Source organism: Caretta caretta, chromosome 5 (genome assembly GCF_965140235.1).
Source record: "Caretta caretta isolate rCarCar2 chromosome 5, rCarCar1.hap1, whole genome shotgun sequence".
Classification (NCBI taxonomy): domain Eukaryota; kingdom Metazoa; phylum Chordata; order Testudines; family Cheloniidae; genus Caretta; species Caretta caretta.
In genome coordinates, this window is record NC_134210.1 from 48912682 (window position 1) to 49201039 (window position 288358).

General features: G+C 42.4%; 6 protein-coding genes and 2 long non-coding RNA genes across 19 annotated transcripts in view; 5 read left to right on the forward strand and 3 right to left on the reverse strand.

Moving 5' to 3' along the window:
* Positions 1-5020: 5020 nt before the first annotated feature.
* Positions 5021-6678, reverse strand: LOC125637439 (uncharacterized). The gene is made up of 2 exons (XR_007356935.2): positions 6333-6678; positions 5021-5281 (listed from the first exon to the last, which is right to left on the reverse strand). It is a non-coding gene; the product is annotated as an uncharacterized LOC125637439 (long non-coding RNA).
* A 40-nt stretch (positions 6679-6718) lies between these two features.
* On the forward strand, positions 6719-74183 carry FAM169A (family with sequence similarity 169 member A). Of its 6 annotated transcripts, none has more exons than XM_048851848.2 (13): positions 6720-6851; positions 31669-31806; positions 34128-34227; positions 35257-35342; positions 52039-52210; positions 57565-57744; positions 61260-61388; positions 61586-61698; positions 64367-64421; positions 64794-64932; positions 66722-66890; positions 67585-67791; positions 69744-74183. In XM_048851848.2, exons 2-13 carry the CDS (start codon positions 31672-31674, stop codon positions 70296-70298), a joined length of 2040 nt encoding a protein of 679 aa, XP_048707805.1. In that variant the 5' UTR covers positions 6720-6851; positions 31669-31671; the 3' UTR covers positions 70299-74183. The 6 variants fall into 6 exon arrangements, 5 of the variants coding, with proteins under 5 accessions (XP_048707806.1, XP_048707805.1, XP_048707802.2 ...); XR_007356934.2 differs by lacking the exon at positions 6720-6851 and having other exon boundaries at positions 31648-31806; positions 69744-71033; positions 72618-74183; XM_048851845.2 differs by lacking the exon at positions 6720-6851 and having other exon boundaries at positions 31648-31806; positions 69744-70328; positions 70865-74183.
* Positions 70309-118025, forward strand: GFM2 (GTP dependent ribosome recycling factor mitochondrial 2). Of its 3 annotated transcripts, none has more exons than XM_075128535.1 (21): positions 70309-70328; positions 90737-90826; positions 91459-91546; positions 92562-92607; positions 93308-93405; positions 95692-95817; positions 97647-97735; positions 98888-98976; positions 99773-99833; positions 100069-100254; positions 104387-104467; positions 107072-107220; positions 108267-108407; positions 108493-108592; positions 109017-109206; positions 110649-110725; positions 111335-111473; positions 111638-111823; positions 114220-114335; positions 115955-116137; positions 116573-118025. In XM_075128535.1, the coding sequence occupies exons 2-21, from the start codon at positions 90764-90766 to the stop codon at positions 116699-116701; spliced, it is 2337 nt and encodes a 778-aa protein (XP_074984636.1). In that variant the 5' UTR covers positions 70309-70328; positions 90737-90763; the 3' UTR covers positions 116702-118025. The 3 variants fall into 3 exon arrangements, with proteins under 3 accessions (XP_074984636.1, XP_048707798.2, XP_048707797.2); XM_048851841.2 differs by lacking the exon at positions 70309-70328 and adding an exon at positions 84229-84436; XM_048851840.2 differs by lacking the exon at positions 70309-70328 and adding an exon at positions 89183-89279.
* Positions 78089-83976, reverse strand: NSA2 (NSA2 ribosome biogenesis factor). Its single transcript, XM_048851852.1, has 6 exons — positions 83827-83976; positions 81782-81969; positions 80807-80957; positions 79984-80163; positions 79256-79448; positions 78089-78398 (listed from the first exon to the last, which is right to left on the reverse strand). The coding sequence occupies exons 1-6, from the start codon at positions 83827-83829 to the stop codon at positions 78331-78333; spliced, it is 783 nt and encodes a 260-aa protein (XP_048707809.1). The 5' UTR covers positions 83830-83976; the 3' UTR covers positions 78089-78330.
* Positions 118026-118262: 237 nt separating the features above from the next.
* On the reverse strand, positions 118263-143104 carry HEXB (hexosaminidase subunit beta). 2 transcript variants are annotated; one of them, XM_048851850.2, is made up of 14 exons: positions 142659-143104; positions 142054-142205; positions 140581-140646; positions 139778-139824; positions 139343-139453; positions 135205-135306; positions 132284-132413; positions 127462-127642; positions 126106-126192; positions 125301-125373; positions 123910-124084; positions 123067-123157; positions 122160-122264; positions 118263-118535 (listed from the first exon to the last, which is right to left on the reverse strand). In XM_048851850.2, the coding sequence occupies exons 1-14, from the start codon at positions 142931-142933 to the stop codon at positions 118472-118474; spliced, it is 1659 nt and encodes a 552-aa protein (XP_048707807.1). In that variant the 5' UTR covers positions 142934-143104; the 3' UTR covers positions 118263-118471. The 2 variants fall into 2 exon arrangements, with proteins under 2 accessions (XP_048707807.1, XP_048707808.1); XM_048851851.2 differs by lacking the exons at positions 139778-139824; positions 140581-140646; positions 142054-142205; positions 142659-143104 and adding an exon at positions 136678-136714 and having other exon boundaries at positions 139343-139442.
* Positions 143105-162611: 19507 nt separating this feature from the next.
* Positions 162612-168315, forward strand: LOC142072133 (uncharacterized). Its single transcript, XR_012668450.1, has 3 exons — positions 162612-162664; positions 167419-167763; positions 167961-168315. It is a non-coding gene; the product is annotated as an uncharacterized LOC142072133 (long non-coding RNA).
* A 5902-nt stretch (positions 168316-174217) lies between these two features.
* ENC1 (ectodermal-neural cortex 1) lies at positions 174218-188580 on the forward strand. Of its 4 annotated transcripts, none has more exons than XM_075128537.1 (5): positions 174218-174502; positions 175154-175229; positions 175551-175648; positions 180047-181859; positions 185542-188580. In XM_075128537.1, exon 4 carries the CDS (start codon positions 180059-180061, stop codon positions 181826-181828), a length of 1770 nt encoding a protein of 589 aa, XP_074984638.1. In that variant the 5' UTR covers positions 174218-174502; positions 175154-175229; positions 175551-175648; positions 180047-180058; the 3' UTR covers positions 181829-181859; positions 185542-188580. The 4 variants fall into 4 exon arrangements, with proteins under 4 accessions (XP_074984638.1, XP_048706584.1, XP_048706580.1 ...); XM_048850627.2 differs by lacking the exon at positions 175154-175229 and adding an exon at positions 177012-177097; XM_048850623.2 differs by lacking the exon at positions 175154-175229.
* Positions 188581-285095: 96515 nt separating this feature from the next.
* LOC125636769 (uncharacterized) overlaps positions 285096-288358 on the forward strand; it is a 3419-nt gene continuing 156 nt past the window's right edge. The window contains exons 1-2 of the mRNA XM_048850421.2: positions 285096-287354; positions 287907-288358. The exon at positions 287907-288358 is cut by the window's right edge and continues 156 nt beyond it. Coding sequence (XP_048706378.1) covers positions 286799-287354; positions 287907-288037 — 687 coding nt within the window. The 5' untranslated portion in view covers positions 285096-286798 and the 3' untranslated portion in view covers positions 288038-288358. The remainder of the gene's footprint in view (positions 287355-287906) is intronic.

Sequence of the window (288358 nt, forward strand, 5' to 3'; positions counted from 1 at the left end):
GGGTCTGTTCTCCTGGTATTTCCACTCATGGAACCTCTGGGCCCTTACCGCTGCCGTTACCCCTGATTGTGCTAGGATCTCTGCCTTCAGACGGGTATAGTCAGTGGCATCCGTGGCAGGCAAGTCAAAGTAAGCCTTCTGGGCCTCTCCACACAAAAGGGGCGAGAACGCTGGCCGACTGCTCCTGGGGCCACACCTCACGCTGAGCAGTCCTTTCGAATGAGAGGAGATATGCCTCTACGTCATCTCCTGACATCATCTTTGGCATACAACCAGTGGCCCTCAGGGTTCATGTCCCGTCGGACCCCCGGGCCTGGGTGGTGAGGATCTTCAGCTGGTCCACCACCTCTCTCAAGAGGGCACGAACTTGGGTCGCCTGGCTCATCAATAATTGATTGCTTTCCTGCTGTAGCCGCATAGACTCCTGTTGTGCCATTGCCTGAACCCAGGTGGCCTCCTGCTGGGCTGCCGTGGCTTGTACCAGAGCTCTTACCACCTCCTCCATTGTGGTACAAAGCAAACAAACAAACCAAAAAAAAAAAAATCCAAAACCCCAGTGCACTTTTTTTTTAAACCTCTTTCTTCCGCCACGCTGTGAACGAAATCCCATTTCTAAAACCAGTTGTGACAAAGCTCTGTCCTTGCCTCCGTGGGTCCCAACGTTTCCTGGCGGATTTTGCTAGCCTCAGAGGCTCATGTGACCCTCCACATAACCCTTCTTTCTCTAGAGACAAGGGTCACAGTCTACTGAGCCATTTTCATCATAAGCCAGCGAGGGAGGTGAGGAGAAGTTATCCTTCCTTGCACAGTCTCTGTTGTCTCCCATCAATCTCAGTGATTGATCAGGGGGCAAAGGGAGGGGAGGGAGAGCCCGGACCCACCGTCTACTCCGGGCTCCAGCTCAGGGACCCTAATAGTGTCAGCTATGGTAGCTGACCTTTTAGAAACATGACATGTATAATTCCCTGGGCTACTTCCCCCACAGCAGCCCTCACTTCCTCAAGCTCCACTTCACCCTTACCTCAGGGCCTCCTTCCTTGTGCCTGATATGGTGTGTACTATTCAGTCTCTCCAACAGCGCAACTTCCTCCCACAGCTCCTGACATGCACACCCACCTGACTAACTGGGAGGCTTTTAACTAGTTTCAGCCAGCCCCTGATTGGCTTCAGGTGTCCCTATCAACCTAGCCTTCTCCCTGCCTTCTGGAAAGTTCTTAATTGGCCCCAGGTGTCTTTGTTGACCTGGAGCAGCTGCCATTTCACTTATCCTGGTACCAGGGATTTGTTTATCCTGGAGCTAATATATCTATCTCCTACTACTTTTCTATAGCCATCTGGCCTTGCCCCGTCACAGTGGATAATATGCTGCCTTTGTGGATTTTTACAGGGAGCAATCTCCATGACTAAGGGACAGCACAGAAACAAAATGAAAAAATAAGGAGAGAATTAAATGCAAAACTATTTTAATACAACATTGAAGATGATCTGCAATGAAAGTAAATGTTTGAGGATTATGGTCTCTTTATAATGTAGAAAGAGGGCCTGAAATGTTTGCTTTTTTCTTGCTTTATTTTTAACTCTCCCCGTTCATTAGAAACTCAGGTCATAGCTATCTCTTTGCTTCCCTGGAAAACTGGCTGGAACTCTGACATCAAAAGGGCCAAGAGAGAGAATCCTGAGCAACTGAAAGGTGGATGTATTTTTAGTTAGTAAAGCTCCTGTTTTGTTAATGTCTTTTTAATTCAAATGCTTAATAAATAGTTGTAATAAAAGATTCTTTAAACACATCCCCATCCATCCTACTGAGGGATAAGGAAGGTTTTGCTCCCCTTCCCTGGTCTTCCAGGAGTCAGCCAGCAAAAACTAGAAAGAAAACATTTTATATTCCTGGTAATCCTAAATAAATAGCAAAACAAACAAACAAAAATTACTATCAGGTCTTCCTTATACTTCTAGAGAAACAAAATTATAGCTTCAGTCATTTCCTCCCCGCTCTCCCATTTAAGAATTTAAATCCATGAAAGTCAGGATGTTCAAATGTTCAGGTACAATGTAGCTGCCGTATTGCACACACAAAATATGGAGCGTTTCAGTCACTGTTCATGCTGTTAGATGTGTGCTTTACTTATAAGCACCACTGGTAGCATCACCTCTTAAGGTAGCCCAACACTTCCTACTATAAGACCCTGTTTTCAGTTGCTTATAACTTTGCAAAACTATAGCCATTTGGGCTTTAATTTTTCATGCCAGGTGCCTGCCTCAGGCTGAATTTTTTTTTTTTTGGACTGTTCCAGCATAAACTGTTCAGCCATTTCCAAGAATGAGGCTAGGGAAAAAATACATTGTTTTGCCTCTTTCCTTTTCTTTGAGAAGCTTTGGTTGCCCCCCCTGAAGTAAGGACTTGAATGCTGGCAGGGGCTGGCCTTTGGTTAGGAAACGTGCTTTTTTCTTCACCTGTTAGAAGCCTTTGAAAAAATTTCTGTTTGCACATGCGCAGACTTCTTAAGAGGTTTTGGCAGCTAAAATCTCTGATGATTGCATCCCACTGAGTAGGCTTCAGCTGCTCACAGTAATTAGTGCTGATCAGGTTGCATGTGTAGCATCCCCACACTGACCAAGCAGGCTCCAGCGTGTGGCAACAAGGGCTAAAATGGATTTTCTCTATATTCCTGCTCTGGGAAAGGGTGGGTCTGGGCACCAGAACTGAGCAGGGAACCTGTCTATCCTGTGTTCTCTGGGTATGTCTACTCTGCAGCTGTGTCCAGAGGCGCTGGAACGGGAGGGCCCCATCATTTTTTACCTGCCTTAAGGGCAAGTCAGCAGGGGGCGGGGCCTCAGGCAAGAGGCAAAGTGAGGATGAGGCCTCAGATATGGGTCTTTGCCAGAAGGGGCAGGGCAGGGATGGGGCCACGGTCCAGAAACCAGTGCCCCCCCCCCCCACTTCTAGGGAGCTTCTGCCGCTCCTGGCTGGGTGTGTAATTCACAGCACTAGCAAAGAGACTCATGTTAGCTCAGCTTGAGCTAGTGCACTAAAAAGCAGTTTGGACATTGTGGCATTTGTAGCAGCTCAGGCTCGTCACCTAAGTCCAAGCCAGCTCAATACCCTGGACCTGAGGTTGGGCAGCTGACCTGAGCTGCCTGGCTTGAATGCAGGGGGACAAGAGCTGGACCAGAAGGGAGGGAAAGGAGTAGTTCTGGGAGCCTGGTGAGTCTGGGACTGGAGTGGGGAAGGGAAGTAGAGAAACTGTGACTGGGAGTTGTGAGGGGAGGCAAGGACTAGTTGGGCAAGGAGAGTGGGAACTGGGGAGGGTGAGTGGAGGCTGGGACTGAGACTGGGATGGAGAACAGGCCAGGGGAGACTGGGAGCCAGTGGTGAAGTTGGATGAGAAGCCTGAAAGAGAACAGAACTGGCTGGACAAGGAGACTGGGACTTGGAGTCTAGAGGAGGAGCCTAGGACTGGCTGGGCAAGATGACTGGGACTGGAATGAGGAGCCAGGAGTGGGGAAGAGATAGGACTGGGACAGGTTGGAGGAGACAGGGTTGTTGTTAAATTGTACAGTAGAATCTCATAGTTATGAACACCTCAGGAATGGAGGTTGTTCTTAACTCCAAAATGTTCAGAACTGAACAAAATATTATGGCTGTTCTTTCAAAAGTTTACTACTGAACATTGACTTAATACAGCTTTGAACCTTTACTATGCAGAAGAAAAATGCTGCTTTTAACCATCTTAATTTAAATGAAACAAGCACAGAAACAGTTTCCTTACCTTGCCAAATCCTTTTTTTAAACTTTCCCTTTATTTTTTTAGCAGTTTACATTTAACACAGTATTGTACTGTGTTTACTTTTTTCTTTTCCCCTCTGCTGCTACCTGATTGTGTACTTCCGGTTTTAAATGAGGTGTGTGGTTGACCGGTCACTTTGTAACTCTGGTGTTCATAACTCTGAGGTTCTACTGTATAGTAAATTGCTTGACCACACTTTGATTCATTATGAAATATATTCAAGAGGCCAATTAACCAATATCCATCAGGTTTATTACTGTAAGCCAATAATAATATAGTACAGGGGAAAGGTTCAATAAAATACCAGTCTCTGTCTGTGATCAGGTGCTGGGGGTGGCCCGGGACCCCCACTGGTGCTGGGGGGGTGGCACGGGACACCCCACTGGTGCCAGGGCAGCACATTGCTGGTGCTGGGGCGAGGAGGGGAGATTGACGGGGCTCACAGGCTTCCCACTGGGCTCCGCCTATCCCTGCAGCTCCAGCCAGGGGATAGCTGAAACAATGGAAAACCTCTGCCCAAGGCCTAGACCACATGCAAGCCTGGGCAGTGGCTGGGCCATGCAGTCCAAGGGGTTTTCTGGGAGTTTGATAAATGCAAGGGGGCGGGATTAAATAGATTTCAAGTGTATGAGAGGGAAGGAGCAGAACACTAGAGAAGCACATAGCAACATCAGCAAGGAAACCCTGGACACATCCAGAGAAGGACTTGTACCGTGACCTTGAGAAAAAGCTAAGACAGAGAGCTTTTGGGCAGACTGCTGGCTGAAAAGAAGCATGGAACTGAGAGCAAAGAAACAGTCTACTGTTTTTTGATTCCTACTGAGTTCAGGGACACAGGACTTTATGTACAAGACTCATCAAATTCTTCTCCTAATGGAAACAACCCACAAGACCCCACATTTTGGCTAACTGCTCTGGTCAAAAGGGGAAACATATCCACACCTCTGTGAGGTGAAGGGATAATATTATCCACCCCCCCCCTTTTTTTTTTTTTTTTACAGATGAGGAACTCATGCACAAAGAGATTCAGATAAAAAATGTTCACTAATTTTGGGTGCCCAATTTGAGATGCTTTGGCCCTGATTTTGTTCAGAGTTCTTAACAGTACATAGCACTTTATATATTCAAAGCACACCTCCCTGTGACCTATTTGCAGCTGAGTGCTCAGCAGTCCTCCAATCAGTCTCAAACTGGGCAGCCAGAAAATGAGGAATACACAATTAGCAACCACCTCTGAAAAATTTGGTTTAATTGACTTGCCTAGGACCATACAGGAACTCTGTGCTGGAGTCAGGGATAAAATCCAGTTCTCCAGAACACCATTCACCATGAAACGGTATTTTCTCTTCTTGCAGGTCCCTGCCTCATTCATGACATAGCTTCCAACTTGTGCAACAAATGAGGCAGGGAGTTCATAAACAGCTTCCTTCACTGCATAAGCCTGATTCATCACCAGAGCAGGTTGATCCCCCACGCTAAATCAGACAGGGATCCTGTGGAAAAAAATAGTATGTGATCATGTAATTAAAGATCATATAATGCATACACACAAAGGGACTGAATTTAGGTTTCACAGGCAATCTTAATACTGGCATTTTGAATGCTTGACTTTGTAACATTAATGTTCTTTTAACATAGTTTTTGCACTGAATATATGCATATTTTGCATGCATATCATTATGCACACATCCGTACAACACAGGCGAATTAACATTTATGTGAAACTTTTAAATTTTCTTACTTGCGGATGTAAATCCACAATCTTAATATCACAGTCTTACCTTGTATTATTATATAAAGCAGCATATTTTCCAATTTCCCGGTGCAGGAGTAACAAACATCAGCAACCAACACACAAAGATAAAAGACAGTAAAGATCAAGTCTTGATCCTGCAAGCAGAGCTGTGTGGGTGGATCTTTGAATCCACAAGAAGCCCCATTGGAGCCAATGGGTTTCTGTATGCTTCAAGATTCTACCTATTTGAATCTACTTGCAGGATCAAAAGGCCACAGTCTAGACAAAGCCTGAATACAAGTAGCTCTTTGTTTAAGACAATCCCTATATTTTTTTAAAGGAGAATTTTCCATTCCATCTCTTAGAAACCCTCTTGTAATCGAATAGATTTCAGTAGAGTTACAGCACTTCGGAAATATAACTGCTATAAAGTGATAAATACCACTGTGTATGTGCCCTTCTCTTCCTGTCATTGTAATAATATGTATCTTCATAAAACATTACTGCATTCAGCAGTAAGAGGGGTGACCACTTGCCGCTTATTTTAAGGGATGGCCCCAACTAGCTGTTTACCATCCAACCTCCCACCTATGTCAATTTAGAATGCGTCTTATCTGCAATATCTATGCAAAGGCTTGCATCGTGCTACAACCGTTTAGTTTTGTACCATGAATCAACCATCAGCAGGGCTGTCCCTGACAATAAGCTCTGTCCTGCTTTTCTCTGTGGCTGCTCTTTATTTCCCTGAAACGCAGGCGCTCACGCGGACAGTAAGGGCATCGCACGCCATCCGCGAGAGTGTACTCAACTGGGAGTATTTGCATGTCTTATTACAGGATCCTGCGGTGTCTTTTGGAGAGAAAAAAAAACAACAACTAAGCACGGATAAGTCTGTTAGTCCAGTATTGTCGTTCACCAGCCCTGCCCCATGCTCGGTAAAGAAGGGAGGCTCAGCCTCGCTTGCCCCGGTGCTGCTGTGCGAAGGCGGCTTGTTTAGTCCCGAAGTCTCGCTGTTTTGCGCCCGCCTTTGCGGGCGGGGAGAGAGGCGGCGGCTGCACTGGGTACCCCGCGCGCCGGGGAGCCGAGGGTGGGCGATGCTCGAGGCGTTGCACAGCCAGTGCGTCAGAGGGGCGGGGAGGGGAAGGGAGCCGGAGCAGGGGGGGCGGCCGGGGCGAGCTGCTCAGGCGCCGGGCAGCGGCGCTGAGGGAGGCAGAAGGTGAGACGCGGGACGCTGCTGGGGAAGCCGGGCGCTGCAGCCTCCATTCATTCCCCGACCCGCGCGCCCAGTCCCGCCGCCGCCGCGCTCCCAGCGGCAAGGGCCGGCCGAGGTGAGTGAGCCGCGACTGCGGGGGAGGGGGAGGGGCTCGCGCTAACCTGGCTGCCGCGGTGGCCTCCCAGCCTCCTCCCCCGTCATCCGGGCCTGGCGCGGAGGGTTGAGCCGCGAGGCGGCCGCCCGGCCTCCTCTGCGGCCGGCCCGCAGCCGGGGGCGCCGCTAGCCCGGGGGCGGCGCGTCTCCCTGCCAGGCAGGTGGGGGCAAGGCGCTGGCCGGGGCACGGGGGAGGCTGCGCTGCTGGTCTTCCCGTCCCCTAGGCTGGGCCATCGCACCAGGTGTGTGCCGGCCTCCCTGCCCCCCAAGGGCTCTCGGCCCTGCTCTTTGGCCTGTTCCTCCTCTGGCTCGGCCACCCCCTCCTGGGCTGCCGCCGCCTCACGGAAATCCGGGGGACGGGGGCACGGGGTGCTGCTGCGTGGAGCCCTCTCCCCAGCTGCATGTGAATTAAAGGGTTAGGGTTCGGCAAAGGCAGCGGTTTCAAGGTGTACTAGTAAAAATCAATGGAGGTCACTTTTGGATAGGTGGGAATAAACAAGGGCGACTGTAAAGGCCTTAGTCAAACACAGCAAAATCCTTCATTGTAAAGAGGGCTATACAACCTGCCTTAAAACCCTCTCCGTCCCCTTCCCCCCACCCCCTGGAAACTTCCTAACCTAGATGAGGGAGATGTGCTAGGTTTGTCAGCTGCTGCACTACGGCTTGTTACTTTTGCACAGGACTTGGATCCACCCTAACACCTGGGGGTGGATGTTGCATACTGTTAAAGTTTTATGTAAGTTTATCTTTGCTCCAAGGAAATGGCCCCATCTCTAGCCCAAACTATTTGATGCAGCCAGGCGGTTTTTGTGAAGGGTATATATTGTACAATGGACCTTTGAGGGATGTGTTTTGTTTGCCCTGCAGCAAAATGTTTTACTTTGTCATGAGCCATCATTGATAAAGTGAAGAGAGGTCTTGGCTAGAACTTATGCTGGTCTGGCCTTATTGTCCTCTTGTAGAGGACCAAATCAGCTTGAGGAAAAGTGGCATGACTCCATGGAAGCCAGATTTAGAGCAATGGCTTTTACCAACCTTAAAGGAAATCTCAGGTGTAATGTACATTATACTTATTTTTAATTACTATATCTGAAGAGTAAAGTGCTCAATAAAACCAGTCTTTAAAAATAACACCAAATAGGAAACTGCCATTTTGGAAGTCTTATGAGCTTTGATTCCTTTCCCTCCTTAGCCATGTGCACACTGAAAAAAATGAGTCAACTGTGGGAGGTAGTATTATCTAGTTGATACTGCTTGTTCTTTCTGTTTTTGTGTCCAACTTTTTTTTCCCCTTCTCTTACCTACTGCCAGTAAACACAGGTGTTCCCTTTGGTATATTATACATCACTGTTTACTGAAGTGTGGTATATCTATTCCAGTTTTTAATTGGTGTATTTGTCATGGTAGGATGATCAGCGTAATGAAATCAGTGTTGCTCCACTGAATGATTGGTAAAGGGTTACTGGAGATCACTGTAGTCTGTACCTCTCCCCCCCCCCCAACCTTGTAATACAGAAACTGAGTACATTGTCAGTTTGTTATTCCAAGCCTTGACTGTACCAACGCTTTTTTCTGGGTTGCTTCATCAGCTTCTGTATAATTTAAACTTTCAGTTAAAATAATTTCTGGTTTATTAATTTAATGGTTACAACAAAAACTTTGTGAATGTGAATTTATCCATTATCTCAATTAGTTGGAAACAGTATGTCTGAAAGAGGTGTAAACTCTTCAGTTAATCTCAAATTGTGTTAACTCTGAAGCCTAATGATAGCTATTTGTTTGAACAATAGTTATTTTATTGCTGATCATTTTTGTAGAAACCTCCTGATACTTTGGAACTGTGGGCATTACTTGTGTTTAATATTACGTTTTCCTCCAATGTGACCCTACCTAGTCTCCATTGTTTAGGGAAGCAAAAGTACCAAAGTCACTTAGTTACATAGGGAGCCCATATGTATCTGACAGAATAGTGAGCAGTTTTCAAAATGTACCTTCTCCACTTAATCCCCTCAATCTCTCCAATAGTCAAATGTGGTTCAAAGGTTGCCTTTAGAGCACTTGTTAACGACTTCTACACAGAGAAGTTCTCCTTTGAAAAGTATATAAACTGGCAGTTTACTCATTAATCTGCTTCACGTGTGTATTGAGTCGTATCTGCTATCTTTTTACTCCTGTTAGCACTCTAAAGAATATACAACTCAGAAAGAGTAAGCTTGAGTCTCTTCTTGCTTGTTTGTCAACAGAATTGATTATTCAGTTTCATTTGTGCAAGCTAATGTAAGGTAAGGTTGCACAGGTATTTCTGAGGGCAGAATTTAGGCTGCAGAATTTTTATTACTAGTGAGCTGCAAATTGGAAAGAACCTTCTTGAGTATACCAGGCTGGCACTTAGTTATGTGTATATATAGAGAGAGAGAGAGAGAGAGAGAGAGAGACTATAACTGATCTGGAATCATTGAGAGACAAGTATGGAGTCTCATGATGACACTTTTACAGAGTAATTCTTCAGAGTACAACCACGCTTTATTTGTATCACTTCTTAAATGTAATAGGGTTTGGTGTAATAGGAGTGTCTACTTTATACAAAGCTGTGGTGATCACTCACAGGTATTACTGACTATAGTGGCAAGTATTTTAAAATATTAATAGTTTTGGATCTAAAATGAAACAGACTTTAACTTTACTGTATTTTGAGCTCCTTTGCTTTTATATATTTTGAAAAGCTTGGTAATTTGACTGTATGCATGCCCCGTTCCTTCACCCTGGCATAGAAAAGTGCTTTCTTCCCTTCCCTCAAAGTTGTAACCTAGTCATCAAATCTTATCAGTCAGTAAATTCCAAAAAGTATTAGTCATCCTGTTGTGGTCTGTGAAATGTAAAATTTGGGGCAGATAATAGCTTGCGTGCTTTTAATAATGTGAGGTACATACTCATCTCTGGAACTTTTTATTATCCGTGCATGGCCCTTGGTGTGTTCACATTGTAACATTGAGTTGGTAATAAAGTTGTTTGTAAATTAAGAAAACAAAAACCAAACTCTTGCTCTGAGGAATGTCATTATGGGTATAAGCCATTCTCAGTGCAGAGGGACTGGATAACTTCTCCCCCCTTGCACCCTTTTAAAAACTACTGAAGTGGAAGGCACAAAAGGATAGTTATGCCTGGGTAACTATTGTCCGGCATCCTTGCGGTTTTGTTTGTGCATACTAACTTTTTTTTTTTTAAATGACAGAATACACCCAACACTTACTTAGTGACTACAAATAATAAAGTTAACATTTTGTTGTATTTGGAGCTCTCAAACTGAGAGTCAGTTTCAGCAAGAGAGATTTTAAATATCTCCCTGGAATGTATTCCCTCAGTCTTTTCAAAAGTAAGAGACTTTCAAGGCTGCCTTAAAATTTTTCCAGAATTAGCGAGAACAGACAGGATTAACTTATTTTTTTCTGTATTTTGAAAATAATTGGGAATTTTATTTTTTATAAATAAAAATTGAACCCCTTGTGCTATGAGTCTAGTGAGTGGACTTTATAGTGAACTGTCATTTAGTATTCTACGTCTTTGCTTGTACTACCAAATAGTGTAGTTTTATCTGTCTCCTTTATGGCTGCTATGTAGTTTTAATAGTAAAATGAGACTTTAATAAGAGGTTCATATTGTAGTAACATGGGACCAGGTCTTCCAATTGCATCCATGTGGGCAGACCTCTGTGCTTGCATGGCTACAATTGCCAGCTCTGGGTAAGGATGAACAGAACTTGACACTGCTGTTGATATTTGCTAGCTTTCATGAAGTCAAATAAAATAAAGGTGACAGATATGCTTCATTAACATGTTTTATCAAGTTTCTTTAATCCTGTGCAATCATTGGGGGGGCGGGAATTTACATAACTAGGAAGGGTGGAAACTTCATCAAATCAGTAGCTCCTGGAGCAATGCTAGAAGAATGTGTCTTATTTGAAAACTTCACATAGATGTGATTATTTACCATTATAACTTCAGGGGCCGATATCGAATGCTGTACTAACCATAGTTAGTTTATACTTTTGTACACAGGCTGTCACATGTGCAGGTGTTTTATTAGTACATTCTGATGTGTTACTAGAAGACAAATCAGTTGTCTGGCTCTTTGTAATTCTACACACACTCAGCAAGGGAGTTTAGAGGATAAACGCTTTCTAGTGAATGGCAGTTATCAAAGCTTTGGTGGAAATTAACCAGTAAACTTATTCTTCTATTCTTCTATTGGAACTTGGGTGATTTCTAAATTGATTAAAAAAAAAACTTCATCAGAGAGCCTCAAGTGCATATTAGTTGTTCATCACAGCAGCAGCGTAACAACTGCTGTATTGCAGCATTGCCAGCCCAAAGGAGGGCTCAAAAATTCTGAGATTGGCTTAGAAATCACAAAATTCCAAAAATACAGGAATTTTTTTTTTTTTTGGCGTTATGGTATTGGCATTTTAGGGTTCATGATATCCAGCTTCTCTCTGAAGGCTTAAGGGCTAGAAACTTTTAACTTTTTTAATGAAAACAAAGATTCTCTGGTTAAAAATCTGATTCCACAAACTGGAGCTTTAATAAAAATACCAAATAATCACAAGACTGGAGAGAAAATCATGAGAGTTGGTAACGCTGATTTTGGAACAGACTGATAGTCCGTGTACTACAGTATCTTGTTTTGAGCAGTGGTGTATGCAGCATGCTTCAGCTGCTTAAAGCCATCCCCCAAGTGCAAATGAGCAGCTGTAGCCTTGCAGGGAAGGGGGTGTCAGCTCTGCTCTAACTTAAACCGTTCAGTCATTTTTGAATGTCTGATGATACTTTGTAGCTTGAGAGCCCATCTTCACCCTGGAATAGGACCAGGAGAGGTTAAACAATTATGAAATGTCGGGGTAGCTTAAATTAGTGATACAAGACACAGGCTTGGGAAAGAGAGCATCGGACACCCACAAAGGAGTGTGGGACTCTAGGAGAGTTCCAGAATGAATAATGAAGAGAAAGTTGGGATATAGTAGGGAGAGGTTTGTACATGAATTCCTTTCACCTACCAAACAAACAGATTATCACCAGTCTTGTCTAGAGTTTTTGTTTGTGTTGTAACATGTTAAATGGTTGGCAGTTAATAAGTGTTAACTAACATTTTTGTAAACACTAGTGTAGACACTTCATGAGTGTTTGTTCCTGCTCATGTTTCACTTCTACCTTTCTTACATTATGTGATCCTTGAAACAAAAGGACAACAATACAATACAGCATTAAAGGTGCAAATGTTCAATAGAACCTCAGAGTTATGAATACCTCGGGAATGGAGGTTGTCCGTAACTCTGAACAAAACGTTATGGTTGTTCTTCAAAAGTTTACAACTGAACATTGACTTAATAGGGCTTTACTATGCAGAAGAAAAATGCTGCTTTTAAGCATCTTAATTTAAATGAAACAAGCATAGAAACAGTTTCTTTACCTTGTCAAATTTTTTTAAACTTTTCCTTTATTTTCTTAGTAGTTTACATTTAACACAGTACTGTACTGTATTTGCTTTTTTAAATGTTTTTTTTTTTGGTCTCTGTTGCTGTCTGATTGCATACTTCTGGTTCCAAATGAAGGATGTGGTTGATACATCAGCTTGTAACTTTGAGGATCTACTGTATCATTGGTGTTCAGTAGGGGCATTATAAATTCTTCTGTAGTATTCTATATCCTCTGCTTAAGCCTAACATCTTATTTGCTTCCAGCCTATTGCTATAAAGTATTTGTCTTTTAACTGATCCCAGTGATACTATAACCTGAAACTACTCCTGTCAGAATGGTTTGGGACCACCTCTGCTCTGCTGGCAGTGGTTTCCTCGTCATGTTTATTCTCTCTGCCTAAGTGCAATGTATTTCATGCCACTGATTGCACAGTCCTCTTTGGACGCAATAGCTGGTGTCTCTGGCTTCCTTCTCATATGTCTTTCCTTTTATCTTTTAAACTACCTTCTCTTTCTTTGCTACCCAGTTACGTAGGCTTGCTTAAATTCTTCTGGAGTTCCTGATCCTCCCTACTTTTGATTAATCTAAATAGTTGTGTTGCTAGCAAATTTTGTCATCTTGTTTTAAATGGATCTCATCATCATCGTATCTGAGTGCCATGCAATTCATCTTGTTTTTTTGATCATTAATAAATACATTGGACACCATCAGTCCTGATCCCTGGGGAACACCAATATTTTCAATGGGTACAAATGATAACTTTCTATATCAGCAAATTCTTACTATAGATAACAGAATCAGATAACTTTCAGATTCAGTTCTCTCTTTAACACAATATTTTACCTACCTGTCAACCTATAGGAGTGACTATAATAATAATGTCGCAGGTATTTGTCTAGTACTGTTCTGAAGAGTGCCATACTTCAGCTACAGTATGTTTCAAATTCTTATTATTCTTAATGTGATACTTAGAATGAGTATTGAACTAGAGTTTTAGGAATGCTAACTCAATTGGATTATGTTCTTAAAATAAAATCTTTAGCCATTCAAGTTCTTGAGCCACATTTATCTCTTTATTAATGAGAATATAAGTTATTGACACCATATACAAACAATCCATTGAAACCAATGGCTAGCAATAATGATGAGTCATAGGTAAATGTTCGTTAACATAAATTATTAACCTTATGTGACGCTTATATTGATAGGGTGTTTTAATTTATATGCTTGAATATTTTTAGATAATACTGCACTTATGCACTGTCTTCTAAGTGGGGCACATTTTAGGATAACTTAGTTAACTAACAATAACGAAGACTAAGATTTTGTCATGGGTATTTTTAGTAAAAATAACTGACAAGACGCAGACAACAAGCAATAAATCATGGAAGCCTGAGCACCACCATGCACAGCATGAAGACGAAGAAGTCATCGAGATCTGTTAAAGTCACGGAATCCGTGACGAATCGTATCCTTAAAATAATAGTATAGACAGCAAACACCTACTGATGCTGCTACAGTCTAGACTGGCTGTGTCAAGGTTCCTTCTCCACTCTGAACTCTAGGGTACAGATGTGGGGACCTGCATGAAAGACCCCCTAAGCTTATTCTTACCAGTTTAGGTTAAAAACTTCCCCAAGGTACAAACTTTGCCTTGTCCTTGAACCCTATGCTGCCACCACCAAGCGTGTTAAACAAAGAACAGGGAAAGAGCCCACTTGGAGATGTCTTCCACCAAAATATCCCCCCAAGTCCTATACCCCCTTTCCTGAGGAAGGCTTGATAAGAATCCTCACCAATTTGTACAGGTGAACACAGACCCAAACGCTTGGATCTTAAGAACAATGAAAAATCAATCAGGTTCTTAAAAGAAGAATTTTAATTAAAGAAAAGGTAAAAGAATCACCTCTGTAAAATCAGGATGGCAAATACCTTACAGGGTTATCAGATTCAAAGCATAGAGAATACCTCTAGGCAAAACCTTAAGTTACAAAAAGACACAAAAACAGGAATATACATTCCATTCAGCACAACTTATTTTACCAGCCATTAAACAAAAGGAAATCTAACGCATTTCTAGCTAGATTACTTACTAACTAACAGAAGTTCTGAGACTGCATTCCTGATCTGTTCCTGGGAAAAGCATCACCCAGACAGACGAACCCCTTTGTTTCCCCCTCCCTCTTATCTTCTCATTGGTCATTTTGGTCAGGTGCCAGCGAGGTTGTCTTAGCTTCTTAACCCTTTACAGGTGAAAGGGTTTTGCCTCTGGCCAGGAGGGATTTTTATAGCACTGTATATAGAAAGGTGGTTAACCTTCCCTTTACTTTTATGACCGACTGTATTCTCTGTTTCAGCCTCTGCAGCTGTTTCCTGCTTCAGGGGATACTCTGGGTTAATGTGAAGAGTGGCACTGCATAGTTGTCCTGTAGGATGTGTGGCAACTTCGTGTTGAAACTTAGCACATATGAAAATGAAGCTGTCAGATTAGTTGTTTTGCAGTGATTACCTTTCCCTCACTTACCCTGCTTGATTACAAACCTACCACAAATTTGAACTGCAAACTATATATATATATAATATATATATATATATTTTAAAGCGCAACTTTTAAAAGCAGCAGTTTCCAAACTGGTATGTAGTGCTACTTTGGTATTTCTATCACAATAGGGAAACATCTGGAATCTCCAAGCATTGATGGTTCCTGCTAGTTGTTGTCAAGTCAGGGATTCTTATAGGGACTCTTAAGCACTCAAGATCACCTTTACTTAAAAACAAAAAAAACCAAATCCTGTTAGCCCCTTGTGTACTGCTTTATGGCTTTGTCAGATGTTGCAATGGCAAAAACAGAGAAGATAGAACCAAATTGCGAAGCGATCTGGACAGTAGGGGCTGCAAACAATGAGGAAGAAGAAACAAATCACACAGATACAGGATATAGGGATATGACCAAACCCATCACATTGCTCCATCTGTAACAGAGAGACTATAGTTATCTACTTTTCTCATTGGCTTTTGTTGTTTATTATTTGTATTATGGAGCACCAAGGAGCACTAGTCATGGCCTAGGACTCCATTGTACAAGGTGCTATACTGTCACAGAACAAAAAAAAGTTCCTGCCCCAAGGAGCTTACAAGAGATAACATATGGTTACAGACCAATGGGGAAATACAAGGAAATAATGAGCAAGTCTACGCTGTAATTAAACACCCATGGCTGGTCTGTCAGCTGACTCAGGCTTGCAGGACTTGGGCTTGTGGAGCTCTGAGACCCGGTGGGGGGAGGTCCTGAGTCCGAATGTCTACACTGTAATTAAACAGCCCTGCAGCCCTCCCCCTGCAAGCTCGAATCAGCTGACACAGGCCATTTATGGGTGTTTAATTGCTGTTTAGACATACCCAAAGAGACCACATTGGTCAGCATTGATAGGCAACTATCAACTTAACTGTTGTCATGTTTTCTGGAGACGTCACAGCAAAGGAGAGTTTTGAGGAGGGATTTGCAGGTAGATAATGGGGTAATTTTCTGGCTATTTATGAGGCACTCGTATCAAGTCTGAGGAGCACCATGGGAGAAAGCATAAAGGCGCTTGACTGAAAATTTAAAAAATGGGTTGTGGAGGCCAGCATAACGGGCCATTTGGAGGTGGGAATCAATGTTTTGCTAGCAAATGAGAGATGGTACGTGGGGTGGGGATAGGTTGTGAAGCAAGTGAAGACTAGCAGATTGTTTGATGTGATAGAGAAGGGAGAGCCAGTAGAGGACTTAGAGAGGTGGTGACATGGCTAAGCAACAGGCTAGGAAAACGATCTTTGCAGCAGCATTCTGAGTGAACATGAGTGGGGCAAGACGACTGCATTTGTCGAGGCCAGAGAAAAGGATGTTGCGGTAATCAAGATGATGAGAGCGTGGGTAAGGGTTTTTTTGTGTGTTGATGGATAAGAAAGGTTGCATCTTAGAGATGTTATATAAAAAGAATCTGCCAGATTTATACGTAGCCCATATGTGAGGACCTGGAGAGAGGTCTGAGTTGAAGATGATGCACAGATTATGGGCCTGTGTGACAGGAAGGATGGTAGTGTTGAAGCTAACACAGAGAGCTTGTGGTGTGTGTGTGGATTAACTAAGAGCTGTTTTAGCCCATGTTGAGTTTGAGCTGATGGCTAGATGTTGATGGGTTGGTGTCTGAGAAACCAGCTGAGATTTTAGTTTGGACAGAAAGAGATAAGAAGAGGACCAAGGACAGAGCCCTGTGAAACCCTAGACAGTTGGAGGAGAGGTGAGGAGGATCCTCCAAAGGACATGCTAAAGGAGAAGTTATACAGAATAGGATGGAGTCACAGAAGCCAAGGAAGGAGAAGATTTCAAGAAGAGGAGCAATGTCACCAGTGTCGGGCAGCTGACAGGTCAAGAAAGATAAAGATGGAGTACTGCTTCTGAGATTTGGCTAAAAAGAGGTCATTATAGACTTTGGTGAGAGTGGTTTCAGAGCAGGGCAAATGGTGGAAGCTGGATTGGAGAGGGTCTAGGATGGAATTGGAGGGGAGGAAGTTCAGACAGCTATTGTACACCATGCATTTAATGGGCTTAGAGATGAAAGGGAGAAGGGGCAGTGGTTGGAGAGGCAAGTGGGGACAAGTGTGGGATTTTTTTAAGATGGCAGAGACTAAAGCATGCTTGAATTGAGAAGGGAAAGAGCCAGAAGAGAGAGAGAGAGAGGTTAAGAAAAAGAATAAGGGGATGAGTGGATGCAAGGCAAGGCAGATCAGGAGAACATTACAGGAAGAATACAGACTATGAAGTAAAATCCCTTTTGCTCCAGTTAGTCATAGCTCTCTGTCATTTAGATGTGAAATATTAGCAAAGACGTACTACGTGTTAGATTGTTTTTGTGAAATACTGCATTAACTGGTAGCTTGAGCGACAGAGATGGAAGATGGCTGAAATAATTTTCAGATTGATGAACTCTTCATTTAGATTTAATTATTAACTGTGCCTACTTCAAAGGCTCTCAAACACAGATTTTTAATCAATTAATTTAGAAGACTTCCTGGCCCATTCTCATTATAGAAAGCTGCCCTGGAGGTTAATTGGCAAAAATTGTATAGAATGGAGACTACTGTTTAAGAAACCTGGTGATTTTCTTGTTACAACAGGAATACATGGGACAGAACATGTAAATTCAAGACAGCACATAAATATTGTCTACCTGAATCATCACTAAGGAAACTTAGCCTCTTATTCAGCAAGATACTTAATCACATGCCTATCTTTGATCACTTGAATAACTTCAGTGGGGTTACAGGTTTAAAATTAGGCACACATGCTAAAATACTTTGTTTAATTGGGGCCTTAAAGTGCAATTACAGAACGTGCTTCTCTTAACTGAACTCTACCACATCTGCGTTTATAACAATTGTGGTCCCAAACATGCTCCCATTGAGGTCGTTGATTTTTGTCATTGACTTCGATAGGAGCAATATTGAACCCTAATATTAGTCAGTATTGATAAAGCACTTAAAAGATGTAAAGAGCTGTATAAGTAGTGTTCTTACATATTCAATAATGTATTTGTTTGTCTCCAGGGGTTGTTTTTTCTCAGGCTGTGAATCCAGGGTAGGAGAAATTCCCAATTATGTTAATAGAAAAAGTAATATATAAATTGTTATACTAACAACATGAAGGTGTTTTTAACATCCAGTTCTATTTTTAATGACTATCAGTTAAAAAAATATTTGGCAGTGGTGACTATATGTCAGTGAGTAATAATAACATGGTAAAAGTGGGCATCTTCTTGGGGTATTAAATGGTGGTGATCTTCCATCTTAATACTAAAAATTAACCTTTTAATCCTTTCTCAGAGCTAGACTTCTGCTTCAGAACAATGTAGTTTAATGTAGATATTCATATTTCTGTTGTGATTTAGAATGAAAAAAATTTGTGATGTAGTATTTTACAAGCTGATGACTTTCTCTTGCAGAATCCAGTGTTTACATTCACACTTAAAAAAAAAAAAAAGACACAATTTGAGCTCAATTCTTTAGGCCTTGCATGAGCAAAATTCTAACTGATCTCCACTCAAGTTCTGCTTATGTGAGGATTGTTGAGATCGAATCCTTTATCTACATAAGGATTCCATGTCCATGTGGTGCAAGAATGTTAACATTAATGATTGTCAAATTAGTGTAGTACTGGCAAGGGCAAAAAAAAAAAAAAAAGTATGGTGATTTCTGTTTTTCAAATCAGCAGCTCGGATTTGTTTCTCTGGTACTCACCCGGAACATTGTAAGAAGCTTGAAACAGATTACAAATAATGTGGTTGGTGCATTAATCTAAAGGATTTGGTGGATGTAGACAGTGTTTTCTAGACAAGAGATTTTATTCTCTCTCATCAGCATAGTGCTGGATGTATTAAGAACCAGAGAAGTTACTTGTCTTCATGTGGACTCTTATCTTAAAGAGAGTGATAAAGTACAGGTCTCAGTTAATTTCACTATGTTATCATGAAGGGATTATGAAGAAAATTCTGTAGTCAAGGTAGGTTTGTGTTTTTTTTAAAAATAGGAATACAATTAAACCTGCCTCAAAGAATCATTACATTTCAACTTACTAATAGAGATGACCTTTATCTATTCTGAGGATTAACAAAACCTCAGGGGTACTTTTGGGGAACTTCTTGTTCAGTTCAGACTTGAGGTGATCTTTGATGGAGGTTTCATTGTGTATATTCTTGTTTGGTTTGATATCCTGTTTTAAGGCTTTTTCTCTTTTAGTTTTTAATCTCCAAATCCACAAGTTACATAAACCTGTGGTCCCATGTTTGTAGTCTTTTAGTAGTTGTATGTGAGAAAAGCACCACTAATATAGTATGGAGAATGTGCAAGACAAGGAGTCAGGAGACCTAATTGTATTTTGGGCTTTGCCACAGATCCCCTTTGTAGTCTTGGTAAAGTCCTGGGGATATTGAGGCTAAATTCATTAATATTAGAAGAGTGTTTTGAGATCCTCTGATAAAAGGCATTATAGAAATGAAAAGTATTATTCATTTATCAGTTTCTTTTGAATCCATTGTTTTCATTTTGTTCAAATGTTTAACATTTTCACAGTTTTGTTGTTTCCATTTGTTTGGGGCCTTTAAAAATGCTTTGTAATGCAAGCTAGCTGTTCACTTTCTGCTGTGTTACATAGGAAGAGATGATCAAATTTTAATGTTGAAAGGAGTTAGTGATAAACAAGGATTAAATAATCCAAAATCTTAAAAACAAAACAAAACAAAAACAACCCCAAACAACAACAAAAACACAACCCTAACTGGATTTTGCATAAATCCTTTTTATAAATATGATGCTTTGCTCGTCTATCTAATTTTTTGAAGCTTCTGCTTGGATTTGTATACAGTACATTTCAAAATCAATGTTACAGGGGTTTTTTTTGGTTCTTATTTTAAGTTTGTGTAGCGTACTGAGAGATTTGTCAAGGAAGTGCAAATGCTAAACATGGTAGTGAAAATAGCTAAAAAGAGTTGTATTTATGTCAGGGGTTCTCAAACTGGGAATTGGGACCCCTCAGGGGGTCACGAGGTTATTACATGGGGGGGTGCGACCTGTCAGCCTCCACCCCGAACCCAGCTTTTCCTCCAGCATTTATGATGGTGTTAAATATATAAAAATGTGTTTTTAATTTATAAGGGGGAGTCACACTCAGAGGCTTGCTATGTGAAAGGGGTCACTAGTACAAAAGTTTGAGAACAACTGATTTATGTGTTGTAGGTTTTTTGAACAGAAACTCATCTGAATTGGTTAGGAGTCCTACAGCTATTCTGAAATGTTGATATTGTGTAAAAATGAATAAACTCCATTATTATCTGAAATGTGGAATTTTTGCTCACTTTAGTGACGTGATGTGGTTCATAATAATTTGAAATACAGTAAGGAATGTGCAAAACAAGTATTTTTGAATGAATTTTTAAAAACCAAATATTTAGTTCTTAAAATTTGGGGATTTTCCAGTCTTGTCTTATGTTCATCTCTTAAGCCCCTGCAATTATCAAGAAATGCAGGTATGTACGCTAGTCAGTAGAAAGAGCTATGTTTGTGTGGTTTCTGGGGGAGTGAGGAGGAGGGGGTTAAAAGACCTGCTGATGCCTTGATGTGCAGCCTCACTGGGCTGCACTACATGACATATATTTTGAGCAGAGAGTGGTAACTGTACCAGTTGTTTTTTTACTCTAAAGTTTTTTGGTAGGTTTTTTATAATATTACAAGCTAGTGATGTATTTAAATACTTAAGTACTTATATGGCCTCATTACCAGAGTCTCACAATCTAATGAATTTATCCTCACAATACTTCTGCAAGATAGGGATTGTCCCCATTTTACAGAGAGGGGAACTGAGGCACACAGAAATTAAGTAACTTGCCCAGGGTCACTCAGGAAGTCTGTGGTGGAGCAGGGAACTGAACCTGGGTCTCTTGAGTCCAACGTTAGTACCCTGACCACTAGACTGCCCTTCCCCTCATATTCCTAACAAGGACCCATAAAAATAATTTTAAGCACTATACAATTGTGACACACAGAGTATGTAACAATATAACATTTTTTTAGATTTAAACTATTTGTCCTTCATTTTTTTGTGCAGGGCACTCTGTAGTCGAGGGTTTATACTGCACGTGAATGAAAGCTGAATTTGCTGAGTGCATGTTAAGCATCAGATTTTGGGGGATTTTTTTTTTTAAATCAGCATAGGTTGGTGTGGCTTTTCAGCCACACAATCCTCCCAGAATAGCTTGCTTAGTGTTTGGCCTGGTATAGTGTGGCTGCTGTAGCTTGAAATATTTTCCTTACAAGGAGTGAAGTTTTTGTACTTTCCCCAAAAAATAGGGATTAGTTTAGGTGGGGGAAAATTCCCTTTTTGTAGAAATGTAAACTGGCTTCCCTGCAAACGTATTTTTTTCTTTGTCTAGCTGGTCTGATAGTTTTGAAAATGAGAGGGTCAGTCCATATCTGATTCTCCTCTTCAGGATGGGCACTTTCGTGTGCATGTGATAGATGCTGCTTTGTATAATTCACATTTAGCGGCTAACTTTGCTCTGAGCATACTGGCCTGGAACTCCTATTCATTGCAACAAGAGTTCCATGTGCATAACTGACTTTCTGTATTAAAAAAGTAGCATGTATACAAAGTTGTCAACAATTGAGTTAGAGCACTTGATGCTGGACATGACTAACTGCTCACGTTACATTGAGTAAAGTTAGGCATAGGTGTGTCCTGTTCCTGCAAATACAAGTTATTCCAATGGATAAAAAAAATGTTAACAAAATATTTTAAATAATATAAAGGCTTGAAATTTATCAGCTAAGGTTTATGAATATTCTCAAAAAAACCCTGAATCTCCTCTTCACCTATCTATTACAATCAAAGGTTGCCAGTATTACGTAGCTTAGGCTAAATAGTGTATTGGCTAAAAACTCACTCTCCCACAGCATGCCTTCCTTCCTTCCTGTCTGTGTGTATATATTAGAACACTGCACATCCTGACCTCCATCTATGGATGTACTTCTGTGGTGATCATCACTATAAACTCTAAATATCCTAGAGATATCTCCCTCCTTCATCCCCTTTGTGAACTGAACTGAAATTATCCCCAAGATTTTTCCTTGTACTACAGAGTACCTGCTTTTCGGTCCCAGTGCAGTTACTAAAATACAGTAAAACTTTGATTCAGAAGGGGAAAGTTTGATGGAAACCTAACAAATATTATCATCTGGTCAGTCAGTGTGAATCTTTGTGATGATTTTATGCACGCGCACACACATGTTCGTGGACAGGAATACAGGATGGAGGTTATGATGCTTTTCAAAAATAAGACTGAGAATATGCATCTCAGTTAATATTCAGATTCACAACTTGAATGGATTTTCAACCTTGTCTGCATTAGTATTTTTTTAAATAAATGAAGGTTTTGTGTCTGGGAATTAGAATATGATGGAAAGTCACACAGTAACATCATGTTCACTCATCTTGTTAAATGTCAGGTTTCAGAGTAGCAGCCGTGTTAGTCCTTATCCGCAAAAAGAAAAGGAGTACTTGTGGCACCTTAGAGACTAACAAATTTATTTGAGCATAAGCTTTCGAGAGCTACAGCTCACTTCATCGGATGCATTCAGTGGAAAATACAGTGGGGAGATTTATATACACAGAGAACATGAAACAATGGGTGTTACCATACACACTGTAACGAGAGTGATCAGGTATGGTGAGCTATAACCAGCAGGAGAGCCTGGGGGGGCAGGAGTCTTTTGCAGTGATAATCAAGGTGGGCCATTTCCAGCAGTTGACAAGAACTGAGGAACGGGGAGGGAATAAACACAGGAAAATAGTTTTACTTTGTGTAATGACCGATCCACTCCCAGTCTTTATTCAAGCCTAAGTTAATTGTATCCAGTTTGCAAATTCATTCCAGTTCAGCAGTCTCTCGTTGGAGTCTGTTTTTGAAGTTTTTTTTTGTTGAAGAATTGCCACTTTTAGGTCTGTAATCGAGTGACCAAAGAGATTGAAGTGTTCTCCGACTGGTTTTGAATGTTATAATTCTTGATGTCTGATTTGTGTCCATTTATTTTTTTACGTAGAGACTGTCCAGTTTGACCAATGTACATGGCAGAGGGGCATTGCTGGCACATGATGGCATATATCACATTGGTAGATGCACAGGTGAATGAGCCTCTGATAGTGTGGCTGATGTGATTAGGCCCTATGATGGTGTCCCCTGAATAGATATGTGGACACAGTTGGCAACGGGCTTTGTTGCAAGGATAGGTTCCTGGGTTAGTGGTTCTGTTGTGTGGTGTGTGGTTGCTGGTGAGTATTTGCTTCAGGTTGGGGGCCTGTCTCCCAAGATCTGTGAGAGTGATGGGTCGTCCTTCAGGGTAGGTTGTAGATCCCTGATGATGCATTGGAGAAGTTTTAGTTGGGGGCTGAAGGTAATGGCTAGTGGCATTTCTGTTATTTTCTTTGTTGGGCCTGTCCTGTAGTAGGTGACTTCTGGGTACTCTTCTAACTCTGTCAATCTGTTTCTACACTTCAGCAGGTGGGTATTGTAGTTGGAAGAACGCTTGATAGAGATCTTGTAGGTGTTTGTCACACAACAGAAACACTAACCCGGGAACCTATCCTTGCAACAAAGCCCGTTGCTAACTGTGCCCACATATCTATTCAGGGGACACCATTATAGGGCCTAATCACATCAGTCACACTATCAGAGGCTCGTTCACCTGCACATCTACCAATGTGATATATGCCACCCCATGTTTATTCACCCCCTCCCCCCCCACTATTCCTCAGACGTTCTTGTCAGCTGCTGGAAATGGCCCACCTTGATTATCACTACAAAAGATTCCCCACCCCAGCCCGCTCTCCTGCTGGTTATAGCTCACCTTACCTGATCACTCTTGTTACAGTGTGTATGGTAACACCCATTTGTTTCATGTTCTCTGTGTATATAAATCTCCCCACTGTATTTTCCACTGAATGCATCCGATGAAGTGAGCTGTAGCTCTCGAAAGCTTATGCTCAAATAAATTTGTTAGTCTCTAAGGTGCCACAAGTACTCCTTTTCTTGTTAAATGTTTTATTTCAAGGGGCTCCTTGAATTGATCTCAGACACTCTCTGGTACCACAGCTGTTTCTAAAAGAGGTTGTGCCATTTTAGAATAGTAATTTATAGGGGGAGGGTGAAAAGTCTCATTCTAGTCCACGCTGAAGCGAGTGTAGCATGTGTGACTTTAATACAATCAATTTTTAATATCTTATGCAAGATGGTGCACTTACAGTGAGATAAAGTGACATTTGGCTTTTGTTTTAATGAAAGAAAGAATTACATTTTTTGCCTAATTAAAAAACAAATTATTTGGACATTCTTTCCCCTTTAATATCTGTTTTGCATGAATGCTCATGATAAATTAGGTTGCTTAAGGCTACATCAAATTTGCTCATTCAGCCAGAATATTTCCTGGCCAATTGGAGGGTTATCTCATGAATGGAGCACAATCCCACAGGACGTGACAAGGATTTGACATGACAGTTTTACAGTCATGCAACACACAGAAGCTTAAAGAAACAAAAAAGAGGAGTGATAGGCTTCACGATGAGGACCTGCTTTGTTTCTCTTTTCCCATCGCTCCCCAACTCCCTCCCCCAAAAAAGTCCAAAACCTAGAATTGTGAAAATATGCAAGGCGCTCTCACCTGAAAAATTGAACAATAATTCACACAAATATAGATTATATAAGCAACTTCTTTCAGGAGATGAAAACCTTCATGGTTTTTGCTTTCTGGAGTTCAAAAGAATCTTAAAAATGTGAAATTTCAAATTGTCATAGCAGGTGGGAATGGAATTGGCTTATTGCTGGGATCAATGAGTTGCTTTGCCTCCAACAGCTTAATCTCTCCTTTAAAATAGATTCTTAAATGTTGGTTTGTGGGGCTACTTGTTGGTCTGCAGAGAGCTGGCTAGTGATGTGTTGCTGGCCCTTCTTGTTTCCAGCTGCTGAACTGGGCCAAGGGACGTGCTAGCCGCCCTTCCCGCAGCCCCCATTGGCCTGGAGCGGTGAACCATGGCCAGTGGGAGCTGCGATTGGCCGAACGTGCGGACGCGGCAGGTAAACAAACCGGTCCGGCCTGCCAGGGGCTTTCCCTGATCAAGCGGCAGACCAGCTTTGAGAACCACTGCTCTAGAAAAAAGAAAAGGAGTACTTGTGGCACCTTAGAGACTAACCAATTTATTTGAGCATGAGCTTTCGTGAGCTACAGCTCACTTCATCGGATGCTCTAGAAGACAGCAAAAAATCCATTAGATGCTTCTCCATGTAAGCAATTACTGTGATTTCCACAGGAATACTATGATTTTTAATGAGAGGGAGGTAGTCCACAAGGCAGAATCTATGATATGAATTGCACCATGAACATGCTTGAGAACTTGCTTTAAAAGATGTGTAATCTGCAGCACATTCAAAATTTATGGATGATTAACAATGATGGGCAAGCTTTCTGCTGTTGTGTGCTATGGTAGATATGTATGAACAATGTTTTTATACAAACTCTGTAGGAATACTACTGAGTTGGAAATTCATTAGTTTACTTGAGGAGAAAGGTGGGAGGGAATAAAATTAAAAAGGTTTTTTTTTTTTTTTTTACAGTGATAAATAATTCGCTTCTGTTCTCCTTGCTGTTTAGTGTGGTACATGTTAAAAAAGCAGAAACAGCAGGGATCAGGACTCATTAAATAATCATCAGTTCTTGTTGAACAGAAGAAATTTTCTTTTAGAATGTTAAAGGAATTTTCTGCCTATTAATATGTTCCTAAAATATGAACTGATTATTTCTTGTTAATTTTTAGATGTAAACAAATATATTTCTGTGTTTTTGTTTTCACAATGGCTTAGCAATCAAAAAAATTCATTCAGTAAGCCAGCTGTTGCTACATGTTTTCTGCTTTGATTCTGCCTTTTTTTAATTCAAAAAATGCCAAGAATGATGGCCTAGAGTAGAGGCTTTTAGCAATAGCCTGTGGCTTGCATTTCTCATACTGTCATGTAACTTGAAGTGAACCTCTATCATTCCTTATTGTTCTCATATTAGTTCAGTTACTTGGGTGTTTATTGGATAGTTTGTTTCTGCCAATATAAGGAAAACCAAAATCTTAGTTGTTCAGGTGATTTTATTTCCCTTAAAGCAGAATTTATTGGCTTAAGATTCTCAGCTTCACCTCTTCTTTAGCAGCTGGAACTAGCTTTTGCCTGAAGTGAAATTTCTGCTTTTATCCTAGGGTCTTTATTTACCTTAATGCAGCTAAGATCTCACTCTAAAGCGTCATCCAATCAGTCTTTTCCAGTGACATGTGATCTCACACATTTCCTCCTTAGTTCCTGCCCTGAATGTAGGCCTTACAAAAGTAGTAGACTGAAAGGAAGTCTGTATGTTAACAAGCAATTTCAACCTCATCCTTTATTACAATGAAGACTAGCTTTTGTCCTAGTCTCTTAATCTCCTGTGCAAACTAGTCCCTTGTACTCTGCTTCCTAATTCCACTAGGCAGGGAAGGGTGAAATTATAGTGGCATGGATGGGCCATCAGAGTGTGTGTGAATGTAATGTGGAAGGGGATGGGAAGCCAGAAGAAGATAGGGGAGTAGATGATGAGGTTCCCAGGACTGGTTTCAGAGTAACAGCCGTGTTAGTCTGTATTCGCAAAAAGAAAAGGTAAATTGGTTAGTCTCTAAGGTGCCACAAGTACTCCTTTTCTTGTTCCCAGGACTGTGGGACAGGAGGATAATTCCAGCTCTTTAGCTTTTGTGCACACTTGAATAAAAGGTGGGTTTTAAAGTGTTTTAAAAACTCTAGCATAGACAGTGCAAAGTGTATTTTAGTGTGTGATCTGGCAGAGGTGAGGAAAAATTCTTAGGGTTGAACAGTTTTTGCTTGCAGTTCCTGCTTTGGTCACTCTCTGGCACTGTGGCAGCTGTAGGCAGACAAGGTTGTCTCTTTTGCCTCTTTATTGCCCCTTGCTGTCTGCTTGCATATTTTACCTTTCACTCACTGCTATAGGGCATGAGGAGGGAAATTGCCATTGTCAGATGTCTCACTTGCCTGCTGCCATTACTTCAAAAATAGTGGCATCCATGAGTATCTTTCTGGAGTGAGGAGAGACCGATGTAGAGTTGAATGAGATCACTGAGTACAGGGGGTGGATGGTGAATAATAGTATGGGGGATGGAGAGATAGTAATGGGCAGAGGGAGTAAACATGATGGGGAGATCTGGAAGTGGAGAAGGAACTGAGGGAGAAAAGGGAAGGTAAGAGAAAATACTGACACTAAAAATCCGTGAAGGGAAGAAGTGGGCTGAATCAGAAAAGGACAAATCCTTTGATAAGAGATTTGATTTGATAAGAGATGGAAAAACAGAAAAGCAATTGAAAAGCAGACATTTTAAGAAAGTGAAAAGAACAAGATACAAACAATAGTGAAGGGCAGGTAGATAAAATGGAAAGTAAAATGAGGGAGCCATATGTTAATTTCTTATAAATGTTCCTGGAAATCTAGTTTTGACAGCAATTTTAATCTGTGACTAAATCATGGCTGTGTTTTTAAAAAAGGAAAACAATTCTGCCCTTTGGCTGTGAAAGAGGTGACCCTATCCCTTCTCCTGGACCCTAGTGTCTATAGGTACTAGATATCACCCTTACCTACTTTTTGTAAAGCTTGATTTATATATTACCTTTGAGTCTCCTGGCGGGGGAAAAGAAGGGGTCTTGTCATATGACATACCTTTCCAAGAGAAAACACAGAATGCATAAGAGAGACTAGAAATGAATGGGGAGAAATTTGAGACTTAAACCAGGAATTTTGTCAGCGAAAAGTTCCCAGACTTGATTGCTCATATCTGAAAGTCATATAAAGAAGCCATACAACTTGGTAGCTATGGGCAAGGTCAATTCAGCCCCTCATCCTTCCAAGAGAGATAAATTGGTTAGCTGTGGTAGTTCACTGCTTGTGGAAGCTCTGGATGAAACCTTAAAAATGAGGTCCTCTCTGTCCTATGTGGAGCTCTTTTGGGGGTGTAACTTCTGGCCCGATGGTATCTTGAGGAGGAGGCATAAGTCGACACTGCTTTCACTGGGGGCAGTTGAATCAAAGGTTCTCCCAAGTGTTGAGAAGCTGCTGCTGCCACGATTGCCAGCACAGTTGCCAATTTTTACGCAGTAAACAAACACCCCAACTTTCACAATAAGCCAAAAATCAAGCTCATCCCATTTCAAAACAAGGCCAAAACAAACCAATCCCTAAGAACCCCAACACTCTATGTGACTAGATCCCCCTGGGGTGCAGTCTGGGACTATGGTGGGCCTGCTGTGAACCCCTGACTCTCTCCCTCCCTAGCCCCTGCTTGCCAGGAGCAGATTTTAAAAAAAAAAAAAAAAGCAACAAGCCAAACAAGCTACAAGCCAAAAACTAGCCAACAAGCAACTCACAAGCCAGGTAAGCCAAAAACAAGCCCAATTTCTGCTTTTTCCCCCCACGGGTTTGGCATGTCTGACTGCCAGCTGTACTTCAGCCGCCAGGTGATTTGTTCGTCGTTTCCACCCCCCCCCCAGTTGCCTCTTAGGTCCGGTTTATGGTAACTGTAAGCTGGTGGGCTCCCTCACTACTAGTGCATCCCAGCTTCAGAATTTCCGATCCTTTTTTTAGGGATGGGTTAATTTCTTAAAATCAAAAGTCTTATGTAAATTAAACAGATAAACCGGATTCTGTTTCCTGCAGGTCTCTCTCTAACTGAGCTGCTGTTTGACCTTTTAGCTTTCAGGTTACCTGATCCCTGGCCTCAAACTCATCATCTGGGAGGCAGATAACTAGACAACTCCCTTAAAGGACCAGCTGACTCTATGACACTACTATACAGTAATAGTATCAGTAGCAGCTAGGAGCTGTCTATTATTTGCTATTGCCATTTCCACAATTAAGAAAAAAAAATTCTTTGTATTTTGTGGTTATTTTGTAAATATCTGGATTGAAATTTTTATGGTCCCATTGAAAGGACCTTTTGCTGTGTTGCCAGTATTGCGGATGATACTAAACTGGGAGGAGTGGTAGATACGCTGGAGGGGAGGGATAGGATACAGAAGGACCTAGACAAATTGGAGGATTGGGCCAAAAGAAATCTGATGAGGTTCAATAAGGATAAGTGCAGGGTCCTGCATTTAGGACGGAAGAACCCAATGCACAGCTACAGACTAGGGACCGAATGGCTAGGCAGCAGTTCTGCGGAAAAGGACCTAGGGGTGACAGTGGACGAGAAGCTGGATATGAGTCAGCAGTGTGCCCTTGTTGCCAAGAAGGCCAATGGCATTTTGGGATGTATAAGTAGGGGCATAGCGAGCAGATCGAGGGACGTGATCGTTCCCCTCTATTCGACATTGGTGAGGCCTCATCTGGAGTACTGTGTCCAGTTTTGGGCCCCACACTACAAGAAGGATGTGGATAAATTGGAGAGAGTCCAGCGAAGGGCAACAAAAATGATTAGGGGTCTGGAACACATGAGTTATGAGGAGAGGCTGAGGGAGCTGGGATTGTTTAGCCTGCGGAAGAGAAGAATGAGGGGGGATTTGATAGCTGCTTTCAACTACCTGAAAGGGGGTTCCAAAGAGGATGGCTCTAGACTGTTCTCAATGGTAGCAGATGACAGAACGAGGAGTAATGGTCTCAAGTTGCAGTGGGGGAGGTTTAGATTGGATATTAGGAAAAACTTTTTCACTAAGAGGGTGGTGAAACACTGGAATGCGTTACCTAGGGAGGTGGTAGAATCTCCTTCCTTAGAGGTTTTTAAGGTCAGGCTTGACAAAGCCCTGGCTGGGATGATTTAACTGGGAATTGGTCCTGCTTCGAGCAGGGGGTTGGACTAGATGACCTTCTGGGGTCCCTTCCAACCCTGATATTCTATGATTCTTGTGTTGTAAAGGTTGTGTGAGTACCAATAAAGGAAATCAATCCCATCACCTGGGATGCAGATAATTAGGCACAGGTAGGGCTAAACCCAACTCCCTTGTGTGGTGGGATGACTCTTTGACAGTAACCATAGAGGTCTTGGCTAGCGCATGATTGCTATGCTGGCAAAGGTGCTTGTACTGAGGAGGAGGGAGGGAGGAGGGGATAGAGGGTGTTTGTGTGACATTGAGAATACGGTGCATGTGTTGGAGTGGAGAGCAGAGGGAATGGTGGGCACAGGCAACAGAGTAATTGAAGGAACATATTAAGTACCAATGCAGATCAAACCACTGGTCTGTCCTATTGTGTGTGTATATTTTTAAAAGCCTGTTAGGTTTGTGTGGTAGTCAGGTTTCATTTTTATTAACTTAAACCTGAAAAACCTAATTATCTAGAGAAATGCCTGCTGAAGGATGCTGGATTTTATTAGTATTTGAGAATGGTGCGAATGTGAGACTAGTGGAAATGAATGCATAAAGCTATAATTCCTGTGATGCATGGACACTGAGATATAGGTGTCCTCTCTCTCGCTCTTCAGGAGGAACCACGGTCTTTCATTTTTCTCTTCTTTTTTTGAATTGTGGTATGCTCAAAGATCCTTACTAAATTAAAGTCTCTTTGTGAGAGGCACAGTACAAATACACAGGACGGACACAATTCTTGACCTGAAGAACAGTATCAGACTACCTGACACATCAGATATCCACCAGATGTGGAAAAACCTGAAAGATAATCAGTATTTATTTAGGCAAACTCTGAGTTTGCCATGAGTTCTTGGGAAGAACCTTGGAGAGCCCTGGTGAGTGCTCTTGGGCTAGTGGAGGGAGTGTTAAAGAGTGAGAGAGCTTCTCTTCTCTTCTCTTCTCTTCTCTTCTCTTCTCTTCTCTTCTCTTCTCTTCTCTTCTCTTCTCTTCTCTTCTCATCACTGATATTTAAAAAATTCTTACTCTAGGTGCTGTTGCTGTCAGTTTGGTAAACCATCTGCTCTAAATGCAGGGCTGACAATTGGCAAGGAAGCATGCTGCTGGCTATAGTGCTGATTCACCATAGTTGGGGGACTGGCGGAAAAGTTCAGGCAATGGCAATTTCAGGAAGAGGACTTCAAAAGAAAACACACCTAGGACCCCTAGGAAGTGAAGTTTAGTGCACCAATGGTGCAGTCAGTGGAACAGCTGGGTGAAAACAGGCAAGGAAGCCCCCCCGATATCTGTGCATGTCCTTTAGTCCATGGATGGATGTCTACAGGGATCCTTTGGCCAATCCCCTTCTCCCTGCTTCCCCCGTGCATAGGTGGGATACATAGGCCATATTGTGGGAGGCTTGAAGCAATGGACGGGTGTGTGGAGAAGATTCTGTTCTCGCCAACATCCATGCAGCAACCCCTGTACAACTATTTTACTCTGGTTAGGTGAAGTGATGAAAGATTTGGCTCTATATGTATCCTTTGTACTTTATGCAACCACAACTCTGTAAACATTGTATAGAAAAAGAAAGAAAGCATGTATTAAATTAACCAAATTGTGCTGGAACACACATCACCTTATTCTGCCCAAATAACATTTGGAAATAATTGTTTGCGGTGGTTGTGACAAATTGACATGAGGCTGTGACTCATGCTCCTTACTGCCAATAAAATTGAACAGCTTCCCTATAGAGAAGAAGAGGTGCTAGTTAATAAACTCATTCTAATTTTGTGTTTAGTAGGACAAGATAACTTCAGGCATATACTGTGTGGTATCTCTACAAAAATATATGTGTGTTCAATTTTTCAAGGGGATGGCATTTCCTGTGGATATGTTGGATAATTACAGTCATGAAGACTTGGAGAGTTCTGCAGAAGACTACATGTCTGATCTTCGATGTGGGGATCCGGAGAATCCAGAGTTCTTGTCTCTTGTCAGCAACATCAAAGTAAGAATCAAGAAATAAATCAGTGCAGATTTTCCTCTTTATTTGCAATTGAACTTAGAGTAAAAATGCAGATAAATCCAGTCTGTGTCTACTGTGTTAAAATAACTATTTAAATAAGTATCATATTTTCTATATGTTCCTATCCTTTTTAAACTATATTTTTATTGTACTTTGGAACACCAAAAAACACATTGTTTTGTACCAAGTGGGATCTGTGTGTCAGCCGCTCAGATTGTTGGATGATGAATCTAAGTATATTGAACAATTCTCTTTCATTTTAAATCTCAACTGGTGAGTCAGACAAACTCTTTGCTAGAATTAGTCACAGAAACGCACATGCATAAGTTATGCTAGCAGTTACTGCATCTAATTGGTTATATATGCCTCAGTTTTGCAAAGTGATCTGCATGGGTGGACCTTTAATCCCATAGGCCATCCCACTGACATCCAAAATGGTGTCTGTTGGATGATTTGTCCTAAAACTTTCCTTGTTGCCATCACAGCAGCTGTACTGGTGGAGGTACTAATAGAGACCGGATGCTGGAATTTCATAATCTGACCCACTTTATCGCTTAGCCTGTCTCTGTGATGTAGTAGTCAAAATCGGGCCTGCCTATGCAGGCACTCCCACTTGCTAGTATCTGTGGTAACAGTGGTGTGAAATTTTAACTAAAGAGTCAAGAGTAAGCAAGGCCAGTGGGACTCTAAGTGGGAGTAGGGGTCCTCACTTGCAGATCCCTTTCCAGGAACAGAGTTTTAGGCACTTTTCTCTAATTATGGTAAGTGCCGTGTGCGTTTAAAAAAAAATAAAATTCTGAGCCATAGCATACCATAAGCTTTAAACTGTTTTATAAGCAAGCAAATCTTTCTCATAGTCTGAACGCCTAGTCATTTGTTCACGTCACAATCAGTGCTTATATATATATATATATATATTCTCAAATATCTTCATTAAATATTAGAAATACTTGAATTTAAATAACTTTAAAATCCTTTTGATGAAGATATTGTACTTTCTAAAACAGGTGGTCCCAGTTTTCATATGCAGGTGCCTTAATGCCACATTCTGGTGCTCAATTGAGCATTTGGACGCTGAAGTGCCTATTTTAGCACCAAAACGTGGGACGTGTTCCCCTGTTTTAAAGGTGACCTGGCCTGCAAGGGAAGACAATTCGGGTCTGTGTATCAGGCATGTCAAGTCTTTTCTTTCCTGTTTCCTGGAAGTCTTTGTTAGAAGAGTCTACAAAATGTATTTGAGGCTTTCTTAGCCCTTAATTGAGGACGAGATGTTGAATCTTTAATAAAGACAGCTTGTCGTCCAGTTCATACAGCTTTTGAGTCGAATAGATATGAATAGAACTAAAAATGGCTTCCCCTCTCAGTAGAGATTCACTTCCTTGGGGTCAGATCATAATGTTAGACTGAGCTTTGTTCAGTGCAAAGCCTAATGGTGGGGAGAAAAGAGGAACATAGGGGCTATATGTCAGCTTTGCATTCCACTGTTCCCTGGCACAAGTTACAGCAGCCAGAGATCACCCCATCATGCTCCTGAACAGAGGCAGTGAACGGTGTTAACCAGTGGAATCTCCAGCTGGTCACTTACAGTATGTCTGTGCTGCAAAATAAATAAAATAAAATAAATATATATTTATATATGGTGGGAGAGAGTCTCAGAGCCCGGGTCTACAGACTCAGGCTCACAGAGCTCATGCTATGGTGCTAAAAACAGCAGTGTAGATATTGCCGCTCAGGCTCTGAAAACCATCCACCTCCCCCAGGTTTCAGAGCCTAATATCCAGCCTGAGCAGCAACATCTACACTGCCGTTTTTAGCGCCATAGTGTGAGCCCAAGTCTATAGACCCAGGCTCTAAGACTCGCTGCTGCGGGTTGATTGAATTTTGCAGTGTACGTGTACCCTGAGGCCAAATTTAAGGCTGGCCTATTAAAATTGAGCAAATGGCCCAGTGTATCTGATGTCATAAACTTAATAGTTCCTCAGTCATAGATAGAATCATCCAGGAAAAATAGGATAGACAAAATGTGAATTCCTTTGTTTGTTTTTGTTTTAACAGAGGAAAAACTTTTTAACCCTCCGACATGCACACACCTTAGAGGTCATCTTTATAAAGAAGATCTGTATTATAAAGAGGCAAAACAGGGCCAAACTCCAGTGGTGGGGGTGTTTTTTTGTTTTTGCAGGTCACCTTTATGCACCCAAGTTTGAAAACTGGGTTTGCTTGTCCTCTTTAGCATGCTCTATATATTTTACTAATGCTATATTAGCAAGAGTCCATTGAACCATTCTAAACTCTTGTTTCAGATTCCTATTAGCTTGTCAACTATAGGCTTCGTTCCTCTTTACGGTGGAGATCAGACACACAAAGTTCTTGCTTTATTTGCACCTGAGGACTCGCTCACAGGTTTCATTTTAAAATTCTAATCTAAATGTTGTAGCATTTTGTGGCAAATACATGTAACCAATCCTTTACTCATTCCATGCTACCTTGCGATAACAAATTACCTTTTTCAGCTTGAATGCAGTGTCCATTATCTCCACTTTCATATTATTGTTAATTTCTGTTGTAGATTCTTATCCACATCTCAATAAGTGTGAAATTACTGTACCAATCGGAGCGGAACCAGCTAGATTAATTTGGAAAATGTGTAACAAAATGAAAGACAGTGCCTTCCTGATTTAATGTGCATAATAATTAAATGCACCATGTACTTTCTCTTGAATTTTCTCCTCTCTGGCTTCTTTGATACCCAGCCATCCTCCCCAGTCCATCCAAAATGAGGCTACTAAATTTATCTTCCTCTTCTGTCAAGCAGGAATTGAGTCTCTCCACTGATGTGCCTACCTCTTCAGGCACCCTTTAGTCTACCACATCAAGTTCAGGCTCATTATATTTGCCTGCAAGACCCTACGTTGCTCAGCTGCAGCTGACATCTCTTATTGCATTTACCTTCCAGTCCTCCACTGTGCCACTCTCAATGCTATGCTTGTCTCCTTCTCCCAACTCTGTCTCTGAATTTGCCCATGCCACCCCAAGTATAGAATGCCTCCCTCATGCTGATCACCATCCTGCCACCCTCTCCACATTCATCTCCCTTGTTGAGATTCAGTTTTTCTGTGATGCCCACAATTAAAACAAAATTTTTAAAAAATAACTCCTCTGGGTCCCGAGCATATCCCGTCTCTTTGCTTACTGTCCTTTTAAATTATCATCTCTTCAGAGCAGGGAGTGTCTCGTTTTGTGGCTGTACAGCACTGAGCACATTGTTTGCACTAAAGAAAATAACTGCATTAATGTGCTTCTTACTACAGCTTATTTAAGATGTCTCTATAACTTGGTAACTATAGTTGTAAAACTAATAACTTTAGTGAATATCTTAAATTTCAAAATGTCAAGACCACTAACTTTTTTTCCCATCTTTTAACTTTCAAGCCGTAGCCCTGTATCTTGCTGACCAATGGTGGGCCGTCAATGATATTGTGAGAACATCTATCCCTTCTAGAGAAGGACTTCAGCAGGTAAAGAGCTCCAGCATTTATATCTGAACAGTTTTTAATCTTGTAAGGACAACTTTATATAGATTTAATGGGGATAGTTAATGATCTGATGTGTTGTACATTTTGATTTGATTTGGAAATGAACCTGATGGTGCAAATAAATAGGTGGGCCATCTCGCGTAGTGGAAGCATCAGCAGAGATCGAGGAGCTGGGGCTCTTTTCACATATTAGTTTTCCATTTTGCTGCCGTCTTCAAAACAACATTGCTCTTGTGCAGCACTCTCATGTGAAAGATACTTTGCCACTAATGGTTTAAGGGCTACCGTCTGAGACTCCTGCTGTCTGGGCCCCTGGCAATTAGGTACATCATGGGAGTTGTGCATTGTGCTACTGGAGAAGCTTGCTGGCCTCGCCCCCCCCCCCCCCCCTTTAAGTTTGTTAATTGTTAGAGTATCTTTCTGAGGGAGAAGGTTGGGGATGAGTTAAGTGAAATACAGGGATGGTAGCCAGGAAATCCAGATAAAGGACATGCCCTACTGTCTATTATCATTAAGGCTATGTTTTAGTCATGGGTACTTTTACTAAAAGTCATGGACAGGTCATGGGCAGAGGCGTGGCCAGGCAGCTCTGCACGCCGCCTCCGCCCAGAGAGCTGGCTTCGCAGCTCCCATTGGCTGGGAACTGCGACCAATGGTAGCTACAGGGTTGGCGCCTACAGGTGGAGGCAGTGTGCAGAGCTGTCTGGCTGTGCCTTTGACTAGGAGCTGAGGGTGTTGCCACTTCTTGGGTGCCCCCCCACCAAGGTAAGTGCTGCCCAGAGCCCTCACCCCCTCCTGCTCTGCAACTCCCAGCCCTGAGCCCCCTCCCACAGCTAAACTCCTGCTACTGCTGGGGGCAATGGCTGCTGCGACTGGCCCAGGGGCTGCCTGAGCTGCTCAGTCGGCCCCTGGGTCAGCTGTACCGGGAGCTGCAGAAGTCCCGGAGATCCCAGAAAGTCATGGAATCCGTGACCTCTCTGAGAAACTCGCAGCCTTCATTATCATTCATCATCAAGCTTGTATAACTTTTGTTAAACCATAGCTAAAGCCTGTGTCTTCTGAAGCACATTAGACTCTAATTTTGCAGCAGGGAGTCCAGAATATTTCAGCATTGCCACACAAGCCTCTTCCTCTTTGCTGCCCCCATGTGTAGTAGAATCAATGCAGCGTTGTTGTTTAATTTATTTTTTATATTTAAACTGATTTTATGTGATGCAGCTCCCCCGACCACACAATCTCTTTCAGTGTGAAGCATAATTGAAATGTGTGTGGAGAAATGAGGGAAGCTTGGTTAGGGTGCCTGAGACTTTTGGCATGGGGGAAGAGGGGATGTGTCTCTTCTTTTGGGGCAGGATGATGGTGACTCTGGATTTTCAGTGTAAAGGGGGGTTGAATTCCTTGTTTCCCGTCACAGAAAATCTTGATGATAGCTAGTTCTGCCACACTGCACCACATCCCAAAATCTGCCAATGTTACACTCCAAGACCAGAGACAGTTTTAAAACTGGAGTTTCATTAAGCTTGGTATATTAAAAAAAACAAACGAACAAAAACTGCGTGCATACACCCCATTGCAGTCATTTTAGACTATACACAACTTAGCTCTGGTTGCAGCAGCAATCTCCTTTGATCCCTTGAGCAGCAGACCTTCAATCCTTAATGGGACAGGGACCAAGTAAATCTAACCCTGACATTCCCTTATGAAAGCTGTACTCAGCCTTCTCTTCCCCGCCTCCCCCACCCCTGAATAAATGTAATGTCATCCCAACATTTCTATTAACAAAATTTAAAATACAGTTCATCCATTTGACTTATTAGAAGTCATGCACAAGATCATAACAGTCATTTTCAAGTGATTCTTTGAGTCATTCCTCTGTCACAAGTTCTGGTACTGATGGTGGAAGCTTCTGTATCTTTCTTCAGTTTATTTCACATTAAACAGAAAATGTTTGCAGCAATTTTAGTTCCACTATCCAACTGAATAGTCAGTTCTGAACACCTTAAATCCTGAACGATGCGCATACCTTATGAAATAACAGTTCTTAAATGATCAATGGTATAACCATGTAACTCCAAGTTTTTCTTTGAGTGATGGTCCCTATGTGTGTTCCTCATGTGGGATATGCATGCATACTCTGTGCCTGAGTCTGGAATTTTTTGCAAGCCGTATCTGTTGGCCTGCATGTGTGCCATTTCTCTCCCCATGCTCCAAGCCCAGGGCATAAAATGTGGGGTGATCCGATGCCTCTCCAGTTCCTTCTTACCACCTCATGTTCTGAGTCAGAATCTTCAGTATTCCTCAGCGCCTTTTTTTGTTACTGCGTCATTGCGATAAGATATTGTATATAGTTATTTTAGTAGTCTTTGTACTATAGTCTACATAGTGTAGTTGGATTGTATTTTTCCCCATTTTCTTCCCTTCGGGCGACTTTTTCCCCCTCAAGAAGTCGGGGATTACGCCCACAGCCCAGGGGTTCAAAAACTGTTTCCTGCCATCTTTTTCGGCGAGCGGTAAACATCTACACTGCCTCACTGCTCGCAGTTCTGCCAAGTGCAGGGTCTGCCTCTCTCTTTGCCCCAGAACTTATGAGGGTCTGGAACTGAGACTCAGAAAAGATCTCATGGAGAAGGAGATCTGGCCCAGGAACCACCCTCTGTTCATCACTCTCATCAAGTGTTTGGTTTGAGCATGAGCTTACGGACAAAAGCTAAGGGTGTTAAGCCTAAGGAGAAGGCTTCACATGAGCAAAGGGTACTCTCATAGACATAAGGACAAGCCATCGCCATCTTCATCTACAACTGCCCCAAAGAGAGAGGATCCTTCCCCAACTCCATCAAAGTTGGGAGAGCCAGTGTGCACAGGCACTAAGAACTTAGGCCTCAGTAAATATTCTTGACAGGAGAAGGAGGCGTGCAAGTTTATGTATCTCAGGGGTAGGCAACCTGTGGCACGCATGCCAAAGGTGGCACACAGGCTGATTTTCAGTGGCACTCACACTGCCCGGGTCCTGGCCACTGGTCCTGGGTGCTCTGCTGCTGGCCTGGGGTACTGGCCCCCCGCCAGCTGGGGTTCTGTCCACCAGCCCCGCTCAGCCCGCTGTCGGCCCTGCGTCCTGGCCACCAGTCCCAGGAGCTCCGTTGTTGGTCTGGGGTACTGGCTGCTGGCCCCCTGCCAGCCGGGGTTCCATCCGCCGGCCCCGCTCAGCACACTGCTGGCCCTGGGTCCCGGTCACCGGTCTGGGGAGTTCTGCTGCTGGCCTGGGGTCCTGGCTGCCGGCCTGGGGCTCTGCAGCTGCCCCCAGCTGTGGCCCACTGGCCCCAGCTTGGGGTAATGAGGGATGCAGACAGGAGCAAGAGGGGGTGCAGCTCAGCACCCCCACCTTAAAAATTGTTCCAGCGCCACTGTGCTAGGATATATTTAAGTCCTGCTTACATCACTATCATGCCATGTGGAACAGCGCACTGCATGTGACGTTAAGATTAGAGTGTACATGCAAGAACTGGAATCAGAATTTGACAGATTTCAAGCCATTTGGCCCAATGCTTTTTCTAATTAAACCTGAAAAGTTCAACGAAAGCGACTTGGATTTGTTTGTATTTCAGTGGATGGGTGTCGAAGATTTCGAAATGCAGCTCATTCAATTAAAAAGCTCAGAATTGAGGCCATCAAAGTTTGGAGATCTGCGGAGTGCACTTGAAGTTACCGAGAGAGATCATGGGGCTTCTATTCTGACCTGCTGGACATCCCTGCCAGTGAAATTTAACTGTTAGGAGAAAATTGCGTTTGCAGTGCTTTCAGCATTTTGATCCACATACCTGTGTGAACAGGTATTTTCACACATGAAATCTGTCCTCTGTCCCTCTTGGAGCCGGTTAACAACTAATCACTCAGAATCCTGTGTGCAGCTTCAAGTATTCAAATACATGCCAAACATTGGAAAACTCAGAAAGGAAAAGCAAGGATCACACTGAACTGTTAAAAAGAACAAGGAGTACTTGTGGCACCTTAGAGACAAACAAATTTATCCTTAGTCTCTAAGGTGCCACAAGTACTCCTCGTTCTTTTTGCTGATACAGACTAACACAACTGTCACTAAACTGATAAGATCTGCATTTTAATTTAATTTTAAATGAAGCTTCTTAAACATTTTAAAAACCTTATTTACTTTACATACAACAATAGTTTTGTTATATATTATCGACTTCTAGAAAGAGACTTTCTGAAAACGTTAAAATGTATTACTGGCATGCGGAACCTTAAATTAGAGTGAATAAATGAAGACTCGGCATACCACTTCTGAAAGGTTGCTGACCGCTGATATATCTGATGGTGAAGGCTTGGGATAAACAGCTACCGGTGCTCCCATCCACTTCTAAAGCCGATATGATACCGGTAGCGATGTGGCGCTGGTGGGAGCTGACCACCCTGGTGACCAGGGAAGCTCGAGTTCTGAAGGCTCTGCCAATGGACTTTCCTCGTACCCCAGGGCAATCAGAAACCTACGTCTCTCCAGAGACATCTTTGCTCTTCCCTATCCACATTTTTCCTTCCTATCAGGACTGTCTCATATACTAAGGAAGAGACTACCCCAATGAGGCAAAGTGTTCTCCTATCCCATCTTTCAGCCTTGAGGTGCACCCATTGGTACTGTCAGTTATGACAGATACAAGGAATCATTCTTTATCTTCAAATGAATCTGAGACCCCACAGGAGTCTCTGCAGCACTGGGCAGAGGTGGCACAAGATAGGAGTTCCAGAAGATTGGGGTTCTGGCCTCCCACCAGATCTGACTGGTCAAGAGAATGGTGGTACCCTATGCCATTGGGTTCTCCTTTGCCAATTGATCCATCCTACTGGCTATATTGGGGAGCATCGGAGTCCTACCCTAGACACCCAGGATCAGCATAGGAGTCCTATTTGCCATCGCTCAGACACCCAGAACTGGTCCTATTGGAATGTTCGGAAGGGGAAGGTGAGCCAGATCCACAGAGTCCAATGGTACTGGGAGCAATCTCATCATCTTCACTGATTGAAGCAGTTACTCCATCTCCACCAGACCACTTGAAACAGTATCAAGAGCTCATGCAGAGCTATAGATTTAGCTTGAGGAAGTCCAGGAGCCTCAGCATAGTTTACAAGACATTCTGCAGCTTTCTGGTCCCAGTTGAGTGGCCCTCCCCAACAAGGCCATCATGGACTAGCAGAGATGATTTGGCACACTCCTGTTTCTTGTGCCCCGACCACTCAGAGGGCCGAGAAGCGTTACTTTGTTCTGTCCAAGGGGGGAGAGGTGTGGTTTTTTTTCCCTTCACCCACAGCCTAACTCTTTAGTGCGGGAGGCTGCAGAGCAGTCCAAGCAATGGCACCCAAAGGCTACTTCCTCTAAGGTACACAAGCCACTCAACCTTCTAGGGAGAAAGGTCTTCTCTTCCATTTCTCTCTGGTTCAGGATCTCAAATTATTAGGCCATCTTAGTCAAATAAGATTTTACTACAGATTTCTGAAGGAGATTCTCAAATCTTGTCCACCATTGGTGAAGTTCGCACCTCAGTGGAATATCAGTTATGTTCCGTCATCTCTCACTAACCTGCCCCTCCTTGGAGTCTCGGACCATATGCTCTATGGCCTATCTGTCCTTGAAGGTGGCCTTTCTAATAACCATAATGTCAGCCAGAAGAGTCGGTGAGCTGAGCGTGTTCGTGGTGGACCTACCATATACTGCCTTCTATAAAGAAAAGGTCTCTCGCTTAGGTGGATTAACTTCACTAACAGGGGAGTTCTCTCCCATCGAATTAGAGCGTCTTCATTAAAGTTCTGCAGTGGAGCAGCTGTGCCGATGCAGCATTTTAAGTGTGGACTTGCCCTTAGTCCTTGATTCTTGGTACCACCGTCTCTCTCTTTTGACACTGGTGCCTCTAGTAAGAATTTTATCTGCTGAGTATCCACTGGTATTTCAGATTTAATCTGCTATAAATTACCCAGCAATTTGTCTTTTCAAAATGATGATATAGTTTTATAGGTTACTTCCAAGATATTTATCTGGCAAAATGATCCTTTTGGTAATGTGATTAGTATTTCCTTTATGTCCAAATCTTCAGGCCACTGAGCAGCAGCATCTGGCTCAAATATTGCCATTGCTATTAAACTTTCAGTATCTGGGCTTGCATGAGCCCAACATGTTACATTAGTGATTACATCCCTTCTCCCCATTTTAGCCATCTACAGATTGTCTGAACTGTTTCTGATGAAGTTCACAAGAGCTTCCACTTTTGCCATGCCAACATGAGACAATTCCCATGTCATATGTTAATGAGGCTGGTGCCTCACTAACTGCAGGGGAACTGCAGCACTGGCATTTGATTGTCTCCTTAATAACATTGTAGCCCCTGATCAAGTTCTCCAATTTATGTGGACTGACCAGCACAGGAACAGTCAAGATGTCATCATCTTTGCTTAATTGGAAGTGGAGTCCATCCTTTGTAAGGGATTTGAGTTCCATTGGTAGCTTTAAAATCAAGCCTATCTTCTATTTCCAATATTTGTCTTCTACCCACTGACTTGAGATCATGCACACCTGTGTTCCAGTGTACTTTATTGAGGAAACATCAAACCAAACATCTCTTTCCAACTAAATTAGCTACTCTGGTTTGCTGCTTGGGTGTTAGATAACAAAGGTAGGCCACCTGCTCCTGATAAATCCCATGTTGTGTCAGCTTTGTCTCTGCTCTCTTGTGATTTTCCTGCATGACATCCTGACTGGTAGTGTTCTTTACTTCTACATCTGTAACAGCGGTTACAGGTACTGCCTGTGCCAGATTGCCTGCCAGATTCTCTTCTCTGGGATTGCTTGTCTGCTCATACTGTTCATTGTATGCAGGGTTGTTGTAGCTGGGTCGGTCCCAGGATATTTATTTGAGAGACTATGCGAGTGAGGTAATATCTTTTATTGGACCAACTTCTGTGTGAGAGAGAATCAAGCTTTTGAGCTGTGTGAGCGAAAAGTTTGTCTCTCTCAGCAACGGCAGTTGGGTCTAAGAAAAGATTCTCTCACTCCCCCGCCCCAATGACATTATCAGTTATTTTGTCCCACTCCTGGGCAGGTTGCTTTAATATGTTAATTTTGGCTTTCACACCTTTGATTTAATCAATATTAGCCTAAAGTTCCTTTTTCTGATTTGTAAATGGGTCATGTGTGGAGACTCCTTGTACCCGAGGAGGAGGTGCCACTTTACTCTGTGACTGGTGGTCAGTGTAGGGTGATTGCACAGAATTACATGCTACTGCCCTAGTACATGCTCCTGTGCTGTTTCTCTACCTCATCAGTGGTTTCTCTGCCTTGCAGCAGTGTGCAGCTTCTCAAACAAGGTCTCATCTGCGGCCTGATTATCTTTTAAATAAGGCTGCATCACAGTCCAAATGTTGACATTCTGCAATCCTGTCAGGACTGAATAGAGAAACTTGTGTTGTATAAGAATAGGATGATATCTTCAACACCACATTCTGCAAGGCATTGCCCTCTGATCCCACTGAGGGTTACCAAAAGAAACTACACCATCTAATCAAGAAACTCCCTGAAAAAAGCACAAGAGCAAATCCGCACAGACACGCGCCTAGAACCTCGAGCAGGGCCAAGACCCATAAACCTGGAAATCTTGGATGCCCCATCATCTCAGGCATTGGCACCTTGTCAGCAGAATTGTCTGGTTATGGAGACTCCCTCCTCAGGCCCTACACTACCAGTAGTCCTAGCTATGTTCGAGACACCACTGACTTCCTGAGGAAACTACAATCCATCGATGATCTTCCTGAAAACACCATCCTAGCCACTATGGATGTAGAAGCCTTCTACACCAACATTCCACACAAAGATGAACTACAAGCCGTCAGGAACAGTATCTCCGATAATGTCACGGCAAACCTGGTGGCTGAACTTTGTGACTTTGTCCTCACTTTGTCCTCACCCATAACTATTTCACATTTGGGGACAATGTATACCTTCAAATCAACGGCACTGCTATGGGTACCCGCATGGCCCCACAGTATGCCAACATTTTTATGGCTGTCCTAGAACAATGCTTCCTCAGCTCTCGTCCCCTAATGCCCCAACTCTACTTGCATGACATTGATGACATCTTCATCATCTGGACCCATGGAAAAGAAGCCCTTGAGGAATCCCACCATCATTTCAACAATTTCCATCCCACCATCAACCTCAGCCTGGACCAGTCCACACAAGAGATCCACTTCCTGGTCACTACAGTGCTAATGAGCGATGGTCACATAAACACCACCCTATACCAGAAACCTACTGAGTGCTATACTTACCTACACGCCTCCAGCTTTCACCCCGACCACACCACACGATCCCTTGTCTACAGCCAAGCTCTACGATACAACCGCATTTGCTCCAACCCCTCAGACAGAGACAAACACCTACAAGATCTCTATCAGCATTCTTACAACTACAGTGCCCACCTGCTGAAGTGAAGAAACAGATTGACAGAGCCAGAAGAGTACTCAGAAGTCACCTACTACAGGACAGGCCCAACAAAGAAAGTAACAGAACACCACTAGCAGTCACCTTCAGCCCCCAACTAAAACCTCTCGAGTGCATCATCAAGGATCTACAACCTATCCGGAAGGATGACCCATCACTCTCACAGAACTTGGGAGACAGGCCAGTTCTTGCTTACAGACAGTCCCCCAACCTGAAGCAAATACTCACCAGCAACCACACAACAAAAACACTAACCCAGGAACCTATCCTTGCAAAAAGGCCGTTGCTAACTGTGTCCACATATCTATTCAGGAGACACCATCATAGGGCCTAATCACATCAGCCACACTATCAGAGGCTCGTTCACCTGCACAGCTACCAATGTGATATGTCATCATGTGCCAGCAATGCCCCTCTGCCATGTACATTGGCCAAACCGGACAGTCTCTACATAAAAGAATAAATGGACACAAATCAGACATCAAGAATAACAACATTCAAAACCAGTTGGAGAACACTTCAATCTCTCTTGTCACTCGATTACAGACCTAAAAGTGGCAATTCTTCAACAAAAAGACTTCAAAAACAGACTCCAACGAGAGACTGCTGAATTGGAATTAATTTGCAAACTGGACACCATTAACTTAGGCTTGAATAAAGACTGGGAGTGGATGGGTCATTACACGAAGTATAGAATCACAGAATATCAGAGTTGGAAGGGACCTCATGAGGTCATCTAGTCCAACCCTCTGCTCAAAGCAGGACCAGTCCCCAACTAAATCATCCCAGCCAGGGCTTTGTCAAGCCTGACCTTAAAAATATCTAAGGAAGAACATTCCACCACCTCTCTAGGTAATGCACTCCAGTGTTTCACCACCCTCCTAGTGAAAAAGTTTTTCCTAATATCCATCCTAAACCTCCCCCACTGCAACTTGAGACCATTATTCCTTGTTCTGTCATCAGCTACCACTGAGAACAGTCTAGAACCATCCTCTTAGGAACCGCCTTTCAGGTAGTTGAAAGCAGCTATCAAATCCCTCCTCATTCTTCTCTTCCCTCAGCCTCTCCTTATAAGTCATGTGTTCCAGTCCCCTAATCATTTTTGTTGCCCTCCGCTGGACGTTTTCCAATATTTCCACATCCTTCTTGTAGTGTGGGGCCCAAAACTGGACACAGTACTCCAGATGAGGCCTCACCAATGTCGAATAGAGGGGAATGATCACGTCCCTCGATCTGCTGGCAGTGCCCCTACGTATACATCCCAAAATGCCATTGGCCTTCTTGGCAACAAGGGCACACTGTTGACTCACATCCAGCTTCTCGTCCACTGTAACCCCAAGGTCCTTTTCTGCAGAACTGCTGCCGAGCCATTCGGTCCCTAGTCTGTAGCGGTGCATGGGATTCTTCCATCCTAAGTGCAGGACTCTGCACTTCTCCTTGTTGAACCTCATCAGATTTCTTTTGGCCCAATCCTCTAATTTGTCTAGGTCCCTCTGTATCCTATCCCTGCCCTCCAGTGTATCTACCTCTCCTCCCAGTTTAGTGTCAATAGTAAAACTATTTCCCCATGTTTATTTCCCCCCCTACTGTTCCTCACACGTTCTTGTCAACTGCTGGATATGGCCCACCTTGATTATCACTCCAAAAGATCCCCCCCCCCCCCGCTGGTAATAGCTCACCTAACCTGATCACTTTTGTTACAGTGTGTATGGTAACACCCATTGTTTCATTTTCTCTGTGTATATAAAATCCCCCTACTGTATTTTCCACTGAATGCATCCGATGAAGTGAGCTGTAGCTCACGAAAGCTTATACTCAAATAAATTTGTTAGTCTCTAAGGTGCCACAAGTACTCCTTTTCTTTTTAGGTAAAGTTCAGTTGCACCTTTTTCCTGGTAATAGGATTTTAAGGTACACCTCCATTTTGGCAGGCTCAGATTAGCTGAGGCTCAGTCCTGGTCAAACTGCCCTGATTACAGCTTCTGTGATCTCTGCGTCAGTGTACCCCCTTTTGAATCCCACTTTCAATTTAATAAACCAGACTAGTTAGGCTTAAACCTGCCCTTTTGGTGGGAGTTCCCACTCTGTCCCGTTGTTTTAAAGTCTTTCTTTAAAATTGGGTCTGTTTTCTGAGTTGGGAGTGACAAATTTTCCATAGACGTTTGGCTTTTAATTTTTCACACAGCTTGAAATACAGTTTCAGAAATATCTTTATTTTTCAGCATACTGGTTCTGCACTCTCTCTAGTTCAAATGTTCCAGTTTGCTGCTTTGCTATAGCAATGAGATATAAAAGCTTATCTTTTAATCCCAGCAGTGTATACAATCCTTGATCTTTCAACTCTTCCTGTGCATTTAAGCTTATTATAGATTTGATTAAAGCAAAATTAGGGTGACCGTATTTCCCAAAGTGAAAATGGGATATGGCGTGGGGCTAGCCTGAGTCCTTCCTGTCCCCACCCCCAAAGCCACTCGCCTGAGCTCCCCTCCCCGCATGGGGCTGATGTCAGCGTTGCGGCTCACCTGAGACCTGCCTGACCCCTGCGCGAGGTTGGGCTGTTATCACTGCTCGCCCGAGCCCTACTTGCCCCTCTGCCTGGGGCTGGTATCACTGCTTGGCCCCTTGCACGTACCTCTGCACCCTACTTTTTTGACAAAACTGGGCATTTGTCCCATTTGCTCTTGCCAACTGATTAAGAGCAAAAATAATTTTGCCCAAAAAATTGGGACGATCAGGACAGAGCTTAAAAAAGGGACTGTGCTGGCCAAAATGGGATGCATGTTCACCCTAAGCAAAATGGGTTTTTTTGCTGCATTTTCACAGTAACTTGTTCCAGAAATGCTCAAAGAGTCACAAACTTCTCTTAAATGCTCATCCTTTGGCTGGTATAAAAGTCTACCTCCCTGTGAAGGTCCTCTAATTCTTTGCCAGCCATAATGCTTGCAAACAATTAAATCTTCCCTGGCAGCTTTTCCTGGAATAGTCTACAGCAGTTTCCTGTAGGTTCATCTCTCAGGCCTGGTCTACTCTACGAGTTTGTCGAATTTAGGAGCGTTAAATCGAATTAACCATGCACCCGTCCACACAACGAAGCCATTTTTGTCAACATAAAAAGGGCTCTTAAAATCGATTTCTGTACTTCTCCCCAACGAGGGGATTAGTGCTGAAATTGACATCACTGTTTCAAATTAGGGTTAGGGTGGACACAATTCGACGGTATTGGCCTCTGGGAGCTAACCCACAGTGCACCATTGTGACCACTCTAGACAGCGCTCTGAACTCTGATGCACTGGCCAGGTGTACAGGAAAAGCTCCGGGAACTTTTGAATCTCATTTCCTGTTTGGCCAGGTGAGCTCATCAGCACAGGTGACCATGCAGTCCCAGAATCGAAAAAGAGCTCCAGCATGGACCGAACGGGAGGTACTGGATCTGATCGCTGTATGGGGAGATGAATCCGTGTTATCAGAACTATGTTCCAAAAGACGAAATGCCAAAACATTTAAAAAAATCTCCAAGGCCATGAGGGACAGAGGCTACAGCAGGGACTCAACACAGTGCTGCGTGACACTTAAGGAGCTCAGACAAGCATACCAGAAAACCAAAGAATCAAAGGGACGCTCGGGGACAGAGCCCCAGACATGCCGCTTCTATACTGAGCTGCATGCAATTCTAGGGGGTGCCGCCACCACTACCCCACCCCTGTCCGTGGACTCTGATGATGGGCAGTAGTGTAGCTGGGGGGGGAGTGGAACAGCGGCTGCTCTCCCACCGAGCAGAAGTGGCACCTTTTTACTTTTTTGGTGCCATTTTAATTTTTACTCGCCTGGCAGCACTCCGGGTCTTCGGCGGCGGGGCGGGCAGCGCTCCGGGTTTTCAGCAGCACTTTGGCATCAGGTCCTTCACTCGCTCCGGTCTTCAGCGGCATTTCAACAGTGGGGGGTCCTTCCGTGCCGCCAAAGACCGGAGCAAGTGAAGGACCCGACGCTGAACTGCCGCTGACGACCAGAGCGCCGCTGGGTGAGTACAAACGGGTGGTGCCTTTTTATCTCCACTCCCCCTGTTTTCTCCACCTGGCTATGCCACTGATGATGGGTTACTCTCCGCCATGCCAGAGGATTTTGCGGACAGAGAAGATGAGGAGGATGAGCTTGAGGAGAGCACACAGCACATCGTTCTCTCTGACAGCCAGGATCTTTTTATCACCTTGACTGAAATACCCTCCCAACCCAACCAAGCCAGAGAAGGGACTTCTGGTGAGTGTACCTTTTTAAATATAATACATGTTTTAAAAGCAAGCGTTTTTTAATGATTAATTTGCCCTGAGGTTTGGGATGCATTTGTGGTCAGTACAGCTACTGGAAAAGTCTGTTAACATGTCTGGGGATAGAGCGGAAATCCTCCAGGGACATCTCCATGAAGCTCTTCTGGAGGTACTCTAAAAGCCTTTGCAGAAGGTTTCTGGGGAGAGCAGCCTTATTCTGTGATATTGTTCATGGTAACCTGGTTGAAATAGGGGAATTTGATTAAGGGGACATTCAGAGGTGGCCATTCCTACTAGGCTGTTTGCCTGTGGCTGAAAAGAAATCCTCCCCGTAGTTAGCCTAGTGGGGGGCGGAGGGGGATGCATTGGTGCTGAGCTGTTCACGTTTGGCTAGCAGTGATCTTCCCTGATACCAGCCACGTGGTGGGGGGGAGGGTAAAGCGATCATCCCAGAGAATTGGATTGGGGGGTTAGTTTGGTTTCTGCTGCTGCATGAAAACCACAGAACTAAATTGTCAACTCAACGGGCTTTGCTTGGTATGGGAAAGGGGGGCGCTGCTCTTACGAAGGTTGCAGAAGCCGAAAGACTATGGCTTACCATGGCCGCCTGCAAGCTGAATTCTGTTGCCCGGCACTGCGTGTGTGATCTCTAACACCAAAGCCGCAGGCACTCAATATAAGATGCGAAATGCGACCTTGTACCGAAATCACATGTGCTATCTAATGTGAATAGTAGTGTTCACCATGAAAGAGTATAGCCATTGTTCTGTAAAATGTGTCTTTTTAAATACTTCACTCCCTTTTTTTCCTCCCGCAGCTGCAAATGTTTCAAGCTTCCCTCCTCCGTCCCAAAGGCTATCTCAGATAAGGCGGCGAAAAAAAACACACGTGTGATGAAATGTTCTCTGAGCTCATGCAGTTGTCCGGCACTGACAGAGCTCAGCAGAATGTGTGGAGAGACACAGTAGCACAGTACAGGAAAGCGGCCAATGAATGTGAGGACAGGAGGGACGATCGAGAGGAGAGATGGCGGCAGGAAGATCAGAGAAGGAAGGACGCAACGCTGGGGCTACTGCGGGATCAAACGGACAGGCTCTGGCATCTGGTGGAGGTTCATGAATGGTAGCAGGATCACAGACTGCTGCTGCAGCGCCCTTCCTCCTCCCCAAGTTCCATAGCCTCCTCACCCAGACGCCCAAGAATGCGCGGGTGGGGGAGGCTCTGGGCACCCAACCATTCCACCCCAGTGGACAGCCCAAGCAACAGAAGGCTGTCATTCAACAGGTTTTGAAGTGGCCTTTTCCTTCCCTCCTCCCACACCCCACCCAGGCTACCTTGTGAGTTATCTTCCTATTTTTATAATCAATTAATAAAGAATACATAGTGACTTTTTCCTTTGCAGGCAAGCTGTGATCGAAGGGGGGAGGGCGGGTGGCTTACAGGGAATTGGAGTCAACCAAGGGGGCGGGTTTTCATCAAGGAGAAACCAATCGAAGCGTCACACCGTACCCTGGCCAGTCATGAAACTGGTTTTCAAAGCTTCTCTGATGCACAGGGCTTCCTGCTGTGCTCTTCTAATCGCCCTGCTGTCTGGCTGTGCATATTCAGCGGCTAGGCGATTTGCCTCAACCTCCCACCCCGCCATAAATGTTTCCCCCTTACTGTCTCAGAGATTGTGGAGCACACAGCAAGCAGCAATAACAGTGGGAATATTGGTTTTGCTGAGGTCTAAGCGAGTCAGTAAACTGCGCCAGCGCGCTTTTAAACGTCCAAATGCACATTCTACCACCATTCTGCACTTGCTCAGCCTGTAGTTGAACAGCTCCTGACTACTGTCCAGGCTGCCTGTGTACAGCTTCATGAGCCAGGGCATTAGGGAGTAGGCTGGGTCCCCAAGGATAACTATAGGCATTTCAACATCCCCAACGGTTATTTTCTGGTCTGGGAATAAAGTCCCTTTCTGCAGCTTTTGAAACAGACCAGAGTTCCTGAAGATGTGAGCGTCATGTACCTTTCCCAGCCATCCCACATTGATGTTGGTGAAACGTCCCTTGTGATCCACCAGTGCTTGCATCACCACTGAAAAGTACCCATTGAGGTTATGTACTGGCTGCCCTCGTGGTCTGGTCCCAAGATAGGGGTATGCGTTCTGTATATTGCCCCACCACAGTTAGGGAATCCCATTGCAGCAAAGCCATCTATTATGACCTGCACATTTCCCAGAGTCACTACCTTTGATAGCAGCAGCTCAATGATTGCGTTGGCTACTTGTATCACAGCAACCCCCACAGTAGATTTGCCCACTCCAAATTGATTCCCGACTGACCGGTAGCTGTCTGGTGTTGCAAGCTTCCACAGGGCTATTGCCACTCGCTTCTCAACTGTGAGGCTGCTCATCTTGGTATTCTTGCGCTTCAGGGCAGGGGAAAGCAAATCACAAAGTTCCATGGAAGTGCCCTTATGCATGCGAAAGTTTCGCAGCCACTGGGAATCGTCCCAAACCTGCAACGCTATGCAGTCCCACCACTCTGTGCTTGTTTCCCGGGCCCAGAATCGGCGTTCCACGGCATGAGCCTGCCCCATTAACACCATGATCTCCAAATTGCGGGGACCATGGTTTTAGAGAAATCTGTGTCCATGTCCTCATCACTCTTGTCACTGTGCCGCCATCGCCTCCTTGCCTGTTTTTTCAGGTTCTGGTTCTGCATAAACTGCAGGATACTGCGCGAGGTGTTTACAATGGCCATAACTGCTGCGGTGAGCTGAACGGGCTCCATGCTTGGCGTGCTATGGCGTCTGCTCGGGCAATCCAGGGAAAAGGGTGTGAAATGATTGTCTGCCATTGCTTTCACAGAGGGAACGTTGACTGATGACACTTACCCATAACCACCTGCAACAAATTTTTGGCCCCATCAGGCATTGGGAGCTCAGCCCAGAATTCCAATGGGCAGCGGGGACTGCGGGAACTGTGGGATTAGCTACTCACAGTGCACCGCTCGGAATGTCAGCACTTGCCACGGTACTGTGGATGCACACCACCGATTAATGTGCTTAGTGTGGATGCATGCACTCTACTTTATACAATCTGTTCCCAAAAATCTACTTCTGTAAAATCGGAGTAATTTTGTAGTGTAGACAAGGCCTCAAGGTGGTCATATCATTGCATTCAGCTTCTCCTGTCTGTGCTTGTTAAGTGTTACATTCCTACATCAGAGACTGTTCCAAACTGGAGTTTAATAAAATTTAGTTAAACAAAGAAACACAGCTTTTGCAGAAGCCCCATTGCTGCTCAGTTCTTTTAGAGCACACACAACTTTATTGCTGTAACCAGTGCTATCCCCTTTGGCTCCTTCAGCAGACCTTCGGTCCTTAATGGGAGGGGGGCAGGGCACAGGTAAATCTAACTCTGACATTTCTGTGTGAGTGCTATACCTCTACATCCAATAATGATGGAGAAGTATGTTATGCGGGCCTTCCCAGAAGATCTGAGCACATGTTCTTTGTAGCACTCCAAACTCCAGCTAGCCTGGGAAGACTAAGACTAACTGACACAGTGCTGTTGTATTTGGCGAATGTTTCTTAAAATCCCAAAATATTGTGTTCATTTAAATTTAAAAAACAAAAATAAAGCCTTTAAGTCATCAAAACACATTTTTAATATTAAGGTGTGCAGTGCATTTTATCTAATCTCTGATTTTATACACTGTGTCACCATGGCATCTGAGCTCTCTTCACCCCTCAAAAAATGTTAGGCCTGGTCTTTCAGAAGTGCTCGTCATTCGCAGCTCCTGCTGACATCAGCTGGAGTTATGGATAGTCAGCACCTCGGAAAATAAGCCCCCTAACATCTAAGCCTCAACTAAATTGATGTTTGCCTTTTAACTGTTGCACATTTAAATGTAGTTACATGTTTCCATAGGTGAAGACTCTTGGAGAGAGGGTGGTTCTGTATGTTCTGAATCGAATTATTTATCGCAAACAAGAAATTGAGCGAAATGAGATCCCCTTCCTCTGTCACAGCAGCAATGACTATGCTAAGATTCTGTGGAAAAAAGGAGAGGCCATTGGGTTCTATTCTGTTAAACCTGCAGGTAAAAATAATTTTTTTTTTAAATAAAGCAATGGAAAACCAAACTCCTTTATCAGAACTTTTAAGGTGCACTAATGTGTGTGATTGAGACATCAACCTTTTCTTGAATTCTTAGAGCAGGCAAGGTTTTGGGTAAAATTTTCAAAAGTGACTTTAGGCTCTGAAATCACTTATGCTTTTTTTTTTTTTTTAATTTTGCCCATAATCTTTTTAGTAGTCATTATGGGTACTGCACTATGCCCAGGATTCTAGGTTTCAAAATTTTTGCTTCCTGCACACAATCCTTCTCAGTCAGCAATGACCATTGTGACAGGGTCGGGCCAGATGTCTATAGGAGAGTAATAGAAGGCAGATACATTAGCCCCAGGCTAAGTAGGTCCCTTTTTCCCTGGGTAAGGTAACAGGGAAGGTTCCAGAACAATCAGGAACCTTCTGGAGACCATTAAGACAGGCTGATTAGAACACCTGCAGCCAATCAAGAAGCTGCTAGAATCAATTAAGGCAGGCTAATCAGGGCACCTGGGTTTTAAAAAGGAGCTCACTTCAGTTTGAGATGTGCGTGTGAGAAGCTGGGAGCAAGAGGCACTAGGAGCTGAGAGTGAGAACGCGGACTGTTGGAGGACTGAGGTGTACAAGCATTATCAGACACCAGGAGGAAGGTCCTCTGGTGAGGATAAAGAAGGTGTTGGGAGGAGGCCATGGGGAAGTAGCCAAGGGAGTTGTAGCTGTCGCACAGCTGTTCCAGGAGGCACTCTAGACAGCTGCATTCCACAGGGCCCTGGGCTGGAACCCGGAGTAGAGGGCGGGCCCGGGTTCCCCCCAACTCCTGGTCAGACACAGGAGGAGTCTACCTGGATTGTGAATTCAGGAAAAAAAACAGCCAAGTTGAGGGCTGCCATGAGGCTCCAAGGCGAGCAAATCTGCCAATAAGCGCAAGACCCACCAAGGTAGAGCAGGAACTTTGTCACACCACCAACAATGCCTGTAGTGCCACGGCGAAACCCATATCGTGGCAAGGTGCAGTGTCTGCTGCTTGTTCCCCAAGAAGGGTGGGAACTTCATCTTAAGAAGTACCTAATGGAAAAGGCCTTGAGGCTGCAGTCGTACCTAGGCCAGGGGACCACTCCCATACTTCAGCCTGACTTAGTAAGGTGTGTGTCTCATGCCACTGGGGCCGACTCAGGAGTGAGGGAGTCGACCCCCACAGATCTCTTGGTGTCATCTTGTCAGGAGGACAGGGAGCGTTTTCATAAATATAAAAGAGTAAATCCTCCTCCAAATCCACTTAGAAGAAGTTGAACAGAGCCCTGCCTAAATTGAGCAAGTCTTCTAGCTCAATCCAAGAGAATTTAGAACGTCCTAAGTTTCAGGGGCATGACAAGAAAGCCCACAAATCTAGGGCTCTGTTGGTACCAGACCACAGTTTGGCGACAGTAGTGTCTCTAGTACCATCCATTGTCAGTTGGTCTGGAAGCGTGGCTTCGAACAGTGTGCTCACCAAATCAGCATCCATGAACACAATAGTAACTGTTCCCACCCATCAAATTAATATCATTTCTGCTGTGGTGGAAGACTCTATGCCAAGAATGCATTGGCATGCCATTCCTTTCCTCCTTAGTGGATCGGATGATCATTACAGATACCTCCTTGTTAGATTAGGTAGCTCATATTGGCAACCACACAGCACAAGGCACTCGATATCTCGAGAGTCCAATCCGAAATCTCCTAAACTGTTTGTCACTGTAGCAGAAAGTGTTCAGGGTCAAGCTATAACCTCTCAAAGAATCTCGAAATATATCTCAGGCTGTATTTTGTTCTTTCTCCCTCTCACTCATGGGGCAAGGGTTCATTCCACAAGAGCACAAGTGACGTCTATGGCATCGCTTCAAGAAGTACCTCTATATGATATTTGCAAAGCAGCTACATGGCGTTCCATCAACACGTCTGCGAGGCATTATGTTTAGTACAAGATTCCTATGCTGATACATCCTTTTGGAAGGGCAGTCCTTGGTCTGCTCTGCCATCTGTATCCTCATACCCTCGTTCTGCTTGAGTACTGTTTGCACTCACCCATGTTGGAATACATATAGGGACCAGTACTCAAAGAGGAAGTTACTTACCTTCGTAACTAGAGGTCCTTCAAGATATTTGGTCCCGATCTATATTCCAGTACCCGCTCTTCTTCCCTGCTGCTTTGAATCATCTTTTGATTCATGGTAGAGAAGGAACTGGAGAGGCAATCAGTCTGCCCTACTACAATCTCTTCTGTTGGAGACATGAGGAGAGTGAAGGTGCATGCCAGACTGACAGGTACAGCTTTCAGAATTCTCTGGCTCTGGGTGCATGGAGCACCTGCATACCTCACAGTGGAATACAGATAGGGACCACAAGAACCTCCAATTACAAAGGTAAGTAGCTTCTTCTTATATCCCCATAACTCAAGAGGCAAAAATTTTGTCCAGTGTTCTACCCTTTTAACACTGAAGATGTACAGTAGTGCTGCATAAAGACATATGTGCGTCATAGGGGACAATATTTTGTGCACAGTCTAATATATTTTGGATATGGTCAGACCAATTTGGTGAAGGTGAAATTCACCCAGACTGTGGAAGTTACAAACATTAATGCTGTATTGTGCACATTTAGGGTCTGATCCTGCAATTCCCCTGTGTGCAGAACCCTAGTTGATCTCAGGGTGGCTGCAGGGTCAGGTCTCATTACTGCTGTTCTTTATTTGTGTGTATTGTGCTAGTGCCTAGGACCCCAGTCACAGACCATGACCCCATTTTGCTAGGTGCTGTATAAACATAGAACAAAATGATTGGTCCAAGGAGCTTACAATTTAAGTAGCATGTTTCCATGTCATTAACATTGCTTTATAGATAGTTCTCTCATTTCTTCTCACTGCTTAAATATACATTATAAATTCTGATTGTTACAAAACTTGATTGCATTTTTCACTTTTGCTGGATTAAATCTAACTTAATTGTAAATAATTTGTTGAGCACACTGACAGCCCTCCTTAAATAATAGAATATCTAATTTTGGGCCAAAGTGGTATGATCTGACATCCTAACTTTATCCTCGTCTCAGTAGAAGGTTTTTGAATTAACTTCAGGGAAATTTGTGGTGAATTGCAACTGTTGTACAGCTAAGTGCACAAGAAGGGTTTTATGCCTTCCTCTGAAGCATCTGGCCTTGTCCACTATCAGAAACATGATATTGGGCCAGATGGGCCATTGATCTGTTCCAGTATGGTAATTCCTGTGTGGAAGGTAATTGGCAGATGGCATGTCTTTGTTTTGTTTATCAATATTGTGTCTGTGAACATAGCTATGAAACTGCTCAGGTCCTAATGGAGCAATATTCACGCTAAAATTTAAGCCACCACAATGATCACAAAAATGACTTCTGGGTTGAAATGTTAATACTTTATTCTAGTTTCTGTTACAACTGATTTTATTACATTCTGAGTGAGGGAGGAGTGTTTATAATAAATATTTGTTCCATCTACGTTGTGGCAATTAGATCATGCAAGTACACTTACTTTTCATGTTCTATCATTTACTAATCCGGAGATAATAAACATCCAAGACTATTTGTATGTGAAATACTGTTATACTTCATGGGTTCCCCCCCCTCCTTTCTGCGGTGATAGACTGAGATGTAGTCCAGTGGTCAGACCACAGGACTGGGTTTTTTTCTAATTTCATCTTGGATGTGAACTTACTGCGTAACCTTAGACAAATGACTTAATCTCTCCTGCCTGAGTTTTTCTTGCTTGGCAAATGAGAATAGCAATTGACCTCACAAAAGTATTGTGAGGACTAATTAGTTAATGTCTGTGATGAGTGCTATATATGAGATGTTCATTATTATTTTATTTGGATTGTAAACTCTTTAGGGTAGGGGCTTTCTTTTCTTTGTGTGCACAGGGCCTAGCACTGTGGAGTTCCAGTCCCACCTTGGGACCAGTATTTACCACTGTAATACAAATCCAGATAAATAACATTTATTACTCTATGTAACCGGGCGCAGAATCACCGGCGGTACCTCCTGCTGGTCATCTCAGGGAATTAGTGTTCCATCCTCTAGGGGGTCCTCTTCAGGCTGGTGTCTCGCCTTGCTGCTGGCTCCCATGTCCCTCCCAGTGGTGCCTGGTGCCCCTTTCACTGGCTGCTGCCCACTGGCAGTACCCCACAGTTCTGGGTCTCCCCCTCCCAGGGGAACCTTGCACCCACTATCCATACCTCGCCTCAGTTTTAGGCTCCTGCCAGTCACCAGCTAGCCCCCGCACCCTGGGGCAGACTGCAGTATGAGCCACTCATCAGAGGCAAGGTTGGGTTTGGACCTGCTGCCTCTGTCTAACCTTGGGCTGTCCCCTGCAACCGCAGTACCTGTTGGGCCTAATGCTAGGCCACAGCCTGGGGCTTTCCTGGCTGGTGCTCCTCAGGCCCTTCCCTAGCCCCGCTCCAATCTAGGTACTCTGCTTAGGTCCCTCTCTCTCAGAACTAGAGAGAGAGTGTCTTTCTGCTCCTGGCTTCCCTGGCTTTTACAAGGCCCACTGGGTCTGTTTGGGGCGAGGCCCCCAGCTGCGGCTGCTCTGCCAATCAGCCCAGCTCTTCCCCTGCCCCAGCCCCTCTCCCAGGGCTATCTTAAACCCTTCTGGGCCGGAGCGGGTGTCTACCCCACTACACTCTACCAGTGAGTTCATGGTTACCATTCAAGAATTCTTCAATACTTAAATTGCTGTGTTGTGTCACAGTGCACCTGTTTTTAATTATAATTATTATTTGTAATCCATGCTATGCTATGAATGGAAAAATCCCTTCTTGTAAAATTTTGCCTTGACTTCAGCATTATTGATGTTCTGTAAAAAGTTGGGGGGGATAATGATTTGTGTTTCAGTTCCTAAATGAGAGCTGACTTCCATAATTATGGGTTTGTTTTTAAACAGTTTTTTAATCTATGTAAAGAGAATATATTTGGATTGAGCCTTTTGGCTTTTTCTTCCATCTTTTCACTGCATTCTCTTTTCCAGATTTCCCCAAGAAATAACTCAGCAGGATTCCAAAGTGTGCCTTTCCCCCCACTACCTTCTCATCTGTAGCCTTCCATTCTTTATCGTGTAGCAGTAGGCCACTATACCAGACAAGCTTTCTTACATCTGTAAAGCTGCAAAAATACAAAGTTGGGCCAGCGAGCCAGTGAGTGACTGAATGTGGCTGCTATGTGTGCAGTACATCTATTATCATCAGGATACAGTAAAAGCCAAGCCCCTATATGTTGCTGATGATCTAAAACTGTGACAAATCAATGATGAAATACTGATGTATGGTTTTTCCATGATTTCAGGAAGCCTATGTAGCTCCTATCTTACCCAAAGTTATCAGCTTCCAGTGCTGGACACAATGTTTGTGAGAAAGAGACATCGTGGGAAAGATTTTGGGTTAATGATGTTGGAGGATTTTGTGGATTCCTTTACTGAAGACACACTTGGTCTTCGCTACCCACTGTCATCTTTCATATATACAGGTAAACTCTGTAATTTTTTTCCTGTCTTGTCCACTCTGGCTTTCTTTAAACTTCCAAATAAATACTCCCATCTCAGTTCAATATGGAAGGAAGAGATTAAATTTCTTAAAGTTCATGACAAACTTTAAATTTAAATAAATATAAAATATGCTGTTATTCAATGAACCTTAAAAAATCAGATGGAGAATGTGCATGCTGTTTTATTTTCTTGTAATCCTTGAATTTCTATTGGTTAATATTATATCTAGGGCTGTCAATTAATCGCAGTTAACTTATGCAATTAACTCAAAAAAAAATTAATCACGATTAATCGCAGTTTTAATCGCACTGTTAAACAATAGAATACCAATTGAAATTTATTAAATATTTTGGATTTTTTCTACATTTTCATATGGTATTCTGTGTTGTCATTGAAATCAGTGTATATTGTTTATTACAAATATTTGCATTGTAAAAATGATAACCAAAAGAAATAGTATTTTTCAATTCACCTCATACAAGTACTGTAGTGCTATCTCTTTGTTGTGAAAGTGCAATTTACAAATGTAGCTTTTGTTGTTACATAACTGCAGTCAAAAACAAAACAATGTAAAACTTCAGAGCCTGCAAGTCCACTCTGTCCTACTTCTTATTCAGCCAATCACTCAGAAAAACAAGTTTGTTTACATTTACAGGAGATAATTCTGTTCACTTCTTATTTACAATGTCACCAGAAAGTGAGAACAGTCATTCACATGGCACTTTTGTAGCCGGCATTGCAAGGTATTTACGTGCCAGATGTGCTAAAGATTCGTAGGACCCTTCATGCTTCGGCCCCCATTCCAGAGGACATACTTCCATGCCTATGACGCTTGTTTACAAAAATAATGGTTTAATTAAATTTGTGACTGAACTCCTTGGGGGTTCCCCTGTTCCATTTTACCTGCATTCTGACACATATTTCATATTTCTGTGGGCACCAGAAAAATCCTACTCTTTCTGACTCTGCTACTTTTGGAATTGCAGATACACTTGGCTGAAAGTGCTCTTCCCAAAATAAGTCCATAATGCTTTTCCCCTTTAGTTTTAAAAGTTTAAAATATTAGTTTATTTTAATTGTAACATTAGTTAGTATTAAATAAGGGGAGGGGGGATTGCTGTCTCTCCGGTGCTGGCTTGCTGAGATCTTGCCACAGAGGTGAACAAGAATCCAAACTGGTGAAATAACTGAAGTGTTCATGGGTGAGATACAAATATTGACAAGCTCTGAGGGCAAATGTTACCCCAGAATGCGTGTGGAGGAGGGAGAGAAGGTTGCTGGTTCCTGAGGCTGTGGTATGTCCCAAAGCCAAAATATAAGGGCAGTTTAATAACGTGTGGAGGCGCTTCCTGCACTCCCACAATGAAGCATACTGGCTGTGGGAGTCCTCTGGGGTTCCTGTCTACTCTCTACTGCCAGGGGCAATTTCCAGAGATGGTTCAGGAACCAGAACACACACTCTGTCTCCTGCCTCTACAGAGTGGGGGATGAGATGGGACATGACAGGGCTCAGGATGGAAGGAGCTTGCTGGCAGTAGTTGCTGTCTCAACTGGCTGATCTATTTAAAAGGGCAATGTGCTTAGAGTGGGGCTAGCGCACTTAAAGGGGAAATGTGCATCTCTCTTTCACACACACAGTATGTTGTCTGTCTGACACACACACACACACACACACACACACACACACACACTGTGTGTCTGTCTCTCTCTACCATGCTGTGTCTTCTCCCTTCATTTGTGCTGCCTTGAAGTGTGTGAGGCTACATTAACAACAATGTGTTAACCCCTTGAGGGCTCAGCCGAGTGCTATTTCATCATTTATCAGTAAGGTATTCCCTGGGAAATATTCCACCCTCTGGCTCCACCACCTCAACCAAGCTTCACAATCATCATTGCTGTGTACAGTATTAAATTGTTTGTTTAAAACTTATACTGTGTATATATATGTGTGTGTGTATATCTATATATCTAACTATATAGTCTTCTATATAGATATCTATATATAGTCTTTTGTCTGGCAAAAAAAAATGTCCCTGGAACCTAACCCATGCTATTTACGTTAATTCTTATGGGGAAATTGAATTCGCTTAACATCGTTTTGCTTGAAGTCGCATTTTTCAGGAACATAACTACAACATTAAGCAAGGAGTTACTGTAACTATTTTTAATACCCAAAAATGCTTCCTAGAAGACAGGAAAAAAACCCTACAGTCCCTGCCCCCTTAAGATTACCATCTAAATTTAACGCTCATGTCAAGGTTCCTCCCCCACTCTGAACTCTAGGGTACAGATGTGGGGACCTGCATGAAAACCTCCTAAGCTTACTTTTACCAGCTTAGGTTAAAACTTCCCCAAGGTACAAATTAATTTTATCCTTTGTCCTTGGAATAACCACTGCCACCACCAAACTCTAACTGGGTTTACTGGGAAATGTAGTTTGGACACGTCTTTCCCCCCAAAATCCTCCCAACCCTTGCACCCCACTTCCTGGGAAAGGTTTGGTAAAAATCCTCACCAATTTGCATAGGTGACCACAGACCCAAACCCTTGGATCTGAGAACAATGAAAAAGCATTCAGTTTTCTTACAAGAAGACTTTTAATAGAAATAGAAGTAAATAGAGGTAAAGGAATCACCCCTGTAAAATCAGGATGGTAGATACCTTACAGGGTAATTAGATTCAAAACGTAGAGAATCCCTCTAGGCAAAACCTTAAGTTACAAAAAAGACACACAGACAGAAATAGTCATTCTATTCAGCACAATTCTTTTCTCAGCCATTTAAAGAAATCATAATCTAACGCATACCTAGCTAGATTACTTACTAAAAGGTCTAAGACTCCATTCCTGTTCTATCCCCGACAAAAGCAGCATACCAACAGACACAGACCCTTTGTTTCTCTCCCTCCTCCCAGCTTTTGAAAGTATCTTGTCTCCTCATTGGTCATTTTGGTCAGGTGCCAGTGAGGTTACCTTTAGCTTTACCTTTAGGTTACCTTTAGCTTCTTAACCCTTTACAGGTGAGAGGATTTTTCCTCTGGCCAGGAGGGATTTTAAAGGGGTTTACCCTTCCCTTTATATTTATGACAGCTCACTTGTGAGCTGTAGCTCACGAAAGCTTATGCTCAAATAAATTTGTTAGTCTCTAAGGTGCCACAAGTACTCCTTTTCTTTTTGCGAATACAGACTAACACGGCTGCTACTCTGAAACCAATCTAAATGTAAGACATAGCACAATGATGAAAGGTGCTAAATAAGAGGACGGGACTGGGTTCTAGATGGATGAGGATTACAGAAATGTTATCATATAGTTACTCAGGTTAGACATGCACATCTTGCTGGCTCAGTTCCATTTTGTTTGTGATGTATTATAAATATGATAAAGTAGAAGGTCAGATTATAATTGACTCGGTAGGATAGTGTTTGAATAATTTCTTAAGATGAGTTACAGATGTGCGTACTGTGTGGTGTGGTTTTGTTTTATTTATGTTTCTTCAGCTTGTAAGCAGTATTTTGAAAAGTACCCAGGGGATCATGATCTTCTATGGGAAGTTGAAGGAGCAGGACACTGGTTCCAGAGAACACCTATTACCAGTGTGTTGCAGAGAGAAACACTCAAAACTACAGGTAAAGAGGCTTTGGAAGCAAGGCCAGGAAACTATTGAAACTTGAAAAGTAAAGTTACATTGTACAGTGTCTACAACAATTTTTGTAGACGGTCCCACTGTGAACAATCCCCATAGAAGTCATTGGAAAGATGCCAGCTAACTTCATTATTTAAATTGTATCTGCACTTTTTTTCTGTTGAATTTTTCTAAGAGCAGGAGCCTCTCAAAAAGAAAACAACAGTTCCCAGACTGAGGAGTGTTTTCTGCCGTCTGCAATGGAATCTGAAACAGGAAGTGAACAAAGCACAGAGATTGAAACGCAGCTAAGGGTAGGTACACACAGTGTTTTCTGTATACATAAAAGCAAAGAGCTTTTACAGAATTATATAATTTATATTTTCATATTCTTCTGGCTTCCTTAATTACTTGTTCCGTAAAATCTTTTACTGAAGAGAAAGAGATGGGTCTCCATATAGGAAGTTATATATTTTTTAATTATCCATTTTTAAACTTTTAATTAGAGAGCAATGATACTAGATAAACTTTTGGGAAAAATATAGATGATTCCTAGGAAATAAATTATAAAGTCCATGAATTTAATAAAAGTGTGTGCCCTCCTTGTTCAATACTCCAGCTTTAGCCTCCATTTTCCTGTGCTTCTCTCCCTCAGTAAGTCCTTTCAGCAATCCATCTTGAACTTCCAGTATCTCCTCAGTGTTCTCTGGGCCTGTGAGCCTGGACTATAGCCTTTCTTTTGAATTATCCAGTCTATCAAAACCCATGACTTTTTATCAGATTACCCTTGAAGACATAGTTCTGGCTTCAATGAGAAAGCCAGAAACATACTTATTGTGAAATTTTGTTGTGGTTGAACTAAATTGACATGGGTGTCAGGATCTATGAAAGACAGATGCTTTTGTTACACTTGGTTTAATGTTACTTTTTTCAGCAAAGCAGCACCAGCTTGTTGTTTAGACATTGCAAATTCACCTAGTGTTAATAGAACACTAGGATGCATCTTGTACTATCATTTTTTTCAACCAATGCTCTCTTCGTATGCTGTAGGGTATGAGATGGCCTTAGTAGTGTCTAGTAACTTGCACTGGTAGATTGTTATAGGTTTGGGGGGAGGGTATTTCAACTGATTTCCTCCCCGACCCTGCACTCTTGGGATGTGTGAATATCCAGATTATGACACTTAGAAGCACTGTACTCACAAACAGTGCAAAGGCTGCATTTCTTTGGCATCAGATGGACGCATCAAATGCATAAGTCTAAGAAGATAGTGTCTTAGAGTGCATAATCGCATTGTAGATGATCATGATGTAAAGTGTACAGCCTGCATTCAGGTTTATTCAGTTCCACCACAAAAGGAATGCAAGTCTCTTTGTGCATATTTGAAACCTCAGCCAAATTTCACCCGCATATGGATATGCAGTTGAATATTTTTGTTTGTTGACTATTAGGCAGCTGTTAAGAGATGGAACATTCTGCAAGATTGCATACAGTGAATAATGATGAATGTTAATGAGGTATTAATTTGCATTGTACAAACCAGTCAAAATGCAGTTGGGAGTAAACTTTAATTATGCAAGACCAGTGCCTTAGGCACAAAACCTAGCTACTGAAATTTAAACTTTGTGTTCAAAGTAAAATTAAGTGTGTAGCATGGTTGAGAAGGTTACCTCCCAAGGGTAAACTGAATGCAAACAGATATAGTATTTTCTTCTTGAGTTTTTAAACAAGCCTGAAACAACAACTCTGAGAGCTGTCATTCATAACAGTAAGTTTCTTACTCTGAAACTTGATTATGATTATTTAAATGTCATCTCCACTGGTAATTGTTTTAGCAGAAACAACTGATTAATGCACTTATATAAGGTTGTTGGATGCAGTCACGTATTATGGGGGAAGGAGCAGTGGAACATTTAGTTGCTGTTAAGGCTTGCTGTAGTGGTGAATTAGGAATTCAAGCCCTCCCAAAAAAGTCAAGTCACCTGTGCCTCTGCCCAAAAGTTGGAGGGGAAAAAAGAAATGCACCCAATGTCAAAAGCCGCAAATATCTTCTGGAGGCCAGAATCCCAAATCCCAGAATCCCTTCCAAAATACTAGAACTGGCTTTCTCCCTGATGACTGCATTATCTGTACAAAATTCTGCAGCACACTGAAGATTTAGGAGTAGTGTAAAATATTAATGTGGAAAACGATTCCCACATGTACCTGTGTATTACATTATTTTTATCTTTTAAAACACAAGGAATACTGAAATGATTGTAACACTAATATATAATTAAACAAACCCCACTATTTAAGTTTACTTGATGTTATCTCAAATATCAATGTGTTACAGAACTGATTGCAACCCACTGGGTCTTGCAGCAGAGGTCTGTGGGGTGGGTTGGAATTGCAGCAGAGCAGGTGGACATGGCCTCTTTTTAGTGCTAGTTTACCTAAAGTAGCTAATCTAGGGCAATTAATCATAGCTCTGTTTTAAAAACAAGAAGTTTATACTCTGAGAAATTATTGTAAAAATAGATTTGTGGGGTTGGATGCTTGTCTCTCAATGACTGCAGATCTAGTTTGGTCATAAATAAAAAGACCTGGTACCTGCTGGCTCTGCAGACTACACCTAGAATCTAAGGCTGAAGCTCTGTTTTACCCAGCTTGACACATCATCACCAGTAATAGAGATTTATTAATTTGGTTGATTTTTCTTTTAATAATCCCGAGCTAGATGTTTTGGGATAGTAAAAATGTGTATTAGTCCGTAAGAGAGTAGATCTGATTCTAAATTTACCTCATGAGCCAATCTCTTTGTCGAGAAGATACCGTTTTTTCACGTATTCCTTCACCTGACTGTAGTCGGTCTCCCAAAGAGTGACTTGAATTAATACTCCAGAATGTAACGGGGGGTTGGGAGATGAAGGCATTTCAATCAGGAGAATAGACTCTCCAGTGGTTCAGACTTTTAAAGTACAATATGTTTTTCTGCTTTAGGTTGATTCTCAAAAAGGCAAAGACATCTTTGATGCCCATGCAAGCACTTCTGAAGGTAAAAATAATGTTGAACATCAGTATTATGGTTCTTAAATTTTAGTAGGGTAATGGCCCATTTTCACCATTACTTTTAACTTCTCTGTGCCTTGATTTAGTCATCTGCAAAATGGATAAATTATAATACCTCTTTTAGAGGTGTTTTGAAGCCTAAGCAATGTTTGTAAAGTACTTTAACATCCTTGGATGAATGCTAGTATTGTATATTTATTTTGGTGTGTTTAAAAAAAATCCTATAATGAAATGCTTTTTCAATTAGGCTCTGCATATGCCTACTTTTATGAAAAATACTAAAGTTATTCTCTTACAATGTGCAGATCCATTAGGTATGAGTATTCTTTCATTTACATTCATTTTTTGTATCTTTAAGAGCTTGATGTTACACCCGTTTCTACTCGAACACGAAGCAGTCAGTTAAAACGTCCCAGGATAGGAAAGAGGAGCCAGGAATCTGAAACTGAAATTCCTTCAGGAGAGGATGAAAACCTTCTTTGGATATCAGGAAGCAGGTAATGTGTCACTTTTCATTTTGCAGTTTCAGTGGTGTCAGAGCTGTGGTGTACCTACTCATGTGGTACATGCTATTTCCTATCCCATTAAAAAGCAAAATTGATATATCCTCCCTTCCCCTGCTTTAGTCTGATTTGCTGATTACCTTAAAAATAAAACTCTAGGGGGAAAAAGCAAGCTGCCAACTCTGAAGTGATCGCACCAAAGCAATGGTTTGTTTCTCCATATAAACTCAGCAGATTTTGGGAACCATAGGAACAACGCTGCAGTGCTTTAACATGGTTTGTGTAGTCGCAGCATAGTGCTGGGAGAGAGCTCTCCCAGCACTCTAAAAAAACCACCTCCATGAGGGGAATAGCTACCAGCGCTGGGAGCGCAGCTACTGGTGCTCAAAGCACTGTCTACACTGGCACTTTACAGCGCTGCAAGTTTCAGCGCTGTAAATTGCCAGTGTAGACAAGCCCTAAGTGGCTTCACATGTCCTGCACTATCAAGGGTCAGTGGCACAGCTAGGTGGAGCGAACAGGGGGAGCAGACATAAAAAAAGGTGCCACCTGCTTGTACTCACCGGGCGGCGCACCGGGTCCTCGGCAGCACTGAAGGCCCTTGCCACCGAAATGCCCCCGAGGACCCAGAATGCGTGAAGTCCCCCGCTGCCGAAGCGTCAGACCCGCCGGCGAAGACCCAGAGTGCCGCCGGGTGAGTAAAAATTAAAAAAGGCGCCAAAAAATTAAAAAAGCTCCACTTGTGCTCAGTGGGGGAGCAGTTGCTCCCCTCTCTAGCTACGCTACTGTCCAGGGTCTGCTTTTTACTTTCCTGATGAATAGCTAAATGGAACCAGAGATGATATGCTGCTATTATGCACTTGTAGACAATGTGCTGCTGTAAAATGGACAGTGTTTGGAATATATGAAATTTATTCTGTGATTTCTAACCACCTGTCCCACAGATTGGCAATCAGTGCTTCGAGACTTGTAGCCACAGATAATTGGCTAGTTGGATAGTTGGGAAGCTCATGACTGTTCTTGAAAATCAGGATATTAGGGCTTGTGGTAAAAATTTTGTGGCACCACTGCCATAATCTATCTTGAGAAACTGTGGTGTGTAGTTATAGAATGCTGGTGAAACAACTGTATACAAGTCAGCTGTGCACACTATCATTTCTTCATATATAAAACCTAAGTGCACTTAAAGATGAAAAAATTCCATCATCCCAAAAATAAAAAGTGAACATTTCTGAGACCTCATTACCTTTTGGCTACATCAAAGCTTTACTTTTCCAGCCAATCTGCATGCTGTCTGCTATCTTGAATTCTAATCCAGTTAGACATTTTGTAAACTATATGAAATTAATGATCATTTTAGCTCTATAAGGCTACTCAGACAATTAAGTCACATGAGACTGATACTGGTATACCTGGGTTGGGAGAAGCTGGGTCTCTTTTCACAGGGTCCAAATTTTTTTTTACAGTTAAGGGATTAACGTTTTATTACTTCAAAAGCTTGCAGCCCTCACGAAGGTATTCCTGATTTCTAGCTTTGAATTTAATGGATGCAAGATAGAGGCCTCTTTATGTATTGGTGCAGCAACAGTCTAGTTGAATAGCTGTCTAGTTAGGAGTTGTCCATTTTCAACATATAATTTTATTTATTTAGCTGGGTTCCACACTCCTATATGATGAATGTGTATTATACTAATTAACTTGCTGTAGGAGAAAGTTCTCATTATTAAATGGTGTCACTGAGATTATTAACCTAAAAAAAGAGTTGTTTTATTTTCTGTTGCAGGTTGGAACCTGTAGCACATACATCTGAAAGCTCAGAAGAGTTAGTAGAAGAAACTGAAGAAAATGTAGTTGAAAATGAAGAGGAAACAGTAGCTGAAAATGAGGACCAGTCAGTATTGGAAACACAAGAGTTATGTACATCACCACCTGAAAAACAAGATGAGAAAGAGGTAGGAGCTGAGTCTGGCTGAGGTTCCCTGTAAATAAGGCCCAGGTGGTGGTGATAGGCTTGAGGAGCTTTCCATCCACATCTGAGCAGGAAATTGCAACCTTTTGTGTCAAATGTGGTCTTTGCTACCATCTTGTGTGTGTTTGCTAACTCTATATGAAATTTATTGCAATGCACTTTATGTAGGACTACATCTTAAATCCATTTGGAAGATGAAGCTGGTACAGAATTAAGGTTAGGGAAATGTCCTCTATACTTACTGTGAACATTAGAGTCCACAAGAGCTTCTGTAACGTAAATCCCCAGCTAGCCTGTTAACTCTGGCAGCACAAAGTAGCTGGAGCAGAGGCCAGAATCTGGTCTAGTATCTCTGAAGAAAATTAGATGATCCTTAAGGAACCAATGGCTTGCTGTATATCAGAGACTCCTGTAAATTTTGAAAATGTGTGCTTTAATTTTTATGCTTGAAAAAAGCCAAAAAATAAAAAAAACATGATAAATATAACTGTTTGCACAACAGTTTTACTCTGTAACAGAAGTTATGAAATTAAAGCTAGAAGTAACATTTGCGTCTTGGTAGAACCTCACACCCTGCTGATCAATGTCTGTATGCAAAAGTTCTGCCTCTGAGATTTTTTACGCTGATGTTTTGAACAATGGCTGTGCCCTACCTTGACTTATGAATGTCACTTTAGGAAACTGAATCAGAGCCACTCAATGGTGAGCTAACAGAAAAGACTATCAAACCATCTCTCATGACTGAAGAGGAAACAGCTAGTGAAATACTAGATGGTGAATCAAAATTACAGTCTGACAATCCAGAAGAAGAATCTTTAACTCTGTTTGTTCCGTTAATCCTTGACTCTTCAGCAAAATCTTCTGAAGACACTGCATCAGATAAGGTGAGGGAAGTGCAACAAAATGATATTTTAGGTCTTTTTTCTGCAATGCATATATTACGTTTATTTATTTAATAGGTATAGGCCATGAATTACTTGCAAAAGCAGTTGTCAGAACACATAGCAAAATCCATAAATAAAATAAGACTGGTGTTTTAGTAATATGCAATAACAATAAATCTATGTTCATTAAAACTAAGGAAAACAATGCTCTGGTCCAATCTCCCTTAGTAATACTCAAATAGTCTCCAGTATCGTCAGGGAAAATAGCGATATTCAACAAGCCGTCCCTCTGTTGTGGCTAGTAATTTCTCTCAGTACTTAGATTTGATAAAATGAGTAGGGGAAAATAAAATATATTACACCATTAATTGCTGGTAAAGTATAAGAAACTTATTATTTATTTGCAAAAAGAAAAGGAGTACTTGTGGCACCTTAGAGACTAACCAATTTATTTGAGCATGCTCAAATAAATTGGTTAGTCTCTAAGGTGCCACAAGTACTCCTTTTCTTTTTGCGAATACAGACTAACACGGCTGTTACTCTGAAACCTGTCATTATTTATTTGTAATACCATAGCGCCTAAGAGCCCCAGTTCTGGGCCAGGACATCATTGTGCTAGGTCAGTGGTTTCCAAACTTTTTGGCATCAGGCCCCCTTTTTAATTTTCAAGAAACCCTCACACCCCCCACCTCTCCTTTACCCACATCCAACCCCCACCCTGCTCCTTGTCCCCTGACCACCTCCACCCGGGACCCCACAGCTCATCCAACCCCCTCCCCCCCCGCTCCCTGTCTCCTGACTGCCTCCCAGAACCTCCGCCCCATCCAACCGCTCCCTGTCCCCTGACTGCCCCCCATGGAACCTCCTGCCCCTTATCCAACCCCCCCCACCCCTTACCAGGCCGCTCAGAGCGGCAGGACTGGCTTATTGGAAAGCCTGGGAGGTGGGCAGGTGCAAGCTGCGCTCCCGGCATGGCTGTGGGGGAGGGTGGACAGGAGGGGAGGGGCTGGAGGCTAGCCTCCCCGGCCGGGAGCTCAAGGGCTGGGTAGCCTCGCGCCCCCCTTGGAATTTCTTCATGCCCCCCAGTTTGGGAACCAGTGTGCTAGGTGCTGTACAAACACAGAACAGAAAGATGGTCCCTGCCCCAAAGAGCTTTACAATCTATCTAAGACCAGAGATGATACAGACAGACAGGAGAACAAGGAAATGAGACAATATTGGTCACCATGATACAGTGGTCTCAGCACTGTAGCAACTGAACTGTTGTCAAGTTTTTTCTAGGCAAAAGAGTTTTAAGGAGGATAATGTAGTTTTGTGGATATGTACGAGGAGCTGCTCCCAAGAGTAGGGAGCAGCATGGGAGAAAGCACAAAGATGCTTGTTTGAAAATTGAACAGTGGGCGATGGTGGCTGGCATCATAGGGTGATCAGCGGTGGGAGTCAACCTTTTGATACTGAATGAGATATGATCGGTAGGGTGTGGATAGGTCTTGAAGGGCCTTGACAGCGAAGACAAGTAATTTATGTTTGATACAATAGAGAGGGAGATCCACATCCCAAGGAATTTACAATCTAAAGGCACAGTCAGTTATAGGCACCAAGCAGAATGCTAACTATTGGAACAAGTACAGACAAGCCAATGTCCATATGCTTACTCTGCACTGCTTTTGAAGTGTGCCCCATTGTGCATGAGTGATCCTCTGAATTTTTGTATTTCAAAGTTTTAGAAAACATCAGATAATGTCAAGGCCCTTAAGCCAGGAAGATGGCTTGTGTGAGGGGAAGGAGAGGATTGTTAATGGTCCACCCAATGCTGTAAATTGCTGGGTGCTTCAACTCCCACTGTGAGCTGAGGGTGTTCAGCACCTTGCAGGGGAAGGCCCAGAGTCTGTACCATCTCCAGAACATGTGAATTGTCCCCTTGATGGTTTTGACTCTTATTTTTTCCTCAGGTTATGAACACTACTGATTCAGAAATACTGACGGAGGAAAGTATATCTATGGAAAAAGAGGGCATTGAAGAGGAGCAACAAACAGCGCAAAGGAAGAAATCATCTGATGAAAGTACAGATACTGTAGCTTCAGTGCCAAAAGAAGAACCATCCGATAATGGCCTTTCAAACTCTGTGGTAACTGAAGCACTAGAAGAATCAGTTTCTGAAAATGTGTCGCCCAACGCATCTTCTTCCTTGGAGGAGCAAAGTGAGGAAGCAGGGCATGATTCACAAGAAACCCCTGTTGTCCTTGGTCAGAGTTCTTTGATAGTGGTTGAACTTGAGGATGTGTCGTTCCAGCAACATTCAGAAGGACAAAAGAACCAATCAGAAGAGCAGTATGAGGAGTCTTCTGAACAGATGGATCAATACACGCAGACAGCAGCAGAGAGAGTTGCTGACAGCAGCTCAGAAGAAACAGAAATTGAGGTACCAATAGTAGATCGGAGGAACTTACGAAGAAAGGCCAAAGGATACAAAGGACCACCCAAGAAGAAAGGAAAGCCAGCTTAACAATGAAGTCGCTTGTTAATCCAGCTATTTGTAAGTTATTATTTCATTTAAAATAGGGTATTATTAAATTGCATGGGACACAGGATACACATGTATTCAGAAGTTTGGGTTAGACTTCCCTTCGGGATTCACCACCTTTCCTCAACTTTTCTCGAATTTTTAACCACTATACAATGAGCTTCATCGGAGTATGGAAGTAAATGGCCAATCTCCCCCTTTATAAAGGATAAATGCTGAATAAATGGAACAGTTGTGTTAGCAAAGCAACAGAATTTACATTTAAGATTAGAATTGTTAGAAGAAAACACCATCTGTGAAATCCTAAACCCATTGACTTCAGTGAGGCCAGGATTTCACACCAGATGTTTATAAAATTGTGTTCTCCGCTTGAGAAAAAAGCAGGACAGCGGGGGGAAAGCCCACATAGACTACCAGAGAATAGAGTGGAGAAAAAGAATATATGGCATAAATATTGATCTCAAGATGAGGGGAGTATACACAAGAACTTACTCTTACAACTTAATGGTCCAAAATAACATGAACAGTACTATCTATTTTTTCTCTAGTATTGTTTTAGGTGAACTGATTTTCCACCCCTACTTCCAAATCCCATTTACTATTCATTTGAAAGAAAAACAGCTGAGTCCATGATCTGAAGCACTGTCAAAACAATATCTAGCATTGTACAATACAATAATGAAGCTTTTTTAGTGGAGCATTAATGATGCTTATATGGTAAGTTATACATTTATAATTTCAAAATTCAACATTAAGCATACTTTTATAGCATCTACTTTTACTTGTGTGTTGAGCCACCCATACGTTTACAGATCTGTTTGGACTGCCACCCCATGTACATGTGCTGATTTGGTTCTTTGTGTCACAGTGCAGAAAATAACTTAAAATAACCCTTCAGCTGGAAATGGGCTGAATAGGGAATGCTACCTGGTATCTTCCAAATACTTAGCTGGTACATTCAGCAGCCGGTAGATGTGATGTCTATCAGGTGCAAGACTTCTGTGGGCCCAAAAGTTCCAGGTATACCATGACATTTCATTAGTGTAAAGTAAACATTAATCGGAGTTGCAGCAAACATCCGTGTATGCCAAATTCTTGTCTTTGTCTAACTACCAGGAGATTGTTGCAGTTAGATGAAAGAGTGAAGTAGCCCTGACTCGGATATAATTTCTGGGATAACAGCTTTCCAGTTTGGTTACTTGGCTAGTAACACCCAAGCTTGCAGCATTCAGACAGACAGACAGAGTTGGCAGAAAAAAAACTAGACCATTCATCCATGTTTCTGAATAGTCCCTTTTACCCCATCTTCAGTGATACCTCTAACACATTTGACTCAAATTGCAATGTTATACATCAGTTTATATATTTTTAAATCGCCGTTTATTTCTGTCCAATAATGAAGCTCCTGCAATAATGGGTAAAAACTCAGGAATAAGAGTGAGCAGTGGTGCGTGCACAGAAAGGAAGAAATGTTACTATTTGTACTCTTACATATTTTATAAGATAGATGAGCAAAAGTTGGCACCTAAATGTCTCAAAATTGGAGGTACCTACTTATTTCTCTTTAGGGTTTATAAATAAAAGGTTCACTTGAATAACATCAATGATCTTTTAATTTTTATCCTCTATGAAACAAGTATAAGAATCTGCTTTGATTTTATGAATGTACAGTTTAACTTTTTAGATATTTTCTTATCTTATTTAGCTGGTGAAACACCCTTGTTCTTTTAAACTGTTTTCACTCACTTTACAATGAGGGTGCAGGTTTTTTAGAGGCTTGTATTGCATATGCTCTGGAATTGGGGTTCATAGAATCATTGAGTTATATTTGGAGTTCTTAAAATGTTGCAACTTTTCCTGTCAATGTACATTTGTTGTATATTAACACTGTGGATGAGAGGTATAAGCAGAACTTTTCTTGATTGCTTATAAATATTCAAGTGAACCTTCAGCCTTTCTAAAAACCAATTAAACATTTTCTATAAAGCACACAAGAAAAACCTGTTATGTATGCTGTGGCTTCTCTTTTAGTGCTAAGATTAGTTGTAAAAATAGACAGTTGGAAAACACTACATTTTGTTGTTGCAAGAATTGAACTCGTTAGGGACGGGGGTTGACCTAAAAATATGTTTTTTGTGTATAGTAAATTTTAAAAAGTGGAGGATATGAATGTTAGGCTGTTAGTTGCAAAGAGTTAAGCCTTGGGAAAGAGTAATAGACTCGTGTACTTCAGTAGATACTTACAAAAATATCTACTTTTAATTAAAACTCACTTTCATTTTCAATTGTGTTGAACAACAGCATTTTTCAGACCATGCACCCTGGCTTGCTGCATTTAAGGTCAGTTCACTTGTGTTTTTTTTTCCCCCCATATGGATAACTCAGAACTAACTTATGCTAACATATCCTGTTTCAGATATTTCCTGTTCATTGCACATTTACATTTGCATTCGCACAGTTAGCACCAATTATTATTTCAACAGTAAAACTCCACTTGACTTATGTGGCAGCAAGAGCAGAGTCTTAGGGGTTGAATCTGATTTCACTTAAACTGGTGTAAACTGAGTTACTCATTGATGTCCAAAGGAGTTACACTTGTGTAAAACTAGCAAAACTGAGATCAGAATCAGGCCCCTGATTATTAGGAGTATGGAGAACAGGTGCATAATTAAGAATTCTTACAGCCATTCTGCTGCTAATAGGGATATCCTACTACTACAGAAGGATTACACCAGTCATTTGAGCTAAATGTCATATTTGGTATCAGCTATCTGAACAATGAGCTGGTGAAATCAAGCTATTCACACAAAATAATTAATTTTCATTACAGTGTTGAAAGTCTAATTACAACATAGCATAATCTCAAATATACTTTCTGCTATGCTATTGCAAAGAGAACATCTCCATTTACAACTAAGCATGTCAATGAAAAGTTTAACTTTGGGAAATAAAATTACCCTTTTTTAGGCTTAACAGAAGTAAAATACTGTCTTGTTTCGGATTACCATTGAACGGTTAGAACTTTTTAAGGTCTTACCACACCAGCAATCCAAAATCAGAATAGTGTTTGATTTTTATACAATTTGTACTAAATGTTACTAAAACACGATGTGGAACAATATATGGACAACTAAAGCAAGCAGTATTATTCTTGAGCCTTATTTAGTCTAGGATCAGAGCTTAAAGAACACTAACTTTTGATCTCCGCCTCACCCTTAGATGATAAATGGCTTTGTATTTGAACCTGACATTTGTTCATGTCTTATTTGTATTGCTCACTAATTTTCATGAAGATTGCTCTGCTTCCCACAAATTTGTATTCTTTTCTTTGTAAAGGCCATGTTCATTTCATGCAGAAATATTGTTTACTGTTCTCATTCTGTTTCCCAGAACCCATCACATTAAACTTACAATTCATATCTTCTTTCAGAAATGGAATTTGAGTTTTAGCTTGATAAATGCTATGTTGCTTATTCTTTGCTGTCTCCCCCCCCCCCCCCCATCATAATATTTCCTGGACTTCAGTAATTAGATCTCATTTGCAATGACATCAACACCACTACCTAAGTTATACATACGCTAGCAATAAATAGTCCTAGTGTCAGCTTATGTGCTCCATTCTGATTAATGATACACCATTTTCAAACTTTATTTCCAAGGAGATACATTTTAAATTTATTTTCATAAATGTGGTGTTGAATGTTTTCTAAACATGTGGTACTATGTTTATAAATCTCTTATGGAAGATGTACTGCTATTCTGGATTACTGTGTTAAGTCTTGTTATAGTATTTTTAGTTTTTCCTTTGGTATTGTCTTAATGGCTTTTGAGATGTTTCAAAGTAGTAATTAAACTTATATTTTGTGACTTTTCTTTCTTGGTTTCAGTATTTGAGTCCCCTCTGCTAAACAGCAAACATTTTCAATCACTGTAGCTCACTAAGGTACAATGTATAGTTCTCCAAATGTCAGTATTTAACTATGTTAGTTTTAGTCCATAATTTAAATACTACTATGGAACTTTGCTTTAGGAATCTGAACTTTTCACCTAATGAAAAATACTGTTCAATAAACCCTAGGATTGCAGGCTTAAAATGTGAACTGCAAGACAAAACTGATTTTCCCCCCTCACTCCCCACTTTATAGCTTCATATGTCCACATTTAATTTTCTTATACATTAACAACTTCAGACTAAACTATTGGTGGTATAAGGTACAACTAATAATTTATCCAGTCAATGCAGTATATTTCAAACATATCTTAAACAGGTCTTAGAACCAGAGTTAGAGGTTCTTTAACCTTAAGTTTAAAATAGTAACAAAATACAAATTGCAACTACACAGATCCTACACAGATTGGAGGAACAAAAACGTAAGTTGAGAGAAGGTAGAGATCGCATATGTAGGTCCTTATCCTGCAACTGCATCCATGCAGGTGGACCTATGTGAACTCCCCCCAAGTGAGGCCCGCGTGGCTCCACAAGGTGCCATGAAGACACAATTGCGGGAGTAAGTCCTTATTGGCAACAGCTGTATTATGCAGCTAACAGTGGATTGTGTTTATAGCATGAATACAAGTTAAGTTAAAACACATATTTAAGATTGTGTTTTCATAAACAGAGACCACAATTAGACAATTAGAGGGACGTTTTCATCTATCACTTACTGTATGTGAAGATCTTAACAAATTCAACTGGCATTTCAGACACGAGACGTGGGAGGGGTTGGGGCCAGAGCCTATCATCACAAAAATGTCCCCCCACCTGCCAAGCAAATATCAATACACACTATATTTGCTTGTGAACCTCATTAAATTCAGATCAGTCATGTAACTTTTTTGTTTGTTCATTGTATAAATGTTTGTCTGAAAACTAGTTAACCAATTAGAAGACACAGTCTTGGGACATACATGGCTCTGACAAGACTTTCCTAAAACACACACAAATTCTGGCTTTAAAAAAAAATGCAGTTAAGCCAATCAGTGTGTGAACGTAACTTTAGACAGAAGCTTCTGTAGTTAAATTGGTACAAAAAATGCATTTAGCTTGATCCATTTAATGGCAGTTTCTTATGGACTTAAGTCCCAGTTCTGCGGACACTTAGCATTGTGCATATGCGTCACTTTCTGCATGTCAGCAGTCCCATTTGACTATGTCTGTAGAGTACCTTTTGATATATCTAGTACCATCAACTCCAAGCATTCAAATAAATGAGTCGGGTCCAGAAAAATCACACTGTCGAGTGTTTAGGCATCTTGGTCCAGAGCTTCAAAGGTTTTGACATCAATGGAAGTTCAGAGCCTAAATACCTTTGGGACTTTGGGTCCTTTTTTCTACAAAAAAAGGGGGGGCTGGAACTTTTTTTAAAACAAAAGCCGATTCTTATGTAATCACCTGACACAAGGGGACTGGGGCTTTAAGAAATAAAATATGGCATGAGCTTGCAACAGTGTGTTTAATACAAGGCCTGTTTAAGAGTGGGATTACAGACTGAAGTATGTGTGCAAATGTTTGCAGGTTTGGGGCCTTAATTTATATTCTACTTTTTACGTTGCCTTCAATTACAAAAATTCTGCCTTTACAACTATACCATTATGGAGCTAGAAATGTGATCATGCAGCATAAGGTACTGCTAGTGGTATACTTTCTACATGTACAAAATAACTTGTAATTGCAAATTATTTCCTTGTTTAGGACTACCTCTGGCTTCTTAAATCATCAGAATAAGATAGTTGATATGTATAATTGCTGAGGGCTTGAAACAAGTATAGATGGAGTAGCTAAAGACAAGTTAGCTTCTGAGCTGCCTGACCTTTAACATCTTTGATTGGATATTTATTGGTGGTGGTGATGGTTTCATGCACCGCTTTAAAGAATCTGGTTGTTTGTTTTTTCTAACTTCTGATAGAGTGGGTCATCCAACCCAAAAACTTGTATTCCCGAACAACTGACAGAAGATAAAAGCTGAAAGTAACTGCATGTTCAGCATATCAGATTGTTCATTCCAATCAAACTTAATAAGCACAAACTGTACAATCTGGGGAGATTGTAATAGAGGGAACTACTGAAGATGTATTTTTGGGAGAGGAGGGGGAACAAAGCTTTGACTAGATCATAGCCCCAGTATGAGAGGAGCCAGGAATCAGTATTTGTCTAGTCCAAAGGTCCCCAAACTGTGGGGCACATCCCCCTATGGGACAGGACAGGACCAGCCCCCACAAAGGGCAGGGAGGGAGCACAACCCTGAAAAGTTTGGGGGACTACTCGTCTAGTCTACCACCATCATTACACTTGTAACCAGTAGTAACTGCATCAACAAGCACTTCTGAAATGAGTATCTTTTTCCAAAATTCAAAATAAAGTTAAGGATCTAATTTAGCTTCACACTAGCAGTGTCCTCTAACAAATGAAGCTTGACTGGATGTTTTTGTAAGTCCCACTGTACTTATAGACTAAAATTATGTACCTCTTAAAATCAGGCCACGTACTCTGAATAACTCAAGTCTTTGTCACTTATTGAAAAAGTTCTGTTTCCAATTGTTAAAGCATATTTCAACAAGTACAAAAAAGTTATTTTTAAAAACTCACTGCATAACTTTCAGCTACTACTAATTGAGGTAGGAGTTTTTCTACAGCTTGTTGGTATGTTCATGATCTCTGACTAATATTACAGCAGAAGGAAAAATTCTTATTTTGAAGGCTTGATTGCTTTCTGAATAAATATTTAGAGTATAACCAAATGGCATTCAAACTAATTTGAATTTAGAATAACCCCTGAATTTACACATTCACTAAAGAACTTACATTAGTGCTTTAAAAAAACAAAAAAAAGTGAGTCATTGATTTAATTGTAGGTATTGTATTTTCCTTCACTTCTTAGATAATTCAGTAGATGGTATACACATCTAGCAGATACTGCCATCTATCAGGAAACAAGGCAGCAAAGAAATCTATGAATACAGACTCCTCAGTATTCACTACCTCCTTGCCTGGAAGCACAGAGCCATGCTCTCAGGCCCTACTTCCTCCTCTGATGCAGCTGAGATTTGGGGCGGGGGAATGATGATGAAGACAGTAGGTTCATACATAGGATAAAGATTGACACACCTCTGGCAATCCTTGCATCAAAAGTCTGAGTGATGGAAAAAACACTGTTCAAAGCACACACTTCTTAGATACTAATGCCTGCAAGTCAGAGCCTTTCCTCCTTCTAACCCCAGCAGGATACTTAGTGGCAAGTACTAAAATGTTGGTACTATTACTTGTGCTCAGATATCACTCTCTCTCCTTCCCTTCTCCCAGCTGCACTGCTTCCTCTAGGTTCTCTCCATTAGTTCACAGATGAACATGTGGAGTTTTAGGTACATATCTTCCCTCTTTATGGGGTTTTCCCACCAGCAAGTAAGCTGGAGATATGGCAGAACATGCCCTGTGTGCTGTGCAGTTTCTGACAATCAGCACTCTTTGCTGAAGCTGCTTGGCCCTTAACTGCATCATCATCATCTTGATCTTTCTTCTCTGTATCTGGGGTTTCCTCTTGTTTTCCATCCACCTTTAGGACCCCAACTTAACCTATGCACTGATGGGCAGTTTGCATGCATGACTCTGCCTTCTTGTTTCCCATTGTCAAGAACCTCAGTTGAATTTTCTTCCAGATTTAGCAATTCTAAAGTGATTCCTGCATCACAAATTGCAGAAGGAGAGCAACCATCACTTTCAATTAGTTACAGTAGAAAGTTTAGAAAAACATAACTTTGTCCCAACAAAAACAAAATTGGAAAGCTTATTGACTTTATTCTGGTAACATTCAATGGAACAAACAGTTTATATACCATTGGGCTTTAATTGTAAAATTTTCAGGAACTTGATTGTTTAAGTTCTTTGACCTTCCTCTCTTAGGTTCAAGTTTGACGCTTGGTTTGTGGGAAGCTAAAAGTCTTAAATTGCTTGCAAGCTTCTTGATTTACTCGCCTCAATTTTGCAAGAGTCCATGTGCAATATTTAGTAAGGCCCCGATCAAACAAGCAGGACTGCATTAATGCAGCCATCATTTTCTGGATTGTTGGTTACCTGTGCATATTTCCCTAAAGGAAAAAAAAAGAGAAAAGAACTTGGAATAAAGCATCATTTTCCAACAGCTTCTGGTTCTACAGAAAATAAAAACTTAACCCTGAAAGACAGTTTAATGTACATAAGAACGGCCATACTGGGTCAGACCAAAGGTCCATCTAGCCCCATATCCTGTCTTCTGACCGTGGCCAGTACCAGATGCTTCAGAGGGAATGAATAGAACCTGTATCATCAAGTGATCCATCCCTTGTAGCCTATTCCCAGCTTCTGGCAAACGGCTAGGGACACCATTGCTGCCCATCCTGGCTAATAGCCATTGATAAACCTATCCTCCATGAATTTATCTATTTCCTTTTTGAACCCTGTTATAATGTCTTGGCCTTCACAATATGTTTTGGCAAAGAGTTCCGCAGGTTGACTGTGTGTTGTGTGAAGAAATACTTCCTTGTGTTTGTTTTTTTACCTGCTGCCTATTAATTGCATTTGGTGACCCCTAATTCTTATGTTTTAAGAATAAATGTAAGTTTATTCACCTTTAAAAGTTCCCTCCACCAATCCCACCCTGTGTAGTCTAATGGACTCCCATTCCAAAACACTAATTGCAATATGAGAACTGCATTTTGATAATATTCTTAAAGAAAAATAGATTTCAATTTAGCAGAACTTTAAATCCCAAAACAGCTATATTCAAGTATTTTGGGTATTGTATTGTTGATTTTGGACCCTTAAATAATTTGACATTTGCAAGGTGAACTGAAAGCTTAAGACTAACATGCTTATAATATAACAAATCAGATTCAAATCTCTTTATTCTTTGTTAAAATTCTAGACTAGTTATGGAATACAGCTGATAATTTTGTTGGATACTTACCCCAGATAACTTTGCCCCCTTGTGTCACAAGGCCAAGCTCACTCACATTCACCTCAATGACGGTACCTTTGGTAATTACACCCAATGTTGTGTACAGAGGGGAAGAGGGATTCTTTTTTACACCAAGTATCGGTAGACAAAAAGTAGCTTTAAGTTCAGGATGTGTCACATGAGCCTTCTTGAAACGTAAGCCCTGTTATATAAATATAAAATTATAAAAGCCATTAGTAAAAAAAAAAATTGACCTCCAACTATCTAAATTGCTGTTTCCATAATTTCCTGTATTTTTAGGAATTACAGCAAGAAGTGATTGAAGTGATTTTTGGTATTTTTTAAAGAGTCTCCTGTCAGTTGTAAGATGTCAGATTTGTTCAACCCTGATAACCCAGATTTGTTCAACCTTGGTGAGCCCCAAGCAGCGGGGCTCTAGCTGTCAGCCACACCCACATCCTCACTCTCTCTCTCGCTGTCAGCCCTGGCAGTGGGGATCAGGCTTCTGTAAATTCTTGTTTAGTGCCAGCAATCTGTCCATGACTTTTACTAAAAATAATAAAATCTTAACCTTAATTATCACCAAAGTATATTTCCTCACTGGAAATTTGTTAGAAACTAAGGTGCCACAAGTCCTCCTTTTCTTTTCACTGGGGAGAGTCACTGTTGACAAATACTATGTACTGACTCAATGCTATAAATATACGTTAAACTATATTTGTATACAAGTAACTTACCATTGGTCGAATAAATCGTTCATATTTAGGAGGTTTTCGAGTAAAGCCATCCCCAACAAAGCAGACTTTGGTAACCATCCTCTTCCAGGCCTTCTTCTTTCTCTTTCCCGTACGAATCACCTTTAAAACTTCTGTTTCTCCTTGTGCACGGACTTTTGGCACAGGAACTTCCCATTTCCCCTACAATGGAGGGCCGGTAGCATTATTATAGTGTTGGTGAATGGAAGGGAAGAGATATCAAAGAATAAAACACAGTTTTACTAAAGAGTAATTATAGTTCTTCCTTTTTATATGATTTACAGTGTAGCAACTCAAAATATTATTGTAATAAAGACATGTATAAAAAGAGCCACTGACCATCATTCTGACAAACTGGGACAATTAGCATAGGGAACACACTATTGTCTCAAACATCTGAATTCTTTGTATCTATTAGATGATACATTTTTAGTTGCTGTTCTTTTTCTGGCAATATTTTTTAAATGCAGGAAACATTACTGATTGTTCTTCCTCCTCATATTCTATTGAAGTCAATGGTGATTTAACACTGTTGCTAAATGTCATGAAAGTTAAGTTACTGTATATGATTGTTAGCTATTTTTCTGACTCAATAGCTCTGCCATTCAGAGTTTTTGCAGGAACCAATATACTAAGTTTATATTTACTGCAAAAAAAAAAAGTGCTTAACAAGGTGCTAATCAAACCTGCAGAACTATTCAGACTCTGCCTCCAGATTGCAAGTGAAGTCAGCATGAATACTGCGAATGGTCATTAAATAAACCGTAGTAATAGCAATTATCTGAATTTTTCTATTGTTACTTACAGCTTTTTCTTTTCGTTTCTGTTTGATCATGTTGGACAGAACTTTAGCCCGGGACTGGCCCTCTCTATCCAGCAAGTATGCTGGTACAGCTCCTTCTGGGGTTTTCTCATCATTCTTTTGCTTGGTGTTTCTCTTTTCGTGCATCTTAATGCTAAAAGGAAAAACAACAAGTATTCAGAAAAACATCCTCAGGGTGTACAAAAAAAAATCTAATGTAGAAGCTTGACAACATGAGCCACTATCACATTGACCCGTCATCTTAAGCCTTATGTATGCTCAGAGGCTCTCTTTAAAGATAAGTTATTTCCAACAGCAGCATATGACCAAAACTATCTATGCACAAAATGTTGTCAAGTGCACAAGCTAAATAAGAATATTTTTCTTCTAATTAATTCAGTTATAATAAATTGTGGGTGTTATCTGCAACAATATAGGGTAAAAGTTTCAAACAGAAGTGTGATTTTAATTTGACAGTGTTAAGATTAGTATGGTAATTTATCTTAAGATCCAAATAATATGGTATAAACCACTGTGCTTTTTCTGTTAACAGTTTACAAGAAGGGCAACAGAGAAACATCTGAATGAATACAAAAGTCATGGAAAGCCCTTTAAACACATTACCTTGTATTGTTCCATTAAGCCCCACCCCTCGATCAGTTTTAGATCTAGAAGCAGTTCTAGATCTAGAAGCAGTTCTAGTATTTAATGTTCATCCCTGACAATGCTAGATGCTAAGTCCACTGCTAACATCTAATAGTAGGAACAATTTTGATAGGGGAGAGCAAGAAGGAGAAATATTTTAATTATGACACAATAATTTGTTCCTGCAAGTCAGATGCATTTTTCAAATTTTAGTGCGCAATTCAAACAGGCCTCAATGGACAGTTTAATAATTCATAACTATATCAATGTCTAGTCACAACCTTAAACTACCATGAGAGTGTAACAGTGTCAAGGAAAAAAATGGATACGCACGTCTTTTTCATTTGTATCTTCTCAGCATGGCGCTGCTTATGGTAGAGTTTGGCCTTCAACCCAATCAATTTCTTGGCCTTCTTTGACCGTTCGTGAGCCTCACGGCCCTCCTTCTTCCTCTTCTTCTCATGGTAATCCAAGCGATAACCATATCGCTTGCGGTGTAACTCTATGTAATCATTCTGTGGCTGTACAGGCAAGGAGATATTTTGTTTAGAAGTTAGTAAAGTGTGGTGAGGCTTTTTGCACAATATACTCAATCTCCTCTTATCTGCATAGTGGAATACTTCTTGGAGATAGCTGGTTCCAAAACTGATGGATGCATCACACGTGACATGGTCAATTAATAATGGACTAATAACAGTACTATGCTGTTACGACAGTCAATGTATAAGCAAAAATTACTTTAGTTTTTCAGATTTGTGATACTAAACAGGTGGGGTTCCTGCACTGTTCAGGACAGAATGCACACACTGGATCTAGAGTCCACACATACCTCATTCCTGAGGTCATCTTAGTGTTAACTCAAACAAAAACAGAGCTAATCCTCAGTCTGAAGCTTGGCTATTCCCAGAGTTTCCCTGCAGGACTGCCTCTTCCAGAGAGATAAAGCAGCTATTGCCAGGTTTACTTGACCACACACTTCCTGGGTGATCAGTCTCTCTCTTTGCCTTAGTTCCCATTATGAAAAGTGGGTATAATAATCTTTCCCTACCTGATATAGGTGCTGTGAGGATAAACATATTTAAGGTTGTGAGGCACTCACATTATGGTAGTGGAGGCCATATATATAATTGATGACAAAGATAGATGTGTCAATCCCTCATATCCTGTTTGCAATTAATGAGCTGTATCTGCTCCCATGGTTCATGCTCCCAACTTCAGGATAACTCAAAAGAGAAGTCCTGTATCCCTATACAGGGTCCTGGGAGCCTGCCCAAATTAATGCAGACCTATTATATTGTATTCCTCCAACAGCTCTTTTCCAGTGCTCTAGTTTAGCCACACAGGAATGTAATGGTGGCTTGTGTGAAAGTGATAAGCACTGAAGTTACAGTTTACATTGCCCAATGTTTAATCTACACAATTAACTGGGTCGCTAACATCACATGATCAGACCATCTCCTGCATGTTACAAAACAGATATAAAATATTCTCTTCTTCCATCCTAGCTTGGAGGAGCAACAGCTGGATTAGTTTCCTGGGTTTCGTTTCTAGGAGTGTGATCAGTGCGATGCGTGTCTGGCTGAGCTCCCCTTCACCTGTCCTTCACAGAGACTGAGCTGCGGGGTAGGGGGTATAGCACACTACCGAGCTGTCAGGCTGATGCTTTGTCTATGTGCACAGGGAGGCACCAGCGGAAATGCCGCAGCGGGGGCTAGAGATTGAGGCCATTTGCCCCAGGGCACGGTTCTGTGAACTGTGGGGCGCCCCACCGCGGGGGGGGGGGGTGAGGAAAAGAGGGGAGCGCGTCCAGACGCGTGTCCGCTGAGGCAGGGCAGCAATAGGGAGAGTCTCTAGGGGGGCACCGGGAAGCCCAGGCCCGGCAGCAGCCTGCTGCTCTCCTGGACGCTGACCCGCGGCTTTAGCCGTATCATTCACCGTGGCCCGGCGGGCCTGCTGTGGTCATAGAGACGCGTATTTTAAACCCTAATGGGGAGCCCGGGGTGGGGGACGGACGGACCCCGGTCTATGCAGCACTGCCACGGGCTCCTCCCGCCGCGACCCACCCGCTCCCCGCTCGGTGAGCCGCTCTCTGCCCCGCAGGGCCCGGGACGGGGGCTGCTTCGTGACTCGCCGGAGCCAGGCCAGCCTATCTCCGAGGAAGAGGCGCCCGGGACGTGACGCTCCAAAGGGGGCGCAGGGCCCCGCTGCTCTCGGGTCAGACCGGGACTCTGCAGCCGCTGAGGACAAAGGGGCTCCGGCTACGCCTGGCCCAAGGCCCGCTCCAGGCACAGACCACCCCCCCCTTCTCTCGGCGGAGACACTCTTCACCCCTCCCAGCGCCCCCTGCTTCTCAAACAGCCTCCTCCTCCTCCTCTCACCATGGCGGCCTAGCTCGTGCGGCTGTTAGCAGCCCGCGCTCAAGTTTCAGCGGCCGGCGACCCTCTCTAGCCACCGCACGACGAGAAGGAAAGGGTTGGTGCGTCCGGGAAACGCCGCCGGGTAGAACCGCTTCCGGCACTGGCACTTTCGTTCCGCCTGTAGCAAGCGGCACACGCCCCTTTTGGCCAAGGCCCTTCCCTTCCACCCGCCTCGAGGCGTTGAAAAAAGCGTGAATCATAACCCGGCATCTGCATCGCCAGCAGGGCCTGCTGGGACCTCCCTGCGGGGCCCGGAACCCGGGGAGAGTCGGAGGGGCTGGCCGGGAGGGAGAGAAAGGACACCGAGCCGCGGTGCGTTCTGGGAAGGCGTGTTTTCATTGCAGGCTTTGTCGGGGCTCGGGAGGCGGTGCCGGCGCGGCCGAGCAGGGCGGAAGCGGAAGGAAGCTGCTGGGGGCGCAGGGTGACGGGTCAAATCTTTCCGGGAGGTCGCCACCCGTCTCCGCACGGGGACACCGGGCAGCCGCGGGCGAGGCCCCCTTCTCCGCACCCCTCGTAGGCCGGGCCGGAGTGAGCGAGGAGGCTCTGGGAGCTGGTGTCCTGGCTGCGGCCGGTGAGTGTTGCCGGGCAGCGGCGCCTGGGACCGGGAGCGAGTTGCCGAGCCGCTGCGCTGGAGAGGCTGGGCTCGTCGGGCGCAGCCCCCTGTCCCGGCTCCCTGCTGGTGTGGGTCATTGACGGAGTTTTCCGTGCGGCTCATCGCGGCATCTCCCAGGCTCTGTCCCAGCTCCTCGAGAGGCCGGGCGGGATCCCTGATAGATGGGATCTGAGGGGCAGGGAGGCAAAGTGGCTTGCCTAAGGGGTCTGTGGACTTTAACCCTGACGCCCAGTCTAGTGCCTTAACCACACCACCAGCCTGCCTTTCTGCTGCCGTTGGGGTTGGTGATGCTTGGGGAGTTGTTTGTTTCTCGTCTCACGTTTTCCTGAGAAGCCATTATTAATAACAGGTCATTAATATTTATAACTGTACCCAGTGTTGTCATTACCGAGACAACACATGGTTAAAAGAGAAACTTAACGTAAAAAGAAAATGTATATGGAAATCTTTAGGCCAGGGGTGGGCAAACTTTTTGGCCTGAGGGCCACATCAGGATTGTGAAACTGTATGGAGGGCCGGGTAGGGAAGGCTGTGCCTCCCCAAACAGCCTGACCCAGCCCCCTGTATACCCCCTCCTGCTTCCTGCCCCTGGCCGCCCCCCTCAGAACCTGCAACCCATCCAACCCCCCCTGCTCCTTGACCCCTGACCCTCCCCCACAGGATGCCCCCAACACTAACTGCCCCTGGGACCCCACCCACATCCAACCTTCCCTTGCTTCCTGTCCCCTGACTGCTCCGACCCCCATCCACACCCCCGCCACCTGACAGGCCCCCTGGGACTCCCACATCTATCCAACCCCCCCTGTTCCCAGTCCTCTGACCGCTCCCCCCGCCGAACCTGTGCCCTATCCAACCGCCTCATGACTGCCACCCAGGATTTCTTACCCGTTATCCAACCCCTCCCCGCCCCCTTACCATGCTGCTCAGAGCAGCAGGAGCAACCGCCCTGCCAGAGCCAGTCAGACTGCTGCAGCAGGAGCAGGGACAGTGGGGAGGGGCCGGGGTCTAGCCTCCCTGGTTGGGAGCTCAGGGGCCGGGCAGGACGGTCCTGTGGGCCGGATGTGGCCTGCGGGCTGTAGTTTGCCCACCTCTGCTTTAGGCTGATGATTTGTGATAGAGCGCAAGGGTGCTAGACTGGATTATGGCTCCATTGTGATGTTTGCACTACAAACCTTTCTGTGAAAATCTTATAGTCTGCCTGATGCAGGATTGTGATCTGCATGGATGGACTGCTACACCTGCACAGATTGCAATGCATGATTAAGGCCTAAATAAACATGACTTACCAGGAGGACATGGAGAGGAGGGGAAGTAACAGTAATGAGAAAAATAAGGTTATGTAGATTTGCTGTGTGTTCAATTTCAAGTGTTAATTCAAACTTTTTTATGTTAATCAGACAATGTTGGAATTACTCATGATATTTGACATTGTTAATATTAATCAGGGAGACCACTAGACACCAATTCAACCAAAAATTCATTTATTAAGTCCAAAGGCCAAATGATATTTTGTATAATTGCACTAAACATGCCTAATAGCCTAAAAATAAGTAGTCGTTACACCCCGTACAGTAACAAAGTTACCATAGGCATGTGATCAGTGTATGTACAAATAGGATAGACTTTGGGAAAACTGTCTTGTCATAGAATCATAGAATATCAGGGTTGGAAGGGACCCCTGAAGGTCATCTAGTCCAACCCCCTGCTCGAAGCAGGACCAATTCCCAGTTAAATCATCCCAGCCAGGGCTTTGTCAAGCCTGACCTTAAAAGGAAGGAGATTCTACCACCTCCCTAGGTAACGCATTCCAGTGTTTCACCACCCTCTTAGTGAAAAAGTTTTTCCTAATATCCAATCTAAACCTCCCCCACTGCAACTTGAGACCATTACTCCTCGTTCTGTCATCTGCTACCATTGAGAACAGTCTAGAGCCATCCTCTTTGGAACCCCCTTTCAGGTAGTTGAAAGCAGCTATCAAATCCCCCCTCATTCTTCTCTTCCGCAGGCTAAACAATCCCAGCTCCCTCAGCCTCTTCTCATAAGTCATGTGTTCCAGACCCCTAATCATTTTTGTTGCCCTTCGCTGGACTCTCTCCAATTTATCCACATCCTTCTTGTAGTGTGGGGCCCAAAACTGGACACAATACTCCAGATGAGGCCTCACCAATGTCGAATAGAGGGGAACGATCACGTCCCTCAATCTGCTCGCTATGCCCCTACTTATACATCCCAAAATGCCATTGGCCTTCTTGGCAACAAGGGCACACTGCTGACTCATATCCAGCTTCTCGTCCACTGTCACCCCTAGGTCCTTTTCCGCAGAACTGCTGCCTAGCCATTCGGTCCCTAGTCTGTAGCGGTGCATTGGGTTCTTCCATCCTAAGTGCAGGACCCTGCACTTGTCCTTATTGAACCTCATCAGATTTCTTTTGGCCCAATCCTCCAATTTGTCTAGGTCCTTCTGTATCCTATCCCTCCCCTCCAGCGTATCTACCACTCCTCCCAGTTTAGTATCATCCGCAAATTTGCTGAGAGTGCAATCCACACCATCCTCCAGATCATTTATGAAGATATTGAACAAAACCGGCCCCAGGACCGACCCTTGGGGCACTCCACTTGATACCGGCTGCCAACTAGACATGGAGCCATTGATCACTACCCGTTGAGCCCGACAATCTAGCCAGCTTTCTACCCACCTTATAGTGCATTCATCCAGCCCATACTTCCTTAACTTGCTGACAAGAATACTGTCCTGATATGTCCTGATATGCTCCAGTCTGACAAAGAACCTTCAGGTTCATGGCTTTGTTTTATACCCTTCAGCTAACTTGCTAGTTTTAGCAAAAACCCAGTTTGAAGCAGTTTATCCTTGCTGCCTTCCTTTTTTATCTCCTCCCCCATCCTTGCTTACCAGCAGAACAGGGGGAAGGTTTGTGCTCGTTTCTTTTAAGACCGTTTTTCTTTGTCTTGTTACTGCAGCTCTTTATTTTATTCATTACTTTTTGGACCATGCATCCTTCCCACATTGCAAATAATAAGTAATACTACTTATTATTCTTACAGCCTTATTTTATTTGCTATTTGGGGCCTTTTCCTTATTAGCCACAAACTGTAAAGCAAATATATTATTTTCTTCACCAAACTTAAGCTCACTTTAATTTTTTTAAATTTTTAATAACCCTACAGACCGAAAACAAAAATACAGTGTGATGATCAAAAAGTCTATCTAGCGTGTGTGTGGCCACAGCACATCTTAAGCATTTGGACAAGATAAAAAAACCTGACACTTTGCACAACGCATAATCCCAGGAATACTGTAGGTATTAGTCCTGGGAGGTCTTATAGACCTAACAGCTGTAGTAATGATACTTGGATCCCAAGAGAGATTGTATTTGTATAAAATTTGTATACCAGTTTGTCCAACCTAGAGGAAGAGAGAAGTTAATGTTTTCCATTCTTTCTGCCCCTACCTCTCCCGAGCAAACTGCAGGATTTTGAGTATGGGCAGTTGGTGTTTTGCAGGGGAAGATTCTTCCTTGGCTCCAACCAGTCTCTAGTTGTCATGTGAAGGAGATAATGCGGGTCATGAGACATGACTTCTTTTCATTTCTCTGGTTGAGCTCCCAAATACAGCTTAAGATCAGCAAAAGCCTGTGTTTTTTGGGCTCTGCTCTTTTTTAGAATTGTTTCCTTGCTGACTGACGTTCAAGAGCTTGTCTTCTGGGATCTTGAGTCACTGAGTATTCCCTTGAGTCTGATTGCTATGTAATGGATTTGATGCTGTTGAAAACCTGAACTGGTATTATGCTGTTGCTACCAAACCATATTTCCGCCTCGGAATTAGAGGCATACTGTACAACTTCTGGAACTTAGCCCTGAGGTCCAGGAGTTTCAGCAACCATTTGGGCCTGAATATGGCCCATGCTTTTAAACTGAGTAGTTTATGGTTACAAAGTAAGTACTGGCATATTTTTTGTCTTAGAAATGCAGTACAGACCCGTTTACGCGCAGATATCAGGAGTCAAGCCATCACGACCGCTTGTTAATGGACCGCGGATTAAGAGGGCCATGCTGAAAAAAGTGTCTATGATTCACTAAGAAAAAAATGCCGTTATTTTCTGCTCTTTCTGGTTCGTATTTTTTTTCTTTCTTATGAAGTCTGTCATTTGCCGCAGATGAATCATATTTTCCGCATTTTGCTCCTCCATAAATCTTACAACAGTTTCTACAGCACTAAGGGCTTCTGTGGGCGAAATTTTGACCTTTTCAGTGACATCCTCACCATCAATTTCGTGGTCCAACTGAGCCTCGCAGCCCATTAATATTTCTTCCTCAGACAGAAATTCTGAAGTCGGGCAATCTTCATCCATCTCCAGCCACTCGGCAATGATTTCTGGCAACGTATCCAAACTAAAATCTTTTATCATTTGAAAGAGAAGTTTACCTTTATCCTCTTTTGTCTGTGTGCGTGTTTGTAGGAATCTTCTTCCGAAAATCCTTCAAAGTCTGGCTCTGAATCAGTGCCACTGCTGGAGTTTTCTGAGTCTGAGCCGTCTTTGACAGAAAAGGCATCACCGCGAGCCTTCATCCAGCAGTTTTCAATGGACTTTTGTTTTACTCCGTCCCAAGATTGTTTTAACTAAATAAATAATTTCCTTCATGTTTAACTGTTTCAGGAATTCGGAAATGCCTGAAGATGTGCATGACACGATCGCCAAAATCAGCTCCCGTTGATAATTGTTTTTAAAATTCTGAATAATGCCCTGGTCTAAAGGTTGAATTTTTGATGTTGTGTTGAATGGTAGGTATAACACTCAAATTTTTCCATCGCTTGATAACAATGATTCGGCTGGGGGATGGGCTGGACAATTGTCAAGTAGTAAAAGTGCTTTGGCTTCGAGTTTCTTCGACCGCAGATACTTACGAACAGCTGGAACAAAGCTGTTGTGGAACCAGTCATCGAAAATGTCTCGTCATCCAAGCATTTTTGCTATTTTTGAAATATTACTGGCAGTTTGGCTCTATTGAGGTTGTTAAAGCAGCGAGGGTTATGAAACTGGCCAACGAGAAGAGGGGCAAGCTTATGGCTGCCTGTCTTATTACTACAAAAAAGAAGAGTCACACGATCTTTTATCTTTTTAAATCCAGCTGTTTTCTGTGTCTCATAATTAAAGGCTAAAGTCTTATCAGGTAGCAGTTTTGCAAATAAAGCTGTTTCATCACAATTATAAAGTTGTTTTTCGTGGTATTCTTCATTTTGTAAAATAGATTTCAATTCAGCAGGAAACGCGTTCTCGGCCGATTCATCTGCTGATCAGTTTTCTCCAGACATCGATACCTGCGCTATGCCATGACGCTTTTTAAAATGACTTATAAACCCCTTGCTGGCTTGGAATGATTCATCCCCCATTAAATTTCCAAATTTTGTCGCTTGGGCTTGAAGAATTGGCCCACTTAGTGGCATTCCTTTCAGGCTTTCCTGAGCAAGCCACATGCGCATGGCCTTGTCTATTGTGGGTTTTGCTGAATAGCGCACACGTTTTCGCTTAAGCCCCGTGGCAGAATCGATAGTTTGTACAAAGCCATTCAGTTTAGATTAGTTTTTTAGCCATCCTCTGAGAGTAGATTCGGCAGTCCCAATATCTTTTGAAACTTTGGCCTCTGTTTCTCTGCTGTTGACTCGATCTATTGCAGCTAGCTTTTCTTCTACAGTATAGGAACGCTGATGCTTGCCCTCTGCCATAATATTAGGCATACGGTTAAAATTTTCTAATATAGTGTATATATTACTATAGAACTACTATATATTATATCTCTCTCTAGTGTGACAATGACTAAGCATGCGTGATACGTCTTTACCAATATCGGTAAAGACGTACAACACGTTTCTGCTCTGCACTTCTTGCTGATTTCTGTGTCAGTGAGTTAGTGAGCAAATCTGTAGCGTTACATAGCAAGTTCCTGTACCGCGTGTTAACGAGCCTCGCGTGTTAAATAGGTAGCAGTGGGAGGCATGGTGCTACCGCACGTTAAGCAGATTCGTGTGTAAATGGGTCTGTACTGTATACTTTATATTGTATGTAGATGTACATGTACAGTTTTAACATCTGTTGGCATTACTCTATTTTTGATAAAAATATGGTCCAATACAGTTCCCATTTAGGCCAGTGAGAGTTTTCCCGGTGACTTGAATGGAAACTGTTCAGATACTTAATTTGGATCATGATCTTTTTACACAGTATTTGCTTATATTGGCAGGGTGCAGCTGTAGACAATAGTGTAATAATGTTGAGAGTTCCAAGGAAATTTTCACTGAATGTCCTGAAAGCATCAAGTTTGTGCAATGAGGTAAGCTTTTCTCAGATTTTTATTTGCCAATGAGCATTTGCTAAATATTTTCTTTTAAGCAAAATGGGATACCTAGGCCAATCTGAATAAATATAAATATTTTAATGTCTGGAATGAAGCTTAATATTCATTTTGTTTCAAATATCAAAAAAAGTTTTTATTTTATAGTTTGTGGGGAAGCTCAGAAATAGGTAAATGGGTTTTCATGTGTATATCTTTACCTCAATAAAGTGGCAGTTTCTGTAAATGTTTTTTGGTTTATACTTGTGATTCCAGTGAGGTCCAGTATACGATTTTGCCTCACTCCTTGTATGTGTTTAAATACTCTTGATACTGACAGTTTATATTTATTTCAGTATAGTCTTTGACTTGCACTTTCATTAGGCTTTACAAATTCTGTTGGGTATGGATTTGTTTTTGGTCTTTGACTCTAGCAAGTAATGCTAAGATGCCTGCAAGAGTCCAAAATATTATTCAGGATAGCTCACACAAAAGTATGATCAAATTATTTACACATCTGTTGCTGCAGATATCATTAATATTCGTTTTAGGAAAAGGCAGTGCAAGAAGTTACCATAGTTTCCAAAAAGTATTTCTACAAAGTAACTATTTTTAATTTTTTTTCTTTAAAGTGTACGTACTGCAAGTGGGCAAGAACGATGGTTGTAAAAAGACTAAAATCACAAGAATGTCATCAAAGAAATTACAGCTTTCCATCAGGTAATACTTTAAATTATTTTTTAATTTTTCTTAACTTGCCTTTCACTTATCTGTAGTAGAAAGAAAATGGGGGGAAAAAATCCTAAAATATACTTTCTTATAATCTTATGATTTTATAACCATTGTGTATAACATTTAGTATATCAAGCAGGAAAAGAGCAGTGTAGAGAAGAGGCTTAAGGACAGAGCAGAGAGGCATTGCATAGCAGAGGGCATAAGAGGAAAATATAAATCCTTTAGCAAAAATGAAAAAGAATCAGACCATGAGGTAAGTGTTCTTGAGACCTGGCCTTTTGGCTTGAAGTGCTCAGTAAAGATAGAATGGCTAGTAATATCAAAATCTGCCTCGAGCATGTAGCATGTGAAGGGAGAGAGAGGGATTCCTGCTCAGATAGAGATGTTTTGAACTTCCTGATGGACAGTTTCGTTATTGAATCTTTGTTAAAAGGGGACTGGTGGGAAAATTTCTGTGAAAACAAAAAAATTAATTTAAATTTGTTGTTAAATGGGGAGGACATATCTAGTGGGGTCCAATACTATTCAATATTTTCATTGAGGACTTGGGTAATGGAGTAGAGAGTATGCTTATAAAATTTGCAGGTGACACCGAGCTGGAAGGGGTTAGAAGCATTTTGGAGTCGAGGATTAGAATTCAAAATGACCTTGACAAATTGGAGTATTGGTCTGAACAGGATGAAATTCAGTAAAGACAAGTGCAAGGTACTACTCTTAGGAAGGAAAAATCAAATTTACAACTACAAAATGGGGAATAACTGGCTAGGCAGTAGTATTGCTGCAAAGGATCTGGGGATTATAGTGGATCTCAGACGGAATATAAGCCAACAGCATGATGTAGTTGCGAAAAAAGAAATGCGTCGTGGGACGTATTAATGGGTGTCATATGTAAGACAAAATAGATAATTGTCTTGCTCTACTCAGCAGTGGTGAGATCTCAGGTTTCATTTATAGACTATGAATTTAAATTTTGACCATTGCTTTTTTTTTTCTGCAATAGGAGATGTCAAATCTTTGCGTTCTATCATTACCCCTCCTATATCTAAGTAAGTACTGTCTATTTTCTGTATGTAAGCAATAGATATCATAGTGGTGTGTGTTTCAAAAGAACCACAGAATACTGTAGTGACCACTGCTTCAATCTACCCATGTTCTAAATTGCACTTGATAGCAGTTCTTTTTTTTTTTTAATGGGGAATCAGGGATATATTCTAGGAATAAATGTAAGGAAGCGGGAACCAGTTGTGGAGGGGGTTTCAGGTTGGTAGAATGGGAGTCTTTCCATTGACTTCAATGGGCTCTGGATTGAACCCTCAGTGGAAAGGTCAATGTATATACTGATTGGAAGTCAATCTGTTCTGATCTTGGTAGCAGTGGTTGCCAGTGAGAACCTAGTGGCATGCAGTCTAGCTGTCTGTTCTGATTCCAGTGCTTGATATCTGAATATAAACTGTAGTGCAAACATGCGTTCCCTCATTTTAATCTTCTTAGTATTGTGCCCATTTGTTTTGAAAATGGGTGATTAGCGGTGATGTGGAAGAAAGCCTGGAGCTATATTTCTACCATATTTTACCATCGAAGTGTTATGAGTATATATACTACGGTTATGCACTAACTACATCATTTGTGCAGTGAATGGGGAAAAAAGCTACCTCTGTTGATCATGAAGTCATTTAATTGATCAAAATGACAATATTGCTGAATAAAGAAACATATGCATTAAATGCCTTTGCTCGTTTTATGCAGGATCCGTAACATTGGCATCATGGCTCATATTGATGCAGGGAAAACTACAACCACAGAGAGAATGTTATACTATTCCGGATACACAAGAGCACTGGGAGGTTAGAACTGCTTTTTTTATTTTAGTAGCTTTGAGAAATTTAGCAAAAATTAATATAAAATTAGAGGTTGTCCTGTAGAATATGTTTTATCAAATATAATCTGTCATTTCGATATTATACTGAAATACAATGAAAGCACGATGCATATTTCATTATATAGTACAATGTATAACACTAGGGCAGTAAGAATCTTGACAGGTTTTCAGTTTTTAATTCGTAAACAGCTTTTAATTGGGTTAACTTCAAATTTCAGGATCCCCCTAGTTTATCTATTTTGTATTGTTCACAGAATATTGTAGCCAAACTCAGATAGAAATGCTAGCGAGATCCTCAGTTTTGCTCCAGCATGCCAAGTAACAAGGACAGAGTGGTATAAAAAGTCCCTAAAAGCCTAATATCTGTCCAGGGAATGATTTTCCTGGCACAGGAACTGAAACAGAAAGCTTTGAGCCTGCATTCTTTGTAAGCCTGGACATAGGGGGGCATGATGGAGGGTAGACTATAGCAAAGTTTCTGGGCAGTACCTGTTGCCCCTAAGGCAGCCCAAGGAAGCTGCATAGACAGGCCCAGCCTATCTCCAGCCCTTGGAATAGCTCAGTTTTGGAAAAACTGAAGATCGGGGTGGCACAAACCTGGCATACTTTAGCCTCCCACCCTCCTGTGTTGTGAGTTCTGTGCTGCACTTGTTAACTGGAACATCACAGAATCCCATCCATTAATTCTACAAAAATAAAGCCTCCAGGAATGTTCAGCTGCGCCAGAGATCCCAGTTGCTGAACGTTCTGACGCACTTGTTTGGGAAAGAAGGGCTGCCGCTTTGACTGTAACAATATTTATCAAAAAGCAGCTTTAAGATAGATTTTAAAACATTAAAATAAAAGTAATCAGGGTGCATATAGTAAATGCTCCCAGTGATATTCCTTTTTGTAACAGTGCCTTCTGTTCGCAGGTTTTGTGTTTTTGTCTTGCTATTTACGTTTTGCACAGTAGCAAAAACGCTGTTGTTGGCAGCACTTGACTGTGGTTTTCCCCACTGAGTTGTTTGAGAATTTATCAAGTATTCCACGAGGATGCTGAATTCTCTTTCCTGTGTTCATTTAGGCTGGTGTCTGAGAACAGCATTATGAGTGGGGTCAGCAGTCTGATTATAAACTAGTAGGCATTCAGGATGAGAAACTAAGTATAAAGTAAATTAATATTTAGGAGAAGAAATAGGTACATCTGTGTTAAAGTGTTTTGGCTTCTTACTGCTGGGAGGATTTTGTATTAATATATCAAAGAAGCAAATGCAAATGAAAGCAAGAAAGATTGAATAAATGCAACTGGATAATAGTTCCTGGCCCTGGATTCCCCATGCGGCAAGAAGCTGAAGTAGCTGGCTCTACACAACCTGCTTGCCTGGCCTTGGCATAGGCAGTATTTTGTGGGAAAGATGTGTGGCACGAGCACTGCTGTGCTCTGGTGATCTCCAGCTGCTGGAAACTGTTGGGGGCTATCTGCCAACACAACTTAAAGTAGCTCTGAGATGGTTTTAAAGTTACATGGGAGTTGGGGGGCATAAACCAGCCCATATCAATCCACAGGACTGAGGGGAGTGAACATAAAGGTGGCATAAGTTTACCACTCCTTGGCTGCATTCAGCAGTGTTCTACCACAGCTGAGATTTCAGACATGAGCGGGGAGGTGAGCTTTATTAGATTTATTTATTTATTTAGAGCATTTGTTTTCTAAAGAGGAGGAGTTTAGTTATCAGCCTTATCATTCTGTTCTATTAGTCTGGAAAAGAGAAGACTGAGGGGGAACATAAGTTTTCAAGTACGTAAAAGGTTGTTACAAGGAGGAGGGAGAAAAGTTGTTTTTCTTAACCTCAGAGGATAGGACAAAAAGCAATGGGCTTAAATTGCAACAAGGGAGGTGTAGGTTGGATGTTAGGAAAAACTTCCTAACTGTCAGGGTGGTTAAGCACTGGAATAAATTTCCTAGGGAGGTTGTGGAATCTCCATCATTGGAGATTTTAAGAGCAGGCTAGACAAACACCTGTCAGGGATGGTCTAGATAATACTTAGTCCTGCCATGAGTGCAGGGGACTGGACTAGATCACCTCTCAAGGTCCCTTCCAGTTCTATGATTTTCTGTATCGGAAGCAATTTTCATGGCTTGGAAGTATACAGAGTAAATATGGTCTAGGAGAAATGATCATCATCTTTACTTTGGTCCAAGACAGGTAATTCAAAATGTAAAGTTATGTGACCAAACTGAAATGGTGCATATGTTCATACTGATTAGATGTCGATGATGGGGACACAGTGACGGATTTCATGGTACAAGAGCGAGAACGTGGCATTACCATTCAGTCTGCTGCTGTTACTTTTGGTTGGAAGGGCTATAGAATGAACCTGATTGACACACCAGGTACAGTATTTTGAATATGTTCTATCAGGTTTTCTCCTGTTGGTAGTGGGGAGGAATAGATGGGCTCAGGTAGCTTAGAAAGTGAATCTTGGTTTTAAAGTTTTGTGCAATCTCAGAAGGTTTAGTTGGTTGGATGCTGGACCCAACTGTTGGTGTTGTTTTATAAAGAACAAATTAAAGAATATTTAGATAAGTTAGATGTATTCAAGTCACCAGAGCCTGATGAAATTCACTCTAGAATACTTAAGGAATTGGCTGAAGCAATTTTGAAGCTATTAGCAATTATCTTCTAGAACTCAGAAATGATGGGTGAGTTCTCTTAGGACTGGAGAAGGGCCAACATAATACCTATGTTTAAAATGGGGAACAAAGAAGACCTGGGAAATTATAGATCAGTCAGCCTAACTTTGATACCTGGAAAGATACTGGAGCAATTTGTAAGCACTTAGAGAATTATGGGGTAATAAATAATAGCCAGCGTGGATTTATCAAGAACAAATCTTGCCAAATCAACCTCATTTCCTCATTTAACAGGGTTACTGACCTAGTGGATGTGGGGAGGAAGAGGGAAGCAGCAGATGTGATATATCTTGATTTGTAGAAAGCTTTTGGTACAGTCCTACATGAGTCTCCTAAGCAAACTAGGAAAATGTGGTCTAGATGAAATTATTATAAAGAGGGGTGCATAACTCGAAATAGTTATCAGTGGTTTGCTGTGAGGACATATCTAGTGAGTCTTGCATGGGTTAGTCCTGCATCTGATACTGTTCAGTATTTTCATTAATGACTTGGATAATGGAATCGAGAGTGTTCTTATAAAATTTGTGGATCATACCAAGCTGGGAGGCATTGCAAGCACATTAGAGGACAGGATTAGAATTCAAAACAACCTTGACAAGCTGAAGCTGAATTGATCTGAAATCAGCAAGATGAAATTCAAGTAAGATAAGTACGAAGTACTACGCATATGAAGGAAAAACTCAAATGTACAGCACAAAACGGGAAATAACTTGTAAGGCAGTAGAACTGCTGAAAAGGATCTGGGTGGATCACAAATTGAATATAAGGCAATAATGTGACAGTTGCGGAAAAGACTAATATTCTGGGGTGAATTAACAGAAATGCCATATGTTAGACTGGAGGTAATTTACTTGCTCTACTTGGCACTGGTGAGGCCTTAGCTGGAATACTGTGTCCAGTTCTGGTTGCCACAATTTAAAAAAGATGTGGACAAATTGGAGAGAGCACATAGGAGAGCTACAAAAATGATATAAGGTTCAGAAAACCTGATTTACGAGGAAAGGTAATAAATACTGGGTGTGATTAGTATTGAGAAAAGAAGACTGAGGGAGCACCTGATAACATTCTTCAAATATGTAAAGGGCTGTTACAATGAGCATGGTGATCAATTGTTTTCCATGATGGTAGGCCAATAAATTATATGCTTAATCTGCAGCAAGGGAGATTTAGATTAGATGTTAGGGGAAATTTTCTAACTATAACATAGGTAAATACTGAAATAGGTTACCATGGGAGGTTATGGAATCCCCATCACTGGAGGTTTTTAAGAACAGTTTAGAAAAACACCTGTCTGGGGTGGCCTAGGAATACTTGTCCTACCTCAGCATGGGGGCTGGACTCTCAAGGTCCTTTGCAGCCCTATATTTCTATGATTCTGTAATGAGTATATGAGAGCCCATAACACTGGATGTGAGCATTTTTATAAACTTAAAAAAGTGTTGCCATTCTAACATGGTGACAAACGTGTTATCTATCTTACTACTTTTTACCTGTTTGAATTATGACATTGCGTAATGTAAATCATTTAGGTCATGTGGACTTTACAGTGGAAGTTGAACGTTCCCTGAGAGTGTTGGATGGGGCAGTGGCTGTATTTGATGCTTCAGCTGGTGTGGAGGTAAAAATTACTCGCAGTGAAGATTTTGCAACATGTAATGACTTAAAATAGGCTCAAGTAGCTTCTTCTGAGACCCTGTTCAGTGTGAATGCGGTTTTTGCTCTGATGGTTTCAGTCAGTCAAAGTTTAGTTTCAGACAGCCGACCTAATTTTGAGATCTGATTTCATGTGCTTGTTCCTGATGACAGGGCACAAATAAGTGTTTTCACCATTGGTCTTTTGTAACAGATACAGAGATTGAGATCTTTAAGATGTTTTGGGCTAGCTTCATCTGTGGGAAGAAATAAGTAGCTGTTCATTTCTCACATCAAATTTAATTGTAGAGAATTACTTTAATTCTCAGCTAGAATGCTGTTTCTCCTTGGAGGTTCTCCAGGTCCTGCTTGGAGTGTCTAGTATGACCATCAGATCAGAGTACAGAAGTCTTGGGGACAGCCCATTATTTGAGTTTCCTTTGTGGCACAGTATGTGCTGCCATGTTGGAGAGACGCTTTTGATTACCAACAACAAAAATAGAGCTTAAGGGTTCTAATCATCAACTAATACATGGAACACTTGTATTAACTTCCCCCATGTGTTAAGTGACTAGACTTCAATATTTGAACTATTTCTAATATACCAGATTTAATTTGCTTTAATAAAAAAATATTAGAAATGCCCAGCAATGTGCAGGTTGTATTGATTGCTGCTGTTATGCCAACCCAATTGCAGTAAAAATCGGTGGCCTATCCATAGCTATACAAGTGTTTACTTTGCATGCACTTTGACATGTTAGCAATAATATTTATAGTGTGCATACGTATTAGGTTTTTATTCCTTATGGAATCCCCCACATCACTTAGATTGCTTCCATTTTCCCCTCATTTTATCCCTGGCATCCTTGAGGCCCCAACCCGGGGCACAGTCATTCCTTCCACCTTTGAGAAGCCTGGATGGGACAAGGCTCATTTTGGAGCCTATCAATGCTGCAGTTTAACAGGTCAAGGAGTAGTGGCTGAGCGGTCCCTTCCCCTGCATATGCTGATCTCACTGCCCTTGCAGCAAGGGAGCAAGAGCTCAAGATGAGAAAATTAATCTGGGTCTCGTAAATCAGTGAGCTGCCATTCGGCCATCAGGGCAAGCATTTTGATGATTTCTGTCATTTTTCTTTAGGCACAGACTCTAACAGTATGGCGACAAGCAGACAAGCATCATATACCACGAATTTGTTTTTTAAATAAGATGGACAAAAATGGGGCAAGGTATGAAGACCACAATTTTATTTATTTATTTATAAACGATAAGCACACTACAGGGGGGCTGGTTTGAGAGAATATTTCTAATTAGAATTAAGGCTATGTTTTTTGGTCATGGATATTTTTAGTGGAAGTCATGGACAGGTCACAGGCAATAAACAATCACAGAGTTCTATCTCTGACTTTCACTAAAAATAGCCCTGACAAAAGGAGTAGGCAGGTTCTGCACCCACTGCTGCGGTGTATGGGAGCTCTAGGGTCCTCCTGCCTGCAAGGTTGGCCTGCAATGGGGACCCCTTGCCACGGCTGGGCAGCCGCAGGGTCCGCCAGGCACCCAACAGAGGCTGGGCAGCTGTAGGATCCCTCCGGGAGTCCCCGCTGCCTGCTGGCTAGACAGCTGTGGGGTCCCGTCATGGCTGGGCAGCTGCAGGGAGTCCACCCTGCCCTTTGCCACAGCTGGGCAGCTCCGGTCTCCCAACCAGGGCAGGGGCTGGGAGCTCCAGCCCTGGGGCAGAAAATATCACGGAGGTCAGTGGAAGTCATGGATTCCATGACCCCTGTGATCTAATCGTAGCCTTAATTATAATGAAGCGGAACATTTTATGAAATAGAGTTGAAAATATCACAGTGGGTGTGGCCAGCAAAAAATAATAATGCTAAATCTTATTCAAAAGATATTTTTTTTTATTGTGGAACTAGTTTAGCAATAAATAAGAAATATTAAACCAATGGATAAACTGATGTGTAGCATTAAAGTTGGCTAACTCTTCTTTTTAACTTCTGTTATTTTTTTTTAATATAGTTTTACTTATGCTGTTGACAGTATCAAGCAAAAGTTGAAGACAAAACCTTTGCTTTTACAGGTAAACTAAGAAATTTAATGTTAATTATTTTTTAACTTTATTTTTATTGTTATAAACAACCAACAAATAGTGTTAAATACATTCACACAATGGAAATAGCATATAAATAACAAAATGCAATGCTCATTATTTGCAGTGTTAATAATTTTACTGTTGAACAAATCTGCATGTGACAGGTAGGTTTTGTATTCATGCTAGTGTTTCCTAATTGTGTAATTTTCCTTTCTCTTTACAGTTGCCAATTGGTGAGGCCAAGACCTTCAAGGGACTGGTTGATGTAGTGACCAAGGAACAAATTATTTGGAACCCTGCTTCTAGTCTGGATGATGGAAAAGTTTTTGAGCAAAAACCCCTGACAGAAACTGAAGATCCTGAATTGTTAAAGGATGTCAACGATGCAAGAAATGCCTTAATAGAACAAGTAAAGTTTCTAAAGTAAATATGTAAAGTACTTACACAGTATTTTTTAAATTAATATATTTTTATTAGGGCTATCAATTAATCGCAGTGAACTCACGTGATTAACTCAAATTAATTGTGATTAAAAAATCGCGATTAATCATAGTTTTAATCGCACTGTTAAATAATAGAATACCAATTGAAATTTATTAAATATTTTGGATGTTTTTCTGCATTTTCACGTTGTATTCTGTGTTGTAATTGAAATAAAGCGCATATTTTTCATTCTAAATATTTGCACTGTAAAATTATAAACAAAAGAAATTAGTATTTTTCAACTCACCTCATACAAGTACCTGTAGTGCAATCTTTGTCATGAAATGTAGATTTTTTTTTGTTTGGTTACATAACTGCACTCAAAAACAAAACAATGTAAAATTTCAGAGCCTACAAGGCCACTCAGTCCTACTTCTCGTTCTGACAATCGCTAAGAGAAACAAATTTGTTTACATTTACAGGAGATAATGCTGTCCTTTTCTTATTTACAATGTCACCAGAAAGTGAGAACAGACATTTGCATGGCACTTTTGTAGCCGGCATTGCAAGGTATTTACATGCCAGATATGCTAAACATTCGTATGCCACTTCATGCTTCAGCCACCATTCCAGAGGACATGCTTCCATGCTGATGATACTCATTAAAATAATGTGTTGATTAAATTTCTGACTGAACTCCTTGGGGGAGAATTGTATGTCCCCGGCTCTGTTTTACCTGCATTCTGCCATATATTTCATGTTATAGCAGGCTTGGATGATGACCCGGCACATGTTGTTCATTTTAAGAACACTTTCACAGCAGATTTGACAAAACGCAAAGAAGATACCAATGTGAGATTTCTAAAGATAGCTACAGCACTCAACCCAAGATTTAAGAATCTGAAGTGCCTTCCAAAATCTGATTGGGACAGGGTGTGGCGCATGCTTTCACAAGTCTTAAAAGAGCAACACTCTGATACGGAAACAACAGAACCCAAACCACCAAAAAAGAAAATCAACCTTGTCCTGGTAGCATCTGACTCGGATAGTGAAAATGAACATGCGTTGATCCACACTGCTTTGGATTGTTATCGAGCAGAACCCATCATCAGCATGGACGCATGTCCCCTAGAATGGTGGCTGAAGCATGAAGGGACATATGAATCTTTAGCACATCTGGCACATAAATATCTTGCGACACCGCCCACAACAGTGCCATGAGAATGCCTGTTCTCACTTTCAAGTGATATTATAAGCAACAAGCAGGTAGCATTATCTCCTGCAAATGTAAACAAACTTGTTTGTCTGAGCGATTGGCTGAACAAGAAGAAAGGCTGAGTGGACTTACAGGCTCTCAAATTTTAGTGTTTTATTTTTGAATACAGTTTTTTTGTACATAATTCTACATTTGTAAGTTCATCTTTCATGATGAAGAGATTGTACTACAGTACTTGTATTAGGTGAATTGAGAAATACTATATATATTTTTTTTACAGTGCAAATACTTGCAATCAAAAATAAATAGAAAATGAGCACTGTACACTTTGTATTCTGTGTTGTAATTGAAATCAGTATATTTGAAAATGTGGAAAACATCCAAAAATATTTAAATTAATGGTATTCTATTATTGTTTAACAGTGCGATTAATCGCGATTAATTTTTTTAATCGCTTGACAGCCCTACTCTGTATATCTACACTGCTTTCCTTCCATCAAAAGATCTCAAGGCACTTCATGAACATTAATAAATTAGGGCCCAAACCTACTCTGACCAAAGTCAGACAAAACTGCCACTGACTTGAGTGTAAGCAGAATTGGGCCCTTTAGTCTCGCAACACCTATGTGACAACATAGGGATGACAAAACTAAAGTACAGAGAGATTAAATAACTTGGCCAAGCTCATGCAGGAAGTCCATGGCAGAGCTGAGACTAGAAGAACCAATATTTCCTAACTCCCAGTTCTTTGTGTTAGCTATCCTTCCATTTTGCAGATTGCAACTTTTGGAATCTTTTCAGCACTACTGTGTTATGAAGACAAGATATAAACTCCATCTATTTCTGTATAAAAATCTTGAAACACACAGGTGGTACAGTTGGATCAGTTTAGGTTGCTATTTTTTGGGCCCAGAGAATGAATACAGTATCACAGTGGTTCCTTCTGGCCTTAAATTCTATGACATTTTAAACAGGGCATCGTCTTTGAGTTGTCTGTTCAGCGCGTCTTTTTCCTTTGCTATAATTCTAATGTCACATACTTTGGAATAAACTCATAAATTGTAATAGAGGGGTTAGCCATATCTGAATGATTTTGCTGCATTTCATTGCGGTTTTTTCTCTCAAAATACAGGGATTTAGTGCATGCTGTTAGCTCTGATATTTACAAGAGTAATGTTGATTGGAGAATAAGGAAACTAATGGATAGTTTTATAATTTCTAATATTTGTAGTTATGCAAGTTAAAATTGTGGTATAATCTGACTTACTGTAGTGGTCAAGGAACAGCCCTCCACCCACGCATTTGTAGCACTGCACAACTGGCTAAGTAGATGATTGAGGATTTTCAAATTCTTCTAAAACATCAGCTATGGGAGATGGCGATGAAATGATCGGAGTATCAGTCTGAGAGTTGGGAGATCTGTTTTATGTTCCTCGCAAAGTCACATTAGGAGGATCATTTAACCACCTAGTTCCTCAAATTCTCCAGTTGTAAAATGGGGGTGATAGTGCTTCACCATTTGTCAAAGGGATTTACATTGGAATGAATAATAAAAAGCACTATATAAGGGCAGAGTGTTTACTGGTCCTTTGCAGAAGCTGGATATAAGATCTGATGGACCAGTAATGTTGTTTGATTGAATAACTTTGTGTGAGAGCTGTCCACTTAATGCTGATCTAAAATGTAATAGTTGGAATACAAATCTTGTGGGGAAAATTTGTAGCATTTTCCTTTCATTTAGTTAATGAAGTAAATTTATTACTTTTCATGTTTTAGCTGATTATCTGTTTTCCATATATATATGTGTGTGTGTGTGTGTGTATATATATATATTTCAGTTTTAGCTGATCAGTGGCTCTGTTAGTCATAAGAGGGAGCATAATCCTTTACAGCTGAGAAGCATTTATTCTAATTGAGCCCTTCACAGCTGTCACTGTTGGCTGAAATCTTTCAGTCTGAGAGATGATGGACGTGCATTATCTGTTGGTCTAATACGTTGTCCAGCAACTTTGTCAGCCTGCAGTTCTCACTTCTTGAAGAACCATTACCCCAGAGGCTCTGATTTTTCTCGTTGTGGATTCACTCTCCAGACAGTCCCCCAAAATCCCAGATAGCAGTCTAAAGTACCTAAAAGGGTCTGAAAAAGCAGTTGGGCTAGGTAGAGAGTGCATATTAGCAAGTTTCATCAATTATTGGGAGTGGACTACATTCACCCTGATCAAATTGGCCCTGTCAACACTGGTTCTCCACTTGTGAGGTAACTTCCTTCTCTTCACGTGTCAGTATGTAATGCCTGAATCTGTAATTTTCACTCCATGCATCTGAAAGAGTGTTTTGTTTTGTTTTTTTTTACCCACGAAAGCTTATGCCCAAATAAATTTGTTAGTCTTTAAGGTGCCACCGGACTCCTTGTTGTTTTTGTGGATACAGACGAACATGGCTACCTCCTGATATTAGCAAGTTGGACATTTTAGCATGTAATGTTCATTTATTATTTCAAAGTTTTTTTTCCTCATAACACAGCAGATTGCTTCAGTCTACTTTTTTTATTTGGTAGCATACTAAAGTATCTATTGTTATAAACTAACAGATTCTGTAACATAAGAGGGAAACATTCATTTTAACAACGTATTCAAAATTGAAATTTTCTAAAATAAAACTGCTTTTATTCAAAATTCAGCATCTCAATAATTCATATTCCATCAATGTTGTTAGCTAATCTTGTCAATTTTTCAATTTTATTGTGATAAATGTAAATTGTTTGCAAGACTCTGAATCCATGATCTCCAATGTTTGCAAAAGCTTCATTCTGCATTAGTTTTCTGGCTCAGATAGGTAGTATTGCTGGGCCAACTGTGGAATAGTATAGTTACTGATAATGCAGAAATATTCTCTCTTGCAGGTTGCAGATCTGGATGATGAATTTGCTGAGTTGGTTCTAGGAGATTTTAGTGAAAATTTTGACTTACTACCAGCTGATAAGGTACATTTTTACCATCCAGTTACTATGACTGTATGTTTTTATTAGTTGTCATTCTGATTATATTTTTTTCTGTTGTGCATGTGGATTAAGTGTGATGTGGCAAGCATGCATTCTGTGTTGACCAGTGCTAAAATAAATAAATGTTTAAATTTCAGACAAAAGCTACCATAGCCAGCTGTAGATCATGTGAAGAAGTTTTTCCTTTTTTTTTTTTTTTTTTTTGGTACTAAAGCCAGTTTAGATGGTGATTAAGGTGCTGTGAATTTAACAAGCAGTATTATACTCAAACTGTATAATGTAAGGATTTCATCTGATATTGCTATTGAATCTGATTCTCAAACATGTTGGACACAATTAATAAAAATAAGTTAATTTGATCATGGGTGATTTTCGTTTAAAGTTACCTGGATATTGGAGGAAGAGGCTAAGGAAGGGAAAATAGAACATCCTATGCAGCGGGCCAGTTTCCACTTTGAGCAGGTCTGGATTTACACCAGTGTAATTGAGAGCAGAATCTGGGTGGTGTGAATTGATGGGATGTTCAAACATCCCAGGATGGATGTCTGACACAGAGTCCCTTGATTGACTTTCCTCTTATAGGGGATGGGGGGAAATAGTGACCGCCTTATTGACATTTATTATTACCACCACCTTAGTGTGCCTATGGGGCCCTCGTCATAGCCCAGGACCATGTTGGGCTAGATGCTTTACAAATACACAACAAAAAGATGGTCCTTGCCTTATGTGACTTTTGTTGTTGTTCTGAAGTCATGGGGTCTGGGGCCCAGGGGCTCTTGTCTGTTGCAGCACCTAAACATGCAGTTGTTTTATAGTCTGATCCATAGCCCGTTGGAGTCAGAGGAAAGACTCCAGTGGGCTTTGGATCAGGATCTTGGAGGAGGCTAGTGTTTTTGAACAATTTTGTTACCTTGATGTGAGTTTTGTACAACTGTATTTAAAGTAGTTTGAAATACTTTCTAACCTTCCTGAGATCAAATATAGACCTGCAGTCCCCTTTAAAATGTAAGGAACGCAATTAAAATGTGGGGCACAGTATTGTCACTTGTATATTCCAACAGAAAGGTTAACTGTTAAAATCAAAACGAGCCAGGGTGGAGCAATTTTAAATCAAGATCATTTTATTTTTATTTTTTATTTTAATATCAGGGATATAAATCAGTTGGAGGCTTTGTAGTAAAAATAAAATAAAGCTAATTGTAAAATTTGTGCTATTGCAACTTTAGATTAGAATTAATAATGAACTTCATTATAAAGTCTGTGGATTTTTTTTTTTAAGCCACTGCAGAATATTTTACTGAGGCTTATACAACTGCTATAGGCAAAAAAGCAAAATATTGAAAATCAAGGCCCTGATGCTGTAACAGTGAACTAGGTACACAACTTCTCATGTGCTTAGAGTTACACATGTACATAAGTGTTCGCAGCGTCAGGAACTAAAATTGTATTTGAAAAAAAAAATTCTCCCCAAAAATATTTCACTTCAAAACAGATTGCTTCATTGTTCACACTGAAAGGTTATTTAGAGTTTCACTAAGTAATTGTGAACTTACTTTGTACAAACATATCAAAATTTTCAAAAACAGGAGTCTCAAGTTAGACTCCTAAGCTCATATTTAGGCATCTACGGGTAAGGTTTTCAAAAGAACCTAACAGTATGTCTATACAGGAAAAAAAGACTCACGGCAGCAAGTCACAGAGCCCAGGTCAACTCAGAGCCCTATGGGGGTAAAAAGAGGTGTGTAGATGCTTAGGCTAGAGCCTGGGCTCCAAGCCTGAATGTCTACACATGGGTATCTTTAGATCCATAGGACGAACCTCGCAAGCCTGCGTCAGTTGATTCAGACTCTGAGATACGCTGCCATGGATTTCCCGCTCCCACTTCCCTCCCTCCACCCGCCCTGGTAGTCATACCCTAAGTGACTCAGGAGCACAAGTCCCATTTGATGCAGACGCAAACCCTGATGAAAGGAGTATAGCCTGTCTGAAGCATGTCCACTTTCACTTTCTTCACTTGTGAAAGTCATGATCTCATTTATTTTTGTTGGCAAATACAGTATTGGGCTATTTGCATGTCAATTTTGTGTTTGAGTGTGTGGTGGTCTCACCGTAAGGCTGTAATAATGGCCTTGGACTTGTTTTATTCAGGGTAGATGAGCACTTTTACTATGAAATTTCTCAGAAAAAAAATCAAACTAAAGAAAGAAACCAGCAGAACACATCCACTTCAGTAATTTAAGACTACAAAATGGAAATATAATAAAGAACTAGCAACATATAAATAAAAGAAATCTGATTTAAATTAAGAAATTGTTTAAATTTTAAACAGGATTTTTAAAAAATCATGATTTTTGTGCACCCAGAAACCACCTGATTTGTAATCTACAGTTACTACAAATTATAGGTGTGGTTCTGTGAGGAAAAACTCCCATTCAAATCAGTGGAAGGCCCATGTGTGGAGGGTTTCTGGAATTGTGCCTTAATTTTCCTCACTACTTCTCTGTATTCTTTTCTTTTTCTTTTTTTTTTTTTTAAAGGCTAAGTCATAAATACATGAATTGAAAATACTCCTTTCTCCTTCTGTAGTTACAGTCTGCTGTACGTAGAGTAACACTGGCACAGAAAGCAGTACCTGTGTTCTGTGGAAGCGCATTGAAGAATAAAGGAGTACAGCCTTTACTGGATGCCATTACTATGTACTTACCTGCACCTAATGAGCGTTCCTATGACTTTCTGTAAGTGTAATGAGAAGATAAAGTGATTTAACAACTGTTTGGGAAAATGAATTGGTAAAATTACAAGGAGAAAATGTAGAACTGTTTGTGATTTCCAAAATCGGGGTATATTTTTTGAAGTATTGAGGGGTTTTTTTATCCAGTAGGAATGATGTTTTACACCAGGTATAACACTAAGATATGCAGTCATAAAAATATACTTGAGTACTGAAGCTACTTGGTCAGTACTATCCAAAGCATCTGTGTATATTTTTTGACTGCAAAACTTGTTGTTTAATCATAATTTATAGCCGTAAACCACCTTTCATCTGTAGATCCAGGCGTTTTACAAAGGTGGGTGAATATTATTTCTCCATTTTATAGGTGACTTGCCAAGGTTATGCAGTGTGTTAGCAATGAAGCTGAAAATAAAAGCTAGGTCTCTTCCCTATTTAGTTCTCTAATTGCTGTTACTCATAGTTTAACCATAAAAAAGGGGGGTGGGGAAGAGAAGTAGGTAAGCCCGTTCCTTAACTGATTTGTCTGAGTGAACTGCTCCTATTTCAAAGCTTAATTTAAAAGCCCTACATGTGAATTATTATTTCATGGTCTTCCAGGTTTGATGCTTTTGAACTGGTGCATTCTGGTTGTTAATAGGAGCAATCATTGACTAGGCACTGTTCTGAAGTAGCCTGAGGTACTCCAAGATGACCTTCCTGCAGAGCACAAAGGGCCTTGCATGAGCCACCTTCTGTTCTTAATTTCACCTCAAAAAAGTATCTAACGTTCACCATGCTCCTGCAAAGCCCAGTAGGGGACATCTCTAATATCCACTGATTTACATCATATTTCAGCACAGCTATTTTTACTGTTAGGGGGACTACCTAGAGTAATCCTAATTGTGTAAATTTATATGCTGTAAAAATAAAAAAAAATCTGCCTCTGAATTAATAGTTACAAATAGGTATTGTAAATGAGTGGAAATGTAGCTAAAACTGGAACTAGGTTGTTTTTTGTTAATGAGTTGTATGAGGTTGCTCTTCTGATTCATTGGTTATGTTTTACAGGCCATGGTACAAAGATGACTTGTGTGCCCTAGCATTTAAAGTTCTTCATGATAAACAACGTGGGCCATTAGTTTTTATACGCATTTACTCAGGCACAATGAAACCTCAATCAGCTGTATATAACATCAACAAAAATTGCACGTGAGTAGGAGTGAGATGAGAGATGTTCATTGAAGCATTGGCATTTGTATTTGAGTAGTAGATAACATGAGTAATTCATTTGCAGAGAGAGAATGAGTCGCCTTCTGCTGCCTTTTGCTGACCAGCAAATAGAAATACCTTCACTAATGCCTGGCAATATTGCCCTAACTGTTGGGCTGAAACAGGTAAAGGAAGACATTTGATTCTCAAGAGTTTTATTTGAAAAGCTACTCACCACATAAATATGAGATACAAGATCACGTTTTCTTTTAGTTTCAAATATTTTTAGCTTTTAATGTTCTATTTAAATTCACTGTATTTCAGTTATTTTTTTTTTTTTATAAATGTAGTTGATCTATTTCCTCTGTTTTCTGTATATGTTGTGTCTTTTAAAAATACAGTCGCTTTGGCATACAAGAACTACTAAAAACTCAGCTGGTGCTGAACAGACAGCTATGTAATTAGAGCTTCTCATGTCCTTCTGAATCTGGTTTTAATTTAATTATCCAAAGAGAACCTACAGTAATTACTTAGTTTTTATCATGAAGAGCGTTAAAAAACAATTCTTTGCAAACAACCTGATGTCATTTGATGTTTGGCGTACTTTAGAGTGCCACTGGAGACACCATTGTTTCATCAAAGGCGTCTGCTGTGGCTGCAGCCCGTCGAGCTGGAAGAGAGGTTGGGAGAAAGCCTGGCGGTAACAGTGAAGTAGAGAGCCTTTTATTAGCTGGCGTAGAGATCCCCGAGCCAGTCTTCTTTTGTACAATAGAACCACCTTCGATGTCCAAACAGCCAGGTACAACACAGCTACTAAAGCAGTTTTAGAGTTATACTATACCATACCCTTGATCTGTGCATGCGCATACAGTTGATGTGATGTAATTGAATTGCATGCATGGATCAGTAACACAATGAGACCCTTAATGATTTTGCATAAGTGCTAAATTTTATAATTTGTGTGTGCTTTGCTACTATTCTTTTCATGATTTTTTTTTTTTGGTCAACCCTAAAGATTAGATGATTGGTTCTTACCGCATTTTGGAAGGTGGGAGAGCTGCACTTTTGTCTTCCTACATCCGTTTCCACTTGCACAGTTAGCTTTGAGATTTGCAGCCTCTTGCTGAGAGAGCAGGATATTGTATTGTGTGCAATGTGTTTGAATGAAAGTACATTTCCAAGTCTAGGTACTTTCTCCAGTCAGCACTATCCACCACCCTCTATGGCCTTTATCTCCACTGATCAGGAGTCTGGAAGTTACTTACCACAATTCACCCACAGGTTTCAGAGTAACAGCCATGTTAGTCTGTATTCGCAAAAAGAAAAGGAGTACTTGTGGCACCTTAGGATGCATCCAGTGAAGTGAGCTGTAGCTCACGAAAGCTTATGCTCAAATAAATTGGTTAGTCTCTAAGGTGCCACAAGTACTCCTTTTCTTTTTGCAAATTCACCCACAGAACACTGCCTCTTTCATAAACATCTTTCTGAGAACCTGATGGGCAACTTTGGATCTTTGATTCTGGAAACCCTCTTTTCTCTCTCCTTAGCCCAACAGAGCCTAGATTTGTTGACTATCAGGACTTCTAGCATGTCCATCTGGTCTCCTGGATTCTAGTGGAATTGGAGGGAAGGGGTGCAGAATGATTGAGTGGATTGCCTGGGTATTGATCCTTTGATTACAATCTTTGGAAAAAACCTACGAAGTGCATAAACAAGTCAAAACTATTAGCTTATTACTTTATTTTTGGAGTTGCTGTCTTCTAGTAATTAGAGCAGAGGATGGGGAGTCAGGAGATCTAGTTTGTATTTTGAACTCCACAGCTGACTCGCATTGAAATCGGAGGCAAATCATTTAATTTTTGTGTGTCAGTGTCCCCATCTGTAAAATAGGGATATTTACCCTTCTTGGTAAAGTGCTTTCAGATTCTCTGAGGAGCTATAGAAGTGCCAAATATTACTCTGATGAGGCATTTTTTTAAAACTTGTATACCAGTTACTTTATTACACCTTGTTAACTCAAGAACCCATTACTTTGAAATGAGGCAAACTATAGTTCTATACTTTTCTTGTAAAGGCTGCCATGACAAGGTTATACTTTGTCATACTTTTCTTGTATGACTCTACAATACCACTGAGGATAGAATCTGATCTTATGGGTGAACACTTCAGATAGCTACTCACAGCTAGTTACAAGTTACTAATATATTTTTATATATAGCAATATTTGTTGTTTATACACAGACTTGGATAATGCATTGAACTGCCTTCAGCGTGAAGATCCAAGTTTGAAAGTGAAGATAGATCCTGACACTGGACAAGTAAGATTGTCAATACATTGCTGACTTAAACTTAGTTCCCTAATTCCTATAGTTATAAGCAGTTATTTTAGAGTTCTGAGATCCTTCGGTGAAAGGCACTATAAATGGTGTTCACATTATAAATGCAATAAGTATTGTGTATCTGATCAGATTAAAATGAAATCCTATAAACATGACCCATGGAGGAAGAGAGATTGTAAGATCACCTTCTTTATTTATGCTCTGTAAATAGCATATTTCTTATCAATTCTCTTTTTTTCTAAACTCTAAAAGCAAGTTCAAACGGTCTTTACATTTCAAAACTAATATAGGATGGCCTTTATTGTAGTAGCATCAGCAACAATTACCATCTCCACTTAAGTGTTTTTTTACACTTAAGTATCACCCAAAACAATACTTCCTAAAGTTTTCTTGGTCTTACTTGTAATATCTGGGCTTTTTATGCAATTTTTAAAACTTTCTTAAAATGTGAACAGGACAGTACATATAAGCGAATTCCTAGTGTAAATAGTGCATCCTAAAGGTTCCCATCTGTGTCCGCATATAAGCATGCGTGTGAATATTTACTTTTTCTCTCACTTTTTTTATTTGATTCACTTCTTTATCTAGACTGTTCTCTGTGGCATGGGAGAGCTGCACATTGAGATTATTCATGACCGAATCAAACGGGAATATGGCATTGAGACCTATCTAGGACCCCTTCAGATAGCATATAGAGAAACCATCCTAAACTCGGTCCAAGCCACAGGTAAAATGAAAGAATACAGAGAATATTAGTTTTCTGTCCTTGCAACTTGTTTGCTTACTCATTTTTAAATGGTCTTCTAATGACGTGACTAGTTAACATTAACTTTTAGATGATGTGTGGAGCATATTAACTGTTTCTCAGATATGTCCTTCATTTTACCATAGATACGTTGGACAGAACGATAGGAGATAAACGGCACTTGGTGACCACCCAGCTGGGAGTAAGACCATGGGTAGGAGAGAGATCATCAGTAACACCAGTCATTGAATATGCTGACAATTTCATGGAACCACTTCAGAAAGACATTCAAGAAGCTATAGAAAATGGAATTAACAGTTCATACCTTCAAGGTAAAGAAACCATTATGACAAATTTTTGTAGGTATTTGAATAAAATTTCACATTAGAAATTACATGGTCCGAGTGCTATTAGTAAGGCTAAGGTTTTGTCATGGATACTTTTAGTAAGTCATGGACAGGTCACGGGCAGTAATCAAAAATTTACAGAAGCCCATGACCTGTCCATGACTTCGACTAAAAATATCCCTGACAGAATGGGAAAGGAAGAGGATCCAGTGCCCACAGCTGCTCGGACTCTGGGTTCTCCCCACCCCTGCACCTAGTGGTGGCTGGGATCTCTGGAGTCCCCATGCCACCTGCAGTGGCTGGGAGCTGCATGGGGGTTACCAGCTGACCGCTCTAGCCCCACTGCCCCAGGGCTGAAGTGGAAAATGTTCCAGAGGTCTCTGGAAGGCACGGATTGCGAGACTTCCATGACATAATTGTAGCCTTAGCTATTAGAAAGAAGGGCTTCTTCATAGCCAGAAAACTAAAATGCATCATGGTAGCACTATTAAAATGACAGGGGCAAAAGCAAATTTTCAGAATTCCTTCATCTTCCATAGAATGTGCTGAATGCCCCTTGACTCGGGGGGAAATTCGGCATATTTTTAAAACTCCACTTTTTTTCTTCCTCTTGGGTATCTCGACATTGAACCCCACTTTGATTTGACTCCATATCCCACATGATGAGAAGTGTATTATTCTTATGATATTCCATAAACAATGCTGGTGTGATGGAACTGACCTGTGGGGTGGGAGGCAGTCATGAAAATGCCATATTTTTGCCATATTATCTGAATTGTTTTGCATGCGTTCAAATATATTATAGTCTCTGAAGGTGTAAAATAAAAAGTTTTGCCTAACTGCACAATATAGGCTTTTTTTTTAAAAAGGCATTAAACTGCTGTTCTATAACTTCATTCTGTGTTGACATGCTGGTTGGTGTTTCTCACCATCTCTCTGACATGCACTGTGAAGTTAACAGAAATCGCAGTCTCTGAAACCACCTTGGCCAGCACATCAAAGTGTGGGGTTCCAGTGAAGTTTCTTTGGACTGCTAAGATACTTGGCTCAGGACATCATGGAAAACACAGATCAGGAAATGGAGTGGAAGGGCAGTGTGAGGCAGAAGGGAAAATAAGAAATAATGGGGAAAAAGGAGTGTAGCAGTCATAATGCAAAGAGAGCACAGCATAAAGTCAGAGAAAATGACAGAGGGTTAATGTAGCTCTGAGTCACTGATTCAAATCCAGCCCATTGCCCGGTAAGTAACTGCAAATAATATTCATCTGAAGTTCAAATATGGATAAAGCATCAGACTCGTCAGACACATTGTACTGATTGATTATTGGTATTTAGTTTTATTACTAACCATCTCTTGACGTCACAAAACATTAACTATACTCTCACTATATAAGTTAATAACATGGCCAAATTGCTCTTTACTATAGGAAAGTCAATGGGAAGATGTGGTGGTAAGGGGAGAAAAACTCTAGATGGAAAACATTGTAGAGTTTTCCCCATAATATTCTGACAGGAGCAGGGTTTGCTCCCCACTCCTGGGATGAAATAAGGCACCTGCTGGTTTCAGAGCCCCACTAACAGGGCCTACCTGACGTGTGTCTGCCTCAGGCATACATCCTCTCACTTAAATGGGAGTTGCAGAAAAGGTGCTCTGGTCATAATACCTCCTTTTGGGACTGCTGGACGGTGGGGTGGGGTTGTTTTGTTTTCCCCAAGTCCTGTCCTTGCCCAGTATGGGCCTCTGCCTACTCCCCCACACAGATCCATGTTTTGCTAAGAATGCTCTTCAGGATTTGGGTAGGGGAGAAAATGGTGCCAGGGAGACGGCTGACCTCACTCCAGGAGGGTTAAAATCTACATTTGGATCAGGAAGTCAACAGCTGCCCTTAGTTGTTATAACAATTTATTAAAAAAGTGCTATGGTGGTACATCTATTTTTGATTAACATGAATGTCCTTACATCTTTAATCATAATTAAATGTTCTCTCTCTTTATGAAGACACTTTAGCAGTCAAGTCTATTCTGAAAATGATTTCTTTTTTCTTTTGTAAGATTAATTTGGTCCACTTTTTTGTTTCTATAATACACTCTGGGAACATCAGAGACCTAATTCTGGCAAATGTTGCTTATGCTGTTGACCAAGAGGGATAATAAACCACAAGGCTACATGATGATTTGCCTATCTGCCCCTTTTGGCAAAGTTGGACAATGATAAAATGATTGTTAGAGCAAGAAATAAAACAAATAGCTTGTCTACTGAGTAGGTCAGAGGGGATGTCAGACCCTTCAGGTTAATCCCAAAATACTCTTTCCATAACTTGATAATGTGAAAAATGACATGAAACATTGTAATGCTAACACATTGTTTGTTCTTTGTCTAGGACCGCTCCTGGGATTCCCAGTTCAGGATGTAGCAGTGACTGTGTATTCCATGACCATGCACTCTGAAACTTCCCTGACTATGATTTCTGCTTGTGTTTCTCGTTGTATGCAAAAGGTATAATGCAACTAGAAGACTATTCTACAGTGCAGTTTCATGGGAAAATATGATGGTGAATTAGACAAAAATGCAGCCTTTAGGAAGATGGCAGAGATGTGTGCACCTTACTACTTGTTCAGAAACATATACAACACTCACAACATAAGGAATGTCTTGAATCTTCCTTTTTCCCTTGTTTGATGTCCTTCAGAATTTTGATTGTCACCTCTAGCCAGGTAGCTTCCAGCAAAACATTTAAACTCCTCCAGGTGTACGTGATAGGTCTTTAGTCTTTCATGTTAGAAAATCAACATAATTTTCTTTACATCTGGAGGGCTGTTTACCTCAGGAATACTTGGATTTTAAATTGTGTTCTCTTGGCAGTTTTTGTGATCTGCATTATATTTTGCATAGATTTAAGATATACGCTCAGTTACTTCTTATGTAGTGTCACATTATTTGTCTTTACTTTCCATCAGGTTTCTTGGAGTGTGTTCCCTGTAGCTTCTACTTTCTCTGCATATTATTAATTCACACATCCTATTGGAATCTTTCTTCTTAATCCTAAAAAATCAGTTCTGAATTTGTACTGATCTTGTGCACTTCTTTAGTGGCATGTACCACTTCCCAGCTTTGTATGTAGCGATATATAGTTACTGTCAGCTGAAAAATGAAACTTTTTTGCTATGGGCTTTGTAATGCATTCTTGGTAAAATTGGCTCTAGTGCTTAAAACTCGGTGTGAGCTATTGAAGTGCATAACCCGGTTGCCTGTGGTTACAGCACTAGTAATATTTTTTGCAAACTATTTTAGATACCTAGAGTATCAAATAAAATTGTGTAATCGATTGGAATGAAATAAGCTCTTTAACACCCCTTCAGGAGCTCCCAGATTAGAGCAGATTGCACTGTGGGAATATTCACTCAACTTTTTGGCATCAATCCTTACCATTTTGTGTGGTGTTATCCGGGTTGAATTAGTTAAGAATTGGAGATTCAATATAATATGGCTTGTTGCGTGGAGCGAAGTTGGCACTGTCTTGGGTTTACTAAGCTCCTCTATATCCTATATTTTTTCCTGTGAAAATATTTTTGTCCCTTTTAGCCTTGGTCTCGTGGGTCAATCTTACCTTATTCCAAAGTGAGGTACTGTACCATTAATTCACAACATCTTGCTTTTTTAAGCTTTAAAGCCTTCAATTTCAGCTACTTCATTTCTTTTAACATATTAACTTGCAATAGCCATTGTTTCACGTCACCATGTTTTGTTGTTCTCGCTGAATCACGGGATTCTTGACGTTTGTATACTTTTTTTTCCCTTAACACTTGGTGTTGGCATAATATAGTTTTCTACTGCTGTTGGGGGCTGAGACATGGCTGGAGGCCTCTTAGTAATAAATTGTTGTTGTCATCTCTGGTTCATGTGTAGGGAAAGCGAGGTGTGTGTGTGTGTGTATACACACAATTATCGGTATAGCATAGTTTCCTTTTTCTCTGATCTAATACACTCTGTAGGAACATACCCTATGGGATGTAGGGATTATGAGACAGAAGTTAGTTTCATTATATAGTCCACACCATAGAAGAATTGCATTTTTAAAAGGGAGCCAAGGGTAACTTATTTCTTTTTGATTTTAGGCTTTGAAGAAAGCCAGTAAACAACTGCTGGAACCCTTAATGAATCTGGAAATTACAGTGAGCGAAGATCTCCTCAGCGCAGTGCTTGGTGACCTTGCGCAGAGAAGAGGCAGCATTCAGGAAATCCAAATTCGTCAAGATAACAAAGTAGTGATTGCAGCTGTTCCCCTAGCAGAAATGATGGTATGTGGTGGTGATAATGATGAAAGAAAAGCAAAAAAGTGTGCCTGCCCACTTCTGATTCTTTTTGATATATGCAGTTGTTTTCACATGATGAAGTCAGGAACTGATATTGCTAATTTTGCCGAAGGTCTGGATTAAGATCTTGGGAGGATACAGTGTGGTTCACACAGCTATGAAAGAAAATGTCTCATCGTTTATGTTGTACTGAACCAACACTTGTTTCTGTAATATTGGGAATATGGGTGAAAAATAGTGCACTTATTAAAAAGGTAATGTTTACTGTATACTTTGTATTATGCTTGTGATAGTCTTTTCCCCAGCTGAATCACACTGTAGTAAATTAAATCAGGGCAGAAAGCTTTCTTTATCTCCACCCAACCCTAAATTTATTTGATTATAGTAATTACATTTAAACATAGTTTGTTTTTTGTCTAGGGTTACTCAACAGTTCTGCGCTCTTTAACATCAGGCTCAGCAACTTTCACTTTGGAACTAGCCAGTTACCAAGCCATGAACATTCAGGAGCAAAGCGCACTGCTTCAGAAGAGGAGTGGGTTGGTGTGATCACTTTTACTCCATGGGAGAACAACGAAGACCTGCTTTATTCTCACTAGAAAATGTTAGGGGAACTGTTTGCCAAGTATCCTCTTTCTGAAAAATGGGTTGGGTAAAGTGTGTGGGGTTAGAACGGTCTTAAAATAACATGCTACGGCTGTCCAGTGGTAAGTGGCAAAGAAAAAAGTGCTGTGAAATCCTGGAATTGCCTTGTTTGCATGAAGGGAGTTAAACCAGAGATAACTAGAATTGACTGTTTTGATATCCACCATATTCCGTGTACTACACTTCACATGCCTAACAGTTGGAGCTGATACCTTACTGGAAGACAACGTTCCAAATCCCCTACAAGAAATGATGGTGCAGCTCTTTCTGTGAAAGTGAGCACTACATGCAACTTACTGAATCATGTCAGAACTGTTTCACCTAAAGTATGTAGTAAAACTTGTTTTTAAAACATTTAATATTTCACATATAAAAGTAAACTTAACTATTGGCCACTCTGCTAGTTAGCGTCTTCTGTTGGTCTAGCTTCAACTGAACTCTGAAAGCTGCTATTGTCATTTAAGCTGTCCAAACAAGAATTACTTGCCTTAATGTTAGAATGTTGTATGGTACAGGGTAGGTAGCATATAAGGTGAGTGAGCCCTGTGTCAGCTTAAAAGCTTATGTCTTTTGCTAACAGAAGTTGGTCCAATAAACAGTATTGCCTCACCCACCTTGTATCTCTAATATCCTGGGACCAACATGGCTATAGCAAATAGTAGTTTTGGGCATCATGGTTTAACTACTGAAACAAATTTAGTTAAAGATAGAGTGAAGAATGTTGTATATGACAAAAACCTTTCGTGGAAAGGGGGAAATGTTGGTTAAGTGCAGGATCTTTCCACAAAAGATCTGTGCCCAATAATGCTACGCTTATTTAAAGAAAGAATTGTTTCTGCTGCTAGCATTATGTATAAGTGCAAAGTCCAGCTTATATGAATCTATGACCCTCAAGAGTAAATGAATGGTTTACGGTAATGTATATCCTATAGCCAGTCAGCTCTGGGTCACTAGGGATCAGAACTTGTCTACTTGAAATTGTCTAGTCTCATTCCAGTTCTTTGCAACCTCTGGGTTATTTGAGGTAGCAGACTAAGGATTGATAAGACACAGATAATGAACTACTTTCCTCTTCCCCTCATACTCTATCCAGAGTACATTTGAGGAAGCTTGTATTGCTAACATAATACTTATACAGCTGTAACAGATTAAGTGCTTTATCAAAAGTGTACTGTTCATATCCCTTATGGTCACACATTTATATAAATAACTTGCCTTTACCACTTAATGCTAGTTTACTGTAAGCTCTGAGCCTCTAGGCACAGTGTTCTGTTGTCCTCTACTGCCTAACGTTGAGTGGTCTGTCAGTTATCTCATTGTGATTGTCATGCTCAAGGATTGTAGAGTGAAGAATTCCAGTTGACAGCTATATGGATGGCGATATCTACGTCAGGTGCTGGTAGCTGCCATTTGGAATTATACATGTTCAAAAGGAATAAAACCTGCTACATATATACAGCATAACTACAGAGATTTCAGTAGATGAGTCCTTGATTCTCTGTACATCTACTGTGATTTATTATTGCATTAGTATCAACTTTTATAGTTTTAAAACATCTATGAAACTGTCAGGATTTTTTCTTTTTTTTTCAGTGCAAATTTCAGGTGCTGAATGTGTAAATTCACTTCCCACAAAGACACTTCAGGTAATTCGGTAAAATCTTGCTGCAGCAGTTACAGACCTCTAGCTTCATGATCACAATACCCAACAAAGAGGGGTTCAGCTGCTATTCCACGTCTGTTAAAAGAAAAAATGTCTTATACCATGCACGTTTATATATAAAGGAATTAGTAGTACAAATAGTAAGATGAGACAGTGTTAGCTTTGGTTACAGAGCAAATTAGGCCCAAGCAGTAAGAGAACTTGTCAGTCAAGGCAATAAAATAATGGATGACTTACTGAGGGGATGAAAAGATGGCCCCATTCTGAGCTTTAAAAGTCACACTTAGCTTATGAAGTATGCTACTGTTTGTGGTCTAACTAGAGATACTGGCATATAGTGAATACTAAATCTTAGTACAGGGTGCTCCATACTGTTGGAGGAGCTTCAGCATAGCCTGGCTGCCATTTGAAAACATACAGCATGCAGGAGAATCATAAAAAATAGACTACATTTTGCCTTTATATGTAGCTTCAGTTATTTTACTTTGGGCCAGTTTATAGTACAGCTGAAATAGTCTGGTGCACAAGACCTCTGTCTCAGTATAGCATTAATGTCTGTCAGATTCACTCCATTCCCACTCAATTCCTCTTCAGTCTTTTAAGGCTATTCTAGTTTTTGGGGTAGCAGCCTGTACAGGAAATAGTGAGGTCTTAAAATCAGACTTGATGGTGCAGTAGATCCTTGACTTCTACATAATACTTTAGTAATATTTGTGCAAATAAGATGTGGGTGCAGTATGGACTGAAGAAAGTTTGGGGATGGGAAGTGGTGGTATTTATAATCTCTGCTAAAATGATTAATGGTGCAATATTGTTGGCATCTAAATTAAGCTTCAAAGCTACAGTGAAAGAAATGGCATAGTCAGTATGTCAATCAAATCTTGCACACCTCTACAGCAGGTTTAATTGATTCTGCACTGACAGATTCTAGATAAGAGGCTCTTATCTCCCAACTCTGTGGAATGGGGGTCCAGCTATTCTGCTGCCAATCCTACAGGCCCATTGACTTTTGTTTTCCTACATAGGGAGTTACAGCTGTGGCTCTGAACAGTAGCCATTGCCCCTATATCACCACTGCAACAGCTGTAAAGGCCTTGGTGTGGTGGTTTCCTTCGTTTGTTGAGGAGGGCAGGGCACTGATTGTCTTCAAGATACTGGCTTCCTCTAGCCTCAGCACTACACCAGGTCACGTTCTGAATAAGAAGGGCTGCAACTTTTTCTTTTTAATTGAAGAGTCAGATACTGATGCAGCCACCCAGAAAGTGCAGGAACAGTAAATAGCTAGGAACTACCTCAATTAAATCCCTGGTAAAGAGCATTTACAATGGTAACTTTTTACTATTGGCAATTGTCAAGTCCTCCTCCCTCCAGCACCGTGGCATCTCAGCATGACCGTTAGTGGTAGCGTTTTTAAATTTGTTTAGATCATTTACATGGAGAAATAGTTCTGAGTAACCTCTGCATGATCCCATTTGTGGGATACACCTCCTGGCTCTGAGCTTCAGGCATGCTCTGTAAAAGCAGTCTGTGATGGGAACATTCAGCACAAGGTTATAAGAAACTACCTACCTCAGTTCCATTCTGAGGCTAGCTGCAAGTATGGGACCTTCCCTCGAGGCCTGGAAAGCTTTTCAGTTTTCCCCCACCCACCACTGCACAGACAGCTAGAGCAGCCCAAAAGTGGAGCATTAGCAAGGACATCTCAAGAACCACAGATGGGCAGCTTCAGTCCACAAATCCTTACTGCAGCAGGGCAAACAGGCTCACAGATGCTGCCTTTTTGGAGTTTTTGTTTGAACCTCTTGGCATCTAAGACACTGCTGGAAGGACAGGTTAGTCTACTAAAGTGCTTAGGTCCTAATAAACTAGACTATCCTCACCCAGTTTGGGTCCCTAAATCTAATTTATCTCAAGAAAGGAAAGTTTCAGCAGGTCCCACCTCACATAGGCAGTGTGTAATTTAAGGCCACACACAAGCACTCTGTGATTTTTTCCACACACTTCCTTTTCAAAAAGTTGGGGTTTTTTGCAAAGGGAAAGGAGGATGGTGGTTTTTCCTTTGTGTTCACAGTTGGTTTATCCAGCAGGCAGGGGCTGATATGAGGAATGCTGGGATCAAAATATAACCCAGAAAGAGGCATCTCACTCTCCACTAGTCTAGTCCTGCTGTTGAGAGGTGGCTTTGGCTAAAATAAGATCTCTCAAGGTGAGGATTTGTATGCCAGCAAAATCCACATAGGTCTGGAAAAGGAGGCTGAATCTACAGCACAATCGCTACTGTTGACACAACCCAGCAACAGAATGAAGTTCCCTTTATCTGACACTTCCGCACAAGTTTCATCTATGCCAACAACAGGTGATACACTGGAAAATAAAAAGTTCAGGTAAGTTTCCATCCTTATCCACCCAGCCTTAAAAAATGACAAGTTTCTCCAAACTGTTTTTTTTGCTGCGTTTGTTATCTCCTAGAGCATGTTTGTTATAAAGAAAAATAGTCAATCTACGGCTATGCTATGCTGAGTGTTGGAGATACAGTTCATTTCCCCCTCATCCCTTTACAAGACCCTGCTCAGAGCAAAGGTGGGATTCATTATTAATAAGAGGCACTGTAGATCTTTGGAGGAAAGGCATAAAGGCCCTCATTTACCTAAAAACTGTTTAAAAACATTTAGTTAACCTGGAAACCCTTCTCTAGCCCCTCAACTTGATTTGTTTAAGTGAGGTTCAAATAAGTGTCCACACAAGGGTTTACGCTAGGTTAAGAGTTTTTTTAATTGACTTTGGGTTAAGCTAGTGCAACAGTGCATTTAGACAGGGCCTAATGTATGGTACTACTTGTCCGGAAGACTGTCCTGGGGGTATCAAGTTCCAACGGCTGGCTGTAGCTTCTGTTATCCCTGTCCTCTCAGAGAGAGAGATTAGTTGGGACTCTTCACCTTTTAAAAAAATGGCATTCTTTCAGCATTTAGGCTAGCTTACTGAAAGGACATGTACTTTTGTGGTGGAGACAATCATTTCCAAATCTTGCCATTTGGATAATCTACTGTAGTTTTATGCTACGTATTGGCTGTGGTAGCTGCATATCATAAGCAGCAGGTAATAGTTGTTTATCTGTCCCTCGATAGGTAAGAGAGTCTGAATCGGCCATAAAAAGGTTTAGAAATACCTGGAAATAATGTGCAGTGCATTTCAATCCCTAGATTTGTAGATAAATAAGGCAGCCACTGATCATCTTTCAGCAGTTCTATTTTGGACTTTATACAAACTAGAGCATTCTTTTCCAATGTCCAGAAATTTGTCACTACACATTTGTCCTGAATTAGAACCCTCAGAGCAGGGAGATTTCTCTTTAGACCCATGACCTCCATGTATGTGACCTTGGCTGAGTGTTTGTTTGGTAGCATGAAGTAGTTTGTACAGACCCAATAGGTATGGCTTTTCTAGAAAGCTCCTGAAACTCAGTGCATTTGACAAGTGTGACTATGCAGAGGTACCACTAAGTAGAGAGATCTACAGTTATTGGTTAAGTAACTGTTCCATGCAAACCTTAGAATTGAAGACAGCAAGATAAATGCATTAAAACAAGACAGTGGATTGTTTCTAAATAAGCAATTTACAATCATACTTGATAGTGGATTGAAATTCATTAGTTCTAATGAATCATGGAGCTGAGGGTTACTCTAATTCCTGCTATCTTACCTGAGCATGCGACAACGATGTTTCACTAGTCTGTTATAAGCATCCTTTATGTTAGTCACATTTTCACTGCTCCAGAGCCTCTCCCCAACAGCACTTGCTCGAGGCCTGTACAAAGACATCCAATTCAGTCTAAGAATTTATTCTATTTCCCAGAATAGAATGAATTTAATACTGGGGCTTGAGCCCAGAGGAAAGTTTTTTACACTGACCAATATTAGCAACAAAGAAAGCTACAAAGCTCTGCAGTGCCTTCAACATGTTCAGAACACTTGCAGCTCTGCACTGACAATGATTAATCAAATCTCATGCTTCAGCTGCTGCACCTGCAGAGATCAGGATGCAATTTTTCCCCTGATGCACAATTGGCTAGATGTAGGCTGGGGTTTTTAGCCTTCCTCTCCAGTATCAGGGACTGGCCACAGCTGGATACAGAACATCTGACAGAGTAAGTCAGAGCTCTGAGGTGGTACAGAGAATCCTCTTTTTCTTCGATGCTTAGCTGGTGAGTCCTGTGGCTCATGGTCAAACTGATTGCCACATCTGACTCAAGAAGGAATTTTCTCCCAGGTCAGCTTGGCAGGGACTCGGGGGATTTTTACTACCTCTGCAGCATGGATCACCTGGGCATCTCACCTAATCCATCCCCAGGGATTAATGGCACCTCAGTGTTTCTTATTCTGCCTGTGGCACACAACCATTTAGGCTGAGGACAAATGCTGTATTGCGCTCTAACTATTGGGCTCAACCTGGACAACAATGAAATTTAATGGCCTGTGATATGTAAATCAGACTTGAAGAGCTAATGGACCCTTCTGGCTTTAAAGTCTAAGTAGACTGTGGGATTAATTCAATCCTCATGACGGTTAACATTTTCCAAAAAGCTGAAAGTGATCAAGAAGTTCTCTACCATAATCTTGGTGTGAGATTAGTTGCATCCACAAATTCTCCCCAAAGGCAGGCTTCTCCACCTATCATCAGCTTTTTCTGCTTTTCAGATCCTGTATTCAAACCACAAAAATAGCATGGAAATTAACTGTTCGCTCCAGGTACAGCTGACAGGCATAAACTTCACCTTTGATAGCTGAATGTAGATTTTCCCAAAAAAAACCCAAACTCAAATCCCCTAACATGAACGTTAAACAGATCACAGCCATTAGACGTTTAACACAGTCTAGGGTAGGATCACAAGTTTAGCATGAACTAAATGAAGTCTTACATGTTAGTTAAGTTTCTGAAGCCATCTTGAATCATTCTGTATCATGAAGTGCACTCAAGTACCAGTAAATATTTTGATTACGTAAAAAGGGTAGGTGTATGGATGTGAAGACTGCAACTCTGAAAAGCAGTTGCCCTTAAAAAAAAAACAAACCCCTAATTATTTGGCCATTATTGTGGTTCTCTTGTGATGAATTTTGTATTAGTTGGGGGATGTAAGAACATAATGCAAATAACTGCATATTTTTATATTGTATTAGTGACCCAGAAAAAGAGCCACCTGGACACTTCCTCCCCCAAGCCCCAGCTTCAAAGTGCTGTCTGTACAGCTATTCTTGGAGTGACAGCGTCAGCCCCTGTAGCCCAAGTCTATTGACCCAGGCTGGGAGGATGGCTCCTGCAGGCTCCGAAACACGGTGTAGACATACCCTGTGTAGCCATGGGACTTTCATAAGAGAGATTCATGCACACAGAAGAGCCACATACGAGTAGTTATCCAAATAGAAATGAGTAATTTAAAAACAGTTTAACAAACCAATGAAGTTGAGTGGTTCAACGCTGTAGTATTTCTTCCAGTCCTGTCCATAACTAATATAGTCTAGGTACCAGGGGGCTGCCAGGATAGTGGTGAACCCAGCTCCTGTTACACGGCTTAGTTCTACAGTATACCAACTCCCTATCCACACTTCAACTATTGTGTCAGGTTTTAGCTAGAAAAATAAGAAAACACACTAACATAAGTAAATGGCTACACATGATTTTGTAATTAGTTTAATCACTGAATACCTGAGTCTAGTTCCAAACAAAGGGTTTGTTTTAGTAAGACCAGTATTTCAAAGATGTCAGATTTCCATTCCTTGGGGTTTTTTTCTACAGAAATGAGAGTATTCTCTAAAATTAAGTTCTTGGATTTGATATATCAATGTGATATTTTTAAAATATATGTTCCAGACTTCATTTTGTTACAATCTCTTTTAAAAGTAAATGCCTTAGGGTTGGTCTGGATGAAATAGAAAGTAGCTTATTAGTAAACTTTAATTCCCAGTTCAGATATCAGAACTATTCCAATGCAGTTTTAGAGTACAAAATTATAGATCACAGAGCCCAGGACAAACAGATTACTCTTTGGACTTTCCCACCCCTACCAAGAAGTTCTGAAGTTCTTAGGACTATCATTTTCAAATCAAATGCTGTCGAAAGAAGCTTGGTAAAGTTCCTGTTCTAGCATTTTAACTCTGGGGAGCAGTGGGGGCCAAAAATCCTAACTGGCTTCAAGACTGAGCTTGATAGGTTTATGGAGGGGATGGTCTGATGAAACTGCCTACAATGGCATGTGGCTGATCTGCAACCGCTAGTAGCAAATATCTCCAATGGCTGGTGATGGGACACTAGATGGGGAGGGCTCCGAGTTAGTATAGAGAATTCTTTCCCAGGTGTCTGACTGAAGGGTCAGGGTCTAACTGATCTCTATATTTGGGGTCAGGAAGGAATTTTTCGCTGGATCACATTGGCAGAGAACCTGGGAGTTTTTCTCCTTCCTCTGCAGCCTGGGGCATGAGTCACCAGCAGGTTATACTAGCGTACATGGTGGATTCTGTGTAACTTGAAGTCTTTAAATCATGATTTGAGGACTTCCCAGTAACTCAGCCAGTGGTTAGGGGTCTATAACAGGAGTGGGTGGGTGAGGTTCTGTGACCTGCAATGTGCAGGAGATCAGACTACATGATCATGACGGTCCTTTCTGACTATGAATCAAATTAGGCTCCAATTCTGTAAAGTTTGAGCACCTGTACAACCCCATTGGTGTCCGTGAACTACTCATATGCCTAAACCTTTGCAGGTTCAGAGACTTGTTTTACCAAGGCGTTTTACAAGCCTACTGCAATCCTGTGGTGTTAAGTGATTTGTCCAGTTGTCAGATCTTACCTTTACTCCTTTATCAAATACCTCCTGCCAGACTATGTATCCTTTGTGAGCAGAGGAAACGATATCCAAGATTCTAGAATTTTAAAATAAAATAGGATTACAGTTAAAAATGGCAGGTCTTAGATCACCTGATTTTACCGCAGAAATACTGAGCCTGTGTGATGTTTATGCCATAACAGGCTCTCAGCCCACTGTGCAGTGTTGTGGAGGGCCTAAGAGAAAGCCTGATCTTTGCATTTCTTGTCCTTCACCCATCCACCTTACACAAGACACGAGCTCTAAGAATCACATGAAAGGGAAGTGGCCATACTGTCAGGAAATTCATGAGCATTAATGCAAACTGGTGACCTTAGCCAGAGATTCATTGCTACAAAGTTAGCAAAGTTTTTAGTTAATTTTTTTTTTTTAAGGGAATAAGTTAGCTCAAAAATGTTAAGGGAGACAAAGGTCACACCTGAGTCCTTCTACCAAAATTTTAAACAGTCAGCTCTGGTTTAAGGCATTTAAATGACAAGACATATACAACGTATGTATTTAGAGCATGCTTATCATGATCATGCAAGCACCTGAGTGTTAATGCTGCACTACACCACAAAGTTGTAAGTTTCATGCTCCACCTTTGAAAAGGAAAAATATGGGTGTTCTTGTAATTCAGCCTCCCCTACCCCCCCACTCCATCACATATGCACTCTAACAAACTAGGTGTTTTTAGGGCTGACAATTTTTTGAGGGTGGGGAAAAGGACGGGGCAGAAAGAAAAAATATGTTTTATTAAATATGCTGGCAAAAGTGAAAAACTACTTACTTCTGAATATAGTAAGATTCCAGTTTAGCATAGTTAATGCCAAATCCTTGCTGCATCATAAACTCTGTCACGTCAGGGTTAGATTTCCTTAAGAGGGGAAAATATTAGCAGTGTAATTCTGATTCCTTACAAAGATTCCCAAACCCAGTTTTCAGTAATGTGAGTTATACTTCGCACAAGACTGCTCGCTATGTGTTACCGCTATTGATATCCCATTGTAGGTGCACAAGATGAGGCAAGACAAATGTCACAACCCAGAGTGTAAGGCTAGGCAGAGAAAAGCAATTCCTTTTTACAGAGAATTTTGGTAATTCAAAACTTCAACTTTGAGTTTTGTTCCAAATCAGAAAAAGTTCTCCAAAAGGCATGGATTCCCAGATCTGGGGCAATTCATCTGGCAGGCTGTCCAGAAGTCTTAGGGTCCCCTTCTCCAAGGCAGTCTGCGGGGTGGGCTGCCAAGGAACAGGGCGGGGCAGCAGGCAGGTAGATAAATCTAAATCCTTTCTAGATCAGGCCTAAGTTTATCATGTTGATATTTAAAAATATGTATGTATATATGAAGTGTTAAATTACTAGTACAGTCTAACTTATTTTCAGAAATTTCCCTACTCCATGTTCCCAATTCTAGGAAGACTCTAGTAGAGCGGGTTGAAAAAATTTCAGTGGAGTTTGTCAGAACTGAAACATTTCAGACACTGTTTGATTTCAACATACTTCCACTGGAACCATGCCTGTAAGGCAGGTTGCAGAAGCTAAGTTCTGTACCATAGTCACTCCTACTTATAGACTCCCCAAAATATTCAGTGCTCACTACCATTTAAAGTAACTTAAACTGCAAACTAACAGCATACAGCTATCTGTACTACTATCCTTTTAAACCCAGTTGGGCAGGTGGAGAAAAGGCAGGTTTTTAAAGAAAAAAGTCCATTTATTTAAGAAGAGGCTGCTTTTCAGTTTTCAAAATGCATTAAGAGTTCAATTTTTTGGATTAGATGAGTTATTTCCTATACCACTTTTCCGCAAGGCTGTAGCTCCCTTTTGCCATATTAGTTTTATAAAGGCATCTTTAATGTCACTTTGAATGTTTTAATCTAAACAACAAACATCCATGCTAGATAGAATTAGCCCCACTTTAGTCCCTTCACTTCCTAGAAGTTGCAAACACTTCTCCCTATAATGCACATTGTTATGTAGCTATGATTAGAAGAAACCTCAAGTCACAAGACCCCACCCTTACGTCAAACAGGGAAAGCCACATTACTTTCCATATGCATCACTGAACTGAATGCTGTAATTGCTGACTTTAGGTACATTTTAGATGCACCAGCCTCTATGCTTTGAACAGTCACTTCATACCAACAAGTGAAGTCCACTTCATCTCCTCCCAAGTGGATGTAGGCATCAGGAAATACACTGCTAATTTCTTTGAAGAGGTCAGTCATGAAATGATAAGTTGTATTCAAAATGGGGTTTACAGGTCCATAAGAACCACTCTGGTGCTCTCCATTGAAACATGGTGTGAGAAGGTCTTTTTGACCTAATAAAGGAAGCAATTAAGAGGATATGCAAAACTTTTAGTTCTTTTATTAGACAAAATGCTTTACAAATATTAGCACGCCCAAAACTGGTTTAAGTATTATTACTACTTTATGTAATCGGCAAAAGAAGAGGGAGTTAAATGAAGACCCCAGAGGGAGTTTGGGTCAAGATTAGAACTCAGGACTTCCTGATGTCCAATTTAATGTCTAAATATTTACAGAACAGGCTACCATCTGGAAAACCGGATTCTGATGCATCCCTGGATGGGTAGAGCCCTGCAAATCCGCTTTGTATCCGTGGGTATCCGCATCCACTTCAGACCATTTTTGCAGATTTCTTATTAACACTGTAGGATTTCAACCAGCAGGATTTCAACAATTTCCAGCCCACCAGCAACCTCAGCATGGACCAGTCCACACAAGAGATCCACTTCCTAGACATTACAGTGCTAATAAGCGATGGTCACATAAACACCACCCTATACCGGAAACCTACTGAGCGCTATGCCTACCTACATGCCTCCAGCTTTCATCCAGACCACACCACACGATCCATTATCTACAGCCAAGCTCTGAGATACAACCACATTTGTTCCAATCCCTCAGACAGAGACAAACATCTACAGGATCTCTATCAAGCATTCTTAAAACTACAATATCCACATGGTGAAGTGAAGAAACAGACTGACAGAGCCAGAAGGGTACCCAGAAGTCACCTACTACAGGACAGGCCCAACAAAGAAAGTAACAGAACGCCACTAGCCGTCACCTACAGCCCACAACTAAAACCTCTCCAGCGCATCATCAAGGATCTTAAATGACATCCCTCACTCTCACAGACCTTGGCAGACAGGCCAGTCCTCGCTTACAGACAGACCCCCAACCAGAAGCAAATATTCACCAGCAACTACACACCACACAACAAAAACACTAACCCAAGAACCAAGCCCTGCAACCAACCCCGCTGCCAACTATGTCCGTATATCTATTAAAGGGAGACACCACCATTGGACCTAACCACATAAGCCATACCATCAGGGGCTCGTTCACCTGCACATCTACCAATGTGATATATGCCATCATGTGCCAGCAGTGCCCCTCTGCCATGTACATTGGCAAAACCAGACAGTCTCTATGCAAAAGAATAAATGGACACAAATCTGACATCAGGAATTGTAACATTCAAAAACCAATAGGCGAACACTTCAATCTCCCTGGACGCTCAATGACAGACTTAAAAGTGACAATTCTTCAACAAAAAAAACTTCAAAAACAGACTCCAACGAGAAACTGCAGAACTGGAATTAATTTGCAAACTGGATACCATCAAATTAGGCCTGAATAAAGACTGGGAGTGGATGGGTCACTACAAAAACTAATTTCCCCCTGCTGATACTCACACCTTCTGGTCAACTGTTCAAAGTGGGCCACCTTGTCTACACTGGTGTCATTAGCACTACAAAAGTGATTTCCCCCTTCTTGCCAACTGTTGAGAATAGCCCACTTCCACCTTAATTGAATTGGCTCATTAGCACTGACTTCCCTCCCCCTCCCCCCCACCCCAGACTTGGTGAGGCAACTCCCATCTTTTCATATGCTGTGTATTTATACCTCCCTGCTGTATGTTCCACTCTATGCATCTGATGAAGTGGGCTTTAGCCCATGAAAGTTTATGCTCAAATAAATAGGTTAGTCTCTAAGGTGCCACAAGGACTCCTCATTAATTTAGGACAGGAGTCCCTGTCACCTACTTGTTCTAAGAACACTTTCCTTGCAGAAACCAATGCAAAATTATGTGGAAAATGTCAGTATTAAGACAAGATAATGAAATATTTTTGCTTTTTACATCTATTTTGTACCCTCCCTATTTCTTCTCCCTAACAGTAGGATTTTTATACCAACTTTCTTCTTGTTGCCTGTACACCCACTATTTTTAAATCACTCTGTTACTTTACAGTTTGGGGTTTTGGCCTTCTGTTACTCCTCCAGAGCTGTAGAGTCATCTGCAAATCTGATCACAATTGATCAAACAGCCACTCAACAGACTCAAAATAATCATCTGGGGCACAGAAAGGTATGATATGTTTTCTCTGGAATGCTTTTTACCTTAAGATAAAGTAGACTTGCATAGGAAGTGTTGCATCGTAACATATCTGTAGCAATCATTCAGCTATCAGTCTCTGAAGAGAAAGCAATCTGGAGTGTTTAGACTGACTGTCCATGCTGGGACATACAGAGCGAAGGCAGGGTAATGTGCAGCCTGGAGAGACTCCCTTCTGACCGGGGTGAGACACAGCTCTCCACCAAAGGGAGTGATGGCCAGGAGAGCGGGTGACTTTGCTGGACCACTGAGGGAAAATATGGGTGCAGTTGCCCTGACCTGTCACAGTTAGGTCTATATAGAAAAAGCACCTACCATTCCCAGACAAAGGATTTAGAAAAAGCTTTTTAGCAAATGCAGCTTCTTGGTCTTATTCCTCTCTCCTCCTAATTATGAATCGCCTACTGCTTCACATCTTACTGCTTCCCACCAAAGCTTTGCTCCTGGGTACTTGTCAGGGGGCATATGCAGGTTCTAACATTTTAATAAAGTTACCCTCTCCCCACCCCCAAGAAGAGTGCCAGGTTGTTTATAAGCAATGGCCGCAAAGAAACAAAGGACAGTCTTGTGGCCGAAGCACACTCCTAAGAATCAGGAGTTCTGTCCTAATCCCAGCTTTGCTGCCAGATTCCTGTGTGATTTAGGTCAAGTCACTATGTCTGCACGTCTCATTTCCCCACCTGAAAATAGAGCCTGTTTCCCTACATTGCAGGAGGAAGAACAGACTTCATTCAATAGACTCTGTAAAGTAACATGAAATCCTCCGATGCCAGGCTATACCTGGGCATGAAACCATCAGCTCTCAATTTCACCTAGTACAAAATGTGGCAGTGCATCTCCTTGACAACGCAGGCTGCTCTGAGCACATCACACCTGACTTCCGCTTTCTACACTGGTTTCCCACAGAATTCTAATTGAATTCAGGGTGTCTCAGTCCTTATCTTCAAAGCATTCCAGAGCCTGGGCCCAAGATACCAAACGACTGTTTAAAGATCCAGGACAAAGACCGTGGTTGACAACTTTGCTCCTCTGGCACAATGAAACACTCAATAAGACGATTAAACTTGTCTGTGCAGGAGACAGAACCTCCCCAGGGGCTAAGACTGTGGAATGAACTCCCCAAGGAACTAAGGACTAGAACAAACTTCCCGACTTTCCATTCCAAATGGAAGGCACATTTTCTTTGACCTTGCCTTCCCGAATATAAACACACAGCAACAGGTATATTTAAAACAAAACAACACAGCCCACGCAACCACCGTACCAAATAAGACGCTACTCTCCCCCACACACACACTTTTCCCTCGGGGGAGAGAAGAGAATAAGCAACACATGACACATGCATAGTCATGTTGCTTAATGCACTATGGGAAAGTGTTCAGATGCTCTGGTGATGATCGCAGTATAAAAACCTATATAAAATAGACACTATGGGGATGCCAAGTGGTATGGCCTCCTCCATCAATTCTAGATAATCTCAATGCCCTGTACAGTATTGGGTTTGGTATTTTATTTTAAAAAGTGTTACTCTGGTGTTTGCCACCCCCAACTGCTGCAAGTGACCTATGTTGCGGTCATCTATGCTTAGGTGGAGTATCGCGTTATTGGAAAAATCTGACTTCTCCTCCAATAGAACTGTAGCATGGTAAAACAGACTGTCCTTGTAAAAGAAAAGCTTTCACACCAAATACATACCCAACCAAAGTGGCAAAGAGAGGACAGGTATTTAGAAATGTGGTGTATTTTAATGTAGTCAGAGAAGGAAGGCTCCCCAGCAAGTAAGCTAGAATCTTTAGCCAAGTTCTTTTCATATTAACCTGATCCTGAATAAGTAATATATGATGTAGTTGGTTAACATTCCATTGCAACTCTGCCTTAATAAGAAGTTCAAACAAACAACAAAGTGAGACTCCACCTCTCACTGTAATAGCATTCCACAAGCTGAATCAACTTCCTATCTCATAGAATCATAGAATATCAGGGTTGGAAGGGACCTCAGGAGGTCATCTAGTCTAACCCCCTGCTCAAAGCAGGACCACTCCCCAATTTTTGCCCCAGATCCCTAAATGGCCCCCTCAAGGATTGAACTCACAACCCTAGGTTTAGCAGGCCAATGCTCAAACCACTGAGCTATCCCTATCTCCATCATTCTAACAGCAACTGAACTAGAACATGTCATGAAGAGTCCCGAAAATTCTAACACACTCAGATAATGAAATAAATACAGCAGCATTTATGCGCTTTCCTATGCCCGCACTTGTGCCTATCCACTCTGCAATGAAATGAAAGCTCAGCATGTACCTAGCATAGGATTTCAATTGCTTCCAATGTCACTTTTGTTTCTCAAACTAAGGTCATGATCTTTACTGAATCCTTCTCAGGGCTTTTATCATTCTTCTACCTCTCACTGAAAAGCCTTTCAAAATCTTCATCATGTGCTTTGAGCATGGGTAGTAATTCATATAGTCACATTACTCTGTGCCTCACTTCATTACAAGCATTAACCTTTGTAACCTTGTTAGAGAAACATGGATCTTACCTTTCCCCCAAGATTGTGTATGTCCTGGGCTATCAAACTCTGGGATAACCCTAATGCCTCTTAACCGAGCATAGTCAATCACCAGACGGACATCAGTCGGAGTATAGATGTGATCATAGGTATAAGAGCCCTGTGAAATGTTCACATTTAAAGAGAATGTTTATGAAGTATACAAGGAACTTGCAAAAAAAAAATTGAAATTTTGCAACCCCTTCAGCTCAGATTGAAAGCAAGTCACAAATAATGTGCAATTACACCAGGGATAATTATGGTCCAATAAGTCTGGCAGTCCAGCCCTGTGAGAACTGCATTTTTATCCAACAAGAATGAATGGTCTGCACTTGAAGAGATTTATTCTGTCCTAGATCTTGCTTAATAAATGAAATCAGTCACTGATTTCCAGTTACAAAAAAGTCTGATTTGAACAAGCCAGTTCCTATAAGAGTCATGGGTTCGACAAAGTGCAAAGTAATTGTTTATTAGACTTCTCCCCACATCCATCTGGTCATACCAGCTTTACTGGTTCTGAAACATTATGGGCCCTTTTGCTGGCCCCATGAAAGACCAAATTAATGGAAAAGGCTGATTGAGTTGAGAGGTGGAGTCAGTTTGAAGTTACTATGTCTTTGGTTGTCAGTTTTCGTCTGCTGCCTGATTTGAAACTATGGTGTCCATTTTATGGTGCTGAGTTTGAGCACTGTACTGCCTTCTCCAGCTATTGACTTGGTGTAGCACATGCTAGTCACAAAGTGAATTCTCAACGGACAACAACATGACCCTTCGTGGCTATCAAACAGGATCTTAAGCCTCAGAGTTGTAGCTAAATGGGGACTCAATTGCAGAAACAGACATTGACAAAAATGCAACTGGTCATTGAGGCAAGATGCTCTCCCTCCCACAGCCTGCAGGTTGGAAAGAGGCAGGACGGACTGTAGCCAGCAACAGGAAAATTAACTCAAGTGCACCACATGGAATCCCCACCTTGATTTTAAATAAGTTCTTCAAACCTCTACCCCAAGCACTGCCATCAAACAACTTTTAATAGAAGAGCATGAATTTGGTGAGACATATTTGTTGTTCTTACGCTCAACAGGATAGAATTCCAATAACTGAGTAATCCAACAAAATTTAAATTTGGTCAAATTTTTGTGGTGGTGTGCGTAGAGCAGAACCTCATTACTGATAAGGTGACACACTGTGAATTAGTGACTAACCAGCATAATGATGTACACTAAAGTGTCATTTAAGAGACTTTCATAGTATGCTATGAATATTCTGTAGTATATTTTGGAACATTAATCTGTTTGTACAAGATCTCACTATTGGCTCTGCTTGATGGATCATAGAAGACTGCAGAGAAGCCACTGGCATGTGCGAATTATGTACGAGGGGCAAGGCTTATGCCCATCTTGCAGAAACTAGGGTGAAAACTGTATATGGTGCAAGACCACCTTCATTTACTGGGCTAAGCCTGTGATGTTGCAGATGCCTGCTGAATTTAAGAGAACACTGACAAAGAACCAATGTTTCTCTTTTCAAGGCCAGTTGAGAAGCTAGATGTATCACTTATACTGTTCACATGCTGTGACCCGACACACTCCTGTACTCTCACTCTACACACTAATGCAATAATATTTGTACAAAATATGCCTTGGAAGGTATCTCACATGAAAACTAACACCACGCTGTTTATTAATATTGTTGTAAAATGTGTGTTCACATGTATGGTTAAGTTATGAATTCCCATTATGTTACTAGAACATGTGTAAGACAGACAGCTGGGCCTAGGTAAAGGTGATAAGCAGGTCAGTTCCTAGACAAAGGAAGGCAGCTGACATCCCAAACCAGGTGGGGCCCAAGTTCAATGGGCTATTCATTTGTGCTGGAGGCTGCAGCAGGAAGAGAGGATTTGCACAGTAGCAACCACAAGCAGGGGAGGAACCACCACAGAGACTTATTTTCCAGACCTCATGGCTTCTTTACTCAGCATGAACTAATCACCTTTGTACCCTTCTGAAGAATACATTTCAGAGGTTCACTGAACTATAAAGAGAGGGGGAGCGAACCCCTAAGTTATCCTTCACTTTCAGACAAAGAAACCAAGTGATTTGACCTCTGTGATGGGTCCTGACCAGGCCAGCCAGCAAAAAGTTGGAAAGACAACCACGGATGAGAGAAAACCATCTTGAACAAAGACTGTATCTTGCTAGACTAAAATTCAGACTTTAAGATGCGTTTGCCCTTTTATTTGTTTGTAACCATTTCTGACTTTATCCCTTATACTTGAGCTCACTTAAAACCTCTTTTCTTTCTGTTAATAAACTTGTTTTACTTTAATCCAACCCATCCCAGGCCACCCCAGAGCACCCGCGCCATCCCCCCCACTCCGGGCCAAGTAATAGTTAGGGGTATATAGTACAAGTCCTGGACAGGTCACGGGCCATGAATTTTTGTTTACTGCCCATGACCTGTCCAGGACTTTTACTAAAAATACCCATGACTAAAATGTAGCCTTACTTATTACTGCTCTGAATGATCCACAAGAGGGCTAGACATTTCAGGGCAGAGGGTTTGGGGGATATTCGGGTGTGTTGGGGGTCATTTGGCTAGTAATAACTAAGGCTGGAGGAGACCAGTGTGTGGCTGTGGTGTAACAAGCAGGCTCCTGGAGTCAGATTTGCTGAACCGGGGCTGTTTAACACACGGACACTTAGTGCATGCTTGTATGATGTCTGAAAGAGTTCAAGCAGGGAGCTACAGCAGCAGAGTGTTTTGAGGCACTCAGGGTTATAGATTAAGCAAAAATGCAACCTCTCACTGGTCTGGGTTGAACTTCAAAATGTGACAGATACCTAAATATTTTATTGTAGAGGATTTCATGCCAAGAAATTCAAAATATTCCACTGATGTTTTTGACTCACCTTGCCACTCAACTCGGGGAAAGTGATACTCTGGTAAGGGAATGAATGGTCATCTACTATGTGCCAGTGGAGAACGTTAAACTTGTTAAAAGCCATGGCATCCTGAAATGAACAATGCAAGATTAACCTTTTAGTTAAGTGCTTCCCCGACACTGCATCACTGTTTGAAGGGTGCTACTACTGGTCCTGCTCTAGTTTCAGCTGCAGTATCCCGTAGTGCCTTATGGCGCATTGCAAGTGTCCTCACCACCTCTGCTGCCACACATTCTTGAAGCCTAAATGAATTTTGTATATGCTTTTAGGTGTTTTTCCTACTACTACTCTCTCTCGCCATCCATTGCAGGTAGTCAACCTGATTCTAGCTGACTGGCTCATAGCAAAGCAGCTGTCAAATTAAGAAACTGATGAGTTTGAATTTCACACCAAATCCTGCTAGTTCTTCATGCAGTGCTATAGTCAGCCAGCATTATATCACCACCGCTTCCCCCCAGATACCAGGGGTTTAGATGCAAGCAGTGTGCCAAGGGATTCTAGAGTCGACAGGTTTTTACATCTCTACTTTATTTTGCATGCAACTGAATTTTTGTCTATTGGTTCCTCATCAGGATTGGTTTTCCCCCTTATGTTTACAGTTAATTTGGCAGCAACACTTACATCCTGGGAACTGGATATAGTTGAGATTTCCCACATTAATACAAGTTCTCCATATGGAGTTGTAGTACTGAGACTAGATGTGATATATGGGGCTCCCCACTTTGGGGATTATTGAAAAAAAAAAACAAACGTTGCCATCTCTTTTCCAGGTTCTCTTTCAAGCCAAGTTAAGACCTACACCGTTTGTAGTCTCTCAAAACTGTGTTATCCACCTTTACTAATGATAGAACAAATATTTTAACTTACCTGGTAATTGTCTATAATTCATTACTGAAAGATTAGTACTGAATTCAAACAGAAGTTTAGCTAGACAGATAAGAGGAAAGTTATGCATGTTTTCAAGCAAGTAGAAAGGACATAAAAAGCAAGAAGGTGGGAGGGTATTAGAGCAGTGGTTCTCAAACTAGGGGCACTGCTTGTTCAGGGAAAACCCCTGGCGGGCCGGGCTAGTTTACCTGCCACGTCCGCAGGTTCGGCTGATTGCGGCTCCCACTGGCCGCGGTTCGCCGCTCCAGGCCAATGGGGGCTGCAGGAAGGGCGGCCAACACATCCCTCAGCCCGCGCTGCTTCCCGCAGCCCCCATTGGCCTGGAGCGGCAAACCACGGCCAGTGGGAACTGCGATCGGCCGAACCTGCGGATGCGGCAGGTAAAACCGTCCCAGCCCGCCAGGGGCTTTCCCTGAACAAGCGGCAGCCCTCATTTGAGAGCCACTGTATGACAGCTACAAACTTAGTGCATTTAGAAAAAACATTAGGAAAGCAAGAAATATGTGGGTAAGCTTTAAGAATAATGTAAGTCTTAAGAGAGAGTCAACTTACATTTGTCTAACTTTCTTAGAATGTTAAGAGGTCAGCCCTTTCAGAGAAAAGAGGAACAAGTATTATTTTCACTGGAAATGCTGCAGAATATGCAGCATGAGTCTATAAATTACTGAGTGTACAAACACCTGGTTTGCTGGGCACAAACAGAATCCTAAAAATAAGCATTTTAGAGGTCAAACACACACTGAGTCGACATACCAGCTGACTTAGATCTAAATGCATCAGAATTGTTACAGGTAAACTGCAGTAAATAGTGAAAAAGACTTTAAGCACTTGATTCAGTCTTAAAAAAGCAACAAAAAAGGCAATAAGGAATTGAGAAAGTTATATATTCTCCTATTCAAAGGCTTCTCTACATGATCCTAGGTACATTTTTCCTCTACCAAATAAACCATGTTGCAGGACTGTGGAGGGGAACCATATAACCCAGTAAAAGCAGCAAAGAATCCTGTGGCACCTTCTAGACTAACAGACGTATTGGAGCATAAGCTTTCGTGGGTGAATACGACGAAGTGGGTATTCACCCACGAAAGCTTATGCTCCAATACGTCTGTTAATCTATAAGGTGCCACAGGACTCTTGGCCGCTTTTAAGATCCAGACTTTTATAGATCCAGACTAACATGGCTCCCCCTCTGATATATTACCCAGTGTTGCATGTGCTATTGTATAGTGATTGGCAAATATACTCTTTTCCACTGCAACATCGATCAGTTTGAAGAAGTGAACCTGAAATCTTCAAGATAGGTTTAACATCACTGCTGTTCCTTTAAATGCATTACCCTCAAAGAGTAGGCTCAACTTCAGATTAGGTCAGAGTGAAAAAAGTCTAGTAATCTTAAAATGTGTCTACATAGCTCTACCATTTGGACTGCGGGAGTGTGAACTGCAATATGCATTAAAGTGCAACACTGCAACGCCCCCATTGGATACTGCAGGTGCAAACGAAAAAGATATGCACACTAGACACCTTTTAGTTTGTGCCTACAGCGTCCACACAAGGGAGTTACAGTGTAGCACTTTAATGAATACTGCAGTTCACATTCCCACAGTCCAAATAGAGGAGCCATGTAGACACAGCCTCTATACAATAGGCTGGAGAGAGACACACACCACCCAATCTGGAAAAGCTAGGTTGTCAAGAGCATCCACATCATTCCTCAGTTGTGCAGCTAGTGGTTAGAAGAGACAGCTTGATGGGAGAAAAATGTTTTTAGGAGGCCAGAAACCATGAACTTCAATGCTGTGCCCCCATGGCTCTCTCTGAACACTGTGAAGAACTTGTGTTTGCAAATCAGATTACAAGATTTCCTGAAGGATCCAGAATGTTAGTGCATCAAGATTAACTTTAATAAAAACCCTTGTTGAATGTGTTAAAACACCTGCATTGAAGTGGGTTGCACTTTGTAAAGTACAATAAACGGGAAAGCTACCTGTCACTATTACTTAAAACAGTAATTAAACCACTTACAATGTGGTTCTACACCTTAATCCCATTTCATTTGTGAACCACTTCAGAAACTTTTAAAAATATTTAGTCTGTTTCATTTTCATCTCTTTCCCCACCTCAACTCACGGCCAATTTCCTCTTTGTAGGATCACGATGTAGATGCAGAGGTCACTTTCTGTTTGATTAGGAAGTAAGGGCTATCAATCAACTCCTGAAAAGAGGGGGACCTGACGCCAGGACTTCAGGGGCTTCTCCTACAGCAGTTGTCCTCTTCTTTGTATGGGGATAATGGAAGCAACCAGGATGGAAATAGCAGATGTGGACAGAAGAAACTCACTAAAACCTCAGGAGTGCTTCACAAAGGGGGGCAAGTATCTCCCCTTTCAGTTGGGAGAAGTGGACGAAGAGAGGCTGAGATTTGTTCAGGGTCTCGTAATAAATCAGTATATAACAGAACCCAGATTTCCCTGTTTCAAGTCCACTTATTCAAGCCACCAAACCACACTGCCCCTCCAATAGCTCTATTCCCATAGCCCTGAAGAGATGATCTAAATTATGAATATTAATTCAATAAGGGCTCATTTGGCCACTCCCTTAAACAGTTACGGGCTATACATTATCCCATCTACCACTGGGGAAATTCAACTTGTTTGATACTACAACATGGTAAGAAAGAACTTTTGCTGCTCCTGCTCATTTTTTAAATAGTTGTTTTTGAATATGTCTTTACCTTTGTATGCATGTAGATACAGAAGAAGTTACGCTCCCCCAAACATTTCAGTGTTCTGGTCTGTTAGCATAGCCATTTGTATTTAAATAAAGTTATGAAGAATATTTGTGCCAAGTGATGTTAGTCCCTCTGTTCTAAATCTAGAGTGTTTCCATCAGTCAATCCCCCCCATCAGTTTCTCTTTAGATTGAAATTTACAAGTTAAAGCATGCTGTATGTCCAGACAGAGAGGAAACTAGACCAAGATAGTTTTAGACAGTCCTAGGCAATTCTAAGTTGCCTAGCAATTGAAATAAGCATTTGTTAATGTCTCCAGGTTTCTAGGACTAATTGCTTTCTTAACAATTAGCCACCTGTGATTATTTTATAAAGTTATTGTTTTACAGTGACAGATTTAGTGAAGTTTGTCAAGATAAGGTGTATAACAAGAACTGAGCAGACATTTGAGAAAAAACCACTGATTATTACAAAATGCCAACTTACCAGGTTTGTAAGAATGCTTTTGAGGGGTAGAAAGTGTCTTGATGTATCAAGTAAGATTCCTCTGTGAGCAAATCGTGGGTAGTCAGTGATTTCTGATTCATTGATAAGGAACTATTACAAACAGGATTTGAAGAATTAAAAAGATGTTATTTTAAAACAGATTCTCATAAATGTATCATTAAGTTCAGCTATAGTGCAGTGTACAGAAATATAGCTCAAATAGATAATACCTCTAAAGTTTTAAGTTAACCATACATCCAAGTGAAAAGTCTCTATTAACTAGCTTCAGAGGACCATTTAGGAAGACAAGACATCATGGGGAGGATCATCAAAGCAGCCTCTAGTTGAGAAGATCTGTAGTAGTGTCTCTTAGCAATAGCAGCATGTGGTTCTATTGCTACCAAGAACAGGTTTTTAGTTAACAGCTATACTCACACTCCCGTAGTCATCTTCATAGACCAACTGACTGAAGGTTTCCAAACCTAGAAGAATCAAAGAGATTGAGGTTTGTGGAGAACAATCCAAATACTTATGTCACTGAAACACAGTCTAACATGGGAGCATCACCAGTTATTGTAGTTTACGTAGCTAAAAAGCATGTTTCAGGTATCCTTTGAGATACGTTCTCCTCTCCACTGTACACTGCATCTCAGTTCCCTCCAAGACCCAACTTTAGTTACGTTAATTGGGAAGAGGAAACTGTTAATCCTGAAGATAAGGTAAACTTCTCTCCACTATTCTATGTATATTAAATTTAAATGTACTAAGACTTCTCCACTGCACCAAATTAACCTTGTAAAGGAATGGAAACCTTTACATACATACAGCCCTCCAGAAAATAAAGAAGGATTTCACTAAGCTTGTGCTTATGAGCCAGAAAATTCCAAGATACTGACAAGTCCAATTCTATTTTCAAATATTAGCAAAGAAAAGTTACACAATGGAAGAAATTCCAGATTCAGTGTGAACAGTCATTTTCAGTTTCAAGTTTAAGAAGGATTTGGACAACATCCTTCTTCCACAAGTTATAGGAAAACAGAACCTTAAACAGTATGATAAAATCTTGATAGGTGTTTTCACTCAAAGACATTCGTTTACTAAGTACAATTCAGAATACACTTTTAGTAGTTCTATGGTTTTCTTGTCATGTATTTGCTTTTATTATACAAACAGGAACAAAATACTTCACTCTGAGGTATTGAAACCCTTAGAGAGCAGCATATAAAATGTTAATTTACCTCTTAATGCACCCCAGACCTTTTCTGCCTTCAGTACTGCCACAGGTTCTGTTACGCTTAACTGATCTTTGATGGAAATGGACAAAATACAAGTTATTGTCTCAACAAGATAAAATGGGGATTAGTTAACTTTAAACAAAAAGATAATAATGACTGTAACAGACAGAGTGCTAGAATAGGACTCTACAAATCCTAACCTTTCTTTATAACAACTTTTAACTCTGACTTCCGCTGCTTTTAAGTGGTGGTGTTGTACTATTACAACTTTGCGTTAGTGTATGTCCTTTTGCACACGTATATTTATTAACAATGAAAATTCATTTTGTTACTGAAAAGGACAAGTTTCACCCAATGGAAGGAAAGTAAAGTAGATGTACAATGTTGCAATAAGAAAGTTATTGCAGTAAGTACTTCCTATATTTCTTGAGATGCAAACACTGCAGTGTTTATGCTAAGAAAGGTTACCACAACTGCATATGAAGTGATTTCAAGAAGGAAGTAGATCTGTAAGTAAGAAGTTGTAAAACCATCCCTCCCCCACCTTCCAGAATTTGAACAGATGTTTAAGTCCTGAATATTTCTAAATCGTGTCCTGCAGAATTAGATCTGGGGAAGTGTCAGTTACTCCAGGATCTATCACAATTACTATTAGCGGTAGATCTACACTTGGGCAGCATGTACGATACTGACCCCGTAGACCCAGCTAGCAAAGGTATAAACAACAGGGTAGACAGCGAGGCACTGCTTAGGCGAGCAGAGTACCCTACACATCTGAACCCCAGGGCGTATGCCCTACACAGCTCTCTGTGCACCAAAGCAGTGCCTCCCATGTCTACGCGGCTATTTTTAGCAGGGTAGCATCCTGCTGCCTCCATACTGCTGGAGCCTTTCCCCGCCATAGTGAAAGACTGTAGAAGGGGGAGACAGCTCTGGCAGGGGGAGACAGCGGGTAAAGGCTCCAGCTGTCAGAGCTTTTCCCCACTGCCAGAGCATTTCCCAGTGACCATGGACACAACCTGCCTTTCACTGCAGCACATAGCTTTGTGTACCCTATGTGCTGCCACAGGCGTGGGAAAGCGTAGACAAGCTCTAAGAATTCCACCATTTAACCTGTTTACCTGGAATGTAAACTGAAGAAGTCACTGACCAACTTATCTAGTAAGAATAAGTAAAAAAAACTCATCAGAGCTATAAAAGCAGCCATCAGTATCAGGCTGCTACAACTGTGAGAGGTTTTCAAGGTCTTTTAACAGCTTGAGTGAGCCTATTGTTAGTTTCATTTGTAATAAACCTTTAAATATGCTGCTGACTATTACATTCAGATGATGTGTGTGCTTGGAAAACAAATACTAGTGAGGAAATTGTGAACGGCTCTTATAGCTGTGGAAGGAAAAAAAGCTGACCTACAGAAAGCTGAAGTGTATGATTCCAATGGACTTTTCCTTCCTCCCCAAGACCAGGTCTGATACTCACAGGCCTCATTCGAGGTGATGTTGGGATAACTGTCACACTCAGAGTCTTTGGAACCAATTATGACTTGAAGCTGCAATAACTCTGTTCCGGCAGGAAGCTGTCTTTGACCCTGATTTTGCCATTTGGAATAACCAAAGATGTACTCGTAATATCTGCACAAGAAGCAAAGCCAGGGAAGGAAGCTCTGAAGTGAGTAGTGGCCCCTCCGTCCCACCCTCAGTGCCCAGGACCAACGCAATGGAGCTGGGGAAATTTTGTACAGGGAACCAGGGGACAGAAGCGTCAGGCTAATTCCCACTCCCAGTTAGCCGCGATCCTATAAAAACAATCAGGCGAGGGACAGTCTGGAGAGGCTCAAAGCGCAGATGCCCCTTCTCTCCGTTTTGCTTTGCTTGCATCTAGGAAGAAGGAAGTCGCTTTCGGCGGCCACTGGCAGGTTGATCTGCGCTTGCCCCATAAGTCGCTCTGCTTTCCACCCCACAGCAACGGTGAGCTGCAGGAGCGCGGGCCCCCAGCCCCGGCCGGGCCGTGCACGGCGCAGCACGAGCCCCCGCTCCGCCGCCGCCCCAGCTCGGCCTGCGGGTGCCGGCCGGGCCCCTCCTCACCTGCGGAAGGCGTCCTGCAGGAGGGCGCAGCCGGGCCCCGCCGTGGAGCCCGGGCCGTGCACCAGCTCGAAGCGGGCCGGGGCCAGCTGGAGCTGGCGCGGGACGATGCGGAGCGAGCGGGGCAGAGGCCAGAGGGAGCCGGAGGGGGACTCGCCCAGCTCCGGCTCCTCCTCCAGCAGCAGGGGCTCGGGCGGCGGGGCGCGCTGGTGGAGGCTGGAGGCGGCCAGCGCCGCGGAGGCGCACAGGAGCCCCAGGAACAGCCGGGCTGGCTCCATGGCTTGGCGCTGTCCCTGCGTGATGAGCCGCCCGGGCGGGACCGGATCAAATGATCCCCGAGCTCCGCCTCCGACCTGTCACGAGGCAGCGAGGCGCAGCCCGGCTCCGTCTGTACCGGCAGCCAGCGGTGCTGGCGGCCGGGCTTCGGCCCGGGGAGGCGCTGGGGCCAAGGCCAGGGCGGTGGCTCTTTCCCTAGCTCTGGCCTGGCCTGGCCCCTCCCTCCCGCTGCTCCCCTGGCGTGCCCTGGGCCCTGACGTCCCTGCACAGTTGCCAGCTTTCAGGGGTAAATAAGCACCGTGACTTTCACAATAACCCCAAAATCAAGCTAATCGCCTTTCAAAACTAGCCAATCCCGGAGAATCCCAATACTCTATGTGGCTAGATCCCGTGGCATGCAGTCTGGGACTGTGGTGGGCCTACTGTGTACCCCTGGCTCTCTCCCCTGCTTGCCAGGAGCTGATCCAAAAGAAGAAGCAGCAACAAGTTATAAGCCAAACAAGCTAAAGCCAAAAACTAGCCAACAAACAACTCACAAGCCAATTAAGCCAAAAACAAGCCCAATTTTTGTGTTTTTTTCCACGGGTTTGGCATGTCTGCTCCCCCAAGAGGCTGTTAAAAGGGCCATTCGCAGGCTCCTTCTGCCCTCATCCCCTCCTGCTGAGTTCCTTGCATCGCTGCCCACTTCTTCAGCTCCCTCCTTCCCCCAAAGCTCTGCAGGCACTGGGCCTATGTCAGCTATTAGCCAGCTGCTAGCGCAGGGCTCCAGGCAATGTCTGGCCTGGGGCACCAGGTGTCCCTTCAGCAATATGCGCCTGCTCTGATTCGCTGCTGGGTGCTACCTGTCCCGGTGCTGTGTTTGTGTGTGAGTGACACATACCTCCCTTTGCAAAGTGAAGTGCCTGATTTTCCTGGGGGTAGACTCTCCTGCCCTGTTCAGTTTCTCTCTGCCATTTAAAGGAAAATCCCTGATCTCCAATACACTTTAACAAAACCATATCTCCTGCCCCAAGTGAATGGGGAAGTGGGTGGAGCTGGTTACCCCAGTGTGGAGGTGACTCCCATTTGATTTCAGCTGGAGTTACTTCTGTCCCGTGATAAAGGGACAGGGCTCATCTCATTAGTCCCTGTGAGCACACTTTGGTGTCACTTTCATGATTGTGGTGCTGTGGCACTTGCTGGGGGAAAGCCGGGTTATGGGATACTCACAACCACCTGCCTGTAGCATGAGGAAGCCTTGTCTGTGCTGGCCAGCTCCCTGACTCTACCAACCACGGGGGCAACACAAACATTCACCTCTCAGCAAACGCAGGCTCCACTGTCCCTCTGAAGGCTAGCGATAGTCACGCTCCAACTCTAGAGTGTTCCAAACATCTCCCAAAAGTGCCCAGCCCCTGTTACACTGGACTCATGCAGTATTCACAGATTCGCTGCTCCCAATGAAGCAGAACACCCCAGCATCCCAGTTCCACCTCAGATCACCATTCTGCTAGATGCACAGCACTTAGATGTTTATAGTGAAAATAAAAAATTATTTAACAAAAAGATTCTAATGAGAGCAAGCAGAAGTATTGGAAAGCTGTGATTACATATACAATAAATTCATAACTTGCATTCTAGGACCTAGACACTTTAGTGTCTTATAGAGCAAAGCTCACCCCAAAGTCCTTCCAGCACTTTTCAGCCAGGCCTGGCTGTGATCCTTTATTCATGAGAACAAGCATTTTGCCAGCTTGCCCCCTACATAAAAGATAACCATGTGTTCCTTTGCTTCTCTAGATAACAAGTCCCTTCCTTTGTCTTCATTTGTAAACAAGACATCACCCTGCCTCCCCCGCCACCCCACCCCATATTCCTTTCTTGAGGATTTCACGTCTTGTTGATTTTGCACTCTCTTGTTTAGTCAGTATGAAAATAGACCTACATTGCAAAGCAGACAAAACACAATTACCAGCCAGGGAGATAATCATCTATTGCCCCCTCCCTGAAAGAGACTTGCTCAAGGCATGTCATCTCCTGTTTACCTTCCTTAACGCCAAGGCTTTGAAAACATTATTTCCAGTATAGCTACATAACATCTTAAATATTATCTGTACTTACATTTTTAAATGGTTATGATGACCAGTGGGCTACTGGATCTTGGAAAAGACCTCACATGCCACCCTTTGGTGAACTAATATGCATATATCTGACTGAGGGAATCCCTGGATAATCCGATGCATCCCTGTGTTCTCTGCCAGTTGGCATGAAGAAGTCCCTGAGTCCCTTGCTGTTGAAAATCCCAAGATTTTTAGAGGCTGTCCTGGGGGCCTGACAAATCGTCAAAAGCCTGACTCTCAAGTCAAAATCCTGAAGTTAGATAGATCCGGTGTGATGCTGCCATTTTGTGACTAGCTCACAGAAAGCAGCACATGGATTCATATAGTGTCTTGCCACATAGGGTAGGGATGTTTAACCCATTTGGAGAAGAGGGAGGAATTCTGTGTCCCATTGGCCGGGGTATATATTCAGGACTATATACACCAGAGAGTGTAGAGTGGAATGCCCACAGATGTCAGCAGGAGATTTGCACAGAGATCAAGGAGTAATTAAACCTATTTATTAATTATTTGTTCAACACCTAATAGTTGCTGTCATCACTCAGGGAAAAAATAAGCTCCCTTTTAGGCCCACAATTGTTTCCGTTGTTTGTTTCTCTTCCTTCCCCATCCTCTTCTCTATGTTTCTTTTTCTCTTGCCTAGCTGTGTAAATCTTTTCTGTTCTTTTCTGCATCTTCTTCCATGCAGCAATTCCTGATTTCCTCTTCAGGGCTCCTCATGTCCATCTCCTACCATCCATAGAGCTCGTCAAAAATTAAAACTTTCCATGGGAGTATGGTGACGTCTTTTTTTTTTTTTTTGATTGATTGATTGATCTGAAACAAATTTTGGGGGGAATTTTCAGTCAATGGGAAACTTCAAAATTTTTGTTTTCATTCTAATTCGAACAAAATCAAATTTTGAAATGTCAGAATTTCCCATGGAATGAAAATTGAGTTTTGCCCCGCTCTAATTAAATAAAATGTCCTCATTGGGCTTTAAAGTTGATACTCCATTCAAATTAACAGGTGTTCACACTTCTGAGTCATTGTTTCAGGCTATCTGTAGTGCACTAAGCAATGTGACTAACATCTATCATGTTTGTTTGTTCTCTCATCTTGTCCCCAGAAGGAGAAGCATGTGGACTGGAATGTCTTGTGTTGGTAGGGAGTTGAGGTTTTTGTTGTTAAATATACCTGTTGCTATGTGTTTATATTAGAGAAGGCAAGGTCAAAGAAATGTGTCATACACTGGTAGTAGAATGTGGAGAGATTAGTGGTAGTCCTTAGTTTCTGCAGGAGTTCATTCCATAGTCTCTGATCACACCTGGAAAAGGTTCTGTTTCCCACAGAGGCAAGCGTTACTTTTATTGTTGAGAGTTCTATTGTGCCAGAGGAGCGAAGTTGTCAAGCACAGTCTTCATCCTGGGCTTTAAACGGTCTTTTAGTTATCTTGGGCCCAAGTCATGGAGTACTTTGAAGAGATGGACTGAAAATTTGAACTTGATTAGAAATTCTATGGGAAGCCAGGGTAGAGAGTGGAGGACAGGTTTGATGTGCTCACGGAAGCCAGTGAGCGTCAGGCAGAAGGGATGGAGCCAGGGGCTAGCCTCCCCAAAGGGGGGGCTCCACCCACCACCCATGGCTAGCACTGAAGTCTCCAGGGTGAGTTTCTTCAATATTGGTAGGACTATTTCATGTTTGAAGGAGGAAAGGAAGGGGCCACCTCTGAATGAGGGGTTGACAGTTTCAATCAGGAGTGGCACCATTTGTTCCTAGTTTGTGAAAGAGAGTCAGGAAGAGCATGGATTGGATTCACAGGTCTGGGGTTGGGACTCCTTTAGGGTGTCCAGAACTTTTTGATGAGTGAATGTATTGGATTCTGGGAATGCAGGTGGGATATTGGTTGGTGGGTGCAGGCAGATCAGATCCATGCTGTTAAAGAAGGCTTGCCAAATGTGTGTGATCTTCTCAGCAAAGTAGGATGGTGCTCAGCGCTGATGCAGGTTGTACTGACTCTATGGTGAGAGGTTGTAGTCAACTGAGTGGGAGGTTGGGTCCATCTCTCAGAAAACAAAAACAACCCCAAGGTAATGCAATGCAACTCCCCATGTAGTCAGTATACAAGCTTGTCAAATTGATTAAAACAAATGATATAGTGTTTAAGATCACTGAGCTTCTTGAATTAATGTTCCAAGACTCATCATTAAAGAAAATAACTACCTCATATCGACCATATCACTGCAGGGCATGTACAGAGCATTCAATAAAGTCCCAAAGTTCTCTCCCAGCATGCACTGGGTCAATTATAAAACTTAAGATGGTAGTCCATTTTGTGGCAGGCTCTAACTATTCCAGAGTCGTGGTTAGGAATGTAGCTGGAGTCTGTGACGGGCGTTCTCAAGTGCAACCTGGAACTGGGTATTGCTGAACCCTCTGTCTCACCAGCCTGGGTTCCCTCTCTCACTGTGATGCTGTGACCAGCTACAAACCTGAGCCAAGTGCTGCAGTTACACAACCATCCACAGGCAAGGACACAATCTGCTGAGTTACATGAATGCTTTTTCCAGCCACTCATGAACCAACAATAAAGAGGCTCCAGCCAGTTCCCCCAGCTCCCCAGCATTGCATCCCTGAACTGTACCATCCTGCCCTGGTCAAAAGCCTGACCAGTGTAAATTTATTACCCAGTCCTTCCCTCCCTCAGTGTGGAGACGACATAACCAGGTTTTTGTTAACTGAGCTAAGATTTTTCATACACTTAACTCAAACCACACTGTTTTTAGGTAAAATATAAAACAGATTTATTATCTAAAGAAAGATAGATTTTAAGTTATTAAAAGTAATAAGTGTACAGATCAAAGTAGATTACCTAAGAAATACAACAAAACTGCAATCTAAGTTCCATAAACTAGACAGGATTTGAACTAAGCAGTGTCTACCCTGATGGTACAAACAGTTCACTAATCTTCCATACACAGGCTGGGATTCCTCCTTTTCCACCTGGAACCACTCCCCAGTCCAAGTCTTTGTCTTCTAGATGTGTTTTCAGGTGTTCAGTTTGGAGTAAGGCCAAGTGATCATGTCATTTCTCCTCTTTTATAGCTTGTTCCAGCTTGCTGGAAAGAACTTTGCTCATAACATGGGGGTCCCCCCGCCCCGGTCAAGCACCTTCCATTGTCTACATGCTCCCTCTGAGAAGTCTTCATTGCACATAGCTCCTGTGATAGTCCTTTTGAGTGTGTATTCCCTTAATGCGGCCATTAGCACCATCTAGCTTCTCCATCATTGTACCAGAAAGGCTAGTTGTGGGTGTTCCCAACCTCACAATATATTTCAGTAACATACACAGAGCAAAACTTCATAACTTCACATACAATGACAGCACATACAGTTCAACAGGATATTAATGTTCAACAGATCAAGACTTTTAGAATGATACTTCACAAGGCATACTTTGTTCAAAACATATTATAATCATATCACCATGGTAAATAGGGGAGTGTAAGGGCGTTGGTTTGGGGTACAGAGTGTCACAGAGTCTTCTTGGGACTTCCAGCTGATGATCTGGCCTTCATAAAGACCCTTGCTTTCTAATCTTTAATAGCCATAAATGGTCAGGACTTGCGTAGGTTTTTTTTCATACTGTTTTGTGTTTGCAATTTTGCAATGTAATTAGATTCCATATTCCATCTGGTGGCTGTGGTTTTAAGACTGAGAAGACATGTAAAGGTTAAATAGAGGACTGTGGAATTCAGGAGTACTTAATGGCTTTTGGCTTCAATCGTACAATGTATTGCATATGGACGGACAGCTGGGTCCTCATGGACCCCCACTGACGTCAGTGGAAGTTCCATGCAACACAGCAGTCTGCCTGTGTGCAACAAATTGCAGGTTTGGGGCCTTAGCCATTTTGATCACTGTGTACAACCAGTTGGATGAGAAGGTGGCAATGTAACTCAATGAGAAGCAAAAAGACCCCAAGGCACTTTATGGGCAGCTTCTCAGGGGGAATCCAGGGAGCGTATCAACGGTACATTAAATATTAATAAAGATATTGTAAAAGTGGGCTAGGTCTGCTGAGATATTGAAAGGAACGTGAGGATAGAAAATGGTGGGCAAGTGAGCCTCTGCATTTTTTGTATGCTTTAGGCAGACATTTCTGCAAGGCTCTTTCTTTGTACTACCTTGGTCAGGGGAGAGGACACAGACCAAGAAGACTTAAATGGATCCTAAATCAATGCTGTTGAAAGTTGTCTATCTTTAAAAGCACTTATCAAAGGAGTCAGAAATGATGATGAGTGTGGCATAAATAACTGGCCAGATAGATGTATGTAAAAAGTCCGTGAATAGTGTGAATCAGCCACATGTATGTTAATTAATCCTGTATATGATAAGATTCTCACAAACAAAAACTTCATTAAAAACAGATACGGGTGAGTAGGAGAAACATAACCACACAAACCATTCAAAACAAGGAACTCCATCCTCATGCTTCCCTTAAGGGTATAAGAAACCACCTACTTTGATAGTGCACACATGACATGTACATGCACTGTGGCTAAGGTCAGAGTTCAGGATTTGTGCTGTAGTGTATGTTAGTGACGTGTATTGTATGTGACTGGTGTGTTTGTTATTTTAACGTTTTAGAGGTAAAAGGGAGTTATTTGGGGAGGTGTGGCCTCTGTTGGTGGGAGTAGCTAATGGGATGTGTGGGTGGTGAGACATCGGGATGTTATTTACTATGGGATAAAGAGGGGCAGTTATATTTGACTTTTCATAGATATAGATATGCATCACTTTTTGCTCCTCCCCCCTCTGACTTTGCAGGATATAATATAATCACATTTAGTGTTCTATACCCTGACACAACTTCCCCCCTCCCCTCCTGAATTTTTCTCAAATGACGCCCCTGGGAGGCACGTTAAAGAAGGTTTCCTGAACTTGTGATTTCCTTATTTTGAAAGGCTTGTGTGGCTGGAATTTACCCTTGTCTGCTTCTTAAAGAAGTTCTGGTTTGTGGGAACTTCCTGTTTTTTTTAGCTTTTATTTGTATAGAATCCTGTAGGAGTTAGTAACTGGGGGGAAAGGAGAGATGCTGGAGGGCAGAGGAGAGAGTAGTACTGGGATGGAGTAGGGGGAGTAAGTGTGGAGAAGGCAGGATTCTGGCGGGGAATCCTCTGCTGTTCTCCAAGGAACTGGGGGAAGAGCAGCTAGGGTTAGTAGCAGAGAGCTGAGCATTTTCCAGTCTCATTGGGTATGTCTACACTACAATACAACATCCCGTAGCTGGCCTGTATCAGCTGACTTGGGTTTGTGGGCTCTGCTGGCTGCGGGGCTATACAGCTGAAGTGTAGACATTTGGGCTTGGGCTGGAGCCTGAATGTAGGATCCTTCCTGCTCATGGAATAGGAACACGTTATGGTGTGCCAAATGGACTCTGAAATTCCAAGGCACCACTGAGAGTGTTTTAATTTTTTTTTAAAGGCACACGGTGTGAGTTACAAAGAGGTTTAAATGGTGAATCCAGATGCAGCCTCAACTGTGGTGACATTACCATGCTACTGCTGCTATTAAATGTTTCTGCTAAAGTAATCTTCCCCTATGGGCCATTCTAGCTTTGTGCTGCTAAGCCATAAGGCACCCTGGGGAGGTGCTGTAACTTATGCCAGGAGCCAGCCTGGAATCACTAGACTATAAAAGTGGCATAAAGACACCTCCACCACTGTTCCTCCCCCAGGGGTGCAAGTTTTGTGCTGTCTTTCTTAGGGTACGTCTACACTGCAAAAAAAGCCCTAAAGCAGCAAGTCTTAGACCCTGGGTCTAAATCGTTGGGCTCCTGGGGATCACACTGCAGTGCTTAAAAATAACCATGTAGACATTCCCTCTTGGTCTGGAGCTCAGGCTCTGAATTCCAGGACGGGGAATGGGTTTTCAGATCTAAGCTGGAATATCTTCCTGGCTATTTTTAGTGCTGGAGCACAACCGCTGCAAACCTGAGTCCGTAGACTTGCTGCTGCAGGGTTTGGGGAGAGGGGAGAGGGTATTTTTTTTTGCAGTGTAGGTGTACTCTTAGGCCTTGTCTACACTACAAAGTTTTGTCGGCAAAAGGCAGCTTTTGCCGACAGAACAGGAGGTGTAAACACTACAAAGCTAATTTTGGCAGAAAAACTCTGCTGTTTTGCCGACAAAATAAAACCACCTCGACGAGAGGCATAAAGCTTTTTGTCGCAAAGTTAAAGCAACAAAGGGTCAATGTAGACACTGCTGTCTGTTTTGTCGACAGAACTGGCTTCCACCAGTATCCCACAATGCCTGCCGTGACCGCTCTGCTCACTGTTTTGATCTCTGCCGCCCTGCAGGCATGCACCCCTCCCCTTCCAAAGCTCCGGGAACTATCTGACTGCTGAGCCTGCTGCTCCCTTTGGGGAACACAGAGCAAATCATTAGCATGGACTGCTCCTGTGCTGAGGGGGCGAGGGGCAGACTGCTGTGCTGCTTTGACATTCCTCAGTGCGGAAGAAGCTGAGGAGGCTGTGGGAGAACTCAGAGGGAATCACAGAACCATAGGCAGACAGGCAGAGCGGGCTGCTTCGGGAGAGACTGCTGTGCCGAGCGGAGTCGGGGTCTGAAGTGGGGGAGGGGTGTCCCCTTCCCCCTGTCTCAGGATAGGTCCACCAGCCTGCTGTGACCCTGGCCCCAGACACACCCCTCTCCCTTCCCCGCCCTCCGCTTCAGTTGAAAAGCGTCTGACATGACAACCTACTAGGATGCCCCTGGAGCGATGGGGTTGAGAAACCTGCATCGTGTGATGCTGTACCTGCCCCATGAGGCATTGCAAACCCTTCCCAAAGCACGTGGCCTGTGGCCAGTTGCAGAGTGGGATACTACCACAGTGCACTGCTCTCTGTGCCAATGCAAGAGTTGTTACTAGATGCGGATGCACTTTGCCCACACAAGGAGCTAACATGGACATGCGATAGCTGTTTTAATTAAAGCGGCATAATTTTTGCCAACAAAACTTTGTAGTGTAGACAGGGCCTTAGAGGTGCAGCACAAAATCTCACTCCTAATCTGACTGTTCTCCGAGGTTTTATCTTGATTGTCTTTCCTTGTTTGGATTGTAAACTCTTTAGGGCAGGGAACATATTTTTATCTAGGCTTGTAATAAGGTCTTGTGTAACTTTACAGCCCACAACTGACATTTTAAAAATGAGTAACAGTAGTTATTAATACTTTGCATTTCTATGGAAATTAAAAAAAAGTATTGCAAGCAGAAATTACTGATGAGCTGGAGGGAACTTGTCTGATCATCCTGTTAACAGAGCTGGCCTGTCAGGGTTCCCTCCCCACTTTGAACTCTAGGGTTCAGATGTGGGGACCCACATGAAAGACCCCCCAAGCTAATTTCCACCAGCTTCGGTTAAAAACTTCACCAAGGCACAAATTCTTCCTTGTCCTTGGACAGTATCACTGCCACCACCAAGTGAGTTAGACAAAGATTCAGGAAAAGGACCACTTGGAGTTCCTGTTTCCCCAAAATATCCCCCAAGTCCCTTCATCCCCTTTCCTGGGGAGGCTTGAGAATAATATACTAACCAAATAGGTAAACAAGGTGAGCACAGACCAGACCCTTGGGCTTTTAGGACACTAAAAAGGTTCTTCAAAATCAGTTTCTTAAAAACAGAACTTTATTATAAAGAAAAAGTAAAAGAAGCACCCCTGTAAAATCAGGATGGAAGGTAATTTTACAGGGTAATAAGATTTAAAACACAGAGGATTCCCCTCTAGGCAAAAACCTTAAAGTTACAAAAAACAGGAATAAACCTCCCTCTTAGCATAGGGAAAATTCACAAGCTAAAACAAAAGATAACCTAACGCATTTCCTTGCTATTACTTACAATTTGTAATCTTACATGCTTGTTTCAGGTCTGACTTTAGGAGTTGTATTTTTCCTGCCCTGGTCTCTCTCTATCCTGGAGAGAACACCAAGAGAGCACAAAACAAAACCTTTCCCCACAGATTTGAAAGTATCTTCTTCCCCTATTGGTCCTTTTGGTCAGGTGCCAACCAGGTTATTTGAGCTTCTTAACCCTTTACAGGTAAAGGAGGGATTTTATGCTACCCTGAGCTATATGTTTATGACATGGCCTCTGGATCTTGTACAGAAGAATCTAGGCATTTATCTTAAAGTTTCTAGCCCTTTGCCTCAGGGAAACCTTGAAAATAAAAACTAATTGCTAAAATTAAAACATATATAGCTGGGCTTCACTTCTGAAACAGGCAGATGGGGTGATGTAGAGACCCACCGCCTCAATAAGTCTTATATAAAAAGAATCAGTGAAATGTAGGGTGTATTCCAAAGAATCATCTGGCTAAGCATAATGGAGTGATAGTTGTGGATAGAAATTGGGTATCATTTATGGGAGGAGGTGGGAAAACAGTTATGGCAAAATGGAGGTAAAATGATAAGGCCACTCTACGTCCAGCCCTCAGAGAGGGCAAGCACTATTGTAACTGCAGCAGCTGTTGCAAAAGCCCCGCTCCCCCACACTCCGCACCATTATTTATAGGTGCACACAGCGGGTTCCCCATTTCCCTGCCAGCCACTCCGGAAGTACAAAGGGGGCAGAGAGGAAATAAAGCTTTGCTGTTGCCGAGTAGAGCTTTGTAACCACTACAGCTTGCCTGTTCCCCCTGGTGACAGCCTGCCCAGCCATAGGTCTGAACAGCTGGTACTGGCACTGTGGGGGAGTCTACCGCCTTTTTCCCTACATACCCGCCAGGATAGACTCACCCCAGTTCAACCCTCCACTGACCTGGAGAGACCTGCATCCTCATTTCTCCCCTCTCCCCCCAACCATGGGAGTCAATCGGTTAGGGGAGAACTGACCACATCATCTCCCTACTGACTCAGGCGAACACCAGAGAGGGCCAACTCCCCTCTTACCCAGCCCTTGCACATCCACAGAGCATATAGTAACTTGCCTGCCACCATTAAGGCAGATGTGAAGAACACCTGCTGTGTGGGAGAGCCATGTAAACAGAAGCAGTGGAAGCTACCTAAAAGTGGGAGGGCCCCTGGTGCCGGAATTGTGGGCCTGCCCTCCTGTGCCGCTCCTTCCACCCAAAGCCCCGCCCCTGTGCCAGCCTTTCCCCCCTAAGCTTATTGTGGGCCTGGAAGATCACGGGACTATATTGAACAATGTGGAGACAAGAATGGTCTTTTGGGACAATGTGTGTGAAGTGGATCTCCTGGGAAATATTTTGTGGAGGGGAATGGAAATTCCCCACCCCAGATATGTAAAACCCAGCCTTCTGAAGCTACATTCTGAGGAGTGGGCCTTTGTCTGCTGATTGTTCCTGGAATCTGAAGTTCAAAGTCCCACGCTGTGCACAGTAAAGACTGAACTATTCATGGTTCTAAGGCTGTAACGAACTTGTAACCACAGCAAAACCCTTTGTGGAGTTTGAAGAACTGACTTCTATCAGAGCCATTGCTGTGATCTCTGGAAGCTCATTAACATGTGTGTAGGTTCTTTTATTGTTTTTAATATGTTTTCTCTGTAATCCTTTCACCTTAAGAATAAACGTGCATGCTTAAAAAAGGCTGAGTGGTAACTTATAACTGCTGCAATTACAGCTGTTCATGAGCTTCTTAAAAAAAGCAAAGCACAGACAGTGGCCTATTTAGGCAGTCTGACTTGCAGGAGATATTGCAGAATAGGCAGGGAACTGTGCAGCTTGGAAAAACCCTGGTCAGGAGTGAGAGAGATGTGGGACTCCTTGCCCAAGAGAAGTCATGGATGTGTAGCCAGAAGCCTAGAGTAGGTGCCCTCAAGTAACCAGAGAGGGGGAATAAAGGTGCATCTAGCTCCTTGATTGTGAATGAGATATGGGTCGTTAGACCAACCTGGAAACCTGTTGGAATGGCAGACTACACCCATTTAGTATAGGGACTGTCCATAAATTATGTAACACTTAAGAGGGTGGGTGGGTCCTTAATGGTGCTTGTTTGTTTCAGTGTTACAAAGTGTTACAAGCCACAGGTCTTGGAAAATCACCAGAAATGTGTTACCTAATTTGTAGACAGCCCTACACATGGTGTAGAGTTTTTGTGACTTCTTTTTGTTTTGACTCAAATGAAGGATGGAGGAATGCTTTATTAGTGAAAGTCTAATCTCAGCCAGTAGGCGGTACAGTACTCACTAGTGTCTTTCATTAAGTCCCTGGGCTAACTCTTAAAGTCCTATCTAGATCTGCTGTTTGCTGATTTGCAAGCAGTGGGTTACTGGTTGTATTGTGGCTTTGTGTGTATTGTGTCCTGACTGTGTTCTCATATACATTCTTGGGAAATAAACAGGTATTACTACACTTTGTTACTATGCAAGAGATCAATGAAAATGAGACACTTATTTCATAGATTATTTATATTTTGAGTAGTAAGACACAAACTCACTAGTCACATACTTTGATAAGATTCTAGTTAATAAAGAGAGTGTAACTGTTGCAGCTTATGGGATAGGGACAGATTTTCTATCCATGAAAGTATCCCATGCTTCGTAAGTTATACAACGAAGGAAATCAAATGGAACTTTCCTTGGTAAAATGACATAGCAGCTAAACTCACAAAGGCAAAAAATAAAAAGGTTAGAGCCCCAGACAATGAATGGCTTGTAGTTCGTTCCTACCCACTTTTGTGTATCCATTGAAGGTATTTACATTTTATATTGTATGAAATCACCAGGGCTTTGGGAAAAGTTTTGTCCTTTTATCAGTGTTGGTGAACTTGGGGCATGCATGCCTGCACGAACACATAGTACAGGTATATCATGCTGCTAAGTGTCTCAAATGGAGTTCTAGTCCTTTGGGAGAGGATTGTGCAGACAGGGACAGATGGTGTGGTCTGATGTGATGCAATTCCAGTGAATATTCTGAAGTTATTGAACAAAGATTCATGGACTCTATGGTATTTTTCTTAAATCCCTGCTTTGCATGTGCATTTGCTTCCTCAACAGATTTTAATGCCAGAAGGGGCCATTGTGGTCATCTCGTCTGACCCCCTGCATTAATACAGCCCATAGTATTTCATCCATTATTTCATTGTACTGTGCGTTCACTTGTTACAGTGTTGCTAGATCTCACTATTTGATCACAAATCTCACAATATTTGATGTCTGTCCTAAAGCTCCAACATCAGAAGTCATATGATTCCATGAAAATCTCTACTTTTTTTTTTTTTTTTAAACAAAAGTTCCAGGCCTCGTGCTTGTGGAGTAAAGCTTGAAAGCAAACCCTACAGGTTCCAAAGCAAATAAGGAGAAGCTAATGTTTACTATCTTAAAAAACTTTGTGACTTTTTAGCCAGGCTCATGACTTTCTGAGGCCTGACTCCTATATTTTTGAACATTTGAGGTTGGCAATACTGCTTGCACTAATATTTCCAGTTTCAATTACATTAGTTGCTTGATCTGCTCATAGTAAACACTGCCTCATTATTTGTGCCTGCATTTACATGTGAAATATTAACTAAGTACATCTTTAAAAGGCAGCCGTAGAAATTTTAGCTGATAGCATTATTTAAATGTATCCCTTTCAATGTAATGGGTGAATGAGACTCCCCATCACACGTCATTCATCAGTATCACGTGACATACCATTAACAATATTGCAGAAATGTTCCATGTAGCTAAACCCACCATCTCTCCCCATTTCCCCTTGAAATGAATGGACTTCAGCAACAGTTTTGACAACACTCTTGTCTACAAGTTATAAAACATCTGGAAAATTAGACTAAATGGATAAACCAGTTCTATGTAATAATATGGATCTGGCATCCATACAACCGCTGTATAAAGCATGGGATTTTTTATGGACCAGATGTGGTATTTATGTGTTATGAAGAACAGAGGCGTGTTCAGTCATGCTTTTTATTGCATTTAAATGCAAGGTATATTTTAATAACTCTCAAAGGGAATTGTATCCCATTGATTAGAAACTGTCAATGTGTCAGGTATAAACCTGAAAAAGTGAGTGAATCTGTCTGAAAACTGCAGATATAATTTAAGCTGACATTAAACTATGCACTTATTGTGAGATGGCTTTAAAGAAAAGAGAACTCTACTAATAAATTTCCATTTACTATTCCAATGAATGGGATCATGAATCCTTTGATCTTCAGTTGTTTATGTCCTTACTAGGCCTGTGTTCTGTTAAATTTACAACTCTATGAAATAATTATTCCTTTATGTTTATTCTCCAGCCTTTCACATTTTCTCATTAAGATAATAACTTTGCATGTAAGCCACCTGCACAATCTCTGTTTTTACAGTCCTGCATGGGGTTTCAGTGGAATGAATTTAAAATGTTTGATAGAAAAGCTACTCCATCCACCTCACTTTTATGACTGCTATTTCCCGAGCTGACTTCAAAAGTAGATAGCATTGATATGCTTATTTTCTAGTCCTCTTTGGCTCTCTTCACCATCTAAGATCTCTGCTATCGTCAGTCTTACTCGTAAGTACTTTGATAAGGACAGTGCCCAACTCTGCAACTCCTTGAATCTGGTCTGTTTCCCAGTTACACAACACATCCCCACTACTATCTTTCTTCTTTGCTGAAGTCTCTTTTGTTCTGTGTCCTTTATTCCATTTTCATTATTCATAATTGAGCTCTCAATTTCTAATTAGAGCTAAGTTAATAACTGACTTTTGGTTTCGGTAGCCATTCTTGCCACGATGAAACAACAACAAAAATTCATGTGGGTTGAATGAAACTTTTCAAATGTCAATTTGAAATGAAATGTAATCTCAATTTGAAATGTTGATCAAAAGAAAATGTCGAAATCAGCGCCGGGCTTACAATGGCGGCACGGAGCCGGGCCCGTGCTCAGAAGGGGCCCTGGCCTGCTCCGCTTGCGCTGCGCCCCGAGACCCCACCAGCCCGCTGGCTTCCCCCAGCCCACCATTTGCTCCTCTCGGCCTGCCCACCACCAGGCCAAGGACTCCTCTCCACCCTCTGGCCCCACCCGCCAGCTCCTCTCTGCCCCCTGGCCAGACCCAGTGCACCCCCCCTCCGGGCAGTCTCTGCTTCCCACCAAATGTGGGGCCCCACCTGTCACCCAGGAGCTGAGCCGCCTGGGATTGGTGCAGAAGCCTGGACAGTCTTGGCCAGCTGGGGGGACAGACAGTGTGGGGGGCTTAGCGGGGCACCCCCAGGCAAGTGGATCCTGAGGGAGCCTGGCTGGGCAGGCCCTGTCCTGGCTGATCATGCCACTCCTGAGGGGCCAGAGTGATTCCCTGCCCCGGGACCAGCCCTGGCTTTGCTGCCGGCTCAACCCGGCAGACAGTCACCTCCCAGCAGGGCTAGTAAGTGTGGCCAGGAGACAGGGCATGGGGGAGTGTGTGTCTGGGGGGGGTGCTGGACTGTGAGGGGGTGGGGAAGATGTGTGTGTTGGGGCACTAGAGAGTGGGGATTCTGTGGGGGGTGCTGGGCAGTTGTGCTGGGGCTGTGGGCAGGGGGGTGCTGGACAGGGATGGTGTAGTGCAGGGTGCTGTGCATTTGTGGAGAGGGTCTGGCTGGGGCGCTGGGCATAGCGGGTCTGGAGGGCTCTGGCCATAGGGCGTTGGGGAGGGGTGTTCATGTTGGGCGAGGGGGGAGGTATTGTGTGGTGTGGCATGGGGACCTCTGTCCCTGAGGGACAGGGCCGGGTGGGCTGCTAGGCATCTGTCAACAGCCGATTTGTAAATAGTGCCCTTCTACTAGGTGGGTGGAGCGGGGCCGCCCCTTCTATGCCATGCCCCATTGCCCATGGCTGGCCCCTTGCTCTGGGGACTGACCTCCCTCTGCCATGCTCCATTGCCTTCATGTGGGCCCACAAATACGTTCGGCACTGAGCTCACAAAAGGTTGATCCAGCCCTGGTCAAAATAGTTGGTTTCAACATTTTCAAAATGAACCATTTTGACATTTCTGAAATTTTCTCTCTCTCTCTTTTTAGCCCATATCTGTGAATAGTTTCATTGCCTGTCAAAATGCATTTTTTGGCAAATTTACAGTTTGCTGAAAACTCTTTGCCCCATTCTGTTTTTAATCTCTTTTGAACCTTTTTTTTAATTACATTTTTAACTGGACCAAACCAATACAGCCTCAAGAACAAATACCAAACACACTAGATGTGTAGTTCAAAATGACTGTTTTATAGACCACCCTAAGGAAAATGCATGAAGTGAGAGCAGGCTGAACTTGTATAAGTTACAAGTATACAAAATATCAGTACAATGCTCATAGCACATCTCTCCTTATGATTTACTGTGGAAAACAGACAGGTGAGACGTTGGCTTGGCTGCTGTGGAATCTTCTTCTTTAAACTTTATAAATGGAACCCAAGTGCCATTATAATTTGCCTATGTATCTTTCATGGGGGTGAAGGATAGAAATCTTGCGGCCATCCTTGATCCTGAACTTGCTTTTTCCTTCTACATTTTTCTTGTGTGTAATTCTATCTATTACAATCTCCACAGCATGGCCAGATTTCTTTCTAGCTTTAGCTCTGGCTCTGCTGAAATCCTTATTCATAATTTAAGGCAAACTACCAGTGATGACAATGAGAGCTTGAACAAAAATAATGAGTTGCTCAGCATTTGGCCCGCTGTTTGCAATTTAATATACAAGGCTTCCAGGAATGCAACACGGAAACTGAGAGTTACAACTAGGAATTGTATGACAAAGATCCTTAGAAAATAGGAGTAACATAACATTGAATCATGATCCAAAGTTGCCCTAGGACATACTGCCCAGGGTGAGTAGATGATACACATTTGTAAATTGAGTTGTACTTGCTGAAAAAAATTCCAGTATTTATTGTGAAATGTCTTGGGGGGAAGGGGGAAACCACTTTTAAATGATAAGGAAACCCTAGAAAATTTCAGTCTTCAAAGAAAGTAAAATATATTTAAAGTGGATTCTGGATTGTAGGAGCTCTGGAATGATTTTGATTGCATCTGAATGGTAATAACAGGTTTCCGAGTAGCAGCCGTGTTAGTCTGTATTTGCAAAAAGAAAAGGAGTACTTGTGGCACCTTAGAGACTAATAAATCTGAATGGTAATACTGTTTTCTTTGTAATAAACACCATTAACAGATGTTCCTTCCTATCTTGAAAGCTTATAAACAATCTCTTTTGTTCTCTGAGTTCTAAAGATTGTGTACTGTATGTGTAGCAAAGGAAATCATGTGATGTATTACTTAATACCTCACACATCTTTTGGTCAGTGCAGCTACTGCTGTTACCTGGGATGTTCTGTGTAAAGATAGTCTGCATTATATTTACTGAAACTAGTAGAAGGTGTCAGAAAGTGATTCTATTGGTCAACATAGTGAAAATACCAATTCAGAATTAAAAACAGACGTCACAAAGTAGTCAGAACTTTCCGTCTTTGTTTTTCACTGCTGGTGACTTTGAATGCACATGGCCACTGAACCCCTGACTCTAGGGAGGGATATTACTTCAGTAGGAGCAAGGGGCCTAACACCGGGGGCAGAGACTGGAACTGAGAGAATCCTTAGGGAAGAGGCTAGGTAGAGGCAAGTGCTGGGCTCAGGTTGGGGATAGATGGTCTAAGAATGATGTAGCTACCCAGCTGAGATGTTGGGGTGTTGTCTGTGTTCTGCTTTGGCTTTTCTGTTAATAAATCAGACCCCCTCTGAGTGGTGCTCTTCAGCATCAACTGGGCTCTTTGGAGTTGTTGAGACCTTTGGTGAGGGGGGAAATGAAAGAAAGGCTCATTTGCAACACAACACCTGCCTGCAAAGGGATGTGCTGGGGCAGCTTGGAGTGATGATACTGTGCCAAGTGCTGCTCTGGTACAGCTGAAGAGGCTGCTTAATGCTGAATTTTTGAATGATCAACTTAAAAGAATGCCTGTCCCCACTATTAACCCTGTACGCTGAGGGACTCAAGTGAAAATTCACGAATTGTTACAGAACTGAAGATGATTTTCCTATAACAGATGCAGTTTGGATTTTTTTTTTTTAAATAACAAATTGCAGTGTGTTTTCTCACCTCTTAAAATCATTTGCATGTAATAACAGCATGGAGCCTAATTAGGTCGATTAGCATGCAGCCTACCAAAGGCTGATTGTTGGTTCAACAGCAAATGTAAAATGTTTGGCTTCTGAAAGAGAGGAAAAGCTTTATTAAAACAAACTCTCACATGGGGCTCAGTGCTCTTGTGGGTAGTGGTCTAGTCTGTCAGCTCTGTAGACTTGGGCTTGAATTTCCTCTCTGGTTAAAAAGTGATTGGGTGGTCTGCTCGTAAGGCCTGAGCCTGCTCCCTTTGAAGACAGTGGATGATTTTTCCATTGACTTTACTGGGAGCAGGATTGGACCCATCACAAAATCACTCCATAATGTTTCATGAGTGGCAGTCTCTGCTTAAGAGAGACCTAGGAATAGACCAATAAAGGTGCTGAAATTTGGCAAACTCCCATTAGCTTCAGTGGAGCTGGGATTTGTTCTTAAATGAATATTGATTACAAATTTATTTCAGAAATTTGAATTAAATTGGTTCAAACTGGTGTCGCTAGATTGGAGTGGACAAACTGTGGCCTACAGGCATCAACAGATCAGACCGATCTTTCGACAGCTCCATCCGTCTGTATGGTACCTACTAAAATAAAAGGAGTTGAATGGAGATTGGATTACATAAATATTGTGATCTTAGTCACATCTTTGCAAACTTACGGAAGTCAATGGAATTGCAAGGACATGACTGAGGTTATGTCTACACTAGCACTTTTATTGGTATAACGTATGTCACTCAGGGGTGTGAAAAAACACCTCTCTGAGTGACGAAAGTTACACCGACAGAAGTACCAGCATGGACAGCACTATGTAGCTATCACTGCTCATTGGGGGTGGTTTAGTTATGTTGACAGGATAGCTTTCTCCCGTCCGCATAGAGCAGGTACACAGGACATCTTACAGGGCACAGCTGCACCAGTGCAGCTATGCCACTATAAGGTCTCTAGTAGACATAGACATGGCCTAAGTGTAGATGCTCAGCAACTCCCTGAAGCTCCTCTCATCTTTATAGACCAAATATTGTAAAACTAGGAGGAGCTGCTCAGAGAAGTGGCATTTCCAAACTGACTATACTGGGATGGAGGGAGGGGAAAAAGGACACACGAGGACGGAGAAACACACTGAGGGCGAGAAAGAGGTGGAAGAAAACAGTGCCATAGTCATGGGTGTCTTATGAATGATTATTTATTTTGTTGTATTGATTGATTGATTGGAAAACTCCCATTTACTTCATTGAGCCAGGATTTCATTCTCTTTAATAACTTTATGTTTACTCATATTGCTGTTAAAAGATTGTCCAAACAATCTATTTATGATCAAGCCTCATAATCTTGGGCAATATTTTGTTCTGTATTATTTGGAAATTTTTGGTGGGTGTGTGTGTTTGTTTGTTGGTGGGTTTTTTGTGGGTTTTATACCCTATTATGTGCATTAATCCTTAACCTGAAACCATAAGAGGGCGCTCTTGTTTCACTCAAATATATAAAAATACAATTTCACTTGCAGGTATCTTCATATCTAGTACATTCAGCAGCAGTGCAACATGGTGGCGGGAGAAGAGCAGGTAATCTAGGTACAAAACTCTCAGTCTGGGTTTTGTGGGTTATCACCATTGAAAAGTGATATTGAGTGTCTAGCAAGTAAAAGATTCCTTGAGTTTGTTAAGCCATTTAATTGATTGGATAATCTGTTTTGTCATGTAAAACACTAGTCTTGGTTTTGTAATCCTTTGAGCAAACCTGGGTAAATGATAAGACAGAGTAAAGAAAAACTGGACTTCTGAAAAATAAAGGAGTTTAAATGTTAGCCTTCATGTAAATTTACTTCAGAATGTTAGTGACAAAATTCCATGTAGTTTCTTTGTTCAGATACGGAGAGTTTTTGTGTCTTTTTTTAATTCCATTTTCTACACAATGTGCCTGTCACCTCTAGGTGCACTAAGAGCCCTTTCTTCACATGATCGTATCAGATATTTCATACTTCATCAGATTACAATTTACTGTTGTTGCTCCTTGTAGTAGGCTGGAATAGGTAATGAAAGACTGTAATGTAGTTATGACATAGAATGAGAAGCCAAGAGACCCTGTGTTTTATTCATCTCTGCTACAGACTACCTGCATGATCCCGAGCAATTTACTTGATCTTTCTGTTCTTCTCAGATTCCACATCTGTAAAATAGGTGTAATACTTACCTACTTTGTAAGGCATAATTGATTGACATCTGGACAGCACTTTGTGGTCCCTGCTCTGTAGCAGTCAAAGATATTGTAATTATTGTGCAGTAATTGTTTCTTAACATCAGACTGGTAATATGTTAATACTGGAACCTCATTGATTGATTCCCAACAAACAGAAGGAAAAATAGGTCAAATGTATTCAGACAAAAGAAAAACAGAAGTGCTGTCCAGAGTGCATCTGTCATAGAAGTACAAGTGGATTTTGTTTTGTACATGCAGAAAGCTGTCGTTTGCATGCAGTTCTTCCTGTAAGATGTGCAGCTATGCAGTTTGCACTCCACACATTGTTCACATGAAAAATGCACATACTAAATTAGCATGCATAATTGTTGAGGCTATGTTTGAAAAGCTGACAGGTAATATGTATGCTTGGCTGTTTCTCCACACCTCATCTGTATATGTCAAAGACCATTAGTGCAAATTAGAACAAAATGCTGCAAATTTGTTGATTTGAACTTCAGGATGTTCTTTCATGTATCATTGGAGACATATTGGTGCTTCACATATATTCGTTAGTTAAAGATGTCAGCTTGGCTACATTTGCAAGTAGGTGGCTGCACTACAGAATTGTCCAGTTAAATGCTGTTTAGTTAGACAGTACTTGTCAGGCAAGCAATTCAGAATGCAGATTTTTAAAATGCACTATGCTAATTTTAATGACACAGCTATAAGCAGTTTTTCCATCCAGAATTGTGAGATGAAGAGATTTGTGCATTTTCTGGCCACTAACAATGTATGTTAAAGATGTGCCTATGTTCACGGAAGAACATATTGGTGAACACCTTCTGGGGTCATTTAGCAGGCATAGGTTAGTGCTTTCTTTCATTTGTCTGCTTTATTCCATTATGAAAATCTAGTATTTCCTCCTCCGTGTATTCAAATGAAATGAATCACTTGCCTTTGTGGTTCTGTTTGAGTGAACTTTAGTATCTATGTAGAGTTAAAGGTAGATTCTAAAAAGACCTTGTCCAGAAAAGTAGTAGGTAAATTTCCTTATGTAATAGCGTTGCCAGGTGTCCAGTTTTCAGCTGGAACGCCGTTCGAAAAGGGATCCTGGTGGCTCCAGTCAGCATCGCTGACCAAGCTGTTAAAAGTCTGGTTGGCAGGGCTGGCAGGCTCCCTACCTGGCTCCCCGGAAGCAGCGACATGTCCCTCGGCTCCTAGGAGGAGGTGTGGCCAGGGGGGCTCTGTGCACTGCTCCCACCTCGGGCACCAGCTCCACAGCTCCCATTGGCCAGGAACCATGGCCAGTGGGAGCTGCGGGGGCTATGCCTGTGGGTGGAGGCAGCACGTAGAGCCACCTGGCCGCGCCTCCGCCTAGGAGCCAAGGGACATGTTGCCTCTTCTGGGAAGCTCCACAAGGTAAGTGCTGCCCAGAGCCCCCCCTCCCACATCCAAATTCCCTCCCGGAGCCCATACCCCCTTCCACACCTCAACCCCCTGCCTAAGCCCAGAGCCACCTCCCACACTCCAAACCCCTGAGCTCCACCTCCCAGCCCGGAGCTCCTTCCTGCACCCCAAACCCCTCATCCCTGGCCCACCCTGGAGCCTGTACCCCCAGCCGGTGCCCTCACCCCCTGCCGCACCCCAACCCCCTGCCCCAGCCTGGTGAAAATGAGCAAGGGTGGGGGAGAACAAGTGACAGAAGGGAGGGAAATGGAGTGAGTGGAGGGGGGGAGGAGGGGGGCCTTGGGGAAGGGCAAGAGTGTTCGGTTTTGTGCAATTAGAAAGTTGGCAACCCTATTTTATAAACACAAATCATCAATACTCTGGTATTACCATCTCTTTACACTCTTCCAATGCATATTTCAAATTCTTTCTAATTTAATTTAAACCTCATCTCTTCTATATCCCAGTACACAGCTGATTATTAAGGGGAGAAAGTATTGCCTGTATTTCTCAACTACTGAGAGTCCTTTTACTAAATTAGGATATACATGAATTTTCATACCACAATGGTTCCTTCTTCAGGTATGGACATGCTCAGACATGCTCTGGAGGCTTGGGAAATTGCCAGAAAATACACAGCTCAAATAAAACAGTGACACTTTCATTTTTACCACTTTCAGCAGTGATCATATCTCTAATTTAATTTAAAAACCGTAACCTAAAAGCAAAAAGAACTTTACAGATGCAAATCAACAATCAGAATAAATGTCTTACGAATGATATTACTAAAAATCATTAAAGCCCTGCCTACCCTACGTGTTTTACCATGCTTAAGGACTATGCTGAAACATGGGAAAATGTGTAGTGCAGAGAGAGAGGCTTAGACACGACTAACTCATCTAAATCAATATTTAAAGCAGAAAGATAATTTGAACTTTTGGAACCAAAGTAACCTACAAGCTTTGGTTATTTTTTTTCTCTGAACAGGAATATTTCAAGGTTTCAAACTAGTTTAACCTATAATTATGTAGAATTTCTTCATATGTAAATTGTTTTTCCTTTAAAAGGTCTTATTATACATAGCAATAGAGACTGCAGCAGCATTACAATAACAGTGAATTTCTCTTTCACTCAGGTTATTTAAAAAAATGCTACTGGTATCAGTGAAGGATTAAACCTCACAAAGAGCCTGTAATCTTGTGCATAATGCATAAACTATATGGCAAAAATCCAAGTCAGTTGTTTCCTTTATGCACAAGAACAGTAAAGACTCAAATAAATGCTATTAGGGAGTAAGTAAACTCATTTAAAACAAAAAAACAAAAGGGTCCCCCTCCATGAATCCAGTTAAGTTGAAATGGGTGGATGAGGATATTGAAGAGTATATTATACTTAGGAGAACTGCTGGGAAACAGCCTCTGTACTCACTGATGTCCTAGTCTAGCCAAGGATTTCAAAAGTTAGATCTAAACCACAGAAATACCGTATCCTTATGACACATTTCATTTCTGTGAAAATACTATGGAATCAGGCGAACACAGCCAGCCAGCTCAGAGCAAAAGCAGAGAATTGAGACTCCAGTGGAGCACTTTCCTATTCTGGTAGAGCTTTCAAAAAGTGTCCCTTTGTTGAAATTCACTTGAGGATGTGCAAAGTTCAGATGGCCTCCGAGGTAGTGTTTTTTCCAGTTGTACCTGGTAAATAGCTCAGCAGTAAAATGGACAAAGTTACATTCACACAAACCTGCTTTAAAATAACACGCTGGGTCTGCCCTGAATCCATGGAATTCTCGGTCGGACGGTCTCTCAATATTTACATGGCCCATATCAGTCACCATACGAATGCCTCCCAAGTACTCAACAATAGAAATAACAATCTCTCTCTTTCTTCCTTACCAGCCTGAATCAAATCTGAAACTCTGTCCTGAACACACATCCTGGTCAGGGCATTTCCGCTCATATGGAATCACCCACTGTTCGAAGTTGCTGCAGTACCTGTGCACAGTATATAGGGGTTGACCCTGAACTTCACCAGTGACTGTAATGGGTGCAGGATCAGGGCCTAACCTATCTGAGGGGATATAATGTGAAAGAGGTGGGGAAATAGGTTGAAGGTTCTATAATAAGTAAAGTCCTAAAACTAACTCAGAAAAGATTGAGACAGATACAAAATTCTAAATTTTTAGACATTAGTGCCCCGATATCCACCCATAACAAAATATGCAATTCCATCAGATGTACAAAACCATGCACACCATTTAAATACATGTACAAACTGGTACTTATGAATGTGTAAACAAGTACTTAGACACGCACTCCTTCTGTTTGTCTGTACAAATGTGGCTTTGCATTCAGGTGTTAGTACAGGTGCATTTTTGTGCACTCACTTTAGATAATAATATCAGTAAATTGGCGATAACCAAACTCCTTGATCATTCAGGGACCTTGCTAGATGACTTATTCCATTCTTTCATTTAATTACCGTTCATCACTAAAAGTCTTTAAGAAAAAAACTAGCTAAACCACTGAAGTGATTAATGTAGCGTACGATCTGACTCTAAGAGCTTAGACTAGATCAGTGGATCCCAAACTGTGGTCTGTGGGGTCCTTGCGGGTCCACAGAGCACTGGCTTGTGGTCTGTGAATGGATGGAAGATGACATGGGGATGACTCCTCCACCTATGTCAATTTTCTGCTTCCAGGCTTTTTCTTGCAGTCTTCAGGGCTGTAAAAGATAGCTCTTTCCACTGGGGGCCACTGCTACATCGGAGGAGAAGATGAAAATGGGAGCTGCCTGCAGGGACCAGAGTCAACACTGGGATGGGAGCAACCTGCAGGAGAGAAGCCAGGAGTTGCCAATGGAGTTGGAGCCACTGGTTGAAGAAGGGAACCTAGCATCAGAGGAAATTAAATTTGGAGAGAGCAAGCATAAGAACTAGGCACTAGTCAAAACAGAGCTTCAGTGTGACTTAAGTGGTGCATTGTCTTTGTACTAGTCCTCTGCACAGGGGTTGACCTCTCCTGGTAAGAAGAGGACCAGGTATCAGGTAACTATTTTCAGGGAGTAGAGAAAGGGTGAGAGATATAGGGCAAGTGGAGATTGAGAGGAACTGGAAAATAGCAGATGGGTGAGGGAAACACATTGAAAAGCAAAACTAGTGATTTTTTTAAATGACAAAACACTTCTTGCTTTAAAGATGGTTAAACAACTAAATTCTCTCCTAACATTACTCCTCCATGTTAGCAGCTGCCACAGAGGAACTGAATAATTGTGATGAGCGAAGAGATGATCCACCAGGCACTTCCATGACTACGATGTGGCTCACACAATATGAAACTTGGAGCACTTTTGGACTAGATGTCCAGAGGGCCTTTCCAGCTCTATCCTCCCTAAAAATTAAGGATGGTGTTTGAGTCTTATGCTAACTTGTAATGAAACAAGTATAATTTTTCCCTCCTCCCCAAAATACCCAATGTTATAAACCTGCCTGAAAAATATCAATATAAAAAGCAAATCCATTTTCATTTGCGGGACTACAAAAAAGCATTTGTAACCATTGCCATATACATTGATTGATAGATTCTTAAAATTATTGCTTAAAAGAAACCAAACTGCTTTTTTTTCTATTGTGTCACATAACATTAAATCTTATGGAAACCACATAGTACCAGTACACAGTGGTGTAACTCCATTGATTTCAGTGGGGCTATTGGTGATTTACAGCAGTGCAAATGCCCAGAGACTCAGGCCCCAAAACTCTTAGTTACACTGGTGCAATCCCATTGACTTCGGAGTTTTATCAGTGTTACTGAGATGGAAACGACAAAGGAGGAGAAAGACCTGGGTGCAAAGGAGAAGAAAGACCTTGGTTGATCACAGAATGCTTATGGGCCAACAGTGTTATAACGCAGCCATGAAAAAGGCTAATGCAATCCTAGGATGCATCAGGTGAGATATTTTCAGTAGAGGTAGGGAAGTACCATTATACATAGGGTGACCATATGTCCCATTTTAAAAGGGACAGTCCCATTTTTTGGGACTTTTTCTTATATATTACCTCCTATTACCCCCCACCCCCGTCCCGTTGTTTCACAGTTGCTATCTGGTCACCCTAATTATACAAGGCACCAGTGAGACCTTGTCTGGAGTACTGTGTGCCGTTCTGGTCTCCCATGCTTAAGAAAGATGAATTCAAATTGGAACATGTGCAGAGAAGGGTTACTAGGATGATCAGAGGAAGGAATACCTACTTTAGGAGAGGATACTCAAAGAGCTTGGCTTGTTTAGCCTAACCAAATGAAGGCTGAGGGGAGACATGATTGTGCTGTATAAATACATCAGAGGATAAATACTAGGGAGCAGAGGTGACAGGGCGGTGGGGGCTGAGGGGTCATATGTACGCCCAGATATCTGCTAGGGTGGGAGCTCCACTGCAGAGATATGCCTAGGAAAGGCACCAGCAGCTAGCGACCCCACTGATCCCCAGAAGGTGGCGCCTAGAGCAGGGAAGAGAGACTGGGCTGGCAGCCCAGCTCTGCCGAGGGTGTGTGTGTGTGGGGAAGCAGTTCTGTCCCTTCCTGGCTGGCAGCTGCAGTTACCTGCTCAGGTTCATGTCTGGGCTAGCCTGCCTGAGTACCACTGACTGGGGTAAGCAAAGGGAGCGAGGGGAGGAAGGGGGGCCTGGGGATGGGGTGTGGGGCCAGTAGAGGCAGCTGGGGCAATGGGGATGGGGGAGGCAATGAGGTCAGGGGCCATAGGGTGGATAGGTGGGGGACTGGGGGAGCTAGTGGGAGCTAGGGGGGAAGGGTGGGTGTCTGGGCGAGGCAGCAGGAGCCATGGCGTGGATGGGTGGAGGGTTGTGGGAGGCAGCAGAGTCCAGCAGGGATAGGGGATATGTGGGGAGCCTGGGAAGGCAGTGGGCTCAGGGGCAATGGGTGGGCATCTGAGGGGAGGCAGTGGGGCCAGGGGCCATGGGGTGGAAGGGTAGGGTGCTGGGGGAGGCAGTGGGAGCCAGGGGGGAAGGGTGGGCAACTGAGGGAGGCAGTGAAGATATGGGCAATTGGGGATTTGGGAGGGGAGGCAGCAGGAGCCATGGGGTGGATAAGTGGGGGGCTGGGGGAGACAGTGGGAGCCAGGGGAAATGTGGGGTGGACAGGGGAGGGTGGGGGGCCACAGGGATAGTGGGGGGTGAGGGAGGCAGCAGAGGCCAGGGACCATGGACGGGGTCCTGGGGAGGCAGTGGGAGCCAGGGGAGATGGGGTGGGGACCCTGGGGAGCCAATGGGGGGGTCAGGGGGGGCCAGGGGGATGGGGAGGGCTGGCGGTCCAGGGGAGATATCAGGAGTGGGGGGGCTGGAGGAGGCTGACCTTAAGGGTGGGCGGTCTTGCCGTGATCAAGGGGGCACCATCGTCAAGAGGCTGTTGCTGGAGGCTCTTTTGGCAGTCACCAGGAAGTTGACCAAGGCTGTAATCGGGGGCTGCCGTTGTGTCCCCCACTATCAGCAGTTACCAGTCGCCTAAGTTAAGTGTCAATGTTGACACAAGAACCAATGGATATAAAGTGGCCATCGACAAGTTTAGATTTGAAATTAGACAAAGGTTTCTAACCATCAGAGGAGTGAAGTTCTGGAACAGCCTTCCAATGGGAGCAGTGTGTGGGGGCAGGGAACACAAACTGGCACAAAATAAACACAAACTTGCTTTAAAGCAAGACTGAGCTTGGTAAATTTATGGAGGGGATGATATGATGAGATTGCCTACAATGGCATGTGGCCCATCTGCGATTGCTAGTAGAAAAAATCCCAACGTCTGGAGATGTGGCACTGGATGGGAAGGGCTTAGAGTTACTACAAATTCTTTCCCAGGTGTCTGGTGGGTCTTGTCAACATGCTCAGGGTCTAACTGATCACCATAGTTGGGGTTGGGAAGGAATTTTCCTCCAGGTCAGAATGGCCAAGACTCTGGGAGTTTTTTACCTTCCTCTGCAACATGGGACATGAGTCACTTGCTGGTTTAAACTAATGTAAATGTTGGATTCTCTGTAACTTGAAATCTTTAAATCATGATTTGAGGACTTCAGTAACTCAGCCAGAGGTTAGGTGTCTATGACAGGCGTGAGTGGGTGAAGTTCTGTAGCCTGCAATGTGCAGGAGGTCAGATTAGATGATCATGATGGTCCCTTCTGGCCTTAAAGTCTATGAGTAGAATTTGGCCCACAGGGCTACCAAATTTCAGCCTGAAACAGGCTTTATTTTGCTTTGCATTTCAATGCCAGGCAGTGAGGACGTCTAAGGGCGATGGCCACAGATTACAATCCCTGGAAGGAAATCTAAAATAGTTTTTCCCCTTCTTAAAAGTTGAGCTTTTTCCTTTTGTCTTTTCCCATAAAATGGGTGACTGGTAACAGTCTTCATCAAGAATCACTATATTTTAACCTCCTTTCAAAATGCTTATAAATATCTTTGGCATTCAACAAGAAAATATTGTGCTACATCAAATGGGAACTATACTTTAGAGGCATATTGGAGAAACCCATAAAAATAAATTGATAAGAAAAACAGGTGTGGGCCATTGAGAGGTGTGCGTGGCCCTATCCTCCTGAGATGTGTCTGACACCGGTATGGCTGTTGTACAGTGTTAATTAGATCATTCTAATTAATTCAGTCAAAGTGTAAATTAGGAAGGAATGAAGAAAAATTATCTTTGAAGGCTGCTAATACATTTAACCCCATGCTGTTTATTTAGCAGTCTAACAAAATAATGATGTTAAGAGTCTAACAAGGCACCAGACCAGGACACAGCTGTTAATAGCATTAAATATGAGATTGCAGTCTGTGCTGCAGGCACGTACGCCTGGTCTGTGTTTTCAAAGGTTTTCCAGTACAGCTATATCAGCAGACCCTGCTAGTGTAGATGTGGTACATACTGGCAAAAAAAGTCCTGTTTCTGGTGGTGTTTATACCATTGCCCTGGGTGAAATAAGCTATGCTAGCAAAAGGACTTTTTTTTGCCAGTATGAACCACATCTACACTAAAAGTGTGTTGCTAAACAAGTTTAGTTAAAATGGTGCAACTTCTGTGAGTGGATGAGGCCTGAGTTGAGGATGGACTGACAGTATGGCCAACCCCAAATGTTCAAAAATCCAAAGCTCCTTCAAGTCAATGGGAGACTTTCCAATGACTTCAGCGGGCACTGGATCAGGCTCTTGGTTTCTAGGCTACAGCATCTTTTACAAGAAGTCGCTTACTCTGCATGAGTTCTGAGAAATTCACATACCCAAACAGGCTTTAAACGTATTTTATTACATACAGATGTGCAATATCTTAACATCTCTGTATCTCTTGTGCCTAATTTCATAATTTAATTTTGTATTTAAAAAACAGAACAAAACTGTGTAACAAATTACCCTTTCATTTGCTCACCACTGCACCATTTTTTATTTCCATATGCATGCCCCTCGGCTCTTTAGAATTCCTCATGATGTGCTCCTGCTGTAAATTGATTGTGTGCATATCTGTATTCTATGGAGTATTTTGAATCCAGACACGTACATGAAAAAGGAAACAGGAAACAGGTCTTATGAATTGGCCATTGGATAACATTTCTTTCATTGGTTTCAGAATAGCAGCCGTGTTAGTCTGTATCTGCAAAAAGAAAAGGAGGACTTGTGGCACCTTAGAGACTAACAAATTTATTTGAGCATAAGCTATGTAAATCTCCCCACTGTATTTTCCACTGAATGCACCCGAGGAAGTGAGCTGTAGCTCACGCAAGCTTATGCTCAAATAAATTTGTTAGTCTCTAAGGTGCCACAAGTCCTCCATTTCTTTCATTGTGAAGAAAGAATGAACTTCCCAAACTGATCTATCCAGAGAGCTTAAAGTCATTTCCATTTTCTTTCTGTAGCTATTAGAGACCATTAAAAAAACAAAACAAACAAAACCCCAAAATAAATGCCACCCCCAAATCTCCTTACATATTTTGGTAACAAGTTTGACGAACTTTATGACAGTATCAGATTTCTTATCTACTAAAATGTAGTGAGTTGCTCAGTGTCTTTATATAATATTATTGTATGCTTAGATGTTTATTTTTAAAATCAGCCTTCTTGCCCATTATTTTTTTCCGTTTTGCTAATTGGCGAATAATTAAAGTCAGGCCGAAGTTTGCGATGCTCAATTACTTTACTGTATAAGCGCTAAGCGATAAAACTAAAAAGGCTTAATGAAAATGCAATCACAACCGAATGTTTTATCTCAGCAGACAGAAGGAACCCCAGCGTACAGTTCCTCTGAGCACTGTAGTTTGCTTTGAATCCTACGCTGCTGGCTATTGGTTGAGAAACACGTGGAGGGGGTGGAGGAAGACGCATTGCCAGCAGTAGAAACTGGCCACTTCCACTCGCATAAGACCGAGAGGGTGCCGTAGTGTTCCTAGGTCAGTAGCAGATGCTTCCAGCGCCGAGCCTGGTTTTTCTTCCAGGGAGGAAGATCCTAGCAGGCTGCAGATGGAGTTGCCAACAGCTGCTTTGTTCCGCTCCCAGCTCACTGAACTAGCTTTATCATCGCACAGAGAAGCATTTAAAGACAAAACAGTTCTGCCTCGCTTTTCGCTTCGCTTCCTAAAGCCTGGCTTCCCACGTGTGATGGATTCACCCTGTTCCCTTGCATTGCATTAGCCTGGGGAATTTCTGCACAGTTAAAAAGCTCTGTGACATGCCTTATTATTTCTGCAAATCACAGCTTAAGCCTTTTTATATGTAATCAGATCTATGATGGGTTTTTCTCAGCGTGGTCTACCCGGGCTCCCTGTAACATATATTTGAGTCCATCTCATGTAGCTCATCTCTTAAAATACACCTCATAGCACATCTCCTCCGTTAGCGTCTGTAGCATTTTGCAGATCGACGCTGTCTCATTCCTTCGGTGCGGAGACACGAGCTCTCCGGTGGCGGGCGTGTCCCTGCGGTGTGCCAGGCAATGGAGACTGCCTGCACCGATGCCTGGGCAGAGCTCAGCCCCGGACGCTGGAGGAGCCACCTTTGGCTCCTCATTGTCTGAGGAGGCTGGAGAGGAGCCCGTGCCCCGCAGAGCTGTCCGAGGGAGATGGGAGGTGTGGCCCTTGCTGAGTGCACTGGGATCCACCGGGCTGCTGAGGACGTGGGGAGGGAGACGGTGGGCTCCGGCTCTGCGCGGGGGCTGGCCTTCCTCACTAGGGACACTGGGCGCACATGTCGCGCGGCTCCTCCTGGGGCCCGGGCTGGGCGAGGTGCCCCAACCCTGCCGCGGAGCCTCTTCCCTTTGTGTCCCTCCCCGCGCTGGCCCATGTGACAGCATTGCTTGCAGCCTCCCCGCGGCTCCGTTAACTCGCGTCCTCCTCCCCCGGCCCTCCCCGCCCCTCCCCTCCCCCGTGTGTCACTCAGCCTCTTTGCATATGTGCCCCCCACCCTCCCGGCCGCAGCCCATATACCCGCTTCCCCGCGCCGCAAAGCGCAGCAGCCGGCGAGCGGCCGCCTCCCGCAGCAGCAACAGCGCCTCCGCCTCCGCTCCGCTCCGCGCACGCGCTCGCCCGGCCCGAGTGCGGCTGCCCGCGGCTCTCCTGCCCCCAGCCCGGGCTCCAGTGGGGAGGCACCGCAGCCGCCCGGCGCGGCCCGGCAGGAGAAGGGAGGAAGGAGCGAGCCGGAGGCTGCTGGCCGCCGGGGAAGGGGCGGGACGGGACAGGCTCCTGCGCCTCTCGCCTGCCCTGAGCAGCGGCCGTGAGACAGGGGGGAGCCCGGCGCCGCGGCTGTAAGTTCCTGCGCGCTGACCTGTTGCGGGGGGCCGGGCGGGCTGGCGGGGGCTGCCGGTCCGCGGGCGGGTGTTCGGGCAGCACTCGGGGCTGGGGCAGCAGCTCTTCTCTCCCTGCTGGCGGGGCGCTCCTGGCAGGACGCGCGTCTGCGTCCCCAGCCCCGGGAAGGGGGAGGCTGTGGGGAGGGGAGGACTGCGCTAGGCTCCCTCTCTCCCTTCGCAGGGGTCGCCCTGAGTCTCACTCCAAAGCGAAGCGAGCCGGGTGCGGGACCCGTTGCCACGGACAGCCTTGCGGGCGGCTGAAAAGGTGCATTGGCAGGGAGCGCACCCCGCTCCCCCCCACCCCCCGCCCAGCTTAGCAGACTTCGTGCAACTTGTTCCCTGCATAAATCAGCTGGCGGGCTGATTGTCTGTGTTGCAAAATGAAGCACCACTGCACTGAGGCTGTTAAGTTGGGAGATATTTTCATCTCGCTGTCAGGGCGCATTTTCAGCAGCCTCATAGCTTTTTTTACTATACACATGAACTGAGTCTGTGTATCGATCTCTAATTGAATATTGAACGACTGTGTGGGCTTGATGGTAACATCAGATCACGCAAATGATAGATTCTGTGCATTAGTAAGCATCCTGTGTTCACTCCTGGAAGCAGGTCCCGCTGTTTGTGCACCATGTGCCCATTGCAACCTTTTGAAGGAAAATGCAACACTGGTGAATAGATATTTCTGGTATGTGGCTGTCTTTGGCAAATAGAAACACTTAATACTAGATACTAACCTTAAATATTGATTTATTGTAGTTTCCTTTTCAAATTTCTCAAATGACTAATTTGGAAAATACACATAAGAAATATCAGTTGACTTTTTTAATAAGTCTGAGTAACCAGAATTTGAATGACCATGGACTTTACCACTTTCAGAATCAAAGGCAAAACCCATTTCTTCTATTCTTTCTTTTAGGAAGTTTTTCATACACAACCAATACAATGCTCATTTACACAAAGATAAAACAGAAATCTGTATAAGCTAATTAAGTTATTTCTTCTGCAGGTTGGGAAGAAACAGATACTATTGCTGATTTGAAATACTGGGGAGGTGTTCGGATACTACATTGAAGGGGAGCAACATATAGGCACGTAGGTACATAGGTGTGTACAATCACAGTCATTTTGAAATGGTCTGCATTTGGCAAAAAAAAACCCAGGAACTGTACAAAAAATTAATGCATGATAAGTGATAGCCTGATTTACACTTCATGTAACTTCTGTGCAATGGGTTATACTGTGGAGTGTTAGAGAGGGGCTGGGCATCACTGCAGACTTAGCAGCTGAGAAAAGGATCAATTCATGCAGTGGGTAGTCGTGAAACGGTGATTTTTTTCCCAAGTATCTCACTGGAGAACCGATGAGATTATAGTGTTCTGAGAGGAAGTTTTATCTTGTACATAATAAATGTGCAAATAACTGAAAACACTTTAAAAAGAATTTATTTGACTGAGCTGAGATCTTCAAAATCTAAAGCTGTTAAGAAGTAGGGCAAGAGGTTGTTGAACATTGTGTACTACCAGATTTGAGGTTGCTGTGACAAGTAGCTGGTTGAAGTACATCATAAATCATCCCTTGCTTCAATGTCTGTTTCATTAGTGATTCATGATAAATATAGATTTGTCTTTTACTGACCATTTGTCCTTTATATTCAAATGTGACTGTTTCTAAGGAAAAATTGCCTGACGGGAGTTCACTCATTTTATTCAAGATGAACACTTGCTCAGTGACTGTGAATTACCTCTGCTGAAAGGTTTGAGGCTTGCATAATTTGCAGAAACAAATAGAGAAATCAGAGATGTCTGTCTGAATATTTTTGTAGTTTTGAATATACTTATTAACATTTTGGCCCAAATTGCATTCTCAACCATCACAAACCACATTTATTCACAAAAACACTGCTAGTAAATTATAAGGAATCCTTTTTAATGGTAGTTTGCCTCTACATATTGACTTGTAGAACAACTCAAACCCTAATGTGGGACTTGAGGGGGAAGATGTACAAATGCAGTGTGTATCTTTGTTTTGTTTGAGGAAGTATGTTTAGCTTCCTAAAATGTGACTTGCCACACCTTGAATTCTTCTAAAGAGGCAACTTTAGAATGATACAGGTAATGATTTTGTTAAGGTTTGCTAAAGAGGAACAAATATGAATACTGCTAGTCATTAATAAAAAATGGCTTTGGTCACTGAAAGATCAGACCTTGTCTTTTAGGATATTGCTGTGTGCAAAACAGAAATGACCGGTGAAACCCTGAACCTCCCTATGCCACAAAAGTCTCACAGTGGTTTTTATCTTTTTGCAGCTGAGATCAGTATTTCTTGGTAGGGCTGTGGGTGGGCTTGGGCAACATGCAGTGATCTGCACTTTCCTACCTCTGTCCTACCCCTCTGCATAGGGTCTGTAGTTTCACCATTCTCAAACATAGGGATAACTCTAGTTTCTTAGCTCTTATTTTGTGTTCAGGACCTGATCCTGCATGGTTCTGTGCAGCCACAACTTATGAGAACTCACAGCACCACTCTGGATCAGAACACACCTATATTTCCAAGGTTTGAACTTTTCTTTATCAATGCTGCTGTGATTTTTTTTTTAATTATTATTATTTAGTGCTGAGTGCTGTTGGTATGCTTAGCATTGCAGCAGTACATAGCGGGATACATAGTCCCAGATGCAAAGAACTTGCAATCAAAGACTCCATCCTGCAGTGAATATCACCCAGGGGGGATCCCTGTGTCTGCTTGGTCCCCCATTGACTTAACTGGGGATGCCCAAGAGTGCAGGGATCTGTCCACATGTAGCTCGTGTTAGGATGAGCACCTAAGGTCCTAATCCTATAAAACGCTAAATGCTGCCTGGGGATGTTGAGTGCCTGCATCTCCCACTGACTTCAGAGACTGGAAGCTGAGGTGGCTCCACACCCCACAGGAGGCACTCAGCCTCTTGCAGGATTGGGCCCTACATGTGAGACAGACCAATCCAGAAAAACATACAGAATGTTGTGTATTTGAATCATAACAACTTATGAAATAACAAAATCCTGTAACGGTTTTAAAATCTGACTCCACAATGTTTGCCAAATGGGGGTTGATCTTCCCACTTTTGCATCTAAAGTGTTGATGCACCAATACGCAGAGCCATGATCCTCTGTGTAATTCTGTAGCCACAACAAATCTGAAATTGAGGCGCATGTTCAGTTTAACCTTTGGCAAGAGGGTAAATGGGTACATTTAGTCCTGGATTAGTGTATGTGACCCTTGAATGTCCTCTGAATGATGATTATTTGTCAGGTAATGCAATTATATATAATGGGTATTGCAATTATACTTACCATGTAAAAGTAGTTGCATGCATTTTAATAGCATACTTGGCTACTTGTACTGTGTTTACAGTTACTGCAGTTAACCTAAAACATTGGTCTAAAGTGCTTTGTGCAGCTCATGTTTTCAGTCACATTGAAGAGGGCTTGATCTAAACCTTATCGAAGTAACTGAAAAGATTCCGATAGATTTTAGTGGGCTTTGGATCAGGCCTGATAAAGACAAACACTGTGTATTTCCCATGTTGCTCCTTCTTTAAAGTCCTGATGATAATCATTAGGAAATTAAGTTCCAGCTTAAAAGAAAGAGGTTGCAGTATTTTGGTGCTTATTTGAGCAATACCATGAAGTCAAAGGCAAATCACAAACTTCCTATTGTCTGTGATATGCCATTTGTGCAGAGCTATGCCATACTGCTGCTTGCTTGGAGCAGAGCACAGGTTATTTGGTATGCAGCAATCCATGAGCAGGTGTATGAGAAGTCTATAATTTCGCAGATATAAATGTAATATTATTAAATGCTGGAAAAATCAGGTTTTTATTCTGTTGTGAGTTCTAGCCTATGATTTCCAAAAGAATGAAAGGAATATTGTATTGATTTTTAGAATGACATACAGACCTCTGAGGCTATTCAGATTCTTACATAGTCTCTTTATCAGAGCACTGGTCTGAGGGCAATGGGCAAAGTTTTCCTCTAAAAAACATGAACCTTGTGGAAATGGAATGATGTCTTAATTAGCAGCATAGAAATATATGTTCAGGAATATAAATGGGGAGGGGAATTTCATGGTAATCAGAGAAGCTGAACTCCTTCACCAAACCTCTTCCCCACCACCATCTATCCAGGCTGTAGAGCACCAGTGAAGCTGTTCCATGATGGCAGCCCCTGGTCTGCAGTAACTTCTGTGGATGCTGTTAATCTGTCACACCTCCACTGCCCACCTGTGTGATTTGGTCAATGGATCTGTGTAGATGCAAATCTAGAGCCCGTGTCCCTGATATGTCCCCATAGCACACATCAGTTCAGTTTCATTCAGGGCCAACCACTTGCCTTACTTAATCCAGAAGATTGGCCCATACAAAATATATAAACTTGCAAATGGTTGGAAGGGACCATGGAGGGCAGTTGAATCCTTCCAAGGTCACATATAACTTTTTTCCCTTAAAATGGGAGCAGAACAGCCCTGGTTTTGAAAGGATGGGGTAGCAATGTAGAATATTCTTTCCTCCCACCCCCAAACCAACAACTGCAGACTCTTGTGCTCTGAGAGCCTAACTCAGGGGGACTGCAGAATAGCAGTCCTGCATTGATATCAGCAGACAGTACAATCGCGTTACCCTGCCAAGACTGTACGCATATACTGTCACCCAGTAGCAGGATTCCACTGGAGATATTCAAGATGTAGATCTCTATAATATTTAGCCATGATATTGTAATAAATAAATAATTTTCAGCAGCCTCATAGCTTTTTTTACTATACACATGAACTGAGTCTGTGTATCGATCTCTAATTGAATATTGAACGACTGTGTGGGCTTGATGGTAACATCAGATCACGCAAATGATAGATTCTGTGCATTAGTAAGCATCCTGGAAGCAGGTCATGTAACAATATCCTTGCAATGTTATCTGTCTCTGTCGTATCTTTCCCACTCCCTGCTGTTGGATATGGAACCATTATATCAAAAGAAATCATCAAAATGGAATGAGTACCTTCTTGTTCTCCCATGCAGTTTTTTTACATTCCAAGAGGTATTCTCAGCTCTTCCTACTATGATTCAAAGCAGGAGAATGTTTCAAGTGTGTTTGAGTGTGTGTATGTGATGAATCAGCTGTGCTACACTGGGAGGGGTGAGAAAATCAGCTCTCGGTCCTTATTTTTCCTCTGTCTTCCTTGCCTACTATTGTCATGAAAGTTGGAGATCAGGTTTCCCAAGGTAAACCTGCTCTTGGGCAATAATAGTGGGGCATGTCATTTAAGAAAGTTATCGGGGAAAAAAATAAACATACACTGAAGTAGATACAATTCTTTGTCCTCTCATGTCTATAATAGGCTCAGAGCAGTCTTCCTGCTTACAATCATTATCAGGGATGCATATAATTGTTTTTAATTAAAAGAGGTATGTCATAAACATTTGTCATGAGAACCCTTAATCTTATTTAATTTTTGTTTATTTTTAGGTGTGGCAGAAAATGTCAGTCAGCATGCATGAGAATCGCAAGTCTAGAGCCAGCACTGGCTCTATAAACATATACTTATTCCATAAATCATCATATGCTGATAGCGTCCTTACTCACCTGAACCTTCTGCGCCAACAAAGGCTTTTTACAGATGTACTTCTCCATGCTGGCAACAGGTCATTCCCTTGCCACAGAGCTGTCCTAGCTGCATGTAGTCGCTATTTTGAAGCAATGTTCAGCGGTGGACTTAAAGAGAGCCAGGCTAGTGAAGTCAATTTTCATAATTCTATTCATCCAGAAGTTTTAGAACTTCTGCTGGACTATGCGTACTCCTCCAGAGTTATCATCAATGAAGAGAATGCAGAGTCCCTGCTAGAGGCTGGAGACATGCTAGAATTCCAGGATATCAGAGATGCTTGTGCAGAGTTTCTGGAGAAGAACCTTCATCCCACCAACTGCCTTGGCATGCTGCTGCTGTCAGATGCTCACCAGTGCACCAAGCTTTATGAACTCTCTTGGACGATGTGTCTTAGCAACTTCCAAACCATCAGTAAAAGTGAAGATTTTCTCCAGCTGCCAAAAGACATGGTTGTGCAGCTCCTTTCCAGTGAAGAACTAGAAACTGAAGATGAAAGATTAGTATATGAGTCAGCTATTAACTGGGTTAACTATGATCTGAATAAGCGCCACTGTTATCTCCCTGAACTATTGAAAACTGTGAGACTGGCTCTCTTGCCAGCCATCTACCTTATGGAGAATGTAGCCATGGAAGAACTTATCACTAAGCAAAGGAAAAGCAAAGATATAGTAGAAGAAGCAATAAGATGCAAGCTAAAGATCTTACAGAATGATGGTGTGGTCACCAGTTTGTGTGCCAGACCTCGTAAAACTGGCCATGCACTGTTTCTTCTGGGGGGCCAAACCTTTATGTGTGACAAGCTGTATCTGGTGGACCAAAAGGCAAAAGAGATCATTCCAAAGGCTGACATCCCAAGTCCACGGAAAGAGTTCAGTGCTTGTGCTATTGGCTGCAAAGTGTATATCACTGGAGGTCGGGGATCAGAAAACGGAGTCTCCAAAGATGTTTGGGTGTATGACACTCTTCATGAGGAGTGGTCAAAGGCTGCCCCCATGCTGGTAGCTAGGTTTGGGCATGGTTCTGCTGAACTCAAACACTGTTTGTATGTAGTAGGAGGACACACAGCAGCAACTGGTTGCCTTCCAGCTTCCCCTTCAGTATCCTTAAAGCAAGTAGAACAGTATGACCCTGTGACCAACAAATGGACAATGGTTGCACCACTTCGAGAAGGAGTAAGCAATGCAGCTGTAGTTAGTGCAAAGCTTAAGCTATTTGCTTTTGGTGGCACCAGTGTTAGCCATGACAAGCTGCCCAAAGTTCAATGTTACGATCAATGTGAAAATAGATGGACAGTACCAGCCACCTGCCCCCAGCCCTGGCGCTACACAGCTGCAGCTGTTTTGGGTAACCAGATTTTTATTATGGGTGGAGATACTGAATTCTCTGCATGCTCAGCTTATAAATTCAACAGTGAAACATACCAGTGGACTAAGGTGGGAGATGTGACAGCTAAGCGAATGAGCTGCCATGCAGTAGCATCTGGAAACAAACTATATGTAGTGGGAGGCTATTTTGGGATTCAAAGATGCAAAACATTGGACTGCTATGATCCCACATTAGATGTATGGAACAGCATAACCACAGTGCCCTATTCACTAATTCCCACAGCATTTGTCAGCACATGGAAACACCTCCCCTCATAACTGTGTGTGTGTTGCGATTGCAGCTTGCCAGGTAAGAAAATAGACTTATGAATACAAATATAATAGTACTTAGCACTCACAGTGCTTTACATCCACAGATCTCAAAGGAGGGTAAGTAAATTATTTGTATTTTACAGTAAGGAAAACTGAGGCACACAGCTGTTAAGTGACTTGTCCAAGGTCATGCATCAAATTCGTGGTCGAGCCAGGAATGGAACCCAGATTGCTTGGCTCCCCGTACCATGCTCTCTTCACTGGATTGATCACTTTGCCTCCCAGTTTAGATGTTGAATATGTTATTTCCACTAGGTCTAATGCTGATGGGAAAATATAGTTTAATTATGACAAATTCAGTTATAAATCATTAACCTACTAGGGATAGGTGGTGTTTCCTTAACTATACAGAACTGGTCAATCAACATGAGAACCTAAAAAGACTTCTGTTAACCCTCTAATCATGAGCTGCAGCAGGGTGGTGACTCGGTCCAAATGGACAGCTCTCTGTTTGTGTGAACAATCTTGCTGCAGCTGCATTGTTACCAGTGGATATGTAAGGTGTTGCACAAACACACTGGGTCAAGTCAACCCTTCTGCAACAGCTGAAGTAAATGGAATTGCACCTGCTTATGCTAATTTTGAATTGGGCCCATTAAATATACTTTTAAAGCACTTGTTTTTCAAAGGAAAGTTGTGTTTATATGTCTGACTATATATAATGTCACTCCAATATACCAGTAATACTGTGGTTCAAATAATTACTTGGCAGTGTTTCAAAGCAAATGCAGTCTCATTTACAGTTAAGCATTATGGGCCAAACTCACACCACGTGCAACTTCTTACAGGCAAGTCTAAGTTTGGCCTTGCTTGTTTTGCTGGTTATGTGGCTCCACTTTTTTACTTTTTGTTTCTTCTTCATTTGGAAAACCACTAAAATATCTGAGCAGCCCAAAATATTGTCAGTTTATAAACAAAACAGAGTTAACTTGCTAGCCATTGTCTTAAACTAAATCTGATTTTTCATTATTCCCCCCCCCCCCAATATTTTCCTGAATTGCATCACTTAAGTCTCTGATATTTTCTAGAGTTCTTACTTGAGTTATTTTGCATTAAAACGTACAAATACTATGCTTTAGTGTGTGTTGCTCAGTTTTTTCTGAGAGACTGCAATGCAGCATTGTGGCTACAAACACATTTTGATGGCATGTTTAACCCTCAGAAGCACCCTTTGTTGCTTAAATGAGCCATGCCTTGTGAGTAGTAATTTCTTAAGGGATTTGAATACTGCATAATGTAACCATAAAACCAGCCAGGTTGCAAAAAACTATTGAAGGAAAAACAGTTTAAAATAATTAAATCAGCTTTGCAGTAACCTAGAACCTCCAGGTCAAAGTAGATACCTCAGAAAGATAATGATACCAGTCTGCTTTTATAGACTTCATAGCATCTAGCTCTTCAGAAGGGTCATGTTGACAGGATTTTATTGGCAACTGGACTACAAGGAGATGGCTGGCTGGCTGGCTCCTGCAATAAATAGCAGGACACCCGATTGTCCTTGTAACAGGGTAAATCTGATAATTTGGGGATCATTGTGGAATTTTTTCACCCAGTGGTGTGCTGAGGCCTCATCTTGCTGTTTCCCCTTGAGCTGAATAGGAATTTTGACTAAGTAAGAAGTGCATTTTTGGGCCACCGCAGAGTAACAACTCAGAGGTGAAATCTAGTAGGAAATGTAATGAGGTCATGTTTTCAATGACACTTTGGTCTTTGAGTTGAATAACCACCTGTAACTTTTCCATCTCCACCCACAACTTAGTCTTAGAAAAACAGAGTTTTGGATTCCATCCAACGTTTGCAAACATTGGAGACTGATCATATCCTGGGTATCTGAGACTAATCACACACTTCCGATAACTCAAAAACTGAGCAAATAGGCTTCTTTGAGACTACTTCCTTGCTAGCCGGAAAGCTGGGAACACATCTTTAAATCCATACCATTCAACCAGTTTCTATTATTACTCATTTCAGCAGGGCTCAGTGTTATCAGAACAGTAGTAACGAATGGCCAAACTCAGGATCTGTGCCAAGAAAAATACTGACTTTTATTTTCCTAAGATTGACTTCATTGTTCTAAAATTTACAGCACATAGAAACAGAGGGGTTTTTTTCCTGAAAAATAGTAGTCCGAATATAATGGCACTAAAGGCTTTCATTTGCTTTGCGATATCCTGTTAAAGGCCATTACTTTAGCCTCACTAGCCTGTAAGATAACGGGATGAATGCAACCTCTAGTGCGGCATGCTCATCTAGCCAGTAGATTTTTACTGACTCCCACTGTTCTGTCAATGGGTGGGAGGGACAAGAAGGAAATTACTTCTGATTATCCTCTGTTTTCATGGTGTTGTGTGGCCTCAGCCTGCCGCAGCTTAGGAAGATTTTAGTCTGCTTTGTTTCTTCCTTCAAACTTTGCTCTTTTGAGTAGGTTTAGTTTTATTTTCTCCTTGCAAGAGTTATTTTTTTTTTCTTTTGGTTAATCATCCCATGACAGGAAACATAATTTTTGGCCTCAGTGTTGAGATATACCTTTCAAGAAGGGAAAAAATGACACACTAGTCTGAAGAATGTCTAGGTGATGCTAATCAGCAATAAGAAATGGCAAAAAATTACACTGGAAATAATGAAAAGGGTCTGTCTTAAACCCACAAAGGCAAAGAGATTTCAGGCTAAGGCTGTGAGTATACCCGGCTGTTCTTGGGCATTGCGGCACTGACCATATAGGGCTACAGTCTGCTCTCCTGCACATATCTGTGTTCGTTCAGATTAACTACATTGGCTTCAGAAGAGTTACTCTGCATGTGCACCCTAAATTCCCGCTGTGCTATTTAAAGCTACTGTAATAATGAGGCTGGTGTCTGGTTTGGAAACTTGCACTTAACATAGGCTTCATAATTAAATATGGTAGCCAAATCTCAGGATCCAAGGGCTATATTTTTCACTGAATAATCAGCTCCTGGAAAAGACTCCCGTGTGGAGTTGTTGAGGCATGGTGCATTGTCATGTGAAAAGAAGCGAGACAGATTTCTGCCATAATGAATAGCGGAGAAGTTTTAAATAAGGGGATTAATATGTCCACTTTCTCTATGGTGAATAAATTCAATTTAGAGTTCTTCATGGTGAACAGAGGAGAACCCAGCCTCCCGGCTCCCTCCCAGCTCTTTCTTCAACATCAGTCTGCTCTAGTTCAGTAGGGCCCATGAGCAGAATAAACTGGTTGCCCTAATAATTTTTGAGGCTTTTCTGGAAGAGAGAAGTTGCATGAGGTTGTTTTCATTTTTTTTTAAGCTTATTCCTACCCCATTTGTTGAGAACAGGAAAAGCAGTGTGTTGCAAAAACAGCACTATCGACCAAATGCTATTTAACCTTTTATTTTATAAGGGTCAGATTCACACAGAAGTACAACTCTACTCCATGGCTAGTCCCTATTGGAGTCTCTGGGACTGCTTGCAGAGTGAGGCCAGGCAAGTAAAGAAGGCAGAATCTGACCTAAATGTTGTGGTTGGTTTATTTACTATCCATGATTAGTTATTACACAGAGATGCACAAAAGGCTTTTAGTTTTTCTTTGACATCTAATGAAAACCTTATTGCTTTATTGTATATTGTCTCATGAGAATCCTGTAAATCTTTTCTTCTCCCCCTCCTTTTTTTTTTTTTAGTTTGCTCTGTTAGTTGGAGAAGAGACTTGGAATCTCAGCTACGGAGAAATGGTTTTAATGAAGAAAAATTGTTCAGAGTCTTTGAGTTTGAAGAAAAATATCTGCACCTTGTAAATTATCTAACCTGGACATGAAGGAATGGGAGGAAAAAACTGTCTTTGGTGCATCAGCACATGGTTTAAATATGAAAGAATGAACCTATGGTCTGATTCCTTGCACTAGTAATAGTGGATTAATGTCAGTGTTAATCAGACCTTAAAGGGAGGGGATGGGGAAAAGGAAAAACAAAAAAAGTCCAGAACTTTCCAAAACTGCAACCTACAACTCTTGATTTTCATGGACTCCATTGTGTGTGTGTGTGAAATTTGAAATGGTTGTCACCTCTCCCTGTGACAGTTTGACGTGTCGGCACCAGCTGCCAGGGAAGCAGGCCAGGTCTGAAACAGTGAGATGTCGCGTGAATGAAGATACAGCTGTGTCACTGCAGAGTACTGCTGCAGGAATGAACTTGTTTATAGGCAGTGTCTGAAGAATCCATTCGATTGTCCTATCTGCAGTGAGTGACCCTTCATTGGCTAAGGAACAGCACAATTAAAAAATAAAAGGTTTTTGCAATAGTGGGGGAACTAAAAAGAACTCATTTTCCCCAAATGTTTTCTTTCCCTTCCTCCCTGTATTTATAGGTGACTTAAACTGTCCCATTCCTGTTATGTTACTTGTAGATGTAGCTATTTATTGTTCAGTGCTTGCATGCTGAAACAATGCCTGCAGTTGTCTTCATGTTGTAAGGATTTGTGTGATTTGTTGTTTGTTTTGCACATTTTGTGGTCTCTGACTCACTCTGCTGCACACAAAAAAGAAAACTGTTGAATAATAGTTGGAGGTGGGAGCGAGTGATGGGATGGCTTCCTCAGTCGGAAATGGAAGGATTACAAGGCAGGATCTTAAATTACACACATACTAAAGGAAGAAGCCATGGAGGTCACTTTCTCAGGCCACCAACTCCCCAGGTTAGATGTGGTTTATCCTGTAGATAGCGTCCCTGCTCCTTTTCATTGGCCAGTTTATGCCTTTCTATTTCTTATCTGGAACTAGCCAAAACTATAGACAGCTTTCTCTTTGTGCAGCTTCTCAATTACCTAGAAGATGCTGTGGGATGGTTTCTGTACAAAGAGCCCCAAGAAAGGCATTGGCCAAAAAGTTATTTATTTATTTATTTATGAGTTTAGACTATGGGACGTTTACCATAACTACATTTACCTGACTGAGTGGAGTCTGGCTGACTCACAAAAACAAAATAGATTAGTAGTGAACTAGTTAAAAAAACAAAACAAAAAACCAACAACTTGCACTGACAGGATTGGCTCCTCTCTCTGCACGGAAGTGGGATGAATGAGTGCCATGGTGTCAAAGACCCGAAAGGTGTGGCACAATTGTTACGATGAAGCATGAAAAATTGCAGAACTAGAACTTAAAAATAATCCTCAAACTCTGCTGCATCTTTTATTTTCACACAGCCCAGAGATGAGTCTTCAGACACTTTGGTATTGAGAAATGTCAAATATAATCATGATAAACCAAAGGATTAAAAAAAGAATGCCCATTTTATTTGCTCAGTCTAGTCTTGAGTCGGGTATGAACCCATTCATTTCTTCTTCTGTTTCACAGGTGCTTTCCTTGCCAGATTTCACTGTGAAGCACATGTTGTGTTTTTCATAAGTCTGTTGAGCCCAACATAATAATGATGTGGTCAGCAACATGGTGGTAGTATTCTGCTGCAGCATAAGTAAAAGATTCTTAGTTGCATGCATGCAAAAACAAAAGTGATAATGTTGATGTTTGCATTTCTCTCTATGATGGTGAAGTCACTGTGCTCTTGAAGCTTACCATCTGAAAATGCGTACAGTGATCACCCTTAAATTTTTCTCACAAGGGAAGAATTTTTAAACGGCGACCCAAGGTTTGACATGAACAGGACTCCATAAGTGTGTAGTAAATGAGTTACAGCTGTAGTTCCACTAGGTTAGGTTGAGCTGTTGAAGTGTTAAAACATCAGTCCCCTTCTTCTACATGGCTTTAAACGATAGACATGCTTCTTAGGTAGAGCACCTTCCTATAAGCCCGAGTTGCCCCAGTAAAGTAAATGGGCTGGATTCTCCATTGCCTTGTAGGTTGGATAGTTATTCACACCTGTGCAATGTGGGTGTAAAATGCTCCCAAATCCAAATAGTCACGTTTTACCTCCTCCTCGCACGGGCGTCTGTGGCTACACAAGTTACAGGGAAGTGAACTGTTGGGTCCAATGAGACGACTCATTTGACTAAAGGTATATCTGATCAAGCCCTCCGTTTTCTTTATTGAACGAAGGGATATATATAGTTCTGTCTTGAAGCTGCACCGTACATTGCTATTTAGCTTCTGACAAAAATCTGTTTTCTAATACCATGTAACTTCTGAAAGTGGGATGAATTTTCTGCAGCTGTTTTCAAAGTTGTGGTGTGCTTTCAACTGCTTGATTAATTCCTCTGTGTAGGCTGAAGGAAACTGAAGTCAGGGTGGGCCTCAGGCCCTGCAGGGAATATTCTGGGCTTCTGCTCTTTGAATTGATGTGGGAATTCTGGCTTACTACTTGACCATTCCAGTCGTGCAAAACATCCCACACTTTGAAGCAAATGCAATTCACAGCAGAGTGCACACAAAAACCTTGGCATAGGACGGGAAGGTTCTTCTTATTTTGTAGGCTGGTTGCTGTAGAAACTTATAACAAAGGACAGCCTTCCACTTCTGGTATAATTGTGTAGACCCTTTTCTCTAGGCCTGACACCTGTCTAATAAGAGTGATTAGAGCTGAATAATGCCCCTTCCCTGACTATTGAAGTTGTGGTTCACATACTAACGGAAAACTGTACAAGTGAAGAAGGAAAATGTCTATGTTCTGTCTCTGTTTGCTACTATATTTTAAGGTTTTGTAAAACTGCATTTTTTTTTTTCACAATGTGAAACTGAAGGTCAATAAATTATTAGAGATTTTCTCTTCAATGAGTAGTTCCTTTGAGGGTTGGGTTTGTTTGTTTGCCTGCCATTTTTTTTTTTATCCTTGTAACTTGCATCTCTTTCATAAAAAGACATCCTTGATATGTAGTTTACTGGTTTGTTTTAAACTTCTGCTTCAGTTGTACTTGGACTGTTCCCTTTGCTCTATTAGGCCCCTTTATTATGATCTAGATCTCAGAGTTCAATAGGTAAAACTACAAGAGCTTTAAAACAACAAGCAGCAGGAAATGCAAGCCTTCATGATTTCTTTTGGCCTTTGAAGTACAGTTTAGGGTCTAATATGAATCTAGAACAGAATTAGACAAGTCAGATCTTCCAGCATAGTTCCTGAGGAAAAAAAGTTCCTGGATCTGTATAAAGCATTTTAAGATGTATATATTTGTATGTGTATATACACAGACGCACACACTGAGCTAAAATCTCTTATTTACACCAGCACAGCCTATGAATTTCTAAGCTTACTTTTTGTGCTATTGGTTTGGGGATCCTTTTATAAACTGAGGCCCCCATCCCACAATGAGACCCATGCATGCATACCCCAGGGTACTGCCAAGGTTTGTGGCCAATGGCCCCATTCTTCTGCCTAGGGGAGGGATAATTCTACACTTGTCAACCCATTGTGATTCCGAGGAATTCTTCCTTGGAGGTGGCAGAGGAGGGGATCACTCCCCAGTGAGAAAGAGACCAGGTGTTCTACTTCTTAACCTGCAGATCACTTGAGAGCTGCACAGCACTGAAGGATGCAAGGTGTATAGCCTTGGGCTGCTGTGTGGCTTCACTGGCTTCCACTAGTCTCTGGATAGTATAGTTGTGCTTTCCCTACCATGGTTGTTCCCAGAAATCCCCTCTAGTATGCAGGATACGCAGGAAAAGCAATGGTTTAGTGGATAGAGCACTGGGCTGGGAGTCAGGAGACCTGGGTTCTGCTACTGGTCTGCCATGTGATCTAGGGCAAGTCGTGTCACCTCACAGAAATAGAGAGGGACCATGTTCAAAAAAATTTGGTACATCATGAGTTAAAGGACTGATTCAAAGCACTGAAGTTAATGGACTCTTTCCATTGACTTCAAGGGCCTTTGGATCAGGCACTATGTGGGTATATGGCTTCACCTTTGGTACTGTGGGCTGTGTATGTATAATCACTTGTGTGAATATAATGAGACAATTACATTTAAAATCAGCCCCCAACTAATATTGCAATCTACAGTAACCTATTGTGCTTAAGAGTGCAGTGCTTTGGGTAAGACCAGAAAGAAAAAGATGCAGTTTTCCCAAATCCCCTAATCTTGCTACCAGGCTCTCACTAAATTCTGCTGCTACTCCCTGAGAGATTCAATAGCCCAGTTCTTTTTCAAGCCCTCTTTCTGCTCAGAGGCTTCTGCTGACTTACTCAGGGACACAATACATAGTAACTTATAGGACTAGGCAGAACTAACCAACATAGCTTGAGTATCCAATGCTCAGCTGTTTACAATCCATAGAGGGATGAAAACAAATTAGTCACTGGAGTAATTTTGAATAATGGAAAAAATTGAAGTAAATTGCCATCTTCTGAGATAAAAAAGGATAAAGGAATGGAGTAAATTATTCCCTGCACACTATTGCCTCGACACAGCTCTGGGTGCTGGGTTTACATCTAATCTGGTAATATGGCACTATGTACAGCTCTATGCATGGCCATGATGACTCAGAGTTGAATGCCATCAGCATCGTTTCTTGCAGCACCAAGTTGTTCTGGGGAGGACTTCCATCCAAACACTGGCTTGGCCTGACCCACTTAGCCCATGAAAGCTGAAGGGATTGCAGGGCACGGTGATTGAAATGGATTATATGAATTACCAAATGTAAATGCCAAGAATCAAGATGGTAGGCACAGTAAGAGTGAATAGGAAACACTCTTTAATAGTTGCAGGGGGTCACCATTTATTAGCATTGTGGTAGGGCTCCTTGCACTGAAATTAAGCATACCTAGATGCTCAGTCCTCAGCTAAGAAGGCCTTGAAATGCTTCCTTGGTAACATAGAATCATAGAATATAAGGGTTGGAAGGGACCCCAGAAGGTCATCTAGTCCAACCCCCTGCTCGAAGCAGGACCAATTCCCAGTTAAATCATCCCAGCCAGGGCTTTGTCAAGCCTGACCTTAAAAACCTCTAAGGAAGGAGATTCTACCACCTCCCTAGGTAACGCATTCCAGTGTTTCACCACCCTCTTAGTGAAAAAGTTTTTCCTAATATCCAATCTAAACCTCCCCCACTGCAGCTTGAGACCATTACTCCTCGTTCTGTCATCTGATACCATTGAGAACAGGCTAGAGCCATCCTCTTTGGAACCCCCTTTCAGGTAGTTGAAAGCAGCTATCAAATCCCCCCTCATTCTTCTCTTCTGCAGGCTAAACAATCCCAGCTCCCTCAGCCTCTCCTCATAAGTCATGTGTTCCAGACCCCTAATCATTTTTGTTGCCCTTCGCTGGACTCTCTCCAATTTATCCACATCCTTCTTGAAGTGTGGGGCCCAAAACTGGACACAGTACTCCAGATGAGGCCTCACCAATGTCGAATAGAGGGGAATGATCACGTCCCTCGATCTGCTCGCTATGCCCCTACTTATACATCCCAAAATGCCATTGGCCTTCTTGGCAACAAGGGCACACTGCTGACTCATATCCAGCTTCTCGTCCACTGTCACCCCTAGGTCCTTTTCCGCAGAACTGCTGCCTAGCCATTCGGTCCCTAGTCTGTAGCTGTGCATTGGGTTCTTCCGTCCTATGTGCAGGACCCTGCACTTATCCTTATTGAACCTCATCAGATTTCTTTTGGCCCAATCCTCCAATTTGTCTAGGTCCTTCTGTATCCTATCCCTCCCCTCCAGCGTATCTACCACTCCTCCCAGTTTAGTATCATCCGCAAATTTGCTGAGAGTGCAATCCACACCATCCTCCATTTCATTTATGAAGATATTGAACAAAACCGGCCCCAGGACCGACCCTTGGGGCACTCCACTTGATACCGGCTGCCAACTAGACATGGAGCCATTGATAACTACCCGTTGAGCCCGACAATCTAGCCAGCTTTCTACCCACCTTATAGTGCATTCTTCCAGCCCATACTTCCTTAACTTGCTGACAAGAATACTGTGGGAGACCGTGTCAAAAGCTTTGCTAAAGTCAAGAAACAATACATCCACTGCTTTCCCTTCATCCACAGAACCAGTAATCTCATCATAGAAGGCGATTAGATTAGTCAGACATGACCTTCCCTTGGTGAATCCATGCTGGCTGTTCCTGATCACTTTCCTCTCATGCAAGTGCTTCAGGATTGATTCTTTGAGGACCTGCTCCATGATTTTTCCAGGGACTGAGGTGAGGCTGACTGGCCTGTAGTTCCCAGGATCCTCCTTCTTCCCTTTTTTAAAGATTGGCACTACATTAGCCTTTTTCCAGTCATCCGGGACTTCCCCGGTTCGCCACGAGTTTTCAAAGATAATGGCCAATGGCTCTGCAGTACATGATCAGTCCTTAGATGACTGGGGAGATTAATTGTACCTACCTCTGTCAGAGACCTCAGATAACAGTCATAGCATTTCATGTCAATGTAGTATCGCAGGATTGATGGGGGGAAGGAATGCCTTGTATCATCCTACAGGGACTCCAGGAGTAGAACGGATGGGTTCCAAAAGGAGGGTTCATACCTACTGCTTGTCCAGAAGGATAGATGCTGCAACTGGGGACCTTGAAGGTGATAAGGGGAGAGAGCCAAAGCGGAGAGAATCATGTGCACGAGAGTGTATGAAATGGCAGGATCCTCAGCGCTTTGTCTAAGCAGGTCAAGTATTTTCTTCTGTAGTTTTTAAAAATAAGGTATAATGAGGCTTTTTAATCCGTTGTGTATAGATAGTATGAATGTGTATGCGCATACTTACATAGAGAGAGACTGGAGCAGCTTGGCGCGGGGAAGCAGAGTAGGCATCAGGGAGCCAGTTAGTCTCTTTGGCCCAGATTCTCAAAGTTATTCAGGCTCCTAACTTTCATTGAAATTAATGGCAGTTAGGAGCCTAAATACCTTTGAGGATCTGGACCTTCGATTCTCTTGGTTGACCCTGCCTCCAACATGAGTTAGCACAGTTTACTCTGACTTAGATTACTGGCATAGGCTTCTGTTAGCTCTTACACCAGTGGAGGAGTGATATGGGATAGCGTGGTGTCACCATACTGTCTTTTCATCCCTATCATGTCCCCTTACTCACTCTTCCTCCTTGCCCAAATAGTGCAAAGGGGCTGGAGCAGAAATGAGAATTTATGTCTGTGTGTATGAATACGACATACGCAAACATGCATATGTATCTTATAGGTAAAGGTGACGTTTACACACAGATTTACATTGTATTTATAGGCTTGTTGTAAATGTATAAGATACGAGTTCCCTCTGTCTAAGACATACAGGTAGATGAGACCATCTGTCTGGAATGTGACTTTAATGGTGATCTATGAATTTTAAAGCATCATTATTTGTTAGAGACGGTACAGCTAGGAGTAAGAGTCAGCCTCAATATGTAAGGCATGACTATGAATTAAAATGAGTTTAGTTAAGTAAATTACAAATCTCTCGCAATCATGTTTAGGCTGTGCTTCTGGCCCAGCAGTGCTTTGAGAGTCTCAGGAAACCAAATTAGACAAAGTTTCCCTCTTTTTCTTTTTTTGGTCCGGTTTCCCTAGCAACCATAATCTTTATCTCTGAAGAGATGGGGAGCAGTGGAGGAGGGAGAGCAGTAGGAATTTCAGCTAAAACCCCTGCTAATCCTTTTCTTATGTTATCAGATTTTCGCTGTTCGGTTATTTCACACTTGCATACTAGATGGTGCTGGGGTGTGTGTTTGATATTTTGTAAAATCTAAGGCCCCTTTTATTGATCATATGCAGATCCCTTGATTCAAAGATAAAATCTATGGCTGACTGCATTTAATTTTCATAAAACTAGAGAGACAAGGTGGTTGAAGTAATATATTTTATTGGTCCAACTTCTGTTGGTGAGAGACACAAGCTTTCACAGACCTCTTAAGGTCTGGGAAACAAAGTGTCACAGCTAAATACAAGGTGGAACGGATTGTTTAGAATCAGTAATTTAACACATATTTCAAGGGACCATTCAAGGTGAAGTGGTCCATTAACATCCCTCCAATCATAGGGAGGAAAGCGGTGGCAGGGGGGATGGGGATGGCGGGGGGCGGGAAGCGGGAAAGAAATTGGCGGGGAGGTTGTTAGTGGGCTATAGATGGTTTTAATAAGCCATAAATCCAATGTCTGCATTCAGTCCATGATTTTTGGTGTCGAGCAAAATTATGAACTTAAGCTCCCAAGCTTGTCTTTTGAAAGTGTGCAGGTTTCCTCTGAGGATGAGGACTGATAGGTCAAATATAGAGTGATTGCTTTGTGAAAAGTGCTCACCCACAGATGACATGGAGTTTTTGATTTTTATCGTTTTCCTGTGTGAGTTCACTCGAGAGTATAGTGATTGTCTGGTTTCACCCACATGGTTGCTATTGGGGTGTTTAGAACACTGAATGAGGTACACCACATGTTGTAATAGGCATGTCTAGGACTCATGGACTTGAAAAATTTGTTGTGACGGGTGTGGATCATTGTAGTAACAACCCCCAAGCTGCTTCTCCCCCAGGGCCGGCTCCAGGCACCAGCGAACCAAGCAGGTGCCTGGGGCGGCAAATGTAAAGGGGCGGCAGGACATCGGGCTCTGGGGCTGCAATCCGCCCTCGGCAGTGGCGGGAATTCGGCAGCCGCTCCATCACAGCCCGTTTCACTCTTGGCAGCAATTTGGCAGCGGGGACACAACTCTTCTTTGGTTGCTGGCGGTGATTTGGCGGCTGCACCATCACTCCACCTCTGTGTTCGGCAGGCAGGATTCCGCTTCCCCGTTCGGCGGCAAGTTGGGGTTTTTTTTGCCGCTTGGGGTGGGAAAAACGCTGGAGCTGGCCCTGTTCTCCCCCCAGTTCCTTTCCTCGCTGTAACTGGAGGGTGTTAACTGGCCACTTCACCTTGTTGTTGTTGTTTTGATCCTTCATGGTTGAAGATGACCATGACATCACTGATTGGTTTGGTTGATCAGGCCAATTTGAGCTGTAAACTGTCTGTGGCACACTGAACAAGAGATGCTGCTATGAGTTACTTGATTAACAGTGGACATGCTGCTGTTGCGGGATTTATGCTGCTGGAGCTTCTGCTCTGCCTCAGCAGTTATCCTCTGCTCATAGACTCTGGCTCCAGTATGGATGAGATTTCGCCAGATAGAAAGATGATGAGCGAGATCTTCTCAAAACTCTGGGTCAATGTTGAAACGCCTCAAGAATAACTTGAGGGAGTCCTTGAAACATTTCTTCTGGCCTCCCTGAGAGTGCTTTCCCTCCTTTAACTCACCATAAAAGGTCTTCTTTGGCAGTCGCTCATTTGACATTCTGGTGACATTGCCTGCTCGTCTCATCAAAAGAATATGGATGCTTGGAATACCTGCCCGTATGAGAACCTCAGTATCTGGAACCTTGTCTTGCCATCTTATCCTCATCAGTTCCTCAGACAGCCGAGGTGAAATTTATTCAGCTTCACAGCATGGCATCTTTACACCTTCCAGGTATGCATACGTCAGAGTTGGCAACACAATGACTTTTGTAGGCCTTCAGTTTTGTTTGTTGACTAATGCCACTACGCTCCCACACATGTGCACATAGTCTGCCAAGGGCCACACTTGCTTTGGCAGTTCTGGCGTTGGTTTAATAGTCAACGTGAACTGCACATGACAGTGTAGTGCCGAGGTAGGTGAACTTGTTCACTGCCTGGAGGGTTTGGCCATTCACTGTGATAGAAGGCTCTATGTAAAGCTTTTCTGGTGAAGACTAATACATCACTTCTGTCTTCTTGATGTTGATTGTGAGACCAAAAGTGTCACAAGATGAAGAGAAATAGTCCATCCTCCGCTGCATGTCAGACTCAAATTTGACATTCAGGGAACAGTCATCAACAAACATCCGATGAAGTCAGCTGTAGCTCACGAAAGCTTATGCTCAAATAAATTGGTTAGTCTCTAAGCTGCCACAAGTGCTCCTTTTCTTTTTTCAACAAACAGATGATCACAAACAGTCACTTCCTGTACCTTTGTCTTTGCCTGTAGCCTCTTCAGATTGAAAAGCTTGCCATCAATCTGGTTTCTGATGCCAATCCCAGTGTCACAGTCACGAACAGCATCTGTAAGCATGGCAGGAAACATCATACTGAAGGACCGTACAACCAACTTGTAATAATTGATGCAAACTCTAATAACATTGAGGAAAATTGGGCATCCTTTAGAGACTGTGTACTCAGCTGCGTCCAATACCATCGGTTCCATCACACGTAAACATCAAGATTGCTTTGATGAAAATGATACTGACATAGGGAGACTATTGAACAAGAAACATTGGCTCCATAAGGCCTGTTTAGGAGGCAGAACTTCAATATTTAAGAAGGCAGACCTTCAACAATATCAAGAGGACTGTCCAATGCAAACTTAGAGAGATGCAAAACTCATGGCTGAGCAACAAGGCAGATGAAATTCAGCACTATGCAGACAGGAATGATATGAGGAACTTCTGTAATGCTCTGAGGACATTTATGGACCATGATCACCAGGTACATCTCCAATACTGAGTGCTGATGGCACCACACTACTCACTGACAAAGAAAAGATACTGCAAAAGGTGGGCAGAACACTAACAATATCCTCCATCAACAATCATCTATTAACAAGGAGGCAAGTGATCGACTGCCCCAGACTGATATCAAAATATCTCTAATGCTGACTGAAACTGCGAAAGCGATTGACTTGCTGTCAAATGGTAAAGCACCTGGAGCAGATGCTATACCAGCAGAAGTCTATAAGGCCGGAAACTGGCTGAATTTTTCCAGTTATTGTGGACTCAAGGAACTATACCCCAGGAGTACAAGGATGCATGCATCGTCCACTTGTACAAGCAGAAAGGTAACACACAATCCTGCAACAACTATCGGAACATCTCCTTGTTGTCAATCGCTGGCAAAATTCCCACCAGAATTCTGCTCGCCTTGTGCAACACATTGAAGAAGGGCTCCTGCCTGAGAGTCAGCTTGGCTTCAGGAAAGGACGCGGAGCCATAGACATTGTGTTTGCAGCTTGTCAACTTCAGGAGAAATGCCAGGAACAGAACTCCAACCTGTGTCTGACTTTCATTGACCTGACAAAAGGATTTGTTACAGTCAGTTGGGAGTGCCTTTGGGAGATCATGGCAAAATCTGATTGCCCGGAGAAATTCATCGCAATGGTTCGGCAATTCCACGATGCCATGCTCGCTTATGTTATGGACGACGGTGAGTCATCTGAACCATTCCCAGTCACCAATGGATTCAAGCAGGGCTGAGTATTGGTCTCAGCCCTCTTCAGTATGTTGATTTCTGCCATGCTTACTTCACCTTGAATGGTCCCTTGAAATATGTGTTAACTGCTTATGCTAAACAATTTGTCCCATCTTATATTAAGCTGTGACACTCTCATTAAGTTTCCCAGACCCGAAGAACAGCTCAGTGTAAGCTTGAAAACTTGTCTCTCTCACCAACAAAAGTTGGCCCAATGAAAGATATTACCTCACGCATCATGTCTTTCTAATATCCTCGAACTGACATGGCTACAACACTGCATATATTAATAAAACTAGATATTTAAATAGTAATATGGTCACAATGATAAATAATAATACTTTACACATCTGTAACACCTTTTATCAGATTTCAGAATGGTTCATTAATTGATGTGGCTTAAGAACACTCCCCAGTATCCAAGAAAGGGAGACTGAGGCACAGAGAGGCTAGGTGACTTACCTTGATGTCACATAAGGCAGTCTATAGCAGAACTAAGGACCAAACCTCAGGCCATGTCTACACTACAAAATTATGTTGTCCTAACTTACATTGGCATACAGCCACTTCCATCATTAGATCGCTTGGGCGTGCGCACCCTTGGTTCCGTGTGTCGGCAGTGTGCATCCTTACCAGGAGCGCTTATATCAATTGTATTGTCCATGTGGGCATTGTGGGACAGCTCCTGAAAGCCAGTAACATTGGACACAAGCAATGCAGTGTCTGCACTGACCCGGCGTTGTATCTAATTACATTGACGGTGCCTCTGTGCTGCTTGGGGAGGTGGTGTTACTAAATTGGCATAGAGAGGCACTTAGAATCATAGAATCATAGAATATAAGGGTTGGAAGGGACCCCAGAAGGTCATCTAGTCCAACCCCCTGCTCAAAGCAGGACCAATTCCCAGTTAAATCATCCCAGCCAGGGCTTTGTCAAGCCTGACCTTAAAAACCTCCAAGGAAGGAGATTCTACCACCTCCCTAGGTAACGCATTCCAGTGTTTCACCACCCTCATAGTGAAAAAGTTTTTCCTAATATCCAATCTAAACCTCCCCCACTGCAGCTTGAGACCATTACTCCTCGTTCTGTCATCTGATACCATTGAGAACAGTCTAGAGCCATCCTCTTTGGAACCCCCTTTCAGGTAGTTGAAAACAGCTATCAAATCCCCCCTCATTCTTCTCTTCTGCAGGCTAAACAATCCCAGCTCCCTCAGCCTCTCCTCATAAGTCATGTGTTCCAGACCCCTAATCATTTTTGTTGCCCTTCGCTGGACTCTCTCCAATTTATCCACATCCTTCTTGAAGTGTGGGGCCCAAAACTGGACACAGTACTCCAGATGAGGCCTCACCAATGTCGAATAGAGGGGAACGATCACGTCCCTCGATCTGCTCGCTATGCCCCTACTTATACATCCCAAAATGCCATTGGCCTTCTTGGCAACAAGGGCACACTGCTGACTCATATCCAGCTTCTCGTCCACTGTCACCCCTAGGTCCTTTTCCGCAGAACTGCTGCCTAGCCATTCGGTCCCTAGTCTGTAGCTGTGCATTGGGTTCTTCCGTCCTAAGTGCAGGACCCTGCACTTATCCTTATTGAACCTCATCAGATTTCTTTTGGCCCAATCCTCCAATTTGTCTAGGTCCTTCTGTATCCTATCCCTCCCCTCCAGCGTATCTACCACTCCTCCCAGTTTAGTATCATCCGCAAATTTGCTGAGAGTGCAATCCACACCATCCTCCAGATCATTTATGAAGATATTGAACAAAACCGGCCCCAGGACCGACCCTTGGGGCACTCCACTTGATACCGGCTGCCAACTAGACATGGAGCCATTGATCACTACCCGTTGAGCCCGACAATCTAGCCAGCTTTCTACCCACCTTGTAGTGCATTCATCCAGCCTATACTTCCTTAACTTGCTGACAAGAATACTGTGGGAGACCGTGTCAAAAGCTTTGCTAAAGTCAAGAAACAATACATCCACTGCTTTCCCTTCATCCACAGAACCAGTAATCTCATCATAGAAGGCGATTAGATTAGTCAGGCATGACCTTCCCTTGGTGAATCCATGCTGGCTGTTCCTGATCACTTTCCTCTCATGCAAGTGCTTCAGGATTGATTCTTTGAGGACCTGCTCCATGAGGACCTGCTTACACAGGCGGAAGCCAGCCTATGTCAACCTAACCCTATAGTGTGGAACAGGCCTTAGACTTTCACTTACCGTAAGCACAAGACTATTATGCATACAATTCCATTTTCCTAATGGATATCTGAGGGTTGGGGCTTCTCAGTAAGACTGGCTGTGATAACCTAAATTTTTATTTATTCATTTATGGGTGTGAGAAGTAACTAAAATGTGTACAGAATTGATGTCTCCCAGACTGAAATGGAGCTGTAGAAAAATGCCACAAGGTAAACAAACTGGCTGGCACTTTGTTTAATAGGCTCATGAAAGGAACAATGGTTCTTTCAGGAAGATGGTTACACTTTAGCTAGTTAAGGACAGCTGATAGGAAACAGACAGACTTAGGGACCTGCTGATAGCACAGTATTTGCATGTGAGAAAAGATATCAAGAGCTGCAGGATGCCTTCAGACACTAGGAGCTTTTGGTCTCTGTGCAATGGAGTCCCTAAGCAATAAGAAATGAAGATACAATTCTGATTTTTCATCCCAAAGTGATACGTTTACTCTCAGTTACAAGACTAGAATTACCTCATTTTAAAAATTAAAGACTAAGGCTAAATTCAGAGGTTAGTGTAGAGGGGCTCGTGCACCTTACATTTTATCCCAACCTCAGCTCCCCTCCCTGAACCCCTTCTCATGTATGTCACAGCTACGCAGCGGCTCCCCCCCCCCCCGCCCCCCGTGATTCTACTAAACACTACATTCCGCTACATTGCTGTAATTCACATACCCTGGAGCCAGAAGAGAAGAGCAGCAAGACTAGCAAAAAATCGGGAGGGAGGGAGTTAAAGTGGGTCACGCCACACTTGAAATTACACCTCCTTGAAGCTCCACTGTGTGTAAGTTACTCCAGCTTGGACTCCTGTACTCTCTGCATGATTAAGTGGATATAAGTAGGTCTAAGGGAGTCTGGACCCAACTCATCGGTGGCCTGTGGTTCATTTGAGCTGGCTATGCTGGTACAAAGGGGTTGCAAAGCAGCAGCCATAAGGCCTCCTTCTGGCTCTTCTGGCGCTGCACACCCTTCTTCCCTGCGGGGCAGGGGGTAAACTGGGGGAAGTAGAAGGTGTGGCCAGAGTATTTCTGTGCCCTAGCTATTCCCTTAGGGGCCAGACTGACCAGCCCTGGCAGCCCCAGGATACTGGAGGCACAAGCTGCCTCCTCAGCGTCCCTGTGCCAGGCAAAGCGCAGGCACAGGGATGAATTGGGCCCTCTGAGTCTGAAGGAGTTTAACGCATCACCTCTGAATTTGATCCTGTGTCTGAATCCCATTGTGTGACAGCCCTGAACATTGCTGGAATGCGACTCATTCTACCTGAAAAAGCTTTATCGTCCCTTGCAAAATGGTTTGCAATTTAAACAGTAACTCTGGCACATCACAGTATCTAGTCGTGGCTTCTGGTTAACTTCACAGTTCCCTAAAAATACCAGAGTCATTAAGTAAGATCTGATGTGTTGTGGTAGGTAGTGTTTGGTTAACTCTAAAAGGCTATTCAGCACTGATGATGTAAGTTCTCTTCATTTGATGTGAAATGCTCCTTTTTTTTTTTTAAATAAAAGGTTTTGGAACAGTTTAATGCATATTTTTATTAAAAATTTTTGTATATAGCACTGCTGTGCATTCAGATTTTTAAACATAGCCTACATCATTCTTACAAAGTAGTTATCCAATATATTATCTAACAGAGTTTATTTTTCATTTAGTATTTTCAAACAACAATTTAAAGTTGAGGGAAGCACAAAGACCTTGTAGTAATAGAATAAGCTAGACTTCCTAGCCCTGAAATTAAATGAAGTCAAATCATTGTTCCACCCAATCAGTGTTTAACCCCCCACCAGACCAGTTCTTCATTCTTGCATGTCTTTCCCCGAATCACATTTTTGCAGATTTTTTTGCATAACTCTGTTACTGCCACTCAATGTCATTTGCCAGAGACAGGGTGTCGGATCTTAAAAATGGCAAGAAGCAGTTCATGTAATTAGACAGCAGTTATGGACAGATGGTTCCAGCCGAGTTTGCTCTAACGTCTCTTCCCAATACCTGCTGAGAATTCCAATCTGCCTGTGTGTTCCGATAAAGCTGAAAGGAGTTCCCGGGACCACCTGCAGTCTCAGTGGAAGACAGTCAAAAGCCCTTGCGAATACTCCCAGAAAATGGTTCAGCCTGCTGGAGTCTAAACCCTAATCCCCTCTCTAACAAGGCTTTCATTCAGGCCTTCCCACAGATTACAGAAGGTCTGGTTTCTCAGAACCCTTTCTACTGAAAACAAGGCTCTCCTGCTTTCAGAGGTCAAGTTCTGATTACAACCCCAGAGAATTTATAGGTGGCTTTGGATTCTGACTCTAGACCTGTGTTCAACTGTAGACAATACAAATAAGGCCTCCTATAAACTCTTCGCAGCTCTTTCTGACGCCTCCCCTGTTAGAGGGACTCAGCCCATTCCCCTTTGTCTAATCCATGTCAAAATCTCAAGAAGGAAAAAGTAGTACTTATGGTTTAAAAAAGCCAACTGTAGGAATCTTTTGTATATAAACTTTTAAAATGCCTTGGTAAACAATACTGGATTATTGCTCATTTACATAATCATACTCTTCAGCAAGCACATTTAAATAAAAGCTCTAGGAGCAGCTTTTTAACTCATCTGGGAGAACAACAAACTCTTTAGTGTTGGTCTTCAGTGTTTGAAAAAGTGCGTTTTTTGATGTCCATGGACCTATGCTAATTTACACCTGATGAGGATCTGGCCAATAAAATAAAAATCTTTTTTGTCCTCTTATGAGCGCTAATATTTATGCATGACCTTAGCTTTACACAGTGGGAGTAATCCCACTGAATTTGATAGGATTACTTGCAGTCCATAAAGTTAAATTTGTGTCTTTGGAGGATTGGGGCCTAGATTGGTAAAAAAGGCAAAATAGTTCCACAATTTCCTAGAGTATTGTTTCAGGACACTGTTTTTAATTCAGCTGAGGGACCTGCAAGCTCTTGAATTTTACTTTTTAAAATTCGAAAACAATACTTTTGAGAAAAAAAGAGAGAGGAACAGTATTGTTTGAACTGCTGTGGCTTGACAACATCAGAAATTGCACATAACTTCTGATACCAGGAGATTATAAATACTTCAGAGTTTTTTTCAGTTAATATTTTCAAAATATTATAATTAGATCATATTTAAAGTTTCCAAACCATACAAAGTAGTAGGTTCATAGAATAATTATAAAACATTCAGTGCAGCAAAACAACTAGGCAGCCACTGGAATTTACTCCAACCATTTAAACAGTAAATCCCATAGATAGCACCTCTAATGCTGCCTAAAGGGCATGCTTAGCTGCAGTAGCTATGGGTCTGGCAACTGAAATCTACATTGCAATGCATTAGCTCTGCTGTGGGTACATTCATTTAAGCAGCCATGGAGGGAATTTATTCTTCAGATTGAACAGGAGGGCAATACCTTCCCCATGCAAGAGACCCAGATCTGCAAGCCCTCTTTGTACAGAACTTTCACTGTCACTTCCACGCTCAATGTTTTCTGCACTTCTCATCCGAGAAAGAGAAATTCAACATAAATAACGCCGTCATAAATCGGAGTTAATGCCATAAACCTATTACGGTTTCAAACTAAAAGTCCATTTCTCTTGTTGGGCACAAACGAATCCGACACAAATAACTAAGCAATATTTCAAAGTATGTCTGAAGTAAAATATAGAAAAGGATGCTTTCCCCATCTATCGTTTATGGAAATAGTCGAGAATGGCAGCCCTGTTCTGTCTGAAGAACATCCCTGCCAACCTGCCTCACCTTGTAGAGCAAATGATCCATCCCTGGGGTGTGGGAAACTTATAATAATATCAGTGCTTATTCACACTAAACCAGTAGATAGAAGATGCAGATTTTGTGTGAACTTTGTGTGAATCTGAATTTGCTCTAAATCTTAATTTCAGTTTACCATGGAAAATAAAATAAAAAAGGCTGTAATGAGTGAGTGGCAATGTAAGAACACTCCATAATATACACACAACCCCTAATATTTAATTTTTGAGATGAAGAATGTTTATGCCTCCTAAGAACCTTCAGTTACTGAATCCATTGTATCCACTGTCATAGTATTTTGTACAGTGGTCAACAAAGCAAGTAGCAATCTCCAGAGAAGTTAAAATATACTTCTGACCACTAAACACTGCCAAGAATTTTTTTTCATGGCCTAGCAGCTATGTGACTGGACTGGGAGTCAGGAGACCTCGGGTCTAACCTTGCCACTGACTTGCTATGTGACCTTGGGCAAGTCATTTCACTCCTCTACACTTGTACTTCACCTTCTCCTGCCCCCTTTGTCTATCTTCTGTTTAGATTGTAAGCTCTTTGGGGTAGGACTATTTCTTATGCTATTTGTACAGCACCTAGCCCAATGGGCCCTGATTTTAGCTGGGACCTCTAGTCACTACCATACCATAGTATGCATAATTATAACTTTTGGCAGGAGCATAACATGTTCTATCCCCAGATCTTTTAGTTGCTTTTTCACTTCATGAAAAACAGCTTCAATTTTTGTAATACCAGGATATCATTAGATAAAAAATAGGTAAACAGATGATGTAGTCTCATCATATCATGATAACACTCTTTCCATTCCATTGGTATCTCAGGAGAATGTTAAACTATTAAAATTAGACATTTTTAGATCAGCAGGTCCAGATAACTTGCATCCAAGAGTTTTAAAAGAGCTGGCTGAGGAGCTCTCTGGATCATTAATGTTGATTTTCATTATCTTGGAACACTGGAGAAATTCCAGAAGACTGGAAGAAAGCTAATGTTGTTGAAATATTTTAAAAGGGTAAACAGAATAACCCAGGCAATTATAGGCCTGTGACATTGATTCTGGGCAAGATAATGGAACACCTAATGAGGGGCTTAATTAACAAAGAATTAAAGGAGGGTAATATAATTAATGCCAATTAGCATGGATATATGGAAAATAGATCCTGCCAAACTAACTTGATATCTTTTTTTGATGAGATTACACATTTGGTTGATAAAGATAATAACCTTGATGTAGTAAACTTCTGTAAGGCATTTGAATAGGTATCACATGACGTTTTGATTAAAAAACTAAAAATATATAAAATTAATATGTCACAAATTAAATGGATTAAAAGCTGGCTAGCTGATAGGTTTCAAAATGTAACTGTAAATGGGGAATCATCATCAAGTGAGTATATTTCTAGTGGGGTCTCACAGTGATCAGTACTTGATTCTATTTAACATTTTTACCAGTGACCTGGAAGAAAGTATAAAATAATCACTGGTAAAGTTTGTACATAACACAAATACTGGGGGAGATAAATAATGAAGAGGACAGGTCTCCAATACAGAGTGATCTGGATTGATTGGTAAACTGGGTGCAAATATGGCTAACTGTAAATGTATACATCTAGGAAAAAGAGTGTAGGCCATACTTACAGGATGGGGGACTCTATCCTGGGAAGCAGTGACTCTGAAAAAGATTTGGGGGTCATGGTGGCTAATCAGATGAACATGAGCTCCCAGTACAAATGGTGTGGCCAAGGGCTAATGTGATCCATTGATGCATGAAGTAGGGAATCTCAAAAAGGAGTAGACAGGTTAATTTGCCTCTGAATTTGGCCCAGGTGCGATCACTGCTGGAATACTGCGTTCGGTTGTGGTGCCCACAATTCAAGAAGAATCTTGATAATTTGGAGAGGAATCAGAAAAAGATCCAAGAGAATGCTAAAAGGATTAGAAAATGTACTTGAGTCTATTTAGCTTAATAAAGAGAAGGTTAAAGGGTAACTTGGTTACTATCTATAAGTACTTACATGAGGAACTACGATGTTGCATACAAACCCCACACTGTATAATACAGAGTTAATGAGCTAACGTGGGCTCAGGTGGCCCTGCCCTGCTGCACCTGTGGGAGATGTCAACATTGGAGAGAAGCACTTCAAAGGGAGAAATCCAGCTCACTTGGTGGCAGCTAGTGAGAAAAACAGCTCTCCCTTCCTTAGCTCCTGGAGTCAGGCCTAGCTAAAGGCAAGGACTCCTGAGCTAACTGTTGCCTGGTACCCCTCTAGTCAGGGAGGATGGATGGACTTACCTACTTGTGCCCGCTACTTTACAGAAGCCCTCTGAGGGATGAGGACTCTTACTTCACCTGTGGGAAGTTTCATGTGTTGTTACTTCAGCTGTGTTTATTGACAAACCCTGGAAGGGGTGGACTATCTGGTGCTCAGTTGGAGGGCTGAGCCTCTTACAAGCAGATTAATGTGCTGAGACATGCAGACGCTTCAGAGCAGAGGCCTGGGTGAGTGCTGGGGCTTGGCCCAGAGCCTATGGGATGCCCTCCTGTAGGAACCCTGGTGACAGGAACAAATAATTAATAATGGGATCCTCTATCTAGCAGAGAAAGATATAACATGATTCAAAGGCAGGAAGCTGAATTTAGACAAACTCAGACTAGAAATAAAGTGTACATTTTTAACAGTGAGTGTAATTAACCATTGGAACAATTGCCCAAAGGTTCTGGTGGATTCTCCACGAGCGACAACTTTAAATCAAGATGGGATGTTTTTCTAAAAGACCTGCTCTAGGAATTCTTCTATGACCTGTGCTTAGTGCTGTCTAGTATCAGACTACATGTTCCCAATTCTCCCTTCTGGCCTTGGAATAGATGGAAAAATCATCCAAGTTAATTTCTTCTGTTCTTATGAGTTTGGGTAAACTAAATTCAAACTGGACCAAGCTGGGTGCAGGCTGGGCTCTTCTATAATATCTAAAGTAGGAAGCCAGCCCAGACAGGTTTTACGCCCAGTTCCAGAAGGCCTACAGTCCACCAATTCTCTTCCATCTTTGTTCTCAGTCACGTCCTCTTTAATCTTCCTGGCTAGATCCACAGCTGTCACGGAGTGGTCTGCTGCTGCCAACCTTAGCTCCAATTTTTTCCTTTGTGGCAGAGATCACAGTCCCTGTTGAAGACACTTATTGTCTAATAATATCTTGTCAGTTTCTCTGCTGGTGTAAATTGTCTCACCATACTTGACTCAGTGGAACTCAAGGCTCAGTAAGTTTAAATCACTTCAGTGGAGCTGTGCCAATTTACAGAAGCAAAGAATTTGTCCAACAGTATATATCACTGATCTCTCCAGTGTTTTGTGCAAACATTAATACTGTCTACCTGCTACAGTCTCTTAACCAAACTGAAACCGCTGAGTACAAAATTCTCTTAGAACCATGTAGTGGTACTCAAATATATGCTCCCTCCATGTGCAGAACTCCCACTGACATCCCTGGGAGATTCACACGTGTAGGGAGAGCAGATTGCCAGCGTTGAGCATGGCTGTATAGATCCCAGAGAATAATTTTGTCTTTATTCAGTTTTATCCCTGAGTAATACATTTAAAAAAAAAAAAAAAAACCCAACCATTTGATAGTAAACAACGTTTTGTCTAAAATGGCATGTGGTGGGGTGGAGTTTAGAGCTTTAAAAAGGTGTTTTCTAGCAATTAGGAATAGGTTACCTACAAACTAGTCTTGACAGTTGAATTTGGGAGTTAAATACTTAGTTGGTAGTGGCTGGGCAGCAGAGCCTGATCCAGAGTGGTACTAAGCACCTGCAACCCCCTTTGATTTCAAGGAGTGTTGTGGGTACTTGCACCTCTCAGGATCAGGGCTATAGATTAGGATCCTAGGAACTGTTATACTGGCACATCTAGTTTAGTGTCCTCTTAGTGACAGTGGCCAGTACTAAATGTTTCATAATTGGTGCAAGAAACCCACAGTAGGCAATTATGGGGTAACCTGCCTCCGAAGAACGTTTCTTCCTAACCCCCAATAGTTAGAGGTTGGCTTAAACCCCTGAAGCATGAGGGTTTATCTCCCTTCTAAAACTCATTTTAATTATTTTAACATTTACTCTAATCGCTCTGGCTATTCCTGGTATGCACATAAATGTGTTATTCTTGATTCAGTTATTTCATTGCTGCTAATGAAAGAATGATCAGCTTAGAATGAGTGGATGTCCAATATTTCTATGTAAGTAGCACTAAAGTTATCTTCTACATAGTAATGTACTCAGATAAATTTTTTAAAATACTAGGCATGAAAATTCACTTCCACACAAAGGTTTTTTAACTTATTTATGTATAGAATATATATTTACACAGTTGACTGGAATGTCGCTACAGCAGAGAGGAGTTAACTTTAAATTAGTACAAAAACTTCGCTACATTTATCACAGTTCCACTCTAATACCATCTATGGAAACCATGCCCATGTCATTTCAAAGGATTTCAATAGCACTGTATATTTTAAAATAACCTCCTCTCTTTGAACTCGCTGTGGGATGGGCAATATTAATTTCAAGAGTTCCATATATTTTCAACACTGGCAGGGGGCTCTGACCATAACTTCTACTACCTGGGAGTGGGGAATCCTAAATATATTGACTATTTAAAAAGGCTACACGCATACAGTCCGCTACCTTGCCTTTCAGAATGTAAAAAAAAATAAGGATTACTCCTTTTACAATAGGGTAGGAATTTAGAACTCTGCTACTTTATGGATGGACTATATATTTTATGGACAGGGTAGATAATGTGATTTTTTTATTGGTCCAACAAGTAAATTATAGTAGCTTTGCAGCCAAAAAAGTTCCCATCATTAGATATTCTCAGTTGTATCCCATCACAAGAAGAGGACCCAATTCTGCATTTCTTGGGCTCTTCCAATTATTATCATTATTACCATAGTGCCTAGGAGCCCTAGTCATGGACTAGGACCCTATTGTGCTAGGTGCTGTACAAAGAACAAAAAGACAGTCCCTGTTCTAAAAGCTTACAATCTAAGGCTATGTACACTGCACTGTACGTCAGTATAAGTTATGTCACTCAGGGATGTGAATAAGCCACCGCCTTGAGGGATGTAAATTTCACCAACCTAAGTGCTGGTGTGGAGAGCTTCTCCCACTGACATAGCTACTGCTGCTCATGGGGACCGGAATAATTAGTTGACAGGTATGCTCTCTGACATCAGCTTAGAGTGTCTGCACTGCAGCTGTGCTGCTGTAAGCTCTGTAGTGTAACCAGAGCCTATGTATAGAATACAACAGAGGTGCTGACTCCATGGGTGCTCCAGGGCTGGAGCACCCACAGGGAAAAATTGGTGGGTGCTCTGCATCTACCTGCAGCCAAGCTCCCCTCCCTGCTCTGCTCCGCCCCCCCGTCCCACCTCGCCTCTGCCTCCTCCCCTCAGCGCGCCATGTCCCTGCTTCTCCTCCCAAAGATTGCCGCCACAAAACAGCTGTTTTGCGGTGTAACAAGCTCTGGGAGGGAGGGAGGGAGGGAGGAGGAGGAGCGGGAAGGTAGCATAATCAGGGGAGCAGGCGGGAAAGAGGCAGAGCTGGGGCGGGGATTTGGGGAAGGGGTTGGAATGGGGACAGGGCAGGGGTGGAGTCAGGCCGGGAGCAGAGGGGGGTCGAGCACCCACTGGTGCCAGCAGAAGTCTGCACGTAGGGAATACGAGACAAAAGATGGATATAAACAGACCAATAGAAGTACAGAGAAAACAGTAAGGAACCTGGTCAGTGTGACAGGCAAAACTCCTAATGAAATTAACAGCAATTTGGGGTGTGAAATTAATTCAGGATTGGGCCTGCTGTCTGTGTAAAATAAACTATGCTAATCTGTTACCATAACATTGGTATATTAGAGGGAGATATTTACCAGTTGTTACAAGTTATACAATGATGACATGAGAGGCTTTGTAAAGGACAATTCCCATTCTACAGAAACAGCCGGTCAGTAAACGTAGAGGCGGTAGCTTGTTTACCTGCATGATTCATAAAGATCCAATACAAATCACAGTGAGCAAAGTCATCATGCCATGGCCTTAATTGCTCCTCCTGGCCATAATCAAATAATACCTTTGGACATAGACCTTGCTATTGCGCTTCATAGCCTGTAGGGTGGATAAACACTCCTGGAAGGAGAAGGAGTTACCCTTTAAAGCACCTGTACAGCGGCTTGTAGCTACAATGCTGCAAAGCGAGGCAGCATGACTGCTTAAGGGCCTGCGCCTGAAAGAGCTGCTGCTCTCCAACAACAAAAGTGGTGGGGCTTGGAAGCCTTTGAAACACGAGAGAATTTGTATTTGATGTTTATATAATGCGGTGAAAAGACCAAGGGCTGTATAAGGGCTATGTGTTGTTTGGGCTGAATCATCGACTAGAGCTCAGAAGAGGCTGAGCTGGAGCTGAGTGTCTCTCCTCTCTGCCTCCCCCCAAAATGTCTGCAACTATTTGCTGAAATAAAAATTGAATTTGCTTCAGCCATGTTTACTTTCCACAAGTGTTCTAGCAAATGAGTTTAATGGCAGGTTAAAGAGGACCCAAGATACAGGATAATTTTCTAGGGAAAATCCTGGCAGGCTCCAGTATCAGGTTTCACTTTGTTTTTAAAGTGATCACTATGGTGTATGGAATACCTACAAAAGGGTTAATCAGCTCTGAGAAGTTGCTAGGTAGCTACATGTTTGATCATTGAACAGCCAATGAAAGCTTGTTCTGATGGTGTAATGTTTCTGCCTGGCATTTCTGATAGAGTGTATTCTGCTCTGATATCCTGTTGAGGGGAATTCAAGGAGTGGATTCAGGGTAGCAGCCACATTAGTCTGTATTCACAAAAAGAAAAGGAGTACTTGTGGCACCTTAGAGAGTAACAAATTTATATTTTAGTCTCTAAGGTGCCACAAGTACTCCTTTTCTTTTTTCAAGGAGTGGAGTCTTTCTGCTAGTATTAGAATTAGCTCCAGCTTTCTGCTGCAGTTGAATTTAGCCTTTATTAAAGGCAGTCACTGTTTTTTGTCTTACTAATTTGACTGGGGACGCATAATAGTTGCAACTCCAAAGACAACAATTTCAACATTTATATAAAATCCATGACTGGTGTAGAGAATGTAAATAAGGAAGTGGTTATTTACTCCTTTTCATAACACACGAACTAGGGGTCATCAATGAAATTAATAGGCAGCAGGTTTAAAACAAATAAAAGGCAGTATTTCTTCACACAACGCACAGTCAACCTGTGGAACTCCTTGCCAGAGGATGTTGTGAAGGCCAAGACCATAACAGGGTTCAAAAAAGAACTAGATAAATTCATGGAGGATAGGTCCATCAATGGCTATTAGCCAGGATGGGCAGGAATGGTGTCCCTAGCCTCTGTTTGCAAGAAGCTGGGAATGAGCAACAGGGGATGGATCACTTGATGATTCCCTGTTCTGTTCATTCCCTCTGGGGAACCTGGCACTGGCCCCTGTCAGAAGACAGGATACTGGGCTAGATGAACCTTTGGTCTGACCCACTAGGGCCATTCTTATGTTATGTTATGTTCTTAACATTGTTTCTCCAGAAGCATATTGTTATACCAAAGAATATACAGAAATATCAGTACAGCTGAAGGCTAAATCTACACTGTGAGCTGGGGGTGTGATTCCCCTGCCTGTGTACACGTACTCATGCTAGCTCTCATCATTGTAGCACAAGTATACATAGCAGGGTAGCCCTGGTAGCACAGGTAGCAGGGGCAGGGCTCAGTGGTGCTAAATACACATCCACCAGTTTTGGGGGGATTGTACTTGGCCTGGCTAAACTGGCCTCCACTGGTACTGCCTATGCTACTGTGACTACACTGCTATTTATACTAGCCCTAGCTCCATGAGAGCCATGGAGACCCATGAGTAGGGGAATCACATCCTTGCTTGTAGTGTAGACATAACAGTCTAATGTTGCATTGGCTACTGAATGTCTAGCAAATGAGATTCAAGGTCTTACTGTTAGTATTAGAAGTCTGAAATGAAGATCCAATCTACTCAAGGGACAACATCCCATTATGGTGGTAGAGATTGGCAGGGTTGGAGCATCTGACGGTTCTACCATGTAATCTCAAAGGACACGAGCCCATGATGCAATTTAATCTAATCTATCGTTTATAAAGTTGGCATCAGTTTTGTATTTAAATACTAAACAAAATTATGACAACATGTGGGAGTCCAGAATAAGGGGTACTTTTTCTCTCTTCCCCAGATTCTGGGCATGTGAGAATTATATGCTCAGGGAGAGTGAGAAACTGAGACACAGAGGCACAGATCCAAAATGATGTTTAGGCACCTAATTCCCATTGATTTCTATGGAATTTAGGAGCCTTAAATACCTTTAAGGATCTGGGCCAAAGAATTAAAGGGGCTCATCCTAGGTTATGCAGCTAGTCAGCATCAGGCGTGTGACTCCAAAGGCCACAACTTCTTTAAAGTCCTCTTTTCCTCCCTGTGGACTTGCTCTTCAGCATTTTGAAAGGCAGTTGCCTGTTGGGATAGCCATCATGAATGTCTACCTCCTTCCAAGAGTTTTCTCTCAAGCTAAATTATATGAACTATTTCTACATTCTCAATGCACACTCTAGCTCAACAACATGTGTTTTAAATGTGGTGTCACAGGGTGCATGGTCCCTTTAAGAGGGAATGGGACAGTCCCCTTTTGAGTAGGTGGCTGCCTCTCAGTGGGGCCGATTTTGCCTGGTTGAGTACATGTGGGGCTATCAGTAAACAGCTGGGGAAGGGCTGGGACAGCACTATATAAAATGAAGGGCAGACAGAAAAGGGGCCTTTCTCAACTGGTCTGCCTTGGGGTTAGAGAGGTAGCATCTCAGGGGTAATTAGGTGGCATTGCCAGAATCTCCTGGAGCAGATACAAGCCCAGGTGGATTATACTTTGTCTGGAACTAAGATTTAACCTCAGGATGGAGAGGATGGCTTAATTTCTTCATTTGTCAGGCAACATTGGGCAGGGCAGAATCTGGTGGTCCTCCATCAGAAGTGGGAGTGGCATGAAACTTAAAATGGGTCTGGCTGAACAGACAGCATAAGAAATCATATGGGATAGTCATAGCTGTTCCTTGGGGACTTTGTTAAGGCTATGGTTTGGGGTGGGACTAGAGCCTCCATAGGGATTTTTCCAGTGACGTGTGAAACCTGCAGGGACATGTCCCTGCTGCTAGGGGTGTTGGGAGACCTCACCCCCTTACATATGGTGACTGAACAGTCTGGCCATGGCTAAGTGGGGGCTAGCAGTGGTTCAGCTGCATCTACTGTCGGCAAGAGATAATTTAGCTAGCAAAGACTAGTTTGGAGGTAGCCATTGCAGGATGTTACTCTGTGGTGTGCAAGGGGTGCTGCGCAGGCTCTTCATTTATTCCCCTGTGCCCAGTGGAAAATCTGGGGAAGAGGGTCTATAATTTTTCAGCCCTTGTAGATCAACAGAAGGTGAAGAGGAATCAGGGTTTCATGAAACTGAGTCAACAGAAGTCTGTTAACAGCAGGTGAAAAATTGCACATTCTTTTTAAAAAGAAAAGCAATAATAATGGGTGGGGGAGGAGAGAGGAAATGTTGTCTGCTTCCCTTAAGAGAAAGTGTTGGGATAATGAAATCAAGTGCACTTTTCAAATAGCGTTTGCTCAGTGCCTCCTATACTATGCTAAACATGCAGTCAAGGTAGTTGTGCAAACTAACTCCACCATGACCTGTTGTGGTGTCAGCTGACCATCACTGGACTGAAGTGGGCTTTTTAGACCAATCATGGGCTTCTAATCAGCAAGTTGTTTAGCTATTTTCTATGGAAAAAGTTCTTCAATGGACAATTGGACAGATAAACTATTCTAATTTTTAGGCAGAAAAATATTTTTATAAATTTATCAATTATCCTGTCTCTTTGCTGTTAAAGATCTGTTAAATTAGCATAAAAGTAATCACAATATAGTGGGTTTCCAGTTCATTCTTAGTGGTGCGCACACTCTTCCTAACTTATAGTTGCTCTAAATATTACAATGTTTCTTTGTCTTTGAGAACAGAATTCCTGATATAGCTTTTCTCACAAGGCACAAACATGTAATAACTTTGCAGCCAGGTGACAGCTATTGGTTATGAAAGTATATGGCATGGCCATAACTGAGTAATCAGTTTTTTGGCTGTTTTTCATCTTCTTAAACTAGATCAAATAATATTTGAGGAAAAAATTGTCAGCAAACCTGGGAATACTTGTTGAGTTCAATGTGGTTATCAGTTAATCTACATGCATGGAATGATACGAAAGAAATCTATTTACGATATAATGCAATACAGTGAATGTTGTTTCTTCTCACTAAAACCGATATAACACCACTGTAACTTTATTGAAGTGAATCCTTAGTGCCAATTTACACACACAGATGAGTAAAAGGAGAAGCAGCCCAATGGAGCATCCTTCACTCAATATGAATATTGCTTTCTAGGTACAAAAGTGAATAATCTAGAACTTTCTGTAGTCTGTCTTTAAAAGGACAACGTGGTACAGAGAGATTGAGAAAAAAGCATAGGGTTAAAAAGATAGAGGTTTGTAGGAATAGGCACTTGCATTAGCTAGTGGGACACAAATAGTGTTGCTAAAGTAACAGGAATGGAAATGTCCTTGGTGTTTAGTGTTGGTTGTAAGCTAAAAGTGAATAACACATGGCAAGATCTGGCAGTATGGAGATGGGATCTTCCAAACCCATAACTATTTCACATTTGGGGACAATGTATACCTTCAAATCAGCGGCACTGCTATGGGTACCCGCATGACCTCACAGTATGCCAACATTTTTATGGCTGACTTAGAACAATGCTTCCTCAGCTCTTGTCCCCTAATGCCCCTACTCTACTTGCACTACATTGATGACATCTTCATCATCTGAACCCATGGAAAAGAAGCCCTTGAGGAATTCCACCATGATTTCAACAATTTCCATCCCATCATCAACCTCAGCCTGGACCAGTCCACACAAGAGATCCACTTCCTGGACACTACGGTGCTAATAAGCGATGGTCACATAAACACCACCCTATACCGGAAACCTACTGACCGCTATGCCTACCTACATGCCTCCAGCTTTATCCAGACCACACCACACAATCCATTGTCTACAGCCAAGCTCTACAATACAACCACATTTGCTCCAACACCTCAGATAGAGACAAACACCTACAAGATCTCTATCAAGCGTTCTTACAACTACAATACCCACCTGCTGAAGTGAAGAAACAGATTGACAGAGCCAGAAGAGTACCCAGAAGTTACCTACTACAGGACAGGCACAACAAAGAAAATAACAGAACACCACTAGCCATCACCTTCAGCCCCCAACTAAAACCTCTCCAACGCATCATCAAGGATCTACAACCTATCCTGAAGGACGACATATCACTCTCACAGATCTTGGGAGACAGGCCAGTCCTTGCCCACAGACAGCCCCCCAACCTGAAGCAAATACTCACCAGCAACCACACACCACACAACAGAACCACTAACCCAGGAAGCTATCCTTGCAACAAAGCCCGTTGCCAACTGTGTCCACATATCTATTCAGGAGACACCATCATAGGGCCTAATCACATCAGCCACACTATCAGAGGCTCGTTCACCTGCACATCTACAAATGTGATATATGCCATCATGTGCCAGCAATGCCCCTCTGCCGTGTACATTGGTCAAACTGGACAGTCTCTACGTAAAAGAATAAATGGACACAAATCAGACGTCAAGAATTATAACATTCAAAAACCAGTCGGAGAACACTTCAATCTCTCTGGTCACTCGATTACAGACTAAAAGTGGCAATTCTTCAGCAAAAAAACAGACTCCAAGGAGAGACTACTAAATTGGAATTAATTTGCAAACTGGATATGATTAACTAGGCTTGAATAAAGACTGGGAGTGGATGGGTCATTACACAAAGTAGAACTATTTCCCCATGTTTATTCCCCTGCGCCCCCCCCCACCGCTGTTCCTCAGACATTCTTGTCAACTGTAAATGGCCCACCTTGATTATCACTACAAAAGGATTTTTCCCCCTCGCCCCCCGCTCTCCTGCTGGTTATAGCTCACCTTACCTGATCACTCTGGTTACAGTGTATATGGTAACACTCATTGTTTCATGTTCTCTATGTATATAAATCTCCCCACTGTATTTTCCACTGAATGCATCCGATGAAGTGAGCTGTAGCTCACGAAAGCTTATGCTCATATAAATTTGTTTGTCTCTAAGTTGCCACAAGTCCTCTTCTTTTTGCGGATACAGACTAACACGGCTGCTACTCTGAAACCTGTAGCTGAAGGGGTTCTTGAATCATGAGGGTCCCCATTATTTTGAGACAGTCCCAAAATTAACTTGGCACTATGGGTTCTGTCTGAATGCACTGAAGATGCATTGATATCTGCAGAGCAAAGGTCATTAATGTCTTCACTTGCTCTCTCTGGGAAAAGACCTGGTTGCTAGGCCTCTTTACCCACCGTGTTGCTAAGACAGCAGATCTGTGGGTACTTTACTTTGCAGCTATGGCAGGGAAGAGGGTGAGAGGAGAAAAGTAGCAGGGTGAATGAGCATAGGGATAGTGACGGGATTTGGGTGGGGGAGGATTGAATAAGTAGATGAGGGCCTCCCAAAATAATTGCCCTGGGTGTTCAAATTCTGAAGCCATCCCTGTAGAGGAAGGAAGGTCTAACCAGATAGACAGGACTGTCCAAGTGAAAGAGAATATACCCGAAGTGCAGATATTACAAGAGAGGAGGCCACCATTGCAGGGCTGGAGTGAGCTATCAGAGAAGTATGATATAGCAACAAGGTGGAACAAGTCAAAGGGGCTTTTGAAAACCAGGTGGGTAGTTGTGCATTGGATTCAGGAATGGATGTAGAGCCAGTGAAGGCTACAATGTGATGCGATCTGACTTTATTTTGTGGAGCACCTATTATACAAAGTGTGGCCCCAAATGCTTTTTTGCCGTTGAATGAAAACAGGAAAAAAATCAGAGGGGAGAGAGCAGTTAAGAAGTACAGGAAAGGGAGGAAAGATGTCTCTAGATGAGAAATGAAAACACCTGAAGGCTGGATCAAGAGGGGAGATACAGGGATGCTGTTCCAGAGGGCAGGAGCTGCAGAGGAGAATGCTCTTATGCCGGTAATGGCTAGATCGGGTGGAGGGACAGAGAGAAGGCTATAAGAGTGAAGAGAAGGAGGAGGGGAGTAGAGAAAAAGAATGTCCATGGAAGCTATAGGTTAGTAAAATGTGGAAGGTCCTGATCCAAGTCATTGACTTCAGCAGACTTTGGATCAGGCCTATATTGCACAGTACACTATCAACCTTTGCTGTTATAATATAAAAGGTATGGACACATGCATTCATCTTAGTCCTTTCTGGAATGTATTTCCAGCCAAGCTCTTGACTATCCTTACTATTACTGTGCGGAGGGAGAATAGTAGTCAAGCCAAATTCTCCCCTCTGATAAATGTATAGAGCTTTTGATGCTTAAAGCATACTGCAAGCTCTGGGGTGAAGACTTTGGTAACTTCACTCCTGTGGCACAATGGAATGCTCTACTAAAAGGGTAGAGCTCACCTGTGCAGGAAGCAGAGGTTTCTCAAGAGCCAGATTGAGACTGTGAAATGAAATTCCACAGGAATTAATAACCACCACAAACATCCCCACCACCTACTCCAAGTGCCAGGTGTATTTCTTTGACTGAGCCTCTTCTAACACAGTCATAGCAACATGGCTAGAGAGAGGGAGACCTATATAATGAGTCCTAACAGGCAGCTGTATACTGGTATAACCTTCCATTATACCAGCATAACTTTGCTGTGTAGATAAGGCCTTAGGGACTTGCGTAAGGTTATTCAGGCAGATTATGGGAGAGGAGGGAACTGAACCCAACTCTCGTTAGCCCTAGTCTAGCACCCTAACCACTAGGCCATCCATCCTGTGTGGAAAGTTTGTGAGACTACTCACAGTGATTTAAATTAAGCATGTGAGTAATTCTTTACACGCTCGTGGCCTTGTGTTGAAATACTCCAGCCATCTGACTGAATTGTGTGAGCACTTTCTCTTTGATGAGTTTGACAGTCATGAAGCTGTGCTAATATGCTTTAGCAGCAATCAGTTCTCTCCCCCCGATACAATATGTTCTCCCATATGCTAATTAGTCTTCTGTACAGTGTGTTCCTAAACATTCTGAATATGATAAGACTTTCATATTGAGTTAATAAAGGAATGCCCTTTCTTTCAGTGCCCAGCTAGTGTACACTACCCCTGGACACTGAGTACAAGAGAATGAGGACACTTATGCATTAGCTGTAAATCCACACAAACTGTGGCATGTGGATCACTTATGCCCAGTTATGTTTGTGAAGCAGCTGTGAAATATGCAGACTGACTCAACTGTACAAAAGGGGGAAAGCCTTTCAAAACGCATGCATGAGCCATTTCTAATAAAGTGAGACCTTTGTTTTTAATTAGAGTCCAACAAATAATTTCAGGCTCATGTTGTCTATTTTTGGTGGCACTTCCAAATCTCCTCTTTTCTCTTTAAAATTTTCCTTCATAAGAAAGACTTAGGAAACAGTCTTCAACTATTCAAATGAGTATGTTAACACTGAGGATAAGATTTAGAAAATCCCTTTAATTACTGGAACCAAATTTAATTGCAAATACCAGTTAACACCCCTTTTAAATTAGGCCTTAATTAAAGATGGTGAGGTGCTGTTTAAGTACTGTGAAAGACCTTAATTTCCATCAGCTCCCAGTTCCACTGGAAACTGGCTTTCGGGAGCTGGTGGTAAGGGCTCATTCTGAAATCTGCATATCTATTTATTTCACTTGGTTGAATTGGAAAATCAGGTGAAAGGGGATTTACCTACTGTAAGGTCTCATGTAATTAAAAAACATCACATCTGATTTCTTTAAATACCTTTGTGGGATTACTATCTTGTCCTGTAGATTTGTGGTATATCTCTAAACTCAACCATATATAAGCTTTACGTCTCTGTTACTACATTGCTCTTTCCTCTTGTGTGCTGGTCGTCGTTCCTGGGTATATACAATCATGGAGTTTTTCCCTCTTCTTGTGCAATCTGCTTTAAATTCTGTTTGCTTGCTTGAAGCTCAGCAAGTTGTCTTTGCCTGAGTATATAAGGAATTCACAACTCATTAACAGTTTGTGTTAAAATTTCTAGTGGGAATATGTTTTCCTTTGGGAGGTGCAAATTAGACAAAACTTTGATGTAAACTAAAGAAATGTTGTTTAGTTAAAGGGATTATTGTAGGATTTTGCGTGGCTTGCAGTGCATGAGTAACCCCTCCACAGTACTCTGGAAAAACTCAAAACCAGTATTAAAATACCTTCATTTTAAACATTAGTGCAAGCTCCTTATCAGTATCACTTAGCTTTGTTAAAGTTGATCACTTCCAAGTGTGACCCTGTTGTTGTTAGGGTGGGTTTCACCAGCTATCACTATTCAAAGAATGATTTAAAACTCATCCCACTGGGGGATGGGTCAGCATCAAAATGCTCCAGAGCCCCAGTCACTACCAAAATGTTCCTAAGAAACAGCGTGATCCAGCACACGTGATGCTCATTATCATAAGTAATTACCCAACACTGACTGCCTGGGGTTGGCTCTGGGAAGGAAAATAGCTTTATTGCATTAGCTATGGGGAAGGCAGAAGTGGAGGAACATGATGCATCATGTGGCTCTTTCTGTAGGGGAATGTTCCCCCAGAGCAGTCCATTGATGGAAGTAGGTTCTAGCCCTGGTCCATTGTTAATGAAAGGTATGTTTTTAGATGCAATTTGAAAAGAATTAGTGGGTAGATAGTGCTGCTTTGGGTAACAGGAGCTGAAGAGAAGGCTGTACACTAAATGTGGCTACATCATGTGGAGGGGGAGAAAGCACAACTGCCTTTTGAGTGGAGGGGAGCCAAGATCCAGGGAAGGTGTCAACTTGTAGCGAATGGGAAGACTAGTAAAATGCTATGATGCGGCACACAGCATGACCTTTGCTATTGTGCTAATTGATAGTGACTAAAATGCTGGAGAGTTCATTTTCTCTTTGCTCCTTTCTGTATTATATCCAACTCTAATTGCCTAACAGAAGGAAACTCCCCCTATTGGCAGGTTGTTCCATAATTGTCCTTAACATGATTAATTTAACCTTCCTCTGAAACCACTGGTTGTGATCTCTATCATATGGAATAGATGACTAGATAAGCAACTGGTGGCAAGGCAATTCTCTCATTAGTATTGTCATGGAAGAAGTGACTAACAAGTTTAATCAATATGAAAAGAACGTACATCCTTTACTGTATGGTGGTGGCACTCCACTAAGACAGTTATATTGGTAATATTTAAAAGATTCATTGGGCCTGATTCTCCCCTGCTTTAGACCTTGAGTAGTCCACTTAGACCTGTAGAAAGAGCATGTAAAACATTACCAGATCAGAACGGTAACATGTTATACCCACTCTGCACTTGCTATTGAAGGGGCAAGGCAGTGGTGAATCAACTTCAGTGTATGTTCATGGCTAGCTTCAGACTGCAGGTGAGATAACGAGGACAGTAGGATTGTCAGCTATCTTTGTATATGACATGTCAAAGGCACAACAGTCTTACATCAGGTGCTAGTGATGTATTCTGGAGTCTTTAGATAACTCCACTGGTTATTAAATGCTCATTCATATGGGACTACCACCACTGCTCTGTTGTCTGCTTTTTGTTTTCCCTTTTGGAGGGCATAGCAGGATGCTCCCCTCCCTTCTCCAGGGCTGGACGGAAAGCATGACAAAGAATAAATATTATGAAGCCTCTGATTTGGCAGTCAACAGGACTGCTGCAATATGGTGCATAACACTGACTTAGTTTCAGAGACCTCTACAACGGTTCTTGACATCTTCGCTTTTCACTCCAGGCCTGGTACCTTAACTGTCAATATGAACTTTGCCACTGACTTCAAAGGAAGCAGGACCAGGCTCTCATTGGAGGAAGAAGGAAAGAGAGACTGTCTGCAACTGTTGCTGTTCAGTGATATCACTGGTTTTCTTGGGTAAATCAATTGTGGGGAACTGGATGGCTTATGGTAAAGGGTACCGATTCCTGGCTTGCAGTGACTGAAAGCTGTTGCTATCTGTGAACTGGCCTATATCAAAAGAGTTGCTGGTCTCAGTCCTGTTCTCAATGGACTCGTGGTGTCGATATCCCAGAATCCAACAACCCCATGGCAATAATTCTCAGTCTCCACAGAAAGGCCTAGAGTTATGGGCATGGAGACTGCAGTACCTTCTGACTCCTAAAGGGAATCGGGATGGGCACACCAGGACAGGATGCTGGTGTAGCCACTGCCTCGGCTGGGCCTGGATACAGAGGAGATGCCTGTCTCCAGTGCCGTGAACCGGGCATCATTTGGGAGCACTCAACTTCATATAAAAAAAGCAAGGTTGTTGTTGCTGTCTCTGTCTCATCAGCATATTGGCTCCCAATGGTTTCCAAACAGACTTCATAACAACAGCCCTAGAATGTGACTTTGCTTTCAGGGCTGCTAGCGATATGAAATGTGGGCCTTCAAAGCAGCCCTGCACATCCCACGTCTAGTACTTTCCTTCTTTTCCTTTGTCTGAAGGACTGGCTACTACTGCTATCACTGCAGACTGTCGTGCTGTAGCAAAAGGGAACCTTATACAATGTACTCAATCAGCAGCGATAGGGCCAAGGTTCTGGGAGGGCCCAAGGAGCAAAGCACAACGCATTTCTTCAAGCTCTTATATATACAAAAGTATTAATTATACTATTTGCATTTGAGAAATTTGGCCCTGTTCCAGCAGTCAGCAGGCTGGCTACATAAGCTATTAGTCTTTCATCTGCATAATGTGCTTTTGGCCCGAAGCAAAACTAGCTCTACAGTAATGTCAAAAGAACCACAACTGAAACGAACATGCAATTCTGATGTCATTGCTCCAAGACTTTAATTTGTGTGTGAAATATTCAAATTCCTGATGAAAATCAGGGTAACTTCTTCAGACAGCAGGATCTGGTTTTTTTGTTCGCAAAAGACAATTCGGTAAAGGCACAAAGGCCCTGATACTCTTGATTTATACTGGTGGAAGCAAGAAGAAACTCCACTGACTGCAAAGTAATTAAACCACTGAGTGGAGAATCTGGTTTACAATGTGTTTATATGACCATAGCAGCATTTTGATGCTGATTAATACTGCTAAACACTAGCAGTCTGCTGCAGCCATAGACTGATTTTTAGGATTTCGGAGGGTACTTTGAACACAATAATCAAAAATGAACTTCCATCATAGCCAGTCTTTTAAAGGGGTGCTTGGTAACATTTATACCAGCTCCTTTTCTTTCTTTTTTTTTTAATTGCCTTTTGAAAACCCACTTTTCTGTCTTGCTCAAATATTCATTAAAACTCTTCTTTTTTTTTTAAATGGCAGAGTTTAACATTTCACTTCCTATCTTGCTTCCATCCTGTCAAATACAATTTCAGATAACTAGAGCCACTTGTCTTTTGTGATCAAAGTGATACAGATTCTTGTGTTCTTAAGACTTCTGGGCACCATGTCAAAAAATCAGCTGTGTCATGAGTGAAATAGGTAATTCACCTTGCTGCCCTGCGTTTTTCCAAGGAAGGGGTAGCTGAGCAGATCTTTGGGAGCCCGTTTTTGAGACGTGATAAGAAATAGAAGGGCAAACGAAAGCAGAGACTGCCTTTTTTAACATTTCAACCAGGAAACAAAACAACACAGATTCACAGATATTATGTCCAGAGGGGACCATATGATCTTCCTGTTCTGATCTGCTGCCATAGAATATACACCATAGAACTTGTGGCACCTTAGAGACAAACAAATTTAAAGATTTGAGCATATTTAAACAATTTGAGCATAAGCTTTCATGAGCTACAGCTCACTTCATCGGATGTATCTGATGCATCTGACTAACACGGATGCTACTCTGAAACACCATAGAACGTCACCCAGTGATTCCTACAGTGGAAGGAAATATTTTTTTCTCCCTGTAACGTAAGTGGTCACTATATGTGATCCTCGCCTTGTAACTTTATTTTAAATTTTAAATGAAAATCACATGAAATGCAGAGTAAATTTACCAGTTGTCTTCCTGATTTCATATGCTTTGAGGTCAGTGACCTGCAAACTCCTTTATGATCCCAGTGTTGTAGGGAGAACCCTGGGGCTGAAGTCATGGTGACCTCAGAGCCTCAAGAAGATCTACAGGTCAATAACCTTTTATTTCTGACCTTTTAACTGGCTCTAGTCGGCCATGAAGACCTAAATGCCTGCTCTTTCAGATTCCTGGGAAGCTTCAAGCCTCTTGAATCTAATTCTCTCTGAGTCTTGCTTTTCCATATTCAGGTCACTGATATTGTAACAGCAACTCTCTCATGTGTGAGAGGGGGAAGCTTTGGGCCATCAAGTATAATGCAGCTAGTAGTATATAATAATGCAGTCAAGTAACTGAATAACTGCATCTTCCTTACCACTGGAGTCCCTATCCGCTCCTCACCTGACTGCTGCTTTCGAAGGAGAAAGCTAGTGATGAGTAGGATTATCATTTCCCTCACCTGGACAGGCTAAAGAGTCCATCTTTCACAGGGGCCCTTTTCCCTCTAGTCTTGTTCTCCATAATGAAACCCACTGCTTTCAGTTCTGTTCCTCCCCCGCCCCCCAATGGCCCGGCTTTCCCCTAAGGATGCATTCTAATGGCCTGTCTTTAGTGCAGTTTTAAGTATGATTTCTCATATTTTTCTGTCTCCTTCCATCCTGCAGAATCCCAAAGCACTTCATAACCTATGGACCTGATCTTGTTCCCTGTTTGAAGCCAATCACCGAACGTATGCTGACTTCAAGGGAAGCAAGATCAAGCTCTAATTCCACTCCACACCATTGATGTGCAACCACTTTGAGGAAAATGTACCTTCAAAAACAACAAGATGAGCTGGAAGTTTTTTTGGCCAAGAACACCAAGGCAAATCACTACTCTTAAGAAAAGTGGCTTGGGAAAAGACAGGATCTTGATTTTGAAAGTGTCCTAAAAAGACCCCCATCTAGTCAACTGGATTTAGCTGGCATTCACTACCTTGGAAGGCTGATGGTCTGAGTCAGGCTTGATGAGATTTCTCTCACCTATGTGTAGATAATGAATGGGGTAACAGAAGTTTTCACAACAGAATTAGCTCTTGTGTTCTGCTTCTTTCACTCAAAGTACATTGGAGGTAATAATAGCTCTAATGGGAGAACAGACTCCTGTCTTCCACGTAACACAGGGACAAACTCTGGGGTTCTTACTTGGTTTTATTCTGCCCTTACTCAGGCAAACTCCCAGAACTTGGCCAACAATTGGTCAGAGTAATCACATCATGAAACCATACTGAAATGGCAGCACCTGTTTACGTAGCTGGTTCCTAATGAAGTACAAAGGATAAGCAAATTGTTCTAGAACGAAAGCCCTTGTTAGGTGGTTTGAAAGTCATTGTTCCTTTTCCATACGAGAGCAGGCCAAGCAGCCTGCCTTTGGCAGGCCTTTCCCTAAAATCAAGGTTTGTTATGCTGTCTTTTTCTATCACTTCTAAACTTCCAAATGCTTTTTCTCAAGTTTTGGCCCTCATCTCTTAATGGTTCCAGGAGTGATTATTTTCCTTTCTCCTCCAATGGCATAAAGGGAAGTTAGGGACTCTTACTACATAAGCCGGAGTAGTCTTTCCCTCCGTCTTTTTTAGTTTAAGCAGAAAGCAGATCTATCTGTTTATTTTAATTTCTTAAAAAGAAAAGGAGTACAAGTGGCACCTTAGAGACTAACCAATTTATTTGAGCATAAGCTTTCGTGAGCTATAGCTCACTAACACGGCTGCTACTCTGAAACCTTTCATTTCTTAGGGGATCAATAGAATGTTCTTAGTTTCAAGATGGCGTGTGCTGAACTCTGGCAATCCCTGATTGGGATAATGGTTGCTAGGCCTGCCCCATGCTTGGATGGTGGTGGGTGTGTGGGAAAAGTAGCATAAAGTCACCTTTGCCTCTCCCTTTAGGTACGCTGAGCACTGTTCTGGCCCACTGAGGATTGAATCTACTTTTAGTGTGTTCTGAGGACTGGAGTACTCTGGGAACAAATGTTGAAGCAAGCCTCTGTGCTGTGGATCTGCACAGGCATCAAAAACTGACTCAGTCTGGATGAAAACACGTACGGTATTTACTACTTACAAACTCATTTTAGTCTCATTTGAGTTTTCTGTAGCTAATAAAAAGGGCTGTATATTACTTCTGGCCTGCTCTGATGGGTCCGCAGATAGAGCCTGAGCCAAAGCCCACTGAAGTCAATCGGAATCTTTCCATACATCAGGCTCATAGAATGTTATGTTGCTATGTAAGAATCCCTAGTTTTAACCTTGGGAACTTGCACAGCTCAATTCATTGAGACTTTATTGACATGACTAGCAATAAAAGTGCATTGCCAACATGTAAAGAAAAAGGCAGACCATTCAGGGATCTCTTGGAGGTTCTGACCCACTGGGGACAGTCACACGCTGTCTAAGGTTTAATTCCCCATGTCTATTTTGTCAGCAATGTCCATTCCTGATCCAGTAGCAGGTTGCTACATGTCACAAGGCCATTTCTGCTTCTCTCTCCTCTTTCTCCCTATGTCAGGCTCAGTTTTCCTCATTCCACATTGATGCTAGCAGTACAACTTCCAAAGAGACTCTCATCTCCTTTGGTGCAAGGTGTGTGCTGCAATGCAGCGATGGCACGCATTATATGTGTACAGAGAACTTGAAGCAGCACCTAAAAGTAATGGATTCTGTGTGGGGGAACCTCCAATGATCTCTCCTTAAACTCTCCAGTATCCCTTCCACTAGTTTAAGTGTTGAGAGCCACAGGTAATTAAGCCCTGGAACAGCCTTCCAAGGGAGGCTGTGGAATCCCTGTCACTGAAATTTAAAGAACAGGTTGGACAAACACCCTGTTAGGGATGGTCAGGTTTACTTGATGCTGCCTCAGCACAGGAGGCTGGACTTGATTACTTCTCGAGGTCCCTTCCAGCCCTACAAGACTATTATTCTATGTAGCCCGCACTTTGACAGTGGGTTTCACAGCTATTTGCTGACAGCAGAGGAATGTTGAGATTCAAGAATCCTGGGTTCTATCAAGAATCCTGGGTTCTATTACAGGTTCTGTGGGGAGCATACTCCAGTGGTTCCAGGCTGGCCCTCCATGTTGTCTTCATCCCAGTCTTCCCCAACTATATGTACATATAAGAAATAGTAAGGAGTCCACAGGTCTGCTGTATATAGGCTAAGCCATGTTGATATATTTTCTTCAGATGTTAAAAAATGCATCCACTGAGTCTGACAGGAAATACATTTGTAATTGAAAGTTTTGGAATGAAGGAACTACATTAAGTAATATCCTTGTCACGGCGTTATGATATGGTAAGCATAAGATCTGCTTGTGTGTGTCTCATCTTAGTCAGTGTCTTTTGTGGTACATTTTATATACTTGAAGTACGTTACCAGATTTTAAGAAAAACATTATCCTCTCTTCCCCTGAACAGCAGTTTTGTTTAATATTTGTTTTGCTAATTTGCACCAATTATAGAATAGAATATCAGGGTTGGAAGGGACCTCAGGAGGTCATCTAGTCCAACCCCCTGCTCAAAGCAGGACTAATCCCCAATTTTTGCCCCATATCCCTAAATGGCCCCCTCAAGGATTGAACTCACAACCCTGGGTTTAGCAGGCCAAAGCTCAAACCACTGAATCTCTTGTTGTTTTTGCCCTACAAGTTGTTTGCAGGGCAAAACTGAAAAGTGACACATTGCTAATCCAGCATAGTGATTTGACTTGGATTGCTATGTCTTTAAATTCTAGCTGGCTTGATAATTGCATCTGGCCACATGTTAGCAGTGGACCTGCATCTAGTTAATGATTTATAGTTCCCAAATGTAAATTTTTCCGATAAATTTCTTGATAACACAAAAGATAAATGTTACCTGGTGAGGTAAACCAAAAATGTCCATATCATGTTTCAGCTCTCCCTCAGCCCTCCTTACTGATCAAACATACCATTTATGCAGGAGACTTTGCCTTAGCTTCAGAAATGGAATTCACAGATTTAACTAAAGCACAACAGGCTAGCTATCCTTGGGAAAATATCAGCTTGATACAGAAAACCACCTGCGAAATACAGTCTCAGAAAGATAGCTCATCTGTTACTATTATGAGGGATCTTGCATATGAAGCAGTGTACAAATGAGTAGGAGTACATGGCATATAATTGTGTGGGTGGTGAAGGAGGGGAAGTTAACATGCAGATTTATGGAACTGGGTGCCCTGCTTTTTGGGTTTGGTGACTAAAACTTCCAGTTTTCTAAATAAACTGGTGAATAGGGTTGGCTGGAAAACAAGAATTCCATTTTGAAAAAAAAGTCAAGGAATTTGGTTTTGTTCAGCAAGACCTTTTGGAATTCCTCATGGGGGGAGAGAGACCCACCCCAGAATAGCCAATAACCCAGTGGTGAGGGAATTCATCTGGGATATGGAAGGCCAAGGTTCAAGTCCCTCTGTGCTTGGCCTTATTGTGAGGGCTATTCTGATCAGTGTCTGTCTGTTTGTCAAATTCCTGACTATTTCCATTGAAATGCCTTCCCTTTCGCGCAGGTTTTGAGATCTCAAAACCAGCCAAGTGGATTTTTATGAATAAACTTAACTGTTTACCTATTGCTCTGAAAATTAAGCATCACAAATTTTAGCCCCAAAGGGTAAATTTTCAAGGAAAATAAGTTGAGTGCCTGAAAACAGGGGTTTATTATAAAATATTTTTGCTGCCATAGCAATAGCTTTTCTAGTGCAAACCAGAAGATCACCAAAAATATTGATGATATTTTTTGCAAAACCACATATATCAAAAACACCTTCATCCCCTTCACACTCCCTCCCTCTATGACTTAATAATGAATTCATTTTCAATTGCAAAGGTCTTATTTTGTCACTAGGTATGGAATGCAGGAAGCACAATGCTTAATCATTCAGTCTGTGCTTCCACTGCAAATTCTTCAAACCAGTAACAATTTCCCATTATGTCATTCTTACTAAGATAGATGTGGTTGAGTGATAAGCCTGGGGGAGGGAAGCAAAGCTGAAAATGAACTATGCTAAATGCATAGCAAAGCCTATAGGCCTTGTCTCTTATAGTGTCTCTGATTTATAATTGAGGATTTTATACATTCAATCCTATATCTGTAAGACATGAGGAATGAAAGAAATGACATTTTCATTTCTTTCTTACACTGGTGACTTATGTGTTTTTAAGTGGGTTCTGTTGCACAATGAAACAAGTTTTCCTTGACAGATTGCTCTGCCACTGTATTTGATTTCCATTTCCCACTGAATAGTGCCAAGTGAAATCTGTTATGCTTTAAGCTGTAATATGACTTTCCCCACCACCACCACCAACACCATCATATCAGTCATCCCACATCTCTTAACTGGATGCCTGAAAACATAACGAGTACAAAGGACATTTTTCCGTCAGACACATGGACCAAACACTGGACAAAATAGCCTTTAGCCCTTCATGATAAACAATCAAGTGAAACACATAGGATGCTCTTAAATGATGTTAACCTGCGTTTTCCTGGAGAAACTGGTTTTCTTCTTTGTATATAACTGACCAATGGTCTGTGTTGCTGTTAAAGACATTTTTTAGGTATCTAGTCACACTTACTGTATTGAAAACAAAACCATCCAGTTCAGAGAATGATAAATTAGTGTTTGGAGGAACTTGTCATACAGATTACCAGATGGTCTCTCTCTCTCTCTTTGAACTTGTTCCCTTTAAAGACAAATTCAGGTTTGGCAGTGTATAGCTCTTCGTTTCCTGTTAGAGAGCTAGCTTGTAGCAGGAATAAATCAGCATTCTGGAGAATCCTGACCTGGCATCTTATAAGGGAGAAATCCTTTACCTCCCCAGATATTGTCCAAAATCAAAAGTGAGTGCTCAGTCCTCCAAGGCACCAATTGCACTTAAATCCTGTCCAGCTTGACATTTTGAAATGGACAGAGGGATCTCTGTGTACTGAACATACAGTACAGATGCTCACTTCCCTTAAGTATGTGAAGGGGAGAAAAACCTGATGGCGGCATGGAAGGGAGTAATGGCCAGTTGGAGGGAATGGCAGAGGGTCAGTCAAAGGCAGCAGGGCTAAGGGGGACATATTAGCATGGGGGAGGTGGACTCCGTAATCAGTGCAGTTTACCCGGCTGTTCCTACGGATGCTCCAGGATTCATACAGATTGCTCTGTTGAATGCCGTGATCCATGCTGTTCACAGGCTGAGCTCCCTTCCTTCTCTGCAAGGCCACAAAAGAAACCCCAGTGCTTGTGCGTGAAACAGCTTTGCAAAGGAAGGGGGAAAAGGGGGTAACATGGTGCGCTCAGGAGAGGAGGTGGGGCCGCGGTGGGGATTTGGGGAAGGGGACCAATGGGGCGGGGAATGGGGGCGGGAAGGGGGGAGTTGGGGTGGAGGGCGCGAACCGGCGCCGGGGGAAGCAGCCTCTGGCTGCTATTATACATTTGCCGCCCCAGCAAATTTGCCACCCTAGGCCTAGGGCTTGTCGGCCTAGGCGTTAATACGCCGCTGTCCCTGAGCGGTGGAGAGTCACAGTCAATGTAATTAGCTCGACGCAGTATCAGTGTAGACGCTGCATTGCTGACATTAACTGTTACTGGCTTTCAGGAGCTGTCCCATAATGCCCCACGCTAACAGTACAATTGGTACAAGTGCTCCTGGTGAGGACTGCCGACACAAAGCCAAGTGTGCACACACACAAGTGATTTAATAACTGTCGTGGCTCTATGCTGATGTAAGTTAGGTTGACAGAATTTCGTAGTGTAGACATGGCTTTGGTTACTCGTTTACAATAATTGTATTACAGATCTTTACTTTTCTTGTGTTGGTGTGTGTTTGTTGCGTTACAACTTTAAACCAGCCTGAATGGCTGAAGGAGAAGGAGGCTCAAGAAGTTTAAAATGTTTTGCCTTCCCCTCTCCCTCCCCCCCCCCCCCCCATCTTTCTAAGGAACGTTTAGAATTTTTGTTTCATGGAAATACCGAAAATCTGTTGCCTGTGATCTGGGGTCTTTAAAAATATTTCCTGACAGCTATCAGCTGTAACTACACTTCTCTTTTACTATGCATTCAAGTGCCAAATTATTTTTAATACGTATCTTACCATCCAACCCCTTTATTTTTAGTACAATAATTAGTTATTTCTGGGCACTGGCTAGATACAAGCATATATTCTCTGGCTCTTTTGATCCTCCCTCGGATTTGTCACCTCCCTGACCACACAGTGGGAGGTTGTTTCCCTAATGTTTTCTTTACCCCCCTGCTGATTGCTTTCCTGAAACTTGCCTGGGAAGACTCACGCTATCTAGATTGTCAACCAGAATTCAGGAAACCTGATTAAAAAACGCCAGTGCTTTTCTCTCTTGGGATGATCTGGTGAACATCTATTGCTATCATGAAACCCCATCCCATTCTTCCTTCCTTCCTATGGTACTGTATTGGAGACAAACAGATCTCAAAAGATTCATGCATCAATCCGTAATAACTTTTTATTTCTACAGTGTAAAAACCTTTAGGTTTCTATGTATTGTACTCTGGCATTTATATTGCACTCAGCATCCCAGTGCTCTCTGAGCACCTTCTAACTTCAAAGATTTGACACAGGAATGTCTTCCACCCCTGTGGCAATGGGATTTCTTTTTAATTATAGGAAGGCCCAGTCACAAGTACATATTACTCTGAGTTCCTAACATGAAATCATTTCCTGTCTTTGGCTTGTCTTTTTCCCATAGTCACACTTAGCTTTGGGCCAAATTAAAGCCTGGTGAAACCTAAACTGTGTAGGGTTTTAAATAATGGGTTCAATCCTGGCTTCACTGAAATTCATGCGAGTTACGTCACTGACTTCAGTGAAGCCAAGTTTCACCCTATATGTTTAATCTGTTTATCGTATTTATCAGTGATGGCAAAACTAACTCAGTGATGACTGGGGATATTGTGTGTTCATTCTGCTTTGCTTTGCTTTCCCCTAAATGTAGCTATGATACCTGACTGTTCCATAGATACCAATGGTTATGTTCTTATGTGCTGTTTCACCACTACTCAAGCAGGGCAAATTCATTTTCAGTCAATCCTAGAAAAGTGCAAGCTACATGGAAACAGCTGAAAGACTCTATTTGTGACTGGGATAGGCAAACTGGTGTAGTTACACTGGCTCAACACCCTTGTGCAGACACTTACGTGAGTGTGTCTAACATTGATGAGAGGATGTCCACAACTGAGCTGATTTAGAAACTGGCTTAGTCAAATTGGTGCAACTTCTTTCTTAACTTGCAAGTAGGTGGAGAAAAAGTCTGCCATATGCATGCTGAAGTAGGTATCCTAATTTGAAAGTATATAATCATGGTAATGTGTCTAGTTCTGTGCAAGGCACAGCCAAATACAGGTCTTAGCTTCCACTCTACAAGCTGGCCATAAGAAAGGGGCAGCACTATGCAGTGGGGGATCCAAACAAGAATATTTGATGAAGAACACCTAATAGTTAGTTATTTGACTGTCCTGGGTTAGTATTTGTTGGTTTTATGGAAAAACTGAGTCTTTTAGAAAGAGTCTGGTTAAGGAGAGAGTAGGGACCTGCTGTCCTGAGGCTGATGGTGCATTCCATGCAGAGGATGGACCATGGACAAAGGCTTGAAGATAGGGGGCAGGCCCAAGTATGTGAAATGAATGTCCAGAGATAGTAAGGACCATGACAAACCTCACCACCTACTGGTCTAAGTGTAAGGCATATTTCTTTGCTCTTACCTTATCGAACAAACACCCAGCAATGCGCGTGTAGATATTTGTATAAATAAATCTCCAGACCAAACATTCTAGCACAGGTGCTTCTCCCCCAGCGGAGCGGATGAGAAAACAAGCATGTGACAGATGTTAGTCATGCTCTTTAAAGCCCTACTGGAAGGTGCTCGGATACTGTGGTAATGAGTGTGCTTTAAGAACCTCTATAGAGTGGAAAAATGAACTGAAGAAGGGTACACTGAGGCTGGCATCACTGTGGACTGAGGGACCATTGACAAAGTCTGGCTCAGAACAAGGGCCCCCTTGTGCACGGTGCTGTACAAACATGAACAAAGAGATAATTGCTGCCTTGAAGAGTATAGTGAGAAACAAGATCCAGCGTTGGCGGGGGTGAGGGATTGTTCAGGGCCCTGAAGTATGGAAGTGTAAGTAGACCTTTGCTGTGGCTGTATCTTCAACAAATATAAACCTTTCCTGAAAAATGAACTCACTTAACATAGCTTTCTGAAAAAAGAAAAGGAGTACTTGTGGCACCTTAGAGACTAACCAATTTATTTGAGCATGAGCTCATGCTCAAATAAATTGGTTAGTCTCTAAGGTGCCACAAGTACTCCTTTTCTTTTTGCGAATACAGACTAACACGGCTGTTCCTCTGAAACATAGCTTTCTGAGCGTTCACTAGGGAACGTTTGAGGTGTGGGCTCACTTGCTTTCGGGCCTATTGGGCAATAGCCTCTCTGTTTACTCATAGTTTGGCAGATAAAATTTTCTCATGGGTACCTGAGCTATTTTTAGATGATCTAGCTGGCTCATTTCTAAAGGCTCATTAATGAGTCAGGAATGCTCATCCTAAGATTGTGTATTTGTTGTTCCCTGCTCCAGGAAGCAAAACTGTCAGGGATCAAACGAAAGATATATGAGACTTACTGAAAAATGGTATGTTTCCCTGCATTGTTTTCAACAGGGGTTTACAGGAAAGAGGCACTTTCTCTCCCCCCCAAGCAAGGGGAAGACTTTATAGATAGTCACCATGGAAACCAGTTCATTCGGACTGAGCTGTCAATAAAATATTCAATATTCCCTTTGGAATGTGCCTGAAGATTGTACTTTGCCCCAGAAATGGATTGACAAATGTTCGGAACAGTCCTAGCTTTTTAAAAATTTCTTATCTCACTTTGTCTACTCCAGCACACATTTGTCTCTGGGATGGTGAGGAGTCCCTTCTTACTTTCACTGTAAACATGGGTCTTGAATTAAACCTCATCTCAAAACTTGGGAGGTGTTTTAGTGCTGAATCCAAGCCCGCTATTTTCAGTCCATCTCAGCTGACGAGTCTTCAATTTTGTTGCAATGAACAATCCCCCAAGACAGGAAATGTCAATCTGCCGCAGGCTAAAGGTGGAGTGTGTGAGGAGGAAATCCTTCCTATTCCGGTTCGCATGCATGCCCAACAGAACTCACTGCTTGCCAGGATACCTCCAAACTTTTTCCTGTATTGCTAGGGTCTGATCCAGTTCTCAATCAAGTGGATGGCAGAACTCCCACTGAGTTGAATGGGAGCTAGCTCAAGCCCCTAAAGCCCAGGCAACAGCACTGCTATGAAATAACGGAATTTGAAGAGGACAATAAGCAGGAATATGCTCTTTTTCCATTCACAAAGAGCACCACCCTCCTTTCAGATAGTGACCTTCATTTTTTCTCAGGTGACAAACACAAGAGAGTATAAAACAGAGGCCTTTGTTCTCCTGTCACTCCAGTGTAAACCAGCAGTAACTCTGTTGTAGTCAGGTTTCAGAGGAACAGCCGTGTTAGTCTGTATTCGCAAAAAGAAAAGGAGTACTTGTGGCACCTTAGAGACTAACCAATTTATTTGAGCATGAGCTTTCGTGAGCTACAGCTCACTTCATCAGTCAGTGGAGCTACACTGGTGTCAGCTGAGAGGACAATCGGAACATAAGAATTGCTCTGAGCCAGTATGGTCAAGGTCCATCGAGCCCCTGTATCCTGTCTTCTGACAGTGGCCAATGCCAGGTGCCCCAGAAGGACTCTAGGTCTCCGTGTGTGTGTATCTTCCACAGGAGGCTATAGCTGAACACATAATGGCAGCTACCTTGGCAGCAGAGTAGGGGCCCTTCTCTCCATGTGAAGTAATGGCACATAGGCTACAAGGCATAGCAGATACAGCACAAGCTGCATACTTTAAAAGAATGCATAAAGTGCGGGAGTAAGGATCAGCCTGAATTTTCACTCACTATTCAAAACAAATATTTTTTTGAGCTTTGGAAAAAATGGTGACTAATTCCACCCCACCTCCACGTTTTTAATTCTTGCTTTTTCAGCTAGAGTTGGAAACAGGAGAGTCAGGTTATGACAAGGGAGACTGTTTTGAGTCTATCCAACTCAAGTGGAAGCAGAAAGCACTGTGATACTTGGGAGACAGCCTGTTTTCCCAAGACTTCCTGTGGCTTAGAACAGATCGATGCATGTATCTGTTTTTCCCATTCCGGTGCTGATACTGAGATTAGCAATGGCAACCTCAAAAATACAGATTGCAAAGTATTTTTTTAAAAACACCACTAGTTCCAGGTATCGGTAAGTACAATTGTCATAGCGTGTAAATAATATATGTTACACTATTATTGTTAGAGATTTTAAATAATTTACCACCTCCTCCATTGGTATTTGTGCTCCCTAATCGTACTCCCTGCTGATTTACACCCAAAGAAACCCTAGATCCAGAGTTGTGGCTTCCTAAATGCACTCATTTAGCATCAGTGACCCCAAAGCAGGTTTGGGAAGAAGGCTTTTCTAGATAGAGACACTTCTAGAAGGAAACTTCAGTAATGAAAGGGCTGATAGACCTAAACTGAATGAAGAAATGAAGATGTAGGGGTTAAGGAGACCTGGGTTCATCTCCTTGCTCTTCCACAGGCTTCACCCTGGACAGTACTTCCCTATCTCGCTAGGTGTGGAGTGAGGATGAGTACTTCAGAGATTGCAAGGCTCCGTTAAAGGAAGCCTTCTGTAAGTACAGGAGATAGCATTCCCTCAATTATTTTATAATACATGGAAATTTGAGGTTGCAACACTACCAAATTTCCAGCTTTTCAGTGCAGGTTTGAGTCTGTAGTGACTGTGGATGTGGGTGTGTATACCACAGCACTTCACTGCCTAAACTCATTGGACCAAATAATTTGCTGGCATAACTTCAGTAGCATTATACCAGCAGAGGACTTGTCTCTATCTTCTCCATTCTGTTCAGGTAGCTGTTTAATTTCAAAATCCTGTCTGCCTGTTCAACTTTGAATATGCGTGTGCACTTCAATCATGTAGTCTTTAAATGCTAGATGGAAAACCATAAATTCCTTGACAGTCTCCTAATAGAAACTTGTCACACAAGATGATCATCATGAAATACATGGGAGAGCACCATTCTCCAGAGTAAGAGATGGACTTCTTAATCAAAGATCTAAGAAAAGCTCAAACTTGGGTTCATCTGTCAGGTCAAGTCTTTTCACTCCTCTTTTGACAGCATGACACTGCTAAACATCATTATCATGAAACATGGTATTTAAGCATGATTTATCATGATGAAGTGCTTTAGATTTATTGTATTAGGTTGCAGTTATAAAACCTATTGTTTTCCCAGGAAGGTGTGGTTGTATTTACCAGGGGAAGACAGATTGTGATATTTTATAGGTTTGTTTGAACAGCTTTCTCATTTCACAGAACATTTTTAAAAAAAGCAACAGCAAAAAACCCTTTAACTGTTAATCCCACTCAGTGTTTACTTATCTATTGGCAATAGATCAAAAAGGGAAGAAATCTGAGTACAAGACAGGGTGAAGAGCCAGAAAAATAAGGCTCTGGTTCAAGATTTTATGGTGAGAACTAAAAGTTTTCAATGTGACTTTTAGCTTCTCCGGATGAGAGATGCATGGTCTATAAACTGCACCAACACTTGGGAAAACTGAGTGGAACTCTCTCACCCCTTCCCCTCATTCACAATGTGCATTGTGATATGAGTCTATTCAATATATCTTGCAAATTAAGTATATCAGTTTCTCAGACTGTGGGTTGTACAAAGGCCCAGGGTGTGTTCAGGAAGGTATGGGACAGCGTGCCAAAAAACTGCACCATAAGTCCCGGTACTGGGGTGTCCCTTTATAACCCTAGAACAATATCTTGTAGACAAATGCAGGGGGTATGTGAATGCTTGTGCAATAGGCTGCTTCAGCCTTTGTTAATAAGACTACCTATGTGTGCCTGGATTTACAGTGCAAGCTGGCTTGGGCCCCAGTCAGCTCTCGGCTAGGGGAAACAGGAACCACATTTCTCCCCTATTCCCACGTGGGTCCTGCTGCACCCAACCAAATTGGCCAGACCCAGGAGTCTGGTCCTTGGGCCCCTCTTCCATAATGAACATTCACTTTTTGACACTTCATAATTAAGTGGAGGTTTCTACTATGGCTAGAGTTACAGGATTTTGTCTCTAACTGGACAGATGTATTTTGGTGGGGGCAGTGGGGAACTGTTTCTTAGGCCAGGTCTACACTACAGACCTATACTGGTAGAACTACGTTGCTCAGGGGTGAGAAAAATCCACCTCCCAGAGCAATGTAGTTATACCCACCTAACTCCACCCTGTAAACAGCGCTAGGTCATGGGGAGAAGCTCTCCCACCGACATAGCTACCACCTCTCGGGGAGGTGGATTAACTACATTCTCCCATTGACCTAGAAGTGTCTTGTCTACAGTGACGCTGCCATACTGCTGTAGCGTTATACGTGAAGACAAGCCCTTAGCCTGGAAGGGGATCTCTAGCTCCAGAGGTTTGGGAAAGCATGTTTTATCCCCCATGTCTCTAGAGTAGCTCTTGTTCTCCCAGTCAATGAACCCAGCTCTGGCAAGAAAGCTCGTTTAGCAGATGCTCCTTGGAAATGACCATGCTGTAGGTGCACTTCTGACCCTCGTCACTGATGGGAATTCACCTTCACTTGCAAGAGCTGTGTTCATTCAAAGACTGGCTGCTCCTGCCAAGGTAACATGTTCCTGTTGTGGAAGGACTGGAGTTCAGTCTTTATGTCTACACAACAGATGGCTGATACTGCCAGCAAGCATGAGGGCTATAAATGGGATTTTTTCTTGTATTATCACCAGTACACAAGGAGATGGACTAAAGCTACAATCTAATTTAACATGTGACTATAATGCCAAATGCCACAGGAAACTGCCTCCCAGGAGATTAGAGAGAGAAGGTGGGTGAGATAATATCTCTTATTGCGCCAGTTTCTGTTGGTGAGAGACATAGGAGCTGACTCTGTGGGTTCTCCAGGGCTGGAGCACCCATGGGGAAAAATTGGTGGGTGCTCTGCATCCACCGGCAGCTCCCCGCCAACCTCACCTCTGCCTCCTCCCCTGAGCACTCCTTCCCCACTTCTCCTCCCAGCGCTTGCTGCCGCGAAACAGCTGTTTTGCGGCATAACAAGTTGTGGGAGGGAGGGGGGAGGAGTGGGAATGCACGGCACCCAGGGGAAGAGGCAGGGAAGAGGCCAGGGAGGAGATTTGAGGAAGGAGCAGGGAGGGGGCGGAGTTGGGGTGGGGCCTTTGGGAAGGGTTTGGAATGGAGCGGGGCAGGGTGGAGTCGGGGCGGGGTGCGAGCACCCACCAGCACCAGGATAAGTTGGCGCCTAGGGAGAGAGAGACAAACTTTCGCTTACACAGGACTCTTCTTCAGCTCTGGGAATGGTACTCAGAGTGTCACAGATAAATACAATGTGGAACAGATTGTTTAGCATAAGTAGTTAACACATATTTCAAGGGACCTTTCAAAGTGAAGTGGTCTGTTAACACCACTACAGTCTTGGGGGTCTGGGAGTTGGAATATTGATGACAAATGAAGGCGTGATTCTTGCAAGACAGGGTGTGTAGGATAAACCATGAATTCCTGTATTAGGTCTGACCCTGAGCAGAAAATGTTCTTCCTGTCAAATATAGATTGGGGGGTTATCTGATGCATGCTTTTCATTTTAACATGTTCAGTAAACATTTAAGGCCTGGCTTTTAAAAAACGAAAGGCCTATTGTGAATAGTTCTGGGGACTATATTTGCCAGGGCCAATGGATTGGATGAAATTGTCATACCAAGAAATAGCTTTCATTTAACAGTGGGTTATTGTGCCCCAGAAAGAGTTTCGGTGTGACCTGAATTTTCACCTGTTCTTATCCATGAATACACAGCCTCAAACCATTTGCCGTGAGTTTAATTTTCCTTAACCACACCTGTTGAGAGAGATCTATTACATTTATATTCTATTTTTTATCCCAAACTGTAACATAATCTGAAAAAATAGAAATCTGCATAAAAGGACTATCGGACCCAGTACTTTCTTACTGTGGTGAGGAGGAAATACAACAGCAGTAAACAGATATAAGAGCCTACTGTGACTGTGGCTTAAATCGCCAAGAGACCAATTAACACCTTGTTGTTAGGATTAACTATTATGTTTGTAAGAGCCTTAAATTGGTACTTTTTTGTAGTTCAAAGCATGACTACACTGCAGTTACAAGGGAAGTAGAGATCAAAGAGTTTCCAGAACAAATAATTACATGGAGGTAAATTCCATCTGATGTAGGAAACTGCAGAAGCTTCCACAGAATAGCAAATAGTTTGGCACAAAGTAGCATGTAGGAGTGTGAGCAATACAAAAGACAAGCTTACAAAGGGAAAACGCCTCTTCTCAAATGATCCTGTGAACTGGCTGTTCTAAAGTCACTTTGCTATATGGGGCAGGTATTTGCTGTATCAGCAGCTCCATTATAAAGCTTTATTTTCAGGGGTTCCTAACTCAGCTGAACCAATTTGCTCAGTGCTAAAATTTAGCACACACAGGAATCTCGTTGTGTTTGGGAATTTTAAGGTAATTAAAGAAAAAGCCAATCACGCTCAATTTTGTTTTTTCCCCCCCCTTAATCTTGGTCCTGTGCTCTGGGTAGATGTGAGAATAATGGAATTCATCTCACTGCCTCCATATTGCCTTTGAGTCCTTCCAATGGCATCTCACCAAGTAAGAAACATATATTAAAATAAATAACACTATACTGGTTGAAGTTGGATGTTGCATGGTTTGGATGCTATTGTCTGTCTAATTTAGACTGTAAGTCTCTTGGTGCAGGGGCCTCTGGTTTTGAAGCACCAAACAGCTTCTTGGCTTTGAGTAAACAAGAAGTATGTTTTCTGTTCTAAATGAGTGCAGATAGATAGCACCATGAGTCTAAATCATTTCCCTTTCAGAATAAAATGACCTTTTCAAATAATCTTGCATTTACTTTTCATGCAGTTGCAAGATGTGACCATTTCATGCCACTGACAGCCGTCTTCCAGGAGTATCCCTTATGGGTACAAAAGATTTAAACTCTGAAACTCTAGACTCCAGGACAGGAAATAACAAACTGACATCCCAGCACAGAGTTGACTTCTCTGTACTTCCCACATCCTCCTGAAGCAGATAAATACCATGTAGTTTAATTGGTAGTGGATCTTTTTTGATGAGATCTTAGGGCTTGTCTAAACAAAAAAATTGCTCTGCTTTTAATTAAAGAGCATTTTTAAAAAAAGCCAATTTAGTTAAACCAGTGCAAAAGGCTGTGTGGACACCCTTTTATTTCAATTTAATTCGGACTGATTTCAGTTTAGCTTAAGTTAACTAGGAAGAAATTTAAGATAAACAAAAAAACAAAAAACACCAACCCCCCAATTCTTTTTCACTGAAATTATAGTTGTTTGCACTAGTTTAATTAACTCAGTTTAAACTTTTAGTTAAATTAGTGCAACATTCGTGTGTGGACATGGCCTTAGAAACCAAGCTCTTATCTGTGGTGTGTGGCTACTAAAGATCCTGTGCCATCTTTTGAAATAGAACGTCTTTGCCCTGGTGTCCTTGGTTGAAATAATTTCCCTCCCACTTATGGGCAATTTGTTAAGAAAAGGGCTCCGGTGGCACCTTAAAGACTAACAGATTTATTTGGGCATAAGCTTTCATGGGTAAAAACCCACTTCTTCAGATGCATGGAGTGAAAATTACAGATACAAGCATAAATATACTGACACACTTAGAGAAGGGAGTTACCTTACAAGTGAAGAACCAGTGTTGACAAGGCCAATTCAGTCAGGGTGGATGTGGTCCACTCCCAATAACTGATGAGGAGGTGTCAATACCAAGAGAGGGAAAATTGCTTTTGTAGTGAGCCAGCCACTCCCAGTCCCTATTCAAACCCAAATTGATGCTGTTAAGTTTGCAAATTAATTGTAGCTCTGCAGTTTCTCTTTGAAGTCTGTTTTTGAAGTTTTTTTTCTTGAAGGATAGCTACTTTTAAATCTGTTATTGAATGTCCAGGGAGATTGAAGTGTTCTCCTGCTGGCTTTTGTATGTTACCTTTCCTGATGTCTGATTTGTGTCCATTTATTCTTTTACGTAGAGACTGTCTGGTTTGGTCAATGTACATGGCAGAGGGGCATTGCTGGCATTATGGCATATATCACATTAATAGATGTGCAGGTGAATGAGCCCCTGATGGTATGGCTGGTGTGGTTGGGTCCTCTGATGGTGTCACTAGAGTAGATATGGGGACACAGTAGGCAACGGGTTTGTTACAGGGATTGGTTCCTGGGTTAGTATTTCTGTGGTGTGGTGTGTAGTTGCTGGTGAGTATTTGCTTCAGGTTGGGGGGCTGTCTGTAAGCGAGGACTGGCCTGCCTCCCAAGGTCTGTGAGAGTGAGGGATCATTTTTCAGGACAGGTTGTAGATTGTTGATGCTGGAGAGGTTTTAGCTTGGGGCTGCAGGTGATGGCCAGTGGCGTTCTTTTGTTTTCCTTGTTAGGCCTGTCCTGTAGTAGGTGACTTCTGGATACCCATCTCGCTCTGTCAATCTGTTTCTTCACTTCCCTAGGTGCCCCCAGCTTCCATTCAGGACACATCACACGATCCAGTTCCATTGTCTACAGCAAAGCCCTAAGATACAACCACATTTGCTCCAATCCCTCAGACAGAGACAAACACCTGAAAGATCTTTATGAAGCATTCTTAAAACTGCAATATCCACCTGGGGAAGTGAGGAAACAGATTGACAGAGCCAGCAATGCAAAAAAACTTCAAAAACAGACTTCAAAGAGAAACTGCAGAGCTACAATTCATTTGCAAACTTAACACCATTAATCTGGCCTTGAATAGGGACTGGGAGTGGCTGACTCACTAAAAAAGCAATTTTCCCTCTCTTGGTATTGATCACTCCCAATCATTGATGAGGAGGTGACCACATCTACCCTGACTGAATTGGCTTTGTCATCACTGGTTCTCCACTTGTAAGGTAACTCCCTTCTTTTCATGTGTCAGTATATTTATGCTTGTATCTGTAATTTTCACTCCATGCATCTGAAGAAGTGGGTTTTTTACCCATGAAAATTTATGCCCAAATAAATCTGTTAGTCTTTAAGGTGCCACTGGACTCCTCCATAGTTTTTGTGGACACAGACTAACATGGCTACCCCTCTGATACTTAAACAAAGGACTGGCTGCTACCCTCTTGGTTCAGAGGTGGCTACGACAGAAGATGAAGATTTTTTGGTTAATGTTTTTCAAAGGAAAAAAAATGCAATTTCTGCAAATTCAAAATCAAAATTTCTGTAAGGAAATTCCAATTTTGCCAAAAGTCTTTGGGGTTTTATCATCCTCAAGGAATTCTAAACAAAAGATTTTTGTTTCAGGTCAGGTTGCCCTGCATTGAAACACTTCGGCTCATCTAACTGAATCAAACCTACATTTCACATGATGCTCTACAGCCTTCCCTCTGAACCCCTGTGGGAGTGTCATGGCCATAGTGCATCATGGAATATATAGTCTGGTCCAGGAGCCTGTCCCATACAGGAAAATGAGGGCATGGGGCATCTGACCTATAACTCCTGTGAGGCACAATGGCAACTCGAGGGGACGCAGATTAATGTCAAACTGGCTTGAAACTAATCACTTAATTTTGGTTCAACAAAACCAGATGTTTTAACATTTCCAAACTGAATTTTTTTTCTGAATTTTCAATTTTGTGAAAAAACAGCATCCTTCTTTGGGATAAAACCAAACATGGAAATATGTCGGTGTTTCCCCTGGGATGGAGACACTAGTGTCTGCATTTCAGTGGTGTAGTGTGCAATGAAATCTGCTGTGAAAAACTAAATGCTGCTCTGGGCAGGGCCTGTCTCTATTTCTGGGCACTGCACAGCACTGAGCAAGCTGTCGGAGTGAAACTATTGCTACTAATCCACTGTTACTTCACGCTGCCGTGTACAAATAAAAGAAAAATGGAAGTGCATGGTTGTGCTCTGGAGTTTGTTTGCTTGGAGCAAACATACTGTCACTTTCGAGGAGGTGTGTGGGTTACAAGTGTAAAATTTCCAGAGATCTGATGGTTTCAGATGCTGTTGTATGCTCACAAGACTCCCCAAAGACCCTTGCTCTAAAATTTGAAATTTGGGCTCCAAAGCACCACTCTAGTGCTTGACTGATCAGTACAATAGTGAGGTCATTTTAAAACCCGAGAATCCCTGTGTTTAGTTATCGTTGGATGGAGTGACATAAACTGACACTTTTGCAGTTACCCTGAGTAACTCACTGGCTTGTGTATGCGTGCAGATGCATGTGTTTCTTTCCACAGTGAGGAAAGTTAAGGACCGAGTGGCAGTTTTAACTTTTTGAATTTCCTGGCTTTTGTCAGTTTGCCTCACAGCCATAGCCCTGTTTTGATGATTCTTTCTGCATTTAATATTAACGTTGGAAGTGCTATTTACAATAGCCATCTTCTAATGAGTGGGAAACAGTACAAAGCATGTCTAAAAGGGGAATATAAAGCTTTTGAAATCAGTAACATGCATAAGGGCTGCTGGCAAAGGATCACTTGTAATAAATGATCTTTTGTGTCTTTACTCATTAAAGGGTCAGATGCTTAAAAAATACTTGGCTTCTCTGGATGCTCTTATCACAAACAAGGCTATCTTTTTACTTGCTTCCCCACTGAGGCAGAAGGGGAGATGTTCATATCAAAGAAACCGAGTGCGGAGAAAAGTCCTTAGAAGACTATTTAAAAATAAAATATAGATTTATTGGCAGATGAAGGACTCTTGTCTATTTCCCTTTGATGCAGCATCAGGGTAATAGGAGCATGTTTTGATGACTCAGGGAAGTTTCACCAAGCATGCAGCCTGTGCTGGGGCTAATGGGAGTTAAAGGTTCACAGGAACATAAATTTGGCCCTCCCTTGATGTCAGTCAAGTTACACTGGGGATGAATTTGCCCTATACACAGGGGGAGCATTCACAGAACCACTCCCCAGCATTTAGATAATAGGGATTTAATAGGAGGCAAATGGGGCTTGACTTCCTTGACAACACTTTCCAGAGCTATTGCCTTTCATTACACATGTGGTTTCATGGGAGTTGAATGGATTCTAGGCAACAATCACAAAAGAAGTATTAACAACAATACAAACAAGCAAGTCCAGAACAGATCCAAGGGACTGTTTTTCAGGAAGGCTACTGCCCTGCGTGATGGATGCTGAGTCACATGCCGTGTGATTGCTCCCTGTTGCTGTGAATAGGTTCTTGACATGTTTTGTGTCAAATTTTCCTCACATGTTCTCGTATGACCCTAGCCTCTGCCTATTCCTTCCCTATTGGACACAGGAAGGCCCTTGCTGAGATGAGCCTTTAGCACTGGTTGTTTCATCAAGCTTTTGGCTGAATTATCTCTGTGCTTCTCATTTCAATGGGGGTCCCAGGGCGAGATGCTGCTTGGCTCTACTGAACTGGCTTAATAGACCTGCCTTGTGGAAACATGATTTCTCCCTTCTCCCTTGATCAACAGCAGAAACCCAGGGAAAAATTAAAAAAATTGTTCCCTGCAGCTTGACTCAGTTTCTGAGCTAAATCATTTGGCTGAGTGCAGAGAGCCAAGTTCCCCTGGACCCATTGTGACCCAGAACTTCAAGCCACATTTTTAATCTGGAATAAACCCTATGTTATTTTTACAATGTAATGGCTATTAATATATAACACAAAATGATAAATGTCGTCTCCAGGGCATGCTCTAATGTTCTGATACTAGGATTATCAGTACTTGATCATTTCAACATGGTAATAATTCCCAGTCATTTAGGCCATCAGTCAGTTTCAATGGCTTTAAGAGGTAAGCTTTGCTGAATAGCCCTGGCTATTGAGCATTCTGCCTTGGAGCTCTCTGAGATGACTCCCTTGAGGAGGCTTTTGTTCTCTGAACGCAGACATCCTGATCTATTGTGTGGAAGTTCGGCAGGGCACTGTGCTGACACAGGTCTTGACACTGCCTGAAGTGATTGTATTCGAGCCATGGGAGATAGAAATTGTCATTTGCTTGTTAGCCTCCTGCTGGCAGAAGCGCCATTCCCCTTTGTTCTGAGCTGGAGACTCCCTTTCCCTCTCCAAGCTCTTAAAGATTTCTCCATAAGAACAAAAGAAGGGGGGTCTCCGTACAAGAAAAGGGTTTCCCCACAATAGGTAGAGTCACAAGACCTGAATGACAGGATTCGGCTGTCTGACAAGCAGCTGGACTCAGGAGCGTTGTTGGCATGTTCAAATAGAAACCATTGTGCTGGGTGTTTGTGGAGTTGCTCATTCATTAGATCTGTTTTCATTAGGTTAATGAACTTATTGGATCTGATCCTGCTTCTGTTTTAGTGAATGGGGTTCATCGAGTTGTAGAGTTTAAGGCCAGAAAAGAACATTACATCATCTAGTTTGACCTTCTTTATATCACAGGCCATTACATTTCGCGCACTTACCCCTGTATTAAGCCCAATAACTTATGTGTGACTAAAGCATATTTCTGGGAAAGGCATCCAGTCTTGATTTGAAGACATCAGCAAATGGAGAATCCGCCAGCACCCTCCATAGTTTGTTGCGATTGTTAATTCTCCTCACTCTTAAAAATTTGTACCTGATTTCTAATTTGAATTTGTCTGCCTTCAGCTTCCAGCAATTGGTTTGTGTGTTATGCCTTTTTCCGTTAGATTAAAGAGTGATTTAGTATCTGTATCTTCTCCTTGTGAAGATCCTTACACTTCTAATCAAGTCACCTCTCAATCTTTCCTCCCCGCCCCCTGCTAGCCCTCAAATCATTTTTGTACCTCTCCAATTTTTCAACATCCCTATCAAAAATGTGGACACCAGAACTGGATGCAGTGTTCATAGAATCATAGAATCATAGAATATAAGGGTTGGAAGGGACCCCAGAAGGTCATCTAGTCCAACCCCCTGCTCAAAGCAGGACCAATTCCCAGTTAAATCATCGTGTTCTGGTATCCGTCTCACCAGTGCTGTGCACAGAGGTAAAATCTCCTCCCTACTCCCTTGTTTATACATCTAAGGGTTGGAATGGCCCTATTTGCTGGAGCATCACACTGGGAAATCATGTTCAGTTGTTTGCCTCTGAATTCAGTAGGAGCAAGATTGGGCCCACTGTGTCTTTGGACAGGTTGGAGGGGTGTTTGATTCAGCACAATCACTTGCATTTTTGTAAAGCTTATATGGCACTTGGAATAGACTTTGTGCCATGACTTGCTCCTGATCTGAGGCAAAAGCTGGAGGTGGGTCACTTTCGGGTTGCCACGTAGAGCAATTTACCTCACCCCTGCTCTTCCATTCAGGACACGTTACCTCAGACCCGGTCCCTGACGCGGGTTGGAGGCTGGTGAGTTGGAAAGGGAAAAACCCTTCTGTGCCATTCTTGAGGGCAGGGAGGGGAAAACACAATTATTGGAAACATACAGAGGTAAGGTCAATATCACGGCATGAAAGCCTTGTATAGCAAAATATTGTTATTAATTGGGGAAGGGCCCAAACTGTGAAATTCTTATTTGAAGCTCCCCAAAGCTCAGGCATGTTCTGATTAGGATTTACAATCTGGAACTTTATAGAGATAGGTTTCAGAGGAACAGCCGTGTTAGTCTGTATTCGCAAAAAGAAAAGGAGTACTTGTGGCACCGTAGAGACTAACCAATTTATTTGAGCATGAGCTTTCGTGAGCCACAGCTCACTTCATCAGATGTGTACCGTGGAAACTGCAGCAGTTTCCACGGTACACATCTGATGAAGTGAGCTGTGGCTCACGAAAGCTCATGCTCAAATAAATTGGTTAGTCTCTAAGGTGCCACAAGTACTCCTTTTCTTTATAGAGATAGGGTCTTCACTTGGATCCAAACTTCCCTAAAGTTTGGAGGGTTGGGAGGTGGGGGGGGGGGACGGACAGAAAAGGTTTGAAACAAGCAAAGAGGCAGTTAGTTAAGTAGAATGGACACTAGACTGAGTGCCAGGAGACCTGGGCAGGTGGTGATTGGTTTGTATTGTAGTAGTACATAGGGTTTTGGCTCAAGACTGGAGATCCTATTCCTTATTCTGTCACTGACTTCTGTGTCACTGTAGGTAAATCAGTTCACCTCTCTATGCCTCTGTTTTTCTCCTACTATTCTTTGTCTTGTCTATTTAGGCTGCAAGCTCTGATTATCTCTCTGTGCGTGTGTGTGTGTGTGTGTGTGTGTGTGTGTGTGTGTACGTACAGTGCCTGGCATAGTGAGCACCTCTCCTCTGATTCTAGGTGCCGCGACTGCTAACTCTTCCTCCAGTGTTCTGGGTCAGGTCCATCTCATTCATTTCTCTGACATGTCATGGCATAGCTATATGTCTAATTTATAGTGAAAATGGCTCCTCTTAAAATACCCACCTCCCCCATTTTAAAACAATCATCCAGAATTTCAGGATGTGTAGCTGGCAACATTAATTCTAGTAACACTGTAAATTAAGATTGGAAAACTCTAGTGCAGCGTTTCTCAAACTGGGGTCCACAGACTGAGGGTATTCCAGGAGTGGGGAGAGGGTTGAATCCTGTCCGGTGCTGCTGGCCCCGCTAATCATCTCCTCTCCCTCCCTCCCTCAAGTCCTCCCCTCCCTCCCAGTGCCTCCTGCATGCCGGGGAACAGCTATTTCCTGGCATGCAGGAGGTTCTGGGAAGGATGGGGGGGGAGGGGGCAGAAAGAGGCAGGGAAGAGGAGGGGAGGGGTGGAGAGGGGGCAGGAAGAGGTGGTGCCTTGGGGGAAGGGGTAGAGTAGGGGCGGGGCCTGGGGCTGCGCGTTGGGCTTGGGGGTCTGTGGCAAAATATTATATCGAAATGAGGGTCCATGGGTTACTGAGAACCGCTGCTGTAGTGGTCACCAGAATCAGAGTTTAGAATGGCTCCTAGATGCTCATTCAATATTGTGGTAGCCGTGTCGATCCCAGGACATTAGAGAGATAAGCTCGGTGAGGTAATAACTTCTCTTGGTGAGAGAGCCAATCAAAGACCTTACCTCATCCACCTTGTCTTTTAGAGGCTCAGACACTATGATGAGAGCAGTAGAGAGGTGTTGGTAGGTACGTATGTAGATAGAATCCACCTATCAAGAGCAGTGGAGAGATATTTTGTAAAAGTGGACGTGGGAGAGTGTCTTCCAAGATTGGTGGGGGTGGGGAAATCAGAAATTCTTCTGGAACTAACAGGCACTTTGGAAGTCCTGGAGATAGAAGCTGTATTTTTTTTTTAAATAGACATAGAGCAGATTCTCTAGTTCAGGGATGGCCACACTTATTGACCCTCCGAGCTGCATATGACAATTTTCAGAAGTTCAAGAGCCAGGGTGCACCTGCCGGGGCTCAGGGCTTCTGCCATGCAGCAGGGTGGTGGGTCTAGGAGCTTCTTCCCTATGGGGCAGGAAGTCTCGGGGCTTCAGCCCCGCAGGGCACGTCTCCTGGGACTTGCGGTTGAAGCCCTGAGCCCCCCACCCTGCTGGTCAGAACCCCCTAGCCCCATCATCCTGCCACAGGGTAGAAGTCCCAAGCGCCCCCGAACAGTTTGGTAGGTGAAGAATCGGGGGGGGACGGGCATGGGGGGGGCTCTGTGAGCCGCACTTTAACTGTAAAACCGCTCACGAGCTGCGGTTTGGCCACCCTTGCTCTAGTGCATTATGGCCCTTTTACACTTCTCTCATAGTGTAAAGGAATTGATATTTTGCTGCAGATAACTCCTCTGGAATAGGAGAACAGTCTGTTGGGCATAATTGCTACAGGAAGGTGTACTGGGGTCAGAAGGGGGCATTATGGAGCTTTTTACACCTATCCCCCACTGGTATAGGTGACATTAAGGACACTGAGTCTGTAGGACAACTTAGGGCTTGTCTACATGGGAAAGTGTTTTTTAAAAAAAACAAACAAAAAAAAACCACTGATATGACTATAATTAAATCACTATAGTTATGTTAATATGACTTCCCAAGCATGGACGGCGTGTACCACTGCCTGAGGGAGGCTAGCCCCCAGCCCCTCTCCTTCTGCCCGAGGCTCCACCCCTTCCTTGCCCTGCCCAGAGCACTTCCCCCCACCGAAGCTGCTGGCCTCCACCCCAGGCTAGCTCCTTCCCAACCCCAGAGCGCTGGGGGGGTGGGCAGTGTGACTGCAGCCTCCCCAGCCCTGAAGTGCCAGGAGGGCAGGTGGCGTAGCCCAAGCCGGGGCCACCCCACCAGGAGACTGGATTCCAGTCACAGAGTGGGAAGCAGGAGGGGGGGTGATCTGGGGGCAGAGTGTGGGCGGGGCCATGCCTGATTGGGGAGGCACAGCCTCCCCCAGCCTATGATACCCGTTGCCTATGTCCCTGAGTGACATGCTTCTTCAGGAACAAAAGTGGTTTTTTTGTTTGTTTTTGGTTTAGCCAAGCCTCTTCCAAAGTGACATAAGCTAAACCAGAAAAAGGCACTCTCATACTGGAACAAGTGTGTCCATATGAGGGTTTATAGAGGCATAACTATACGAGTTTATAAATTCACATTTTAGCTTATATTGCTATCACTTTCCTGTGCAGACAAGCCCTTGGAGTTGCAGTGCAGCAGCTGCTGGAAGTGGTGTGGGGGATGGCGATGGCCCCGAGGATCAGAGCACAGTTCTGGTGCAAGAGAAAATCCAGCCCTTAGTTCTATTCCCCTAATATTTCAAAGGGGCCAGTTAGAAGAAATATAGCAAAATGGTCAATTTGTGTGGGGAATTGTCAGATACACAAATGGCTGCTACTAGGAGTACCACAGCAATGGCACTATGAATACAGTCTTTGGAGACTTTCCCACATACTGTTTGGATATAAAATCTTTTTATTACTGGACAAATCCAAATTCTAGTTTGAATGGCTTGTAATGGAATGTTAAAATGTCTGTAGTTAAAGGAACCCTCTTCTCTGTACTTTATAAATTGCTCCAGTACTTGAAATGAGCAAATTTGGATTGCTGAAGTGCCAGGGAATGAAGGGTAAGAGAAATCACAGATGATGGATGAGTTGTAGCACATGGATTATCCACCCCAACTCCTCCCATAGAATTGACTGAGGCCTGGCTACACTGCAGTTAAACCAAGTCGGGGCCCTTGCATACAAGATGGTTAAAGGATCTATCTGTGTCCCTATAACCTGGCTGGAGCCTTGGACTTTCCAGCATTTTAACCCTATTGCAGGGACACTCTGAATCTACACAAGGAATAAACATGGCTTAACATACTTAAAATTATTTTAAAGTTACTATTCTATAAATTCCTATTTTGTCTTCCTCATTCTCTGTCAGTGTTTTGAGGTCAAAGGGACTGTAGCGCCCTTTGTGGTAGACAGGAGACAGGACTTTATAATCACTATGAAGGGGATTCTGTTCTGAGGTTCCTACACAAAGCCAGAGCATGTGAGTCTCTTTGGCTCTCCTACTTCTGTGAACTATGTTTTAACTGGATCAGCACAGCCAATTAAAGCTGTAATATACATCGGGGTCTTCATCAGTGTGGAGAACTTAGCAATCGCCTGGCTCAGTCTCTTCCAGCACCCTCATACAGAGTATATCCTGGGCTGTCCACTTTTAAGGGGAGAACATTCAGTTGCCAAGCTACCTCAATGGTGTTTGTTGCCATGAGGGCTGCTATTTGTAATGAAGCGCCCTGGGCTGTCCTTTCCCTATGCAATGTGTCTTGCATTCTCCTGTCAGAAGGTGTGAGAAAGTGTGATAAACAATCTGACAAATGACAGTGAGAGCTTAAATTTTTTGTCTTTGGGTGGTGCCTCTAAATCCTTGGAATGGGATTTAAGCATATCTAGATCTCCACAGGTTATTCCAATTGCATATTGAAAGACCAGTGATTAAATGGCAAGCAAATAGATAATGAAAAGATGCTTAAGAATTCAGTAGTTTTAACTGACTCTGCATGTGTAAGAGTTTTGGTGACAAGGAACGGTATCTATAGTCTTCCACCATGATCTGCTCTGACCTTTCCTCAAGACTCAGTGGACTTGAATTCATCTAATTGACATATCTGAGAGCTGTGGCAGAACTAAGCATGCTATGCAACATCTGTTGCTGCCTATCACCTCTGTCCTCACTGATCACGCAGTACTGAATGGGGAGCTGGGATGTATGCGATTAAGACAGTTATTTCCTGACATGGTTAAAATGTTGTTTTGGTCTTGTAGAGAATATGGAGCCTAACCATGCTATAACCAAGTCCCGACGTGATAGTGGATTGTTATGTGCATCTAGAGACCCATACCGAGATCGGAGCCTCATTGTACTAGGCAGCATACAAACACACAGCAAGAGAGAAGCTCTCCAGGGCAGAGACTACAGTCTGAACAGACAAAGCAGACCAAGGGTGGGCAAAAATAGAGCATCATCCCCATTTTACAGGTTGAGTACTGAAGCACAGAGATTAAGGACTGGTCTACACTTACAGCGGTGCAGCTTCAGCACTTAGCGAAAATGCTATCTAAGCTGCCGGAAGAACTTCTCCCTTCGGTGTGGGTACTCCACCTTCTTGAGAAGTTTCAGAGTAGCAGCCGTGTTAGTCTGTATTCGCAAAAAGAAAAGGAGTACTTGTGGCACCTTAGAGACTAACCAATTTATTGAGAAGCTATGTCGATGGGCAAAGCTATGTCCCATCAACATAGTGCTGTCTACACTGGGAATTATACCAACATATGTTTGTAGTGGAGACCAGCGCTCAGGTGCTGTCTACACTTTGAGCTAGAGGTGTAATTCCCAACTTGAGGAGATATACACATGGTAGCTCTCATTGAGCAGGAATGTACAGAATTAATATGAATTAATTTTAAGTATGTCAGGCCAGGTTGAGTCCTGTTTAGCTGTACTGACTCCAGTAGAGTTACCCAGGGATGAATTGGGTGCAGTAATTTTATTATCCTCCTTTAGTATAATTCTTCATCTTAAATTTTTTTTTTAAACAATCTTAGCACATTGGTACAAATAGCTCCATTGTCCATTATTATAGGCACCTTTGAGACACCTAATCTATTTTTCAGCATTGACATCAGTGAAACAAGAGAGAAGAAAATAACAAAATGAATCTCACTGTGAAAGTGTTACAGGGTTTTCTCTCATCTAAGGCTGATGCTAGTCATTCTAGGAAACACTTTGCTTTACTGCTCTAGGCCCTCGCTATGCAAAATCAGGCTTGCCAGTGTTCAGTCAAGAGTGATCTGATAAGTTTAACACTGGAAGTGCTTTATAAAGATGGATTTCATTACCTTGAGGAATGCGTAACAAACTGTTAAGGTTTCTTATTCTTTTAAATAAATGTTTATATACATCTTCAGAAATGTCAGACAAAACAAATAACCAGGCCATATAAATAAGATACTCCAATTTAATTCTTCCAGCAATATACAAAGGGAATATCATACAATTAGGTTATAGTGTCTGACTTGTATCTAACACATGTTGAAAAATTTCATGTGACTCAATCTAAATATTTATGAACTAATCATAGATTTGTTTAATCTCCAGACACAGCTCTGCATGTCAAAATTACCTTGAGGGTGATATCAATTTCACACTTGATTCAGTTATGAAGTCAAGGGGGTTGCACCGATGTAACAGAGAAGGTAGCGTGGGTCTCAGACTCAAGTCCAGACAAAAACTAAAAAGATGAAAGAAACATAAGAAAGCAGTAGTTTTAGAAAACAGATAGCAAAAGAATAGATTAAAAAATGAAAGAATAAGAGACCCTGGCGGCTCATCTCCAACCTGCCATGCAAAAATCTCTAAACTCCCTTTAGACGCCTAAGGTCTACTGAACAATTAGTTCTCAGCAAGCTGGGGTGTGACTCTAATCTGCTCTAGCCTGCCACGGAATAACTGTCTGTGTGGACCCTGTTCTAGATCAAAGAGCATTAACCATCCATTAATGCTCGTCAGCAGGGTCTACACAGACAGTTATTCCATGGCAGGCTAGTGCAGGGCAGATTCATACCCCAGCTTTCAGTGAACTAAATGTTTGTGTAAAGAAGCCCTACATTTTTAAAAGGGGCTAGTGATTTTGGGTGCGTCCTTTTTTGGATGCCCAACTTGAGAATCCTTTAAAGGGGCTAGATTGTCAGAGGGTGGGTGTTCAGCACTTTCTTAAAATAAGCCCCCTTCTAAGGAGTTTCAAGATGGGCAGCCAAATTGCTAGACATGCTTGAAAATTTAGAACTGGGTCTGTCTTCAATAAACTCCTTTCATGCAGAGTTGCACTCTGTCATTTGTGTCACTTAGCTCAGTGTATTAAATATATTCATAGGCACAAACCTCAGTCATTTCTGGATACCTGTCCTTGACCAGTAGGAACCTCATTGGGAGGAAGGGTGGCCATGTGATTGTTAAGATACAGAAGTGGGGATCAGGAAGTCCCAAGTTATAGTCCTGTCTTTGACAAAGACTTCCTCTGAGACCTTGTCTATATACCAAGTTTCATTGGTTGAACTAAATTAGTTCATGCACTGTTGCAAAACCCCATGTGGTGATTCTCAAAGTTTGCCAAGTGTGATAAATAGTGTGGTGGTTATGGGATATGCATTAATGGGGAATAGGTTAGGATGATCACACTCCTTTTCCTCTATGCTTTGGTTTATAGTGCACTCTCCCCTGAGAAGCTGTAAAAATGTCACTGTGGGGCTGTGACTCTCTGACACCCAACTCAAATTTCCTCAGTTTAAAAGGCGAATGACTTGCTTTCGGGCTGCCTTTCAAATTCAGCCTGGTATCTGAAAGTCAAACTGTGTGGCCTCATGCTTGCATGTCAACAAGAGTAATCCTGATCTAGTGGAGGTGTACTAGAGGGGGAATCGATATTAACATAACAGGAAGTAAGTGAGAGACAATAAACACAAGACCCCCAATGTAATTTACACAGTCTTCTTTCAGAACAGAATCACAATTTAAGATTAGTGGAATCCACCCCTTGCTATGGTGAATTCAGCAACTTGGAATTACAGTATAAGAGGGGTCCAGATTTTGGCAGACCTATTCTTAAGAAGGAGCTTCCAAACAACCAATGTGTAAATAATCAGGCCTATTCATTAAGGTCAACATAAATTATGGTGTGTTAATAAGCGTCCCCAGGATGTTTAGCACCTCTGCACCATGCTGTAACTTTAATTTACAAGTAAACAACCCCCACAGCATCCTTTTCTCAAACAGCCTTTACCAGTTGTGCTGCAATTAGTTTCCCCTCCCCTCCCCCTTGCTAATGTGTTACCCTAGGATCAAGAAGAACATTAACCAAACTACACCATAAATCTGACTCTACCAGGTAACCTATTTCTCCTCTCTGCCACAGGCCTCAGTGATAATAGCAACAGATGTTGGCAAGCTGCAGAGCTCCTTTGGTTCAGCAATGTAATTCTGTAAACAAGAAGGCTGGAATAAAATGTGTAAACTCTAAAACAATGGCCGCACAACACACTTCCCAGAGGTGGAGAGGAACCTGCCCCCAGATCAAACTGTTTTCTGGGTTTTTTCCAAATAAAACCTATAATTTGAGATAGGGGGATTTTATAATTAACTGGTAATTATGGTGCCCCTTCAGTTTCTGTTTTTAATCTTGCAAATATATTTTTACCTTTGGGATAATACTGGCAAAATGTATAATGGCACAAGCATCTTGCTTTTTACCTGGCTGCTACTGCAATCTTTTCTGTTTTCTGCTTTTGAAACAAGCCACTTTGCCTTTGCAAAGTATCATTCTGAGGTAACATGCCAAGAATGGCTCTTTCTAAATCAGTGCTTAGATTAGGAGCTGGGAGAAATCAGTTCAGCACAAAGCAAATGTTGCCCCTCAAAGAGGGAGCCAGTAATATCCAGTTAACTGGTCTCCCTAGGAATTCTGAATGTGTATCAGCGTGCCTCATCCGTTTGTTGCTCAGGGAAAGACCGCCTTCATTTGGAGTGCCCTGATATGTTGTTTTCCAACAAATGTATGAAGAAGATGTGAACAGATGGATCAGACTGTTTCTTAATTCAGAGGTTTAGTTGAACTGTGGTCTAGATGGATTCATCTATAATGTGAGCTGTGACAACTCCTCAGCTTGCAAGTCTCTCAGTACCAGCGATATGGTCTGAGCCCCATTGATTGCTGCATGTATTTATTTTTAAACCAGTATCTTATAAATAAAACTATTTCCAGCTGAGAAAACCACTTAGTTTACAAAGAAGCTTTCTGGCTGACACACTGTGGCACAAATGGAAGCCTAAGGATTGGCACATTTCCACTCAGTGTGCACAGATCAGACACAAGCAACAGAGGGTCAGCCTGTCTCTAGGAGGGAGCTGCCAAGAAATGCAGCACATATGAAAATATTGGCCCTGAGAAGGAATACAGCCTTTAGGGAAATGATGGGAGTTGGTTGACTGAGAACTTGTTTATGGAAATCACAGGCTGGCTTAATTTCTCTAATTTGTTTAAATACGATATACAATTCAACCTTAAATATTTACTTATCCTGGTGCTTGTTGATGGCAATGTTGGTGACACTTCACAAGAACATTTCTGTGTAGGACCTAAGGACTTATTTTTATGTATCCCCAGTTAAAATTCAGTGGAGCAGTGATTTCACTTCATTAAGATGATTAAAAAATTGGGAGGAGAATAATAATAATAATCTTTAAGACATATTTATACATAACTAAGTGACCCAAGCTAGACTCTGGTATGTGGAGCTTTCTCTGGACAATCATTTAGAATTAAGATTTGCAGGCATTCTTTGAAAGAGCAATCCCGCGAGGCTCAAAGAAGCTTTATGTAGCTCAGATAGCCTTGGTACAGGCCTTGCTTCTCTCTTGCCTTCCCTAGTATATCACTCTCCTTTGTAGTTTCTTTCCTTCCCCTGTCCAAAAATTGCAGCTAAAATCCTCTTCCTGTCTTGCTGTTCTGAATACCCCTCTGAGTCCTTCACTAGTTTTAGCTCTGCATAAAGTTTTGAGTCTTCACCCTCACATTCATACCTCTGTGCAGATCTACAACAGAACTACATAACCAGATAATCAGGTAGTTTTAATACTCTGTGATTTGATCTTAGTTTTATTACATGAACATGCAATTACTATGTCAGAGAGTAAGGATCAAATTGATGGGTGAGTATAAACTGGCGGAACTTGCATCTTCCAGCCCCATCAAGTGAAACTGCGGTTACATTCTCGAAAGCCATGTCTACTTTAGGAAAAGTTTCTATCTTAAGTATTTATATGGCTCACTTTACCATAGTATGAGAGCACCTCACAATCTTTAATGTATTTATCTTCACAGCAGCCCTGTGAAGTAGGGAAGTGCTGTATATCACCATTTTACAGGTGGGAACTGAGGCTCAGAGAGGTTAAGTGACCTGCCCAAGGTCACGCAGGAAGTCTGTGGCACAGCAGAGACATGAAGCCAGGTCTCCCAAGTCCTAGGCTAGTGCCCTAACCATGGGACTGCTCTATCTTTTCTTTCCCTACTATTTCCTACTGTTGCTGCTGAAGTGAAATCACTGCTCAGCCCCACTGGTGTTCACGATGTTGGGAGTCATATTGCCGATAAGTGGGTAGCAGCTAAATGTCTTTTTAATGCCATATATTCTCTAAACTGGCTCAAAACAGACCTAATAAATAAGATGCTGAAAAAAGCTCTGGGAGTTGTTGATCTGCCTATGCCAGGGCTCCCAGGGTTGCTAACAATGGCAGAGCTGAAGTGGCCACTCCTGTGAGCCCCATGACAAATCACCCCCCAATGGCTCTCGAATACCATGGTGAAGAGCACAGTATAAATGCCAGATAGACAGATTAGTCTTTAGGCTTAAATTGGTTCCCTTGGAGACCTCATGACTGCGTGGATTCCAAGCAGACTGTACTGTAAAGTTTTTGCAGGGAGTCGATAAGATAAGTTCTTCTTGTTAAATGTTTATCATTTGAGCCTAGATCTAAAAATATTCTGAAAAGCTGTTGCACAAAATAGAGAAGGATTGGTTCTAGGCAGTGGCGGTCGCAATGTCAAGATTTTCTCTTATAATTGTTACGTAGGTTATCTTTCTATCAGCGTGTCTATTCCTAAATTTCAGTATACATATATATGGTTTCACTGCACATCACCTTCACTGCATGTAATTTAGGCTCTGACTAAGCTCTGGCAGTAATGAGTATTCTCTAAGAGCAAGTAACTGTGTCTGATTATTTAAAATAGTAGAGCTATATGGCCAAAACCTTGCCAGCACAACCAGGGCTGCCTTCTGGTTTTCACCTACTAGAGCTGGGCCCAGAGTTTAAATCTGAACTTTCCCAAAGTTGGCCAGGGAGTAGCTGAGATTTGGGGAGTTTGGATCAGTCAGTTCGTAGAGCTGAAAAGTTGGGATATGGGTCAGAACTTGCCTACATTTCAGCAGGATCCAGGGTTTTGGTTAGGTTCTGGTCTTGTTGAGCCCATGCCTAGTTTGAAGTTTCATGTATTGCTAATGCCAAACCAGGTAAAATGCAACTGTCATGACCAAGTTTTGCTCTGATTTAGGTTTTGTTGGAAACTCAAATCCAAACTTGATGGGGTTTCTGGAAGCCTGCTCAGACTGAAAATGATGATTAACATGACCTCCTTTAAAACGAAACCACTAAGGTTTTCATAGCTTCAGTTAAGAGGTGTTAATTTCCAATCTTTGTCACTGACAAACTTGGAAAGGGAGGAGCATCTTTAAGAAGTAAGGAAAGAAGAAACTGGGAAATATTTACAATAAGTAAACTGAAGGAAGATATAGAAAAGGTTCTGGCATATAAATACTGCTTTACTTATTGGAAGTGTGTGGGGGATATTCATTCCTGGTCTTAACTCCTTCTGATAACAGTGCTTGGAGGGACATTTAATTATAACCTTGCTCTTGAGTGTCATCAAAATATTTAACTAAAGTTATGAATAGCATGTCATGCAACCATCTCTACTGTATCCAAAGGAAACAGTGGGATGTGCTGGCTGTTTGTATCACCTCATCTCCAATTTCTCCCTCTTTTGTTTGGTATAGAGCTGTGTAGGTTGCCAGAAACACTGGTGATAGATATTCATATTGACAGAGAGTGGCATATTGCGTCTCATACACGGCGTTGCCAATTTTGGTTGGACATATTCCTGGAGGTTTCATCACATGACATAATCTTTAATTCCTGGAGACTCCAGGACAATCTTGGAGGGTTGGCAACCCTACAAAAAAGTGACTTAGATCTGATGGTGTCACTGTAAATGTGGCAACATTAGGCTATAAAGATTTAAGTACTGAAGAGGCTTTTCATGCAATTTGTATTCAATTTGGAATATAATATTCTGATCTCCCTATAATATGTAAAGACCTCTCATAAAATCTCTTTATGTATGGGCCTCCTTCAAGTCCCACTGAAGTCAATAAAAAGATTCTCTATAGGAGTTGGATCAGCAGCACCAATGAACAAAAACACCACAATTGGGTGGATGTGGAAGAAAGAGGAAGGAGTTATTGACAATCACATTTAGGAGATCCTAAATCCCTGTTATGACGTATGTAAAAGTACCTTCATTTGAACACGGTCCTCTACCAGCTCTGTTTTTAATGTCCCCGTTCGAATGGCTGCCTTTATGCTGGGAAAGTCTGTATTTAATTTTTGGTTGTGAGTGGTCGCTTTCCCAAGTGAGCTAGGTCTGCTCAGACTGTGCAGAACCAACGTATTTTCATAGGACGATGTGGATCTATGCTTTGCTCAGGATTCTTAGTTTCATTTCTTTTTTAGATGGCATGGAGTTAATATCAGACTTCTATTGGATCAAGGTGCCACAACGTGTGTGGTTTGTGTGTTCTACCCCAGCCTCCCTCACTCTCAATTTTTTAAAAAAATGGTGTAATTATTAAAAAAAAGCAGCTTGAACATATTGGTGAATATGCCCCTTGTACCGCACATGATTAGAAATGGGGGTTACTATTTTAAACCATTTTATCGCAGTAGTTCCTAAGGGCCAACCAAGAATGGGGCCATGTTGTGCAAGGAGCTGTACAAACACAGACTAGTAAAGGGCCCCTCTCCTGAAGAGCTTACAATCTAAATAGACCAGACAGACACAGGCTGGGGGAAGGGGTTTAACACACATGCAGTATCAACAATGTGATGTCAGCAGGCATTCTGTTCCATGATTTTGGTGGGGGAGGTTAGTTAGGAGAGGAGAGGCTAAATGGAAAGAAAAGGGAAAGGGAAAGCAGACACTGAAGGGAAGGAGGGTGAAAGAGGGGGAAGAGGGATGAAAGTAAGAAGGGCAGGTGTGAAGTGAAGCTGAGGTAAAGCCACTGAGGGAGGGGGAAAGTTGTCTGAATTTTCGAAGGTTCCTGCTTTGGCTGCTTCTGCAGCTGCTCCTACCAGCCGGAGTCTATGGTTGGCTCCTCTCTGCGATTTTCCCCTCAGTGGGATAATCTTGCACACTAGATCTCTAAATTTGATCCCTATCCTGCTCTGAACTTTCTGGAGTTTTGGATCTGGTTTAGCTCTTCCATACATCTAGTGGGCTGAACTGGAACGCCAAACATCCTTGAAATTTGGGAAAGTTCTGCCTTAGATCTGGCTCCACATCCAAACTTCACAATTTGGGCCCCACTGTACATATGCGCACATGTGTGGTGTATTGAGGACTGTGTTGGAAATGCAAACTGTTGCTTTAAGAGCTGAGGAGGTTCGCTGGTCCTGATTGTAGGCTGCCAGGACTCTGTAGCCAAGTGTGTGATGAAAGTCAGTTTGCAACCAGCCAGTTAGAATAAGATGGGCTGAGTTGTGCCTCTCTATTTATAAACATCTTCTATAGTATTTGCATAAAAATACTGCTCAAGTCTCTGAGTATATGTTGCAAAATCTTCCTCTTTTTCATTAAGTTGGAAACTGGCCACATTACCATATGCAGCCATTTTATCTTTAGTCTTCCTCACATTTATTTTTTAAATCCCATCTTCATCGCCAGTTTTTTCTCTGTTACATTCAAGGCACACACAGAAATAGATTTAAAAAACATAAATACTCCTGCTGGAAGGTTGCAATGTAACTCTTTTATTTCTTAGAATTCAAAACAGTAACACACCCAAATCAGAAAGAGACAAAGCAGATTGCTCCCTAAAACAGAGTTGCAACTCACCTCACCATACTCTTGCTGTCTGTCTGCAAACTGACTCAGAATTACACCCTTTGATACAGAGCCCCTTAGCCAGCAAGCGTGACCAGGGGAACCCCTCCTTTCTGCTCTTAAAGCAACATCTTGCAATTCCAAAACAGTCCTCAATACATCACAATATGCACTATTGAACCTACTCTACACACTCTGTATGTGGTGGTGATGTCCATGTGATGAACTGCAGAGTCAAGTGATAAATATAAGCTGTCCTACACTTATGACCTGTTTACCCGCACCTCTTCTCTATGACTTCATCTAATGTTCCGGACCTCTGAGCAGCTTCCAACAGCTGTTACATTTTAAAAATCAGCTTTCCCACAAAAATGTTTCTTCATTTCCACCAGTTACTAAATTACCCTGGCGTGCAGGATGGGCAATATTCAGTGTGATATTTGACAGTTCTTCTAAGACAGACCTGGGAGCTTTACGCACTGGAAAAGGGGAGCTTCCCACTTTGGGAGACAGCACATATTCTAGTTCTGTAAGGTCCTGAGACATCTGACTTTAATTTCATGACATTTTTATGTACAAAAAAATCTATTTTAGGTAGGGTGACCAGATAGCAAGTGTGAAAAATCGGGACAAGGGGGTGGGGGTAATAGGTGCCTATATAAGAAAAAGCCCCAAAATGGGGGCTGTCCTGAAAAATCGGGACATCTGGTCACCCTAATTTTAGGCCATTTCGAAGGCATATTTAAATGATTTAATTCTGTTTTTTTCCTCCTTTACTAAGTTCAGTATCAGTATTGGCAACCCCAGGTATTAAATGAATCATGCTTCGACCCCTCAAAATTGAGATTATTTTTAAAATCATGAGATTTTAAAAAAGAAATTGGTTGTTCTTTTCATTTGTCTTCTAGTTTTTGAGACTTTAGGGTTCACATTTGCAATGTTTCACTACAGCCATACTGTCTAATAACTTTTTTCTTTTTCTTTAAATGTAAGTTGAGAGTCTCATGTACCACACGACTCTGGAAGTTGGGGTTTTACAAAAACACCAAATATTGAGATATGCTAACTAAAAATTGCAAAAGATGGCAGCACTAAACAGTGGCATTATAGGTGGAAGGATACAAGAAATAGTACCAAACCATTCTAAAAAACCTTCTTTAAAAACAGCTTTCCAGTAAAATGTGGCATGTTCAGAACATATGACTTGTGCGTGTGTGGTTTTGTTGGCCCTTATTTGGCATTCACTTCAGAGTTGATTAGTGATGTCATCAATTGCTAGTAACTCAGTCATCCCACACTCATGCCAATACTTTTTCCCCATAATATTATAACATGCGTTTATATCTCCCCCTCTCTCAAATTGTGGGTGTGGAAGATATGTACACAAACATGTATAATTAGAGCTGGTCAGAAAATGGAATTTCCATCCCACAGGAAATTCTGACATTACAAAACTTGTTTTTATCTTGGATTGGGATGAAAAGTAGGAATTTTCTGTGGAATGAAAATTCTGAAATATTTTTGACTTGAAAACATTGAAACAACCTTATTGAAACATTTAGTTTTAATAATGTCAACACATTCATATTTTATATTATAAATGTAGTATATACTAATGTAAATAATATTAAACTATGAAATTGGAAAGTTGGAACAAAATGAGACAATCTGAACAAAATACTCCACTTCACTCATTTTTTCCCATCAAATTTCATCAAAATCAACATGGTCCCACAATACACATTTGATTTTTTTGACCAAACAGCATTTTCCTATGGAAAACAGTTCCATAAAATTTTTTTGACCCCTCTGTAGTTAGTAATAGTATTACAGTAAACACTTACAGTTTTTATAAAATGCTGCACAAAATTTTCTGTTTATTTACGCCACATCCTTGAGGAGGGTGACCGGATAGCAAGTGTCAAAAATTGGGACACTTTCTTTTTCAGGGGAGGGGAGGTAATAGTTGCCTATGTAAGACAAAACACCCGTAATATCAGGATGTCTGGCCACTCTATCCATGAGTGACAGGTTAATAAATATTATCTCCATTTTACAGATTGGATTAAGGGAGTTGGAACTAGGGGTGCTGCGGGTGCATCAGCACCTCCTGGCTTGAAGTGGGTTCCATCCATACGAGGCTTATAGTTTGTCTTACAGTTTTGTTCAATGGCTTCCAGCACCCCCACTATAAAAAATTGTTCCAATACCACTGGATTGGATCAAGGTGGAGAAATGACTTGCCAAAGGCCACACAGTAAGTCAATTAAAGAGTGGGGATTGGAACTTTGGATGCTAATTTCTCTGTTAAACTACTTCATGGGAAAACCACTTATTTCTTAATTTAGCTCTGTAATATCCAATATACTGGCTTTTCTTGTAAAATCAGAAAATTCTTCTATTGTATTAGCTCTCTATTTTCTATTATATTAGATTAGATTAAATGGAAACAATTAAAACCATCTTTCTGTAGGTTCTCATACTGGGACCCACCACTGTGGCATCTGAGTAGCTCCAAAGAGTAAAAAATTATGACCAAAATGTGTCTCTTCTCTCCCTGCCAAAAAATGACAGGCTTGGATTTTTTTTCCTGATGATTGGTGAATATAGAAGACTGTGAATATTATGAGACTAAGAGTACTTTGAATGAGAGCTTCGGTGAAGTAGGGCTGGGGTTCTATTTAATTGTAAAGTTAGCAATGGAACATTGAACAGTATGAGACTATTCAGACACCATTTTAATTTGCGAACTTAATCTGATTTCTGATAAATCTGATCTTTTTCATTTTAAAGGGTTAAAATGGTAGAGCTCACATTGACTTCATGGAATCAAGAGACAGTTCTTTCTGTTTAAAATACTGTGTCTAGAACTAGACAAAGAATTCTGAAAGCCGTGCTCTCAAACTGAAGGAGTTGCTGATGATTGTAAAATACACCGTTCTGATAGAATATAGCAGTGTGTTGTAGACAGAGATAGCAAATCTGAAGGTGAACTTTAAGATCTGACAGTATGGCCTAACACAGGCTGAGTCAGTAGAGACAGCCATGAAGGATCTTAGACACTTCTTTATTTGTTGCACATTTCTCATGATGTTTAGCAGTAAACATATTTGAGTGACCAAAGTCTAGACAAACAAATCACAATTCTGGCACAAGCTTATGATCCGATGACATGTTATTTCTCTCAGATGCATCAGAGAAGGAGTCGTCTTTGAAAGTCTAGCACTGAGTCCTTGGGAGCTGACACTGAATGAGAGCTGCTGTTTGAGGAACCGCATGAAGAGAACCATCTCTAATCAAATGAAAGCCTTTCTCCCGTTTGCTCATTGTGATTTCTCAGGCTCCCCCTTCCTTCAGGCTCGCTGTAGGAAGCTCCACATACTTATCTAAAGTTAGTGAAATATAAGACCTTTTATATATTATTTATTTCTCAGGCCCCCAGGGTAGATTCACCACATGCCACCTGGTACAGCAGCTGTCCAAAGGCTGAAATATCACTTTTCCATTTAACTTTTTAAAACTGAAATCCATTTATGATTAAACAAGAGAAGATTTCCAAAGATTATTTAACTTTGCTTTTTGTTGGGCTGCCTCCAAGGAAGCAGGATGCTGAACAACTGTCCAGTTGCTTCCTGACCACTATTCCAACCAATGAACTGTGCTAGTGGCCAGGCCCCGGTGCCCTGTTTAATGAAGGGTTTTAGCTGATAGATCTGTGTAGTTTTGCAGCAGTGCTTAAATTGTAATGAAAGAGGTGCCAGGGCTCAAGCAATTTTTTTTACATTCAAAACTGATGCAGCAAGCACAGAGGTGCTGGGGCTATGAACTGCCAAGCCTAAAGGTGCCCGGGGCTCAGCCCTGGAAAATCCTGGCACAAATTAAGCATTGGTTTGTAGAGCCATTGGCTGCATTGATGCCTCACCCACAGCTTGCACCACCACTAAACCTCTCACACCACAGGTCTGCAGACAATGCAGTACTCCATGGAACAGCCTGGCATGGATTCCCTTGAGTGCTATGTCTGTAACTTTTTCTGATTCCTCTAGTAAGGGCCATGTAAATATGTTGGGTTGGCAGCAACTTCTGGCTCAGTAGCAAGAAGGAATACAAAACTAAAATGCAGTTACCGTTGGGATGAATACTGGCCAGATTATAACAGTGTATGGCACTGCACAGCCTAAAAACAAAACCATAATGCAAACAGTTCTCAACATGTGCTTCTTATAGACGTATTCCAGAGTGATGGTCTGTCTAGAATGTAACCCCTACTGCTTAGAAATTTTGGTTAGCATGACAATGCAGTTGATCTTTAGCAGCTATTGATATTTTCATTTCAAAACCAGCAACTTCCATTTGTTATCAATACAGCTATTTTAAAAAGAGCATTTCAAAATTGTGTCCATAATATGCAAATTATGACTATTTCCTTGATATGGACAGTTCTCTCCAAAGAGCAGAACTGACCAAATATCTTCACAAATTGTATTACCGATTAAGGCAGAATGTTGCAGAACCCCAATGAGTTGCATTACTGTTTTGGACTTTCAGGGCAACCTCCTTGGTTTATAATTGACTTAGTGAGATCATTTAAATAAGAGTAAAAATTAATTTCTGGTTTTCATCATAATACATTTTGTTCATTCAAGTGTACATATATTTAAAGCCTACACTAGGCTGCACATCCTGAAGTAATGCTACTAATACTTTGGGGCCTACCTAAGGAAGCCCATTTTCAGGCTTGCTGCTTGGTTTAATCCCAAAGTTACCAGCGTTGCACACAAATGTCATGTCCCCGAACATTTACCTCAGAAATAAAAAATCATCTAAACTTTTTGAGGCAGGGACTCTCTCACTATGTGTATGTACAGACCCTAGCACACTAGGGGCTCCTTTCTTAGTTGGGCCTTGCAATACTATTGCAATAGAAATAATAATAATGAAGCTGAGGTGATAGTTATTCACACTAAAAGAATGAATCCCAAATCATTGTCATTTTTCTGCATGATTATTTGTGTGTGTTCATATGGGGTCTTTGGCACATGATGTATCTCACCTTTGGAGCTTGGCGGGTTGAGAGGGGTACATTCCAGGGCCTGAATCTATAACCTTACTTTGAGTGCTGCTGACGGACTCAATCAGGGCTTTGCCACAAGCCCAAAGCAATGGCCAGTGCATTGTTCATGCTGCTGAGGAGCAGCCTGGGAAGCAGATTCTGACAGCTGTCCAGGCCAGTATGTTCCCCTTTCCTTCCTATTCCCGCCCACATGCACAGGGGAAGAAAGCTGTGGTCCTGTGGAGGCTGCTTTCCCTCCCGTGCAGTTATCCATGGTAAGGGTCATCATTAGTACAGGGGAGAAAGGGCGTTGCATCCTCAGCCTAGCACGCATAGGTGCACGAGGTGGGCCACAGTCTGGCCCTGTATGAATAAGCACTACTCAACATGAATAAAGGGTGTGGAATCAGGTCTTTAAATGGTGCACAAATTGCGGGAAAGTGGGTAGCGGAGGCTATAGGGGAACATGGAAACTTGTTTTTTTTCTCTCAAATTTATAGAGAAGAACAAAATCCTGATTCACATTAATCTGTAACTCTCTCTCTTACTCGCATCCATCACTGCAGTATCAGAGCACCTCACAATCTTTATATGTATTTATCTTCATAACACCCTTGTGGAATAGGGAAGTGTTGTTATCTCCCTTTTACAGATGGGCTTTCTGTGCCTCAGTTTCCCAAGTGCCTTGCTCAAGGTCACACAGTCAGCCTGTGGAACTCTTTGCCAGAGGACGTTGTGAAGGCCAAGACTATAACAGGGTTCAAAAATGACTAGATAAATTCATGGAGGATAGGTCCATCGATGACTATTAGCCAGGATGGGCTGGGATGGTGTCCCTAGCCTCTGTTTGCCAGAAGCTGGGAATGGGCGATAGGGAGTGGACCACTTGATGATTACCTGTTCATTCCCTCTGGGGCACCTGGCACTGGCAGCAAGACAGGATACTAGGCTGGATGGACCTTTCGTCTGACCCAGTATGGCTGTTCTTATGTTCACACAGGAAATAAAAAATTGAACCCAAGTTTCTCAAGTCCTAGGCTAGTGTCCTAACCTCTGGATCACCCTGCTTCTTAATTCTTGTAAAAGGGCTAACGGGCAGATGGATATTGCTGGCTGCTAATTTTTGCCAAATAAATATGCACAAAAGAAGATAATATGCCATAAAAACCCCATATATATACAGCTTAGCTACTCCTGTTCCTTGGCCAGAAAGAACCGTGTGTTTTGACCATTTTAAACATTAAGTAGTTCAACCCGGGGTGGGGGGAACTGTCCAGTTGTATTAACCACTTTGTAGCCAATGTGCACCCTAACAATATCTTGTCATAACACTTAAGGTCTGCGATGTGAACAGTTCCATCAGTGGTAAACCCATTGTCTGCATTGTCACATTAAATAGCTACATGACATTATTGTGTCAACTTCTCTAGGAACAGTAGTTTCCTCAGTGCCTTAATGCCTGACTTTATAATTGGCAATAGAATAAGAAGTGATCTAACTATGCTGTTGGCAGTATTGTACGTAGCCAGAGCCAGTTATTTGTTTAGAAGTATTAGAAATGTAGTGAAATCTTTGCATGGAAAACTGGAAATATTTCACAATGCTTTCACCTTTGCTAAATCCATTAATAGCAAGTTAGTTGTGATAATTATATGGGACCTGTTGAAGAGTTGGCAAAAAATCTGAGAAAGCCAGGATGGGTGAGCTGGTATACACTAAAACATGGAGCTCTTAGCCATTGAGTTGCTTTTGTTGGAAGTGAAAGAGTTTTCCGACGCTGGAATCTCTGACACAGCCTATTTCTCCTACTCCTTGCTAGGGCTGGTCTGATGTCATATTAGGTAACCTGTGAACCCTGAAGAGGAGCCCTTGGACCTGCCACAAGATTGTAAAAATGATACTCATTAAACCCTGCTGCCATTGAGAGTCCTTGGGAAGTGGAGTGTCCATGAGTCTGCAGAGTACAATGGGTTTGGGTGACTAGAGTCAATGCTGCTCCAGGCTGTATTCATTTTAAGACGCCATCCTTAAATTCTTCAGAGAAGAACCTCTCTCCTCATGTTGACTTTTGATATACAGCGCACAGGGCTCAGGCAGAATAAAGCAAGAAAGGCTTTGAAACTATGGTGGCTCTCATCGCGGGTGGTCCTGGGAGAGAGACTCCTGAATGAATGACTTTCCAGCTATGTGCCATTGACTCTTATCTTATCACCCACGCTGCTGAACTGTTATATTTAGAAACAGGCCTTTTCCCTCATGGTTACAAAGGCAACAAAGGCACGACTGTGAAACCAGTTATGGAAGGACCAATAAAAAGGCCAAATTAAAAACAGACTAATACAACTTCTCTGTAAAACACCACATAAACTGAGCTCTTCAGAGAGCCATGCAAAACCCTGGGCAATTAATCTTTTTAAAACACCACAGGCAACACCTCCATAAAAAGAGCCACAGAATACCATCTATTAAAAGTAAACAAACAAACCATGCCCCCCAACCTCTTAGCTTTGTATACCATTACTAGCATTTCCCTCCTTCATAAAATGCCTACTTCAAAGCCACATAGCATGGGTTACTGCAACTTGTCAAAAATATTTATTGGCCAGTTTGGATGTGACTCTCTACATGTTCTGTGCAGGGTAAGTGGCCTTCACTATTGCTCCAGGGTCCGGTCTTGGCAGGGTAAGAGAGGGGCGTTGAATGAGGGGCGTTAGCTGCTAGAACCATTTCCCTGATTTCTGCCACTTTTTCCCTTTTGCTCACTAGTGACTAGAAGTGGCTGTGCTGCCACTTGACAATTTTATTTCCCATTATTTGGGGTAGACCCAAACTAAAACCTTGGTATCTGAATGGCCCTGAACTTTGGGAAAGCAAGGTCAGGATGTGAACTGTGTGTACTACTGACTTGGTAAATTCATTAGTTTCTTAAGCATGTGGTTGATGATTTAGATTCATGGCAAGTTTGAGATGTAAAATCCAGTTTTTTGAACTGGCTGAGTACAATAAGCTCTTCACCCTTTTGTAAAGGGGTATGAATATTGTTTTCCTGCTTGAACACTTTCACTCAAAAAAGATTCAAATTTTGTTGAAACTTTTAAAAAAGAAATATTCACTTTGGGGGAAATCTAATTGTCAGCCCAAAAGGCAAATGATAGGGGAAAGAGGAAGAATTAAGGTTTTGGATGGAATGGCTTTCAGTTTATGGTTATGGTAGCTGTGATGTCTCTTTGGCAAAGGAAACTGGAAGGCCATAGCAAATGCCTTCAAATCTGAGGAACTAGTGATTAGATTTCTTGATTGTCTGAAATGTTGTTGAGGTACAGGATCAATCATATTGAATAGATTATTAAAGCTGTAGCCTTTGGATTCAGACTCCACTCCTCAAACCTGAGGGATGTTCAAGATAATCTTTAACATTTGTATAACAGATCAAGCCTATTTTTCTTCTTTTGGAATAGGAAAGTTTTGGGATTTGGTTGTTCTTATATCAAACCTTTGTGTTTTATCTTTGTAAGTATAGCTGTATCATTAGCTAGCACATTAGCTGGGAATCAGATTAACAGTAGTGTAATTCAACTGATGAAAGGAGAATTATGAAGACGTCCAACCTCACTTCCAAATCTCATTTATTTAATTACTAAAGTCAGCAGCATGAGGCAATGGCACAAATATATAAAACAAATGATTCCAAGAACACCAGAGACAAAGAGGTGATGTTAAAGCAATACATGCATTTGGGGATTTCTGTCAAAGACATTCATAATCAATTTAGTTCCCCAAATTTCCTCTTTGCATTAATTTAATCTGATTTCCAAGCTTTAGCATTAGAAATGTAGTTTAAGACAAAAGCAACATATGTTCAGAACTGCTGTAGAGTGCTAAACCCAAGTTGACTGTCCAGCTGACAGCTGGACAAATTAACCAGTGTGTCTCTCTAGCCACAGGTCTCACTTGAAATAATCTATCAGAAGAACATTGTTTTAGAAGTTAGCTTTATCTATAAGCTGAAGTAAAAAAGGGTTTGTTCTGATTTGTTTTTAATTGAGAATTTCTCTGTATCAGTTAACAGATGCTCTAAGTTACCACCATGCCATTGCTATTTGGCTTCCTAGTATGAGATCATGAGGAAAGTTTGTTGCTGAGCAAGGATGCTTTTGTATAAGAGCATCATTCATAGTCTTGATTGTAACAGTTAAGGGACAGCTTGTGAAGAGGTATCCAAAAGTTTGACTTATTCAGCTAATAAGAACCTGCTGAGTCAGAATAGTAATGAACAAAGTCTATGCAACTTTAACTCCTCAGGAACATTCTGTCTTAATGGTTGAAATGCTATCTTGCTTAATATAGACCTATGGGGGTGGAGGGGCAAGAGGGAGTCCTTCATCTTTGATTAGGAGTAATTATTTTCTTGTGAGATTTTTCAAAAGAAGGGCCTGATCCTGGGAGGTGCTGGGCAACCTCCACCCCTATTTACTTACATAACCATACTTAACTCCTAGCACCTTGCTGGACTGAGCTTAAAATTTTCTTTTCCCCTGATTTGTTCCATTTGAAAGGTACCCATAAGTTGACTGACCAAAATGTCCTTATCTTAGGAAATCCATGCAATGTTTTATATGCATTGTGTTCATATAAGTGCTTCAGTGCTGTTATTTATATTTCAGAAACATAACAGTGAGTCAGGAGCAAAGTCAGTAGAGAATCCATGCTCCAATTTCCCTGTTGTAACCAGTAGATTATTAACCAGTTCACCTAGACTGAAATGGCAGGAAGCCAGCACCAGGTTTAATTGATGTACTAAATGAACTTTTGATTCAAATATCTCTGTTGGGATTATTTGTGGATTTTATTACAATTAATAGATGGAAGAAAGAAAAAGCAGCAAGGTGATAAAACTGAGCACTTAAACAACATTTTTCCATGCAAAGATTTCCAAGCACTTTCCAAAAGTGTCATTCCCTCACATTTTTACAAATGGGAAAACTGAGATGCAGAAAGATACTAAGTGACTTGCCCAAAGTCACAGAGCAGTCAGGGGCAGCACCAAGAGAAGGATCCAGCTCTACTTTCTCCATGGACTCTGATAATAAGAAGTGGCCTATGTTTAGAAGGAGACAGGTCAGTGTAGCTGAGAAAATTTATTTGGAATTAAATTTCTGGGTAAGGACAAAAGAGATGAGGATACATAAAGCCATGGGTTCAGCTGATTTTATGCCCATGTTTGTTCTGAAGATAGTTTCCACAGCAGGTTTCCTGTAGCTGTACTGTCTAAGGAAAGAAAATTAAAATACTTTTACTAGATATATAATAACATATAAAAACCCTTAGAAACAGATGTGAGTTGAATAGCAATCATTGCAAAATTGTTGTTAGAATAGATAGACCCCACAGTGACTCTGAGGACACTTTAATAAACCCATTTAGAGCAGATTACTGAGATTAGGAATAATAATCAAATAGCATTTGGAAGCAACATCTTTTACATAAATAGTGGGGGCTATAGCTGGTGCGTATCTCTGCTAGAACCATTTTGTGTCTGGTAATGGTCTCTTCCCTCCTCCCCCCACATTAGCATACATAACACAGCTTGGTATCTATCAGATGTTCAGGATGAGGGGTGCGTGGAGGGGGAGATGAAACTGTTGTAGCTATTTAGCAGCTGAATATTAGAACAGGGTGAATTGCTATCAAAGCTGAGTGTATATTTAAATGTAGCACAAGTCTGCAGAATTACTGTTCTAAAATGTCCTAGTCTTACTCCACAGATCTGCTTCCCATGTCTATTCAGAGTCCTAGCCTTCTACTCTTGTGCCAAGTCTTTGTTGTTTTCTTACTGAGCCAGTAGAGACAAGAGACAGTGAGCTGCATTCTATTCCTTCTTGTGAATCACCCCAATAATTGCTTATTAAGTTCCAATCCACTACCATTACACCTGCGCAATGCAGGCAATGGGGCTGTACAGGTGTCATGGAGGACATAACTTGAAATCATGAGGCTTGATTCTCCTGTAACCAATGCTGCTCTTACAGCAGTGTAATGCTATTGGCCTCAATGGAATTATTCTTGACATGTGCTGGTGTAAGTGAGAGGAGAAATATCCCCATGGGGTATGCACAGGAGTCAATGAGCCCCCTTTGAATCTCTGAACCTAAACTCAGTCTGTTGGATTGGAAGATAGGAGATGTGGTGAAGTGGGAATTTTGTGTAATATTTGTATGAATCCTAGGCATACTTCAGTTTCTCTCTGTATGTTGCATTGCTACCCAGTGGGTACAAAAAGGTTCACAGTATCACTGCTCCTGGAACATTGCAGGAGACAGGGTGTGTGTCACCTTGCTGTCTGGGTGGAATCAGGGCTGGATTACCCGATAGCAGACTAAGCACATGCTTAGGGCACCAGCAAAGCAGGAGGCATCAAAAAAAAAAGAGATTTTTTTGGAAAAAATTTGATATTTGATATTTCCAAAAAAGCATCGAAGTATGGGAGAAATCAGAACTTTGTTAGACTTCCTTACACTCCACTACACACTCTTCCCCCATTTTTCTGTTCTCTTTTTATTACTTATCCCCACCTACCATGTGCTGCACACTCTCTCAATCTCTCTTGTTAGCCGCACTACTGTTGATTTGTTGTCCGGTGGCAGTAAGTTTTTTCTCAATAGTCCATTTATACATTTTTTCTCAATAGTCCATTTATACATTTTTTCTCAATAGTCCACTTTATACATTTTTCTCTGCCTCAACACACCGATGGGTAGTTCTTAAAACGTATTTGGGCAATGACTGTGTGTTGAAATCTCTTTCTAATACTCGCTGGGAGGCACATGGAGTGGCAACAAGTGCAATTCTGGAGTCCTACTCAAAGACTGTGGATGCATTAGAAAGTACAGCTGAAGACCAATCACAAAAGGGAGAAACTATACGAGAGGCAGAAAACATTGCAAACAAGATGCAAGAACTAGAATTTGTATTCATGTTGACCATGTGGAATGAAATTTTACAACACTTTTACCACACAAGTCAAGCTCTCCAAGAAAAAGAATTGGATTTGAAAACATGTGCAGACCTCTGTCAATCATTAGCAGACCACTTACACACTTTGAGGAATGATTTTGAAAGATTTGAAGACATATCTAAAGATATCTTGCCTGATACTAACTACAAAGAAGCCCAGTCCTGCAGGTGAATCAGGAAAAAACAAGCAAATGATAGCAGTGCAACAGAAACAGCATTGAATCCTAGAGACAAATTTCGCGTATCTACTTACTACGCTATAATTGATACACTAGAAGCTCATATGAAGAGGAGAGGTGAAGTGTACAAAGAAGTATCAAGTAGATTTTCTTTTCTAAACGATATGGACTTATCTGACAAACAATATTCACAAGGTTCCCAAAAGCTAGTTGACTCATACCCTGTTGACTTGAACATGAATCTCTGTGGAGAAGTACGGCAGTTCCACTGTTATATGCGCGCAAAGTTTAATGAAACAGGAAAAATGAAATTCAGTCACATTGATCTTCATGACACAATACTGAAAGATGGAATACAATGTGTATTTCCAAATGTAGAGATCGCACTACGTATTTTTCTAACACTAATGATTACTAACTGCTCCACAGAACGCTCTTTTTCTCAGCTGAAAAAAATAAAAAACCCTCAGAGAACAACAATGTGTCAGGACAGACTTGATTCACTTTCCCTATTATGTATGGAAGCGGACATGCTTCTTCGAGTCTGCTTCGATGAACTTATCCAGAATTTTGCAATCAGAAAATCTAGAAAGAAGCTATTTTAATTTTAGCATACATGTGAGTTTTGTGTCATTTCGAAAAATAAAATTTTATTTTACAGTATAGTATCGTTTTTATTTTGAATTACATATGGGGGAGCACCATAATCTTTTCAGTGCTTAGGGCCTTTAAAGGTCTTAATCCGGCCCTAGGTGGAATAACTGGAGTCATGAAAGAACTGGCTCAAACTGATCCAAATCAACAGAGGGTTCAGAAAGACAAATGGATTCCTGAACAACTGAACAATCAACACCTAACAGCAGGAAACCCCAGTGGGTGGGACTTGTGTTCAGAGCTGGAGAACGATGTGTCAGATGACGGGAGGAAGGGTTCCCCTTTTTGAGGGGCAGAGAAGTTTGGACCTGAGGAGACAAAAGGGGGACAGGGGAAGAGGGCCAGAGATGGAGCCCATCACAGCTTAGCTGGCACATCATGGCGCTGACTTGGCCAGGATGGACTATGGTTTAACTTCTGCCTCTCTCTGCTAACCTCAGGCTTTTCAGATTCTGTGCTCCAGGTGACCAATAAATGGTTACCTTGTTTTGAAAAGGCTGCCTAAGTCACTGCAAATACTCACTGAGAGCCCTGAGCCCCGAAGAGCTACAGTATAAACCTCCTGCAGGAGTCTGTCTTGGTTGGCTTTTCTGCAGGGAGCCATGGAGAGACACAGGGTTTGCTGGTGCCAAAGACCTGTTCTCAGAGTCTTGGAGGCCATGGGCCTGCCCCTGCAGAACTCTACAGGTCCTGGGAGCCCAGCACACTGAAGGGGTCACTTCCAGGAGATTGGTCACAGGGTGGGGCATAGACCAGACCCTGTGACTCTGTGTCAGGAAGAAAAGTACTTTTTAATAGTAAACTCTTTGTTTGTTTTGTGCTTGACATGGAATCACTGAATGGCACAATAAAAATGGAACCATATGATACTAGTTTTACAGAGTAGGACCATGCTTTAAGAAAATACTGACCCATGCTGGTCAAAAATAGCTTATATATGGCCCAAGAGCAAAAAAAGAACAATTCACACCTTTCTCCTCCTTTGGTTACAGCGAGCTACACCACTTCCACTTTTATTGTAGTATTATCAGAGGTGGAAACCCTGTGTTCCAGCTGACGTCTTCAAATGAAACCCGGGTCCCAGGTTTCAGTCCAGAAAATATTGCAGAGAGCGATGAGAAAGGGTAACAGAACAGCTTTGGCCTTGGTTACAAAGGTCCTCACAGAGTCAGGAAGCCATATAAATCCTAGTAAATAAACCTGGTTGTGCAGGCATCTTGCATTCATAATGACAAACTGACTCCTAACCAAATAAACTGTGCAAACCTATTAAAAGCAAAAAGTGATAAAAGAAGTTTGGCAGTAACAGGGACTGGTAATTTCTCAAGGTACATATGTACACTCAACATCAGTTTACACCCTCCCTGCGACCTCACTGACTGAACTCTGCTCCCATTGAAGGCAGTAAATTTTGCCATTGACTTCAATGGGATGGAGTTAAGCCAATCCTGGGCGGTTTTGGAAATCACACCTATATCTCCTGTAGAAGCCAAGCAGACCTTGTCCATCATGTGTGGGTGGAGGGAGCTTCTCTTCACTGAGTTCCTGTGGAGGAGCCAGGCACAGTCACAGCCCTCAACACAGAACCCTCCTAAGCACAGGGACTACTAGAGTTCAGGGTGGCTGTTAATGTCGGACTCTTAGGGGCTCAGCAGAGTGGACCCTGCATAGGGGAGGTGGGGTAGGAGAGCCCATGAAAGATGGTACTGTGTCTGCACTTCTCTGGGAGCTTGGGCACACTGTGCTGCCTCCACCATAAGGTTTCTTCCACACCACCCATGATGCAGGCTGTGCCTTTAAAGTCAGTCTACTCTTGTTTGTGGAGAACTGTGTGGTTGGATTACAGTATTATGATGTCAATGTGATAATGGAAAAGCTTACAGAAACTACTGAGCATCATGCCAATTTATTTATTATTAATTTAAGGCTGCCCCAATTTAAGTTTTCTTTTTTTCTGGTCTTATTTTTGCCATCATTTGATGCGAAGCATTGTTTATTGAAAGATCTTGCCAGCTTCTGTTCCACAAGTAACAATGTCTTCCAGCTGCATCCCATTTCTGGAACTGAAATGTGCCATAACCACTGACACCAAATAATTAGTCTCTAGTCCAGGAAGGGAAGGAGCTAACTGCTTTGTTGTCTAACTTCCTCCAGCCAGGGGCGCCGGAACCGGGGGAGGGGACCAAGGGGCCATGGCCCCTTGGAATTTTTTACTGACCATAAGGGAGGGGCAGGGGTTGCAGAGGAGCAAGGCCTTGGTGGGGAAAAGGCAGCACAGGGGCAGGGCCTTGGGGGGAAGGGGTGGTGCAAGGGTGGGGTCTCAGGGGAAGAGGTGGTGCGAAGGCGGGACCTTGGGGGAAAGGGTGGTGTGAGGGCAGGGGGAATGGGTGGTGCAAGGGTGGGGTCTCAGAGGGAAGGGGTGGTGCGAGGGCTGGGCCTTGGGGGAAGGGGCTTTGTGAGGGTGGGGGGAAGGTGCGGTGCAAAGGCTGGGGGAAGGTGTGGTGCGAGGGTGGGGCTTGGGGGAAAGGGTGGTGTGAGGGCAGGGGGAATGGGTGGTGCAAGGGTGGGGTCTCAGAGGGAAGAGGCGGTGTGAGGGCGGGTCCTCGGGGGGGAAGGGGTGGTGTGAGGGTGGGCCCTGGGGGGGGGGGAGGGCATGGTTTGGGCTCCTGTAGCCCCCCCACACTTTTAGGGCACTTCCGCTGTTCCTGCCTCCAGTCTTTTGCCAAAAGGCTGATAGTAGAATGCTGCTGTGACCTCATAAAGCTCTTTGTATAAACTAGAACTCGGTGCTACTTCACCACATGTGACTAGAATGTAAGGCTGTGTGTTTCAGAGAAATGCGTGCCACAAGCCTATTGCTCTGCAAATCTAATGTCAAACCACCACCAGTGGATCACAATTAGGATTAAATAAACTACTGAAAGCCAAATCTTGTCCTCCTTATTCATGTAAGCCTCCCATTAAAGTCAATGGGTGTTTCACTTGTGTAAGGAGAGCAGGACTTGGAAATCAAGCCTGTAAAATTAACTACCGTCTACATATTATAGATCTGACTTTCTTCCCATTGAATTAAATGGCAAAACTCCTGTCGACTTTAGTAAGACCAGGAGTTGGCTCTATGTGGTATTTTACCTTTCTCATTTTCCATCTATCAAAACACAGGTGCTAGACAGTGCTGCTCCTACAAGAACGAGCTTGTAAAGATCCTATTGACTTGCATGGGAGCAGGCCCACAGATTGCATTATAATGTGAAATGTTGGATATAAATGTAGCTAGCAAGAGCTAGTTTATTCTCTCTTGGACCATTAGTTTGATTGATCGATAGTTTTTTCCATGCCTGCCAGTTAGTTCCATTGTTGTTACTCTTGTAAACCTCATATTTTCCTCAACTCCATATATGTCCCTGTTGCCATAGCAACAAGGGGAGGTGATTGTTTACAGAGTTGTTCTCTGGGTACCTACAGTGGAAAGATCCCACCTGAAATAACAACATTCAAATCACTTTGGCAGCTGATGAATGACAAAGGGATACTCGCTTTTTTTGGATGCAGCTTATTTTGTTTTAGACTTTCATCATAAACAGATCCCTCCTGCCATCTTTTATATTTTATCTGACACACACCACTCATTTGAAAAATGTTTAATGTGGCATAAATGCAGGTGTGTGTATTTATAGCTGCACATTCCAAAATGTAGTCACATGGAAATAAGCCATTGACTCTGAGTCTTATCTTGTTTCTCAGTTTGTAGCCCAACAAAGAAGCTGATTTGGTGAAGTGAACTTTGCTGAATGGGTCATCTGCATTATAATGGTTAACTCCCTCTTATAGCTAATGGCCTAAATTTTGCATTCTGAAAATATTACGGGCATAATTTCTGTGCAGTGCCCAGGAAGTCAGTTGTGCAACTCCTGTTAATTTGTTTATGGGAGGTGAATCGGGACAACCTATTTGCTAGGAATGAAACTTACCTCTGTGCAGCAAACAACCTGTGCAAGACCCAACATGCTACATAAGGCCTAAACTCAGTGCTTATGATGCGTGGATGTCTGACAGGGGACGGATCACTCAATGATTGCCTGTTCTGTTCATTCCCTCTGAAGCACCTGGCATTGGCCACTGCTGGAAGACAGGATACTGGACTAGATGGACCATTTGTCTGACCCAGCATGGCTGCTCTTATGTGTGGAGCCTTGAATGTGTGGAGCCTTATGTGTGGAGCCTCTACTGCGTGGGGTGAAGTGCAGTTCAAACATTCAATGTGCAGATGGGATGCCCATTCACATAATGCCATACATATTCATGTGGGAAGGATCATCTGGGAACAACTGAATGGAAGACATGCATCTGACGAAGTGGGTATTCACCCACGAAAGCTTATGCTACAATACGTCTGTTAGTCTATAAGGTGCCACAGGACTCTGCCGCTTTTACAGATCCAGACTAACACGGCTACCCCTCTGATACTTGAATGGAAGAATTGTGTCTTGCAGGAGGATTTGAATGATGAGAGATCACAGGGAGAGCAAGGGAATTCCAAGTATAAGGGGCAGCACAGAAGATGTAAAGATGGGAGTGGAAGAAGGCCATAAAGGGGATGGCTGGGAGCTTAACTGTGTTTGCAGGGAAATTACTTGTATGCTTGGAAGACTCCAGCTTTCCATGGATACCCAGAATCCATTTTAGCACAGGCAGATAAATCATTTTGGGATTTGCCTTTGATTTTTCTACCACCACACCACTCCTCAGACACGTGGAATAATTCACTTACAATCAAAATAATGAAGCCAAGGAAGCCCTCTACTTCAGACTTTGTCAGTGAATACTATTCACTTGGAATAGTCATAGTGAAACCTGTGATTGGAAATACTTGCTTATGCTAAATGGATTCTACTTACATGTATGATAAATGCTGTTACCTACAGTTCCCTAGGATTCTCTTTGGAATGATCATCAGTAAGCCCCAGAAATGGAACCACCCAAGCATTTGAGTGGCTAAAAATACAGTTTGTTCTAAATGGTGTAGTAGGTGTGGTGGGATACTCTTGCACTGCCAAGGACATTAGGACAGTGTAAAATTGATGCCTAGGGCCAGACCCTCAACTGGTGTAAACTGGTTACCTTCTATTGACTCCCATGAAGTCAGTTGACACCAGATGAAAATCTGGCCCCACAATGTGAAAGGGCACACAATGGAAATCCCTTATAAAAATACAAAAAAGGACGGCAGTATTTTGTGACGTGGCACGGCTCTCAGTGAATTGAAAGAGACGTCACACTGGTTCCTCCAGTGAGGCATGCTAGTTGATGTCATATGTGACAGCCAAAAACACCAGCTGTTGACATGCCTTTAACTTGCATCAAGGAGGTGTGCCACATACCACAGAATGCTGCAACCCTGCCTTCCAAATGTTACAGTGCATATTATATTAAAGTGCATATAGCTCAATATTATATCATGTATTGTGACCGCAGCAGTGCCAAAAAAGAATGTGAAAAATGGGGAGCCAAACACATGGGGAATTTTCTGCTCATACATGCAATACATTTGTTACATTTGGAGTCTGCTGCGTGCCTGAAAGATTCTGTATTTTTAACACACAAATACTGGTCTTAATGGAATCAGTGGGAGTTTTGCCACTGACTTCAAAGGGACTGGGATTTAAGCCACAATACTAATTTGATATTGGGTATAAAAGAAAATGGCTAGAAAATTTATCTTGGCTTGGAGATAGAGAACAATTGCATAGAGAACAATGCATAAATGTAGATCTACCTGGGCACAGGTGCGGTAGGAACACTAACCACAGCTGACAGACCTGGAAATCCTGCCCAGAGACAGATCCACATACAGATCTGCCAAAACAAACAGAGGTGCACTGTGTAAACTGAGCTGCCTTTGTTGCTCACATAGATACTACTATCCCCTAGCTATTCTTTTATTCTCCTCTCAGACTTTAGATCGGAGGCCTAATGTACAGCTAAGCACTATACTAGCTTCCCATATATTTCTGTCAATGCACCTCTGTCCTAACTTGTAACATTTCTGCTAATACAGTCCTGAAAAGAGATGGCCAATTTACCAAGGTCTTGTGCAAAATTGTACAATGATGGGGTTTGTTTGTGGATAAATCTCTGTAGACATCTAGAGGAGACCACGAAAGCCTACTGTCTTTCCATCTGTGAACCCAGGCCCCATCTATGAAAAGCTTGTGCATTGATTAACCCACTGACAGCAGATTTCTATAAAGATGGAATTCTACCTCTGAGCTCCCATGTGTTGGATTAGGTCAGATCTTGGCATGACCCAAACCATTGTTGCATCATGCGTTTATATCTGTGATCTCAAAGTACAAACACTATACAACTGAGCTGAAGTGCAATCAGTGCTGTGATGAGTCATAGTTGCCATTGGTGCCAAGTGCATCACATGACACTTTCCCATTTCTTTTGTTCTTGGTCTTTTCATTTATTTTCCTGATGAGTGGCTGATATTGAAAATCCATATATGCAGCGGTGTATTAATGCCTAGGCCGACAAATTTATAATAGCAGCCAGAGGCTGCTTCCCCTGGCGCCGGTTCCCACCCTCCGGCCCCACCCCAACTCCACCCCTTCACCGCCCCCATTCCCCGCCCCTCCCTGCCCCTATTGGTCCCCTTCCCCAAATCCCCACCTCCTCTCCTGAGCATGCCGTGTTCCCCCATCTTCCCCCCTCCTTTGCGAAGCTGTTTCGCACACAAGCACTGGCAGGGAGTGGGGAGAAGCAGGACCGGGCGGCACGTTCAGGGGAGGAGGCGGAGGTGGAGGTGAGCTGGGATGGGGGAAGGGGGAGGCAATTATTTCAGGGCCTAGGGGCGGCAAATTCTTTAATCTGCCACTGGATATATGCTGAGAACATCTCAACTGTTTTCACATATTATAGATATCCTAGCATAAACTAAATACACATTGTGTCAATAACACCATCATTACTGTTCTAACTACTCCTTTATGTAAACAGATAAGTAATGTGTCTATGCAACTCAATGTTACAAAACAGAGATGAAAAACAAATTGTAGAAAGGATTGCTACTGGACAAAAAAATACCTCCTATTTAGAATAAATAAATAGAGTCACTGGGCTAGATTTCCTTTTATGGGATGAGCAGGCAAAAGTAGATATAAAGCTCATTTATTCTCCCCTAATCCTGTAGCTCCTGGCCAGAAAGAGGCTGATTTTTGGCATAAATGAGAACAGCCATGAGGAAGCTCTTAAACCATCTTATAAAAGGGCTGGGGGCCAGGAGCTGAAGGAGTCTCACTCTAGCCCTGGAGTGGGAAGGGCTAGATGCCTGAGAGCGAGGTACCTTAAGTGGAGCAGTACTGGGGAAGGGCAAAGGGAGCTGGGGAGCTCCAGCCTGGTAAATCCCCAGGCTGCAGGCCTTGGTAAAGGCCCAGAAAAGTACTGGGGCTGCAGAGGGGCAGCCTGGAAATAGGCAGAGGCAGCTGGTCCTAACCCCTTGCCAACAATGAGTGGCCATTACACTGCAGTTTGCCCCAGTGAGTGGGGGTTAGATGATTACTGGCAGTAGCCACTGAGGCAAGGTGGGTTTAGGGGGTTTTGGGGGCTCCCCAGGGATGGAGACCCAGAGTGTGGGGGTACTGCTGGTGCAGAAGCCCAGGGTAAAGGGCACTGGGGTCCGAGAGGGATGTGCCTGCCAGTGGCAGGAAAGACACTGGCCTGCAGAGGGTGCGCCCGAAGGCTGAAAAGAGCTAATTCCTGAGACGACCAGCAGAAGGTGCCGTGGCAGTGAGTCTTTGCATCGCTACAGTTAGATTTAGGAAAAACTTTCTAACTATAAGGAGAGATAGGCATTGGAATAGGCTTCCAAGAGAGGTTCTGGAATCCCCATCGTGCTGGGTTGGACTCCCCTTTAGGGATGCCACCTGATGTACTGGGGTTTCACCCCTCCTACTCCACTAGCTTGGATTCCCTCTCCTTGTTTTGCTGAATTAGGCTTTTGGCCTCTTGCAGCACACACACACACAAGTAGGGCCACACCCAGCTGCAGACACAGATTGAAGTCATCAGCTCTGTGTGAGAAGAGTCACCTAGCACTCACATGCACATCCCTTTTGGGGCATAACACCCCAAAATACTGTCTTGCGCTGTATAGAAAGATTTGCAGAGTGCAAGCTCATAAAAATTCACCCTCTCCCTCAATGTGAAGAGAGATATGCACGGCTTCTTACTCCTCCCTCTGTCCCCCCCATATGAATTGCACAAACTGGGTTATGTTATAAACAAGAAATAAGTTTATTAACTACAAAAGACAGATTTTAAGTGATTATAAGGGATAGCAAACAGAACAAATCAGATTACTAAGCAAATAAAACAAAACACGCAAACTAAGCTTGATTCACTAAAGAAGCAGGTTACAAAATATAATTTCTCACCCTAAATGTTGAATTAGGCAGGAAGCAGAATTTCTGTAGCTTAGAGTTCCAATTATTTCTCTTTATAGACTAGACTCATGTCTCAGTCTGGACTCGGCCCTTGCCTTTGTCACTTTAGGTGTTTTTAGCAGTCTTTCTTCTTGAGTGGGAAGGCAGTGGAGAAGAGTCCAGATCAACCCCCTCCCCAGCCTTAAAAGGATTTGCCTAAGGCCAGAATCCTTTGTTTGATCCCCATCCCCCTACAGTGGAAAAGAACCAGCAGTGTCCAAGGGGGTATTTTGCATCAGGTGACATTAGCACCTGACCTTGTAGTGTCACAGATACATTCCAGGGTGCCTCTCAGGAAGGACAGAGATTAGTATCTTCAGAGTTCTATTGTCCTTCTTAAATGGGTCATTCAGGAGGATTGACTACTGTTTGGTGGGTGTTCCCCCCAAGTACACACACAGTTGTAATTGTTACATAGTCAATATTCCTAACTTTAGATACAGAAATGATACATGCATACAAAGTGGATAAGCACATTCAGTAAATCATAATCTTTCCAATGATATCTTACATGAGCCATCTTGCATAAAGTATATTTTAGTTATTCCAGATTCATATCATAGCCGTATTTCTATGAAGAATATGGGGTGTAATGTCAAACCCATCATTGGAGGTTTTTAAGAATAGGTTATACAAACACCTCTCAGAGATGGTCTAGGTTTACTTGGTCCTCCCTCAGCACTGGGGGATGGATTAGAGGATTTCTGGAGATCTCATCCAGCCCTACATTTCTCTGAGTCTGATTCTATTTAAACCAATGAATTTATATAAATCATCAGGTTCTAGATGAGAGCCCAGTTTTTATTTTGCATTACTGAACCTATTGTTTAGGGAGACAGACTAGAGTGGTAACCGTTTCTCTGTGCAGAACTTTGAGACAGAATGTACATTTACAACAGAGATGAGTGGGTATAGAAATCCTTGCTACCCTCTCGAGCCTGGAGGTACCCATGCAATAAAGATGGGTTGGTGGACTACCTGATCCACCAGTTACCAGCAACTGTGAAGATGAATTGCTTAAAAAATGACTGGCAGGCAGGACTTGGACCAAGTATTAATATCTCATTAACATTCAGCAGTCGTACCATGATGTGATGATATTTTTTGGGAGGGATTGGGGGTGGGTGGGGAACGGGCCATGAACAGCAACAGAGATAAAATGAGAGCAGTGGGGAAGAGATAAATGTGGGGTAGACTTTCTATGGATCCATTCTAATGGATACACACAACCCAGTTTTGCTCTTACAAATCTAGTTCCTTAGCTTGTGTAAGCTGATGTAGCTCCAGTGATATCAGCTGAGAATTTGACCCACAGTATCTCATACAAGCATTTATTTTGCCATCAAGTTGGTCAGCCAGATTGGGACTGAAGGAGGGACAAGGACATAATACAAACTGGCTGCGCAGAAGGAAAGAGAAACAATGCAACCATTCATTTCCTCCTCTTCATCAATATTTGCACAGTTTCATTATAATCTATAAATCAGAAGGGATTGGTCCTGCTCTGAGCAGGGGGTTGGACTAGATGACCTCCTGAGGTCCCTTCCAACCCTGATATTCTATGATTCTATGATTCTAAGGGTGGATATACAATAGATTGTTTTGCCTGAATCTGCAGTCTTTGTGCATGTAAAATTCTCACTGGATCTGATTCACCACTGCATTACTCCAGTTTTACCCCAATGTAACCCCATTGATTGCAAAGGCAGGGGTGAATCAGACCAACTGACACGTATGTAAGGACTACAGGACTGGGCCTTCAGGTTTGGAATGCCAAATGTTAAGTGCAGAATGCAGCTTGCTCTTCAATTTAGTTCTTCTTCCCAGCATTCAATCTGTGTCACAAATAATTGATTTGGAAACACACTTTGGGTTTAAAATGAATTGGAGCAAGTCTGAAACATTGCCATTATCAACATTTTTCTTTTTCCTTTTTTTAACTTATTGAGGTTTCCATGATGGTATCGCCCTCAGTAAAGATCCGGCAGATAGAGGTAGGCCTAACTGGAGGAAATAATTAACAACATCACAGAAGACTTGTTTCACTTGGGAATCACTTAGGCTATGTCTACATTACAACTTATGTCGGCATAACTTATGTCACTTGTGGTGTGACTAAACCACCCCCCTGAGCAACATAAATTACACCAACACAAACACCAGCCTGGACTGTACGGTCGGCAGGAGAGCTTCTCCTGCTGATGTAGCTTCTGCTGCTCGCAGGGACTGGAGTAGTTAAGCCAATGGGAGAGCTCTCTTCTGTCAGTTTGGAGCAGCGAGCGCTGCAGTAAGCTCTCTAGTGTAGCCATAGCCATAATTTGTTTCTGTGGATAGGAGTGGATACAGCTAAGAAGAGATCTGATCTTGAATTCAATTACGTCAAATGATTCCTCTGGGAGGTCCTTAAATGTGACTTAACTATATGATTCCTCTTCTCACCTAGGGAGGGAAAAAACAAATTAAGAGTGAAAAAATTGTGGGCTATATAGAGCTAAGAGAATAGCTTCCTAACATCAGACTGTATTAGACAGAAAAAAGTAATTCCTGCAAATGAATAGCCCATGCAATTGGAGGAGTAAAAGTTCAACCAAACAACCATAGAATATCAGGGTTAGAAGGGACCTCAGGAGGTCATCTAGTCCAATCCCCTGCTCAAAGCAGGACCAATCCCTAATTTTTGCCCCAGATCCCTAAACAGCCCCCTCAAGGATTAAGCTCACAACCCTCGGTTTATCAGGCCAATGCTCAAACCACTGAGCTACCCCTCCCCCAAAGAAGAGAGAGCATTGGGAAGGAGTCCTTAACACTAAAAGTAAAGTAAAACACATGGTTGGGGGGTGAGTGTAAGAAAGGACATTCTCTTCTGGTCAGTTTGGGAGGTGAAGCTAGAGATCTTCGTCCCTATAGACCTTGGACTCTGCTACTAGGTTTTGCTCTGTTATGGCCTTTTCAGCTGGAAGATCCCTGGTGACTTTCCATGGCCCGATTCAGTCTCCCCAGCTGAACGACTCTCAATACATCTAAAAACAGCATTACCAAAACTCACTGTATTATAAAGACCTCAGAAATCCTCACCTCAGTTACTTTACTTCTTCACTGGGCTCCTTTCTCCTACCCTTCATCTGTTTGTTCCTAGCTCTTTGGGGCGGGGCCCTACTGTCCTTGGTTTTACAGAGCCTCGTAGGTTGTGGGTGTTCCTATAAGCAGGCCGTAATATTTAACAATGCTCAAACTCCCATTAACATTGGCAGGAATTACACATGACCTGCATAAGGAATGTGGGATTGTGTCCTTTGCTTATCTCTTTCCTATAGTAAAACAGGGTACCAGATAAGCTGTTGCCTTGTATTTTTAGTGTGATTCAAATTGTATTTACATTTATTAGTCTTATTATTTCCTATGTAGATGAAAGGGCTTCTGGTTAAGGGACTGGAGGGGGACTCTGCTGGCCTGGGTTCTGTCCCTGACTCTGCCACAAGTCTCCTGCGTGTCCTAGGGAGAGTTCTGTACTGTTACCTCTCTGTACTTTAGTTTGTCAAGGAATTTTATGCGAATGAGAAAAAATATAAACTAACTAACAGGGCAATAAATATAAAATGACTTGAATGTAGTGCATAATCTCTTGACCTGTCTGAATGGATAGGAGCTAAATTTTGCTCTTATCTATAGCAATGCAATTCCTTTGAAGTTAAAGAGGTTGTATGGATGTAACAAAGCAGAATTTGGCCCTTGTTATCAGAGAATAAAGGCATTTCTCACGATTGCCCTTGATTGCGGAAGGCAGTTTTTATAAACTTGTCATCCTTATCTTGAGTCATGCTTTAAATATAGCTTTTTACAATTTCCTCCATGGCTTCCAAATCACTTTCATATTGTAAGCCTGGCCATGTTAACCCATTCTGAAGGCCAATAGTTCTTGGACACTGCACATTGCAGTGAATAGTACTAAGGGAAAATCATCCTGAGATAGTGTCACAGCCTATATGAATGCTCATGCTTTCTGACAGCTCCATTTTCTCCTGTCATGTGGGTCCATACTCTTTCTGGAAATTATGGTACCCCAGCTGTTTCATTTTATTACACAAAGTTAAATCCATTTGGAAGAATATTTAGTATGGCAGCAATTTATTCTGCATGCCACAGCTGAAGTAAAATATTTTGCTACTAAAATATATGAAAGTTAAACATAGTGAAGTCATATTTGATATTGTGTATTGAGTATCGGAACAGCATTTCTATATGTCCAAGCCTTTAAATCTGTTGCCAAGTTACCCTGAACCCTTTTAGCAGGCTTTTGGGGCAAAACACAGTGGAAATTATGTCTGTTTTCTGAGTGATGCTTGATTTTTAAGGATTGGACTTTTTGTTAGTGTGAGAAACAGAAAGTAGCCCATGAGAGTCCCCTCTCTGCACGTAATGTCAGGAAAGTCAAGGAAGGGGCTGGGGAAACCCCTTTTGGTAGGTAAGGGAAAGCTATAGAAATAGTGGGTATGTACGATACTGCAATGATGAGCCTAACAACATTGCCAAGAAGACCTTCTGTTAGTGCACAAATTGCTGTTAAAATTCTAGTGTCCAGTGCAATAGTGAGTCACGTGTTCAAATATGGGCCCTTAACAGGATATTCCAGTTCCACATTTGGATGTGCAAATTGACACTTATTCGGTAGCTGTGACTTTACAGCATGTGATGACCTAGAGCAGGAACACATGCCTTTCATGACCAGGAGTCCCATTTATTGTAATTCTCCCAGCACAGCGCTTACAGCAGGTTTTCTGTTGCTTGTGGCTTGCTTAGTATGCAGCAGCAGGCATGCTCATGGATGGGTTTCACCTATTATGAATATAACAAGCAAAAACCTGGTCCCATTCAAATCAATGGGTTGATTTCCGTGGGGCGAAGATTTCACCCACTATGTGTAAGGGGACTGTTGCCAACTTACTAACATTCAGTGGGGGTGTTTTAGTTGCTAGCTCCCAGTACTAAAAAGGGGGAAGGGTCGATGGGGAATCGGGACCCTGAGACTGACAGCCCCCAGGAACAATGGGGAGAGGCCAATGCTCCACGTCAGCCTGAATGACAGGGCAAGCAGGCTAATCAGGGAGTCAGGAGGCCAGGGAGGTCCCGTCCTCCGTGTGAGCTGGAATTGCCTGGGTCAGACAGAGTGGGGCTGCGCTAAGGAGAAAGCAGGGGCTCAAGCTGAGCTGGGGAGCAGAGCTGTGCCAGATCCAGAGGGACCAGAAAAGCAGCCCAGAGAGAGCAGACCCTGTCCTGGGAGCAGAGCTGCAGCCCCAAAGCCAGAGGCACAGCCCAGAGAGAGCAGACCCTGTCCTGGGAGGAGAGCTGCAGCAACCAGAGCCAGAGGGGCCAGAAAAGCAGCCCAGGAAGCAGGTCAGTGCCGGGAGCAGAGTCACAGAAGAAGCCTGCAGAGCAGACCTGTCCTGGGAGCAGATCTGTAGCAACCAGAGCCAGAGGGGCCAGAGAAGCAGCCCAGGGAGCTGGAGGCAGAGCAGCAGCAGCAGTGCAGAGACAGAGTGGTGCAGCTGGGGCTGGAGCAGTCCGGAGCTGGGTGCGGTGAGCAGCTGGGGAGAGCGATGGGGACCCTGGGCAGCGGGCCCAGCACAGGGAGACGACTCAGCCAAGAGGCTCTGCAGGCCAGGCTTGGATCGTAACCCCAACAGGGCGGGGGCGACACTGGGAAGCAGGGTCCTACCACTTAGAGCCTGAGAGCGTGTGGCCACCACCAGAGCAAGTGTCCAACCCACAGCGTCCCTGCAGCACAGCCAGGGCCTGAGAAGGCGGCCTGGGACTTACAAGGAACAGACTGTGAACTGCCCTGACATTCCAGAGACACTGTTTTTGATGTTCCCTGCCACAGAGCGGGGTGATGTGTTTCCTTTAACCTTTCCCATTTTTTCTTATTCTTTTTAAAATTAATTGTTGATTAAATAACTTGCATTTGCTTTAACTTGCATGTAATGGTCAGTGGGTCAGGGAAGTGCCCAGTGCAGAGAGAGTACCTCGGAGTGGGGAGACCCTAGCCCCTGTCCTAGGTGACCACAGCAGGGTTGGGGGTCGAGCCCCCCAGGAATCCTGGGCCCAGTCTTATTGGGGTTACGAGGACTCTGCCAGACAGGAGAGTGGAAGGGGAGTCCTCAAGGGCAGGGAGGCCACTGGGTAAAAGAAGTGGGAGTGAGGACTCAGATCCTTTCACTAGCCCACTTCACCGGGGTAGTGCAGAAGCCAGGAAAGTTCCCCACAATAGTGGGACTATTCCCCCGCTTCCACATGCCTGCCTGCACTTCTTTAGATTGGCAATAAGCTGACGCTGAAATTGTCTTCAGTACCAGGGTAAGTCAACTTAAATTATGCTACTTCAGCTTTGTGAATAACATAGCTGGAGTCGACGTAGCTTAGGTGGACTTACCCCAGTGTCCTCACTGCGCTGCATCGATGGGAGACGCTCTCTGTTCGACTTCCCTTAGCCCTGGTCTACACTAGGAGTTGAGGTCGAATTTAGCAGCGTTAAATTGATTTAACCCTGCACCCATCCACATGATGAAGCCCTTTTTTTCGACTTAAAGGGCTCTTAAAATCGATTTCTTTACTCCACCCCTGACAAGGGGATTAGCACGGAAATCGGCCTTGCTGGGTCAAATTTGGGGTACTGTGGACACAATTAGACAGTATTGGCCTCCGGGAGCTATCCCAGAGTGCTCCATTGTGATCTCTCTGAACAGCACTCTCAACTCAGATGCACTGGCCAGGTAGACAGGAAAAGGCCCGCGAACTTTTGAATTTCAATTTCCTGTTTGGCCAGCGTGGCAAGCTGCAGGTGAGTGCAGAGCTCATCAGCAGAGGTGACCATGATGGAGTCCCAGAATCGCAAAAGAGCTCCAGCATGGACCGAATGGGAGGTACGGGATCTGATCGCTGTATGGGGAAAGGAATCCGTGCTATCAGAACTATGTTCCAGTTTTCGAAATTCCAAAACATTTGTCAAAATCTCCCAGGGCATGAAGGACAGAGGCCATAACAGGGAACCGAAGCAGTGCTGCGTGAAACTTAAGGAGCTGAGGCAAGCCTCCCAGAAAACCAGAGAGGCGAACGGCCGCTCCGGGTCAGAGCCCAAAACATGCTGCTTCTATGATGAGCTGCATGCCATTTTAGGGGGTTCAGCCACCACTACCCCAGCCGTGTTGTTTGACTCCTTCAATGGAGATGGAGGCAACACCAAAGCAGGTTTTGGGGACGAGGAAGAAGATGATGATGATGAAGTTGTAGATAGCTCACAGCAAGCAAGCGGAGAAACCGGTTTTCCCAACAGGCAGGAACTGTTTCTCACCCTGGACCTGGAGCCAGTACCCCCCGAATCCACCCAAGGCTGCCTCCCGGATCCGCCAGGCGGAGAAGGGACCTCTGGTGAGTGTACCTTTTAAAATACTATACATGGTTTAAAAGCAAGCATGTTTAATGGTTAATTTGCCCTGGCATTTGCGGCTCTCCTGGATATACTCCCAAAGCCTTTGCAAAAGGTTTCTGGGGAGGGCAGCCTTATTCCATCCACCATGGTAGGACACTTTACCACTCCAGGCCAGTAACACGTACTCGGGAATCATTGTAGAACAAAGCATTGCAGTGTATGTTTGCTGGCATTCAAACAACATCTGTTCTTTATCTCTCTGTGTTTCCCTCAGGAGAGTGATATCATTCATGGTCACCTGGTTGAAATAGGGTGCTTTTCTTAAGGGGACATTCAGAGGTGCCCGTTCCTGCTGGGCCGTTTGCCTGTGGCTGAACAGAAATGTTCCCTGCTGTTAGCCATGGGGGGGGGGGCAAAATGTGACCTTGGAATGAAAGCACATGTGCTATGTATATAATGTTAACAGCAAGGTTTACTGTGAAAGAGTGTACCCATTGTTCGATAAAATGTATCTTTTTAAATACCACTGTCCCTTTTTCTCTCTCCACCAGCTGCATGTGTTTCAAGGATCACAGGATCTTCTCCTTCCCAGAGGCTAGTGAAGATTAGAAGGCGAAAAAAATGCACTTGCGATGAAAGATTCTCTGAGCTCATGCTGTCCTCCCACACTGACAGAGCATAGACGAATGCGTGGAGGCAGACAATGTCAGAGTGCAGGAAAGCACAAAATGACTGGGAGGAGAGGTGGCAGGCTGAAGAGAGTAAGTGGCGGGCTGAAGAGAGGGCTGAAGCTGAAAGGTGGTGGCAGCGTGATGAGAGGAGGCAGGATTCAATGCTGAGGCTGCTGGAGGATCAAACTAATATGCTCCAGCGTATGGTTGAGCTGCAGGAAAGGCAGCAGTAGCACAGACCGCCGCTACAGCCCCTGGGTAACCAGCCGCCCTCCTCCACAAGTTCCATAGCCTCCTCACCCAGATGCCCAAGAACGCGGTGTGGGGGCCTC

Excerpts from the sequence above, each read along its gene's own strand:
- FAM169A (XM_048851847.2), top strand. The coding sequence starts at position 31,648 with ATGTGTGTTCAATTTTTCAAGGGGATGGCATTTCCTGTGGATATGTTG. Across the intron at positions 34,228-35,256 it reads ACCTGAGGACTCGCTCACAG|CCGTAGCCCTGTATCTTGCT; the intron begins GTTTCATTTTAA and ends TTAACTTTCAAG. Across the intron at positions 66,891-67,584 it reads AAAAACAAGATGAGAAAGAG|GAAACTGAATCAGAGCCACT; the intron begins GTAGGAGCTGAG and ends ATGTCACTTTAG.
- NSA2 (XM_048851852.1), bottom strand. Across the intron at positions 80,164-80,806 it reads AGAAACGAAAAGAAAAAGCT|GGGAAATGGGAAGTTCCTGT; the intron begins GTAAGTAACAAT and ends CCTCCATTGTAG. Across the intron at positions 79,449-79,983 it reads AACGATTTATTCGACCAATG|GGCTTACGTTTCAAGAAGGC; the intron begins GTAAGTTACTTG and ends TTTATATAACAG.
- GFM2 (XM_048851840.2), top strand. Across the intron at positions 91,547-92,561 it reads AAATTACAGCTTTCCATCAG|GAGATGTCAAATCTTTGCGT; the intron begins GTAATACTTTAA and ends TTTCTGCAATAG. Across the intron at positions 100,255-104,386 it reads GAAATGCCTTAATAGAACAA|GTTGCAGATCTGGATGATGA; the intron begins GTAAAGTTTCTA and ends TCTCTCTTGCAG.
- HEXB (XM_048851850.2), bottom strand. The coding sequence starts at position 142,933 with ATGGAGCCAGCCCGGCTGTTCCTGGGGCTCCTGTGCGCCTCCGCGGCG. Across the intron at positions 123,158-123,909 it reads TGAACCACTCAACTTCATTG|GATCTGAAAAGCAGAAAAAG; the intron begins GTTTGTTAAACT and ends GTTTGAATACAG. Across the intron at positions 122,265-123,066 it reads AATCTCACACCAAGATTATG|GCCTCGAGCAAGTGCTGTTG; the intron begins GTAGAGAACTTC and ends GTCTTTGTACAG.
- ENC1 (XM_075128537.1), top strand. The coding sequence starts at position 180,059 with ATGTCAGTCAGCATGCATGAGAATCGCAAGTCTAGAGCCAGCACTGGC.